The 288,358-nt window shown below is 41.0% G+C and overlaps 2 protein-coding genes and 1 pseudogene across 7 annotated transcripts; 1 reads left to right on the forward strand and 2 right to left on the reverse strand.

The window, feature by feature from the left end:
* Positions 1–20,699: 20,699 nt before the first annotated feature.
* Positions 20,700–137,943, reverse strand: RASA2 (RAS p21 protein activator 2). 3 transcript variants are annotated; one of them, XM_082840244.1, is made up of 24 exons: positions 137,816–137,943; positions 114,282–114,399; positions 109,858–109,961; positions 100,032–100,126; positions 90,481–90,557; positions 74,302–74,385; positions 72,562–72,634; positions 69,180–69,256; positions 67,253–67,354; positions 57,463–57,619; positions 56,917–57,065; positions 56,196–56,310; positions 55,693–55,767; positions 55,123–55,246; positions 52,691–52,797; positions 47,706–47,789; positions 47,195–47,272; positions 43,695–43,768; positions 43,037–43,143; positions 27,889–27,971; positions 27,026–27,234; positions 26,272–26,375; positions 25,362–25,551; positions 20,700–23,887 (listed from the first exon to the last, which is right to left on the reverse strand). In XM_082840244.1, the coding sequence occupies exons 1-24, from the start codon at positions 137,937–137,939 to the stop codon at positions 23,857–23,859; spliced, it is 2,541 nt and encodes an 846-aa protein (XP_082696370.1). In that variant the 5' UTR covers positions 137,940–137,943; the 3' UTR covers positions 20,700–23,856. The 3 variants fall into 3 exon arrangements, with proteins under 3 accessions (XP_082696370.1, XP_082696369.1, XP_082696371.1); XM_082840243.1 differs by having other exon boundaries at positions 43,034–43,143; XM_082840245.1 differs by lacking the exon at positions 20,700–23,887 and having other exon boundaries at positions 25,337–25,551; positions 43,034–43,143.
* Positions 61,161–61,713, forward strand: LOC309962408 (large ribosomal subunit protein uL22-like; annotated as a pseudogene). The gene has a single exon. The product of its transcript is annotated as a large ribosomal subunit protein uL22-like (transcript).
* Positions 137,944–169,177: 31,234 nt separating the features above from the next.
* Positions 169,178–224,615, reverse strand: ZBTB38 (zinc finger and BTB domain containing 38). Of its 3 annotated transcripts, none has more exons than XM_082840242.1 (3): positions 224,521–224,615; positions 210,723–210,827; positions 169,178–175,558 (listed from the first exon to the last, which is right to left on the reverse strand). In XM_082840242.1, the coding sequence occupies exon 3, from the start codon at positions 175,556–175,558 to the stop codon at positions 171,965–171,967; it is 3,594 nt and encodes a 1,197-aa protein (XP_082696368.1). In that variant the 5' UTR covers positions 210,723–210,827; positions 224,521–224,615; the 3' UTR covers positions 169,178–171,964. The 3 variants fall into 3 exon arrangements, with proteins under 3 accessions (XP_082696368.1, XP_082696366.1, XP_082696367.1); XM_082840240.1 differs by lacking the exon at positions 224,521–224,615 and adding an exon at positions 212,248–212,358; XM_082840241.1 differs by lacking the exon at positions 224,521–224,615 and adding an exon at positions 211,600–211,700.
* Positions 224,616–288,358: the final 63,743 nt, after the last annotated feature.

A 288,358-nucleotide genomic window follows, 5' to 3' on the forward strand; every position in this document is an offset into this window, starting at 1 on the left:
TTTCTCCACTGTACATTTCTGCCTCCTTTGTCAAAGATAAGGTGACCATATGTGCGTGGGTTTATCTCTGGGCTTTCTATCCTGTTCCATTGATCTATCTTTCTGTTTTTGTGCCAGTACCATACCGTCTTGATAACTGTAGCTTTGTAGTATAGTCTGAAGTCTGGGAGCCTGATTCCTCCAGTTCCTTCTTTCGTTCTCAAGATTGCTTTGGCTATTCGGGGTCTTTTGTGTTTCCATACAAATTGCAAAATTTTTTGTTCTAGTTCTGTGAAAAATGCCATTGGTAGTTTGATAGGGATTGCATTGAATCTATAGATTGCTTTCGGTAGTAGAGTCATTTTCACAATGTTGATTCTTCCGATCCAAGAACATGGTATATCTCTCCATCTATTTGTATCATCTTTAATTTCTTTCATCAGTGTCTTATAATTTTCTGCATACAGATCTTTTGTCTCCTTAGGTAGGTTTATTCCTAGATATTTTATTCTTTTTGTTGCAATGGTAAATGGGAGTGTTTTCTTGATTTCACTTTCAGATTTTTCATCATTAGTATATAGGAATGCCAGAGATTTCTGTGCATTAATTTTGTATCCTGCCACTTTACCAAATTCATTGATTAGCTCTAGTAGTTTTCTGGTAGCATCTTTAGGGTTCTCTATGTATAGGATCATGTCATCTGCAAACAGTGACAGCTTTACTTCTTCTTTTCCGATTTGGATTCCTTTTATTTCCTTTTCTTCTCTGATTGCTGTGGCTAAAACTTCCAAAACTATGTTGAATAATAGTGGTGAGAGTGGGCAACCTTGTCTTGTTCCTGATCTTAGTGGAAATGCTTTCAGTTTTTCACCATTGAGGATGATGTTTGCTGTGGGCTTGTCATATATGGCCTTTATTATGTTGAGGAAAGTTCCCTCTATGCCTACTTTCTGCAGGGTTTTTATCATAAATGGGTGTTGAATTTTGTCAAAAGCTTTCTCTGCATCTATTGAGATGATCATATGGTTTTTCTCCTTCAGTTTGTTAATATGGTTTATCACATTGATAGATTTGCGTATATTGAAGAATCCTTGCATTCCTGGAATAAACCCCACTTGATCATGGTGTATGATCTTTTTAATGTGCTGTTGGATTCTGTTTGCTAGTATTTTGTTGAGGATTTTTGCATCTATGTTCATCAGTGATATTGGCCTGTAGTTTTCTTTCTTTGTGACATCCTTGTCTGGTTTTGGTATCAAGGTGATGGTGGCCTCGTAGAAGGAGTTTGGGAGTGTTCCTCCCTCTGCTATATTTTGGAAGAGTTTGAGAAGGATAGGTGTTAGCTCTTCTCTAAATGTTTGATAGAATTCGCCTGTGAAGCCATCTGGTCCTGGGCTTTTCTTTGTTGGAAGATTTTTAATCACAGTTTCAATTTCAGTGCTTGTGATTGGTCTGTTCATATTTTCTATTTCTTCCTGATTCAGTCTTGGCAGGTTGTGCCTTTCTAAGAATTTGTCCATTTCTTCCAGATTGTCCATTTTATTGGCATAGAGTTGCTTGTAGTAATCTCTCATGATCTCTTTTATTTCTGCAGTGTCAGTTGTTACCTCTCCTTTTTCATTTCTAATTCTATTGATTTGGGTCTTCTCCCTTTTTTTCTTGATGAGTCTGGCTAGTGGTTTATCTATTTTGTTTATCTTCTCAAAGAACCAGCTTTTAGTTTTATTGATCTTTGCTATTGTTTCCTTCATTTCTTTTTCATTTATTTCTGATCTGATTTTTATGATTTCTTTCCTTCTGCTAGCTTTGGGGTTTTTTTGTTCTTCTTTCTCTAATTGCTTGAGGTGCAAGGTTAGGTTGTTTATTCGAGATGTTTCCTGCTTCTTAAGGTGGGCTTGTATTGCTATAAACTTCCCCCTTAGAACTGCTTTTGCTGCATCCCACAAGTTTTGGGTCGTTGTGTCTCCATTGTCATTTGTTTCTAGGTATTTTTTGATTTCCTCTTTGATTTCTTCAGTGATATCTTCATTATTAAGTAGTGTATTGTTTAGCCTCCATGTGTTTGTATTTTTTACAGATCTTTTCCTGTAATTGATATCTAGTCTCATGGCATTGTGGTCAGAAAAGATACTTGATACAATTTCAATTTTCTTAAATTTACCAAGGCTTGATTTGTGACCCAAGATATGATCTATCCTGGAGAATGTTCCATGAGCACTTGAGAAAAATGTGTATTCTGTTGTTTTTGGATGGAATGTCCTATAAATATCAATTAACTCCATCTCGTTTAATGTATCATTTAAAGCTTGTGTTTCCTTATTTATTTTCATTTTGGATGATCTGTCCATTGGTGAAAGTGGGGTGTTAAAGTCCCCTACTATGAATGTGTTACTGTCGATTTCCCCTTTTATGGTTGTCAGTATTTGCCTTATGTATTGAGGTGCACCTATGTTGGGTGCATAAATATTTACAATTGTTATATCTTCCTCTTGGATTGATCCCTTGATCATTATGTAGTGTCCTTCTTTGTCTCTTCTAATAGTCTTTGTTTTAAAGTCTATTTTGTCTGATATGAGAATTGCTACTCCAGCTTTCTTTTGGTTTCCACTTGCATGAAATACCTTTTTCCATCCCCTTACTTTCAGTCTGTATGTGTCTCTAGGTCTGAAGTGGGTCTCTTGTAGACAGCAAATATATGGGTCTTGTTTTTGTATCCATTCAGCCAATCTGTGTCTTTTGGTGGGAGCATTTAGTCCATTTACATTTAAGGTAATTATCGATATGTGTGTTCCTATTCCCATTTTCTTCATTGTTTTGGGTTTGTTATTGTAGGTCCTTTCCTTCTTTTGTGTTTCTTGCCTAGAGAAGTTCCTTTAGCAGTTGTTGTAGAGCTGGTTTGGTGGTGCTGAACTCTCTCAGCTTTTGCTTGTCTGTAAAGGTTTTAATTTCTCCATCAAATCTGAATGAGATCCTTGCTGGGTAGAGTAATCTTGGTTGCAGGTTTTTCTCCTTCAACACTTTCAATATGTCCTTCCACTCCCTTCTGGCTTGCAGAGTTTCTGCTGAAAGATCAGCTGTTAACCTTATGGGGATTCCCTTGTGTGTTATTTGTTGTTTTTCCCTAGCTGCTTTTAATATGTTTTCTTTGTATTTAATTTTTGACAGTTTGATTAATATGTGTCTTGGCGTATTTCTCCTTGGATTTATCCTGTATGGGACTCTCTGTGCTTCCTGGACTTGATTAACTATTTCCTTTCCCATATTAGGGAAGTTTTCAACTATAATCTCTTCAAATATTTTCTCAGTCCCTTTCTTTTTCTCTTCTTCTTCTGGAACCCCTATAATTCGAATGTTGGTGCGTTTAATGTTGTCCCAGAGGTCTCTGAGACTGTCCTCAGTTCTTTTCATTCTTTTTTCTTTATTCTGCTCTGCAGTAGTTATTTCCACTATTTTATCTTCCAGGTCACTTATCCGTTCTTCTGCCTCAGTTATTCTGCTATTGATTCCTTCTAGAGAATTTTTAATTTCATTTATTGTGTTGTTCATCGTTGCTTGTTTCATCTTTAGTTCTTCTAGGTCCTTGTTAACTGATTCTTGCAATTTGTCCATTCTATTGTCCATTCTATCTCCAAGATTTTGGATCAACCTTACTATCATTATTCTGAATTCTTTTTCAGGTAGACTGCCTATTTCCTCTTCATTTGTTAGGTCTGGTGGGTTTTTATCTTGCTCCTTCATCTGCTGTGTGTTTTTCTGTCTTTTCATTTTGCTTATCTTACTGTGTTTGGGGTCTCCTTTTTTTTTTTTTTGCAGGCTGAAGGTTCGTAGTTCCTGTTGTTTTTTGAGTCTGTCCCCAGTGGCTAAGGTTGGTTCAGTGGGTTGTGTAGGCTTCCTGGTGGAGGGTACTAGTGCCTGTGTTCTGGTGTATGAGGCTGGATCTTGTCTTTCTGGTGGGCAGGTCCACGTCTGGTGGTGTGTTTTGGGGTGTCTGTAGACTTATTATGATTTTGGGCAGCCTCTCTGCTAATGGGTGGGGTTGTGTTCCTGTCTTGCTAGTTGTTTGGCATAGGATGTCCAGCACTGTAGCTTGCTGGTCGTTGAGTGAAGCTGGGTGCTGGCGTTGAGATGGAGATCTCTCGGAGATTTTTGCTGTTTGATATTATGTGCAGCTGGGAGGCCTCTTGTGGACCAGTGTCCTGAAGTTGGCTCTCCCACCTCAGAGGCACAGCACTGAGTCCTGGCTGCAGCACCAAGAGCCTTTCATCCACAGGGCTCCTTAATTTGGGATGATTCGTTGTCTATTCAGGTATTCCACAGATGCAGGGTATATCAAGTTGATTGTGCAGCTTTAATCCGCTGCTTCTGAGGCTGCTGGAAGAGATTTCCCTTTCTCTTCTTTGTTCTCACAGCTCCCAGGGGCTCAGCTTTGGATTTGGCCCCGCCTGTGCGTGTAGGTCGCCGGAGGGCGTCTGTTCTTTGCTCAGACAGGACGGGGTTAAAGGAGCCGCTGATTCGGAGGCTCTGGCTCACCCAGGCCGGGGGGTAGGGAGGGTCACAGAGTGCAGGGCGGGCCTGCAGCGGCAGAGGCCAGCGTGACGCTGCAGCCTGAGGCGCGCCGTGCGCTCTCCTGGGGGAGCCGTCCCCGGATCCCGGGACCCCGGCAGCGGCAGGCTGCACAGGCTCCCCGGAAGGGCGTGTGGCTAGTGACCTGCGCTCGCACACAGGCCTCCTGGCGGCGGCAGCAGCGGCCTTAGCGTCCCATGTCCGTCTCTGGGCTCCGCACTCTTAGCCGCGGCTCGCGCCCGTCTCCGGAGCTCTCCCAAGCAGCGTTCCCAATCCCCCCTCCTCGTGCACCAGGAAACAAAGAGGGACGTAAAAGTCTCTTGCCTCTTCGGCAGGTCCAGACCCCTCCCCAGACTCTCTCCCGGCCAGCCGCGGCGCACCAACGCCCTGCAGGCTGTGTTCACGCCGCCAACCTCAGTCCTCTCCCGGCGCTCCGACAAAAGCCGGAGCCTCAGCTCCCAGTCCCGCCCGCCCCGGCGGGCGAGCAGACAAGCCTCTCAGCTGGTGAGTGCCGGTCGGCCCGATCCTCTGCGCTGGAATCTCTCCGCTTTGCCCTCCGCACCCCTGTTGCTGTGCTCTCCTCCGCGGCTCCCAAGCTCCCCCACTCCGCCTCCCGAAGTCTCCGCCCGCGAAGGGGCTTCCTAGTGTGTGGACACTTTTCCTCCTTCACAGCTCTCTCCCGCTGGTGCAGGACCCGTCCCTATTCTTTTGTCTCTGTTTAGTTTTTTCTTTTGCCCTAACCAGGTACGTGGGGGGTTCCTTGCCTTTTGGGAGGTCTGAGGTCTTCTGCCAGCGTTCAGTAGGTGCTCCGTAGGAGTTGTTCCACGCGTAGATGTATTTCTGGTGTATCTGTCTATGACTGGCTTTTAAACTCTGTTTTCCAGATAGAAGAAAACCTTTCCCTTTAAGCTAATCATGACTTATAGCAGTTTGGTAAAACATGCGTTTGTAACCAGAATGGAAGCATTTATCTCTTCTCTCTACCTGATTCCCCCTGAATTTAGAATCTCTTCGGTTCCTAGTAGGCTTTCCAAGTGAAAAAGGAAGGCCACTTCCTGGCAGAAATAAGAACCTCAAGATATTTTGGAACTTGAGAAGGGAGGAATGCACCTACATCTGTAGGTATTGTAGGTAGAATCTAATGGCATGGCTTTCCTGGCCTTGAGAGGCCTTTGAAAACTTCAATTTGAGATCCCTTATGAAAAGTTCCAATAAAGGCCAATTTAACAGAGCCTATATGATCAATTACACTTATGTAAATAATCAGGCCAAGTGTATAGAAACCAGACTTAGTTTGCAAAAAACAAAAAATCTTAATTGCCTATGGTCAAAATGGAGATAATTTAGAGAGAAAAATTGTTTCAGTAATACTCCTTTGTAGATATTGAGGTTTTATATATACTGAGGTGTTGTATTTACTACCTACATCCAAGAAGCCACTTTGTTGTTATGTCACATTACTGTAAAGTTTAATTGAATTATTAAAAGGATATTCGAAGCTCACTTCTGAATCTGATCACAGTGATCTATCTTTGGATGAAGGTCAGGTGCTCCATGACCTGCACCTAGGAGATTGTGCATACTGGAAAAGATATCATTTAAAGGACTGTCTCCAACCTAAAGGGAAGGATTCTTATCAGGTACTCTTAACTAGATCATACACCGTGAAACTGAAGGGAATGAACTCTTGAATTCATATTTCCCACTTAAAAGGGGCCTCTGCATTGGACTGGTTTACAGAGGGGACTGCTAACCTCAAACTCACCTTAAAACAACCATCAGGCCAGGTGGAGAAGCTGACGACAACAGTGGTCGACAGTTGACCCAAGTATCCAGGCCAGGCCTGTGAGACCCATCCTACTGGTCCAATAGAAGTTATTCAAATGTTTGTCTTCCTATCAAAATTGAAAGTTACTCTTTTACTTCTAGCTATACTTTTGCCCCAGTATTCAGGATGGGAAGAAAATTTTTTAGTAAAGCCGTCACAAAGCGTATATACTGGGATAGGCCCTTCATAATACAATACCGATCCCTGACTTTTCAGATGTTCCTCATGTTACCACTCACCCAGACCAACTTCCCTCTGACCTAATCTTTCAAGTTTAAATTCTTCAACATATTAGTATGTCCATTCCTTATCTGATACTATCTTCAGTTCTTAGAGACTGAGCGCAACTTACCCCGAACCCCCTCCCTTTCTTCCTTACTTCATTGAAAAATGTTTTAATAGCTGACAAATAGAAGGTTTATGTTTATTAGAACATTATGCTACCCCATTGTCTATACATCAGGAAAGAGATGAACCTCCTTTCTCTCTTCTTTACAGAGTCAAGCAATCTATGTTAGCAAGATAGCAAGACACCGGTGGCAAAATCTTTGTGGCATCTTGGTTCCTAATGCAGGAGTGTATGTACACAGAGATGATCAGAAATTTATCAGCCACCATTGGTCAAATAGCTGAAAAGATTGCACTGCAGCACAACAGACATACCTAATTCCTTAGCCCAATTAGAATTAGATAATTGGGTTGCCTTAGATTTTCTACTCCGCACACTTACGGGTTAAATTTTTTTTTATTAGAATGGAGATAATAGTAACCCGTGCGACCTTGTTATTACAATGATAATTCCTGAGATAATGGTCAGTAGAATGATAGTAAAAACAATAGGGTTTCTTAGTACTGAAAGGATACAAACCAACATTCTTGGGGTATGGGCCCAATAGCTCAGTTAGCTGACTTTACTCTAGAATGTAGTACAAACTGATAGCATGAAGAATTTAACATTAAAGGTAGGTTCAATTTCTATGATTCTAGAAATAAGAGGGTTTAAACCTCTATTATTTACTCTGTCAAAGTAACTCTTTCTTCAGACATAATATGTTTGTGGTAGGATGCCTGATGTGATGACAGGTAGTGAAACTTCTTGTATACACAGGGCTAATGTTAGTGGTAAAATTTTTTCATAAGAGATATATATGCTGATCGTATATACATGTGGCTGATTCACTTTGCTGTACAGAGGAAACTAACACAACATTGTAAAGCAGCTATAATCCAATAAAAAAATTTGTGGGTAGGATGCTTGAATTCATAGAAAGGAGACAGCTAGGAGTGCTTTAAGGATGACATTGGCTGTATAGAATTCTGGCATATGGGGGTTGTTAAATGCTCCTAAAAATAGGGTTGTTGTGAAAATATTTATTACAATGATATTGACATATTCTGCTAGGAAGAACAGGGTGAATGCGTCTGCTCTGTTTTCTACATTGAACCTAAAGACAGGTTTTGATTCTACTTCTGCTCAATCAAATGCAGCTCTGTTGGTTTCTGCTAGAGTAGAGGTAAACATGCTGGCTAGTGGTCAGGATAGGAAATTTAGTCAAAGGCATTCTTGTGTAATAATCACTGTTGAAAGTGTATCAGTAGGACTGATAAGAGAATAGTTGCTGCTGTTACTTCTATGACACTGTGCTATTGCCTGTAGACCTCCGGTGACTGTGTATTTTGAATCCGAAGCTCATCCAGATCAGAGGATAGTAGAAATGACGAGGTTTGATATGACTACTATAAATAGCACACTAGCACATAGGGCATGGGGAGAGGAATTCATATTGTGAGAGCCAGGATTTAGAGCACATAGGGCATGGGGAGAGGAATTCATATTGTGAGAGCCAGGATTTAGAGCCATTATTGAGGATGTAATAATACATACATAAAATGATGAGATCGATGGTCATAGTGGTTCTTTAATACATCGTTTGACTGCATCAGCAAAGGGTTGTAATAATCCATAAGGGCTGATGATGTGTGGCCCCTTCTGGTTTTGTATATAGCCTAGGACTTTCTGTTCAATGAATATGACAAACGCTACAGTGAGTAAAAGTGGAATAATGAGTGAAAGAATGCTGATGATATGTATTTTCTTAGGAAAAGGACTTGAACCTCTGCGGAAAAATGTTTTAGTTTTACGCAATTTACTGGACTCCGCCACCCTAACAAACCCTGCTCTATAGTGGGGTATGTATCAATTAATGAATTGAAATTATATCATCAATTAATTTGAAGAACGTTTTATAAAGAAGGCCTTATTTCTCTTGTTCTTTCATGCTGGGAGAAATCTAGAAGAGAAACTGACCAGGATGACTCTAGTCTGAACTCAGATCACATACCTAGGACTTTAATCGTTGAACAAACAGATCATGAGCAGCAGTTATACCATTCAGATGTACTGATCCAGCATCAAGGTCATACACCCTGTTGTCAGTATGAACTCTAGAATAGGATTGTACTGTTATGCCTAGGGTAACTTATTCCACTTATCAGTATTTTGGATTAATAATGGTAAAGCATTTTGACTAGTTGGTCTAAATTTGAATCACTCAGAGGTTGTCTTATTCTCCAAGGTCACCCCAACCAAAATTGTTAATCCGTTAAAAGCTATGTTATCCTTTAAAGTTCAGTTATTGTTTATTTTTTTGGATTAAGTAATCAATTAAAGCTCCATAGGGTCTTCTCATCATATATTATTCCCACCTCTTCATGGGAAGGTCAATTTCACTGATTAAAAGAGACAGTAACACCCTCGTGTGACCAATTATACAAGGCCTCATTTAGAGAAAAAAATGACTATGCTACCTTTTCCACACATAGGGTACTGTGACCATTAAACAAGTGTCACTGGGCAGGCAGTGCCTCTAATACTAGAAGTGCTGGAGTTAATGTTTTTCATAAACAGGCAGGGTTTGTGATTGCCCAGTTCCTTTTGCTTTTTAAAAATTTTTCCTTAAATGCATGCCTGTGTTGGGTTAATAATGGTTTTAATAAATAATTAGGTAATGGTTTACGTTGATTTTACTGCTAACTATCAGCGGGTTATTCATTCTGATATAAGCTTATGCCAGGAGAAATATTTCTTGTTACTCATATAGACAGTATTGCTTCTATTAATTAATAGATTAGTCCCTTATTAATTTTGGGGTTGGTTTATATACTATTGGTATTATGATGAATATGTGGTTGACCTTGAATGCTTTCTTAATTAGTGGCTGGTTTTAAGCCAGCTATGGTATTGTTTATGCTTATTCTCTAGGGAGCTTTGTAACTAAAAGCTGTACCTTTTTAGAATAACATTTAAAATTACGTTAAAAGTGATGTGTGTTTATTTGTTTTTTGCGGTGCGCGGGCCTCTCACTGTTGTGGCCTCTCCCGTTGCGGAGCACAGGCTCCGGACGCGCAGGCTCAGCGGCCATGGCTCACGGGCCCAGCCGCTCCGCGGCATGTGGGATCCTCCCGGACTGGGGCATGAACCCGCGTCCCCTGCATCGGCAGGCGGACTCTCAACCACTGCGCCACCAGGGAAGCCCGACCTAACGTTTTTATGTCTGATAATTATGCTTATTACGGTATTGTTCTTTACCAGGGTATCCTGAGGTTGGTGATATTTAGGGCTGGTGAGGTTCATCAGAGTTTATCAGTTATAGAATAAGCTCCTCTATCGGAGTATGAATCACTGCCAAGTCCTTTGAATTTTAAGCTAGTAGATGCTAGTAGTACTCTGATGCTAAGAATAGTGGCTTAACTAATCTTAGCTGTCCTGTAATCAGAAATGTTAAAGTCACTTTCATCGCTCATTTTTATTTTAGCTATGGCTTTTTGCAGCTTAGCGAGGACATCATTTTATTTGGGGGGTAATCTTTAACATGCTTTACACTGGATTTCTACTAGCTTGGGTTAATCTTATGACCGAGGTGGCTGACATGAAAGTTACCAACCCTAATGAGTTCCTATAACTTACCCAGACTTCCATTTTGGGCTTAATTTTTATCAGTGTCCGTTCCCATGGGGGCGCAGTTTAGCGAGTTGTTTTGGATTGCATTTTAGTGCGCTTGATGCCTTTTAATCTCTTTTGATTTAGAGGCATTCTCACTGGGATGCAGCTACTTGCATGTGTAATTTCATGTGAAATTAATGGAAAGGCTAGGATCAAAGCTATGTGTTTATGGAGTTAGTAAACTCACCCAGGCATTTACAGGGCCTTGCTCTAATTTTTAAACTCCATCAACAAGTTGAGTAGGATTTGTACGTATCACATTTATGTACTTAATTGATGCATGGATATTCAGTGTACTAGTTTGGGTTGTGTTAAAATTAGTATTGAAATATTTATTTTTTTCTTGTGGAGATTATTAAAATGTAATTTTTATTTTAAATTTTATTCAAGGTAAATGGCAGATTGAGGGGGATGTCTGTCTATATAAGCCTTATATATCTAAGTAATTCAATGGTAGAGTTAGGAGGCTAGTTTGTAGTTATACTAACTTTGGGCTGGTGAAGTGAAGGCAGTAGGTTTATTGAATGAGTTAGTTGAATCTTATATAGTTCTATGCTTTGACTTGTTTTGGGGGTTTGGCAGGGTGATAATTGTATATAAATTATGAGAATTAGCAGGGCTAGGGGTTTGATTAAGCAAGCTATTTACCTGATATGAGTGTGCATGTGTACAAAAGTGTGTAATTGCTCAATATCCTGTGACCACTGACTCAATAACATATGATGTTAAGAGTCTCATGCCCTACCGACTGAGCTAGCTGGGCACGTAGTGGGAAGCAGCCGCATAGCACAGGGAGATCAGCTCGGTGCTTTGTGACCACCTAGAGGGGTGGGATAGTGAGGGTGGGAGGGAGGGAGACGCAAGAGGGAGGAGGTATGGGGATATATGTATGCGTATAGCTGATTCACTTTGTTATAAAGCAGAAACTAACACACCATTGTAAAGCAATTATACTCCAATAAAGAAGTAAAAACAAAAACAACAAAAAACATATGATGGTAGATGATGTTGGAAAATAATATTCAGTTTCAGCTCAGCTACAAATTTCTTGACGGTGTGAAGGCCGCTATGGCCATAGCATGTCACAGAACCTCCCCACCCACACCAGTTCCAAATACCAAAAGCATGAAACCAGTTATGTGTGAGCCTGGGCTGATTAGTCATTAGTCCATCGAGGTATATTAATGAAGGCGAAAGAGTGGGTGATTTTAGGTGAGATGGTCCTGAAATAAGAACCAGATGCCAGATATAGTTCGTTTATAGGAATCCCCATGGTTCATGAGCCTAGAATAAGGAGAGAGGCATATCTGTGGTTGGGTTGAAGGTGTATCGTGGCTAGATGATTAAGCTCTGGTTACAGGTTATGATAAACATGTTGAGTGGAAATGATTTGATTTTATGTGGTATGTATGATAAACATAGGTCCTATATAATATCAGTCACTTCAATTACCCCTGTGAATATTTGTGGGGACTGGAATCTAATGTGAATTGAAATGTTTAATGCATTATGTAGTATCAATAAGCTGATGTACATGCTTATACACATGCAGTAGATAATTCATGATTATACATATGTATTACGTATGAGAAAGCATATGTACTTACTTACTTATGTGGAAGAGCACACAGTGCACAAAGTACATAGGAATGTTAGTGTAATGTTAGTGTCCCATAAGCAAGTTGTTCAGGGAATCGTTTAAGTAGAATTTCAGGTTTGGGTGCTGATGGTGGAGCTGGAGCTTCTTGCTTGAGTCTTAGGGAGTTATGCTACTCTCCTTTTCTGGTTTAGAAGAACCAAGTAATAAATATACTACAAAAACTCTTCATTTTAGGAGGTTATTTTCAATAATGCTTATTAGTGGCATAAGGACTATAATTCTAAGAAAGTATAGAGTAGATCCCCTTTGTCCGATGATAACAGAATGGTGATCAGTGGTTTGTCTTCCAATCCATGTTAATGTTCATAGGTGCACTACAAGTACTCAGAATAAACATTGGCTAAGAGGTCATAATATTATACTTTGTTGCTTTGCTGTATGAAGTTTTGGGAAGATTGAGGAATGAGATGGCTAATGCTAGTACCTCTCCTACTTGTTGTGAATGGATCAAGAATTGCATAGGAAAATAAGAAGTATCATTCTCGTTTGATGTGAGGGGGAGTGTTGAGGATGTTAGGTGGAATATAATTGTCTGGGTCCCCTAGTAGGTCATGTGAGACTAGTAGTAGTATTAATAAGCTTTTAATTGGAACAAGGTAACCAAGATATCTTTAATTGTCTAGTATGGATGAAGTGGGATTTTGTCCATATAAGATGAGATCCCTCTTGGACTGTTAGAGCCTCTTTCATGAAGGAATAATAGGTGAAGAACTGTTAAAGCTGCAATAATGAATGGAAGGATAAAGTGGAACGCGATGAATAGGGTAAGGGTGGCTTTATCAACTGAGAATCCTCCTAAGATTCAATTGACTAGGTTAATGCCAATGTAAGGAATTGTTGAAAGGACATTTGTAATGACCATTGCTCCTCAAAAGGATATTTAGCGTCATGGTAAGACATAACCTATAAATGCTGTGGCTATTACTTTAAATAGTACGATAATTCTGATGTCTCATATTTCTAGGAAGGTGTAAGATCCATAATACAGGCCCCTCCTTACATGCGTAGATAAGCAAACAAAGAATAGGAAATGTCGGTTTGCATATAAATATCAGATGATTCATCCGTAGTTTACGTTTCAGTAGATATGCTTAACTGAAGAGAAGGCAGTTATTGTATCTGATGTATAGTGTATTGCTAGGAATAACCGTGTTAAGATTTGTAAAATTAAATAAATATCAAGCAGGGAAGGAAAATTTCATCATGATGAGATTTGATGGGGCTGGTAGATCAATAAATGCATTGTTAACAATTTTGATTAATGGGTGGGATTTTTAAATGTTGGGCATTAGTGTTCTTATAGTTGAAATATAATGATGATTTTTCAAGTCATTGGCCATGGTTACATTCCATGTAAGAATAATGATGACAGGGACTTCCCTGGTGGCGCAGTGGTTAAGAATCTGCCTGCCAGTGCAGGGGGCACAGGTCCTAGCCCTGGTCCGGGAAGATCCCACATGTCACAGAGCAACTAAGCCCGTGCGTCACAACTACTGAGCCTACACTCTAGAGCCCGCGCACCACAACTACTGAAGCCCTTGTGCCTAGAGCCCATGCTCTGCAACAAGAGAAGCCACCGCAATGAGAAGCCCGCGCACCGCAACAAAGAGTAGCCCCCGCTCGCAGCAACTAGAGAAAGCCCGCGCGCAGCAACGAAGACCCAGCACAGCCAAAAATAAATTAATTAAAAAAAAAGAGAATAATGACATAGATTGTATTTATTTTAAGCACTATTTTGGTAGGTTTTTTGTAGGTTTTTGTAGGTTTTTGTAGGTTTTTTGTAGGTTTTTCTTCAAAACCTTCACAGGTTTATGGTGGGCTTGGGTTAATTGTGAGTAGTGTGGTGTTGTAATGAATTGTGGTGGATCGTTTTTGTGCTTTATGGTTTTTAAAATTTACTTAAGGGGAACGTTAATAGTTTTTGGTTATGCAACAGCTATGTCTACTAAGCAGGATCCTGAGGTTTGAGATTCTGATAAAACCCTCTTAGGTATATTTCTTTCATGTCATGATGGACATGCAAATTAAACTCACAATGTGAACATCCATTCACATACAATAAATGGTCATAATCAAGAACAAACAAATTAAAATGCTGGCAACAATGGAGAGAAATTGGAACCCTGACACATTGCTTACGGAAATGTAAAATGGTGCAGACAATATGTACAGTAGCGTGGCACTTCCTCAAAAAGATAAAAGCACAATTAGAGCTGGGTTCAAGAACTCTACTCCTAGAAATATGCCACAAAGAAGAGAAAGCAGGTGCACAAACAAAAACTTGTACACGAATATTCATAGCAGCCTTGTTGACATTGGCCCAATGGTATAAACAATTGGAATATCCATTAGTGGATGAATGCATAAGCAAAACAGGGTATATCTATAAACTCCCATATTATTCTGCCACATACAGAAATAGAGTAAGATGCTGCAGTGGATGTGGAAAACAGTATGGCGTTTTGTCAGACACTTAAGTTAACGTAGGATCACATCAAAATCCAACCCACAGGCTCACGTCGCCTCTCACCAGCTGTTTCAAACCTAGGGAAACGTCTTTTTGCATTATGATCCTGTTTTCTTCTTTTGGAACCATGACTGATACATCTCATCAACTTCACAACCTTGATGGATTGAAAAGTGCACAGGATATGATCTGGTTTGCCTTTTCTGTATGGTAACAAGTATCAGTACTTCATTCATTTTTATTTCTTGTGATTAATTGTACATACCAATTACCATTTAAAACATTGTAAGTGCAAAATTCTATGGCGTTAACCACATTCACATTGTTGTACAAATAACCTCAGCATCCACGTTCAGAACTTCTCCATTTTCACGGTGAATCTCTGTAGCCATTTGACGCTAATTCCCTTTAGCCCCTGGCAACCGCATTTTAAATATTTCCTTTGAATCTGACTTCTCTGGATAACTCCTATAAGTGGAATCATATCGTTTTTGTCCACATATCGTTTTGTGACAGGGCTATTTCACTTCTCCTAATGGCTTCAAGATTCATATATATTGTAGCACATGTCAGAATTTTCTGAATTTTCAAGGCTGAATGACATTCCTTTGTGTGTACACCACGTTCAGTTTATCCATTGATCCATCAATGGATGGATACTTGGTTCACTTCCACCTTTCGTTACTATGGTTAATGCTGCTGGGAAGATGGCTGTACCCATATCTGTTCCAGTCTTTGTTTTCAATATCTTGGGTATATACCCTGATGTGGAATGAATGGATTGTATGTTAATTCTCTAATGAAGTTTTTGAGGAACTGCCATACTAGTTTCCACTGCACCATTTCTCTTGATCCCTTTTATGGCAGAATAATATGGCGATTTATGGACCAACTGCATTTTGTTTATCCATTTACCCATTGGTGGACATTGCATTGTTTCTTCCTTTTGAATATTGTGAACAGCGCTGCTATCAATAGATGTGTACACCTGTGTTTAATACTTTCTGTTATTTATTCTAGGAGTGGAGTCGTTGTTCCATCTGGTAATTGTATATTCATATTGAAAACATAGGTTGCGCTCTTTTCCATGTCCACAATAATGATTAACGGTTCCAATGTCTCTGCATTTTTGCCAATATTAGTTATTGTTAATTTTCTTGATTATAACTATTCTAGTGTATGTGAAGTAGTTGTTTCATTGTGGATTTAATTTGCATTTCCATCCTATCTTTTCATCTGCTTGTTGAGCATTTGCATGTCTTGTATAGAGGCGGGTCTGCTTAAGTCTTTTTTTCATATTTAAAACAGCTTGTTTGTTGATGAATTGTACAATAACAGTTCTTGATATATACTGGATAAAGACCCATCCGATATATAATGTGGAATTATTTTCTTCCATTCTGTGGGCTGTCTTTTCACTTTCTGGATTGGATCTTTTGATGCACAAAAGTTTGATGTACAAAGTTTTCCATTCTGAGGAAATCCAATCGGTTTCTTTGTTGTTGCTTGTGCTTTGCTGTCAGATCTAAGAAACCATTGCTGAATCCAAGTATATGAAGGTTTATTCTCATGTTTTCTTGGAGATTTTACAGTCTTCCCTGGTATTAGTGGGGGATTGGTTCCAGGACTCCCAGAGCTTACCAAAATCCATGGATGTACATGTCATTTTTATAAAATGGTATAGTATTCGCAAATAACCTGGGCACATCTTCCTGTATACTTTAAATCATCCCTAGATTATTCATAAGAACTAATACAGGGCTTCCCTGGTGGCGCAGTGGTTGGGAGTCCGCCTGCCGATGCAGGGGACAAGGGTTCGTGCCCTGGTCCGGGAGGATCCCACATGCCGCGGAGCCTGCGCGTCCGGAGCCTGTGCTCCGCAACGGGAGAGACCACAACAGTGAGAGGCCCGCACACCGTAAAAAAAGAAAAAAAAAAAAAAGAATTAATACAATAGAAATGCTATATAAATATTTAAAATACAATGTAAATTCTATGTAAATAGTTGTGGGCATTTGGAAATTCAAGTTTTTCCTTTTGAAAGTTTTTGGAATTTTTTCCCTAATATTTCTGATCTGGAGTTGGTTGAAAACATGGATGTAGAACACGTGAATACATGGGGCTGAGTGAAATTTTATTTTTTACATTTAAGCCTTTTATGTATTTTGAGATACTTTTCATATGTGGTATAAAGGGTCCAGTTTCCTTCCTCTGCCTACGGATAGCCAATTGCCTAGCACCATTGTTAAAAACATCATTTCCCCCCAATTTCATGCTGTTTACTCTCATCTAAAATCAGTTCATCCTATACAGATGGCTTTATTTCTGGGATCTCCATTCAATTCCATTCATCTCTATGTATAGCTCATGCCAGTATCACAGTATTTTATTTCCTGTTGCTGTGTACTAGCATTTGAAATTGGGAAGTGTGAGCCTCCAACTTTGATTTTCTTTGTCAAAATTGTTTTAGCTGTTTGGGGCCTATTGAAATTCCATAGTTTGGGGCGTCCGATTCTCCCCTTCGCATGTATGTACCCCAATTTCCTTATGCATTCATCTTCTGAAGAAACCCTGATTCCTGGAAGGTTTAGACGTTATGAGTAGAGCTTCTGTGCATAACATTGTCCTTTTTTCATTTGGATATAGTTTTTCAAAGCAGTTCTGTGAATACTGGAGGCATAAAGATGGATCTCAAAGGGTGAGACTTGCTTGGCTTTGGAAAATACTGCCAAACTGTATCTCAAGCGGCCATATTTGTGCGCCATCAGCAATGAAGGAGAGTTGCTGTTTGGCCCCATCCTCCAGTGATCGGTGTTGTCCTTTTGGGAGGAGGTTAGCAGTTCTAATATGTGTGTAGTGCTGTCTTATTGTTTTCATGTGTAATTCCCTGATGGTATACGACGTGGATCATATTTTTGTCCACTTTGTAATCTTCTTTGGCCAGGTGTTTGTTCAGATCGTTACCCATTTTTAATGCAGCTGTTTATCGATTTTTGTATAATGTGGGTACAAATTCTTTATCAGATATGTATTTTGCAAATATTTTTCTCCCAGTTTGTTGCTTGTCTTTTGGTTTTCTGAATAAGGCATTTTGCTGAGTAGAAATTTTTAATTTTATAGAACACATATTATGAGTATTCTTACCCTTTTGTGTGTGGGCTTTACGTGTTGTGATAAAATTCGAAGCTCATGATCTACGTGACCAAATCCATGGCCATGTCAGTTTTCTTATATGTTTTAGTCTTTAATTTTTATAGTTTTATTTCTAAATGTGTCTGGACAATTTTGAGTGATTTTGGGTGTAAGGTGTAAAGTTTGTATCTACATTCATTTCATTGCATATGGTTTCTAACTGTTTTATAACTCTTTTTGAGAATTCATGGGACATTGCCTCCATCTATCTTTATTCCCAAACATTAGTGGATTCGGCAGGACTGCCAGCAGTGAACTCAGCCTCCACTAAACTGAGTGGGTGCGGCCTGCATTTCCTAGTTTGCCAGCAGAGGGCGACAAGCACGTCTCTCTTACCAGTGCAGGGCCTGCCTGATCTGCCCACAGACCTGGCTCTGTGCACAGCTGACAGGAGCTAGGTCTCCTTAGGACGTACCAGGGATTTGGTTTCAGGACAATGCAGGTCTGCATCCACGTTGAGTGGATCTCTGTTTCTTTAGGACCTGCTGCAAGGTGCTGCCATGGGAAGAAAAGTGATGAACAATTGAGGAGAATCTTTTGTGCATGGCTGACTGCTGGGGGTCTGTCATCAGAGGACCCAGCAAAGGAAGGGCCTGATGTGAAGAACTGTGTATTTCAGTTAGCTTTGTGTGCGAAGCAGACGATGTCCAGTGTCCTTCTGCTTGTGATGTTCCATTTTCCAAGCAATTTATTGGGGAACATGTCCTTTGGCTACTGCATGTCCTTTGGATGGCAGCTTTGTCATAAATTAACTGACCACGTATTTGTGGGTTTATCCCTGGGCTCGCTATTCTATTACTCTGGCCCGTGTGCCTCTTTCGTTTACTCCAGCTGCTGGTCTCCTTTGTCAGGATCCCCTTGGCTGTTCGTGGTCCTCTCACACGAATAGGATGCTAGTCTACCCAATCCCCTGCTGCCGCCTATGCCTGCGAGACTTTTCTCAACACAGCAGCCAGAGCAATCCAAGGAAGCCAAGTCCACCATGTTACTCCACTGCTCAAAATGGTCTCTCATCCCAGGCATCCCAGTTCCTCTCAATCACCTCGCTGTGGCCACACTAATCTCCTTTGCTGTTTTGAGCACACCACACGTTTTCTTTCTTCTGCCTGGGAGAACCTTTCCCTTCACATCCTTAAGACTCCCTTTACTCGCCTTCTTCAGATCTTTGTTCAGATGTCACCTACCTTGTGAGGGCTTGCCTGACCACCTAATTTTAAATCGTATCCCAGCCCTCCCGGTCTCCCTTCCCCGCTTTACTTTGCTCCATAATACTTATCACCATCTGACATTTTATCTGTTTGTTTAATCTTCCCTCTCGCCCCAGAATGCAAACTCCAAGGAGGCAGTGATTTTGGTTGTAGTTTTACTCCTGAGAACTACTTCTGATGTACAGTTTAAGAGACTTGGGATCAGGATTTGGAATTTAGCCCATATTCCAGTGTTTCCCAAACTTTAAAAACAAATGTCCCACATTAACACAAACATCTCAGCCTCCATATTGCAAAGGGCCTTCAGGTGAGAAGCATGGTCTCACCTATGCTATTTGTACCAGGCAATATTTTGTTGACTTTTCTGTTCTATGAATTACAAAAAGAGGTGTTTTTTGCATTTTCAAGTATAAAAATTATACTGACTCATGCCTTTTCAAACTACACCTGAGCCCTCCATCTCCTCAGGGAGACTCTGATAGGCCTCTTGAGGGGTCACTTACCCCACACTGCATTGAGTCTGACTAAAATAATGGGTGCTTCTGTAACAGTGCAGTGTGGCCTTCTCAGTTCTGGGTGGGGTTGAGAAATATGTTAAATTTGGAAAACAATATTGTTCACTCCAGACAGAATTTTCCTTGATGAGCAAAAACTTCATGTATCTAAGACCATGTCAAAAAGGAGATAAATGCAAGGAAAGCAAAGGCTTTGATAGTATGAAATTAAGAGGATTTAACATACAAGGCAGAAAACTGAATGAATCTTAATAGGACTTTCAACAGGTTACCTTCTCTGCTGTTAATATAAAATCTAGGTATAAGCTTAAAATATGATGGCAAATGGTTCACCAAACTGAGAAGTCGCATGGCAAAATGACAAGCCAATGAATGAGACTTTCGGCCACAAAAGACTAAACCTCAGATGAGGATACATACGAGAAATGATGACCCAAGGTCTCTGGACATGGATCAGTTATTTTTGAAGTACGTCATGTCCATCCAACACAGGTATTCTCTGAAGGGCCACACTGGTCATTGAGACTTGGGGCAGTCGAGAAACTTACACCAGCGAATGGAACATAGAGGGACTCTGCTTGGCCTCAGGTGTCTCTTGTTTTGGAGTCATGAAACTTAAAGAGAAATCCAACAGAAGTATTGCCTGCTCTCTCTTTAAAGAACTGGTTTATGTCATAGAATAGAACCACACAGAACCCTTTGATGTTTCTATTCTAAGGTCTATTCTTTTTTTTCTTTTGAAGGAACTAGTCTATAGATGTGCATTGTATCCAGTTGATTGATGTTGTTGAGTTCAACTATGTCCTTACTGATTTTTCTAAGGGCTATTCTAATACATGGGCTAGTATGAGTGGGATTCTGGTATTTCAGTAAAAACAAGATGCTTAGAGATTCAGAACCCTATTCCTTCCTCTTTGTTAACCTTCAGTTCCTCTGGAGTTGCAGGGACTAGGTTTTATGGAGGTGTATTTGAGGATACTAAGAGGCTGCTGAGGCACTAATGGGGAAGATTCTGGCTTCTCTCGTTGGGGGTGCAAGTCAGCTCTAGACTATTTACTCAGAAAAGAGGGGAAGATATTCCCACAGAACAGATGTGCATGGCTCTCGGCAATGATGGGACCCTTCACAGCACCTGCACACCGTAGGTCTTCAAAACAATTCTGCTGAATGAATAAATAAGGACCTCAGTCCATCAAAAATCAGTCTAGATAAATGCAGAAGACTACTGCACCCTTTCCAGATGGTTTGTTCTTTGTTACTGAGGACTCCTCACTTCTGCTATTCCCTTCCTAATAGGTGAGGTACAATAATTTTAAATGAGAAGAAATTCTTACATCAGTGAGAAAGTAAGGTCACACAAAGAGTGGACAGGCTTCTTGTAATTTATTTGAGTTATTTTCAAGCGACAGCTACAAAAGTTCTTAAGTTTTATAATACTTTTGATAAGAAAATAAAATTTAAATAAAAATACATTCTCAACAATACAACATGGTTACACAAATTCACTACATTAAGTTTTGATAACTTATATTTTCAAACTGGACACTGTAAAAAACCAATATTTACTAGCAACATTAATTTCCAAAAGTTAATAAAAACGGAAGCAGATAATATCAAGACTGGCAATTTAACTCTAGAATGAGTCCTGTATTTTTCACATACTGTAAGGACACCTAAAAGGCTTTGTAGCATTTTGTCTTTACAGGATGTACCATTAGAACAAATTAAAGGTGCTTTTACTTAAAAAAACAAAAAAAACAAAAAAAATCTGTCTTCTAAAACCTGGCATGAATGAGCCTTTCTGATAAATGAATGAAATTAGGCTTCAGAAACAAAAACAAAAGCCACATCATTCGTCATCTTTTTTTGTACGATAAGGAAAGCCTTGTTTTGACACTTAACCACTACCCGTGATAAACATATTTTTCTTTGGCAAAGAAAATAGTTCAATTTGATAAATTATATTCCTGGGAGTAAAAAAATGTTGCTATTGCCCATTATCATATTAAATGAATATTAAAAAAACAAAGCTAAATAAAGAACAAACGATAACAACAACATAACAAGCAACATACCAGCATAATTTTAAATGATAGAAATGGATAAACTAAGAACCAGAATTGGCATTTATGGCAAGAGTTTCTCCATATCATCCTTTTCTTTCCTTCTTGGGGTTTTCAGGGTTTTAGGGTAAAGTGAGCTGCCATGTATTTTTTTCAAGTTTAGAAAAGGCAGAGAAAGCAGATCAGGTAGTAAAAATCAAAGTACTCATAAGTAACAGCAGAGGAATGAGGAGGCCCTTGGAAGCAAGTAAGTACCTTGGTTATTTTGGGGTCCCACTGACATGGTCTCTTATTTCAGAAGACTTTCAAAGAAAATTTCATGTCATATTACTTGTTTTTAGGCTATGCCAAGGTGGTTAATTCCAGTCAAACTGGCTGTTTAAAAAGTGTCATGTGAAGAAAATAACTAGTAACTGAACTCCTCAAATTCTGAGTTACGTATTCACACAGCCTTGGTCCCTTTGAGAATGCTGTGATCTCTAAAAACCATCATAACGGAGGGCCTGACATTAGAAATATTAGAAGAATATAACTAAAGAAGCCACTAGAGAGTAATGAGTGGTACCTGGCAATGCTCACGTGGCCTTTCCAGGCAGACATTCAGAGACCCTTAAAATGAAATTTCAATCTGAATGAAATTCAAAAGTGAGAAATTTATTAAATGGTAAAATTCTTTCACAATGATGAATCAATGTAGTTTATGGAATCTACAAGCTCATAAAATTTAAAAGACTTTTCAAACCTGTCTTTAAAATGGGCCAGCAATGACCTACCATAATGCAGACTAGGACTGATTCTTAAATAAAACCAACTGAGTTTTGCAAGTCCTTTAGAGACTTGTACATTAGAGACATTGCTCCATTACAATCATTTATAGAACAACTTTGATGACTGTGTGTGAATGGTCTTTAAAAATAATTACCTAGTAACATTATAATTTAAAAACAATTACCAATAACATAATTGGCAAAGTGTATCTTGAAATATAGCTTATGCTCAGGGAAACAAAAAAAGCACTACTAGCTAGATTTACATTAATAAGTAGTCACAGTTTTAAACAGAAACATGTAAAATACTCCAAGGTTCAAAGTACCACATTTAGAAAATGTTTTGAATTTAAAAAGACAAAATAAGAGTACCATGGTTTTTAATACTGATGAAGCAAAGTGCATACCTCTTAACTTCAAGGTGGCAACTTGCTTCGATTGCTTATTTACAGTTATGATTTTTAGGATAAAAGTAAATTAGGGAAAAGTAGGATTCAAACAGTTGCTTGCCCAAATTCCATTTGGCTAGCAGGCAATAAGAAAACAGCAGTGAAATATAAACATTTTCAGGAAAGCACTATTTCTAGACTTAAACACTGATCATTCAACTGATCATAAAGATTAGATACCACGGAGTATCTAAAGTATAATCTGGGGTGGCCCAGATGAGTAAAGTGCGCCGAGTGACTGTTCTTGAGTTAGATCTCAGCCTCACGCTGGGAGGAGGGCGTCCTATGGTGGTGGCCCTTATAATAATGGAGTAATGAGTGAAGTCGAGTGAGTTTACCACCACCTTTTCCCATTGTTTACTTTCTCTTCTTTTTCAAAAGTTGAAGTCCTTAGAAGTCACATTAACCTGAACTCTCAAATCAAGAAAATGAGTACCTGATGTTTAAACAATGAAAAAAATTTAGTGGTCTCATTTTATTTCATCTGCCGTCACTCATCCCAAATGTAAACAAGATGCAGACAACAGTTCATGTTCCCTGATTTCTCCTATCTGAGTTCTGTTTGCATCATCTCTAAATAGACAAAAGATCTACCAGCTTTCAAGGATACTCTGGCAGTTTTCTAACATTTCTGTCGCTGTTCCAAATGTAATCTGTAATGACCAATGGACCAAAGGAGATCTTTTTTTTTTTTTTTTTGAAGAGGGAGGGTCTAGATGAACTAAATGGAAAGCTCTGAATAGTCACGGATTAAAATACTCCAGTAAAACACAATGTTGGCAGTATAGAGGAGGCACTAATGGTAGTGAAAAGTCCACAGAACACAGAGTGTTAGAAGAAGAAATGGTTTCTTGCTATGGAGGAGTTCTCCTTTTGTTACAAAGCTTCTTTAGGAAGATTCTTTCTATTAAAAAGAAGTTGCAGAAACATGGCTTTCGACACGTAAGATATGAAGGGAATCTTGGGTTTTAAATTCTCTAGGAACACATCAATACCAGGATTCCCAAACAGTTAATTTCAATTATTAAATATTAAATACAAGGTGAATGCAGGTGACAGTAAAGCCAATGTTCATTCTTAAATACTATGAACAAAATATATGATGAATTGAAAAACTCCAACAAAAATATTTTCCAGTTCTTCTGAGTCAATTGGTCAAACTCTAAAATGTTTTCCCAATAATTGGATTTTCCCTAGAGAAAAACAGAGGAAATAAGATGAACAAATAAAATATTTAGTACAAGAAAGATTGGAATTTTTTAACAGAGGAAAATACAGCTGGGAAAGGGGGTGTGGGTACAGGAGGAGTGTGTGTGGCTACAGGGGGAGAATACTATTTAAGAAGGGTGGTCAAGCATTGACTAGGACCTCATATGGAAACCTTCCAGGGCTCCAAGAAAACTGGATTACTACTGTTAGAAGAGAACAAAGTATACTAACGTAGAAAAGACAGTATTAGGATGCTTACACTAATCTTCCTAATGTACTGAGCCTTCGATCTAGGGAGAACACAAATATTTATACCTGTCAAACTGATTTTTATTGTTTATAAAACATATATAATTATCAATCCACACAGGTAAAAAAAAAAAAGTAAAAATGGCGGGGCCAAGATTCAAAGCCCCTCCTTAATCAGCTGTATGACCTTGTGCAAGACACTTAGCTTCCCTGAGCCTCGGTTTCTCTAGCTGTGAAATGGGAATATAACCCTGTTGGGCTGATGTGAGGATCAATGAGAGACTGTGCATTGTGGCAAACACTTAGTTGCTGGTCCAAGAACCATCTCTCCCTATCTACCTCTGGGCAAATCGAAACCTGACTCTAGCGCTAGTACTGGGCAGCCCTGTGTTTCAGGGGAAGCTAGGGGTAACTTTGGACAAGGTTTCCTTCCTCTTGAGGAGGAAATAGCTTTGTCTGCCCCTGGCTGCTATTATTAAAAATGTGGGGCTCTGAACTATTGCAGCCCAGCTGTGACCATGAGGGGACAAGTTTGAGGAAGACAGAAATCATCTTGTTGAAGATGGCTGAGCGGCTGGATTGTCCTTGATGACACTGTTGAGCTGAGCTAACCAACTGTAGAAATCGGGACTTAATTTGTAAGGTTAAAAAATTTCCTATTATTTAAGCCACTTCAGTTGGGATTTTCTGTTACTTGCTGCTAAAAACTATCTAACTGATGCAATGTAAAGTACTAGGTACAGTGCCCAGTGGTAAGGAGTAAGCTCCTTAATAAATATTAACTCTTGCTGCTGTTTCCACCAGTGTCCATCTGCATCTGAGATGGATCCAAAGCATCAACTACAAGCTACTTCCAGCACTACGAAGCTGATTCTTTTTTTCTAGTACTTAGTGTGTATAAAGGTACTGTAAGAGATAAAGAAGGAAGAGGATCAGCAAAACAAAACAAAAACAGAAAACTACTAAGTATTCAGTTCAAAGATTACATTGAAATATAACATTAAAAAGTGATGACAAAGTACTGCACCAATATAATGAAATGATACCAGAATTGAAAAAGACAGATTACTGTATGAGTGGCCAGGGAGATTCTTGCACAAGAGAAAGGTTCTGAGCCGGTTTTGAAAGACGAAGGTAAGCAGGAGGCCTGCACTTCAGGTGTGAGTACAGGGTAGCAGAGGCAATGAAAGTATTTTTAAAAATACTTACTTGCTCCCATATTTTGCACTACTTGATCTTTTCTTCCTATACTTTTCATGAGGTTCATCTAGCTTCTCTACGACGCTTTTTATTTGTTGAATTGTCTTAAAGGTTGTTACAGAATCCTCGATTACAAATTTAGAATAGTCATCAGGCTCTTTCTGTGGTCCTTGATAGACTGCTATAGTTCCACAAGCCTCTACAAGAAGCAATAAAATCTCTGATCAGACAACTAAATTCATTAAATGTAATTTGTATTGATAGTATAAATAAGAACTTTTCGGGCTTCCTTGGTGGCACAGTGGTTAAGAATCTGCCTGCCAATGCAGGGGACATGGGTTCGAGCCCTGGTCCGGGAAGATCCCACATGCCGCAGAGCAACTAAGCCCGTGCGCCACAACTACTGAGCCTGCGAGCCACAACTACTGAGCCCGCGAGCCACAACTATTGAAGCCCGTGCGCCTAGAGCCCGTGCTCCGCAACAAGAGAAGCCACTGCAATGAGAAGCCTGCACACCACAACCAAGAGTAGCCCCCGCTCGCCACAACTAGAGAAAGCCTGCGCACAGCAACAAAGACACAATGCAGCCAAAAATAAAAATAAATACAATAATTTATTAAAAAAGAAAAAAAGAACTTTTCAAGGGGCTCAAGCTGGGAAGATCTCCCCTGGAAATGCATAGATAACCAAAATACATATATTTTATTAATTATGATAATCACATTTATTCAGAAACAGTATTTTTACTTGATGAATATTATGAAAAAGGCTCCCTTTGGGAGTTTGTCAACTTTCATATAAGTAACATTTTGGTAAATCTGTGAGGTATCTTTGACTTTAAGAAAATGCCAAAGCAACACTTCAGGCATTGGTAATGAAGGATCATGGTTATATAAAAGTATTTTAATTGTATAGTTACCTTCCATTTTCTGCAGCTTAAGTAAACTGAGGGTAAAAAGGGAATAAATTCTTTCTGTTTCTCTGTCTTCATCAATATCTATTTGGATGTCTGCAGGGACACCTCTATGGTAAAAATGAAATCAAAGACATTGGAAAAATATCACTTTGTTAACATGCTAAAGACTTTTGATGGTTTGAGACTGAAAATAGAACCACAGAATTTTGCAGAAGGAACCTTAGGAATCTAATCTAATTTGATAATTAAATAAAATGGGGCCAAGAGAGGTTTGGTCATTATGTGACTAATCAAAAGGAAGGGAATTTTAAAGTGAAATCACTTTCATTACCTATGCTTCATCTCATTACTCTTTAAGTCTACAGGGCTAAGCCCTTCTTCCTCGGTATCTTGCTCAAGCTTGCACATCTATTTAAACATTGCCCTTAATATTTTGACCTGTGCAACCATGATTTATTTGAGAACATTTTCATCGCCCCCAGAAGAAACCTGTATCCATTAGTACTCCCCATTCCTCCCTCCCACTGGCCCCTCACAACCACTAATCTACTTTCTGTCTCTATAAATTTACCTATTCTGGATACTTTATGTAAATGTTATCATATGGCCTTTGTGTCTGGCTTCTTTCATTCAGCATCTTTTCCAGGTTCATCTGTGCATGTATCAAGATTTCAATCCATTTTATGGCTGAATAATGTTCCATTGTATGAATGTAACACATTTAAAACACTGCTTCTTTAATCAAAAAGAAACTTACGCAGTACATGGCTTGCAGCCAAGAGCGTTTTCACTGGTCTCCAGACAGCAGAGCCAATTTCCGTTTAGATATGCAGAGGGATGATAAGAGCTGAGCCTGTTCTGATTGCATCGGCTCACCCTGCAGAGTACATCTATCCATTCATTAGCTTCCACACAGTTATTTGCCTGGACATAGAGTGGTTTCTCTGTGTGTATCACTTGGAACATCTTCATAGGCAATTAAGACAAAAAGTTAGTGACAGGGTCTAAAAACCAAACAGTACAAAACACAAAAAGGTACATAAGAGAAATCTAGTTTGCTTGGCTAGGTAACTGCTGCTCAGGTATCTTATAAACTATTATGTTTCAAGCAAGTTAGTTCCTGGGACTGAGTCACATGGTACTAAACGGTACAACAGAGTATAATTTTTAGAAATCACACAAATCCAAAGGAAGGAACTATCATATAATCAGGAATAAAGGGACAGAATTTCAGATGGAGGAAAAAAGTATGAGTAAAGACAAAGCAGTGGAAAAATAGAAACAAGGAAATCATCTTGGTTGACTTGAGTGTATTGGTATGTACTGAAGGGTAGCAGAAGATAAGGTTGCACAGACTGGTTGCGACTATATTCTTAAAGCCTTGAATGTCAAGCTGAGAAGTTTGAGAATATACAAATATTGAGAAAAGTACCTTTAACTTTAACTTAACAGGGGAGGCAGACTATATAAAGCATCAACAATAATGGACAATTTTAAGACAGATTTCTAGCCACCAATTATAAGATATTAATGATTAATAACAAATACTAAAATAAACCTTTTTAAATTCCCAGCTAAGTAATAGATGCAGTTTAAAAAGCTTTAAATTATGTAACTTACATTTTTCTTGTTGAAAGAGCTCTCTTCCAGTTTTTCCACAGCAAGAATGTTTTTCACTGGAATCGTGTAAATTGCATCTTTGCCTAAATTATAAAAGAAGTAGGATAAAATTAAAATAATTTCCATCAGAATTATAGAGGTGAGAGGTTAACTCCATAAGATTTAAGATCATTCTCTTGATGGTAGGTGTATAAGAAACTTACAGATTTCCAAATGGTGCATATATAAGAATCCTTTGTTTTATGGAACAAATGAATTTTGATTGTTTTCTATAAGGTGACTCCCTCTTTATTTTTTAAAAAATAAAATTAAAACATTTTCAAGGAAAAAGGAGGGAATAAATCTGATCTCCATGTAGAAAATAAAAATGTTATTATATTTGTAACATTAATTATGTGGGGACTGAAAATATACTTAGCAATAAAGGTCTACTCAAAACTTGTGGAGACATGGAATTTTCTTTCATGGAGTTATTAAATAAACAATGAATCTGTATCTAAGTGGATTTTTCTGCTTTTCCAATCAAATATTTAATTAAGGAATTAACCCTCAAAACAATGATTTGAAATTGAAAAATTGTTCATTACTATCACATAATGGCTGGTCAGCTGACTAGAGCTACCAAATTTACTCTAAGAGATACAGGAAATAAAAGTAAAATTTTATTTGGTAGAGTGAATCATTAACCTAATTTAAGAATTTGGGGACTTCCCTGGTGGTCCTGTGGTTAAGAATCCACCTTCCAATGCAGGGGATGTGGGTTCGATCCCTGGTCGGGGAACTATGATCCCACATGCCACGGGGCAACTAAGCCCGAGCACCACAACTACTGAGCCTGCATGCCACAACTGGAGATCCTGTGTGCTGCAACTAAGACCCAACACAGCCAAAAATAATATTTTTTTTAAAAAATTTGGAAATTTGAGTTTTCTAAAAGAGCTTCATAATAAGGTGGCATGAGGATACGAAGCATTTCAACTTAACAATTTACTTGAGAATAAACTACATTCATATAGTCATAGAAACTGTAAGAAACTATAAGCAAATATAATTATGACTTTTTCTGGTCATTTTGTAATGTTTTTCTTAGAGAATCAAAGCTTTGTTTCCCCTTCCACCAAACTTTGCTTTAATGACATGTGGGTTGAAGTGCTGGAGGCTAAGACCTTTATATTTTATATTTTCCATGGATTAATGTATAGCTTTTTGGTCAAAGACACTAATTTGATTAATAAAGGTTTTCTTTCTTGAACAGAGAGGTTAACAGAGTATTTGCTAAGCCTGGTTCCTGATGTAAAATCTAAAATTCGTGTAATTCAAGAAGATGTGATATACAATTTTTTTTAAAGATAAAGTCACTTAATTCAACTATCATACACTGAATGTTTACTATATACCAGACACTGTCCTGTAACCACTTGGGATACAGGAGTAAACAGAACGCATAAGGCCCCTAATGAAGTTTGCATTTAGGTCTGGAAAGACTGACGAAAGACAAATATTAGGTAGAGATGAATGCTATAATGACAACAACCCAAGGCGATATGATAGAAAGTAGTTGGGAAGTTACTTTAAATTGGGCAGGTAGGGAAAACTTTTCTGCGGAAACGACATTTAAATTCAACAAATACAAATTACATATACATGGGAAAATAAGAAAAGACTATCAGCAGTCTCCTGGGAGCTAGCTACAAGATCAAATTTATGAGGAGGTGTGGGGAGATGGGAAGGGAGTAAACTGGAAGAAGCCACAGCCCAAACCACACGCAGGAAAAGACATCTGTAAAAGGAGGGCTGGTTTAGAAAAGCTTCAAGCCAGAGTCAATGGACATAGACAGTTGGCGGGGCGAGGGGGAACACACTCAGACATGTGTGATGACAGTCATATCACTGATTGGTATGCTGCATCTGGAACAGCTGGGTCAATTAGGTCCTCACCGCCCCCCCTCGCCCTGCCACCTTGTGCTAAGCAGCAGTCAACAGAGGCACAGCCCCAGGCTAAAGCAGTAAGGATGCGTACTGGGCTGTAAAGCAGGGCTGCCACAGGCTGTTGAAAGCATCCACGCCAGAAGACAAGCACGAGCACCCTTGCCCCTCAGCAGCTCGTCCTGTCCCTCCCTCGAAATCACTGGCTGTAAGCTACTGAACACTCAAGCAGGTGAATGGACTGTAACACAAAGATGAGCAAATCGCCAAAAAAATCACCAAACAGATCAGCACTCTGGAGGAGACACACATACAACAAAGAGAATAACATCTGAGGAAATCAGGGGTATAATAAATGAGGAAGAAAGGAGACATGTCTTTCGGTACTAATCTACATGGGGCACCACAGAGATTCCAGAGAATTTAAAATTTTGCAGGAAGTTTCTATCTTTAGATTTGTTGAATACACAAAAGCATGCCCATATCCTAGAATTGCTGTATTTGTTCATTTCTGGACAATACAGCATATGTAGAGAAAGTGCTCCAGGCACATATGATGTTATTAGAGTTTATTTCAGTTGATAATGTTAATTGGAATGAATTGCAAGGTGAATTAGAAAAATGGAAGATTTTACTGAGGACTTTCTAAAGTACAAAAGGACAAAGAAACAGAAAGTAAAAATGTTAAGAGCCATGATGGATGAATTTAGAAGTTTTGATATCTGTCTAATAAGCATTCCAGAAACAAACTAGAAAGTGTTCAGAGTAAAATTACCAATGAAAATGTCCCAGAGATAAAGGCATAAATCTTCAGATTGAAAGGATCCATCAAGCTGAGCAGGATGGAAGAAACGTTAATACTTAGACACTGGGCAGTAAAATATTAGAGCCTGAAGATTAAAGAAAAGTCCTAAGAGTTTCTAGGGAGAAGAATCAAGGCTAAGAATCAGAATGACATCAAAATTCTCACTAGCAACAAAGGAAACTAGCAAACCATGGAGAAGTATCTTAAAAGTTCTGTGGGAAATCATTTTAAATCCAATCTAACTTACTCAAGTGTAAGGGTAAAACAGACTTTTTTTTTTATTGCAAGGGCTCAGAAAATTTATCAGCCCTAATGCCTATCTGAGATAATTCCTTGAGGACATACTCTTGCAAAATAAGTAAGAATTCAGGAAAAAGACAAGTACATTATATAAAAAATAGTGCTGGGCAAAGAAATCAGAAAAATTGATAAGCATGGTTAGAAAAATCAAAACATAAAAAGGTAAAAGAAACAAGAGAACCTCTAATGATTAGTGATGTTGAGCATCCTTTCATGTGTTTGTTGGCAATCTGTATATCTTCTCTGGAGAAATGTCTGTTTGGGTCTTCTGCCCATTTTTGGATTGAGTTGTTTGTTTTTTGATGTTGAGCTGCATGAGCTGCTTGTATATTCTGGAGATTAATCCTGTGTCAGTTGCTTCGTTTGCAAATATTTTCTCCCATTCTGAGGGTTGTCACCTCACACCGGTCAGAATGGCCATCATCAAAAAATCTACAAACAATAAATGCTGGAGAGGGTGTGGAGAAAAGGGAACCCTCTTGCACTGTTGGTGGGAATGTAAATTGATACAGCCACTATGGAGAACAGTATGGAGGTTCCTTAAAAAACTAAAAATAGAACTACCATAAGACCCAGCAATCCCACTACTGGGCATATACCCTGAGAAAACCATAATTCGAAAACAGTCATGTACCACAATGTTCACTGCAGCTCTATTTACAATAGCCAGGACATGGAAGCAACCTAAGTGTCCATCGACAGATGAATGGATAAAGAAGAAAAAGAAACGAAATTGAGTTATTTGTAGAGAGGTGGTTGAACCCTACAGTGCAGTGAGTCAGAAAGAGAAAAACAAATACTGTATGCTAACACATCTATATGGAATCTAAAAAAAAAAAAAAAAAGGTTCTGAAGAACCTAGAGGCAGGATAGGAATAAAGACAGACATAGAGAATGGACTTGGGGACACAGGAAGGGGGAAGGGTAAGCTGGGACGAAGTGAGAGAGTGGCACTGACATATATACACTACCAAACGTTAAATAGTGGGAAGCAGCCACACAGCACAGGGAGATCATCTTGGTGCTTTGTGACCACCTAGAGGGGTGGGATAGGGAGGGTGGCAGGGAGACGCAAAAGGGAGGAGATATGGGGATATATGTATACGTATAACTGATTCACTTTGTTATACAGCAGAAACTAACACACCATTGTAAAGCAATTATACTCCAATAAACATGTTAAAAAAAAAAAAGAAGAGAACCTAGTACTAAAATTTCAGACGACTTCATTAGGTAGACGCTATTAGGGAAAAATAAATTGAAAGCATGCTCATGTTCTTTCTCAGCTTGAACAGAGACTGTGATTAACTGCAGACAACAAGGTAAACATGTAAGTTTAAACCTGTCTATTAACAATTTAAAGGTAGAAATAGGATGCCCAAATTCTCTCAGTAGGTAGGACAGAATGAACATGAGTGGGACTGATTATTCCAATTAAAAAGGCAGGAGAAAAACCCTCAATAAACAGAAAAGCCTAATAAACAAAAACATAAAACAAAGTAGCAATTACAGTAATCACAATAAATGTGAGTGTATTATATTTCCTTATTAAATAACTAAAATCCAGTTTAGGTTCAAATCATCATTACCTCCTCAAAAAGTTAACCATAAAGTTAGTTACCATATGACTCACTGATTCCACTCCTAAGTACATAGCCAAGAGAACTGAAGACATATGTCCACACAAAAACATATATGTGAATGTTCACAGCAGCATTTATTCATAATAGTAAAAAAAATGGATACAATCTAAATGTACATCAACTGATGAACTGATAAACAAAATTCGGAATATATCCAAACAACAAAATATTATTCAGCCATAAAAGGAATAAAGTACTGATTCACGCCATATCATAGATGAACTTTGAAAACATTATGCGAAGTGAAAGAACCCAGTCTTACAAGGTTACATACACATTGTTTAAGTCCATTTACATGAAATGTCCAGAATAGGCAAATCCATAGAGACAGAAAGCAGATTTGTGTTTGCCAGGGGCTGGGAGAAGGGAGGAGTGAGCACTGACTGTTAATGGGTATAGGTTTTCTTTTTTGGGGGGATTAAAATGTTCTGCAACTAGTGGTGATTGCACAACTTTGTGAATATACTAAAAATGGATTGTACACTTTAAGTGGGTGAATTTTATGGTTATGTGAATTATATCTCCATTAAAAAACCATTACCACCCCAAGAAAAACAGAATTCCAGCTATATATCGGTCCCAAGGAACACAGATGAAACAAAATAACTGTGAATCTATCTTTTGATAGTAGTGTAAGGAAGCTGAGTAATTCCATTCCTTAGAAAGTAAGTATAAAACTGGGCAAATTATTAAAAACAACCACTTCAGAGCACTGGAAAATAACCAAAGGCAAGTAAAAATCTGAGACGTGTTTACTCAACGAACAACTGCTACCGCATAGGATAAGAACTGTGCAGTTTACAGTCTTCCTCCCTGAGGGTGTTTCCAAATTGTCCAGATCAGTGAAAACTCACAGCTTTACTGGCTGGAGGTTACAAATTCAGTTTAAGGGTGAGATTTTGGAAACAAGAGAGCTATAGAAAGGCTGAGATAATAAACCTGCCACATCCTTGGCTAACTGCTAAAGATGCATGTATGTGCCATCCCAGAGAGTCTGGCAAAAGTGGAAAGCCTGGGGAGACATGTGAATTTGCTGTGCCTTTGAATGTGTTCCGATTCACAAACAGCTCAGGTGATGAAGGGTGGAAGACTTACTGGCTTCAGGTACTTGAGCACTATGCTCAAATCGCTGGCTGACCACTGAACTAAGCAAGCTCAGGTGAGAGCCCTAGGGAGGGAGGTAGGATTAGGGACAAAAAAAAATCTGAGCAAAGACAACAGCAGCTATACACTGACAGAGAGAAAGATAAAAAGAGACCGACAGACACACACACATGGAACAGACGTTACAGTCTGAGTTCTTCAGAAGAACAAACAGAATCCAGACACACTATAATGTATTACCTACAAAGCCCAGTTTTTAAGTAAAAAATGAGATGTGGAAAGAAACAGGAAAAGTGTGACCCATACTTGGGAAAGAAAGCAGCCAACTGAAACTGACTCTGAGTGGACTTAGACGTTGAATTTATTCTATTAGTGAGCAAATCCACTATTATAAATATGTTCAAATAATTCAAGGAAAATATGCTAATAATGACTGAACAAATATGGACTCTAAACAGGAAAAGTGAAACTATAAAAAGAATCAAACAGAAATTTTAGAGCTGAAAAGCACAATAAATGGAATGACAAATTCACTACATGAGCTGAAGAGAAGATTTGAGATGGTAAACAAATCAATGAACGTAAATAGAAACTATCCAATCTAAAGAACAAAGATAAAAGGGAAAGAAGACAAATAAACTGAGTCTCAGAGAGACCTGGGAGACAATATCAAGCATGCCTGAATAAGTATATTTGGAGTCCTAAGAAGGAGAGAAAATGGACAGAAAAAAAATATTGGAAGTAAAAAATTTCCCAAATTTGGTGAAAAACATTAGCTTATGGTTTAAAGAAACTCAAATCCCCCCCCCAAAAAAAAAAGAAGAAACTCAAATCCCAACAACCTCTTGAAAAATTTCAACTGCCAAGCAACACATTTTATGCCCATTATCATAACAAAAAAGAAAGAAAAAGGAGTGATGATATAGAGTGGGAAAGTCTTACTTTAATGAAGTTCGGTTTATCTTAAAAAGATGTTTAGTGCATTTGATATCCTAAGAAATCCCTGCATACTCTACAGTTGCAAAGATATTTTCACTGAGGCCTATGATCCTCTTACCTTGAATTAAATTTTTTGTGTACTATGAGGTAAGGTGAAGTTCATTTTCTCGTTTATCCAGTTGTTCCAGCACCATCTGTTGAAAAGACTTCCTTTCCCAACTGAACTGTCTTGACACTTTTGTCAAAACGGAATTGACCATATATATGTGTGTGTGTCTTTCTGGACTCTTGTCTGTTCACTGATCTCTCTAGCTCTTATGACAAAATTTCAGACTTGAATTACTTAGTAATTAGTAGTCTTAGTCTTAGTCCTCCAACTTTGTTCTACTTTTTCAACATTGGCTCAGCCACGTTAAGTCCTTTGTTTTCCCATTGACATCAATTTTAGAATCAACTTGTCAATTTTTACCCAAAAAATCTTGGGATTTGGAGTGGGATTGTGTTAAAATCAAGATGAATTTGAGAAGTGACTTCTTGAAAAATATTGAACCTTAAAATCCACAAACATGATGTATGTCTCCGTTTATTTGCATCTCCTTTATTTTATCTCAGCAATGTTTTATAATTTTCTTTAAAGTCTTATACTTATTTTTTTTAAAATGATCCTAAGTATTTTAGGTGGGTGTTTTTGAAGGGGGGGCTGCTACTATAAATGGTATTATTTTTTAAATTTCATCTTCTAACATTTTTTTTTTTTTTTTTTTTTTTTGCGTTATGCGGGCCTCTCACTGTTGTGGCTTCTCCCGTTGCGGAGCACAGGCTCCAGATGCACAGGCTCAGAGGCCATGGCTCATGGGCCCAGCCGCTCCACGGCATGTGGGATCTTCCCAGACCGGGGCACGAACCCGTGTCCCCTGCATCGGCAGGCGGACTCTCAACCACTGTGCCACCAGGGAAGCCCCATCTTCTAACATTTTGATGCCAGTTTATACAAATACAACTGATCTGTATATACAAATCATGTATCCCAAGATCTTGCTAAATTCACTTATCAGTTCAAACAGTTGTTGTGAAGATTCCTTAGGAATTTTTATGTAACTCCATATGTCCTTTTCTTCTTTGGGGGGGAGGGGTCTTACTAACATTGTTTACAACCTCCAATACAATGCTGAAGAGAACTGATTAAAGTGCATAATCCTTCCTTTGCTCCAGATCTTAGATATGATGTTACATTTATTCTAATTACTTGTTATACTTGGGCTTAACCTATCATTTTGCTATTTGTTTTCTATTTGTCCCATCCGATTTTTGCTCCTCTGTTCTTCCCCTCCTGCCAAATTTATTTTTTGTGCAGGGGAGAGATGGATTATACTTTTTTCTTTAAAGTTTTCTTCTAGAGATTTATACAGCCTTAACTCATTACAATCTACTTAAAATTATTCTTGTGTCACTCCACATAAAATAGAGGACCCTTGCAATAATTTACTCCATCCCCTTCCTTTGTGCTACTACTGTCATATATTCTACATCTAAATTTGTTATAAACGCTGTAATTCAATGTTATAAATTCTGCATTAAACAGATGTTTTTAAAAAATTAAGACAGACATTATTACATTTATGTACATATTTACCATTTTCAGTGCTCTTCATTCCTTCCTGTAGATCTAAGTTTCCATCTGGTGTTACGTCACTTCAGCCTGAAGAATTTCCTTTAGCATTTCATATAGTGCAAGTCTACTTAACAATTTATCTAAAGGATTATTTTCATTTTTGAAGGAAATATTCACTAGAGTTCTAAGTAGAGAGCTTTTTCCTTCAGCACTTGAAAGACATCATTCCACTGTCTTTTGGCTTTGGTTGCTTTTTATAAGAAGTTAGCTGTCACTTGTATTGTTCTCCTGTATGTAATCTGTCTTTTGTTCCTCTGCTTTTGAGATTCTTCTCTTTATCTTTGGTTTGATTATTATATGTCTAAGTGTAGTTTTCTTTGTATTTACTATGCTTGGTGTTCACTGATCTTAGGTCTGTAATAAAATGTTTTTTGCCAAATCTGGGAAATTTTAGGCCATTATTTTTTCTAGTATTTTTTTCTGCCTCTTTCTCTACTCTGCTTCTAAGATACCAATCATGCATATGTTAGACTGCCTGATACTGTCCCACAACTCGGTAGGTTGAAGGTTCTGTTCATTTTTCCCAATATTTTTTCTCTGTGTTCTTTGAGTGGATGATTCTCATTAATCTGTCTTCAAGTCCACTGAATCTTTCTTCTGACATCTCCAAACCATTGTTAAGCCCATCCAATAAACTTTTCATTTATGATGTTGTACTTTTCAATTCCGATTTCCATTTGATTCCTTTTTATAGTTTCTATTTTTTTCTTTTGCTGGAATTCCCCATCTTTTTAATCATGATGACTATCTTTTCCATTAAACCCTTGAAATATTTATAACAGCTTTAAAGTTCATATCTGCTAATTCCAACATGTAGACCATATAGGGGTCTGCGTCTGTTAAGTGCTTTTTCTCTTGACTAGTGTTGTATTTTCCTGTTTCTTCTCAAACTTGTTAATATTTCACTGTATACTGGACACTAAGAATAATACATTGTAGAGACTCTGGATTCAGTTATCCTCCCTCAAAAAGTTACCTCATTAGCTGATCACTCTGAGGCTTGGCTTTATACTTTGTTTATATGATACTTTGTTTATTTAAATCTCCTTAATCCTAGGGCATAGTCTTTACTTCTGAACCACCACCTTCTAAAATTCCAAACTCTGTCTCTGAGGAGGAAAGAAGCTGAGATCTCTTCTCATCTTTTTTAATCTTTCAGTTACTGCTTTTCACTAGCCTCTCTGAAGTTCCCCCTAGCATGAGCAGTTCGAGTCAGCTAAGGATTTCAGGGGAGTTCAAAGCAGATTGGAAGGCTCCTCCTTTTAATCTCCTCAATTTCTGCCTTCTCTGGCAGCCTTGAACTCTGTCCTTTGCCATTTCAAGGCAATAAAACTATGACTTTCTGGGAATTCTCTGGTGGTCCAGGATTCCATGCTTCCACTGCAGGGGGCATGGGTTCGATCCCTGGTTGGGGAACTAGGATCCCACATGCCATGTGGTGCGGCCAAAAAAAAAAAAAGCAAACTATGACTTTCTGTTTGAATTCTACCACCTCATACTGCACAGATTGGGAGTGCTCTCGGGGGGGAAAGCCAAATAAACATAAATCTCACCCAGCATAGTTCTCATCTTCCAAGGGTCAAATTCTTCAGAGAGTTGTTTTATATATTCTGGCCAAAGTTTTTAGTTGTTATCTATGAGACAGTTAGTCTAGTACAAGCTTCTTTACTATTACCAGAACTCCCATGTCTATTTTTAAAAAGGCAACTTCATCAGTCTACTTGTGTAAGCCCAAATCCCTGGAGTTATCCTTGACTTGCTCTTACTCTTGATATCCGACCCTATAGCAAATCTTGTGAATACTATCTTTAAAATAGATCCAAGATGTGATCTATTTTTACAACCTCCGTTGCTACTAACAGGTCCAAGTCATTATCTTGTCTCCCCTGAATTAGTGCAGTAGCTTCTTACTTGGTCTCCTTGCCCCCTTCAGTCTAACCTCCACACAGCACTCCACATGGCAAGGGAGATCAATCCTATCAAAACATAATTCAAACGATATCATTCCTTTGCTTAACACTCTCCAGTGCCCTGCCATGTTATTCAAACTCCTTCAATGATCCACAAGCCCTATAATATCTAGCTCCTCCATGGTCTTTTTGATGTCAGTTCCTGTGATTATCCCCTTATTCATTTTTTTTTTAATAGTCACAAAAGCGTTCTCTTGTCTCTTGAATACTCCAGGTGTACTTCTGTTTCAGGGCCTCTGTACCAGCTGCTGTTAGCTATGTCTGCGTCACTACTACCTCAAATTTATCCACATAGCTCACTCCCTCACCCTCCTTAGGTCTGTGCTCAAATGTCACTTTCTCAGTGAAGGCTTCCCTGACTAGACTTTTTAATATTGCAACTCTCCTGAGTTCTCTATTCCACTTCCCTGTTTTATTTTTGTCCATCTCATTTATAATCATCCCATATAGTATAAAATTCTTTTGTTTGTTTTCAATCACTACTGAACTATAAGATCCATGGGGGTAAGGATTTTGGTATGTTTTGTTCACTACTGTTTTCTCCAGAGCTTGGAACAACATCTGGCACACAGCAGGCACCCAATAAAATATCTGTTGAATATAATGCACAGACAAATCAATGGTGTTCTTTAGTTATTAAAGAAAAAAAATACTGCAGAGCCCTGTGTATGAAAATATGAGCAGGTAAAAACCAAGTCAACCTAAATGTATTGAGATGCATGTTTAAAACATCATGGAAACTTCTTTTATATTGTCCATAGGTTATATGAGCTAGAACACTGATATCATATGGAAGTTGTGTAGGCAGTATGTATGTATCTGTGTATAACAGGTCATCCAAAAGTAGACAATATCTAATCAAGTTTGGAGAACACAAATGGAATTTCAGAGATGAATTTGTTAATAATTTATTATTTAAAAAAATAACCTATTAGTAGTAAGCTTGGCAGAAATTTTAGAAACCCAGAGCAGTGGTTCTTAATGTATTCAGATAACAGCATATCTGGAAAACATGGTGTCCTCTGAAGAAAACCATTTATTAAAAATTAATAAATGCCTTAATGAAGGTAGTAAAAACATGGTCCTTACCACTGAGGATCTTAAAAAACTAGGGCAAGAGATAGATAAAAGTAATGACCACACAGTGTGACATAAGTTATCACTAATGTGCTAAAGAAACATAGTAAGAGAATACTCAACTGAGGTGGCCAGAAGCTTTATGAAAACGACTTCCATAAAGAGCTGACACTTGTTCTGAGGGTTAAAGGACAACAGATTACACAGGTAAAGCAGGAAAGAAAGGGATTTCTAGATAGAGCAAATGCAAAAGCGTGAATGTAAAAGAGCACAACTCAAAGGAGCTTCAAGAGTTAGTCTGGCAAAGTGACATACGGAGAATGCAGAAGATGAGGCTGGATGAGACAGGAAGAGGCTGGAACATCAATAACTCATTTGATTCCAGCATACAACTAGGAGAACTTTTACTTGTAGAAGATGACCACGTTATAGTGTATCAATATAAAATCATAATCATACTCAGATCCATAAGAAACTGTCAAGGTAATCATGACTGATAGCTGACTGAATGCCCTACGATATTCATTTGCCACATGTTAATTTAGTGATATTGAAGATTAATTGCTTACTATTACTAAGTGGGCATCAAAATTTAATAACTTATTTGAGAAAAACCCTTAAAATTGAGAAAATTCTATTAATTACTTTTCCAGTAAACTGGAAAACTATTATTTGATTCTAAGTGGTAGAAATACTTGATTCAGAATACTAGTGTTCAGTAGGAGGAAAGAGTGAAAGACTCAATGATTTAAAGCTATGTTACAGAATATTTGGGAGGCGCTCTTTCAGACACCAAAGTCGTAAAGTGTAATAAGAGACTAATTACCTAGCAGTCATAGCTATGCAAAAAGCTGCAAGGAAACAGGAAGTAAGCAAAACATTTGCTGAACAACCAAAGAGAGAATCCAAAGCCTATGGATTTTATTCACAGAGGAAAGTCCTGAAATCGTCAATCAAGGCCTTTTAATCTTATGTATAATTTTAACAAACACAGTACCTACATCTTCACTCATAGTATATTAGCAGTAAAAAATGGAAGTAGGGGATAAGAGGTGGGAGTGAGATGCTACATTATTGTTCACTGACAGCACAAGAAATTTAAGGTGACAGCCTGAACACAGAGGGGATAATGAAAAACTGTATAAAGCAAACACAGGAACACAAAAAAGCAGAGCGGTCCAAGGCATGTAGCTGGGAAGTAAACAGCTGCACACACCCATAAGCAGCCCAGAAAACATCACTAAATCAGAGTACTATATAATAATTAATATTATCAATGACAGCCCCAAGCCATCTAGAAAATGTTAACTTACGTTCAATGAACTCTTTTTTAGAAGGCAGGGAAGCATGTAATATATTTTGGAAAAATCCAACAAAATAGTTAAAAAAAAAGCATGGATGCTTAAAACTGTAGGCTTTGGTAAATAATCTTGAAACTTCATATAATAGAGCTGATTCCTCCAATGCCATTCCAACATGTTAAATTTCTTAAGGCCTGAAAATAATGTAACTTCTAATGTGTCTATTTTATACCTTAGAGCAGTCTAATCATTCTAGAGAATTTTATCCTCATAAGATCACTGGATAGAACAGAAGTTCTTGAGAACTGTGCATGGACTCTGGGACTATGAACTCCCTGAAATTATATGCAAGGTTTTGTGTCTATATTTGTTCATGAATTTTTCTAGAGGAAAAGGGTCCAAAGCTATCATCTGATTTCTAAAGTCTTAAGCCAAAGAAGACTTTAGAATGTTGGTTTAGATTAGAAAATACTTTAAATGAGGAGAAAATAGCCAACTTATTCACAGAGGATAAGTAACTTACCTTAAATTTTATTCCAGTGTACTGCTGATATAAACATAATTAGCATATTATGCCAGCTATTTTAAAAATGGTGCTATATATGTGAGAGCATTTATATAGTATTCAACATAAACTGTAACTTCTAAAACATTAAAAATATGCTTAGCTTAAAGAATGCTGTCTGGAAGGGCAAGTATGTAGCTAATTGATCCTTAGTCATTGGAATATTTATATTCCACAACAAATTATCTAGGTGCCTAAAAATACAGTGCATTTGGCCTCTTACGTCTTACTAATATATTTGGACATATGTAGTCATTCTGGCTAAGGATCCTCAGGAATTATGAAACAAAAAAATTTCTTTTCACTCTTCTAGAGTCTCCACTGAAGCACTCAGCTTAACTGAGTCTACATTCTCTTGAAAGTATCTTACGTCTGGTGTTTGTTTTTATCATTTCAGAATTTATACCAGAAGTTCTCTTAACAGATTTGTCAGATTAACCAAGACTCTCCATTTCCTCTGTAGAACTTACTGAATGATGCTCATGGGATGCTGAATGCTTGTGGCTGCTAGGGTACTAACTATTAAGCTTGTACCCTTCTGTTTCCATTGGTTAGGCTGTTTTGATTACCAAGTCCATTGTGTTTGTTCCCAGACCTATTTAGGCCATTTTTCCATGGTGTAATTATAATTTACTTAAACATTATGTAAAGTGACAAAATAAGTGCCGCCTACCAAGAGGCATATATTTATTTGAAAATCAGGCAAACACTCTGAAAAGCCTTTCAAAAAAGGAGACCAACACCCACACAAATAAAGTTGATTTATATGGGGGTGAGAGAGCTGCAAAAACTTAGGGTGACTATCATGACACTCTAAAAGGATTCTATAATTTGACTACTTTTCAAGTATTTAAGTTCTAGCTTCACTTTAGAGAAATCAACCTGAAAACTGATGCATTAGGGTTATGTTTGCACAAGAAAGACAGAGGGGAAATCTAATCTACAGATCCATATTCAAAGAAAAGATCTTGGCTATCATAAGACTGCTAAACAAACATATAAATATTTAAGGTATGAATGCATCTTTCTGTTTGTTTTTAAGTGATTCTTGCTTTAACTGACCTTTCTGGTTAAGTGAACAGCTTTGGATCCTGATCACTCTGAACAGAAGGAATTTTACTGTATGTGACCTATGATCTAGATACTAAATTCTTCCTAAGGTATCAGAAGCTAGTGGCCTTCTATGGATAATGCTTTACCCCCAAAGGAATAAACTTAAAAGGTAGAGACTTTAAGCATTATGTCAGTCCACTGAGGGACAAACTTTGCCTCTCCGAAGCCCTCAAATCACACTGTAGGAAGACGGCTCTCTGTACCCAAACAGATAGCCAATTTGTGCCTTTTCAGGGGGCAAATTACTAGAATTTTCATCTTGGAGTTAGCTTGGCAATAGTCTAGAATGAATCTTTTAACTGAATAGGAATCACAGCCTATGGTATGACTGTAGGAACTTTTGGCAAACCACTGAAACACTCTCATTTACTAGAAACTGATTCTTACCAATTTGACTCTGGAAGTTAAAATTCTGAGTTTTAAAATATCTAACTGTTGTTCCTTATAGATTGATTACAAAAACAGGGATTTACTAGGGATTTTTAGAAAACAGAGCATACTGTAGGAACACCACTCTTAGTGACACAAGACATTCAAAGGGAGAGAAAAGTGTAACTTACATGGTGTTACTCGTCAAATATTTATTATATTTTTAGTGTGTGTACATCACTGTGAGAAACCATGAACTACAGTAACATTAGTAAAAAGGTTCGCTAGTCACATTAAGCAGCAGAAAAAGAAATCTTCAGTGGGAATCAGGAAAAGCCCCACAATAGAGCATAAACACAACTACCTGGCTGCTTGTGGTAGGTGAGCTCTCTGCTTGTTAAGCAGAACCACCGTTTCTTGAAATTCTTTTTTCCAATCCGAGTTCTTCCCTGAGCTCTTTTATACATCTCACTGCCAAAACAACAGATGTAAACATTTAGCTACAAATATTAAAATAATTAATCCAAAACAAAGAATTATCCTTTAATTTTAAATGACATGAAGAGCTGTCAAAGACTATATTAAGTTTATGAAAATGTCTTTGCCATCTATAACTCCTGCATTTATTTTGGCCATACTAAGGGAATAAAGTCCTTAAATAATTTGATATTTACAACTGTACTATCCAGAACTAAAAAGGTCAAGTGAGTAATTTTCCCCTTTAGCTTCCAATGAAAACACTACTTTAAGACTGAATAATGCTGTTACTTTTTTCAGTACTACTCTACCACCCATTATCTCATTATATTTGCAAAACAACTATAGCACTGTATGGACAAGAAGTCATGCCCATCTGGCATAAAGTTTATAGGATAGTGAGGGTGACTTACCTGATTGACGTTACTTAGGCAGTTTTAGCACAGAATAAAGCCCAGATTTCCTCACTCCTGGACCCATGCTCTTTGTACTTACTTAATGTCTATACTGAAATATGACTTTAAAATCTAATTTCATTAAATTACCCTTCTTTCAGGTGCACAGGCTCACTGGTACCACTGGACACTTTAGTTTCAGTAGATGAAATTTCATCCAAGAACTAAATGAGGAAAGGGGCAAATATTACAACTTTGTGACAAGGTACATCATAAATTCAGTTTATCAATGTCGCTGATAGATAATATCGTGAAGTTCTTCATTATTAAGGAATAAAGCAAAATACATACTTAATTGTAGAGGAAGTCCCTAATTTACATATGACAGGTATTCTAAAAGTTTAACGTTAAATTACTTAAAACCCAGGATATATGTCCCTGTAGAAATAATTCAACCCACAATTCCTTAACTGCAACTCTGAAATCTAAAAAGCTCTGAGTACAAAGAGTTTTTTGGTTTGCTTTTGATTTACAGTAAACTCATTTACAGTAACTTAACCTGAACTGGTGAAAGGCTACTTATAGCCTGTATTTATCCTACTTAGTGTGAATATTCACTAATGTGCTACACAAACATTACTGTGAGGCACACTGGGGGTATTTTATTATATAATATACAGCACATACCTATTATCTTTCAAAACTTTGAAAAACTGAATTCTGAAATACTTCCGTTCCCAAAGATTTCAGATACAGGATTGTGAACCTATACTGTGGGTCAGGAATTGTCAAACTATAGCTCAGCAGGCCAAATTCAACCCGTTTTTGTAAGGCCCACAAGAACAGTTTTTAAATTTTTAAAGGGTTGTAAAAACAAAGAAAAATATGTGGCAGTCCCCTTATGCAGCCATCAAAGCCTAAAGTATTTACTCACTGGCCCTTTACAGAAGAGTTTGCTGACTTTCATCATATATAATTGACTTTAGCCCTGAGAGCTAGTATTTCAGTTATGACTAAAGTGTAACTGGGTTCTTTGGAATAGCCTGAAAATCTAATCTAATCTAACCATTTAGAAACTTCCCATGGAAAATGTGGGAATGTGGTGGCTCAAGAAAATGTGAAGTACCCAAATCTAGCAATGGCAAACTACCCAGTGAAAAGCATTTAAGCTTCAAGAATATGCTACCTCAACTGGTCAAGAGATTCCTGACATGTGGCCTTCTCTTCATGGGAGAGAGAAATTAGTAGTTCAGGAACAATTCCTGTTCTTAGAGAGGAATCCTATTTTGCTCCATAAAGGAACTATTTATTCGTTTAGTCCTTGTTTTTTCCTTTATACTTTTCTATGTTGTCCCGCTTAGGGTTTAAAACAAAAACAAAGTACATTCCAATAAGGATGACATTGAGGCACCAGTGAATAATCTAAAGTAGAGTTTGTGGGCACAGTCATTTTCTCCTAAGACTGGCTGTAGATTGCCCACCAGAACCTCCACTTGTGGGATTTTCCAGTGGAATGTTTACTTCTAGTTTGCTGGAAGAAATCTTGGTAACTGAAAGAACAAGAACAGAGTTTCTTTTGAATTATATATGGGTGACACAGAACAAGTATCCAAGGAAACTAAAGAAATGTCCTATTACATCTTCAGTTCTCACAGATCAACCATCCACTAATGGAGCGTGAAAGAGTTATTTAAATATTTCATTTCTTAATATTTGCCTGCGGGCACTAATTTTCTTATTTGATAAATATTTATTATTTATTTATGGTAATTATTAAATTTATTATTTATTTGTCATATTGTTAAGGAATATGAGATAAATCCACTTATATAAGGTGAAAGAAAACATAATAATTAAGATGGACTACAGGCAGGGTAAATATAGGCCTCAATTTGCTCAGGGCCATCCTTGTCTACAACTTTGGTCCCCTCATAATCAAAGTACTCCTTTTCACCCTTGAAAACTTTGTGGTTTTGGACACTGAATTATATGGTCAGCCTGTTTACAGACCTATTCAGGTTATTTTTCCTAAACTTTGTGGAAATTGTATAGGATTCAGAATTATAAACTATTTTCTTCTGGAGCAGTGATCAATGTCACTAGTGAGAACACCACTAATTGAGAAATTGGGTTTCATAAGCTTTTGTACTTTCTAGCACTGCACATATCTAGACTAGTAAATAATAAAGAAAATTCATATATTAGGGCAAAATATCCTATGTAAATGTGAGACAGGAGATGTACTACAGTGATAGTGCATGAGAATGTGAGTGGGTGACTCAGAGCAGATCAGGAACAGACTAAACTCCTGGCACCCTTAAATACTTTCTCCACTGACATTACCAACTATACACATTCCGATTGTATCAGGAAAAAGAAATCAGATGCTGCCACAGCCTAGGTCATAAGAAATGGAAAAACAACCCCAAAACAAAAGAACATCATAATCTTGCCAACAAAAGTCTGCCTACACTGTCCCACAAACTGTTTCAACAATGTCCTGAGAATAAAAGGGCAGCTTTTTCTTTGCCTATTCTTTTGAGAGACTTTCTCCTCAAAAACATTCAATGGTTGCTTAAAAAAATTTTTTTTTGGTTGAACTTGCGCTATTATTCAAGACGAAAAAAATCCAACTGGCTTTAATTTTTTAAATGATCACTTTCATTTACGAGTCCCTGTAAGAAATTTAAAAGCACACATAAAAAACTACAAACAAAATATACTCCTGGCAGTCACCTGTGAATCATGCTACAGAAATTGAATGCAATCTTTAAAATCTAATCATGCTAATTTAGATTCATTAAGTTAGAATTGTGATAAATAACATACAGTAATTTCTTCAAGCTAAGTTTAGATGTACTTCAAAATAACTTTTCTTTACAAATTTTTAGGGTTTTATAACAATGCTACATTTTGTTTGGGGTGATTCAGAACTAAAGAATCAAGAAATTAAAAATCTTCCCAAAACATTCTCTAAGTATAGCAACTTTTGTTTGTTGCAGCTCTTTCGTTATGACCTCATATACTATAGACTTCTGTACACTTTAAATTAAAGTAACTTTCCTCAGGTTACTAACCACAAGCCTATATTGTTTATAAGATATTCAATAATTCATATATTTTCTCCAACGGCAATTAAGTGCCTACTATACATCAGGTACCATTAAGTCTTTCCCCCTAGACCAGAGGTTCTTAATCAGAGGCAATTTTGTTCCTCAGGGGACTTTTGGCAATGCTTAGAGACAGTTTTAGTTGTAAAAACTGGGAACATGCTTCTGGCATCTAATAGTAGAGGCCAGGGCTGCTGTACATTTTACAATGGACAAAAATGTCCCTCATAGTCAAGAATTGCCCAACCAAATTGTCAACAGTGCTGCTGTTAAGAAATATCAACTCTAGATATTTGTTATTTGTGTTACTAAGACACTGGCAATAGTAGCTGTTGCTAAAACTCATTTAGGTATTTTCACAGCTGAAAAATCCATAGCTCTGTATGGGAGGAGAAATATAGTAAAAGAGAGCCTTTTCATGTTTGATGGACAGGTTAAACATTTTTTTTAAACTGGGGATTGATTCCTAGGAACAATATAAAATGTTATTTGCCTAATGCTATATAAGAAGTTAATATTTCCAGAGTAAAACAATCATACCTTTTTAACTGCCATAATATATCCTTCTTCTTGAAACATTTTGAAAAATTCACACATGAATGTTTCTTTGAAACTTGACTAAGAAAAAAACACATGGAATTTATATATGTTACGTAGAGAACTAAGAATATAATTGACTGTATTTTTAAATTTAGGATTAGGGCCTAAAGGGATTCAATCGTATATTTTAAGAGAGTTATGGGGCTTGGAGCTGAAGATTTCTCTCAACAGCTGCTGGATGATTATGGCACAAAAAGATAAACAAAAGCCTTTTGCATCTGTTAACTAGACTCTCTCTCCCATCTTAGACACATTAGTTTAAATGAAACTGTCTTCTGTAAGGGTGACTAAGACACAACATCTAAAAGACAACTATCGCCATCTATACATATATATGTTTTTGGTTCTGCTTTGTTTTTAATTTGAAAGGGAGTAAAGTGAGGGAGAAGGGATCACAGGGTACAACAACATTTAGAAGTGTGAATACAGAGCAAAAGATGTAAAGACTTACCTTGCTTTTGGACAGACTCCCCCAGCTTCCCAAAGTTTGAATGGTTTTTGAGATGAGAGTTAATGTTCTAACTGTCTGTGGATCCTAAAGAATGTAGAAAAGACAAAAAAAGTCTTGTTAGGTTTTCAAGAAATAGAATTTGTGTAAAAAGTAGAATAGAGTGAACGGGCTACTTTGCTCTGAAACAGTGACTCAAAAATGTTCGTTCAAACCAGCTAAAATCTAGCTAAGGACTGGCACAATTCACTGAACTAAGGAATTAAGAGACTAAAGAAGCCACATGTAATTGACAGTTCCTCTCAAAGTAATTATATCTAATGACATGTTATACTTTCTTTTGAAAGCCATAATTTAATCAATATTAATTTTCGGGGGGTGGGTACAGTATGGCAGATGGGATTACCTAAAAAATTGTATTCACTTTTGGAATGTCAATGGCATCTACCTTTTTCTACCATATGACTTAAAATGGAAGTTTCCAAATTTCTGTATTCAACCCACTTGTAAGCATATTCAATACTTTTATGGTTTCTGCAATCAATTCTTTTCACCATGGAAGCAAAGACCTAAATTCAACTTAGGAAATAAGAAGTCACTTAGTTCATGTAGGATCTTAGCAGAAGGTAATTATTTGAGTCTATTATCCAGGCCTACCTACCAGAAAGAAATAAATATAAATAAAGTTGACTAAACAGTGCTCCCTAATGAATCCTTGCTGCTTCCTTTTTTTTTAATTGAGGTATAATTTACATACAATAAAATGAACAGATTTTAAATGTATATAGTCTGATGAGTTTCCACCAATCCATCCATTTGTATAACCAATTCCCTTATCACTACATAAAACATCTTTTTTGTTTTGGAGATTCAAATACCCATAATCTGCCATCAAAAGGTATGTTCAAGGGTTTCCCTGGTGGCGCAGTGGTTAAGAATCCGCCTGCCAATGCAGGAGACACGGGTTCGAGCCCTGGTCCGGGAAGATCCCATATGCCACGGAACAACTAAGTCCGTGCGCCTCAACTACTGAGCCTGTGTTCTAGAGCCCGTGTGCCACAACTACTGAAACCCGCGTGCCTAGAGCCCGTGCTCCGCAACAGGAGAAGCCACCGCAATGAGAAGCCTGTGCACTGCAGTGAAAAGTAGCCCCCGCTCGCCACAACTAGAGAAAGTCCGCGCGCAGCAATGAAGACCCAATGCAGCCCAAAATAAATAAATATTTTTTTAAAAAAGAGATTAAAAAGAATCAAAATAAAATTAAATTAAAATTAAAAAAGACATGTTCAAGAAAATTTAGATACAGAAATGCTTTAGTTTAGTGTTTGGTTGACATTCCTTAATATTTTAGTATCCCCACACTGAAAATAGGCAGTGACTGTGAAGGTGAAGAGATGACCAGGATGTAAGGCAATTCTGGAAAAGAAGGAATATCTGAGATATGATCATTACGATATACTCATGAAACAGTTACACACCTTAATTAAGGTTATTCAGAAATATTTTAGCTACAACATCCAGAAAATATTTTAGCTACAATATCTATAAAAGGTCCCTCCAATTCTCTGCCTTTGAAGAATATAAAATTCTTAACAATGTGCTAACAACCTGAATTTGAACTGAATTTCATCAAGACTTCCCTGTTGAAATTTGGTTTTGAAATCAATGTATTAGCTCATTATTTTCCTGAACTGAAAAAAGTGAGCAAACCATATTTTACATAATTTCTGCATGTCAGAGGTTTGTTTACACCAATATGGCCCTCACTACTATTTGACAATCGTATCATTTAGCTACTGCTGATTCCCTAGTGTACTCCACAAAGAAGCTGTTCTAAATTTTCACCCCGCTACTATCTGCCATCATAATTTTTCATAGATGCCCAGGACCTTAGTCATCTGGCACCTAGTACACAGACTAGCACTAGCATATAGTAGATGCTGTCTTACATTTATTAAATTGAACTGAAACGTTGACTCTGTCACCCCAAAACAACATATCCTATCCTTTTCTCCTTATATTAAGTTGAACCATGTGAAATTGCTGTTGACTATTTTTGATCTACAAAAAAACCAAAACAAAACAATTTCATAGGATTCACCATAATACTTCAAAGGAGAAACTGTTCTTTCCCCCGGCAAGTTTATTCTATCACTTTTTCTTTTAAAGACACTCTTTCTGAATCATCCAGTACATTGATGTATTAGTAAGGCCCCTTCTGTCTTTAATTTCTCCCTTTCTGTTGGTCTCTTCTCCTCTATTTAAACCATACATAGCTTTTCCCATTTTTGGAAAAGACATCATTTGATGAGCTCTCTCTGAGCTACCATCTTTCACCTATCAAACATTTACTGAGGGCTTCCCTGGTGGCGCAGTGGTTGGGAGTCCGCCTGCCGATGCAGGGGACACGGGTTCGTGCCCCGGTCCGGGAAGATCCCACATGCTGCGGAGCGGCTGGGCCCATGAGCCCTGGCCGCTGAGCCTGCGCGTCCGGAGCCTGTGCTCCGCAATGGGCGAGGCCACAAAAGTGAGAGGCCCGCGTACCGCAAAAAAAAAAAAAAATTTACTGAGCACCTACTTGTTCTAGAAATTGTGCCATGTGCTTGGGATACACAAATTTGAAAAAGATCCCGCCCTTGCTGTTAAGGTATTGACAGTCCACATGCAGAAACAATAAACAGATGATTATAGAACAGTATGACAAGTGCCATGACAGAGGAAGCCCCAGGGTGCTACAGGCACATATAAGAGAGGAGCCTAACCCAGACTGAAGGGTTAGAGAAGTCTGCCTTGGCTGAGTCTTGGAAGGAGCTATCAGTGAGAGACTAGGGGATAGGATGAGAAGGAAAGTTCAATCTTTCTTCTTTACTATGAAACTTCTCAAAAGAATGGTCTACCATGTCAATGTTACTATAACCCATATTTTAAAATTAGTGTTTTTCAAAAGAAGTATTTATTCATGTGTATATGTACACACACATGTACATACTTGAATTTGCCCGTGTCTTTTAGCAGCAGGGCGAGCTCACTTTTGATATATTTCCTAGGTAAAACTGCATTCACCTACTTATTCCTTAATCTTCTGCAATTGGATTTTCTTCTTTTCTACTCTACTAATATTCTCAAAATCCAAAGAACTTATAAATGTAAAATCTAACAACCTTTAACTGGTTCTCCTCCTCAACCACTCTGTAACTTTCAATAATAGTCTTGACAATGTCATCGCCCTCAGGTCACTGGGATCATTCCTTGCTCTCAATTTCTATAGTATGGATTGTCTATACTCCTTACTTGGTACTAATCAGGTGCTAGTTTTAGATTTATGTATGTAGTTTTAGATTATGTGTCTTATATATTTGCCTTATTTCCCCAATTAGAATGAAAGGCTCACTTAAAAGCAAACAGTAAAGTTATATGACAGTTTGAAGCAATCCTTCTGACATACTGATTGGAAAGGTGACTTCAGATACAGAGTCTGTGGTTAGAAGGACTTTACTGTAACATCTGTTACAGGGATATGCAAATTCAAGTCTGAATATAAGGCAGGGTCACAAGCTCAGAGGTAGGAGTTCTGTTTATGTCCAGAATGAAATCAAGCTTTTGCTGCCCCACAGTTCTGTACAGCTTCAGTAATATAGCCACAGAAAGGACAGCCCTGTGAACAAAAGGCACTGGCCCAATCCTCCGCTGTAGCTACTCTGAGACCATTTGTTCTTTGACAAGAAAGTGTGTGTTGCTGCCACAGCAGCATGGTTTTACTCAGTTCTCAAAGTTAAGTAAGTGGCCAATGTGTAGCTATCAAGAGAAGCAGTGGCTGCAGAGCCCAGTTTAACTCCAAAACCTGTGGGTCTTCCCTACACTGTATTAGCGAGTTTCCTAAGGGCAGGGAGTGTCTCTTCCTCATCACTGCATCTCCAGTGCTGAGCACAGCATCTGATACACTGTAGGTGCTCAAACACCTGACTGCCTAAGAGGCAGGAAGGAACAGGGGTAAGCTTACAGCCTGGGAAGACTGAGTGGGTCAGTCAGTGAACTTTCTTAATCCAGTTCAAATTGAGTGAGATCAAATCATAATTTATTAGTTGTGTGACCTTGGAGAAGTTCTTGAATTGTGGTTTTCTTATCTATAAATAAAGATGAGAATAGAATTTACCTCACAGGGTTACTGGGAGGACTAAGTAAGTTAGAACATATAAAGTACTTAGAAGAAGGCCTAGTACAAAGCAAGGACTAAATAAATGTTGGCTTTTATTATTATTATTTGTTATAAAAATCAGCAACAAAAACAATTAGATAAGATTATAAAATGTTTGGAACATAAAAGGTTAAAGAATTAGCAATAATACACTGTAGGAGAAGGAAAAAGAAACAGCAAAAATAAGGAATTTTAAAATGTTAAGAAACACGTAAATCTATGCAGTGCAGATTCAGATTTAAGTAACTAAATACGACTTCAGAACAGAAAGATTATATGCCTTAAGTTTTAAATCTCATATATTTATATCATCATCTCAAGTGAATAAAAAGTAAAAATATGGAGATACCAAACAAATTACATTCCAATGAAAGTTTCTACACCTTTCAGAAATGAGCCTCTTCAAATTTCTGTGAGATTTAAAGATATCTGCAAGATCAAACTAAACCTATAACTAATGAAAGAAAAAAAAGACATCCCTGTATTATGGAAATTTATAAACATACAGAATAGCAGAGGGAAAAGATGATGAATCTTCTTTGTACCCATCACCAAGCTGCAGTTATTACCAACATAGTATTATTATTCATGTGCATATCTTTTAACAATAACAAAAAAATAGAATTTTCCACTTTCTCTGAAAGAATCAAACGGCTAAGAAAAATGCCCAGTAAATTTAAGTATCCGTTATAAGAAAACATAGCCAAGTGAAATTTGCCTGTTATTTTATCTTTTCTTATTTTAATAAAAATAAATTAAAATGGAATAAAGCTTTGAGAAGAACAACACTTACTGGATGATGAGGTCGCAAATGAAAAGTATGAGGTGATACTACCGCTACAGCAAAGAAACGAAGAAACACAAAGCTGCTCACTGCAGAATACTGAACATGAGGGTCATCTGCAGGAAAAAAATGGTGAAATGTCATGCACAAAAACACTGAATTAAAAAACAAAGATGACCAGGTAAAAAATATTGGAAAAACATGTAAATTAAATAGGAGATAAATATAATTTGTATAGTAAGAACTGAGTTGATGAAATGATAGTAATGGTTATGAGTAAATTAAAGGAAAAAAATCCTATGACTAAAAAAAAATCTGAAAGAAATAATATAATAAAGAAAGTGAAAAACAAAGCTGCTAGGTTGTCAGAAATATTTTAATTTGGAAAAATACCTCTTTCCTCATCTGCAAGAAGAGACTCCTGAAATTACAACAACAAAAATAAAAGTAGTATCTAGCACTACCTAGTGGTAATACTGAATCCCCTAAGACTAAGATAGGCGATTGTCTTCAGTTTTAGGATACTGTTTCAATTTTCCCTCAAAAATCTTGACAGTATCAAAGGTTATGTAATATAAACAATTAGACAGAAATCTTTACTTTAAAAAAGCTACCAATATTCCCTATAAAAATGCAGATGAACTGAAGACAACTTGTGGCTTTGATCATTCAGCTACAGCTTTTGTTGCTGACTGGAGTCAACACAATGCAACAATCAATCAGATGGTAAAGAAGCAGGTGAGGGAAACAATGTCTGCATTTGGTCTGAGTTTTAACTCTTCTAAGTCACTCAGCAGGTGGTCACCCACAAGTCATTTAATGTGTAGTTCTTTAATAATACTTGCTTCCCATGACTGCCTCCCCACTCCCCACCCATCTTCCCAGGGCAGTAAGAACAAATGAGAAAACAATGAAAATACTTTTTGAGAACAGAACTATCACTACTGGAGTCTACTGAGAATATCTAAGGCCAACAAAAAGATAGTTAAGGAAATATGTTTGCATTTATTAAAAAATCATAGGATGTGTTTTAGATTATTCACATAAACAAGAATTAAACAGCTAATGCATACTGAAGGCCAAATTCACTGGGTAGTGTAGAGTACGCTGATTAGTAGCATGCTTTGGAGTGGGCCGGGCCCAGGTGTGAGACCCTGCTTGCCTGCTGGCCATGTCATGGACCTTGGGCAAATTACTTGACTTCCCTAAACCTCAGTTTCATCAACTACTGAAGGGGAGCAGTACCTATCTCATGTGGTGTTGTGTAGGTGAGAGAGTGGAGATAATTCAGGCTAGCACTGTGCCTGTTCACTAAGTCCTCCTCAATGTGGTTATTATGATCTAACACACTATTTAAAAATATAATTTCAGTCAGCATTTCATCTTTCCATACTTTAATGTCTCTGCTCCCCTTATTTTCATTACAAAGTCTAGATTTAGTATGCTTATTTCAAGTTAACTGTTTATATTTTTACTATAATTAGCAAAGACATCTAGGGCTGAATTTATCTACATGTTAGCTGGACAACTCAACCCCACTTTAGCTTTGGGTAATTTAGTGGAGCAGCAGATAACTGCACACACCTGTGTGCACATAACACACTTAAAAAATATGATAAAATAGCAAAATCTCTTCAGATGGTTACAGAAATAAACTTACAGTTTCACACGGCTGGATAAGACTGATAATTTAAGCAGCTGCCTTACCTCCTTACCCTCCCCCCCATTACAGGCAGATCTGGAAAGACAGCCATAGTAAGTTTATTTACTTATCAGAGATGCATATAATTAGAATAATTCCAAGTGTTGAGAATCAGAGATAGCAACTGTTAATTTAATTGAAATGTTTCTAAGCAAAGCCTTGACACAGGTGTTCTTGCAAAATTAAAGCATGCCAGATATTGATATGTTACCTCAAAATTCTATGTATATTGCAACAGAGATGTTTCTAATGTCTAAAACCATTTCTGCAAAAACCTCTCATCACTAAGACCTTAGCATTCTCAAACTGTCAAATCTAGTCAGTTGTACAGAACTTAAAAATTCTCACTATTTTGAATGCATGCAAGTGGAAAAGGTAGTTGGTACAAATAACAAAGCTGTTTTTGTTTATCATATCTAACAGTCTTGTAAGCAGCTGGTATAAATACTTATATACTGTTATGGTTCTAAATTTATGCCTTTCTTAAAATTAGTGTTGATTTTGATTTGCTTGTATAAAGTTGCTATTATATTGAAAAAAGCAAGAGTATTCTGTTTTGAGATTACAAGAAAATTAAATCAGATGTTTCATTAAAATGCTAGAACTATTCTGAAAAATGAAAGAAGACTATATACTTAACAAACCATAAACACATTCACATAAACTAAATAGATAATAAATCTACAGAAAAATCAAGTATAGAAAAAAAAGGAGTATTTTAGTAAAACAAGGCACTTACTAGGAAATCTTTGAGTGGCCATTTGCCTTAGAGAATAAAAGATATCACACATTACAGTGGGGCAACTCATACTTGATTTTACAATTGTACTGAATAACTTGTCTACATAGTAGCGCAGATTCTCCTGTAGGATTTAAAAAGGTAAACATTAAGATTTTGACTTTTATACATCTTCAACAGCCTTTATGGAAAAAAATGCAGCGAAAATGAGATATATTAGGCAGTCACCATCTAGTATTCTAAAGCTTTGCTTCCCTTCTCTAAACGCACTCAGCTAAAGGACAATTGCATCCTGAACTCATTTAATGAATTAGATTTAGACTAGTTAGATATAAGAGGTGAATGTATGGAATAAAATTCGTAAGAAGCAGCAGAGAATAAAATGATCCAAAGAGAAATGAGGGAAATAACATTCTAAAAACTAGACATAGGAAATGCTGCTAATAGTATAGGCATTATGCAAATAAAAAGCACTGCTTCCCTCCAAATAACATTACTACAACATAAGTGAGAGATAGGTATACCATTAAGACCAATTTTAATGCAGTTATAAAGACAGAGAAGACTTACCTTATTATTTTCTACATTATCTCCCTCTTTCAATTTAATAGGATCAATTTCACAGGATTTTGAGGATTCACATATCTGGAAAATAGATTAATTCTTCATCTAATGCTCTTTTCTAAATAATTTGGCAAAATGAAAATAACTATTATTTTTCTGATCATACAATTATAAAAATTAAAACTGTAACAAAGTTTAACCTCCCCATCCAGAGATAATGTATACAAGATGCGTAAAGAACTGTATCAAAAAACATTTCTCATATATTTGAAACTCCAGCTAAAATAAACCCTATAACAAAGAAATAATTATGTAGAGTATACTACAATGTGCCCTTCAAGTAAAAATCCATTGATGGAAAAGTAAATCATTTATTTTACTTCTAAAGTGTTCACCTGTGTTCTTTCAGTAATGTGTGAATGGATATATCATCCCCATCAGTAGATAACTTGATGAAAGAGATGCTATAATAAGGACAAACTATTAGTATCAGAGGTTATATTCTGTACCTCATCTAGAATAGGTTTTAATGTTACTTTCAGGTAGTGCCTTCCCACTATTTTCATCATCTCATCCAGACATCGGGTAGCCAAGGAATTTCCTCTAAAAATTGTGTTTGCATCTCTGAAATACAAATAGAAATAAGGTGAAACCAAGTGTAATAAACAAAGGCTGTAAAATCAATAATGAGGTATTTGACTTTGGTCATATATACAATTTTAGTAATTTTTACCAACCTGCTACAATTAGGATTTTCAAACTTACCAAAAATAAGTTAGCAAAAAAAAGTAACCTATATTTGAACTACAAAAGTAGTGTGTGTCTAAAACAAGTGTTAGACTATGACAGGAACAGGAAGCCATCTGATTGCTTTTAATGTCACACATGGGCATATAAGGGTGCTACATAATGGATAAGGAGGAAAAAACCCTTCTGTCCTGGTGTTTTATTTGTGACATGTGACTCATTACAATAAAGAAGCAAAGATTAGTAACAGGAAATTTTAACAATGAGTGAAAAAAATCTTTTAATTGTTAACTTTACTGTTGGTGGATACTGCTTGCTAACTTAAAGAACTGCCTTTTATTACTTGCTAAGCAGTTCTTTTAAGACCTCTATACAGAAAGAGGCTGGTCAATACAAAAGAACTGAGATTACAAAAACAATTTGGCAAATTAAGGTCCAATTTCAACAGCACATAATTAACATTTAATAAAATATAACTCTTACTGTGTATCTTTCAAGTCTAATTCAGCTACTGCAGTGGCAAAAGGAACAAGTTTATCATGGTGGAGCAGTAGTCGTACAAGGGGCAAAACAGCATCATTTTTATCTCGACATATTTCACCCAAAATGTAAGCAGATGAGGCAGATATCGGCTAGAATATAGAAAGGTAGAAAACAAGCACAAAATCAAAGAAGCATGATTAAATATTCAATCATTAGCCTTTAAAAAGTAATTCAAATATGTTCATTAATGATAACTGTTGTACAGAATAATATTTAATTTTCTAGATTTTTATCAGAGATGAAATTTGGAGCAGATATTGGTATACAGTACTCTGGTTCAGAATATATATATATATTTTTATATATATATATACACATACATACAGAGTGTGTGTGTGTGTGTGTATATATACACACACACACACACACACACACACACACACGTATATATAGTTTTAATAAAACTTGATACTCTGAAATCTTTTCCTCATAATTTACAGAATTATTCTAGCCTTTCCATATTAACACACAAGATTTTTAAAGTACCTGAACATCTGGTGATTTTAGCAGCAAAGTTTTCAAAGGACCATAGTACTCTGAAGGAAGCACATAGTCTTCTGTATAACATATATTTAATCGAAGGGATCCCAGGTCATCAGTTTTAGATGACTTGTTTCCATTGTCTCTTGGTTGTAGCAAGTACCTAAAGTAAAAATAGAATCAATTCTATGCAATGGTAATGTTCCTCAAAGTTGGTGAGGTAAACAAACAGCTAAGCTATCAAAAAACTAAATCTAAAAAGTCAACTTAATATATAATGTTAGGATAATTCATTAAATAGCACAGTATTAATTTTCAGAGGCTTAATAGTGGCTGTCTATTGAACTAGAAAGCTAAAAATAGATTTTAATCCAGGAAAAAAAAGTACAGATAATACAAAAATCAAGATCTCAAAAGGACTGAATAAGAGTCTGATTAGCTTGCAGGTTAGGAAAAAAATAATAAAAAATGAAACACAAAATCCAACATATTATCAAAAATAACTCTTTACCAACTAAAGTTAAGAAAGACACATTTGGTTGAAATAGATAAGACACATACTACAAGAAGGTATAAGTGATCTCATTTTAAAGTAAATCCTACATTGTAAAAATTTGAACTTATTTTTTAAAAGTTAGTGATTGAAGGTTTATAAATAATTTTTATATTATTAAAGAATTAACAGTACAAATATATTGAAAATGTTTTTATTTGCAAAAATCAGATTTACATGAATTTTCCCAGGTAAGTAAAAGGCAAAAAATATATATGTAAAAAATAGAGGCAGCTTTAAATATTCCAAGAAAAGAGAAGTGTTTAAACATCAAGAGAAGTTTGTAGGACCAAAACCAGAAATCTAAGTTATTTTTAAAGACTTTCTGTCATGGAAATTTAAAAATACATACAAAAGTAAAAAGAGTAGCATACTGAACTCCCATGTACCATCACCTAACTTCAATAATTATCAACTCAAGGTTATTCTTGTTTTAGCCGTCTCTCTACTCACTCCTCCCATCCCACTCCTGCATTATTTTAAAACAATTTCCAGGTGTTTTATAATTTCATCTATAAATATTTAAGTATATATAACTATAAATATATATATAAACTTTTAAAAATCATTGCTATCCAGTCAGTATGCAAATTCTCCCAAACTTAAACAGTTTTCTACGTTCTATTCAAATCCAAGTTTTATAGATTGTAATTGGTTGATAGTTTAAGTTTCTTTTAACCTATAGATACCCTCTAACCACTAAGAAATCAGGTAATTTATCTATACAATTTTCCAGACTTGGGACTGTGTTAACTCTATCTCCATGATGTCATTTAACATGTTCTTTTGTCTCCTCTGTATTTCCTGTAGTATTGTAGATAGATCTAGGGGCTGGTTAGATTCAGATTTCATATTCTGGCAAGAACATTTCATTTAGAGTGTTGTGTAGTCCCACCAAGAGGCACTAATGTCTGACTGTTTTCTCTTTTTGTGATATTAGCAATCACTGATGGCCACTGCTGAGAGTCATTAATCTGCACAGGTTGCAAAATGATAACTATGATTCTATCATCCCTCCTTCACTCATTAGCTAGAATGCTTTTTATAAAGGAGTCAGTAGTTTTGATATTTACTTTTGATGTCTTCCCCTAACAGACTAACTTGTTTAAAAATAGAAGAGAGGGGGTTTTAATAGAATTCTAGCTTTCAGAAAGATATGATAAAGATATAAAAGAGAACTAGAGAATTAACCAAGAAAAATTTAAAAGATGAAGGAACGGTAATGTAAGGAGAAGAAATTATACAGAAATTATATCACTACCCACAAAACAGGAATTCTTGTCTCAGAAGACCAACCTTCAGAACTTCTAGTCTCTGATTTGAGAAATAATGATTTAAAGAATTTGCCTATGGAAATAATTGGAAATAAGCCTATTAGCAAAAATGACTCTGAAGTGCCTCTAAGGGAAGTCTAGCTGGCTGATCCCCAAGCATCCTGACGTGGGCATCACTTTGGTCAATTTTCAACAATGCAGTGTATGTTCTGTAGCTTTGCAGACTCAGATACCTAGTTTTAACAGCACATCTCAAAGTGAACCTGAATTGCAATGATTGAGCACAGAGACTAATATATTTAAAACAGAAGGCCAATTACTAAATTTATGAAAAGAAATACTGTTGACCCTTGAACAACATGGGTTTGAACTTCACGGTTCCTGGAAGTAATCCCCCATGGATACCGAGGAAAGACTGTACAACAGTCAAATGGCAAAGAGACCCACACTTTTTTGTGACTAATACATTTTATTATGGAAATGTTAATTCACAAAAGTAGGGAGAAGAGTGATAATATTAGTAAGCAACACCCTCACCATCACCCCCATGCACTTATCACTTGGCTTCAACAATTATCACTATTTCCCATAGTGTTTCATCTACATCTCCTACTTCAACTAATACCTTTTTTAACCTGTTAATACAATTGTTTATGTTTGATCAATACATTTTTTATCTATTGGTAAGCTATGTGGAAAGCCAAATTATTTAGCAGAAGGTGCTGTGGTGAGTACAGAGACACAACACAGAGATCTAAGGAAATCTTAAGAATCTCTCAGCTAAGACAATTTTGCCAAGGAAAGAACAATACTTCTAGAACAGAATCCCCTTACCGCTTGACTGTGCTTGAATGGGCAGCAGCCACCCATGTTGGCCTCTTTGGGATACATTTTTATTCTGCCCCTTCTATTTTAACTCATGTTTTCCATATATGGAAGGATAAAATTACTTGTGTTACAGTTAAAACCCAGCCTCCCAGGGACTGTGCCTATCCATCCTAAACAGTGTCCTCATACTCTAGTCAGGTTACAGACTCTGTTTTGGTTTGTTCTATAGAAATTATACTCAGAGGGCATCTCTAATTCCCTTATCTCCGAATTACTGGGGGAAGGAATATGCTTTATCCCTCTGGTACTCTCATAAAACTACAAAATACCCGCAAAATAGGTCTATAGTCCTAACATGGCACATTCTTTGCAGAGGGATTAGGGCAGTGTTATGCCAGTTATTCGTTTTTATGCATACACTGTTCTAGTATGCTCAGGAACTCCAGAAGGGCTTGCTCCTGCCACTCTTTTTAAACCTGTCTCCTTAGGTTTCTTTGGCAGGATAAGAAATTCCTATGGACAAAATACTTCACCCATGTCTACTTGAACAAAATACAGAATTTCAAAATTGCCCTACCCATTCCTTGAAAAGATCATTTTTTTAAATGAGAAGGGACCGCTCACTCAATTTTCTTTTTAATAATATTTTATAAGCAAGGGACACTCAAATCTTTGCTGACAGCTTAAAACAGAGAATATTTTTGAGTTTTAAACATATTCAAAAATATTTATGCCAAAGTACAAATTTATTATTTTACATTGGTTAAGAGCAAAAACTTTGGAGTCAAGGAGTTTGGTCCAAATCACAGCTGTATGACCTTGGGAAAACTGCTCAATCTCTCTGTGCTTGTTTCCTCACCTCTTAAATAAGGGGTAATAATAGTATCTAACTGATTTAATCCCTAAGGAGGTTATGTAAGTAAAGCACTTAGAATAGTGCCTTGTACACAGTAAATGTTATTTATAAAACATTTATATACATATAACTGTTACCACTTAAAATATATTAAATAGCTTTTCTGGTAAACGGCCTGAGGTAACCTCTAAAAATGGTTTGTTATTCACTTGACCCAGAAAACCACAAAAAATCAGGCAAATCAAGAGGTTCAAATCTTCGTGTTCACTTTGAGAACATTCGTGAAACTGCCCAGGCCATTAAGTGTATGCATATCTGAAAAGCCACCAAGTATCTGAAGGATGTCACTTTACAGAAGCAATGTGTGCCATTCCATCATTACAATGGTGGAGTTGGTGGGTGTGCCCCAGGCCAAACAGTGGGGCTGGACACAGGGTCGGAGGCCCAAAAAGAGTGCTGAATTTTTACCGCACATGCTCAAAAATGCAGAGAGTAATACTGAACTTAAGGGCTTAGATGTAGATTCTCTGGTCATTGAGCACATCCAGGTGAACAAAGCCCCCAAGATACGGCACAGGACTTACAGAGCTCATGGTCGGATCAACCCATACATGAGCTCTCCCTGCCACACTGAGATAATCCTCACAGAAAAAGAACAGATTGTTCCTAAACCAGAAGACGTTGCCCAGAAGAAAAAGATATCCCAGAAGAAACTGAAGAAACAAAAACTTATGGCCCAGGAATAAATGCTGCAAAAAAATAAATGCAAGTAAAAGTTAAAAAACATATATATGTAAAATAACTATACATAATGTCATTATTTATATAATTATGTACATGTAATTTATTATTTTAAAACATTGTTACAAAAATCTCAATTTAAACAATCTAAAGGAGCCCTGGTGAATTAAGCAATCTTGTATGAATTAGAGCTAAAAAGAAAAACCTCAAGATTTGTTAAGTAGAGGATATCTGGTGTGTCTGAGGTCTAGGGATACAAAAAAAAAAAAAACAAAAAAAAAACCTCAAGTATATTTTCTTCAGTTTTTGAATGAAGTGTTTCAGTTTGAAAGAATAAGGAACAGGAAACAAAGAGAAGTTATCAACTGAAAGTGGCACTCAGTTGCTCACATGTATTTTTTTCATTCATAGTTAGACAAAAAAGCAATCCTAATGTTCTCAAGAGTCAGCAGTTTTGACAGCCCCTTAACAGAAGAAAAATCAGCATTTGAAAAATTTTAACAAGGTCTGTATAATTAAAATTGAGGTAGGCAGGCAAAAACTACAATTATTTGTGTATAATGCTGCCTAATCTGGAAAATAAGTGTTCAGAGGCACCTTTACTAATACTTAAATGTTATTTCTGGTTCCCGAAAGATAATCATTATCAACAGATTTTTACTAAATATAGGAGATTAAAGATAGGTGCCAAAATTAGCAAACTACAAAACCAACTCATCTTAAAGTAAATATTAATCTAGTTTTAAATTTGTATAAAGTGCTTATATTGAAAAAAACTCCAACCATGTGTTTTATTTACTTCTTGAATCTTACTTTCAAAATTTTAAATTGTAACATGAAAGGATGTTTGCATCTATTTTCTTAATGTTCATTTTGGATCATTTAGGAGGAAATTACTGTGCCAATGTGTACAATCACACAAGGGCTTTGCACATGTTAAGTTCTCTGATACTGATGTAACTGGTGAAATGAGACTGAACTAGATGATCACTAAGGTTCTCTTTATTTATACCATTACAAAACAGTGGGATACTGGTACCAAAAAAAAAAAAAAAGATGCAGAAATTCTATATGTACTGATGTGGAATAATGGCGATGACAGCAGCAATAACTATAATGATGAGAGCCTGAGTTATACCCACGGTATACCCACTTGTAACTTACTTTACATGAAACCAATTCATCCTCTAACAACTTTGGGAGGCAGGTACTGTTTGTACTATCCCCATTTGATAGCCAAAGAAAGCAAAGGCATGCAGGTGGAACAACTTGTCCAAAGTCACCCAGGTAGTTAATGACAGAGTCGGGATTTCAACCAAGGCAATTTCGTTCTGGAGTCCACACTCTTAACCACTATAAAAAGTCAGCAAATACTTACTGAAGTTCTACTAAATTGAAAGTGAAAAAAAGTAAGGTACAGAATATGATACAGCATGTGTCCATTAAGGACCTAATTAAACTCAAAAACTTTTGCATAGCAGAGGAAACCATAAACAAAATGAAAAGACAACCCACAGAATGGGAGAAAGTATTTGCAAACGATGAGACTGACAAAGGATTAGTCTCCGAAATTTACAAACAGCGCATGCAGCTCAATATCAAAAAAAAATAACACAATCAAAAAATGGGCAGAAGACCTAACCAGACATTTCTCCAAAGAAGACATATGGATGGCCAAGAGGCACATGAAAGGATGTTCAACATCACTAATTCTTAGAGAAATCCAAATCGAAACTACAAGTTATCACCTCACACCAGTGAGAATGGCCATCATCAAAAAATCTACAAACAATAAATGCTGAAGAGGGTGGAGAAAAGGGAACCCTCCTACACTGTTGGTGGGAATGTAAACTGGTACAGCCACTATGGAGAATAGTATGGAGGTTCCTTAAAAAACTAAAAATAGAGCTACCAGATGATCCAGCAATCCTACTCCTGGGCATATATCCGGAGAAAAAAACATGGTTCAAAAGGATATGTGCACCCCAATGTTCATTGCAGCACTGTTTACAACAGTCAAGACATGGAAGCAACCTAAATGCCCACTGACAGATGAATGGATAAAGAAGATGTGGTACATATATACAATGGAATAGTACTCAGCCATTAAAAAAGAATGAAATAATGCCATTTGCAGCAACACAGATGGACCTGGAGATTATCATACTAAGTGAAGTTAAGTCAGACAGAGAAAGACAAATATCATATAATATCGCTTATATGCAGAATCTTAAAAAAAAAAAGACACATATGAACTCATTTACAAAACAGAAACAGACTCACAGACTTAGAGAATGAACCTATGGTTACCAGGGGGGAAGGGTGGGGGGGAGGGAGTGTTAGGGAGTTTGGGATTGACAAGTACACACAGTGCTATATTTAAAACAGATAACCAACAAGGACCTACTATATAGCACAGGGAACTCTGCTCAATATTCTGTAATAACCTAAATGGGAAAAGAGTTTGAAAAAGAATAGATACGTGTATATGTATAACTGAATCACTTTGCTGTACACCTGAAACTAACACAACATTGTTAATCAACTATACTCCAACATAAAATAAAAATTTTTTTTAAATGTGTACATTTGTGTAACGAATGGGAAAGAAGGATATATCCATGTTTGCCTATACTTACATAAAATATTTCCACAATCTCAAACTAGTGGCTGCCTCAGAAGAGGGAAAATGGTTAGCTGGGGGACAGGGGCAGGAGATAGACTTTTACCTTTTGAACTGTGAACAATGTGAGTATACTACCTATTCAAAAAGTCTAATCAAATTCTGTGATCTACATATGATAAAGTTAAAACTAGATATTATCAACACTAATGAGCTAGAATATTAAGATTAGAAAGAATATGCCTGGGCTTCCCCAGTGGCGCAGTGGTTGAGAATCTGTCTGCCAATGCAGGGGACATGGGTTCGAGCCGTGGTCTGGGAAGATCCCGCATGCCGCGGAGCAAGTAGGCCCATGAGCCACAACTACTGAGCCTGCGCTCTAGAGCCCGTGAGCCACAACTATTGAGGCTGCACGTCTGGGGCCTGTGCTCCGCAACAAGAGAGGCCGCAACAGTGAGAGGCCTGCGCACCGCGATGAAGAGTGGCCCCTGCTCACAACTAGAGAAAGCGCTCGCGCAGAAACGAAGACCCAACACAGCCAAAAATAAATAAATAAATTAATTAATTTAAAAGAAAGAAAGAAAGAAAGAAAGAAAGAATATGCCTGAAATCCTGAAGGTAAATAAAGCTTTTCCTGAGTTTTCATGTAGTTACCATCAACCCCACAAGGGGATGCTGCAGCTCTACAATTGACAAAGGAGGCTGAGATTTAATTTGACTTAAAAGAAAACTGCATTCACATTTTTATATCTCCTTACATGCAGAGAAGTATAAATGAATTAGCAGATGTTTCTATTTCATGTTGTATAAATTTTAATACATACTTTTAGGCAGGTTACTTTTAAAATATTATTAGCAAAAAAAAAAAAAAATCTATGGGAATAAAATTAATTTGTTTGTTAGTGTTCTTACATCCTGCCTAGGTAGTTCTACAAATTTTGCCAAATTTGGAGGGCCTCCAAATTTGGAGACCTCTTACTTAAAATAGGGCTATAATGGCACATTTCAAGTTCACTTTGAGGGGCCTTGGGAGGCACAATGACTCACATTTTATTTTGTACCAAGTAGCATGGCATACATATCATTTTAAAGACTTAATGAACTGAGTTCAGAAATTTTCATTTAAAAATGTATGCTAGGGACTTCCCTGGTGGTCCAGTGGTTAAGAATCCACCTTCCAATGCAGCGGATGTGGGTTCGATCCCTAGTCGGGGAACTAAGATCCCACATGCAGCGGGGCAACTAAGCCAACGCACCACAACTGGAGAGCCCACGTGCCGCAACTACTGAGCCCGCATGCTCTGGAGCCCACACACCACAACTAGAGAGAAGCCTGTGCAGTGCAATGAAGAGCCCGCGCACCGCAACGAAGATCCTGCGTGCCACAACTAAGACCCTATGCAGCCAAATAAATAAATGAATAAATATTTTTTAAACAGTATGCTAATTTTATAGAAGGTGGAAGAAGATTGGCAGAGGTGAATGACAAGCCTCAAATGTTCATCAGTTTTTCATAGTGACCAAGTTTCCATCTATGGATACATTTTGAAAATTACAGCATATAAAACGCTATCATAAAGACTAATAAATCTTAGATCTGCATTAGCAAGAAGTAAAAATAAAATAAAATTTTTGACACTCTAAATATCAGTCTAGGGACTTCCCTGGTGGTCCAGAGGCTAAGACTCTGTGCTCCCAATGCAGGGGACCCGGGTTCGATCCCTGGTCAGGGGAACTAGATCCCACATGTTGCAACTAAAGATCCCGCATGCCACAACTAAAAGATTCTTCATGCCACAATTAAAGATCCCGTATGCTGCAACTAAGACTTAGGACGGACGGATGGATGGATGGATGGATGGATAGATAGATAGATAGATAGATAGATAGATAGATAGATAGATAGAAAGAAAGAAAGAAAGAAATATCAGTCTACTAGGGAGAACTGTTTAAGGACAACAGAGTCCAAAGTGAAGAATGCCTGATGACACTCAGGAGAAGCAAAATCCTAAAGGCAAATGAGACTGCTGTCCACAGTAAGAAACATCTGAACACTGTTTCAACTCCTCTTCCAGGCAACTGAAACTGAGCCCTAAAAAGGGGGCCTTAAGAGGCAAATGAGAAAGGCATGCTGTTTATACTCAGTTGAAACCCAAGTCTAGCATGAGGGCTACTGGGCAACCTACTGGAAGGGAAAGGATATACACGCTTTTAAGTGCTGTAGACAGAAAAAAACAATAGTTTCACACTGATTCTACTAAGGAAACTAACATCAGTTTAATGTCCGAGCATTAACACGAGTTTAATGTCACTATTAGAAGTCACAAAAAGGTAATATTGTAGCCAATATTGAGCCACTAGAGCTCCTGAAAAGTGTGTTAACTGGATCAGCTCAACAACATCTAGATCCTAGGCATTTAGAAAATAACATCAGAGCCATCCATGGTGCATTTCAATGGGATTTGGGGTAGGAAAATCACTGGTGAGATCCCGTAAACAGCTGAATCCCTACAATAAACCTTTTGCTTTCAAACATCCACAGTTCCCATGCCCATTAATAAAGCTTCTGAACTACAGATGCTGATTTGTGATCAAGCATCTTCTCACATGGGCAACTCTTACGTAATGTTCGAAATGTTTTATATTTTTTCTTTAGAGTTAAGATTAAGTTTTTGAACAGGAAAATATTCCTAGGCAATTCAGTTCTTTTATCTCAGTACCAGAGGACAAGTCATAAAACTAATATAATTGTACTTATATTTCTGCAATAATAAATTAATGGCCAAATCAGTTAATATTAATAACTTTGGGCTTATCCATTAAAAACTTAAAATATGCTCAAAGTAAGCATTTATTTGCATATACAGTGCATGAAAGGGGATGACCTACTATGTAGTTCACTACAATGTTTGTCTTCTTACCAGGCTTGATGAGAAGCATCATTTCTTAACACGTTCACAGGAACCTTAATCTCACCGAGGAAAACATCTTGGACCAGGTTTCCATTGTTCCACAAGTCGATCCTGAAAATTTAAAAACTGGCTTTATTTTTTGCAAACAATGTGTAAGAGAACGCACATGACCAAAAAGCTTCAAATTACTATGATTCGTATTCCAGCACTAATTTACGGTTCTGGGTACTTCTGCCATAAGCATCTTTGCCACAGACATCTTTGCCTCAAGCACTTTTTGCCGCAAACATTTTCTCCACATAACTAATTGGTCAAAGGCAATTTTGTGATAAAAGATAAAATAAAATAAGAGAGACATTAAAAAAGACACAAACATAAAAAATAAACAACAAAATTAAAAAGACTTTATTGCAAAATACAAAATTTATTTGAACACATTCAAAATGTGTGTAAATTCATGGCAATGCTGTGCAAATACTGACTCTATTTTGTGGGCTGTACCTAAACGCTTATCTTCCAAGTCTTTCGTTCACAGTATTTCACACGTTGGTTTTGTTTTTGCTTCTTGATTTGTCTCCTCATTCAGCATTGCACTTTTTTCCTAAAATTTCTTCCTTCGTTAAGACAGGTATGCGTTTCCAGACACTAGGATGCATATTGGTTTCTGAGTTTTGTACTGAAGCCTCCACACTCTTGTTTGTTCTTGCCATAGTGTCACATGTCTGCTGATGGATGCTTCGAAGTTCTATGCGAAATGTGGCTTTGCCTCTGTGCCTTTCAGGCCCTCAGCCTCTTTCTCCTCCAATGTGGTGTGTTTCCAAATAAGAAACCAACTCTTGGGGCAAATCACCGTCACTTGTCTGCTCAAGAAGCTATCAATAACGTCGATAACCAGGAGAAATGCTAACACATTTCAACCAGTTGAAACCAACTGTCAACTAGTTATTTTATTTTTCACAGCAAAGCTGACTTATGGCCAATTAGTCATGTGGCGAAAATGTCTGCGGCAAAAATGCCTACGGCAAAGATGCTTATGGCGAAAGTACCAGACATAATTTTACATGCTTAAAAACAAGAGATGTTAGCATTGTCTTATACCTCACTATCTAAACTAAAAAAGCAGAATACTGCAGTAGCTTTTACTTAAAAGCATAGAAAGTGACTATCTTGAATAATCTAAAAGAAAGCACTTAAGTTTCTTAGTTTCAAAGTCTACACTTTATTTTAACCTGTAAAAATAAGGACTACAGAGTTCCTTTTTTGCTTTTGAGAAAAGAAACCAACACAAGACTACAGTTTCTTTCTCAATTAAAACCAGTTAATATGTAAAGATAGGTGATTTAGAAAAATATATTACCTGATCATTCCAAACATGTGATTAATACACCCTTTAGATGAACACACTGTTAACACCACACCTATACATGCATTTACAAAACTTTCCCCTCCCAAACAGCATAGATATTTAAGACCTAGGAAATAGCACAAACTTCAAACACATGCACCTGTTGAATCATCTTACAAGACTTCTTACCTCACTGAAATTTCTGTTAGACAGCAGATATGTTAAGAAGAATAAAAAAATTATTTCTAAATTGGCTAATATATAATTACTTTTCTATATATTCTTTGCATTCATTATGCTATGATTTAGAAATTTACGGAGCAATTAAATTTGGGAAAAACTAAAAATATAATAAAATAGGTGAAAATTAGCTCATTTTATTTTTAAAATAAATACACCTTAACTATTAGTACAAAGAAATTGGATTTTGAAAAGATTATTTGGATTTAAATTAGATGCACATTCCTCTGAGTTTCATCGATTAAGTTGCTAAAGAGAATTCTGTTAAGCTTGAGTCACCTTTTACAGTTAAATTTAGGATTTTCTTTTAGCACAGAACATAGCAATTCTGTAAAACCCCAAGACACATACCTAATTTCCAGCTTTTCAATGTCCTCCTCTTCTACCTGAAACTGGGACTTTCTGGTGTAACTACTGGATCTGGTTACCTATAAACAAAATATTTTAGTAAAAAAAATTTTTTAATATCTTTTTCTTACATGAACTTTAAAAAACTATCATCCCTAAAATGTTCGACTGTGGATATTATAAACAGAGGAAAATGCCTAAGTAATATTTTACCCAAAAGATAAATACAAAAACAGCTATGGAAGTAGCAGAGTGGCAAGAATAAGGTGGCAAAAAAAATATCAAAATCAACCTTGCCTCCATACCCTTCCTTATCAACTCAATCTATGGCAACACTGGGTTCTCTGGCTCATATGTAATCTCTTGGTGACTCAGAGTAAAAGTGTTCTATTTCAGGGAAGCTGCATAGGCTAGGAACTGTCTGAAGACCTTCCCACATTTCTCAAGATACCAATGCCACCCGTACACTTCCTTCTCACATTTTTACCAAAAACATCAAGGCCGTTGGCAGGAACTTCCTCAACTACTGTACACCTGAACGTGTCCGTTCCCACACAGGCCTGTTTACTCGATGAGTGTTCTCAGCCTCTTCCAAACAAGACGATGAGATGATCCTCCTCTTTTCTAAGACTGCTCTGTCCCCACACAGTATGCAGTAATAAGCACGCAGTAAACATGCAGCAAGCATTCGATCTATTTTAATTACAGCTTTCTTGACCAGACTGTTCACCTCATTCAAGTCTAAGAAAAATTCTCCCCTTAAATTATGGTCTTCCTATCTCTTTCCTTTCACAGACAAATATCTCAAAACTGTTACCCATCCTTACAGCCTCCACTTCCTCACCACCCACTCACTAGTTACTCACTACAGTAACTCCTTATAATCCGGCTTCCTCACAGATCACCCTCCCCAAACCCCTCTCTTAATCATCAAGTCTGATGATGAAATTCTTAGCTCTCACCTTCCTTGACCCCTTTATCTGGACAAGTGACCATACAACCATACTCCCTTTTCCCAGAGCTACTCTGGTCTTTTGAGTTTACCCAGCACTATCCTGGCTACCTTCTGCTCTCTTTGCTTCTTCCTCTGGTACTTCTTCCTCAGAACCTATAAATATGGGTTTTCTCCAGGGTTTTATATTTTATTTTGCTCTACATACGTACTGCATAGTGCTGTACAAAGTGCTTTCACATCCATTATCTCTTTTATTCATCAGAACACTGCCCTGAAGCAGGCAGGGCTAGATTTATTATCCTCATCTTGAAAATGAGGAAGCTGAAGTACAGAAATTAAGAGACATACTCAAAGTCGAATACATAATACGTGGCAGAACTAACCTTCTTCACTTTTTTCCTTTATTGTATACCTCTACTCCTTTGGCTTTCTTTCCTGACTTGCTGTAAGCAATTCCTGATTCTTTATCTACAACCGTCACCCATCACAGTCATGAACTTCCTATGGGAGGATTTTACATATCTGAGTCCAAGCTCATTATGCCCCAAACTGAACCACTTATGTTTTCCTTCTTAACTTTTCTATTTTTCCAGATTTGAAATCATGAAGACAACATTTGACTCCTCATTTTCTCTCTTCTTCTATAACCAATTTGTTATCTCACCATCTGCAGTTTCTTTCTCATCCATCTCTTCCTCTCATTTCCATATTACTTCTCTTGAATCAGAGCCCCTCCTTTCTGCTTTTTCCTTTTTTAAAAGAACACCTAAGCTACAACAGTCTCTTGATCTCTGTTCTCTCTCTCAGCCATCTGGCCCACAGATCATGGTTAATTCTTCCCAAAACAGTGCATTACTCATTACTTCCAGGTTCAAAAACATTCAATGGCTAACACAGCACTTCAGCCTGGCTCTCAAGGCCTTTCATTAGTTGGTCCTACTCTCCTCTTTTTAAGCTTAGTTCCCATTATTCCCTTTTAGTCAAATCACTACTTGCTACTCTTTGGACATAACTTTCTGCTTTTCTGTCTCTATGTCTCTGCTCAAAATGTTCCTTCTCTAATACTCTTTCCTCTGGCTTAACTCACCTAGAGCAGAGCTACCCAGTATCTACTACTGCATTTTACTGCTGAGTGTATGCACACACATGTACGCTTTGGGTCTCCTGCTCTCACTAGAGCACAGAGATTGGACTTTTATCTTTATCATCAACTCAACAAAGGGCCCTTTGAATGAATGGTTCAAGGCCTAATATGTATGCCTGCATATAGCAAAGAGGTCAGGTCTTGACTGTCAAAGGACCATCTGCTTGCTGCTGCAAGTCGCCCCTTCTTGGTTTTCTCTAGGCTAGATGTAACAGCCATTTGTAAGTACAGAACAACTGAACTGAGCAACTCCTGAGCCGGGAAATGGGGCGTCTCACACTGGTGCACTTTCTTTTGTTTTCTTTCTTCCTTGCCTCCACCCCCCACAATTCCTCCTACTTCAATCTTGGCATTTCTTCAACTGTGTTCCCTTATTAAAGTACAGTAAGCAGGCATGGCTAGATGTGCCCTCGCTCTTTTCACTTTGAAACATCAGGAAAAACACACACAAAAAGAAGGAAAAGCACAAAATGTAACTCTTTTTTTCAAATCTTCCCCACATGGTAATCTCAACTGCAACATATTCTATGGGTAGAACACAATCTTTTAGAATACAGTTTGATTATTTTTGTTTTTTTCCTATAGTTTCTAATAATATGAAAAAGGATTTGTTTAACAAATGCTCCACAGTAGAGAACTCCAAAGCACTGTATTTTGGGCAACTTCAAGGCAGCTGAAGTTCTCTAAGAAAATAAGCATGTGTCCACAGAGTGATTTAGCTAAAAAGAACTTAATAATAAGGCCTTAATCATATAATAGTTTATAGTCTCGAAGCATTTTCACATTTGAACCTCCTAAAAACGCTGAGTTAGGTAGGGATGCTACTGTTTTCTCTTACAAAATTATCCTTTCACAAGATAAGAAATTTGAGTCTCCCATGTAGCGATTTGTTCAAACTCAACTGGGACCAGAACCCAGATCTACCAAGTGATATCGTACTTATTTAACTAGTGGTTTTCAAATAATATTCTGCAGAAGAGTCCTGGGGCCACTGCATGTTAGGTCAGGGGCTGGATAAGGTAGGGTTCTGTGTGAAGGGGGTTGTGATATTGAGGATGACTGAAGAGTAGGTGTGGTCCTAGACTTCCCCATCCTCAAATCAATCACAGCTCTGCCGTTATTTGTTTTATGCACTGGGCCTCTACTGTGTTACACTGTGGTTCTACTGCTTAGAAATGCTTAGTTGCATTAGTTAATAAAATTATGACTATGGCCAGAATTTGAAAAAAAGAAGTAAATCAGCATTCAATATTCAATGTTAACATTTAAATAAAACAAAATGTTACCTCAAAATGAAAGATTTCATTAAACTGCGGATTGCTTGTTTTCTTCTTTACTTTTGTCTTCTTTTGGTCATTCCTGTTCCAATGTGGTAGAGTTTTACCTTGTAGAACTTAATAGTACACAATTATAAAACATGCTATTTCCAACCAGGGAGCCTGACCTCTTTCTGTTTAACTGTTAAGATGACTCGGGGAAGGCAGTAGCTTTAAATATTACTTGGGGGAAAAAAACTGAGGTGTCTCTAAAACTTCAAACCAAAGAACACACAAATTTTGTATATCTGATATATGCCAAGATTATATTATTCTATGGCTATACTAGATTGACTGCCAAGCTTACTTCAGGGGTTTTTAATAACACATTCGATTATACAAGCAACTCGAAATAAATGGTAGAAGGAAGACAATGAGATTCAGAGTACCTTTATCTATGCTGAAAACTACCAGAGGAACACGAAAAGCATTCTTAGTTTACTTCTTGGGCTTCAGCCACAATGTGGCTTTTTAAAAAAAACTTTTAATTTTGAAATAATTACAGATTGAGAGGAGGTTGCAAAGAAATGTACAGGGAAGTCCCATGTAACCTTTCCCCAGCCTCCGCCAATGGTAACATCCTCCAAATGACAGTACAATATCAAAACCAACAGTGACTTTTTAAAACAAATTCACAAGCCAAATAATTTCTATCTGTACATTACTAAGCAATTACACTAAAGGATCTATCAGGTATTGATTATAAACAAAAACCAAAACCAAAAACAGCTCAACTAGATTAAACATTTTTAACACACAAAACTCAATCCCTCTGATAGTATGAATGTTATAGGATTGAGTATCTGTTTTTAGCAAACAGGTCAGGTTTATATTTTTAAATATAAAACCATCTATAATAATAATAGGATACTATTGTTTGAGAACCCAATAAGTACCAGGCATGGTGCTTTACATACATAGGGACAAATACGGTTTTCAAAGTGACTTACTGGTGATTTTCTAAAAAATAAGAATACATAGCTTGGGGTTGGGAAGAAGAAGTGCATGTCTATGTGTATATACATGTGCTTGTGTAGAGGGAATAGTATGCTCTTTGTTTCCTGACTCTAAACCTTCAAGTTGTAGACAAATTTCAGACTAGTCAGGCTCTGAAAGAAACCATAATGAAATTATAAAACAGAAAATACTACGAAGTGTGATAGATTTTCCATAAATTATCATAAGTAATTAACATCAATGATACAGTGCACTTCACCATGTTCTGGTACTTCAGCAGTTTGTCTACAGCTTGGAATTATCTCTGTACAGCACAGATGCCATGAGAAAAAAGGTATTTTTAGTCCTGAGTTGTTTTCCAGATAAAAATATAGAAATTCCTTTGCTATTTTGAGCTAGCATTTATTAAAACAGGATTCTACCTGCAATAAGATCTAAGACATTTGAAACTAGGAAGGCTGATGATGAATGAAGGTCAGGTTTATGTTTTAAAGTACATTTTAACTACTATAAAACACAGGTTGCTCCCCATAGCCTAAGAGTCTGGCAGATTTGAAATGGCACTCATTTTCTTTTATAAAAATAGGAGTTGGTTGTTGTTTGCAAGTGAATAATAGAACTGAAGATTTTTCTTTCAAAGCATTCGTTACTTTGTGTCATAAATAGCTATTTAGCAAGTTCTCTTAGAATTTTAATTTTGTAATTGTTAAACTTTAAAACTTAAAAATCTGATACTAATTCAATAAGCATTACCTAGAAGGGCCCACAAGAGAAACTGTTGCATAAGGGTCACAGCTTTGTCCATTTATGAGAGGCAACCCATGGCATGCCTTGACACTAAGGAAGAATAAAGAAAAATTAACGTTATTATATTCAAGTTAAACAACATAAAACATTTATATTCAAGTTAAACAACCTAAAACATTATCTTTAAATACGAATTAATACATTCAAAGGGTTAAAATTGTTTTCCACATGTCTGAAGTTGTATGCCTATATACCACCTACCCAAACATATGTACATATGCATTTATTTACTTTTGCTGTATTTCCAAATAGGACTAAACCACCACAGTCAGTATTGAGACTACCAAATAATATTTGGATATACACAAGGTCTATCCAACAAGGTACACGCTGTGGTTTGATAATAACATTAAAACTACTGTGGCTTCTAAAAAGGAAAAGAAAGCTGTGTGAACCTTAAAGGAGACACTACAAACCAAGTCAAATCTGTGGCATCATATCCTCTGCTAAAGCATGAATGAGAAACAAGGAAACAACTGTGGTTTCCACTTAAAATCTGATTCATAAATAAAGGGCAAGCCACATACAGTTCTGCAGCCTCTTATTCTGACTCTCAGTAACAGCTCCTGCATCATTCTGTAGAAAAAGTTTTAGACCATAAAAACCAAGGTCATCTCATCCACTCTGTGACAACAGTCATTGGTATTTACAGAGAACACAGAATCTGACTTAATGACCTGCTCCTCAAATTTTCTCTTTATTGAGTTCACGAATTTAGTTTAGCATCTAAGGGTGTGCATTTCCCAGTGCCTACAAGAAACTCGTGAGTGTTAGTGAAAAGTATTCTTTGTTGAAAGATGTGGGCTATTGAGCAACATCCTAACTTCTCTCCACAACCCACAGATCATATACGTGGGTGAGGTGCAAATGGTGTGCTGCCGAGTAAAGAAAGAAATGATAATATGACTCATTTCTATTAAATTGGGTATTAAAAATCAAATTTAAAAAATTTCTGAAACTAACCGAAGACAGTACAGTCCAAGATAACAATTCTGATTATTGATGTCAGGCCTGGGTACAGTCAAATTTTCCCACTGTACATACTGTTTGAAATTTACACTTCTCAGGCTAAACCTCAAAATGATACCCATTTTGATATAGTATGTGCAGTTTACTATTTATTTTCACAAAATGCATCAAACTCTCACAACTGCCTTTAAGAAGGGTATCATCATGCATTTTTAAAGAAGAAAGTAAGGTTCAAAAAGCTTATGCGAGAAAGTAACAAAATAAGGCTAAAGAGGTAATACAACTTGTAAGAAGCGGACCGAGACTCAACTTCTACTTTCTTAACCCCATTTCTAAAATTTAAGTCCTCCTACAGTCCCACTGTGCCTGAATATAGTGTATTACTTTCCTTCTAATACCAAATTTATCTCATGTAAACACTAATTATGTAAAATCTTAATCATAAAAATTCACTACAATTTTATGAGGTATAAAAACACTGAGAGGACTTCCCTGGTTGCACAGTGGTTAAAAATCCGCCTGCCAGCGCCGGGGACACGGGATTGAGCCCTGGTCCGGGAAGATGCCGCAGAGCAACTAAGCCTGTGTGCCACAACTACTGAGCCTGCGCTCTAGAGCCCACGAACCACAACTACTGAGCCCGCGTGCCACAACTACTCAAGCCCACGTGCCACAACTGCTCAAGCCCGCGCACCTAGAGCCCGTGCTCCGCAACAAGAGAAGCCAACGCAATGAGAAGCCCGTGCACTGCAACGAAGAGTAGCCCCCACTCACCGCAACTAGAGAAAGCCCACGCGCAGCAACAAAGACACAACACAGCCAAAAACAAACAAACAAACAAATAAATATATGTTTTAAAATAAAATTTTAAAAAAATGAGAATAATGGGGACTTCCCTGGTGGCGCAGTGGTTAAGAACCTGCCTGCCAATGCAGGGGACACGGGTGTGAGCCCTGGTCCGGGAAGATCCCACATGCCGCGGAGCAACTAAGCCCGTGGGCCACAACTACTGAGCCTGCGTGCTGCAACTACTGAAGCCCACGCGCCTAGAGCCCATGCTCTTCAACAAGAGAAGCCACTGCAATGAGAAGCCCACTCACCGCAATGAAGAGTAGCCCCCGCTCGCTGCAACTAGAGAAAGCCCATGAACAGCAATGAAGACCCAACGCAGCGAAAAATAATGAATAAATTAAATAAATAAATTTATTTAAAAAAAGAGAAAAATGCTGTTCAGTATACAAACACTTCTGTAAGAATACCCACAAACCAAAAAAACAATACCCATAGTCCAAAAGTGTGAGTCTATAAAAAAAAATCAGAAGTACTCTTAATTTTTAAATCTAAGTGTAAAAATTGGGTATTCTAACACACAAGTAGTAGTATTAAATACATATTATTTTATTTGCTACATACGTTATGAAATAATTTTCCTAATTACCTAGGATACAACTATTCTTCTAGTTGGTAAATCAAGCAATTTCACCTCATAAACCATGGATAAGCAGAAAACGAATGTTAAAATAACCTTAGTATGCTAAATTATCTTGTATTTTATTTATATGTGACACATAATGTATTTGATATTGACACATTTTTTAGGAATTACAAAGGAAAATAAGTTTAGTCCAAACTTGTTTATAATACAGAATGATCTGATTGTTTTCCTTGGATTTTTTTTTTTTTAAACTAAAAGACAAATATTAACTTCTACATACAGGAGTACATAGTACAGGGAGTAACAGGGAACAGATTTATCCTCCCACCTCAAACACTTAAAAAAAAAAAAAAAAGGGTAGTATCAGCAGCTCAGGACAGTGATCTCTGATGGGGGGAATAAACAAAGTGAGCCCTCTAACTGTCCTAGCCTACTGTTAGATGGTCTCCCTGAGAAGAAAGAAAGGGCTGTCAGCTGGGGAAGGCCAAAGTGACTAGAGTTCCCAGGGCAGAGTACTGGAGGAAAGAAAGCTGCACAGAAAGAAAGAAACCTCCAGAGAGCTACAAAAGAACTGGCCCCCCGACCCACCCATACCCGGAGTCTCCAGCTGAGTGCTGATAAACATATACATGTGAGGCAACTATCTGAGGCTGGGGAAAGAACCATTAGAAAAGAGCAGAGGGAACAATTCCAGAAGCCCACAAATGACTAGCAAGAGATCCCACGGGCCACAGTAAAAAGCTGGTAATTATGGGTGCTGCCTCAGTAGTGGGAAAATATTAGCCCCAGACTAAAGGCCACTCTTGTTCCATCTAACAAAGCTTATAAGCAAACCACAAATGAACCAAACTATTTCCAAGTAACTAAGTCTTCAAGTATATTCATAGGAATACAAAAATATCCAGCAACTTCACAATATCTAGCATCCAATAGAAAATAACCAAGAACACAAAGAATCAAGAAAATACAACACATGATCAAAAAGAAAAACAAATCAATAGTAACAGATCCAGAAATGACACAGTTGATAGAATTAGTAGACAAGGACATAAAAAAAAGTTATTATAACTATATTTCATATGTTTGGTAGAGACACAGAAGACATTAAATTTTGAAAGTCTACAAGGTTTGACATGAAAAACACACTGAGTGGCATTAACAGAAGATTAGATACGGCAGAAGAAAAGATTAGTAAACATGAAGACAGAGTAACAGACACATCACATAGTTCTGTAAATGGCCTAAGCATGCCAATTAAAAAGGAGAGATTTTCAGATTGGACAAAAAAAATTATACACTGACTTTAAGACTCCTTTAAATATAAGATAAAATTAAGTTAAAAGTAAAGAAAGTGGAAAAATATAAACCTATAAACCATACTAATACTAATTAAAAGAAAGCTGATTTAATGGGTAATGACAAACCAAATGTCCATTAGCAAGGGTCTAGCTGAATGAATTATAGTATCTATAGGATGGAATTCTATGTAGTTGTCAAAAAGAATGAGGTAAATCCCTATTCCCTAATTACTCTGATATGGAGTGATCTTCAGGATATATTCTTAACTGAAAAAAGAGGAAGTTACAGAACTCTATACTCTGTGTAAGAATGGAATGAAAAACATGAATATATTCTAATTTTTATTTATACATGTGCATATATTTATTTGCTCATACTTGTAAAAATACTGGAAAGAAAGGCCAAAACTTTTAAATATAGGAATTAGTAGGGTAGAGGACTGGGAATGGACTTGTTCGAAGATACCTTTATATAGTTTTGAGTTTGGCAACATAGACAACTTTTACATTTCAAAAGTGAGATTAAACTTAAGAAATAACCCTTAAAAAGTAAACAAAAACAAACCTGAGAAACCACTAAAAATAAAAAGGGAATTAGTTCAAAGGACTAGAGCAGTCTTTGATTCTATATCCTTAGTGATATATTCTATATTCTTAGAACAAACAGCAGTAAGACCTCTAAAACTTCATTCAGTAACCTAATTATCAGTGGTAATACTGGTATTATTATTTTGAATCTATTGTCTATATCTTCGAAGATAATGTAAATAAATAATTATGTTAAGTATTTATGTAAAGTTAGGGATTAAGATTTTCAATGTTAGAGGAAAGAGATACCAGTATAAAATCAAAGTTAGATTTAAAATCTTGTAATATTAAATTAAGAAACATGAAAAAAAGGAAGAAGGCAAGTAAACCAGCCAGCCAGGCAGCCAGAGTGGCTATATTAATATCAAAGCAGATTTTGCAACAAAGAATATTACCAATATTAGAATAAAGAGGGTTATTTTATAATAATGAGTTCAATTTATCAAGCAGACATAAAAATCCTAAATGTTAAGTTCCTATTATAGCTGTAAAACAAATGAAGCAAAAACTGATAGAACTGCAGGGAGAAACTGACAAATCCACAAATAGTTGGCGATTTCAACACCCAATAAAGCACTTAAGAATGAAAGTTTAAACAATACTGTCAACCAACCTAACATACTTAACATTTATAAAAAACAGTGTATCTACCAAAAGCAGAAAACACTCTTCAAATGCACACAAAACATGTACCAATATAAACTATATTTTGGGGACAAAAAATAAGTTTTGGTAAACTTTAAAGTATTCGGATCATACAAAATATGTTGACAACAGTGGAATTAAATGAGAAATCAGCAACAAAAAGGTATCTGGAAAATCCTCAAATATTTGGAAACAAAATTAACTTACCTCTAAATAATCCCATGGGTCAAAAAATAAAAGAAAAATTATAAAGTATTTTTAAATGAATGAAAATGAAAACTCAGTGTATCAAAATTTGTGGGATCCAGCTAAAGTAGTACTTAGGTGAAAATGGATAGCACTAAGGAAAGAAAGATTTCCAATCACTGACCTCAGCTTCAATCAAAAGAAACTTTAAAAAGAAGAGCAAGTTAAACCCAAAATAAATAGAAATAATAAACGTGAAAATCAATAAAAGAGAAAACAGAAAATATATAAAAACAATAAAATCAAAAGCCATTTCTTTAAGAAGGTCATTAAAATTGATAAACCTCTAGCTACACTGATAAGGACAAAAAGAGTGAAGACACAAATTACCAACATTAGGATATCACCATGAAGTCTACACATATTAAAGGGATAAAAAGGAATAACTGAACAACTTTATACAAAGAATTGTACAACTCAGATTAAATGGTCAAATTCCCTGAAAGATACAAACTACCAAAATTACTGAAAAAAAATTTTTTTTTGAATAATTATGTATCTATTAAAGAAATTGAATTCCTGGTTAAAAACCTTTCCAACAAAAAACAAAACAAAAACATTCCAGGCCCAGATGGCTTCACTTGTGAATTCATATATTAATCATATAAAAAATAAATTACATCAATTCTATAGAAACTCAGAAAATCGAAGAGGAGAAAATACTTCCCAATTCATTCAAAGAGACCATTAATATCCTGATTCCAAAACCAGACAAAGACATTACAAGAAAAGAAAAGTACAGACCAATATCCTTCATGAACAGAGATGCAAAAATCCTTAACAAAATTTCAGCAAATCAAAGCCAGCAATACATGACAATATTAACACAACATGACCAAGTGGACGCTGGCTTAACATACAAAAATCAATCAAGAAGATTCACCATATTAACAGATGAAAATAAAAAAAGCATAAGATCGTTTGAACATCCATCCCTGATAAAAATTCTCAGCAAACTAGGAACAAAAGGGAACTTTCTCAACCTGAAGAAGGACGGCTAACATTGTACTTACTGGTAAAAAAACTGAAGGTTTTCCCCCTAAGATAAGGAATAAGACAAGGATGTCTGCTCTCACAACTTCTATTCAACATCGTACTGGAGGTTCTGGCCAGTACAATAAGGTAAGAAGCAGAAATAAAAGGTATCCAGACTGAAAAGGAAGAAGTAAAACTCTACTCATAGAGGACACAATTGTCTATATACAAATTCAATGGAATCTATTTTTAAAAAGCTAGTAGAACTAATAAGTGAATGTAAGAAGGTTACAGGATACAAAACAATTTTTTAAATTTCCATATAGTAACAACAACCATATATATTCAATTTGTCTCAAGTTTCTCTCCTCAGGTTCTTTCCCTCAGCCTGTTTCTCTAATACAAAGATCACTGCCTGGACTTCAAGTCACTCTGTACCTATCTAATTTTTCTGTTTTTCTCTCCAAATTTCTTGACCTCCCCACTCACTCCTCACCCTACTGAAACCCAGTTTTTTCTGCATTTGTCATTCTATGGACAGTCTCCTCATTAAGGTCCCCTGAGTGTCAAATGCTATCCATATTTTTCAGGGCTCCTCTCACTGGACTTCTTAGCTGCATGCAATATTCCTGATCACTCTCTCCTTGAAACGCTCTTCTCTCTTGGTTTCCTTGACCCTCACTCTCCTAACTTCCCTCATGTCACCTATCTGTCTCCTTCATGTTTTCCTCACGTTTTTCTACGTCTACTGCTGGATTTGCTCTCAGTCAACTGCTCTCTTTATGCTACATAACCTCCCTTAAGCCTACTTCTATCACATCTATTCTTATGGCCACAACTACCATCAACCATACATTTCTATATGAGATCTCACCACAGAGTTAAAGATTTTTATATCTAAATGCCTGATGGAAATCCCTACCTAGATGTTCAAGAGCAGCTAAAACTCAACTCATTACCATCTCTTATTAAAGCAGCTTCTCTTCCCGTATTTTCTCTTCATTGTGTATACCACCACCACCAAGCAACACAATCTAGAAATCTACAGCCACACTTAAATTCTCCTTCCTCCTCACTTTCTATATCTAATCAATCAGTAAGTTTCAGTGATTCTACTCTTTAAATATTACTTCATCTGGCCTCTTTTCTCACATCTGCAACTGTTGCTCTGGCACAGAAGCCATCACCTCTGACTTGGATCACCCTAACACCCTTCAAATTCACCTTTCTATGCTTACTGCTGTCACAAATCTGATCTTTCTAAAATGCAAATTTGTCCATACTCTATTGTCTACCATCTTCCAATAGTTCCATAAGCTCATGTAAGTTTTATAAGGTCAGATGGTACATAAGCGGCTCTTAAGATCTAGCTCCAGCCTATTTACCAATTTCTGACCAATCTTTGACTCAAGGTTCATATATTAGGCAACATCAAACTGCTTTTAATTATACACACACACACAACACCATGCGGTTTCTTGCCTCCATATTTTTGCCTATACTATTCTTTCCTTCTGGGGAAAAAAAAAAACCCTCACTTTTTCTAGGCAAGCTACTTTCTCTTCATCCTTTAAGAAGACAGTGTTACCTTTCATCATTTAATTGTTTTAAAATTTATTTAGTGCCTATTAAGTGCCAGATGCTGGAGGCATGAGGTGAATAAGACAAACATGGCCCCTGCACTCATGGAGCACAGAGTCTACCTGAAGAAAGAGATATCAATCAATAAATCAAAAATAATAATAATTAGAAATAGTGGCAAGTGCTATGGAAGAAAAAGAACAGGGTACCCTATTTTAGAGTAAGTGATATTTAAGTTGAAACTTAAAGGACAAGAATGAACCAGTTAGAAGAAGAATGGGCATAACGGCATTCCAGGCAAAAGGAAAGGCAAATGTACATCTCTGAGCTGGAAGAGTAATGTCACATTTGAAGAAGTGAGAGAAGGCCAGCAAGCATACGAAGAGGAAGCACGCCACAAAATGAAATCAAAGAGGCAGGCCGGGTCACTGGTTCTTATGGGCCACGGTAAGGAGATTGGATTTTATTCTAAAAGCACTGCAAAAATCACTAAGTGCTTAAGCAGGGGACTGCCATGATCTAGTTTATGTTTCAGAGGACTGCTCTGGGCTGCTTATAAAGAGAATGGATTGCAGACTGGAAGACCAGCTAAAAGATTATTGAAATAGTCAAGGTAAGAAATGATTGGTGGTTTGAAATAAGGAGATGTCAGAAAGTATTATGAAAAATTAGAAAATTCAAGAAAAATTTTTATAGAATCAGTAAGAAATAGATCCAATCTTGGGGGAGAGAGAGGAGAAAAGATTTTAAGTGACTCCCATATTTCTGCCTTGAGCTATGGGGAGGAGCTGGATAGATACAAGAATCAATACTGCAGCTTTAAATGTGTTAAATTTGCAATGCTGTGAGACATCGAAGGTAGGCTGACATGTAAGTCTGGAGTTAGAAAAAAGACCTGGGTTGAATGCATAAGGTGTACACAATTTTTTAAAAACTTTTTATTTTGCAATAATTTCTGACTTCCAAAAAGTTGTTAAATAATATGCAGAGTTCCTGTATACCCATCACCCAATGTTAACATTTTGTGTAATCAGAGTAGAATTATAGAAGCAGGAAACTAACATTGATACGATGCTAGTTAATAATAAATAACAAGTTGTATTTAGCTGTCATGTCTCCTTAGTCCCCTCCATCCTAAAACAGTTCCTTACTTTTCCTGCTTTGTCCCATGATCTTGCCAGTACTGGCCAGTTATTTTGTAGAATATTCCTTAAATTGAACTTGTCTGATGTCTGTTCACGATTACATTGAGGTTATGTGTCTTGATATCCTTCTCAATGCAAATTAACAGGAGGCACTGAATGTCTCATTATCAGTGACATTAACTTTGATCACTCAGTTAAGATGGTACTTATCAGACATCTTACAGTGTTATTCTTTGAGACTATGCATATATGCTGTTTGTCATTACACTTATGCTCACTTAGCATCTCTAGATGATTCGTCCCTGCACTAATTATTATTGTAGTGTTTGCTAATAGTGATGTTTCTATTTCCATCACTTGTCCTATATTCTTCAATAAGGAAAAGCAGTCCTTTCTCTCCCATGTATTTACTTAATTGTTACATCAGCATTGGCTCATGGATATTTATTTTATTCTACAGATTTTAATCCATTATTATCATTATTTATTTTGATGATCAAATTGTCCCAGATTTGGTTATTTGGAGCTCTTTCAAGTTGACTTCAACATCCTTTCCACATGCCCTCATTATTTTCTGAGCAATTCCGTACTTTCTGATTCCATAGATTCTGTGGGCTCATCTTGTATTTTTCTCTGCCCAAACCCAGAAACTAGTCACTGCTAAAAATACAAAACAAAACAGAACAAAACTCCTCCACGTTCTTTTTATTGGAGCAGTTCTAATACTGTAGCCATTGGCCACATTTAGCTATTTAAATTATAATTAATTAAAATTAGACAAAATTTAAAATTTAGCTCTTTAGTTGCACTAGTCATATTTCAAGTTTTCAATAAGCCACACAAAGCTAGTGGCCACCATATTGGACAGTTAAGACATAAACATTTTCATCATCACAAAAAGATCTAGTGCCTAGTGCTGACTAGAGAATGGTATTTAGAAATCAAGATATGGGTGCTAAGTATGCTCATTGCTACTGGGATGACACTGTTTGCAGGCCTTCTCAGTGAACACTCAGAGCTAGTGTATACACGTATACACACACACACACACACACACACACACACACACACACACACACACACACACACCCCCATATCTATTAGACAATCTTACTTTGAGAAGTCTGCATTCAAAGGAGAACAGAGAAATGCGGATGGTAGCTGGGAGAGGGGGCTGGAGATGAGGTCTGGGAAGGCATGTCTTTTAGAATGGAAGATCCTAGAACATGTTTACATGCTGGTGAGAACAGTCCAAAAGAGCAAGTAAAGCTGATGAAACAGAAGAAGGGATAACTGAAGGAGCAAAGTCCTTTGTAGGGGAAAGAGAAAGAATCCAGAGTTCAGATGGAAGAATTCACTCCCAGCAAGAAAAGGAGCACCTCATCGACTAAAACATAAGGACAAAAAGATGGAGGCCAATACAGGTTTGCAAATTTGGATTCAGGAAGATGTGACCAATTTGCAGTCTGTAGTGATGGAGAATCTCATAGGTGTATTAGAGAAGCACAGTAAAACTCCGTGATAGTTGTAAGTATCCAAGTGAGGTTTGTGATCATGAATTTAAAGTAAAATTAGTCTTTCTGTGTGATTTTCTCCAGCAATATTCAGGTGCAGACTGAACACAGAAGAAGTTGAGTTCATTCATATAAAAGGGATATAAATATAAAAGGAAGAGAAGATCAGGGGAGTTCAGGGAAACTGTAAGAAAATGACTATGGCAACAGATCATAGAAAAAGACCTAGAAGAAAGTAAAAATAGGAGCAGGTAAGAATGTGGTAGAGATTAGTGGATGGAGGTCTTACTGAAGTTCAGGAAATGCGACAGTGGGGAGCTTCCAGGTCTGGAGAATAATAGCAACTGCTGGGATATGAACCTTTCCACACACTGCTCCCCAAAACTGTAGTTCAGCAAGGAGCACAAAGAAAACAATACATAAAACCACGCCTTGAGCATTACTGAAAAAACGAAAATACCACAAACTTCAAATACCTCTAAAGTTGAGAAATCAGCAGTAAGTTCCACAAAACTACTACTGGAGTTCTGTTGCTGTATGGACAGTGAATATGGACAGTGGAGGCTTAAGTGAAAAAAAGAAGCAAGAAAAGAATGCAGATCAGCATATGTCCACATACAGACCTGTTTGTGAACATTTACAGCAGTTTTCTTTATAATAGCCTCAGATGGGAAACAATTCAAATATCCATCAACTGGTGAATGGGTAAACAAATTCCATACAAAGGAACACTATTTGTAAGTAAAAAGAAATGGTTTCCAGTTCTAGGACAAGATGGAGTACATGCACACCTCCTTCTTCCCATTAAGCATTGCTAAAAACCCTAGATGTTAAACAAACATAAGAAACTGAAAGGTGAAGAGAAGAAGGCAAGCCAATTAGAGATCTGGGGACCCAAGGAAATTGGAACCCGGCAGTGAATTCCCTGGGCTTTCTTACACTTTATATATCCCAGACTCAGTGCTAGAGAAGCTACCAATCCAGAAACACCCACCAATGGGAGCAGACAACAAAATGCCCTAAGAAAAGCCAGCTTTCTCTAGCCAAAGGACCAGGAACTGGGCAGCTTAGCAAGATAGAAACCATTTTTAGGCAATAAACCATCTACTCCAATCAAACACCATGAGAAACACTGTGGATCCACCCTCACCCCCATCAACAAAGGCCAGAAGTTGAGGGGAGAGCCTAGACTTCTACCTCTGACAGGTTGTAATGAGCCCCTTCTTCCCATGGAGTCAGTAGAGACCACATGAGGAGCCTGGATTTCCATCACCAGCCAGCACCAACGAGGCACTCCTCTCCCTCCATGCCAGGGTGGTGTCAGGGAATGCTGAGTGGGAAGGTAAGACTTTCACCACTTTCTAGGGGTAACTAACTCCTCCCGACCAGGGTGTCAGTGGAGGCCACGTGGAGCAGCAGTAAGGTACTCCTCCCTATCCCCCCAAAGTGGTAACAGGAAGGAATTAAGGGGAGCGTGAACCATGACTTTCGTTCAGCAGTAACAAGGAACACTTCTCATTCTTCCCCCAGGGTTATCAGGAGCGGTTGAGTCAGGAACCTGGACTTCTACCTCTACCTGACAGTAATGAAACTCGGACTCCTCTTCCCCCACCAGCAGAGGGTCAGAGGAGCCTGGCTAAAAGAGAAGATTTAAACAAGACCTAGAGTCTCATTATATAATACCCAAAATGTCCAGGATAGAACTGAAAACCATTCAACATATGAAAAACCAGACAATCTCCAACTTAAATGAGAAAAGACAACTGGCAGATGACAAGGCTGAGATAACATGGACGTTGGACTTATCTGACAAAAAGGTGAAAGCAGCCACCATAAAAATGATTCAATGAGCAATTATGAACATGTTTGAAATAAATGAAAAAATAGAAAGTTTCAGCAAAAAAACAGTAAGTTTCACCAAGGAAATAAAAATATAAAGAAGAACCAAATGGAAATTTTAGGACTTAAAAATACAATAACCAACATAAAAATAATTCAATAGTTGAGTTTAACAGTAGAATGGAGAGGACAGAGGAAAAAACCAGTGAGCTTTTAAAGACAGAACAACAGAAATAACCCAATATGAACAACGGAGGGAAAACAGACCAGAAAAAAAAGGGCAGAGCCTCAGGGATGTGTGGGACAATAACAGAGCTAACATTCATGCCACTGGAGTCTCAAAAGGAGAGGAGAGAAAGCTGGCAGGGCTGATAAATTTAACAAGAAATAATGGCTAAAAGTTTCCTAATATGGCAAAAGACATAAGCATATAGATTCAAGCTGAGCCAAAATCAAACACGATAAACCCAAACAAATCTATAGTCAAACTAAAACTTAGGAAACTAAAGACAAAGGAAAAAGTCCTGAAAGCATCCAGAGAGAAACATAGGAAAACCTGCATAGGAAAAACACTTTGAATGATAGTGGATTTCTCATCAAAAATCATGGAGGCTTGGGCTTCCCTGGTGGCGCAGTGGTTGAGAGTCCGCCTGCCGATGCAGGGGACACGGGTTCGTGCCCCGGTCCGGGAAGATCCCACATGCCGCGGAGCGGATGGGCCCGTGAGCCGTGGCCGCTGAGCCTGCGCGTCCGGAGCCTGTGCTCCGCAATGGGAGAGGCCACAGCAGTGAGAGGCCCGCGTACCGCCAAAAAAAAAAAAAAAAAATCATGGAGGCCAGAGGAAGTGGTACAGTTTTCATGTGCTGAAAAAAAAAAGAACTATCAACCAAGAATTCTATATCCAGTGAAAATATCCTTCAGGAATCAAGAAAAAAATCAAGACATTTTCAGATGAAGAAAAACTAAAAGAATGTGTCACCAGTAGGCCTATCCTAAAAAAAATGGTAAGAGGAAATTCTCTAAACATAAAGACAGTGATAAAAGAAGGGATCCTGAAATGACAGGAAGGAAAGAATATGGAAAGAGCAAAAATATGAGTAAATACAATAGACCTAGAATTCTCTTCTTTTCTAAATTGTGTTAATAACTGAAAGAAAAATTATAACACTTTGATGTGGTTTTCACTGTTGCACAGGAAATACTTAATACAATTATATTACAAATGGTGGAGGATTAAAAGGTAAGGTTTCTACATTTTATTCTAACCGCTAAAATGTCAACACCAGTAGACTATAAGTTACACATGTACAATGTAATACCTAAAGCAACCACTAAAAACACTATACAAAGAGATACACTATAGATTAAAAAAACACTATAGATAAATCAAAATGTAATTCTAAACAATGTTCAAGTAACTCACAGGAAAAAGAAAATAGAGGGGACAGAAAACAAAAAATAAAATGGCGGATTTAAGCCTAACATATCCATAATTATAAGTAAATGTATAAATTCACTAAATAAAAGACAGAAATTGGCAAAATAGATTTTAAAAAGTGACACAACTATATTCAATCTTTAAGAAACCTGTGCACAACTGGCTGGATCTGAGTGGAAAAAAGCCAATCTCAGAAAGTCACAAACTATTAAGAGTCCATTTACGTAAGATTTTTGAAATGACAAAATTTTAGATACGGAGACAGATTTGAGGTTGCAAAAGATTAGGGATGGGGGTGGGGAAGGAGTGGGTGTGACTATAAAGGGGTAGCATGAGGGAAATATTTACAGTGATAAAATAGTTTTGTATCTTGATTGTGGTGGTGGTTACACAAATCTACACATGTGATAAAATGATACCCTGTCACTATACAATGTCAATTTTCTGGTTTTTATACTGTTAGTTATAGTTATGTAAGATGTAACCACTGAAGGAAACTAAGTGAAGAGTACACAGGACCCCTCTGCACTTTGCAATTTCTTGCAAATCTATGATTATCTCAAAATTAAAAAAAAAAAAAAATCAAACTGCCAGAGTTCAAATCCAGGCTCTACTCTCCCTGTATGAACCTGGGCTTATTTAACCAATCTGTGCTTCGTTTTGTCATCTGTAAAACGAGGACAACAGTATCTACCAAGTTATGGCAAGAAACAAAGAAAATAATACCTAAAAAAGGATGAACTCCTGATACATAATGTGGATGAATCTCAAAAGCATGCTAAGTAAAAGACACAAGAGACTATATATTATATAGATCGGTTCATATGACATTTTGGAAAAGACAAAAACTATAAGGAGAGAAATCAGATCATGGTTGCCTAGAGCTGGATATAAAGAGAGGGGACTGAACACATCTCTGAGTAATGCCTTTTGGTATAGTTTTGACTTTTGAAGTCATCCTGATATTCTACATATTCAGTAAAATAAAAGTAAACCAACAAGGATGGGGGAAAACAACATTAAACTAAATGCAAACCAAATCAATCCAATTAACTGTATTTCAAATGTACAACATAACTGAACTGAGCAGGGCAGAGAGTAATCCAAATACTTTCACTATATGCTCTCAGTCTAGGGGAAAAAACTGTAAACAAATCCTGTTGTTAGTAGGTAAATCCAAACTGAGGAACATGTGAAAAAACAACTGGCCTGTATTCTTCAAAAATCTCACCTCCATGCAAGACAAAGAATAGCTAAAAGTACAGGTTAAGGAGATTAGAGACATGACAACTGAATGTAATACATAATCTTGAACTGTATCCCTTCTTGGAGAGAAAAAATGTGTCTTAAAGGACATTATTGGAACAGTTGACAAAAGTGAAATATTGTAACTGTAGATTAAAGTATTGAAATATAAAAACTACAGATTATACTTTTATTGTAACAATGTTAAATTTCCTGAATTTGATAACTGTACTAAAGTACATTTAAATATTATATTTAAGAGACTATCCCTTTTCTTAGGAAATACACACGGATATATTAAGGATTATAATATGTGCAACCTTCTTTAAAAGAGTTCAGAAAAAATTAACTGAGTAATATTATATATAGTATTTTATGTATATATATAAGCACATAAATATCAATATGTGTATTTATATAGAGAGAGAATACCTCAAAGGATCTGGGGTGTTCATAATTAGGAGAATAAATTATAGTCTGGAGCAGCAGTAGGAGAGTAATATTGACCCTACTCCCTAGCTCTAAGGTATATGGGTATGGTGGAATACATATAGCCTCAGATTGAGAAGGCAGTAGAGGAAACAGTACTTCAGGGGATATTCATGTATCAGTTAAGACAGAGAGAAAACATTCAGAAGTCAGGGATATCCCATTGTTTGTTGGCAACACAGAGGAAGGGTTTGGGTGAGAGGGAAAAGGTGGAGGATTGGGCTGAAACAGATTTCCAGAACAGTTAGAAGATTAGAATCGGGGTGATAAAAATAAGTTGAGAGAAAAGAGGAAAAAAGGAATTCAAAGTAGGTGAGAATCAATACTGGTAATCTCAAGGTACACATTTAGTTTTAGCCCCAAGGTCCCTAATGCTCTGCTGTGCTATATCTAGAGTTTCTAGAGGCCCTCTACTGGGAAGCTTTTCCAACTCATTGCTGCTTGGTGGTTAGACACGTTTATCTGTGATCCTATATCTATCATGTAACACACATTAAATAAATACTGGTTGAATGAATTAATGACTCATCATATGTAATCTGAGTAGACTAGATGTGAGAAAATAAAGTGGAAAACAAATTAATAAAGGAATGGCATAGCAGAGCTCATTTCTGAAAAAAGTTTCTAAAGTATTTAAAATAAGGAGTTGGCTTAAAATTCAAAGAATACAAAATGGAGAATTATATGTAGTTGACTTTGGTAAAAGAAATATGCTTACTGTACAACAAGCTGCTGGCACACAGTTCCATTTTCTGTTATCAGTTCATTCAGTTTTAATTCAAGGTGAACTTTACCCTATAATGAAAAAAAAATTACAAACTGAGAAGTCTATTTCACAGATAAAATACTAATTAAAGGTATGTACTTTTTCAAATGGTAGCCATAATATTTAGTTATTCACTAACTAAATACTAGTGATCCTTAGCACATGGCTTTGTCTCCATTAAGTACTTGTTAAATGACTAATAACCAACAATGTAGATCAAAATCTGAAAAATAAGCAGTCAAATGCTTATATCACACGTGGTATTAAATTTAAGAATTTTATGCCCAGTTCAACAAATATTTATCTCAATTATCATGAATCAAAAAGAAAGACAAAACTTACGTTTTAGGAAATTTTGAATTTAGCAAATTACAAGATGTAGAATGCTTTTTCCAGAGAAGATAATAAGTATAGAGACAAGTATCATTAAAAGACAGAGAAATCATACAATTCTAAAACAATAAAACTAAGTTAAAGCTAGTAAGATTCAATTTGCCAACACTTACTTTTCTCAAATAATTAAGATTTATGGAATATCTACTACATTTTAGGAGGCACTGTGGGAGTGGGTAGGAATCCAAAGAGGTATAAAACAAAGTCACTGCTTATAAGAACTCACAATCTAGTTGGGCAGACAATAAATAAGAGATAACAATATATGGCCAAGAGCACTGATGAAACAATGGGATACTGAAAATGAAAATAAAGGACTACTTTCTTAAACAGCCATTAATAAATGGATTTTTAAAAAATTCAGTAGTATAAGTTTAAAGCAAACTATCAACTTCTCAAGAAACAAAGGCTTAGGAACAATATAATCTAGAGCTTGATATTTCTACCCTGCCACTGGTGATGAGCAATTCTAAACTGGCTATGAGCAATTCTGAACTGGTTAAGAATCAGTGTTGGATTACCTCCACCCAGCTGACAAGACAAACTGCCACATTGCCAACTGGAGATTTCAGGGGTGTGATATCCAGGGACTACTGATATAAGTTATTTCATCAGAGATAGGAAAGTTTATTATCTAGTCACTGTTCCTCTTTGGAACAACCCCTTTCAGACATACACAGAAATCTAACCTGAATCAGCCTTTTTTTGTTTTTTTTTGTTTTTTTTTTTTTTGCAGTACGTGGGCCTCTCTCTCACTGTTGTGGCCTCTCCCGTTGCGGAGCACAGGCTCTGGACACACAGGCTCAGCGGCCATGGCCCACGGGCCCAGCCGCTCCCTGCATCGGCAGGCGGACTCTCAACCACTGTGCCACCAAGGAAGCCCAATCAGCCTATTTTTAATCGGCATATTTTATACAAGAGTGAGTCTGAGGTCCACTAACTACAAATCTCAGCGTTAGACAGATGAGCAATAAATACTGATGGATCTCAACACAAAAGTCTGCATGAGAAAGCTAAGCTCTAAAAAACAAAGGCAATAGCTGTCATAAAATTAGCAGTTAGGTGGAACTGGAACTATATCTAGCCAACCTTCCACTAAAAATCTGGACACAAATATTTATAAAACCATACATAATTTATAAAATAGGCCTTTCATTAGTCCAGCATTTAATAATCACAACCCCTACTATTCAAGAGTGACCTCAAGAAGGTTCATGATAGGTAGTAATTTATAGTATTACTCAACCAGAATTTTGAATCATATTTGCTGTCACACCAGCATCTGTGTCACTTGACAAATGAGTGAGCCTAGCCAACTGCACCAACATTTACATCTCAAAGCAGTTGTACCATTTTAACATGTATGTATTTTATGGTAGAAACTGTATACTAACAAGGCACTCCCAACTGTTTCTCAGGAAATGTCTAGGATCTAATCTATTTTTAAAACAATACAAACAATATAGAATAGGAAAAAAGTATAATAATTTCATTCACAACTAAAAATCACAGCACTGTATCAACTCAAGACTAGAAATCAGAAGATATTTAATGGGGTTCTCCCAGGAATCATTATCAGAGTCAGAGCCTACCTAATATGTTCATTACTCCCGCTGGCTGTTAAACAGAACATTCCTTTGGCATTAGTCAACAATAACGTAATTACGTATTAACCTGGTCAAGAAAAGAGTGGGGAGAGAACAAGCAGACACAAGACACATACTGTAAGGGTGGCACACTAAAATTCAAAAGCATTATGAGTTAAATTAAGGAAATTATAATTTCTAAACTATAAAACACTACCTCATTATATACTTCAACATGGAAATATATACATGATACTTAGTAGAAGGAACAAGTCACAAGAGGGTGTATAATACAATACTAATTTATAAAAATAAAACATACTATATATATTACTATATAAAATTACTACAACGCTACCTGCCAAAACATTGATAGAATTTATCTTTGGTTGGTAGGATTTCAAATTGTTTTCTTTTTGTTCATCTAGATTTTGTAAGTTTCTACTACCATTGTGTTTTGCTTTCTAATGAAGTAAAATGAACAAGAAATTTTAAAAATTATTTGAAGCTACTTTTTAGTGTTAGAAACCCAAATTTGAAAACATTTAAGAAAAATTTAGTATTCCTTACTATGTTCACATGACAGTTCAGTTTTACTTGCATTTGTCACCATTTTATAGATTTAGATTGTAGCAAAACTAGTTCATTTGTGGGGTAGGGAGGAGAGTTCAGCAAAACATTTCCTAGTTTCCCTTGAAGCCAGTTTCCCAGGGATAGTGGCTAAGGATAGCCATAAGATACAGTTCTGGCCAATGAGATATAAACAGAAGTTGCCGGTAGAGCATCCAAAGAAGCTTATTGAAAAGGACTCCCTAACTTCAGCAGTGGCTTGAGAGGCTGGAAAGCTTACTCAAAACTTTCCACAATCTCACACTGGGCATGATAAAAATGGGAGCCCAGGGCCCACCAAGATAGAGTGGCTCTCATAAACACCCAGGCTTTCTGTTGGAACCTTTAAAGGCCTATGCTTGAGTACAAAGGGTGAACAACATAGATCGGCCTTTACAAAGAGTAAAACCTAGCCTGGAATCAGCCAAATCCCTAACTGGATTAAAGTGATCAGTTTCCAGCCTAACCACATGCCAAAAGCTAAAGTAAATCTTTCCTGGAGGAAGAAAAAAATATCATCCAGAGTTTCAAGTTATCTCTAAAATAGCTCATATTTCAATGTCCAGCATTCCATCAAAAATTACAAAGCATGCCCTAAGACCACACACCAACCCACCCCCTGCAAACACAAAAACCAAAAAATCAAAAACTGACAAAGAGCAGATTCACAGGAGACACAGATGTTGGAGTTAAAGGACAGATTTTTCTTTTTTTGAAATAGAAGACAAAATGAAAAACTCAGCAAATACCTGTAAAGTATAAAATATGTCAAATGAAAAATTTAGAATTAAACAATAAAATAACCAAAATGAACATGTATTTAACAGATTAGCCACAGCTGAAAAGAGGATTGGTGAAATAGGAGACAGGTTAGTCAGAGAGGGAGAGAGTATAAGAGACATATGAGACATAGTAAAATGGTCTATTATTCATGTAACTGAAGTCCCAGAAGAGAGGAGAAAGAACGAACAGGGGAAAAGAAAAGCTGAAGAGATAATTGCCTGGAATTTTCCTAAACTGACAAAAGACATCAAGGCACAGTAATCAAGAGCCCCTAGGAACACCCAAGTAGGATAAAAAGAAAATCACACGTAGGTGCAGCGTAGTAAAACTGATGAAAACAAAATATAAAGAGAAAATCCTAAGGTAACTAAAAAAAAACAGGGACATTACTTACAAAGAGGTAACTGTAAGATGCTGACAAGGAACTATATTTGGTGATAAACATGCAATGTGATTGGTCCAGAACAGCTTTCTTATTATCCAACCTCCTAGGGGAGGTTCAGTGACAAAATAGTGACAAAATTTAAAAATAAATCAAATACTTAAAGGGTATTATTCTATATATATTTCATACCACTAATTATATTAGGTTGATATAAGCAATTATATCGCATTAATTTGTATTAGGCAGCATATTTAGGAACTTATTACTGTCTGAAGGTTTATATTCTAACTTTATTTCAGTTACTGCTACAAAAATTTCACACAGAAAAATCTGAGATTATTTTAATTTTATAGTAATGTATAGTCTTGGTACCATTTAGAAGATATTATGTGAATTTCTGCATACAATTGGGGAAATTCAAATGAATACAGTTATTTGGGCAAAACACAATGCACGCACTTAAAAACTTCCTGAGTCTAAACATTTTTTTGTTTTATCAACATTAATAAATTAATTTAAATGACGATTAAATTAAATTTTAACAACCATTCCACAGAACTCAAGTATATTTCAACTGATGAAAATTTTTCTTCATATGAAGGAAACTTCTAGATTTCTGATGGATGCTTTTATATATAGTAATTAATTCTATAAATCATTTTGGACACGACTGCCTATCTGATGAAAAAATAAAGGTTTTACTTAATACCTTCTGTTTATGGATGGATTTGTTTTCTCTTTAAAGAAGTATTTATTATGATCTAGAATGGCTCATTCCTTTATTATTTCATGTTTATAAATTTACAAATGAAGTTTTTAAGATACCTTTATACTCATTATGTCTTAATTGAGCATGTAAAAAAACCCCTTGATTTATGCATTATTAGCTATAATCTTTGGATTTTTTTAAAATGCTTGCTTGTTTTAAACAAGGGCAGAGGCCATATTACCACCCCCCACACACCAAAAAAAACACAACCTATAAAACAATCAATAACTTATGGCAGGATCCAGAAATTCAAGATAAGCCTGTTGGTAAAAAGACTTATTAACTAAGTAATTACATCAAAAGGATGTGATTGATATTGCATCTGGATTCACTGCTTGTACAAGTTGTGTGAGACAAACACCCTTAATTAATGACAGCACCAACTTCTCCATATGACAGATTTGGTTTAATCAGTCTTATATAAAAGCATACTTTTTATCATAGTACCTAAAATATAAAGAAAGGAAAAATACTTAGTTATTGTGAGCTCCAGGACCAAACAGCTAAAAGCATGGCTGCAGATGACCTAAGCCAAAAGAAGATTTATAGGAAGGGGCACCGATACAACTCATATTAACTTCGTTTATGTGGCAAAGAATACAGAGAAAGAACACCAAGTGAAATAGGATGATAACCAGGACCACAAACTTAAGGAAGAAAATGCTTTGAAAAAGAGGGAGCAGTCAACAGTATCAAAAGTTGCTGAAAGACCATGTAAGAGGAGGACTAAAAAATGTCCACTAGACTTAACACAGTGTCATGCGTAACATTATTGAGAGCTGTCTACGCTCTCCCTCCAACCCACTGTGGGGTTTGAAGGCAGATTAGAGTGGGTTGAGAAAAGAATAGTTCAAGCCACAGGGGAACGCTGCAAAACAAAACAAAAAGAAAAGGAAAAAAAAGTGTAGCAAAACACACTCATGAAATATTATTAATACTGTCTTGAATGTTTGAAAAGAAAACTGAAAACAATTAACATTAACAGCAATAATAAAGCACCTGGGAAACAATTCAAGGCAAGAGGTTAGTGTTCTTAGCAATTTTTGAACTGTTTTGGTATAAAACCCATCTTACTACTATGGAATCCTTTCATCTGAGGGCTAAATTATGTTTCTACATGTTACTTCCCTAGAACTTTAGAACTGAAGGGAATCCTATATACTGAAGTTCTCATGTCACAGTTGAAGATCCTCAGACAACAATAATTTAGCAACTCTTTTGGGTACAAATGCCAATTAGAGCTAGGAAATCAAACATCTCCTCTGAAGTAGAGATACCAATCATTTCCTCTACCTAAATCCCTTTCTTAGGGGACAACGCCCCAAAACTTTAATCCCCAATCATATCAAATTAGACTGCAGTGGGCATGTGACCCAAGTCTGCCAAATTTTCTCTCTAAATTGTGGCAGAGAACTGAGTCAGACCTTAAGAGAGTGAGGGGGCCACATGCTCAAGTAGGCCCAAAGATGGATGTGGCATTTTTTAGCTGTCAACAAGAAATTAGAGTGGATTTATAGAGAGAAGCAGAAGGGAGAGACATGTTAGTCTCATAAGACATACGAAAAGAATACCATGGAATCTCATCATTAAACAACGTTTTTTTTCTTTCCCCTTCATTTTGCAAAGTGAATAGTTATTAAAATTAGAGCAGGGGCTTCCCTGGTGGCACAGTGGCTGGGAGTCTGCCTGTCAATGCACGGGACACGGGTTCGGGCCCTGGTCTGGGAAGATCCCACATGCCTCGGAGCGGCTGGGCCCGTGGGCCACAACTACTGAGTCTGCGCTCTAGAGCCCACGAGCCACAACTACTGAGTCCGTGTGCCACAACTACTGAAGCCCACGCGCCTAGAACCTGTGCTCTGCAACGAGAGGCCCCCGCAATGAGAGGCCTGCACATCGCAGCAAGGAGTGGCCCCTGCTCACCACAACCAGAGAGGAGTCTGCGCCCAGCAACGAGAACCCAACACAGCCAAAAAAAAAAAAAAAAATTAGAGGGAAAAATAGAGAGAAAACATTAACTATTCACTTTACAAAATAAAAGGGAAAGAAGAAAAAGACTATTTAAACAGTGAGCACTTATACTCAAGGAGCACAATAAGCACATGAGTAGGGAGAAAGGAATCAGTGGGTCTCAATCCTATGTGCCTCCTGCAGTACCTACTGCTGTGTTGAGAAGTCTACACTTTAAAGATACAGTATGTATTTTTCATTCACCGTGGTGCTAAATGCAAGCCAGCTATTTTATGAGGTGGTCAACCAAAAACAAACAAACCACCCATTATTTTAGTTTACTTTATGAGAAATTAAAGTCTTTTCAAAAATAATTCTATGCGAACTGTATCTAGTTTATTATAGTAAGAAACCTGATCTCCACTTAGGATGCAGCTCCCACGTAAATGCCTGACAACTTTCTAGCTCTCACTGGCCATACTGAAATTCTTGTAATTATACTCCAAGGAGCTTCCCAGGAACTTTCTAATGTCCCTCCCTTTTTCTTTGAGCTAATTTGGGTAAGCTTCTGTGCCTTACACTCAGATTTTCCTAAGTGATTCTCTTAATAATCTATGTTGAAGCCTTTTTATGACCAACAGTACAGAATAGTGAAAGGTAGTAAAGCACTGTGGTTAGGAGTTTTAGAATCAGACATGCTCTTTATGGGAATGATGGTTCCATCACTTAATAGTTTTGTGACTTTGCAGATGTCATTTAACCTCTATGAATCCATTTTCCACATCTACAAAATAGAGGTAATGCTACCTACACCTCATAATGCTAATCTGAAGATTAAGTCAGATAAAATATATTAAATCCTTAGTACTGTGCTAGATATATGCTGTTCTAATTACTAATAGTAATTATTAAATTCCTGCTGAACTCAATCTGTCTCACAGCTTTCTCCTATGGCTCCATCAACTGCTCTTATTTCCATGATATTTTAATGAAATTTTATAAAACTTATGCAAGTGAACAAATTCATTAACAAAATAGGATTTGTATGAATCAGGCTGCTTTTCTAACTTTTTTAGACTCACGAGGTTGATTTAATATTCCTAGATCAGCTTTGGAGCAAAACAATATTCCCAATGTACCAGATTAATGTGATAAGTGTCATACACCCCCTCCCATCCCCTAAAGTACTCCTCCTTCTAAAGTTTATTTTAAATAGTGAGTAGATCTTACAGATCAACTATCATTTAAGACAAAAGAACTGTAAAGGTTAAAAACTCATGGTTATGAAAATAATTCATAGCAAATAAAAAATGTCATGATATCTAACGGTTAAATGCTGTTTGCAGATTTTTGTGTTTCAGCCATGAGTTTTATACATACAATCAAATAAAAAGCCTGTTACCCAGTAGTGATCTCTAATACCATCTCCAATAATTATATAAAGAGTATTCTATAGAAATTTCTAACTTTGGAGAGCTGGGTCCCTTAAATCCTTTAGCAAGTAACACTGGCCACAAGAAAAAGAATGGACTTTAATAAACTACATCTTAAAATAATCCTCAAACTTCATTTTAGACCAAATTCTCAAAACCTTTTCTTATCTTTCTTTTTTGTTAAAACTATTAAAAAGAAAAACTAGCACTTCAAAACTTTCATGTCTGCCTTTTGGTAAAGGCGTATTAGGGAAATGGACACCTGACTGACTGGTGGTAAACAGACATTTTACATTTGTATAACTATTAACAGCTTTCAAAATACTCTTAAAGGTATTTCATTTAATTCTCACAATCATATGAGTCAACATGGCAACTTTCATTCCCATTTTATAGAAATAAAATTCAAGGTCAGTAAAATAACCACATATGAAAATTAGGACCTCAATTTTTAGACTTCTACTTTAAAACCCTTTCCACTTCATCACATTGCCTCTCACCTGGATCATTTACCATACAGTATAACTGGGATAAGAATAAAAGTTATTGTCAAATGGAAAGAAAAGAACATTAAAATGGGGTAGGGTGGAAAAACAGGAGAAGTTTCAATTATATTTTATACTTAAGAAGGGGTCTTAGCAAACAAATACTTAATTTTTTGAGAATTTAATCAAACAGAATGCTTGAGAGGTTATGAGGAAACAGACACAGGCACTTTATTTGCAAATACCTGTGGGGGTGTGTGCAGTACTTTTTTCTTACCTAAAACTTCTGTTTGAGTCATAGTGGCAAATTATAACTTCTTTTAGAGAAGAAGAATTCTGCTTGCAGTTATGCCCTTGGGAAATGGTTTCACAATCCTTATCATATTTTATAAATAAATAGGGTTACAAAAAAAGGATTCCCTTTAGATAGAAATAATTTCTAAGAGTAACTCAGACTTCTGAGAAACAAATACAAAAGTTAAGCTACGTGGCTAAACATACATCTTTATTCACACACAGAATCTTTAACATCTCTTATTTTGGCAAGAGGAAAGAAGAGCTTTAAAATAAGTAATGATACCCTTTCAAATAAAAAGCAAGATGAACAAAAGGAAGGGTAGGTATGGGAATGAAAGCTCTGCATGGTGGGCTCAGGCATGGTTTGAATGAATAACATTTTCCCAAGTCTAGTGTATTAGAGAGTAAAGAGAGCATCCTGGTCAGAACAGATGAAATAAATCACAGACTTCTAAGGATTCTCCTCAGAATTAATAAAATATATCTTTTCCATTAAAACCGTTTCCCCATCTAAAAAAGTTAGTAATTTGCTACTGTGACCCAAATAAAAGAACTATGGAAGGAAAAAAAATGTCCTCCTAACATAACCCCCCCAAACACATACGCGTGCACATACACGTACATTATTCTTGATTTCACGTGGCGAGGCATTTCCTTCCAGTTATATGTTACTCAGAGGTCTATAATATTTGGTGCCAGAATTTAAAATAAGGTATGATAAGCTCTCTCTAGATGAACTAGTATAATTAGTTCGTTTTACACTTATTTTCTCTGTGTGACAATCTCTTCCATCACTTAATCCTTAATATTTACCTGAACCTCTGAATTGGAATCAATAGGCTGTAGTGAAAACCAAGTTTCTCTGCCACTGTGGTTACACAAGTCTTCTTTTTTGATGGCTACTTTTCCTGTAAGAAATAAGTAAAACAATGAGGAAACATATTATATATAACCATTAGCACTGTTACATATAATACTTTGTAGAAAACATTTAAAAATAATTTGTATCTGTTGATATCAAAAAATCCATTTTTATAAAGCATTTTTCTATATGCTAAAAAATGAAAATGTGCCTCATTTTCCTCTACCCATTGGCAGACCCTTCTCTGGGCCATTTTGAATTAGGGGTTTAGAGCAAAACTCAGTTGTATTTATATGCAACTGCATTTTCAATGTACAATGATAGTGCAAACTAATCCTCTCAACTCCTTAACACTATGAATAAACCATATGTTCTGTCTGAGCAGACATATCTGCATTTAATAAGAGTTTATAAGCTCTAATTAAGAGAACAGAAAAACAGTATCATATGGTCACTAATAATTTTGAAAACTGACTTGAAATTATGGGATAAAACAATTTTATTAAAAATTTGCTTTATCAAAACACTGTAAACACTGCTTATGCTGCTTCAATGCATACACACACAAAAAAAAATCAAAGCAGTTCCCTAAAGAGTTTCTACGTCTCAGAGACAGATACAGTACAATGAACAAAGAAGTATGAGAGGAAGAAACAGAAATGTTCTTATTATAATGAAGTATTTGCCATGTTGGTACAAAGCATTTCCTTCCTCAATTCAAGTTTTAAGAAGTAGACATAGTTTTGCATATGACCGACAATTTGTTCCAATATTCAACACAAAAGCTTCAACAAAGGATATATGCTAAAGTAAAAAATAGTTCACTTTATTTTATCAAACAAGAATTTCCATTTTAAGTACCCTAATTATACTTCATACCCTTTTCACTTATGACCATCTTGATCTTTTAGTTCAACATTTGAAAACTTTGAGAAAACAGTAAAAAAAATTTCTGTCAAGATATATCAATTTTTGTGTATCAAGTGGAAAGAAAAGGCATAACAGGAAAACAAACACAGAAAAACTGTCTTTAAAATTTTATTCTAGAATTAGACAGTGGTAATGGTTGCACAACTCTGTGAATATACTTAAAACCATTGCATTGCACACTTTAAAATAAGTTTTATGGCATGTAAATAACACATCAATAAAGCTATTATTTAAAAATTTAATATTATAAGACCCTTATTCTACAATTTCCAGGATTTTTAGTTTTATACATAATTTATGAATGTGTATGTAGATGTACATACATGTGCATGTATAATGCATACAAACATCACTAAAGCAAGCCCCCAACTTAAAAAAAGGGCTTTTAAAAAAGTTTATTCAGAAGTTTTCTGGTTTGATTCATTTACTGATTCAACAAATAATCACAATGGCTTTGTATTTTAAATGGTGAGTTGATTTCCAGACTTCCTTAACCAAAGTCTATTTAACCAATAATGCTTCTAAAAACTAGAGTAGGAATCTACCTGTTCTATTTATAACTCACAACTCAGATCACTGGAAACACATCTTCTTTGTCACAAGTGCCTTCCCAAGAGAGAATCCTCTCTTAGTTCACAGGTTAAAAAAAAAAAAATCCTAAGGCAAGGACCCTCTTCCTCCTATTTCATGTCTCATGTATCCATGGTACTCACTGTCACAAAAGAATTGAATGGTTCTTGTCTTCTGAGGGGGAAACTCTTTTCTGACTAGCCGTATAAATAAGCCGTTTGTAAGTTGAGAAAAACCTGCAATTTTATTGCCAGCTCTTATTCTTATCAAGTTCCTTTTAAGATGTCAGTTTCTAAAATGTAAAGATTTAGTCAGCCTGAAGAAGCAGGGAAGAACACATGATCTCAAGAAGTCAGAGAAACTGACAAAGAACAACAGAGAAAAATAAAGAAAAATATTTGAAGTCATTAGGTATTAGGATACCTGCAACATGTTCAGCACTTCAATAGGCAATATAACATATGAAAAAGAAATATATGTCATCAGCCCTAGGGAATCAAACAGGGTAGAGAAGGGTTAGGAGGGGAGGGAGGGAGGGAAAATGAATAAAAGAATGAATGAGAAAGGTGGGAAGGTAAAAGGGAAAAGAATTTGGAGAAGGAGGAGAGGAACAGGGAGGGGAGGAACAAGTGTCTGAAATACAAATAAGACCAAAAAAATCGATCATCATTCTTATTTGTTGTGAGTTATCCTTAGTTAAACAGGTTAGATGACAGCTTTTAAATATTAAAGGTAGGCAGCCTGATACAGTGGGAAGAGCACTGAACTGAAAGAAAAGCCAGCATTTACTGAACAGCTACCAGGTAGTAAATATTCTTACACATTTTGTTTAATCTTCATAACAATCTTGGGGGAAGAGCATATATTACAGATGAGGAAAGCTGAATGATATCAAAAACCTGCCCACTAATAAGTGCTAAAGCCAGCTTTCAAAACCAAGGTATGCCTGCCTGTTCATGCTCCTTCCAACACAGACACTAACTCTGTAGTGTCTACACTACAGACACTACAGACACTAATTCTGTTACTTATTAAGCTGTGTGATCTTGGGCAATTTATTTAAATTCTACATCTCATTTACCTCCTCTGTATTTGAAACAACTTTCAGCTCTAATGAAACCTATTCCATGCCTCCAACAGTCTCCAAAGTGTTTTAGTTTAATGTTTACTATTTTAAACAAAGTTAACTCATTATTTCACTAGCTGTGAGATCACCAACATTGAAAATAAAGAAATATATAAATAATCAGCCAACCACCCCAGGAACCAAATACCCAACACATTATTTAAAGGTACCATTTCATTTCCCCACCGTACTGACAAACCCATAGACAGAAAGAGCTTAGACCACATATATACACACATATATACCAGATGCTACATTAGTTCCTTAAAATCAGACAAGGAGAGGAAACACAAAAAGAAATGAAGGAACTGTGGACACAGAAACCATTTCTGTTGGTCTCTAAGTAAAAAAAGTATTCTTAGCTTTCCATTACCACTTCTAAGAAGCATTTTCTTACCATCTGTAAATATCATGTTATACTAGGCCCCCATTTTTTTTTTTTGTTTGTTTTTTTTGTTTTTTTTGTTTTTTGCTTTACGCGGGCCTCTCACTGCTGTGGCCTCTCCCGTTGTAGAGCACAGGCTCCGGACGCGCAGGCTCAGCAGCCATGGCTCACGGGCCCAGCCGCTCCACCGGCATGTGGGATCTTCCCGGACTGGGGCACGGACCCGTGTCCCCTGCCTCAGCAGGCGGACTCCCAACCACTGCGCCACCAGGGAAGCCCGGCCCCCATTTTTAAGTACAACATATTCTTAGAAATTTCATCCTGATACAGATCACCAACGGGCAAAATCTTGATGGCCTTTTTCCTACTTGGCTACTAGTAGAAATGGCTGAAAGGGCAGATAAAAGTAGCGATAAGTGTGACTGCCTATACAAGATGAAAAAGAACCAGAGGACTGAACAAATTCTGGCAGTATCAGTAACAGCCATTCAATCGATGGCAACACTTAGATGCCTTCGTGTACAGGGTTTAGATTGATACCTTTTGGTCTCTGTGGTAGACTGGTATATTAATGGCTTCCAATAAATCATACTTCCTTGTTCTATGCCACTGTGTGGTCCCCTCCAGCACTGACTCTGGGTTTGGCCATGCCACTTACTTTTGCCAATGGGACATCAGCAAATGTAATGCAAGTAGTCTTAATAAGCACCTGCAGTAGGGCTTACCCTCTTGCAACCTCAATACCGTGTGGAGTGGAAGGCTCAGATAATGGACAGCACCAGCCATGAGACATATGGGTCAGATCATTCAGCCCAGTCAATTTTTCAGGTAACTGCACATTAGTGACCCCAGGTGAGACCACCAGAAGAACCACCCAGATGAGCCTGGCCCAAATTGACAACCTGCAGAATCATGAGCAAATATATGATTGCTAAATTAAGCCACTGAGTACTGGGGTGTGATTTGTTATGTAGCAATAGATAACTGATACAGTCCCTATGCAAGCAGACACAAAAGTGTAGTCATAAGCAATTTTTAAACAGTAGGTTTGACTTAAGAGCTAAATGCCAGGAGAAATTACAATTCAAAGGGTTTAAGAAATACCTTCGCTATCTTAAACCCAACCTTATTTCATAGGTGAACAAGGCCTAAGAAGGTAGAGTGACTTATTTAAGGTCACAAAGGCAGTTAGTGATAGAGTCATGAAAGGAATTCAGGTCTCTAATATCCTACTGAAATTCTCTTATAACATTCTAAACCATGGGGAAAGAAAAACAAGTTAACCAGTCTACTAAGATAACCATGGTTTAACTGCTTAAGCCTAGATCCCTCTGAAAACTAGAATAACTAGAAAATACACATTAGAAGGTTAAATATATATGTTTTAATATTATTAGGATCCTCACTGGAAATGGAATTTTATTCTTACATGAAGTTTTTCTCTTCTCTTTTTCTCCTTTTTTAAGGGAAGAAGACACTACAACTTAGGACAATAAATCACACAGTAAAAGACTTTTAAAGCCTTAATTTTACAATTTTCTATCTTTTTGCAGCTTGGTTCCTATGTTTCAAGTTTTCAATTAATCTATAATCAAGTTTTCATACTACCTGTTCCTGGCATATAAGGATTCCTAATATGAAAAACTATGCCCCATATTAATAACAGTTATTACTTCCAGGAAAGGGACTGGGGGGGGGGGTCAGTGGCCAAAATTAATTGTCTATAATACTATAATTAAAAATTTTTTTACAAAAAGGAAAATATCCATATATTATTATACAATTAAAAATAAACAAACAGGCTGGGCTTCCCTGGTGGCGCAGTGGTTGAGAATCTGCCTGCCAATGCAGGGGACACAGGTTCGAGCCCTGGTCTGGGAGGATCCCACATGCTGCAGAGCAACTAGGCCCGTGAGCCACAACTGCTGAGCCTGAGCAGTTTGGAGCCTGTGCTCCGCAACAAGAGAGGCTGCGATAGTGAGAGGCCCGCGCACCGCGATGAAGAGGGGCCCCCGCTCACCGCAACTAGAGAAAGCCCTCGCACAGAAACGAAGACCCAACACAGCCAAAAATAAATAAATAAAGCAGCTTTCATTTAAAAAAAAACAACAAAAAACAGGCTTTTAAAGCTCTTCAACAAATACACATTCTTAGATCTTCTTAAGTTTAAAAGGTGGCTCTCTCAACCCTAGCTCAAATTTCATTCCCAGAAAATGCTATGGCACTGTTTAGCCTACAATTGGACAACTCAGTTATAAAATAATTGAGGGAACTCAATTTCCAGTAGCTCAAAATTTAAAAAAAACAAAGTGCCGCCTAACTTTATGAGTTAATGACAAAAGAAAAATACGTTAAAGTAAAAAAAAATGTAAAAATTTATAAGTGAAAATATCAAGATTATTTTCCAACTTTAAATTAAAGGCTATGTACGAACTGTGTTTAATAATAATAATTCCTATCTGTAAAAGGAAAAACAATTTCTACTAAATGTAGAAATTTTATTCCTTAATAAGAATAAACTTTTTTTTTAACAGTTCCCACACCAAGTTATGGCCTTCTGATACCACTCCTCAAAGGACTGATTTTTACTTTAAAAACAAATAAAAAAACAAAACAAGGGCAACTTTTGGAAATCATAATTATAAACCTCAACTAAAGGCCTTTCCAAGAAATACTATATAATGACTACTTGTAAATAGGTAATGAAAATTACAAAACATTTTCTTAAAATGTTTAGTCAATCAAAGATACACACTCTCTCAATCTTTATCCTACTCTACCTCTCTCTAGTCTTGCCATTAAAAGATCTCCCTGCCTTCTGAGATATTCATCTCTTCTTTCTCTCTTCCAACTTCCTGATACATTTAATCAATCTTCACTAAAGCCTCATTTTCCCTGCAACCCTCCTTAAATGCTCCCAGGGCAATTTCATTCATTCCAGTGGAGGCTTCAAGTATCACTCAGTGCTAATGACTCTCAAATCCATACCTCCACATCAAATCCAGATTTCTTCTCTGAGCTTCAGATCTGTATTTCCAACAGTCAACCAACATGTCCACCAAGATACTCCCCAGGTAATGCAAGTTTAACTTGTTTGAAATCAAAGTCATCGTCTCCCTTTCCCATCCCGAATGCTCCATATCTCAGTTAATGACAACCATAGAAACAAGACCATTTTTAACTCTTTCCCTTCTTATATCCTCTTTATCTTCTTAGTACCTAAATCCTATTTAAAGCTACTCCTGTGAAGTACATTCCCTCATTTGCATTTCCACTGCCACTATCCTACTCATCTCATTTGATAATAGCCTCCTTGATGGCCTCCCTGCCTTTAACCTCTCTCCATTCTAAAGCATAAACTATAGATCAGGGGTCCCCAACCCCCAGGCCACGGACCCATACTGTTAGGAACCGGGCTGCACAGCAGGAGGTAAGTGGCAGGCAAGCGAGCAAGGCTTCATCTGTATTTACAGCCGCTCCCCATCGCTCACATTACTGCCTGACCTCCACTTCCTGTCAGATTAGTGGCATTAGATTCTCATAGGAGCATGAACCCTACTGTGAACTACACAAGCGACAGATGTAGGTTGCGCGCTCCTTATGAGAATCTAATGCCTGATGATCTGAGGTGGAGCTGAGGCGGTGATGCTAGCACTGGGGAGCGGCTGCAAATACAGACTATCATTAGCAGAGAGGTTTGACTGCACAGAGACCATAATAAATCAACTGCTTGCAGACTCATATCGAAACCCTGTCGGTGAGCGGCAAGTGAAAACAAGCTCAGGGCTCCCACTGATTCTGCGTTATGGTGAGTTGTATAATTATTTCATTATATATTACAACATAATAATAATAGAAATAAAGTGCACAATAAATGTAATGTGCTTGAATCATCCCAAAACCGTACCCCTCCCCAGGTCCATGGAAAACCTGTCTTCCATGAAACTGGTCCCTGGTGCCAAAAAGATTGGGGACCACTGCTACAGATGACATATTTAAAGTAGATGTTCATATACTTTAAAAATATGTGTATATATAGTTATATATATGTATATATATGTATATACACTTTAAATACGTAACCTATAGACTCTGAGTTTGTAGTTTGAAAGTTATTGTTTACACCACAGGAAGTTGTTAAACTACAAAACTATATTCGTATATGCAGTTATATATGATTTTTAAAAGGTTCCTCATTCTTAAAAGGCTCAACACTACTGTCTACAGGATAAAGTCCAAATTCCTTAACACAGCTTTGAGGGTCCACCACAACTTGGTCCAAATCATATTCCCAGATTCATCTTCTACCACCCTTGGCCTAAGTGATTTACATTTTCCAGCAGATACACCACAAACATGATCCACTTTTTCTTCTCTGCTTCTGCTAATCCCTATTATCTTGAAACGTCTTCCTTTTCCTACCTAGGTAGTCTCTGTTAATCCTCCACCAAACATAAGTAACTCTTCTTTACTCTGTGCTCCCAAGTACTTTGTTCCTACCTCCAGCACAGACCCTATTAAATATATTAGGATTAGAGTATAAATCAGCCTGAAAACCTGGGAGCAACTTGAATCTTATTCACCTTAATATCCCCATCTTTTGTATGCCACATAGACAAGTGTTTGTAAATGTCTGTTTAATTGAATTAAGGATGGAGCCTCAGGGGTGATCCATAATTAAGGGTTTGCTACACAGAGAAAAGTCTACATATAAGAAGTCAGAAGGAAGACAACTAGGAAAATACAATGTCATTAAATTGCCTTTTCCTTGGCTTTCAACAAGTTGAATAAGCAATCCAAAGAGTCTAATGTGACATAGAGGCAGACGAGGATTGAAAACTATGAAAATGCCTTTTGTGACAAAGTATTTGTTATGTATATAGCTGACAGAAGTTAACATATTTATCAAATATGGATGCATAAGAATAAATAAAAGATAAAATTCCATCCAAAAGAAAAATAAGCAAAAGAATTAACAACTAATTCATAGAAGAAAAATGTAAAAGACCAATAAACACATGAAAAAATTCCTCAAGTTCACTAATAATCAGAAAATACAAATTAAAATGAAATATTTCTTTCACTATCAAACTGGAAAAATGAAATATTTCTTTCACTATCAAACTGGAAAAAAAATTTTTCAATGATAATATCCAAGAATGACCAGGGTATGGTGAAATGATTACGCCCATGTCATGTTTGGGGGAATGTAAATTAGTACAATATTTCCGGGAGCCAATGGAAAAATATATATAGGAAAAACCTTAAAAATATTCAAACGCTTTGGCTCAGTATTTTCACCTCTAGGAATTTATCCTAGAAAAAAAGACATGCAAAAATTTATGCAGAAGGATGTTCATAGCAACACCATTTAGAGTAACAAAAATCTGGAAACATAAATCTCTACCACGAAAAGAGCAGTTAAGATAATACATTCCTATAGAAAGGATATTTAAAAAATTACTTGTGAAAAATATTTAATGACATGGGAAAAGGATCATTAGATGATATTAAATGAAAAAGGAAAAAAACTTGAATAAATAGTACAATGTAATAATATAAATGTGTGAAATAAAGAATGGGAAGAAATACACAAATTATTAACTAAAACTGTTCTCATGCAGAGAACAATCCCTTAGAACATGTAATAATTTTACAATTAAGAGAAAGTATTATTGTTTTTAAAAGGTTATTTTATCTGCTCTAAAATGATTTTTGGCAAACTTCAAAAACAAGTTTGTCAGAAAAATGAAGTCAGATTACAGCGATTTAAAAAGAAATAAGTAGGAAGCAGAAGGATATAGACCATTTGTTAAGGAATTCAATGGCAAAAGCAGAAACAATTTAGACAGTAGTTAAGAGGTCAAAGCCAAATAAAGCGTAATCATTTGAACTGTAGGAGATGAGCATGTTTCAAATGGGAAAGGAGAGATGGAGATGATGAAATTCAGGACACTAAAAAGGGAGAGTAATGCATGTAAATTACAGACCTCTACCTGTTATTCAAAGATAGTAGTGCAAAGACCATGAACGTGACAATATGTGGCCAGTTAGTTTTGTCCTAGTCGATGCCTACAGATCATACCTCAGACGATTACTTAAGAAACAGTTACCGGTCACCAATATAGCCAGAGAGAAGAATATGACTAGATTAAACCAAATTATTACTTCTATTAGAAAAACTTCAAAAACAGATGTTCTTTGGTGGGGATCAAATACTGTGATCTTTGTAAAAAACATTCTTTGAACCATTCAACAATATTTACAGAGCATTTACTAAATATAAGGCACTCGGGCAGTGACAGTCTCTGCCTTCATAAATATCATATACATTCAACTAGAGCACCTAGACATTAAGCAACAAACTGATTTGTCACATCAGATTCATATAAATCAGAGTTCTACCCAGGATCAAGCTTTACTAATAACATAAAAGAAGTAGACAAATAGACTCTGATACACCTAAAAAACAAACAAACTGATGAACAACTATAATGAATACTACAGAAAGGGACCCACCAGGTACTATGGAAACATATGGTACCATGACTAGGGGGAGACTGGTTATGTCACTTCCCTGAGGAAATGTCACCCAAGCTGAGCATTCAAATTAAAAATCAGATCCACAAATGAACATGAAGTCTACAGGAAAGGATTAGAAAGTTGAGAATATATTATTCTGTTGTTTTCAACACTTTATACTTAGAGAAAGAACGAATATAAACACGAATGTTGTGATTAAAAGACAATTATGAATAGTACATACCTATACGAAGGTCTCTTTGTAAAACATTCTTATCATAAACATAGAAAGACAAATACTGGAAAGTTCTTGGAATCTCAAAGTAAAATTCTTCACTGAAAAACGGGCTAAAGAGAAAAGGGGGAAAGCTCATTAAATTTAAATTCAACAGTGTCCTCCTATAATATTTTCAATAAAATAAATTAAAATTACAGATTAAACACCATAAAGAAAAGCTTCAAGAGTTCCAAAATAATTCTCTATGCTAAGTTTCAGCTAAACCCTGTACAAACCAAGCTGAACTCTGAAAGGACCTCGATTGCCAGGCTGGGCTCTGAACAAACAGATTTTCTGGAGTCCTGTGGACAGAAGATCCAGTAACTGCCTGGGGTCATGCTCACCTGAAGTGGACACAAATGAGAGCTGAGGACAGTGTCATTCACACCATCATCATCTCAAAAATATGTAAATCACAATAATACATAACACCTAAAATGAATAATGCTACGTAAAATGTTATTTTAAAACATACTTTAAAAAATTAAAATAGGTTATTTTTAATCAACTTTACTGAGGTATAAACTACATAAAATAAAATCTAATTTAAAGTACAGAGGTTAATGACTTTTGATTAATTTATAAACCTGTAGAGTGCCCATCCCAATCAAGATATAGTAACATTGCAACTCCTCACAAAGTTCCCTCTTGCTTCTCTGCAGTTACTCCATCATACCTGTCACAGGCAACCAGTGATCTGATTTCTAGCACTAAAGATCTGGTGTAGGATTTCATATAAATGGAATCAAATAGTATGTACACTTGTGTCCAGCTTCTTTCACTCAGCTTAACGTCTATGATATCTGTTCCATCTTGCTGTGTATATCACTAGTTCATTTGTTTTAAGTGCTGGGTAATATTCCATTTATGAATATTCCACAATCCATGCTCCTAGTGATGGCATTTGAGTTGTTTCCAGTTTGGGCTATTAAAAATAAGGCAGCTATGAATATTTTTATACAAAGCTCTTTTATGTGTTCAGTTCTTTTGGACAGGTAACTAAAAATAGAATTGCTGAGTTAAAAGGTAGGTGAACTTTTAATTTATGAGAAGCTGTCAAACTGTCTCCAGTGCGGCTGTGCTATCTTGCACGCCTACGAGCGAGGGATAAGAGCTCCAGCGGCTCCACGTCATTGTTAACTTTTGCTACTGAAAGCCTTTTTAAAATTAGCTACTCTACAACATTATAAATCAACTATACTTCAATAAAAAGTTGTTTTGAAAAAAAATAGCTATTCTAGTGAATGTGACATGATAAATGTATATACCCGTGTAATCTCTACCCCAATCAAGATAAAGAACAAAGTTCGCCTGTGCAATGACTCACTCCATACTGTCACGGGAACCAGTGATCTGATATCTATCGTGACACATTATGTTCAAGAATGTGTAGTGACAGAAGTGGTTTTAAACTGCATTTCCCTGATGACTAACGATGCTGAATATCTTCTCCTGTGCTTGTTGCCCATTTGTATATCTTATTTTAGGAAAGATTTGTTTGAGTTTCCTCCACATATTTTAAAAGGTTTGTCTGTCTTCTTACTGGGTTTTTGGTCTGTTTGTTTGTTTGCTTTAATAAATTCTGGATGCAAGTCCTTTGTCAGAATATTTTCTCCTAGGTGTGGCTTGCCATTTCATTTTCTTGACAGTGTCAAAGAGCAGAAGGCTCTGATTTTGATAAAATCCAGTTTATCAGTTTTCCTCTTTTATGATTGGTGCTTTTGGCACCCTAAGTAAAGAAATCTTTGTCTACCCCCAAGTTGCTAAGAGTTTCTCCTACGAAACAGCTTATTTTTCTAAGTTCATTTTAAGAATGCTCTTTTGATATTTAAATTCTCCTATGAAGACATGAATTTCTGAAATTCTAGTTAACATCTTTTGTCAAGAGTACCTCTTTCCTGAGAATGTTTAAAGAACAAAAGGTACTTTAAAAATGTCACCATAAAATGCCATCTCTTCAGGATGTCACAACTTAAAGAGAAGCTAAAATGCAAAGTAAATGACTCTTAAAGAAGTCATTTCTGACCCTGTCCAGAAGACAGTTGACTTAGCTTTTTAGTTGTTATAATACCCGGTCAACTTTTGTCAATATATTTTTCACTTCAAACGTAACCAAAATAAACTTAAAAGGTGGTCTGTCAAAATAGTCTTTCTAATTAGTCTCAATATAGCAATCAACACAAAAACAACTATTAGGTAAAGACAGGTTTAGGTATTTTTCTCCTTTGCATCATTTTATATACAATTGAGAATTTCCTTTATATATTACACATCCGCACTCAAATATTATTTTTAAAACACATTCTAAAGCCAAATAAGAACAAGATGAGAATTATTCACTAAGTCATCTGTATCACTGTATCATCACAATCTCAACAATCTAATCCCCACATCTGGGCGCCCACATCTTTATTTTATAAATTAATTAATTAATCAATCCATTTGAAAAAAAAGTTTTCAACAACGTTGGTTAGAAGCAATAACTAGACATATAGTTTTTATAAAGCAATACTCTACTGTTATCACTAACCTATAATCCTGCATATCACTCCTAAGGAAATTCCCGGTGTGGGGAAGAGAAGCACTAGGTACAAGAAGTGTCGCTACTCAATTTGTTTATAGACCACCTACTTCTGAAAAGGATTTGAGGTAGAGATTTAGGAGCTATGGATTCCATATGTGACTCCTACTTACCTGCCATGAAAAATTCTATATCCAGACTACCTATAAAAACTATAATATTCAGAACCCATAAAAGATCTAAATGATATCTACTGACTTTTGACTTAACAGCTTATCACAACATTCACTAGGGTAGAAAACACTGAAATGAAAGCAAGGTGAGCAAGGGCTTAGACTACAAATTCTTTCACCCTATTCCACAAGGAAGAACGCTAGGAGGCACCTAGAATCCAAGAAACATGTAGTCTAATTATCCTGAAATGACCTAAGGTAACCACTGCTAGCCTTAAAATATCTTCCAAGTTGCTATGCATCTAGCATAATAATTTAAGATGGATAAAAATACTTGGTTTTATCATTTCCCCCACACAAATATCTGGAAAGGCAGGCAAGAGTTCTGGAAAAATAGTAAGCTTATTTTAGTTATTCATTTACAAAGCTATATTACATACTAGAAACTACCACAAATATTCAATTTATTGAAAATTACTAGTTTTGTATATAACTGATTTTTGTTTGATACGGAATCAACATACATTAAATAACAAATTGAGATTTAAATAGTTTCAGGTCCCTATCCCAGTTTTGCTTCTAACTTCCTTTATTACATGCACAAATTATTCAGGCTTTTGGTGACTCAGTTTCATCATTTATATAAATAAAAACAAATTCTAATACAACAGGGATAGGTGATTTACGATTTAAAGATGTGAAGTATACTACTTCAAATCTCCTTGGATTACTAAATATTTCATCTACCATACGTTCATTCCAACAACTCTTCATTCCCTTATTTTAAGTCTTGTCTCTGAACAAGACTGCATCCTTCCAGTACAGCTCTGCACTAGAATTATATCCACAAACACTATTACAGGGAAGAGGTGGCACATCTCAATTTTATGAATTATAATTTACTATGATACTCTCGCAGTGCTATTACACTTCCAAAAAATGACAAATCTACGTAAGAGTTCATTCCCTTACAATGCCCTACTTACTTAAGTGACTTTTATAAACGTTAAGGGGTAATTTATTCTCAAGAGAAATAAAATAATGATGTACTTTGAGAAAAGTTCAAATGAGTGGGCAAAATTTAGCCTAGAGAAAAAACTGAGGTATATTGGTAGTTGTTTTCAAAAACTTGAAAGAGTGCCACGTGAATGATGGATTAAACTTGTTCTCCAGAAATCCAAGGGACACAATTAGGAACAATTAAGAGGAAGATGTATTTTGAGGCAATGAAAAGCCACATGAAAGCAAGCACTGTGGCTATCTTGTTCTTGTGGATGTATGAATAAATAGCACCCAGCAAGTTCTTGGCATATGGTAGGTTCTCCTTTTGACAGACATTAATCATTAAATGTAAGAGCTTTTCAAGAGTCAGAATAGTTCTAAGACCTAACGGGCTGCTTTTAGGAGGCAGTGAACTCCTTGGTCACTGGAACATTATTAAGCAAATGCCATATGACTACTTGTCAAAAATAATTGTCGGGAGGAACTAAGCGTACGGCATTTAGTCCAGCTCAATGAACATTAAGGTTCCTTCAAACTCTGAGATTCTGTAACTCTAAAAATGAACTCAGAATCTATAAGGAAAATAAAAGTTTCAGATGAAGGAAGTCTTCTTGATGATTACAGTCAGGAAAATGTGTAAAAATTTTTATTCAATATATATCATATGAATGATAATTTACCAATTTTTTACAAACCTTAAAGATTTTTCAACAACTTGGGTACGATAAACTTCTTCCTGGTCCAAATTTATGGTGCAGAAACAATCTCTCATTTTGTTGGGTCCAAGATATGGCAATAAATTTTTCGCTTCACCTGTTGGCACAAAAATTAAAACTGGTGTTAAATATCACCAGCTGCCTCATGCTAAGTCTTATATGGGACACATTAAACCCAAAAGAACATATAAGATATAGCACAGAAGAAAAAATTAGTAATTAAGAAAGATAATCAACTTGGTCTAAAGAAATGTGGTGAGACAGAAGGGAGGAGCTGTGTGTAAAGGGGCATGTGAGGTCATGTTATACCACCGTATCCCTGATCCTAGAAAAGCGCAATGTCCCCACTTATGTCCTCATCCCATCCCACCAGCACCACCCTAAAGACATCTCCACAATTAATCCCCCTTTCCTGTATCATTAATTTTCCCCTCTACTGGATCATTCCTGTCAACTCATAAACAAACTTTGATATTTCCCAATTTTTAAAAAAGCACAAAAAGAAAAAAAAAAAAAACTCCCTTGACTCCGTCTCTTCCCTCATGATATCATTTCATTTCTAGACTCTCTTTCACAGCAAAACTTCTCAAAAACAATCATCTCTAGCCATTGTCTCTAATTCCTCACCTTCCAATCATTCTTTGATCCTCTCCAATCAGCTTTTAACCCCATGACAACAGTGAAACTGCTCTATCTAGGGTCACCAATGCCTTCCATATTGCCAAACCCGATGGCATTTCTCTGTCCTCATCATACCTGATCTGACAGCACTATTTATTTAATATAAGTGAATGCTAACATCCCTCCTTAAAACTCACTCTTTTCTTGGCTTCCACAACACAGTAGTTTTGGCTTTCCTCCTGCCTCATGGACCTCTGCTGACTTCTTTCCCTCCTCACGTCTCTAAATGTTGCAATGCTTCAGGGCTCATTTCTGGACCACCTGCTCTTCTTTCCCCATGCAAATTCCTTCAGTATACGGTGTTCATGCTGATGCCTCCCAGATATGTGTTTCCAGGCCTGATTTCTCCTCCTCAACATTAGATATGAATACTCAACTGCCTCCCTGGATATCCAGTAGGCTTCTCAAATTTAACAAGTCCCAGAAAAACCATCTGATTTCCTCCCCTAAAACCCACTCTCCCCCCAGTCTACCACGATCTTCCTCTCGTTTTCTCACCATGCTCCCCAAACCTCCCATCCCCACGTCCAGTCCATCAGTAAATCCAGAACTCCAAAATAAATCCCAAATGCAACCACTTCTCCTTGCCTTCATTAGTACCACCCTACAATCCACTCTCCATCAAGGAGTATGATCTTTTAAACATACTTTTCAAGTCAATTACCCCCCTACTCCAATGCCATTCCATTTCACTTAGAATACAATTCCATTTTTAAATGCCCATTTTCATGGTCCACACAGCCCTACTGAACTGTCCTCTCCTCTCTGACCTCTTCTCCCACTCTCCGCAGTGTTCACCTTCTTTCCATTCATCAACCATGTCAAGCTTGTTCAAGCTTAGGGCATCTGCCTGAAATGCTCTAACCCTACATCTTCATATGGCTGCCTTTTCCTATCATTCAAGTCTCAGCTCAAATGTCACTTCCTCAGAAACCTTTCCTGACTATTTATCTAAAGTAAATAATCCTGCTACCATATTCCATGTCTCTGTTTTCTTCAGAGCCTTTACAACTATCTGGAACTCTTAATTTTTACCTAAATGTTTATTTCTGGTTCTCTCATTCTTTGGGAGTTCTTGGTTCCCTCCTTCAATGCACGAGAACTTACTGAGCCCCAAGATCTAAAATAGTGACTGTTAAATACTGAGAAATATTTGCTGAATGAATATTAAAGAATCAAGTAAGTCTAGTTTCGAAGTTCTTGTGACATGCTCATTGGCAAAAAGGACACACAAAACTGTGGGTGCTGAAATCAGACACCAGTGTACTAAATTAGGAAAGCAATGTAGTTGGCATAAGGGAAAGAGCATTTCCATGAGAATCAGGAAACCCATGTTCCTGTATTACCTCTGCTACTAAGTAGACAAATGACTGCAGACAAATCTCTGAAGAACAGTTTTCCTAACGAAAGCCTGGGCTAGATAAACTCAAGTCTCTTTCTGCTTACCAACTTTAAAACTAAAGGCCAGGGACTTCCCTGGTGGCCCAGTGGTTAAGACTCCGTGCTCCCAATGCAGGGGGCCCGGGTTAGATCCCGCACGTTGCAACTAAAGATCCTGCATGCTGCAACTAGAGAACCCACATGCCACAACTAAGACTCGGCACAGCCAAATAAATAAATAAATAAATAAATATTTAAAAAATAATAAATAAAACTAAAGGCCATTTAAACCAATATCTTTTAAAGAAGTCTAGCAGAAACTTAAGAAGCACCTATGAAAAACTCAATAAATGACTTTTTTAAATTAAAATTATAAAAATCAGGGAACCGTCCCTCAGAGCTATCTGAGAGGCTGTCTCTCAGGCTTAAGTCCTGAGTAAGTCCACCAAATAAAACAGAATTCTCGAAAACTAAAAGTAGAATAAAATAAAATTAGAAAAATCAATGGAAAGGCACCAGTTAGATACTCACTGTTATTAAGTTTGCCACTGAGAGATTAGGGGAAAGAAATCAAGTTACCACGTCATAGAATAAGTATCTCAAGTCAAAATAAAGGAATCTCATCTTTTAAATGACCCCCAACTTGCCTAATATGCGTTGGCCTTTACAAATTCACATTTCCTAACAGGAAAAATAATATATATTTGAATTTGTATCCATCCATCTTCTCTTCCTAAAAGACTACAATGTCCCTACCTATTATCTATAGCTCATCCATCTACCTGTGCTCTCTCTACCCCATTCCCTCCCTCTCACTCCAGGACACTGCCCAGCAATTCTGTTTTCATTACTTTCAACCTTCTCCTTTAAGTCTCTCCTTCTTTGCCATCTCCCCTCTGTCTAATCCAGAGGGTTTGGGTTGTTGTTTTTTTTTTAACTAAAAATCCACCTAGGTCACCATATAGGGCCTGGAATATAAACAAATTTGGAATTAAATCATAATAAACATGCTCCATATCTAATGAGGGAATCTTAAATACTAAATCACTGCCCTTGAACATGTTGCTGTTCCATTCACACCAGTGCAATCTGAGAAAACTACACTATATAAATGTACACATATTCCAGCGCCCACCTTTCTAAGAGGGAGACAGTGGGGGTTATTTTGTCTACAGAATCCAATGAACTTGACATTATCAGATATTTACTCAGAATAATTAAAATTCAAGTTCTACGTAATATATAAAATGGACTCAACATCACTTCCTAGAAAAGCAGTTGTCATAATCTTTGAATATCTGTCACTGATGTTCAAAATAAACTACACTGAAAAGTAAATTCATCTAATCAATGCCAGATCACCAATCAATCATGCTAATATATGTTGATTAAGTCAGCTATCAACACTTTAAACTGTGACTCCAAAATACAGTGGTAATTAACTGGCACTTTATAAAAAACATAAATCAAAATAATTAACTGTCACTTTATTCTAAAAAATCAAAAGTAACTAATGGTTAGAGAATTAACAAAAATAACGTACTCAATATATCTCTAAGCAGAAAGATTAATTTAATAGCACACACTTTATATTAAGCTACACAAAGAAGTGAGGAACTTTAGAAGATTATACCTGTCCTGTGGGTGATATTTTCATAGGGCCTCACTAGTTCTAGTTGATTATTGTATATAAATAAGCAAATGCATTGGACAAAAACCAAACAAACAATAAACTACTGCTCCTTAAAGGCAAGCTTCCAGATAACTTATTTTATAATCTCTGCTTCAATCCCTCCCCTCCTACTCACAGCCTAAACCTACAATTTGGCTTCTGACCCTATTTCTTTACTAGAACTTTCAAGAACACTAATAATATTAAGTGCTACCAAATCAAGTGACTGTTCTTCTGGTCCCACCTTATTTAATCACACTTCAGTGTTTGATAACACTGACCTTTCCTCAGCTTAGGTAACCCATTCTAATTTTTTTTTTTGAACTCCCTCTTTCAGGCTTTTCATCCACTACCTACACTTTAAATGTCACGTAACTCTGGGCATCCACAGACCACTAAATTCATCATATAGGTGGAGAACCAATTTCAGGCATTTTTTTTTTAATATGTCATTATAAAATATACTAAAATACAAATACTTGTAAGCCTCTCAACATTATTTGATGGTATTATGTGCCATCTTTCTCAATTTATAGCGCATTTGATGATGGCTAGCCTTCAGGAGAATCAGGGTCTATATCTGTGGCAGATATGGTGGGTCAGTGTTCACCATCTGTTACAATGTCCTTTGGCGTATGATTTCCTGTACTGCAGAGACTAGAAAGCTAAAAACTACATTTCCCAGCCTATTTTGTAGTTAGGGTTGTGGATGTGATTTAAATTCCGTTAATTAGATGCACTCGCTGGAAATTTGGAGGACAAAAGAGAAGGGAGGTTGCATTTATGTTGCTTCTACTAGCAAGTACTGTCATGGAGATGTCCAAGTTTCCCGCAGTAGCACTGGCTGCAGTCCTTGTATCCAGTCACAGGTTTCATAGATATCAAGAAGAAGGGTACAAGGCATCCATTCTGTCACACAGGTTGTGGCCAGTGTGGCTTAGCTGTAGGGCCAGCAGCAGCAGGGGAATTCCCTGGCAGTCCAGTGGTTAGGACTCCATGCTTGCAGTGCAGGGGGCACAGGTTTGATCCCTGTCGGGGAACTAAGATCCCACAAGCTGCACGGTGTGTCCAGAAAGTAATAATAAAACCTACTTCTAGAGCTAGCAGCAGTGACAACAGTTTACCAATGAAGATGGTTGCTTGTCGTTGGCTGTTTCCTAATAGTGGAAGATTCCTGATCATGGTAGAGGTGGCAAGGTTCTACAGCTAAAAGGTACAACTTCCTAATTTTGCAGGCACCTTTCTGATCCAAAAAGAGGTAGTAAATCGCTTTGTGGCCCAGATGCAATGTGGCTTTTGAACGTCATTCTTGAAAGTTGGACTAGAGTCTATTTCTTCAGTCTTTCTAACAATTCTGTAAGCCACTTAAAATCTTTTATTTACAAAAAAAATCTTTTATTAAATCTCTTTCTGCTTACACTAGCTAGAGTTGATTCTGTAACCTAATCCTGACTAGCTTCTTTTCTTATCCTTTCTACCTTTTCTAACAAATTTGAAAGTCCCATCTCACATTACTGGTCATCGTCATCAGAGTTTGGTAAGTCTTTCAACTAGATCTGGCTATCTGGATCAAACATGGACTCAGAAATTATAAAGCAGTATCTCACTGACAACCACTTTTACTGTTCCATTAGACAATGAGTTGAATAGCAGAGCACACTCAAAAGGTGAATGCTTCAACTTGGGAAATGGAAACAAATGGATCCTAACTCTGCATGGTTGTATCTGCCTTTGGAAAACATTTCTTCATTTCCTACTGCAGCATTTGGATGTGGTTTTGAAAACATGCTCAATAATACAATATCATGTTTCCATGAATTTGGGAGTGCCAAATTCTCAACATCCAAACCATGTGCACCATTTGAGTACCTCCATCTTATCCTTAAATTTACACATCCTATTTTGACTCTAAAGTAAAAAGATTAAAATGTGTTCAAGACATTCAATATATTGCTAAGATATGACACTTGAGCAAGACAGCTGAAATAATGGAAATAGTTTTTACTTGCATTTGAATGAAAGTAGAAAATGTTTTTAGCTTATTCTTGATTTTTAAAATTCTGTGCATGCCAGGGTACTTCAATATGCAAAGGTAGATACTTCTACAAAGGCAGATGTATTATTGGCCCTACAGCAAATAGTATAGCTCTGACTACATTTACAGCTGTTGCTATTTCCTTCAACAATGAATCAAGAGCAGGAGGCATATTACTGACGAAACAACCATTCCTCTATGAAGAAAGGAGGCTGGCCTTCAAGCACGACATCTTTTACTCTATAACAACACCATTTCTTGTTGAATTCATAACTGGTACTCTTTAAGAACTTTTCAGTCTACATGACTTACAACATAAGTGTTAACCAAATTTTTTTAAAAAATCTTCTCTCCTAAAGCATGGATTTTTAGAGATGAACCAATCCTCCACCGGGCATTTCTTCTCCCTCACAGATGTACTGCAAGTAGGCCAAGAACACCTTCACACTACACATCACTGGTTTTGTCAACCATAAAATGAAATAGCCGCCTGCCCATTCACGGGACAGTAATTGTTTCTCTGCATCATACACATCTTGCAACTTCATATACAGAGTATATAACAAAATGCTGTATTTAGCTTTGATCCCCTTCCTTCACACTGTTGCCTGTTACTTTTTTAATACGTAAACATATATATCACTCCTTGCTCAAAAATCTTCAATGGCTCCTCCATATCTACCACTGCCCACCTTGCAGGATAAAACCTAAAATTCCTTTGTCTGGCATAAAAACCCTTCATAATCCGGCACCATCTACTACTTAATCTTTACCCCCACAAGTTATGCTCCAGCAGTACTGTACTTTTAGTTCCTTGAAAACACTGTGTTCTCTCACGCCCCTGTACATTTTCAACACTATCTTCATAGCATGGGATGCTCTCACCTGATTTTTTTTCTCCTGAAAGCTCTGCTTAAGACCATCTTTGTAAAGTCTTCCCTCAACTCCTAGGTAGGCATGTCACCCTTTCCTCTCTTCCCTACTACATCTTATATGCACTTCTACTCTAAGGATCGTATTGGATTGCACTTGTATTTCATTCAACAAATATTTATTAAGTGCCTATGGCATGCCAGACACCTTTCTAAATGCTGGGAATATAACAATGAACAAAACTAGGTCTCTGCCCACGTGGAACTTTTATACAATTGAGACAGTGGGGACAAGCATCATAAACTCTTAAACAAGTAAGTATATAATATTTATTGCCATGGAAGAAAATAAAGTAAGGTAAGACAGTGAGGGAGTGCCAGGCCCAGAGGGTAGAGAGGGAGGAGAGCAATGTTATTCTATACAGGGAATCAAGGAAGGCCTTTCTGTGAAGATATTTGAGGAGATACTTGAAGGAGGTCAATGAGGGAGTGAGTCACGCAGATACCTGGGGAAAGAGATGATTAGCAGAAACAATAAAATATGCAAAGGCCCTGAGACAGGATAGTTTGGCACACTGAAGGAACAGCAAGGAGGCCAGTATGGCTGTAAAACAGTAAGCAAAGTAGGAAGAGCGAGGAAACAGTAAGAGATGAGGTAGGATTGGGGAAGGAAACAAGTTAAATAGGGTCTTGCAGGCCAATGGAAAGTCTTAGGCTTTTCTGAATGAGATGGGAAGCTATTGAAGGATTATGGGCAGAAGAATGGCATGATCTAACTTTTGTTCTAAAGAATCACTGCAGAAGGAAAAGGGTGGAAGCAGGAAACTAGATAGGAGGCTATTGTAATCATTTTGATTAGAGATAACTGAGACTAGGGGGGCAGTCCTGGCATGGAAAGAAGTGGTCAGCTGGGCATATATTTTGAAGATAGAGCCAACAGGATTTTTGATAGTTTGCATGTGGATGTGAGAGGAAAAGGGGTCAAGGATCGCTTCTTAAAGGGTTTCAGCCAGAGCAGCTGGACGAACAGAGATGCCACTTCCAGAGGAAAGAGTCTCTTGTTGGGAAAGAGGGATCAAGAGTTTGTATTGAGTATGTTAAGTCTGAGATGCCTATTAGATATCCAAGTGCAAATGCAAGTGGGCAAAGAAGTGCTGGCTAGAGATAAAATTTGAGAATCATTAGCAAGTACATAATATATCTCAAACCTTAAGACTATACAGGATCACAAGGAAGGTAAATGTGGAGAAAAGAAAAGAGATTTGAAGACTGAGCCTCAGAGCTCTCCATCATCATTTTGCATTAGTAGAGTTAAGAAGGAACCAGCAAAGGAGACTGCTACATGTCTCTTTGCTGAATATAAACTTAAGGGACAGGACCAATGCTTAGCATCATGCTTAGCTTATAACAGTTAATGAAATATCTACTGAATAAGTATAAGTATGTGTATGTTTATAACTTTAGCATGGGCAAAAAAAGGGGTTCTAATATCACATCACGAATTATAAAATTGCATATAAACTTCTTTTTATAAGTTTGATATAAGTTTATCCATGTCAACTGCTCCAAAGTTTTAAAAAGAAAATGTCTCCTGTATACAGTTACCAAAAGCACTAAATTTCAGAATTTTTATAGTGTTAATACAGAGATATCATATTGAAAACAAACAAACCAGTCCTGAAATGCACACATTCAAACATTTACTGAGTGCCTACTCAGATGCCAGGGATACATTAATGAGAAAACTGTGTCCTCATTGAACTAACACAGATGGACAGATAATAAATAAGATAAATAAATTAAAATGGTATGTTAGTATTAAGCAGGAATGGGCACCACATGAAATGGCAGAGGGAGGGGAGCCAAGGAAGGCTCCACCTAGAAGGTAACTTCTGCATAAATACCTGAAGAAAGAGGGGAGACAAGTAACTATTTTATAGAAAATAGCTTTTAGTCATTGGCAAAAAGTAAACAATTTAAACCAAGAAGATAAACACCATTGGGAATCAAAACCAATAACCTAGATTAACAGAAATAGAAAGACAGTCAACTCTCTGTGTACAAGATCAATGATTCTGTGCAAAGGTCACAGGTCCAGAGCCTACCATATAAATTTTACCTAGGACTAGAATCCCAAATATCAGGGTATTGGGTAGAGATTCCAGTGTTACGCTTCTGGGCATGGATGTGAGTATGCACATATGTGTTTATGTGTATGTTTTGGGGGGACTGTGTGCATGCATATATATCTATAGGTTTGTATGCATGTTTCTGTGTGTCCGAGAGGGGAACACTACTGGGATAAGTAAGAAAAGAAGATAAATATTTATCAAGCAGTTGCATGCTCCGAGACAGTGCTAAATATTTTCTCAAATACCTCATTTGGTTGGTACAACAACCTTGTGACATAAGCATTACTGTTCTCTTTTATAAACTAAAAAAAAAAAATTCACAGTTACACAGCTGGCACAGTGAAATGACAGAAATCAAATTCCAAAGCCTAGTCTTTCCATTCCTATTAATGTCTTTCTGAACACAGCAGTGTTGAGAGGAACAGACAGCTATTCCTTTCTGAAACTATCCTAAGAGATCTTGTAGAATCTCCAATCTATTTCAAAGGATACCTTAAGCACAGAAATAAAAGCCAATACAGACCCGCCAGCGTGATTAACTCCCAAGAGAAACTGCAAAGGGCCAGGGTCCTGGACAAGATGATCCGAAGATAAAGATTATTTGGAGTGGGAGGAAAGCTAAATCATAATAATAGTTCACTATATTCATTTATCAAATAAATAATACATTACACACAGATTTTTTTAGGGACTTCATATATATTATTTCACTTAATCTTCAAGGTAACTTCTTCCAAGTAATTTTTTTTTAAATACAGAAACTGGGAATGGAGGGATAACATTCCAGGAGTAAGGCAGGCACAACGTGAACAAGTTCGGGAGGTGGAAACAGGAGGAGCACCTTCAAGGAGGCAGTGAATAGTACAAATTGGCTAAAGCGTAAAGAGAGATGAAAGGGTTATAAGAAAGGATGAGACTGTAAAGGAAAGGTGGCATCAAACAGAACCTGGAATGCCAAGCTAAGGAGTTTTAACTTTATTCAGGAAGCAACAAGGGTCACTAAAAGTTTCTGTGTGATCAAAACTATGCTTCAGGAAAATTACTAACAGTTACCGGGCCTAAACTAAGGGAATAAAGGGAAGATGCGAGCAAAAGAAAAATGGAAGAGGTACTACAGAGAGAAAATTCACAGAATTTGGCCTGAGTGACTCAGGATATGATGTTCTAATAACTGGAATAGCAACCTAAACAGAGGATTAGACCTTTAGATGGGGGGCAAGATATAAAACTATGCAAACATTATCATTTACATACACAACAAAAAAATGGAGTGAAACAAACATACGCTTAAAAATATAACAGCTTCAGTGTCGACAAGCTTAGAATAAAAGTAAAATGCTGTTATGCCATCTAATTATAGACAAAAAGACAATCCTATACGTGTTCTTTTTTTTTTTTTTTGGCTGCACTGCGAGGCATGTGGGATCTTAGTTCCCCGACCAGAACTCAAACCCGTGCCCCCTGCAGTGAAAGTGTTGAGTCTTAACCACTGGACCGCCAGGGGAGTCCCAAGACAATCCTATGTAATGTTAACATATAAGGTCTTTCAAATTTTCGTATAATGTTTAATTTTAATTTTTGCAGTAAGATGAAAGTTGCACAGAATTCTGAAAACATATACAGTACTGGTGCAAGTTAAACAAATTCATTTTGGAGACACATATGAGTTTCAACGTGAGTTTTGTACTTAATGATCTGCATGTCCCTAGTCTCAACCTCCTGCATAAAAAGAGGTAATTATAATGCTTCAAGGACTACTGTGACCATTAGCTGAGGTCAAGCACTTACCACGATGCCTAGAACAGAGTAATCACTCAGTAAATAGTAACTAGTAGTGCCCTTCCTTGGTTAGAGATTCCTAAAAATTAGCATCTGTACACAATTCCCTTCACTCAAGCCATTAGGTTCTGACCAAAGATAATCTGTAATTTAACAACGAGATACACCAGAGAAGCTCACTTTTTTTAATGAGACTTTTATTAAAGAAATAATACATTTCCACTAGAGGAAATAGATGCACAAACACCTAACCTTTCTATACCTCGGGCTGCACATCTCTAAAATGAGGGGTTTGAACTATTTCAAATGGGGGGGCACAATTTGGGGTTCAGCTAACCAGAGATTTATTTTGTCTGTCTTGCATAGTGTTAGGAAAAATGTAGCCAACATCTAGAAACTGGGAGAGTTAATAATAAATAAATCCATATTTCTGGTTTCTCTTTAATAATCAGAGACCTGGCAACGTGGTTCTGAGTAGAAACTGTAGACAGACAGCCTCTTTTGAAATCCTAACAATCCCCACCTGGCTTTAACTTCACTATGCCTGGTCTCTGTAGACTGGAGTTTGCAAGGCCTTAACTAGTTAATCTTCTAGGCCTCCGTAGAGATTTAAGATCCTGAGAGATAACACCTGAAATGTTTTAAAATGCACGTGGCAACACTGATTTCAAATGTTTTTAGATATTGCTACCTGTGGCCAGTTTAATCTCATAAACACTACAAGAACTGGATATACATTTATATTAAATAGCTGTTCATCAAGAAAACTATGAATATTTACTTTACCGATTATCACTACTGTTTACGTTACAACGTGCCAAGCACTATAGCAAGTCATCCAATCTTCCCACAACCACTCTGTAAGATTAGAATAACTACCATTACGAATTTATACAAAAGGAAGCTGAGGCTCAGAGAGGTTAGGTGATTACTAGAAAAGTAGCAGAAAATCATGTTTTCAACATGCTACAGCTTCATTTATCATTCAATTTCTAGATACCTAATAAATATTTCCTATAAAGAAATCTTACAGAAGAGCTCTCTCTTGTTCATTTTTTACAGTTCTCAATGGAGAAAGGAAGAGAAAAACTGCCGTAATCACACATGACCTTCCAAAAGTTTTCCTATTCACCCTCTTCAGAGTATGTCGGATTGCCCCAGGTGTACAGTAACAAAAAAGGAGGGGGGGGGTACCTAAGAACCACTGAAGAGAAAAAAGTTACATAGCTGTTATTTCGCTCTCTAGTTGTCATCTCGAAAGCACCACTGGGAAGTTATACATTTATATTTGTGATACTATTGAGGCAGAGAATGAGACACCAATAGGCATATGGTGACTGCTGGAATATCTACTAGTAAGTAGGGTTTTCCAATGCATAAATTAACATAATCAGATAACTAGATTGTCAAGCAACTTTTCTTACTCCCAATAAATGATAAATTACCTTTAAAAATATAATCTGAGATTCTATAATCCCACTCAACTGGTCATCTTAAAAAAAATCAACACATTACATAATTCCTAGCAGAAATCTGGTTCTATGGAAGAACAGGCACTATGATATCAACCTGGGACCTGGAGGTTAAAGAAACAGGGAATAATAAAGTTTCACTAACACTGCACTCCTACTCCATCACGGAAATAAGGTACTGTGCAATCACCAGTAAAACATAAACGAGGTAATAGCACTGAGTGAGCACTTGAGTGGGCAAAGGACTCCAGGAATCCAGTATAGTTTAGGTGGTTAGCCTAAACTCAGTGAACAAAGAACTGTCTTGTGGTTATAAAACCTGAACAACATAAAGTACAACTCTTGACAAGGCATAAAGTCAAGGTTAAAGCATGAATTCCATGGCAACTCCTCAAAAATGCCCTACTAGGTAAGATGCAGCTCCTCAGTGTGAAAGTCTACAGAACATAGTTAGGGGCCAATTGTTTTACACAAGTCATGTGCATAATAATTATCATACAGTTATCTATATCGCTATCATATTAATCACCTCTGACTGAAGCTTAGGCCGCAGCAAGAAGTTAGGAAACTACTGTACATGAAAAGGCAAGTTTCGCAAGGTATTGCCAGGAAACCTCCATGGGTTATAGAGAGACGTCACCAAGTTGCAGGCAGGATCTTCCTGTGGTTTGCCTTGCCCACTTCTGGTTTCAGTTTTGAATGTGTGCTGATCCCTAAGCTCCCTACAGCCCCCTTCTCAAGTAGCAAACCAAACTCTGAAGCACATATGGCAGAAATCTCTCCTAGGATAGGCCAATGGTCCCTACAGCTACAAGAAACTTAAAGGCTCCTAAGCTGACCAAGAGAGACTAGTATGGCAAGCAAATGAAAGGCCCAAAGCCAGGTGGTGACAGAACTAAGGGCTACATGGACAGGCCATATATGGGATAAGGCTACTATTTCTGATAACAGCATCCAGGAAGCCAAAATGGGACTCAGTCATGATCCAGAGTTTTTCAAAAAAAAAAAAAAAAAAAAGTGGCACCTAGATATAAAGAAGTAGCACCCACACAGGTGCACGTATATGGGGTGTGTGTGTGTGCACGGGTGTGTTTTCTAAGAGAATCGTTAACATGCACAAACCCACATGAGCACAGCCAAGCAGACAGAAGAATAACATTTTTTGTGAAACCCGAAAACAGTACTAAAGATAAATTTTTATAGCATTCCAACGTTCTAATTTTATTGACATTAGACCATAACCAATTTAGGGATAATTATTAACTTCTTGACAACAGAAATGTACTCATCAGTTCTTCCCAATATACCAACTCACAGGCAACTTGGTAGAGAAAAGGACATGGACCTTGGCATCTTAAAGACCTTCTGAATACCTGCCCCTGCCCCTTTGAACCCTGAGCCTTTCCATCTGCTTCTTTGCTAAAATAGGAATTAATAACAAATTTCTTCATGAAATTGGATTAAATGAAATAATTTACAAAGTATCCTAACAGAGTACCTGGAAAAGAGTAAATACTCAATAAATGTTAGTTCACTTCCCCCATCTACCAAGAAAATTTTTTTATAAAATAAAACTGTCCAGGGACTTCCCTGGTGGCACAGTGGTTAAGACTTCGAGCTCCCAATGCAGGGGGCCTGCGTTCGACCCCTGGTCAGGGAACGAGATCCCATATGCATGCAGCAACTAAGAGTTGGCATGCCACAACTAAGAAGGCCACGTGCCGCAATTAAGGAGCCCGTGAGCCACAGCTAAGTCCCAGCACAACCAAATAAATAAACATTTAATAAAATAAAAAATTAAAACTGCCCAAATTCAAAACGAAGAGGTTCCGTACTACTCACACAAATGTTAACAATATTTTAAGGGATCAAAATTATTCTTTTTACTATATTCCTCTGAAACAAAATACTGAATTTTTTTAAAGTCAACTTTCTGAATACAAACAATTGGTGAAAACAGGCAGAGCATATGGGAATTCACTGTATTACTCTTACAGTTTTGTGTGTGTGCAGTTATATCAAAATTAAAAGTTACCCAAAAAATTGACAGAAAAATTGACTTTATTTCTATGTGCACTCAAAATGTTACCCAACCTAACATTTGGTTGCCCTTATTTTTGCAGATAGGATAGTCTTCAACAGTTAGAGAAAGAGAGGCTCTCACAGAATAAGACAAATATTGTATCAAATTCACTTATACAAATAGTCATTTTTTGATAACATACCTCATACATAAATACACTCTCCAGAAAAGTAAACCTTTATAAGGCCAATTCCCTTTGTCCACCACTGACATAACCAATGTTGTTTATCTTTTCAAACACCTTTCTGTGCATTTTTCCATATACATATACAGAAGTCACATATAACTATACATACCACCCTAACAACTGGCTTCTTTCTTATTCAACGATACCTCTTGAAGTTCTTTCCTTTCATACTATAGATACATCTCATTCTTTTTAGCCATATATGGGATAAGGCTACTATTTCTGATAACGGCATCCAGGAAGCCAAAACTCAGTCATGATCCAGAGTTTTTCAAAAAAAAAAAAAAGTGGCACCTAGATATAAAGAAGTTGCACCCACACAGGTGCATGTAAATGGGGTGTGTGTGTGTGTTATAAAATATGTTTATGAACATACTACTTAGCCATCATCCTACTGATGGACACTTAAATTGCCTCTGTAGTGTTTTACCAACAAGGTAATACTAAACATGTTTGTATATACCTCTTCTGCAACCATGTGTTTCTGTAGGGCAGATATGTAGGAGTAGAAATGAATAGGGTATACACACTTAAATTTTTAACAGATATTGCCAAAATGCTCTCCAACACTGCTTTCCAGTTTAAATTCAAGCAACAGTGAAGAAAGTACCTGTTTCCCTAAACCCTCACCAAATACTGAAAGCAATGAGCTCTTCTTTTTTTCACAAACTGATGACTTTTTAAAATCTGTATTTCCCTGATTAATTTTTGTTAAACCTTTCCAGTATTTTCTTATGTTTACTGGCCTTTTGTATCTTCTTTTCTGTGGAATGCCTATTCATATCCTTTATTTTTCTAATGGCCTTTTCCTTTTTAAAATTTGGATGAACTTTTTATATACTCTGGACACTAACAAATAAGGAGTATAGATAGCAGGTTAAGAGTAACAGAGCCAGTCTGCCCACAGCTCACTCACTGTCTCATCTTGACAAGTTACTTAGTTTAGCCTCAGTTAAACTAAGGCTCAGTTACACTAAGGCCTCCGCACCTCAGTTTCCTCATCTGTAAAAATGTGGATAATAACTGTACTTATAGAGTCATGAGGATTAAGTTAGTTAATATACTTAAAGTGCTTTATCTTTTTTTTTTCAAACATCTTTATTGGACTTAAAGTGCTTTAAAACAGTGCCTGGCACAGTATAAGTGTTATATAAGTGTTTTCTTTTTCCTCTAAGATTTGCTGCCAGTATCTTCTCCCAATCTATTGTTTATCTTTTAGCTCCTGTTTATAGTTAAGTCTTCGTTTACTTTTCCTCAAACAATTCTTTTTCCATCTCTATTCTAATATCAGAAAATTATATACGTAGATGAAACAAAAGACTGCCCTCACTGGATCTCATAACCAACTTCTCCTCAAGAATAAACAGAGACATCAGCCAAAGGATCTAAATTTAAAAAAATCTTTCCGCTAAAAAGATAGCTAACTTCCTTACTGCATAAAGCATTCCCACAAATCAGTAAGATGACTGATAAAGGAGCAGGGAAAAAGGCAAACCAAATAAACACCAAAAAATGGGGAAAAAAATAGCTCTTAAAAATATGAAGAAAGGGGCTTCCCTGGTGGTGCAATGGTTAAGAATCCGCCTGCCAATGCAGGGTAGTGTTCGAGCCCTGGTCCGGGAAGATCCCACATGCCGCGGAGCAACTAAGCCCCTGTGCCACAACTACTGAGCCTGCTCTCTAGAGCCCGTGAGCCACAACTACTGAAGCCTGTGTGCCTAGAGCCCGTGCTCCGCAACAAGAGAAGCCACCACAATAAGCAGCCCACGCACCACAACGAAGAGTAGCCCCCACTCATCGCAACTAGAGAAAGCCCACGTGCAGCAACAAAGACCCAACACAGCCAAAAATAAATAAATTTATTTTAAAAATTATTAAGAAATCCTCAACCTCATTTAGAAGTGCAAATTAAGACTAAATACTAGGTGTTCCTTTCCATCTTACAGACCAGTAAAGATCAAGAAGTTTTAAAATACACACTATGGGGGTGTAAAGAAACAGGCATTCATATATTGCTGCTGGGAGCATAAACTGTTATAGTTTCTATGAAAAGCAATTTGCCACTGTCCTTTGAGCATAAAAATGCACATACCACTCAATTCATCAATTTAACATCTAGGAATTTATCCTACAGACACATGCATTCATATGAAAAATAAAATACCTACAAAATTATTTATTGCAGTAATGTTTGTAATAGCAAAAACTGGAAATAATCTAAATGTCCAGTCCAGGGGACTGGCTAAAAAACTGTGGTATATAGAGATGACGAAATTTTATGCAGCTGTTAAAAAAATGAGGCAGTCCCCCTCCCTCCCCCCTCCCCCCATATATACACACATATATTTATGAAAAATCGTCAAGCTACTACTATTAAGTGTAAAAAGGCAAGATGCAAACAATGTGTATATTTTGTTATGATATGTATATTGGTGAGACAGAGATGTTAATACTCACACATTTAAGTATAAATGCTTAAATAATCTCTGTATGCATACGAAAGAAATTAATTGGTAATGCTTGCTTCTGAAGAGGGAATGGCTAGTGGAACAAGAGAAGTTAGAAAAATTAACTTTTTAATGTATACCTTATGTACCTTTTGAATTTTGTACCAAGTATTTGTACTATCTAATCAAATGAACAAATAAACCTTTAAAAATAATCAATTGAAAACCTCCCTGTGATCACACCAAACTTTCTACTGGTACCCTTTATTCTTTTTTTGTTTTTTTTGTTTTTTGTTTTTGCCATGCCACGCGGCACGCAGGATCTTCTCCGATCAGGGATTGAACCCGTGCCCCCTACGTTGGGAGCGCAGAGTCTTAACCACTGGACCGCCAGGGAAGTCGCTGGTACCCTTTAAATGGTCACGCACAGCAGGTTGCTAACATTCAGGTAGTTGGTGGCTAGTCTGTTCAATGGGCAAAAGCTGAGGCTCACCATCCTAGCTGCCCATTAATAAACCCTGTGGAATGTTTTAAACCTACAGGTGTCCAGGTACCACCCCAGAAATTCTGATTTAGTAGGTCTGGAGTAAAGCCTGGGCATCAGAACTTTTTAAGTTCACAGGTGACACTGATGGGCAGTCAGGTCTGAAAACAGCTGAGTTAGAGCATAACAAAAAAAGGTAAACATCCAGGCTCAGTCTCCACCTAGATTACAACCACAGTTTCATCACTAATCCTAACTACTTCACAAAGTTCTTAAAGAGGAACAGATGAGAGGATGTAGCTGGCACAGTGAAAATCTATTACTACTTCTGGATATTATCATTAAGATAGGCAGTGTAATCTTCATATATTAAACACAGTACTTTTGCAACACTCATACTAATGAGTTCATCCTATGTAGCATTTTAGTAAAAACTTTGATAGTAGTGGACTAGTACCCAACAGGCCATTAACTGTATGATAGTGAAGTCTCTGAGTGTCAACTTCTTCATTTGCAAAATGAGGGGACTGAACAAGATATGTTCTCTACCTTCCAGCTCTAAACTTTTATAATTCCCTAAGAATACAGGTGTCTAAAAGCAACTATTGCTTTAGGATAAACTAGTAAGAACCTTTTTCATCTCATTCACTGCTTAGGCCCATTTCACAGCCCAGTAGGCTGGTGCCCTAACACATTCAGATATGTATTGTGTACTGCTGAATAAAGTAATGTCACAAAAAAAAACTTGTTAGGATTCAAACAATATTATCTAATAAATCTTAGTGCATATTACACACAATAAGTATAATAAACACATTTAAGCATTAAAATAAAAGCATCCAATGTACTGTCTTAAAGTATTAATAAATGTTTCAAGTTAAAAGGCAACAATCAAAGACTCAGTGCTGGGCGGGATGTTAAAGACCACAACCAAACCCTTCATTTTACAAGTAAGAAAACAGAAGCTCAGCAAAGTTAAAGAATTTGCCCAAAGTCATTCTGTCATTAATGATATTCTTAGAACTAATATCACTGTAACAAATTTGTCAAGTACTGTTCATTCATGTTTGCATGTCTACTGGTATAGCCTTATAAAGTATATTATTTTAGCTAGGGATTTTGGTGAAAATAATGACATACAAAAGTAAAGATGTAGAAATTTCTTAATATACATAAAAAGTTTCTTAATTTACATTAATTGATTACTATACAACAAAACTGACAGCAGCACTCAAAAGCAAACAGAATTTCATTAGTAGATAAAACATAATCTGCTATTATTGTCAAATAATTTCACAAAGCACATTAGCAAGAAATAGGATTAGTATCTGTGATTAAAGGATAAAACGATAGTTTTATTTCAGCTACGTTAGTTCCAGTCTCTTAAGAGTCTATTCAAAGAGTTCTAAGTTAAAAAAGAAAAATTCTATGAACTCATTGAGGTTTACCTCCTGTCTTCCTCAGAGCAAATGATTAGCGGACTGCTCTGTGAACTTTTACAAAGAACCCTTTTCTCTCATTTCGATCCATCTGAAAGATGGATTCTTCCTCCATCTTAAATAACTCATCATCTCATTTCAAATTTCTGACAATAATGAGTTCTTAGCATGAACAAACCCTTTTTAAATCTCTATTAATTTATTAAATAACATCTCATTTCAAATGTCTGATAATAATGAATTCTCAGCATGAATAAACTCTTTTTAATTTCTCCCTCTCAATTCGATTGCATTGGTCAATAAAATGTTTTGATTTATATTTTATTACCAAAAAATTGAAACCTCCCATGACAAATAAAAATATTTAATGTGTAAGGTGGGATTATTAGATTTTTCTCTTACAGGCTCAGGACCAATTAGTAACAATATTCATGGAATACAGTCAGGTAATAATATTCAACCCCAATAATAAGCAATCAGAGCATTTAGATAAATTTAATCCTTTTCCTAATACGGCAACTTTGGCATCAATTCAAACCTAAGCTCAGTTGGAACTGTGATTTTGAAAGGGATGAACTTCCTGCCACGGACCCATGTAGTTTGTCTTTAATAATACTATCATCTTCTAGTTTGTTTAGCTGTAAAATTTACAGAACACTTTCACATACAGTACATATCTCAAATCCTCCTCAGGATAACATAGTGAGAGGTAAGACATTTTCTAAAGGCCTATTTTGTTCTAGCCACCATGCTGACAACTGGACATTAAAAACAAAACACAAAAAACAAAAAAACAAGAATGAATTCTACCTTGGAAGAACTCACAGTCTAATGGGGGAAGAAATGATTTCTATACAATGTGTTACAAGGAAATCAACAACAACTTGTGATCCCCTAGCAGTACAAAGGCCTACCACATTCTCTCCAGGAATGAGGGTAGCAGTGTCCCGCACACACGGCTTTGGTCAGGGGATCACATGGAGCAGGCTTCTGAAGGATGAGTAGGAGTTCCCTGGCATAAATATGGGGTGGAAGAAAGGAGAACACACGCCCAAGCAGAGGGAACAACATGTACAAAATGGCTAGTGATGAGGCATTATTCCCATTTTAAAGGTGAGGAAGACAAGCTCAAAGGTAAGTGAGCTGCCTAAAGTCACATGAATAATAATTAACAACGTATGAAACAGAATTCAAGTCTCCTGATTTTAATCAGCTTTGTACACCAGGAAATGCCAGCACATGTTGGACCAGAACATAAAATAAAGTTTTTAGCTACTACTTTATTACTCCTTCCTAAGAGATGGCCCATATCTGATTCAGTTCCTGAGGGGATGAAGAGAATGATTGGGGAGGGGATTTATTTAATCCTCAAATCAAGCCTGTGAGATACAGGTGTTTTGTCTACCCCCACTTTACACACAAGAACAGAGAGACACACAGAGGTTAACAAAAGTCAGAAATAAAGTGAAGAATCAAACCCAGGTGACTAACCTGACCAAGCCTCTAAACTCAAGCACTTAACCATATCCCACGGATCCTACACAGGGAGACCACGTGAGTTCTGGGACATATCGTGGTCCCACAGATCTTGTACTGTACCACACATCTCAACGTTCACACAAATCCTCATTGGCTCCCTTATCAATCCGGTCTCCCTTGAGCAGGTCAACCCATGCATAAGGTGGTCTGGGCTCTTTGAGCAACATTTTTACAATATGATTTAACTGGATGAGAGCAAACTTAACAAAATGCAGTAACCAAAAAGGAGGACATGACAAAATAACAGCAAGAAGCCTGAAAGTATAAAGGAGAAAGCCCCAACCCCCATCTTTCACTTGTGTATGGGATTTTTAGGGGGATGGGGCCAATGTCAAAGTGCTTCAAAAGGACTAACATACCGGCCACTCACTGCACAGGAGTTCAGACCAAAGGATGGAGTCTGGAGTACAACCTTGCTTTCCTTGATGAAAGGTTCATACAACTCTAAGACATCCAACAACTAAACCTGGCTCTTGAATATTAATATTTGGAGCTGCCATGGTTTCCTAGTGCACTAATATGACTTCAAGGAATTAAGGGTCCGCACATAATCTCAAATACTGTAGCAACACTGGATTAGCTAATGTCAGTTGATTGTTTGAAAGTGACCACAGAATATCATTTCACCTTGTGAAGTATACGGGGAATATATGGGATATATGGAAATATATGGGAAATTTAATAAATACTGGAGTGATATGCCTAAAGAAGGTTGTGGACTACTATTCTAGAACTTCAGAGAGATATAAATCTAACCCTCCCACTATCTGCTGGAAGAATCTGGAGTTGAAGGGTCCTACCCAAGTCCAGGAGAAAGAACATTTCCTTTCAGGCTCACTTTCAGACCTAAGAATCTATAATTCCCCAAGTCAAAGGCTCTCAATCAGCAGTTGGAATCTGCCAGCACATCTCCAGGCTGGTGGGCACATCAAGCTTTCCTCCGAGGTCTCTCTCCCAGCATGGTGAAAAAGAAAGCTGACACAGTTACCCACACCCCCAAGCTGCTTAATATCTGCACAGTCAGAACCGCTATCATCCCATTTCTGTGACTTTAGCACCTGCTAATAATGACACTTCCAGCCCCCCAGCCCCCAGCCTGCAAAACCCACATGTCAGTTTCAGGGAAACAGAAAACAGCATCTCTTCACAGGGTTCTGAAGGTCAACCAACTCTAGATTACACCAGCTAAAAGGAGGGCACAGAAACGGAGAGGGAGATGGGGGAAAGCTTCGTATATAAGTTTCCTAATACGTTTTTTCTATGAAACAGACACTCCATGACCTGAACTATAAGCTGAGCAATTCAAAAAGCAAGAAGCTGACTGCGATAACAGATGTAGTACTTCGACTATGGTTAAAGAGGTAATATCATTCCCAGCAGCTGGATGTTCAATCTCCAAGTCTGGGTAGTGGGGTTGCTCTCCCATAGAAACAAAGTTGAGTTTTTTTATTTGTAGGCCCAAGTTCCACTCACAGTGATATCACTTACTGTGCTATCTCTGCCATGGAGCAGGTGAAAGTGCAGGGCAGCTAAGTCCTTCTGGAAACAGCCCAACCCTAACTCTCGATTCCAAGATATGTGTATATGTACTTCCATGGTACAACCCGCAGCTATGTAAATCAGCGAGGCTCCAACAGACACTGCCTAGCATCAAGTGACACTAAAATGTAAAGCAGTGAAAATCTGAAAAATCAGATCAGTGGGGGGGTGCTCTGGCCCATTCATTTACAGTTTTCCCAAATATTAAATTAGATATATGCAAATATTAAGCATAAGACTTAATTTGAATACTGAAAAGATTTTATACCCTAGTAGGTTGTGCTGGGATCTTAGACATAGACAAGATCTCCTTCTCTGGTGTCATTTTTCCAGGTTTTAAGAACTGTACTCTCTTAAGAACCCCAGCACTACTTCTGGAAACAAAAAGGTGAGAGAATTTAACATGTCTGCTTCTGAGGTTTAATAAAATCCCAAATACTTGAAAGGGGGATCAACTTGAAAAAGGCAAGTGGGGAAATCCAACCTCACTTAATAATATCACTATTCAGGAAGAGGAAAATTTTACATCCTGTGCAAGAAAGAGCATTGTTAACCATTTTAATGCAATTCGATTTTCTTCATACAAAGTAAAAAGTACTCCTAATGACTAAGGGCTATTTACAGGAAACATGAAGCATGTAGCATGTTTCCAATCTGAGGATACTGAATCAAGAAAGCAAAACTAATTTTCAACCAGAGCAAAAATAAACTGTATTGACATATCTTATCTTACAAATAGCCAAAAAAAAGTGTTTCCTCTGAATAAACTACAGTACTGTGAAAAAATTGGCAATCTGACGCCAAAGGGTCATTTTTTAAAAAAATAAATGTCCAAATGACTGAATTCAAATGGTCTGTCTACAGTAATGCTCAGGGCCTCTGAGCAAAAATGTGAAGGCAACTAGGATGGCTCACTCACGAATAACAATTAAAGGCATAAGAAAGAAAGGAATTAAGTGGGTTAAGTGCGGGCTGGATGACTGTTTTGAGACCTGCTCACAGGAAGCCACTACATCCTGCCTTAAGTCCCTGTCAGTCACGCTGTCTCTCGATTCAAGTCCTCGCCGCAGCGAGGTGGGGCGAGTACAGGTGTCCGGCCCCAGCCCCTCCCGGAGCGCTCACTCGCGAGCACCCGTACGGCGGCCACTCGAGTCCCAGGGCGGCCCGTTTCCCCAGCCCTGGGCGCCTTTTCCACCCTCGCCCCGGCTCGTGAACCCAGAAAACAGGCAGCCCCCTCCCCTCGGGCCAGCCCCAGTTCCCCGCCCTCCTCCTCCTCCTCCGGCCGCGCCTCCCGGTAATTACCGCCCGGCTCCCAGCGCCCGGCCGCTCCCGACGCCAGCAGCCGCCCGCAGGCCTGCGTAGGAGGGCAGCCGGAAGCTCCTCACGCCCCCAGCTCACGCCCCCAGCCGCAGCCCGGGCCGGGGCGTCCCAGCGTCCAGGCCGCGCCCCAAAGCCGAGCCCCTCACGCCGGCGCTGCCCCCGCAAACCCCCCCCCCCCGTCCCCGGCAAATTCCCGGCTCTCCACTCGCTCCGGACTGGGGCAGCCTCAGCCCACGCCGCCCCGTCCGGGAGACGCCTCCCCCAACACACCCCCCTTCCAGCCTCCCCGGGCCGGTCCTCCCCGCGCGCCTCGCCCGGCCCCCGCCCAGGCCCCTCTCGGCCCCGGGGTCCCAGCGCTGCTCGGCGCCGCCACCCCCACGCGCCCGCCGCCCCCTCAGTCCCGCGGCCGCCGGCGCCGCCGGGTGGGTTCCCTCACCCCGGCCCCAGCTTACAGATCTTGCCCCGCAGGCTCTGCAGCACTCGGACCTCGCGACTGTCCTCGTCCCCGGCCTCCGGCTCTGCCGTCGCAGTCGCCGCATCGGAAGAAGCCGCAGCAGCAGGCGCCGCCGCCGCCATGGTGCCGCCCAGCCTGTACCGCAGCCTCGCCGCCTGCGTAGCGGGGCGAGGCGGAGCCCAGCCGCGGCCTCCGCGAGGGCGAGCCGCGCGCCTGGCCCCGCCCCCCGGGCCGCGGCCGGTCTCGCCCCGCCCCGCCCCGCTCCGCCCTGCCCCCGCCCCACCAGGGGCCCGGCAGTCACCGCCCCCGCTCCCCCGAACCCGGGCAGCCAGGCGCGAACCCACCTCTTGGCTTTCCTCCTCTTGGCCCCGTCAAAGCCCAGGCTCTAGCCAAGTGTGGCTCTGAGTCGTGGCTATGAGCAGCCTCAAAACCCCACTGAGAAAACACCGGCCCTCCCGAGATTCCCCAAATCTTCCTGGGAATTACTCCCCCCTGCTGCCGTCCGCGGATTTCCACATCTAACGCTCAAGGAAACTCCCTGTGGGAAGAAAGGAGAATGGAATTTGACAGTTGCGTGGACCTCCAAACTACCTTATTCAGAAGGAGCCGAGGTGCCTTAGAGACTCCCGCAGTAATGTCCACATGCCCTCACCCTCAAGCCAGACGCCACACACACACAGATTCTTACTTTTAAGTCAGAACACTGTTCGTTCCGCAAAAGCTGGTTCAAAAAAAGGTCCCTCCCCCCAATCTCAACCTGAGTGCAGCGCCGGAGACCCTCCCATAGAGAAATGTTGAAGCCTCTACCACCGCTTGGGTACTTGGGAAACAAAGAGCAAAGAAGGGTCGGGTCGCATCTCCCATCCCCCCGCCCATAAGTGAGCTTGTTGAAAAGTTGATTGACACTAGGAAATTCGTAAATCTTTGACTAGTTTGTTAGCTTTTTTTCCAAGGGAACTTTTTGCAGTGAGTAAACTGCATGAATAATACCCTGGTATGTAAGAAGGAAGATGATTTCCTAGTCTTGAGGTTAACTGCAATGCCCTAAGAAGGAAGAAACTGTGACTTAATACGGCAGGGTAGTTGTTTTCTAGGGCAACAATAGGAATCAGTCTGTCAACAAATATTTTTTGAGGGTCAGACTTAACAAATGATAGCTTCAGAGACTGCACAACGTCAAGGGGAAGACAGTCCCAGCTCTCCAGCAGCTCAGTCTGGGAGGAGACACAGAGAAGGGCAGAGGCACTGGGAGAAAAGAACTAAGATGATTAAACTGGGGAGTCATGGGAGACCTTCCTGGGAAATGTACTGCAGGATAAACTGAAGACAAAGGGGGAGAGGTGGAAAGGGGCCAAGGAGCAGAAGCCGCTTGGGCAAAGGCTGGACAGCCAGAGAGAATGGCCTTGGTATGTGTCTATGGCCGAGGAGTGACACAACCAATTCTGCGTGTGTTGCCAGTGACCACTATGTGATTTTTACACATGTTGGAGAAAGTGAACCTACTCCTCCTATATGAATGTTTTGCTGTCGTTTCAAAAATAGGTCCAAAGCTTAATTCCCTACCTTCATTTCCAAATCTGAGTTCACAGCCATATTCTGTTATCAGGGCTAGAAACTTTGACTCTTTTTTGAATCCCTTGTCCCCACACAGTTTTCAGTTGCCACATCCTTCTGACTCTGCCAAAATCTCTCCTCTCTCTTCCTTCCTTTCCATTCCCTGTCATTGTCCTTATTAAAACCATCCTCATTTGAGTAGTGTCAACATGTCATAGTATTTTGTGTGTGTTTTGTTTTCAAAAAGAAGGAGCTTATGAGACTGACTTGGGTCTGAGCCTAATGCTATCACTTTTACACATGTGATGTTTGGGCAAGTTACGCAGTCTTTCTGAACCTGGTTTTAAACTGTAAAATGGGAATTCTATACTTACTCTTCCCTCCTCAAAGGGTGATTCTCAGGATGAAATCACTCTTGAGAGTGTGTGTGAAGCATCTAGTGGAATGCGGGGCAGGTAGCAGGATTAACTCAGTAAACATCACCTCCTGCTCTTGACTGGAACTCTTAGAACAGGTCTCCCAACCCTGTCCTTCCTCCCACACATCACTTAAGCTTTCTAAAGCAAAAATTGGAGTTTGTCACTTGTCTGCTCAAAAAAGCATCAATGGCTTCATTCATCCCTTAAGCCGGCAGCAAGCTACACAGTACAGGTCATGAACAGTACTAGAAACGATGAAGAGTAAAGTTCACATTCCTCGGGCGAGCTTTCAGGGTTGGTCCTGGACCCAGCCTACCTGACTCCTCTTATCTCCGGCCACACTGAGCCACTTTTCCCACCAGCCGGACTCTGTTAGGAGGGCCCTTCCTCCTCCCAGACCAAATGCTGCCCCATCCATCTCTCTTTTTCTCTCACAGACAGAGGTTCTGATCTGTACCTGTTTACGGCATTGATCACTTTCTGCCTGGTGTTATGTTACCTGTGTACTTGTTTATCTCTTCTTCTAAATTCATTTTTTTAAACTCTTCCAATAAATATCTGCTGAATGAATGATTTGAATCATATTAGCTCACTTCTTCTCCTCTGCAGACTCGAAATTTTCCTGTTTGGGAAATTCTGATTTGTATTTATTATTCATTTTCATACCTGTCCAGATGGTTAAAATAGGAATGGGAAACCTTAATAACAACCTATAATTTAAAATTAAAAGCTAGTTTTTAAAGGTTTCTTCCTTTCTTTAAAATAATATCTGTACAGATTCTCCTAGTTTCCTTTCTTTTCACTAGCTTAACCCCAGGTCCATAACTCTATCACTAAATTGTTTGAAAACAGTTTTACATGAAGTGTAAAATTACACACTTTTCCTCCCAGGCAGCCTTCCTGTTGCAGATTTCAGAATTATCATACTATTTCACTAAAACTCAGAAACTTCATTTTTTCTTCATCCAAAGCCATTCCTAATTACTCTAATTCTGAATAAATGTTTAAGGACATTAATATTCTTTTGCTGGTACTGATCTGCTTTGCAGAGATTTTTAGCAGAGTCAATGTTTCCTTAATGTAAAATATTTGGGAAATAAGGCTTTGTAAAGACTCAAAAGATTTACTCACTATGACAAGAAGGCTGTGGCATCCCCCTCCCTTAATCGCCCTTGCATTGTGTTTTAAATTCAACTAGAGTTCCTCTCATTTCTTCATGATGTTTAGTAACTGGAACAATATTGCATCATACACAAACTTGCCCTTCACTTCCTTCCTCAAATTATTAATGAATGTGTTTAAAGGCCCTCACTCCTATCTCTACCCGCTCCATTCACTACTTTGTCTTCTCCTATTTCTTCACCAGTTTTTAACCTGTTCAGTCTTTCACCATAACTTGGCTGGCTTCGTGGTGGCCAAGGTAGGGAAACTCTTAATAATATATGTCCCGCAGCTAGAAACTAATCCCAGAACATGACAGTTATACAGCATTGTTTTGAATCAACAATAGCACACACCAACCTATAACTTGGCACTATAAAGGGCTATCTCCTGGCCCTGAGTTATTTATTCGCCTTCTTCCTGCTGAGTCAGGGGAAGAGAAATGTGCTTGCTTTTCAATATTTAAATGTAGATCATTTCCATAGGGCTTTACACACACGAAGCAGAACGGACGGGGAGGCAAGTTCCTTTGGTCATTCATGACTTGGTTTCCCATTCATCTCATTAGAGTACTGTTTGTATCTCAGGCATTACACACTCAGTTACATTGTACAATTAGCCTCGACATCCAATCAGCATTTTTCTTTTTGATAAGTTAGGGTAGTGGAAGATGAGGTAAGACCTTAAATATTCAGAATACTTTGCAGAATATTCAAAATGTACTTTTTTTTTTTTTTTTTTTTTTTTTGCCTGTGTTGGGTCTTCGTTGCCGCATGTGTGCTTTCTCCAGTTGCAGTGCGAGGGCTTCTCATTGCGGTGGCTTCTCTTGTTGCGGAGCACAGGCTCCAGGTGCGTAGCCCTCAGTACTGGTGGCACGAGGCCTCTAGAGCGCAGGCTCAGTAGTTGTGGCGCACGGGCTCAGTTGCTTTGCAGCATGTGGGATCTTCCCGGACGGGGCTCGAACCCGTGTCCCCTGCATTGGCAGGTGGATTCCTAAGCACTGCGCCACCTGGGAAGTCCCTCAAAATGTACTTTTAACTGTTCACCTCAAGATCAAACAGAGCCATAACGGGGATGTCTTCAAAAATACTCATACGTTTTTATCCTAAAGCCTTCTTCCAGCTCCTCCATTAAAATTATTTTCAAATTTGCTCAACTCCTGGAACAGGACATTGAAAGCCTGAATATTGGAGCATGGGACAGTCTATGCCCTTAGGCCTTCCTGACTTCAGTTGTTTCTCAGCCTCCCTCCTTTTGCACTGTGATGGTATATCCACTATGCCACCACTGCACTTTTCTTGTTATTTTAGACTGATGCACTAATCGGTCTGAAAAGAAAACTGGAAAGTTGGACAATCATGCACTTGTTTCATCTCTTACTCTGCACTCAAGAAATTTCTGTATTTTTCTAGTCAGAGTTGTCCATTTGTCATGAATCCTGGAGACATGCTCCATCCAGCTGGCAAGAACCGGACCAGGGCCCAACTGATTTTCATGCTCTGAAGGCATAGCTAAGGTCTTCTGAGGCCAAGAACCCCATCACTTGCCTGGTTGGTACACATTTGAGTTTGTACCTTCAGCGGTCATTCAAAGGAGGATGGGGCTAGAGACCCACCTGGCTATACTCATGGCAGGTTGGAGATAAATGTCATCCCCCACCCCGTTCCCTCCCCAGGGCCAAGGGAGAATAATGGAATGGTGCTTGGATAGATGATGCCCTTGAGTTCTTCCAGACTCTGAAGGAGGAGAAAAGGAGCCTTGGATGGAACTAGAAAGGAGCTGGCTACAGAATGGCCCAAAACCTCAGCAGCAAAAGTCAATGGTGGGGAAAACATCCATAAGGAGAGAGATTCAATAACACAAGTCCAAGAGCAACCTCTCTGAAAAGTATCTCTATCTTCTGGCAAAACACAGAAACTAATAGTGCCCTGTATTGAGCACTTATTTGTGCCAGTCTCTTCTCATGGACCCATACGCGTTGATATTATGGTTGTTTATTGTTGCTTTTTTTGTTGTAGTTATTCTATGTCTCTGAGCACAGAAAGGTTTAAAAAGTCCCCCAGGTCAGACAGCTAGTAAACAGGATACCTGGGATGGGGAACGGATGCAATTCTGACTACAGTGCACACTCCCGATCACGCCACTCCAGTGCCATCCTAGGAGGATCTGCCTACCACTGGGCAGTTTTCCCGGCCGTAAAAGGTTGGGGGAGCCCAGTTCTGAAAGGCAGCCAGTCATTCCTGATGGAGAAGGAACTTCTGAGCAGCTTGCCTGGTATCTTGGAGGTGCAAAAGCTGTTTGAGTGCTTAGCCCCAGTGCAGCAACACCGGCTCCAGAAAAGAACCATAGGAGAATCTTATTTGAACAAAGAAGGGAACAGGTTGCTCCTGGAGACAAAAAGGACTCCAGAAAGAGGGGGCCTGACTCGGGGGTCGGAGGCAGCAATTCCTGCGCTCGCCGTTTGGTTACACAAGCAGGATTCTGTGGGTACAAAACGGTTTTACTTCTGGCTCCATGTCCTTTTCTCCCTGCTCTGCGACTACTTCTGTCCCAGCCCTCGGTGAAGTCTCATACAGGTTACGCTGCTTGTCCCGTCACTTTTAGTTACCAAAAATGTCTCATGACAGTAATATAACTGTCTAGTTCAGACTAATAATCAAAGCTTCTCACTTCAAAGTGAAGCCTTCTCCTCTGTCCAGATTTAGACCTGTCCCAGGCTGGAGGGTTTACAGGAGGAGGGCAGGATGACGTTGACTTCTTGCCTTTTTTCTGGGCTCCTTCTGCACTCAGTGAGGTTGCTGACACCTTGAGGATAGGCAGGGTCCAGGGGAAGAGGGCATGGGGAATGACACCGCCTTAGACGGCCTTCCCGGCGTGATGTGGCATTGCTGCGCTCTGAGTCTGACGATGCTCACAGCTGCCTTTCTTTCATGGACCACTTAGGTGGGTTTCCTGGAGATTCTCTGTTCTGAATCTCAACTCTAGCCATGTCACCTCCAGCCAGCAGCTGATAACTCCAAACATTTGGCCCCTAGATTTCCTCAGCCCACCCCTCTGCTGGGTCAATCCATCTGGCACCTTCCACTTTGGATGAAGGTCCTTAAGTGATATCTCCAGTCAATCCCTCCTGGGAATCGTGCGCCCTCTCAGTGGACGGGAAGCTCCCTCCCGCTCTACCTTGTTCCTGCTCCGTCCTTCTCTCTCACTTCTGCTCTGCTCTTCTGCTACCTCAGGGCAGTAGCCTCAGCTTCTTGCCTTTAGATTTCTCAGGTCTGTCACACTCCAGGGACACCCCCAGGTGCAATGAGGAGTCCCTTGGAGGTCACTTTCACTTGTCTTGATAAGAAACACCCTCTTTGCCTTTGCCCACAAGAGGGGCATGGAGAAGGGCCATAGCACAGTAACAACTCTTTCTGGAAGACTTTTCCACCCTCTTCCCGTTATAGACCAGAGTGAAAGATAGCTAAAGCCGGCCCATGGAATGGCTCCCCTAGACGCTTGCAGATCCTGCATAGGAGGTCTGGCCTCTCATATTAGGCTGTGAGTACTGTCCTGTCACACCAGGAAAGTGAGACGGGAGAGGCTAATCACGCCACTCATCACACCCAGACCACAGAGGAAAATGATGGACCTTAAAGGAGGCCGGCTGGGGAAGGCCTCCCAGCTGTTGGGAGGGAGTGGTCCAGAGACCCTCTCTGACCTGGGGAGAGGAGGATAGTCCGAAAGGGTAAGGCACAAGCGATGATGGGCTTGACGGCACTGGAACCCTGAGACTGACCCAGGAAGGCATCATACCCCAGACTGCTCCTGCAAACTGCAGACAGCAGGGGAGGGATGCTCCCTTCAGGAGGCCCTAGGTCCAGGGGACTCTCAGCCCCAGGGCACATAGAGCCTCAGAATCTGAATGACTGGCTGCTCCTGGGGAAAGTAGAGTGATGGCCTGCTGGTGTATATCTTCCAGGGAGACTGGAGAGGCCTACAAGGTGCATGAAGGGAGAGTGAAGGGTTAGATGACCTGAACCCAGGAGATGAAGTTGCCGAGGGCTCACTCTCCAGGACTGGAGGAGGAATGGTACTCAGTCACAAAAAGCACTGAACCTTGATAACTACAAGCACCTATATCTAACTTGTCAAGTAAAAAAATCTATTCTTTCAAAACACTTTTTCTTCAGATATCATTTTAAGCTTATATATACCCTTTACCTAATTCTCTAAATGTTAACATTTTAAAATATTTACTTTGCGGTCTTGCCATTTATTCTCTCTCTCTCTCTCTCTCTCTCTCTCTCTCTCTCTCTCCCTCTCCCTCCCTCCCTCCACCCATTCCTGAAACCATTCCAGAGTATATGGTGCCTCTACCCATAAATACTTCCATGTATATACCCTAAAGAAAAAAGAGTTCTCTTATGTGACCTAGTGCGATGATCAAAATCAGGAAATGAACAGTGATACGATATACTAGGTAATCTACAGGCTTTACCCAAATTTCACCAACTGTCCCAATAACGATCTTTACAGAAAAAGAAAGTCCCGGATCATGAGTTGCATTCAGCTGTTATACATCTTTAATCTGGGACAGTTCTTTAGTTTTTCCTTATCTTTCACAAGCTTGACATTTTTGATCAGTACAGGCCAGTTATTTTGCAGACTATCCCCCAGTGTGTGCTGTGCATTTTTGGTAGGAATACTACGTAAGCAATGCCGAGTTCTTCTCAGTACATCTTTTCAGGAAGCTCCTGGTGACCATCTATCCCACTACTGATAATGTTAACTTTGATCTCTTAGTTAAGATGGTGTCTGCCAGATTTGCCCTGTAGGTCACTGTGTTCCCATGTCACGAACAAGTATCTCGTGGGCTGATACTGGATATTTAATAAAAGCGAATTACTTTGTCTCCCTATACATGTTCCTCCTTCCATATTCTGCTTGGATGAATTACATCTTTACTTGGCCAACTGCCTAAGCTAGAAACTAGGCAGTCATCACTGTTTCTTCTTCCTCGTCTTTTGTGTTCAATAACCAAATCCTATAGATTCTGCCCCTTTAATGCCTTTCAAACCGGTCTTCTTCCCCATTTCTACTACCACTGCTTAGCTCAGCTTCTCATCATCTTTCCCTTGAGTTACTGAGACACCCCTAAGTAGGCTCTCTACTTCCTGTCTAACCCTCTCCCCACCCTACCCACTTTTGCCACCAGAGCTGTTTTTCAAAAATGCCAATCTGCATTTTCCTACTTAAAAATCTTTAATGAAGTAGTTGCAAACTGGAGGTTTTCAGGCAGTGATGGGAACCATATGACACATGTACTACAACTCTGTACCATAACAAAATACCACAGACTGTGTGGCTTTAACAACACAAATTTCTTTCCTCACAGTTCTGGAGGCCAGAAAGTCCAAAATCAAGGTTGTGGTCCATTCTATTTCTGGTAAGCGCTCTCTTGCTGGCTTTCTTTGATGCCTGCACATGGAGAAAGAGAATGAGCTACCTGGCGGCTCTCCTTGTAAGGAGACACTAATCCTATTGGATCAGGGCCCCTCTCTTATGACCTCATTTGACCTTAATTACTTCCTAAAAGACCCCATCTCTAAACACAGCCACACTCCACAATACATATTTTAGGGCTTCAACATGAATTTCAGGGAAACACAGATGTTCAGTCCATAACACGCTCCCACATTTCCCTTTCTCATACCCATGGCACACACTGTTACTCAATCGCAGCACTCTTTCCTACTGAATTTGAACGAGCCTCAGAACATTGTGTCCCACCTTCTCAAGGTCAAAGTCTCTCTTGAATCTGGGACGCATGCACGTGACTCAGTTTCCCCCAGGGAGCTTTAGCCATGAGAGACTTTAATTCAGAGGAGAGAAATATGAGGAAGGAGAGGACATTGTTGGTGAAGGCAGAGCAGAAAGACCTCAGGCAGTAAAAGTAGAGGCCTGTGTTACTGTATCCTGTGCAAACCACAGTGCCTGCGCCTGTTGACCAGATGTATGACTTGGGTATTGTTCTTAGATGAAAAGCTTTCCACTTGACTCTTTGACCCTCCCAAGGGAGTCTTAGTTACCCAGAACCTTTAATGCATTTGTTTCCTGCTTAACCTAACTAGGATGGGTTCTGTTGTTACAACAACAGATAAAAATGATACAGTCCTGCACTTTATGTGCTGATATGTCGAGCTCTTTGCAGCTTCCTAAATGTGCCAGGTGGTTCTGTGCAGATTTGTTGCACTCCACCTGTGCCCTTTGTCCAAGATATCCTCCCTACCCCAACCCCTCACCATACTAGGTAGGAGGCTTTTGGCTGCAAGTAACAGAAAAACTGTCCGAAAATGGCTTAAACAGTTACAGTTTATTTTGTCCATTAAAAAGTTGTTATGGGTCCTCAAAAAAGTTAAAAATAGAATTACTATATGATCCAGCAATTCCACTTCCGGGTATATACCCCAAAGAACTGAAAGCAGATTCTCAAAGGGATTTGTACACCTATGTTCATGGCAGCACTATTCACAATAGAGAAAAGTTGGAAGCAACCCAAATGTTCATTGACAGGTGAATGGATAAGCAAAATGTGGTATATACATATAATGGAATATTATTCAGCCTTAAAAAAGAAGGTAAATCTGATGTGTTACAACATGGCTGAAACTTGAGGCTATTATGCTGAGTGAAATAATCTGGTCATCAAAAGACACATACTGAAAAATTCCACTTTTATTTGGTACCTAGAGTAGTCAGAATCCTAGAGACAGAAAGTAGAATGGTGGCTGCCAAGGGCTGAGGAGAGAGAGGAAGGGAGAGTTATTGTTTGAAGGGTACAGAGTTTCAGTTTTGCAAGATGAATGGTGTTCTGGAGAAGGATAGAGGCGACAGTTGCACAACAATATGACTATCCTTAATACCCCTGAATTGTACATGTAAAAATGACTAAGATGGTATGTTTTATGTTATGTATATTTTACCACAATAAAATTTTTTTTCTGGGGGGGAGTCCTTAGGTACACAGCCCCAGGATGATTAATTCAACTCAACAATATCAAGCTTCTGAGTTAGCTTCTTTGCCATTCTCCTGGCTTTGACCTCATGAGCACAAGATGACTGCTGCAGCTCTAAACATCTCAACATCCAATGACAGGAATGAGCATTTTATCCTAAAGTATCTCTCCTTCTCTTTTTTTTATAAGAGGGGAAAACCCTTCCCAGACAGTTTTTCTGGCAGTCACCCCCACCACTCCCTCCAACCCGGACCAGGTGTCTTCTCCTTAACATCACATTTGCAATCATGATGAAGGTATAATTGTCTTAGCCTGATCAACATCAACACCCCTGAATCTGGAGATGGACTCTCCTTCCCAAAGTGCTTTTCTGCCTGAGACCTGAACTAAACCAATGCTGTGAGAAAGAAAGGGGAGCAATAGCCTCAGAGTAGACAGCCAATTCTGTACCCCACACCAACATACCTACTTATCTTTCAATAATAAGTTCAACTGAAAATATTTCAATAACGCCTAACACCGGAGATTCATCTGGTCTGCTCTGTAGAACTGGCCTCTTCTTTCTTGGCGTCACTAGAGTACCCTGTGTGTACATTCACTGTAATGCCCAAAGCACATTTACCTTTCCATTTGTTCACCTCTATGTAAGATTCTCAAAGACTGTGTTACCAAGTCCAAGCTCATACTGCTCGCTGCACAACAGACCAATAAATCGAGAGCCGAGTCATTGGGGCAAGGAATAGTGACTTTATTCAGAAAGCCAGCAGACAAAGAAGATGGTGGACTAGTGTCCCAAAGAAACATCTTACCCAAATTTGAATTCAGGCTTATTTTATACTAAAAGGGGAGGGGGTGTGGCTAGTTGTTGCAAACTCCTTGGTGTCAGAATCCTTTGTTCCTGCAGCTGTCCAGGTAGATTAGGTCACAATGTTCCTGTACACTTCCAACAACACAAATATTATTCTCTGTTCTGCAACTTTTTATCTCTATATGAATGGAAAAGTATTATACCTTTAAAGGTCAGAGCCTTGAGAATGGGCTATCCTGTATATTTCGGACTATAGGCAACATTCTTAACTTGTAGCAAAAGCAACAGAATACAAAGTTTAAAGTAAAAGAAACTGTCCAATATGGAGTCAGATTTGTTTTTCCCTATTACAACTGGACAATATTTTATTTGTCTTTGCCTCTCTTGTGCATAGAAAACATGGAAGAACACAGAAGGCACTTATTAAATGATTGCTGAATGAATAAATGAATGAATGAATGAGCAAATGAATGAGATGGTCTGTTTAGAGAAGCTGCTAATAAATGAGCTCAGAATTCTGAATTTAAAACCCACAAGGGAAACCAGAACAGACCACATAACCATGCTGGGCTGAGCCTGAGCTTTGCAGAAAGCTCAGATGCAAAGAAAAGGCAACGTCTCAGAAGTCAGATGAGGAAGGTGGAAGGGAAGGAGGCAGGGTCTGGGGTTTGCAATCCTTCCCCTGGGCTGGGCCTGTGTATGTCACAAGCAGCTCATTTTTGGCAGAGGTAGCTGAGGAGAGCAGAATCTCATGGGTCATGAACTGTTGTCTAGTAGTGGGCTAGATCTAACCATCTTCCATTTTTTTGTGGGTTGTTGTAGAAGCTGGAAAATTGATTTCAAAGTTGCAAGTTGTTTTCATACTTGTTACTATGGTCAGATCTCCAGGGAGCTTTATCAGCTGGTGGCTACATCCTTACTCCCAGTAATCCATTTTACTAGATGTCTTATCTGGAGCAACACAAAAGAAATTTATTAGGATCTCAGTGAAAGTGTGCTGAGCGGTGGGATGGGAGGAGAGCTAGATTCTGAGGATTCTCTAGTAGTGAGCAAAAGATGGAGAGTAACCATGACTGGTCATATTTATCACATCTTTTGATTTTTAAATAATTTTTATTGGAGTATAGTTGCTTTACAATGTTGTGTTAGCTTCCACTGCACAACAAAATGAATCAGCCATACACAGATATCCCTTCCCTTTTGAACTTCCCTCCCATTTAGGTTACCACAGTGCATTAGGTAGAGTCCCCTGTGCTACACGGTATGTTCCCATCAGTTGTCTATGTTATACTTCGTACCAATAATGTATATGTGTCAGTCCCAGTCTCCCAATTCCTCCCTCCCCACCCCTTTCCCCCTTGGTATCTGTACACTTGTTCTCTACGTCCATGTCTCTATTTCTGCTTTGCAAATAAGATCATCTGTACCATTTTTCAAGATCCCACATATATGCGTTATTATACGATATTTGTTTTTCTCTTTCTGACTTACTTCATTCTGTATGACACTCTCTAGGTCTATCCACGTCTCTACAAATGACCCAGTTTCATTCCTTTTTATAGCTGAGTAATATTCCATTGTATATATGGACCACATCTTCTTTATCCACTCCTCTGTTGATGGACATTTAGGTTGCTTCCATGTCCTGGCTATTGTAAATAGTGCTGCAATGAACATTGGGGTGCATGTGTTTTTTTGAATTATGGTTTTCTCTGGGTATACGATCATGTCTTAAATGTGATAGTTATTTAATTTGGTGTGCTAGGTTTATATTTTTATATTAAGAATAAAAATATGCATAAGGGCTTTTCATGAATTTTCTGGAAACCTTCATATTCAACTCTATTTTTTCACAGGGTGTGGAATTCTTCAATAGAAATTCTCCTACCTTAAATGTTTTCAGGAACCTGAATTCTATGATTTGGCTGACATTACTGTATGTATGTAGTGCTGTTTAAGAATTAATATCACAAACTTGAAATGTTTAAAATGGAAAAAAATGCTGTCTTTCATTTGGTCTTTGGGAAGAGAAGACGTAAGGAAACAACAGCCCGTTTCCTCCATTTTTCTGTATGAGTTTTTCAACTGTGGCCTTATTGACATTTTGGCTGAGATAATTCTTTGCTATAGGGTCTGTCCTGCACATTGTAGGATGTTTAGCAGCATTCCGGCCTCTACCCACTAGATGCCACTAGCATCTTCCCTGTTGTGACAATCAAAAATGTCTGCGGACATTGCCAAGTGTCCTTTGGGAGGCAAAATCACCCCCTGCTCTACATTAACACATCTCTTATATAGTAGCAGGGTCCTTGTGCGCGTAAGTCAGAGACCTGTCCAACCTGAGATCACGTGGTCCAGTCCCTGAGGGGTTGGGGTTCAAAGAAGCAAAGTCCTGATAGGATTTCTACTCTTCATCTCAAGGAATATAAATAAGGGTCAGTATGTAATCTAGAGCAGCTCTTATCAAAATACCTTTCCTTTTATCTAATATCCAACCATCCATTTCTCACCCTCTTTCCCCAGAATAGCAGCAGTCACCCACCCATTCTCTCCCTACATCTCTCTGTGGCCTCCGCCCACACTCCCACATGATGCCTCTGAACAACATTCATGCCCCCTACTCTCCCTTTTTTCCCTTAGAATCTACCCGTGTGGCTTACACCAACTCTCTCTCTCTTCCTTTCCCCTGATTCTCCAAAGATCCGATCTGGACCTTCCAAGCTCTTCTCCCCAGTTGCGTGTGGGTGGATGGGAGGAACTGGGCAACTCCAGCAGCACCAAATTTAGCAGCGGGGAGGAGGGTGAGGAAAGCTGGCAGCACTCACATGTGTGAAGAGTTGCAGATTTTTTCACCCTACTCACAAATGTGCAAAGAAGATGTAGCATTTCATTTCTCCAAAATTGTTCTCATCTTTCTAACCAGCTTCCAACCACTAAATAGAAGGAGAACTATTCCGGCACCATTTAAATAGACATTCTAGGTAAATGGTCCATCTCTTTAGGTAAAAAAAATGCTACGTGTCTCAGGCAACTGCTGGGGTTAACAAACCCTGGAGAGACAGAGAGCACAAGATGGAACCCTGAGAGGCATGCAGCCTCTTCTGCTTCCTTGCTGCTTTCTGCTGTGGGAGCGGTCTGGGCACTCCTGGGTTGTAGCTAACCCATCCCTGGGAGCTCAGTGAGGACCTGCCGTGGAGGCTATATCTACGGTACCCGGGGTCTGGCTCCTCCTGGCTTGGAAGCTCATGGATGACTCTGTCACTGCTCTGGCTGCTGCTGCAGACCCCTTATCCTCCATCTGGCTCTTGCCTAGAACGCTCACCCTGCATCTTGCTGCCGACTCACCTTTCCCTCACGATGGCTGAGGTGTGGCCGTCTCTTGGCTCTCAACTCAGCCTCTTTCCAGGCCTCTTCTATGGACCAGGTGGAAACTCCTTCATCCAATTTATTCCAGGCTGGTTCTAGGGGCAGCCCAGGAAATCAGATTCTGCCTCTCTCCCTGCAGAATCGTGCTGTGCTATTGAGTTAAATCGGGATGTAACCACTCCTGGGGGGTGCCAGCTGACCTGCAAGGTAAGCCCCTCCCAGAGTCCCAAAGATGAAGGCTTCAGAAGCCCTCAACCTTTCCCCCACCTACTTAACAAACCTGCCCACTTTGGGTGGAATCAGGAGAAGGGAGATTAGCATCACCTCTGACAACCTAGGACTAGTGGGGCGGCAGGGATGGGGTGGGCATTCTTTCTTTTCCTTGTCTACTTCCCTGTGTAAACTCTATGATGAAACTGACTTTTGACATGCCAACAAGAGAAATAAAGGAATCTAGAACATCTTTTCTCTCCCTTATGAAACCTAGCTTTTAAGATCATCTGGCAGAAAAATACTAAAATCCTATTTGGAAGCTGATACTTAAATTTCTTTTTCTTTTTCTTTGTGTCCCTCCGTAACAACACTAAACCTCCCTGAAGCAAGTGGAAACCGCTGGAAATATGAGGCAGGGGGAAGGGCAGTGCAGGGAAATAAAAAAGAAAGCAGCATGTTTGGGTATTTCACAATGAAATTACCACCATTATATACATTGATAATTTTTTCTATCACATGTCATGTTCTAACGTGGTAGTTCCATAGAGGCCTGCAAGGCCAAGACCGCAGCCTGTGGGCAGACTGCGTCTGTCCAGCGAATGGCTGGAAGAAGAGTAGGTGCTCAGACAGCAAACCAGAACGCTGAGGGCAAATCTTAGCAGACGGGAGAACTGTTTACCATCCTTGAGGTCTCTTGACCTGGAATCACAGAGCCTCAGGACTAGGACAGCCCTCCCAGGTGTGGGCTAATTTTCTCTCCCAAATGAATTCAGGCCAGAGCCTGCAAGAGAGACTTCTTTGTAGCACTGTGCTTCCCTGATTCTACAGTTCAAAAGATCAATGTAATAAAATGTTTTTAACGGGAAGACTAACACAGGGTTATCAGTTTAAAAGAAAAATTATTTTCTTGCAGTATAGTTGATTTACTATGTTGGGTTAATTTCTACCGTACAGCAAAGTGATTCAGTTATACATATATACAGATTCTTTTTCATATTCTTTTCCATTATGGTTTATCCCAGGATATTGAATATAGTTCCCTGTGCTATACAGTAGGACCTTGTTGTTTATCCATTCTGTACATAATAGTTTGCATCTGCTAATCCCAAACTCCCTGTCCATCCCTCCCCTCGCCCCCTCTTGGCAACCACAAGTCTGTTCTGTAAGTCTGTGTGTCTGTCTGTTTCGTAGATATGTTCATTTATGTCGTATTTTATTCTTTTTTTTTTGTGGTATGTGTCATATTTTAGATTCTACATGTGAGTTATCAATTTTTTATTTCGCCAAGCAAGTATGTTTGAAAGAAAGCCCTATTCCTATCATCAATATATATATTTTTAAAAGGACTTTAACACCTGAAAAGCTGGTGGTTTTGTTTTAAGGAAGGCATCATTATTGGTAAGAAAGAAAGCTACACAGATGCCTGGAATGGCATGGAGCAAAGGCATGGAACAGAGGCAGGGAAGGGAAATAGGGGCAATGTCTATTCTAGGGTGGTAGGTATACTAAGAAATGCCTACAGGATTTGTATAGGGGCCTATGGGAAGCAGACTGAAAGGAAGTTAGAGCATGTCATGGAGATCCTTCAGTAACAGGGTGAGAAACTGGAATGTCAGCTTTGAGAGAGTCAGACCTTCTGACTCTTTCATGAGAAGGGAATTGACACGAAGAAAACCATGTTGGGGAAATTTAAGTTGTAGTTTATGTGCAGCCTCTGACGGAATTACTACATTTTGAGGGAAGGAGGCTAGAGGAAGGAAAGCCATTTAGGAGAGAAAATATGGAACCATCCCAGACTTTGGCTGAAGTGTAATCTTTAGTGGGAGATGAATGGGGCACTTTTTCTGTGTCTGTTGGTTATTGTGTCTATTGGTGACCATGGCAAGGGTGGTGGGTGATTTTAAAGAGCGCTATATATATTCCTAATAACTTAATACGCAGTCACAGGGTAGACTTTAACATTTTAGACAATTCCGCTTTCATTCTGTACAGAAGTTCGTCCGTAGTTATGCCACCTTTCTGCCTTGATTCATCTCATCCCGGTGTCTGTACTGTTATATGGCTTGTACGTTTCCTTTGGATCACTTACCACACTTTGCGATTATCTCATTAATGTGAGCATTTCAGTAATGTCTGTTTCCTCCACTAAACCACAGGGACAGGGTCCATGTATTTTCTTCACGATTCTATCTCCAGCCCCAAGCATGGGGCCCACCCGATATTTGATAGGCACTCAATAAATATTTACTGACTGCGTAAATGAGTGAACGAATAAAGGAATTTAGGAAGAATGATTGGAGCCATCCTCCTTAAACACACTTCACCGACTGCCTCTCTGTGTGTGGGCCTGTGCTAGGTTACGTCTTGTGATGGAGGGAGGTCCCCGAGGGCCACAATCAAACATAAATAATAGATCCCATGATCACTGCTACAGGAAGTGGGCTTCGTGGCTCCCCGTGGCCTTTCCCCTGCCTGTGTTTATGAGGCAAGGTGCTAGTGTAGCGCCACCTGTTGGAGAAAAAAGAAAATCCAGCTTTTTGCTCAATCGCATATCTGTTTACAAATACACACGTTGTAGTCCCATCTAGTTTTTGCCGACTGAGGATCTTCTCTGGCATTTGAAACTTTTTACATTTTAAAACTTTGGCTTCGGGACTTCCCTGGCGGTCCAGTGGTTAAGCTCCGCGCTTTCACTGCAGGGGGCACGGGTTTGATCCCTGGTGGGGGAACTAATACCCTGCATGCCCTGCGGCAAGGCCAAAAAATAAAATAAAAATAAATAGAGGGAGGGGATGTGGGAACATGTGTATGCATATGGCTGATTCGCTTTGTTGTGCCACAGAAACTAACACGGTATTGTGAAGCAATTATACTCCAATAAAGATCTATTTAAAAAATTAATAATAATAAAACAAAAATTTGACTTCATTTCCTCACCAAAATGTACCGTTTTCTTACTCTTTCTCTATTAAATAGTAGCTTTAATTCCATTCTCCATGTTTCAGATAAAAGAATCTTCTATATTAAATTGCAGTAAAACTTCTGTTAAACAAAAGGAGTCAGGGAGTGGGACAATGTCTAGAATTACCTTATGTGCCGTGTATGCATGAGTGACTTGAAGACACAGATATGTGTGCTAGAAATGCATTCTATAGCCATGGTGTGACAGCACAATAAAAGATTATTGAAAGGGAACTTCAAGAACAGGCAGTTCCTCAGTCATTATTGTAAACACCTGTTATTACACTGGAAATGCGCAAACACAGCAGTTAATGGAATCCTGGCCAAAGATGTTACTACTTATACTTTACAGGGACACATATATTTTCAAACATTGTATGTCAAACACATATGCACACCTTGGCCTATTTGTCCGTTTTAGGAGAAATGCATATTGACTTAAAGGATGCTGAGGGCTTCCCTGGTGGCGCAGTGGTTGAGAGTCCGCCTGCCGATGCAGGGGACACGGGTTCATGCCTCGGTCTGGGAAGATCCCACATGCCGCGGAGCGGCTGGGCCCGTGAGCCATGGCCGCTGAGCCTGCGCGTCCGGAGCCTGTGCTCCGCAACGGGAGAGGCCACAGCAGTGAGAGGCCCACGTACAGCAAAAAAAAAAAAAAAAAAAGTTGGAAGAGGATGGGGTGGTACTGAGGGGATGGCAATACTTGTTATAACAAGAACACTAAATGTGGGAAACATTTCTTGAGCTTCTGTGATATGAAAATATTTTTTACCTGGGAAAGTATTAAGTCCAGGAAGCACCATGAAGAGGTTTTCCACGATTGGGGGCAGGGGGCGGAATAATAGTTTTACTCACAGTTATCATAAAACGGATTTGGTGAATTCTTTAAACCAAAGTCAGTAGAAATTTGTTTTTCTTAGGACTGGACACTAGATATCTCAGTTACCTTGAGTCTGTAATGAGAAAAGAAGAATCTATTTAAAAGATTGGTACAGAAACGTGAGCTTTGTAATCTTGTATATGATGTAGCTTTTTATTTGGGGTACTGAATTTTTTTTTTTTTGGCCACGTGGCATGCAGGATCTTAGTTCCCTGTCAAGGGCTCAAACCCGTGCCCACTGCAGTGTAAGCGTGGAGTCTTAACCACTGGACCACCAGGGTACTGAAATTTAATTTCAATGAAACTTTCTTTGAAAGGCTATGGTTATTACCTTTAAAATTCTTAACTAAAAACTCATTGAGGGCTTCCCTGGTGGCGCAGTGGGTGAGGGTCCGCCTGCCAATGCAGGGGACACAGGTTCGTGCCCTGGTCCGAGAAGATCCCACATGCCGTGGAGCAGCTGGGCCCATGAGCCATGGCCGCTGAGCCTGCGCGTCCGGAACCTGTGCTCCGCAACGGGAGAGGCCACAACAGTGAGAGGCCCACGTACCACAAAAAACAAACAAAACCTCATTGAAATCTCAGTAATGTTCTGCAAATTCCTGGATGAGGAAATAAAAAGAAAGACATTTAGGGATTTCTTAAAAGACTTAGCTGAAAGTGGAATTAGAAATCAGGGTACAATCCAGAAACTACCAGCTTCCTATATGATCCCCTAGAAAACAGCTATTTCCATCGAGTAATTTACAAGAGTTTTGTTAATGTAAAAATAGAAAGTGCTCCAGATGAGACATATATTTACCAGAAGTATGATGTGGTGGAGCCCAAAGGCTTGGTTGTTTAATACTGAAATCACTGTTTTTACGCTCCGAGATGCCATTCGTTCAAATTCCCTCCATCTGGGTCTTGCTTTCCTCCAGCACTAGGGGGAGTTCAACATTCTTTTCCTGAAGGAAGAGCTCAAGAACCAGTGGAATTCTCACGACCACCATACAACTTACAATTTTTTTTGGTAATGAAAAGTAAACAAATGCGTATCTATTAAACTAGAAAATGTTCATCCATCCTGAAGTAATCTTGGGTGCCTCTAGTGGCACACATACATAGCCTGTTCTTGGGACAGTGGGCTCTTGACTCCCGCAGTCATGTCTGCAGACAAGGGGAAAGGATGAGAGTAGAAGCCAAGCATGGATGAAGGTAGAAGAGAGGCCCAGAGAGGACACGACATATACCTATTCTTCTACCCACTTTGTCTCATGGACTCCTCCCAAACCTGCGGGGGAGGAAAAAGGAGTGGCACTCTACCCAGTGTACCCCCGGGGGGTGGGTTAATTACAGCAGGTGCCACTGGATCTCTGGCCCTCTGGCCCTGCCCACTTCCCTCCCATTCACACACATACCCAGCTCCTGGTCTCTCTCTAACACACACACACACACACACACACACGCACACCCTGCACCAAGGGTAGCCTTGGTCCTGCCTCCATAACTGCTGAGAAAGGGTGGAAATAAAAGGCGAATTGTTAGTACATGAGCCTCTTAGGTGGCATTTTTGGTACTTCCTGGGAAATCACCCCTTGCCCTCAACCTCTGGCCCTCCCAGGGTCATTGCCCACCCCGCCCCCCAATGCCTCCCTCACGGGGCCATTTATCCAGGCTCCCGTGGGTGTGCTCTTGAGTCAGAACTGGCCAGGGAAGTTGAAGGGAGCTCAGTTCTGTTCCCAGGCTGCTGAGTTTCACTGAGAAGGAACAAATGATGACTGTTCTGCAAGGCCATACAATGAGCCACTTTCTCCGAGAGCCGTGACCTTTACCCAGGAAGAGGCCAAGCACACTTATCAAGTCTCTGCATTTGCCTCAGAGGAGCTGTGATAGAGCAAGAAGGCCCTCATTGTCACCGAGAGCTTCCAGAAGCCACCAGAGCTTCTCACACAGAGCCCTGGGTTGCCTGGTCCACGGCTGTCATCCACTTTTACTATGGAAGTGGATTATTTAAACTTAAAAAATAATTTATTTAGTTCCATTTGGATTCACCTGGATGATCGCCAGTGTCTGCCCTTGTGGCCGTGCTGTGACAACCATGTTGGTTGCTCACTCATAACTCATCTCTTCTCCTGCTGTGCTCAAAGAGCTCAGGTTTTATGCAGCCATTTGGTGACCATGAGCCCAGTTCAGGGGATAACACTTATTGCGAACACCTGTTTCCTCTTTACCAAGGATTAGTCTAAATTGTGGGTCGCTGAGGACCTTCGAGGAAGGGAGAAAAGCCCCGCCACGCTGCCCTTTCTTTTTGCTCTTGGACTTGTGTAAGAGTCTGATGCTTGGATTGACTTTGGCCATCTTCTGTCTGTGAGGGTAGATATTACGGACAGCATTGACAGATGTAAATAAAAGCCTGAGTCCTTGTTGACACAACTGAACTTCAGAAGTGCCTACTTTGAGACTTCTTGTTGGTTTTTTTTCTGTGGATTGCAATCCAAAGCCTCTTAACAGATACATATGCCTTCCCCCCCACCAGGGGATCTAACATCATTAGGCATAACCCTTCAGCAAACAATTTATAAATACTCTGGTTTCACTATGGCTTAAAGCAAGATGCTGGACTCCAGAGGATTTCCAGGGAGTTTGATTGTGCAGTTACACGGCAGAGGAACTGGAAATTGATTTGAATAATAAGCATCAGGTTGGATGGCCAGGGAATCCCGTTTCCTGTCAAGACAACAGCCTGCTTACCTCAGAACTGGCTTTCTTCTTTGTTTAGTCCTTTTTCTCTCCCTGAAGGATTTGGAACAGAGATCCACCCATCCATCCATCCATCCATCCATCCAGTAAATATCTATTAAATTCCCTTTGTGTGAGCATTTGTCAGCGTGGCTATGATGGGGTCCCCCGGTTTCCCTTAGCCACGGGCTGCGTGCACTGTGACGAGTGTGGCAGTCCTGTAGGCCATGGGCTTTTTGGTTAACGGTGTCCTGCTCCCAAAGCTGGGCTCTTCCGGAGGCAGTGTCAAGGCGGCCCTTGGGGGAGCTCAGCCTAACAAAGATTTATCCCGTTTCGATCATGCAGGGCCCCTGTGTCAGGTGTGGGGTAAAAGTCATACTGCAATCGTGATACAGGTGCTATTACATCAAAACATGTAAAACGGGGACTTCCCTGATGGTCCAGTGGTTAAGACTCCACGCTTCCAATGCAGGGGGCACGGGTTCGATCCCTGGTTGGGAAACTAAGATCCCACATGCAGAGCGGCCATAAAATAAAATAAAAATTAAAAAAAAACTTTATTAAAAAAACATGCAGAATGGGTGTCACTGGCTTGGAAGAGGTCTCTGAGGAGAGAGTTTAGAAATGCTGCCTCACTTACTTGACAGATAAGAACACACACCCAGAGAAGATGAGTCACTTGGTCTACATACGTTAAATCCACCAAGCTGCACACGTGAGATTTTCAAAAAGAAAAGAGAGAAAAGCAGAAAAGAACAAAATGACCCTAGATATATTTTTTTTACCACCACACACACACACACACACAAAGAAATAAAGGCAGAGCTTTGAATATAGGAAAATCAATGATACTTTACCTATTTAAATTAGTAATCATGGGAATAAGCCAATTAATTGATCATCCTTCTCCAGATGGAAGCCCTTCTAAAACTTAAGTTGAAGTTTCAACTTTAATTTCAAGGAGACGCTTCTCAATGTGTGCTGTTTTCTACAGGTGACGTGCGGTAGAAATGCTGGTCTCTTGGTGTAGCTCTTAGGGTTCGAATTCATACCTTGGAGCTGTTGGCTCCCACTCTGGGGTGAGGAATGGTCCCCAAGATTCAGGACGGTCTGGATGTTTGTAAGAGAACAACCTCTGGTGACCTTTTGAGCCTGAGCACCTTGCCCCGGCTGCTCGGCTTTATCTCAGATCTGCCGGCCTATCAGGAATCCTAAGGGTATCAGATGCAGAACCTGCTCAGAGAACACCTGCCTCGTCTTTCCCACCTCAGGAGACACAGGAGTGCAGTTCTAATGGGCACAAGGGGAGTCCATTTCCTTGCTGGAAACCCAGGAGTAACATTGACTTCAGGTGTGGCTGGATTCAGGGCTCAGTGTCATCAGGACTCAATTTCCCTCTGTCTTGAGGTTCTTCCACTGAGATAGTCACGATCTCAGGACGCCCAAAGTGGCCCCACTCAGCTCCAGGCAAGGAGGAAGCAGAATCTCCAGACTGTGTATCTCCCTAGCTCCAAGTCCAGTCAGGAGAGAATCATGCCTTCTCTCTTACAGCATTTCCAGGAGTCGCTAAGTCTCATTGGCTCTGAGTGGGTCACATGCACACTGCTGAGCCAATCACTGTGACCATGGAAATGCAATGTATTGATTAGCTTAGGCCTAGATCACATGCTTCTTCCTTAGAACTCTTCCCAAATGGACAGCTACCTCCCCTTCCCAGATGGTTTCCTGCTGCCACAATGCCTCTGTATTTCCTTCTGCTTTCATGGGACCATCACACGTCGATTGGCCAGTGGCTGTGAGGTGCAATTACCTGGCTGCCTCCGTGGGGAACAGTTCACATATCCTAATGGCTTACAAAGGTGGTCTTCTCACCTGGCCTCTGAGACTGGCAGCAACCTAGCCTTGGCCAATATATGAGACAGGTGCTGCCATTTGGCAATTCAGTGGCTTTCAGGTACTTTATTATGCCCTCCCCAATCCTACAAATGTAGTTTCTTCCTTTCCACCCTTAATGGGTAGATGGCCCGTGGTGGCATCTCTTTGCTGTATTGGTGGCCACTTGAGAGCGCTGGCAAGTTGGTCATGGTCTGCAGCTATTGTCCATGGCTACTCTTTGGCCCACAGGGGGCTCATAGATACTCCTAATTCTCTGCAAGCACCTTCTCTTTTCACCCTTCTGGGTGTACCACGCCACGCTGTACCATGGCACCCACCCTTACTCTAGGGGTATTTGCACATACCCTCAGCCGTGTGTGTGTGTGTGTGCGCGTGTGTGTGTATGAGCAGTGGGGTCACCTCCCAGTCATCCAGGTAAGAAGCAAGTGTAACTAGTTTCTGGAATGGTGGTCAGGTACAACCCAAGTTTGAAGCAGAACCTGACATCCTGTTATGGTCTGTCCTGTTCTGAGTATTAGTGTTAATCTAAAAACGCTGAAGTTCGGGATATCCAAAGGTAGGTACTACTGAGAAAGTTGCTGATAGCAGGCACGCACTGGGTCAGTGCAACAACGACATGTATTTCCTTCAATAAGTGAAACGGGGCGCAAGTTACTAGAAAGGGAAGAGGGGCAGGCATGTTACTGGAATGGGCTGGCCTGCTGAGTCCCAGCTGGAGCATCAGTGACCTCTGCTGGCAGGATTTTCCTCTCTAGTCCACACAGGGTTAGAGTCTCCTTCAGGTCTGTGTGTCTGGTTCAGTATTCAGAGAGATGTCACAAGATTGATCTCAGAGAGGGTAGGGCAGACTGGGTTTTCATGCTAAAACTTTTACCAGGGGGTTGGAGGTCACAGCAGTCAGGAGTTTAAGCGTAGATACTAACCTGCCTCCATTGGCTTTCTCTCAGATGTGAATGGCTTGCTTACAAGACTCATTTTCCGGATATAAACATGTTTTCTTTCTTTTTTAAGGAATACTTTTCTCAAAAAGAACACATTAAAAGCACAGGTTTCACATAAACAAGTGTATAAAATTTCTTAAGAATAACATGTTTGCAGTTTGACCAAGTCAGGTGAAGACACTCTGTCAAAATAAGTTCACTTTTTTATGTGAAGGATGAGGCGTCCTTTACCAATACCTCTACCAAATCCCACACTTCACATGATCGTGCGCCCTCTCACCCACAAAGACCTGTGAAACGCTGCTGTTGGTAAGGCCTGAGCCCACCGCCGTGCCAGGAGACTTTTTTTTTTTTTTTTTTGGCTGCGTTGGGTCTCTGTTGCTGTGTGCGGGCTTTCTCTAGTTAGGCGAGTGGGGGCTGCTCTTCGTTGCGGTGCGCGGGCTTCTCATTGCGGTGGCTTCTCTTGCTGCGGAGCATGGGGTCTAGGCACACGGGCTCAGTAGTTGGGGCTCGCGGGCTCTAGAGCGCAGGCTCAGTAGTTGTGGTGCACGGGCTTAGTTGCTCCGCTGCACTTGGGATCTTCCCGGACCGGGGCTCGAACCCATGTCCCCTGCATTGGCAGGCAGATTCTTAACCACTGCGCCACCAGGGAAGCCCCAGGAGACTTTTTTATAACTGCCTGGGTACAACTGCAATGGGAGACTGGGGTAGAAAGCTGGGCAGCAAAGTCGAGGCCACCATGACAGGTTTTGAGGGTCACACTGATGCAGTTACTGACTAAGCAGCTCTTGTCCCCATGGGACCACGTGATGGGCACTTGAGGGCCTCTCCCAGCCCACCTGCCACCTCTGATTACAGATCATGGTTTGCCCTCAAGGTCGGGTCTCTGCAGCCATCTTCTAACAGGGCTCTGTCCCTTTAACCAGAGTTCATTGGACCAGGAGTAAACTGACTGAGGGGAACCAATCCCTTCAGTGGGGAGTTGGGGAGGGTGGGAATCAGATTTTCTTTTCCAGAAATTGGCAATTAGGACACAGGCATGGCAGTCAGTCTCTGATAGAGACTTTGCCTGTCCTGTAGAGATGGCCAGCATCTTCCATTGTGGGCAGGGAGAGGCAGAGAAGGCCAGCCAGCACAGAGAGAATTGAGTAAATGTGAACACAAAGGGGACACAGAGATGAGGTGACGAGGAGAGACAGAAGGCTTCTGCCTCCTGATTCCAATTTTCATTCGAGGTCCAGGAACTGCCGGGAAACTGGGTTCTCATTTCTATGTTGATTCTCATTGCTCAGAGTGGTGAAGGCCGTGGACTTGGACCTTGGCATCTGTTAAACGGTGAAAACAGTACTTTCTTTTCAGGTTCTTCTGAGGAATAGAGATGAAAGCATCTGACACAGCGCCTAGCTCAGTTTTAGCTGAATGCTGTTTGTTTTGCGGTGCTTATGACTGACTTTACATCAAAGTGTCCTACTAGTGGAGATTACGAGTGTCAACCATGATGTTGGATGTCCTAGGTTTGAATCCAGACTCTGATGGTTGGGGGAGGTTATTATTAGAAATGTCTTTGCTCTTTTTGAAGACTTTTTGGGGGGGGAGGAAAACTTTATTCCATTCAGCATGGACATCTTTACCATCAATTGCAGAGAACCAGCCTGAGACTGAAGCCAGAGGAAAGTAGAGCAGAGAGAAAAGGGAGAGAGAGAGAGAGAGAGAGAGAGAGAATATAACTTTGCCTGAGCCCTTGGATCCAGTTTTGCTTAAAGCCAACTATTCTCTCTACGGCAATTGAGAAGATCCTGACTCAGTTTCTTTGTTCTTGTGTTGAGACGTAGACATACAATGTACTAGAAACTAAGTCTTGTATTTCCCACCCACCCAGCCCCCACTGCTCCCCCCACATGGTCTGAAGGTAGGGTTGAGGAATACGGGATTGAAGGGTGGTTTCTAAAGGAAGTTCAGGTGCTTTAACGATAAAAATAGAAAGGGGGTCTTCCCTGGTGGCGCAGTGGTTGAGAGTCCGCCTGCCGATGCAGGGGTCACGGGTTCGTGCCCCGGTCCAGGAAGATCCCACATGCCGGGGAGCGGCTGGGCCCGTGAGCCATGGCCGCTGAGCCTGCGTGTCCGGAGCCTGTGCTCCGCAACGGGAGAGGCCACAACAGTGAGAGGCCTGCGTAGAGCAAAAAAAAAAAAAAAGAAAAGAAAGAAAAAGAAAAACAAAGAAAGGGACTCAGCAGGGAAAACCCATCCACCCCACTTGGAAGGACAGATGGGGGACTCGGGGTGGGGTGGGAGGCGGAGGGGGAGAGGGCTGGGAAGACTGAGACAGGCCATCACTTACCCTTAGAGTGGACTCCACGAAATGCCTTGTGTGGGCATCTGGAAGCTGTGTGATGAGCTGGGTTCCCCAGAAGTTTCTTCAGAGAAACGAGACTAGACTAGAAACTTAAATTTAGTAGGAGTTGTCCCTACTAAAATCCTTTAATTCTTTAAATTAAATCATTTAAATGAATAATTTAAGTATTAAACGGTGAAAACAACACCTTCTTTCCAGGTTCTTCCAATGAACAAAGATGAAAGAATCTTTAAACATGCTTGGGCCTCCATTCTCCCAGCCCAGACCTGCACAGCCTGGCTAGATTTCCGTGTGGTCTAGAAGTTTCCTCACGGCTGAGGGGTGGACGGTGGAAAGTCAACAGTCCCATTAATTGTTTCAAGCTGAAATTGCCACTTTGTTCCACTCGTGTCCTGGCCGCTGATGCCCTGTTTCTTTCTGAACAGCTTCTTCCCCATGAGGGTCACCAATCATCCCGCTTTTCCCAAGACTGTCTCGGTTGAGCACTTCGAGTCCTGCATCTCGGGAAAACCCTCCTTCCTGGATGCACCGGGATGGCTGGTCACCCTAGAATGGGGACCTGGCGCTCCTCATTTTGAGAGCAACGTTCTGATGCTGGAAACGTAGAGCTAAATGAGCAAGCTCTGCGCTCAGCCTGGAGGGGCAGGTTGTCCGATAGCAGGGCTGGAATTGAAAACAAGTGATCTCAGATTGCTGTGTGGGACTGAGGCGAAGGCCAGCAGAGGTCTGAGGGGCTGGGGTTTTTGACCTAGATATTGAGAAATGATTATGCCTGTGGATAAGGGGGGGTGGTGGTGGTGGGGATGGACGTTTCAATATGGCCCAGAGCTTGTACACAGACAGTGTGATGGAAAGCCAGGCATTTTGAGGAACAGTGCCCAAACATTTGCAGGGTTGAGGGCAAAAGCACATAGATGGAGGCGTATATATCATATATCAAAATATTTAAAAGTTATAAATCAGGCTAACAAGTTCTTAATTAAATACGCTCTACTCTCGGGCTTCCCTGGTGGCGCAGTGGTTGAGAGTCCGCCTGCCGATGCAGGGGTCGCGGGTTCGTGCCCCGGTCCGGGAAGATCCCACGTGCCGCGGAGCGGCTGGGCCCGTGAGCCATGGCCGCTGAGCCTGCGCATCCGGAGCCTGTGCTCTGCAACGGGAGAGGCCACGACAGTGAGAGGCCCGCGTACCGCAAAAAAACCAAAAACGCTCTACTCTCTTCCCTTGACAAACATACTTTCATAACGATCTGAAAGGCCAGGTTTGAATGTGGAATTCCCCTCTTTGGTGCTCTGGGCTGGAATGAGGCAGCACAGGAAGGGCTGGCCCCTGGTCTACCTCCCATACCTTCCGACCCTCAGCTCTGCTCCTCCCCACGTTGCCGGGGCCCTCATGTGGACCCGGAAACTATATCCCAAACTCTGTCCAAATCCCCTTCAAACAGCTGCCCCTTGCCATCCCTGGGACCTGGCAGAGTGACACTGGCAGAGAAGAGGCCTGAGCAGGCCCTGGAAGCAGACAGGGAATTCTCAGGTCCTGGGTACTCTGACTGCAGTCTGGGGAATGGTGCAGATTCTGGGTGGGCCCATCTCTGCTGGCCCTGCAAACTCTTTGTCCCCAGGGGAGGGGACCTCTGGAGGAGGCCAGGGCAGGGCCCTCTCACTTGGTGTCAGAATGATGCTGAGTGGTGAGCTGTTCCCAGTGGCTGGAACGTTGTCACATCAGCACGAGCAATAGCAGAACAGGAGGCTGGTTCTCACTGTGATGAGAGACGACAGAAAGCGTGGCCCCGAATTTTCACCTTTGCTCTTTAGGAGGGGAAGTACGTGGGAAATGGCCCGCCACTCTTCCCATTCACCACATGTACACAGGAGCTGGGCACATCCAAGTCAATGTGTGGGACCTGGCCTTTTGACCCAGTAAAACTGAGAAGCTAGAAATTAATAGGACCTAAACTATATACTCTCTCAGGTTGTCAGGGTGAGGGAAGCAGGCCACTTGGGAACTAGTCAGCTTCTCTCTGGCAACACCCCATTGCTCCAGTGAAGTGAGTAAGCTTTTTGAAGTAGAGACGTCCTTTCCTTGTCCTTCCGTAGAGGGCCAGGACCTGCCTGAAGTAAGCGACGACCCAGACTTTCAGGGCTATGACATTGTACAGCAGGGGGCGCTGAAGGAGCTTGAAAAACCTCTCTGAGGCTGCTCTACACCTCAGTTCTACCTCTTCTGGTCCAGCTATAGGCTCCCCCCATGTCTGACCCTTTTGAGCAGATGTCTAAAAGTTTTAGATTTTAATTACTTATAGGAAAAACAACACACACACACGTGCGCACACACACACACACGCACACGCACACGCACACACACACAATTCCATTTCCTGATTGGAGAGAGACAAGCAAAAGTATGAAGTCTTCCATTTGCCTTGGGGCACACAAGGCCGTATTTTCACCCCCAACATAAAAAGAGCCTTGTTTAGATCATCCTTGAAATTTGGTCCAATTTGTACTCTCCTCATTTCTTTCCATTCATAGTGTTTTTAGAATTTCTTCCTCTCTCCCAAACTCCTGATAGAACCCCAGGAACTCTCTGGTTCTACTATGGATAATGCTGTTCTCTTAACCACCACAACTTTGCTATGAGAGGTTGTGCTGTGCTCTTGGGCTCTAGGACCCTTTTGCCTCTCCTATCAGGCTCTGGAACTCAGATGCCTGGGATTAACTCCACAGCGGCGAAGCTGTAGGACCTTGGGTCAGTTATCTAACTTCTCTGTGCCATGGTTTTCTCAAGGGAATTATCCCTTGCAGTAGCTTGTCTCTAAAGATGCCTGCCATGGGACTTCCCTGGTGGTCCAGTGGTTAAAACGCTGCACTCCCAATGCAGGGGGCCTGGGTTCGATCCCAGGTCAGGGAACTAGATCCCGCACGCATGCCGCAACTAAAGATCCCTCATGCCGCAACGAAGCTCCTGAGTGCCGCAGGTAAAACCCAGTGCGGCCAAATAAATAAATAGATATTAAAAAAAAAAAAGATGCCTGCCATCGATCCCTTCCCTCCCCGTATGTGCCCGCCACTCCCCTATCGAGAAGTGGACTCCATTCCTCACCCCTCTTGGATCTGGGCTGGCTGTGACTACTTTGATGCCCAGTGCAGTCAAGCCCTGAGTTGACTCCACCCCACCAGCATCTGACTACAACTGCATGGGAGGCCATATAAGAACAGGTTGCACTGGTCACTTCTTAAGTAACTTTAATTCAAAATAATCAATATGCCATTGTGGCATATTTTGGGATGGCCTGTCCTGAGCCCAGCAGTGTATATTGCAAAATGATCACCACGATAAATCTAGTTACAATCCACCACCATACACATTTATAATTTCTTTTTTCTTGTGATGAGAACTTTAAGACCATGTTCTAAGCACTGGAGACACAGCAGTGAAGAAACACCTAGATAAATACTAGAACCTGGAAACCGCGGCAATCTAAGCCTTCACTATGTGGAACATAGATTCTTTAGCCTTTCCTGAGACACCTCATGTCTGACCCTCCATCTGTGTCTGTCAGAGATTGAGGTCTGCACTTCCTTAAATTAAACCCAGGCTCCACAATTCTTGGCTACAACCCGTCTCTCGCTAGTACTCTCAACTCCCTTGCCGCCTCATCCTCTGTTCCGCCCTGTTCCACCAGGTGGAATCCCAACCTTCAAACCCTGGTTGCCTTTGTCTGTCTTTCTTCTCCCCTTCAGAGCTAAGCTTCTTGAAAGTTAATAGATGTCCAGGATGGGGGGTGGGAGGTGAGTTCTTAGGTAAGGAGGAACTTGAAATGGAAGAAGAGCTGCCCCTGCAAAAAGGAACTGATAAGAGACAGGAAGTGGAACCAAATCAGTCAATAGGGGATGAAGAAAGAGGAAGGTGAGCGACAGGAACGAAAAGACCTGAAATCATTCAAAGAATATGTACAAATAGGACCGCTCTGCGTGATGTTTTTATGCTTTTAATCCAGCTGTTTCCCAACTGTTACGAATTCTTTCAATATTAATTCTGTTGTTTTGATAGATAATTAAGTTCCTTTCAGCACAGAGTAGTTAAGAGAATTTTTGGAGAATTCAGTTTGGGTTGCTCTTCAAATACAAAATTGATGCTATGGGCCAGCCATTAGGGCTGGAAATTTGAGTTATTTTCCCTGTGCTGCTGATGGGTTGTGCTGCCTGAGCCACTGGCCCTCCTGTCACATCACCCATTGTGACTGCCTGTATTTGCAGATAATTAGCTAAGGTTGCAAGTGATGACGGGACAGATTTTTTCTTTATGTGAAAAATGACTAGTTTATAATAGCATTATAATTTCACCCTGTATTCAAAAAAAAAAAAAAAAAGTGGACAAACTCTTACAAACTGAGTTCACAGGGCAATATCCTCAAATATAAGAGAAACCAAATGCCCGAAGTACTGAGGCCTCAGTGAGCAAATGAGAGTTGAGTCCAGGGAGGCTGAGCCCCTTTACAGCTGTCATTGTGACAACGACCATCACAAGCTGCATCACAAGCTCTTTTCCTCACTCTCCGTTGAGTTTACGTTAAGCATTTCCCTCTAAGATGCTGAGAAGGAACAAAAACACGGGCTCTGGAGTCAGGCAGCCCTGGGTTGCGATCCTGGCACTGTCTGGCTGTGGGATCTGCTCAATGTCACTATAAAGTGCAGATAATGAGGTCTACTTCCTAAGGTTGTCGGGAAAGGACTGAATGAGATAGCCCACGGAAAGGACGTTGCCGAATACCTGGTAGTTAATAAGTGTAATTTGTTTTCTGTGGATGTCCAGAGCAGAATATTTCCAACACTCTGATTTATTGTAAGATCGGCCTATCCAAAGCACTAAATGATAACAAGAGTTCAGTCTCTTTTATTCTGCTTTTTTTTAATGTCATATTCCATTTGAGTCCTAAGCATGTAAGCAGGTACCATGGAATGTAAACAAGAAAGGAAACAGAAATATATTGAATGACTCATATGTGAAACAATGCTGTGACTCACACAGATGAAATAGCTGCTTGGCTGCACAAAATAATTAACACTAAAACGTTTAAGAAGAGACAACATAGGAATAAGCTATTTTAATCAAGCAAAAACAAATTTATATCCATTAGTTCTAAAAATAAAATTAGACTTTTCCAACCCTTAACATCTGTATTTAATAATATCTTCTAACCAAAATACAGATGCTAAAACAGCAAATTACAATATATCTTGTACAGCATACAGTATGTTCACTGTTCACACTTACTTTAATTCTAGTTGGTCGTTATGTACTCAATGCATAAACATCACTTAGAATAAAATTTTCACAATTAACAAAAAATGCGACAAGGCTGTCTTAAAACGGCTCTGCTATAAATTGTATAGAATATACAGGATTACAAAGTCAAGTATTTTTTTTATCAAAATATACACCCCTCCCTGAAACTAACACAAGCTATCAACATTTTCAACGAATAATACAATTATAGAAAATATTTGCAAAATTATTTTTTTCATGTATAAATATTCTGCCATATTTACTTTGGTCTAGAATTATCAGCATACAAGTCCACTTAAAAAGTATCCACATGGAAGGGCTGGGAGACATCAGTACATGTAATCATTTTATATTTGGAGTTACCTCAAATCAAAGTGACTGAAACACACAGTAATTCTCCTTGATCCATAAGCCTAATTGAGATAAAACAAATTAGTAGATCACAGGATGGCTTATTCAATTTTCTAATCATCAATTCAAAATTTCTTAGGCCCTTTGCAACTATCTTTTTAACAAAACCCAAATGAATAGTGCAGGTATACATATATACAATGTATAAAATAAAGTTGGACTCGTTTGCATTTTTCCATTTTCCTCTATTACATAATACTGTTTGTAAGTGAAAGCAGATGAACAAAAGATAAATGCAAATACAATACTGGGGTTATTTAACAGCAAAGTACTACAGTATAAAAAGGTCAGCTTTGATCATGTCCTTTTCTGGGTGTTTAAATGCTTTCTTGCCCACCCCAATCCTTATTAAGTCTTCTTCATGGAGGTATCACAACGCTTGGAGAGAGGATCTGGAGTCCTTTGAGCTACTTCTTCACAATGGTAACCTTGCAACCTTGGGTCATCTTGGGTTTCCAGCTATCACATCCCGTGAACATGAATGGCCGCAGGTCATCCTTGAACCGGGTCCCAGATTCTGCTCATACTGGTCATCAAAGGGTAAGAATGTTTCCTCTCTCTCTCCTATTCTGGCAGTTTAAAAAGTAAGACTCATGACTTCCAGCCTCCCAGGAACCTAGTCCACATGACGGAATAGCCTATAGGGCAGTTAGATTTTGAGGGTAGTGCTGATGGTGTGGGTCAGCATAAAAGAACATTAAAAACGGAAGTGGTTTTTAGCAAGCGGGCTAGATGTCTGCAAACATTAAGACAAGGCATCTGGTTTGTGGATGTATTTCTGAGTCATATCAGTAAGTGATGGAACCTTGTCACTCCACATTCTATCTCCCCACCCCGCAAAGACAAAGCTCTGTTCGAGGCAAGGAAGATCATCACTCCCTCTGCCCCCTCAAGTCATTAATGGGTGGGGCGGGGGTGTGTGTTTCTCTTGTCCTTTTTTTTTTTTTTTTTTTAAATAGTATGTGCTTGTGGGCTGCATGATCTCCAAGAAGGCTAACAATTGTAGGGATTGGGCTTTCTGTCACTTTCAAGTGCCTGGGAATTCACCACCGTACACATGCTTTGCGCTACATTTCCTGGACACTCCTTCAGTGGCATGGAAGGCGTCAGGTTTCACTTGAACCCTTGAGACTGGTTAAATCTACCTGGAAAGACCTCCATGTCCATGGCCTTGTGATGGATGGAAGACTGCAGGGAGTTTCAGAAGAATCTGACCTTTCTTCATTTTCTGAAGTGAGGCCACTAAAAAGTAATATACAGCACAGCACAGGTAACCACAGGTAACTTCTGGGAAGGCTCTCCCCCATGGATAAGGCATGACCTATGTTTTCTGTGACTTGAGTAGACCAGTTCTAATAACAGCTCAGCCATAACTTCAAGAGAACAGCATTCCATCTAAAAGCATACACATGCTCTTAAGTAATATTCAAAATGCTTTCTACTGATTTTTACATCAGTCCTCATTATTTGCAGATCTATTGCTCATCATTATAATTCACTACAGGGGACATGGACAGTTAAAAGTTAGAGTGATTTATATATGTATTTTACAAGGTTTGTGTTGCAGAAAAGTACTTCTAGATAATGTATGAATGTCCTACTCGGGTTACTCATTTCACACGTATTTTCAACTATATTATTTCGTATGTATCCATTAATTTAAACAATTTTAATAGAAGCTGGTTGGGAATAATGACTGTCATAGCTCATTTACCTTTGAACTTATTTATGAAGATGACATTTTCATGACATCTGACCCTTATTTTCTCCAGTGACTAAAGACAGTTCAGCAGCCAGTTCCTATTAGCACTTATTAGAAAGTTTTAAATTACGCTAAAATTGAACTCTTTTCTTTCCCCCGACTGGCAGAAATATCATAGCTGAGAACTTCATAAACTTTCACAGGTCACTTGGGATATTGGAAGATTCAGCTACTTTGTTTTTGTGTACTTTGCATGAAGTTAATGCTAAAACCCAAAGTAGATATTAGGATCCTTTTCCTGGAATTTTCACAAATGAGATTTTCTTTGTTACATTTCACTCCTTCATGACTGTTATGTGAACAAAATTAAACAGAAACAAAAGAAAATGGCTAACTTAAAAAAAACAAAAAAAAAACAAAACGAAAAACCCAAACCCACCAACTTATAGTTTCGAAGATTTTTCTAAGTATCACCATTCAAAGGACATTATCAACAACGGTTTGTCCATTATCCTTTTGGTCACTGTCTTCTGAATCAATGAAATGTGGATTCTCCAGGGGATTTGAGTTCTCGTGGCCCGTGTCACCTTCTGTTTTCTCCCGCTGACTTGGGCTTTTGAATAAGTGTTTCTTCTGGTGCATTCCAAGGGCAGCAGCTGTTTTGCAAATTTTGGGGCACTGGAAGCAGGCATAGCCCTTCCCATTATGCTCTCGGATATGCCTCTGCTCGTGATTCCTTTTCGTGGAGAGATACAAAAAACTCTGAAAGCAGAACTGACAGTGGTATCGCTTTTCGCCAGTGTGGATTCTTTCGTGGATTTTGAGGGTCTCATTCAACGTGAAGGCCTTGTTGCAATACTGACAGACGAACTCCTTCACGCCCAGGTGGATGCGCTCGTGTTTCTGTAGGTTGCCTTGCACCGAGAAGCACCGTCCGCAGGTCTTGCACTGGTACGGCTTCTCTCCCGTGTGACACCTCATGTGCATCTTCAGGGTGGAGGGGCTCTGGAACTGCTTGGAGCAGAGCTCACACGCATAAGGCCTGGCCGTGAGATGCCGGTGGGGCCTCCCTTGATTCCCGGCCCCCGAGGCTTTGTCTCCGTCACAGAGTTCACACTGCAACTTGGGCATCTCTTTATTTTCTTCTTCCTCGAAGGCCTTCTCCTGGGGAGCCTTCCCCACTGCGCAGTCCAGTTCGGCCGGGTATTTACATTTGCTGCTCGGGCTCCTGTTTTCATGCTCCTTCCTCCAGTTGGCTTTCCTCATTTTTCTCAACTGTCTGGATTTCTTTTTGGGTTTGTAGTTGTAGTAAGGGCGCCACGGTTTATCCGTGGAATCCTGGTCACTGGCATCGTCAAACATCTCACTCATCTCCATGCACTCGGACTGGCAGAGCCCGATCGGGCTGTCTCTGTTGGTTTCCTGTTCACTCTCTCGTGGCGGAGTCTCCTCCTGCATTTGGTACTTGGGCCTCCTCCCTCTTTTATAGAACAATTTAGATCCTAGGATGTGCCTTTTCACGATGGCTTCGTTCCCGATTTTCACCGTTATCTGGCAAAGGGGCGCGACGTTGCTGTTTGTGGAGGTTCCCGGGAGAGCAGGCTTTGCGATGTAAGTTTCAATTTTACTAGTTTCTTTAATGATATTTGTGGTTTTGCTCAATGACCCTCCAGGATCAGCAATGTATCTGGACTCCTCTGGTACTTCTCCCCTGTTACACAGGATGGTTTTCTTTTTCTCCTTCATGCTCTTGGGTCTGCTGACAACCCTCCCCACTTTGTCTGGCTCGGGTTTGCCATCGTCTTTCGGGCTCTGACTGCCAGCCAGGTCTGAAGGGGCTGCGGGGTTGTGGCTGCTTGTGGCAGCAACGGCATTGCTGTGCATTATCACCGATGAAAACTGGCTGCTGTGCACGATGACCGAGGGGGCTGAGCCACTGTAGCTGATCACAGAGGTGGAGTTCTCACTGCCGTTACTCACAGACAAAACGGGCGCGTCCCCTGCCCGGAGGCCCGAACTGACGGCATTTTCAGCAGAAGAAACGGACACCTCTGTTGAATAAAAGTTACTGTCCAGATCAACTTTCAACTCTCCCCTCTCTCCCCATTTGGTACCCTCTGCGTTTTGTGCACTGGTGGAAGTGGGTACATCCTGACGTGCTGGTGTTTCCAGTGGGATGGCTGGACTGCTGGTCAGGGTGTTTACACTGTTTTGGAAATTCAGAGTAGGCAATTCAGAGCCGTGTGGATTCTGAATAACATAGGGACCAGGTGCAGACTCGTTCATCTGACTGTTTTCTCGAGTATTTTCATAGGAAGAATGTCGGTAGCTCTTGTAAGGAGCCCTCTTGCATTTCATGGGCAGGAGCCTATAAAGCTTATATGGATAGACACTAGGCTTCAAGCCCCCGTTTGCTGTTTTTTTACTGATGGAAAGTCTATGATCGATGGCATGGAAAGACTTCTGGTGGTTTTTGAGTATATAGTAGGTCATGAACGTTTCCAGGCAGAAAATGCACTGATACCGCCTTTCTCCCGTGTGCCAAATCTCATGTCTTGTCCTATACTCAGCCAATGCAAATACTTTGTTGCAGTAATGGCAAGGATACGTTCTTCTCCACGAGTGAACATTGGCATGTCTTCGGAGGCTGGATAAAGTCACATAACTACGTTTGCATACTACGCAGCTGTAGAGCATTTGCCCGTTAACAAATTTAACCATGTGTTCTGTTTCTGGCAAGGTACTTCCGGGACTGGAAAATTCACCAATCCTATTCTCAGATAATAAAGGCTCTGGACCTGTGAACGCACCTCCATTCTGCCCAATGGTGGGATAGTTTTCTAAGAAGCGCTGATTCCCTCCAGGAACGGGCATGTGGCTTGACCTCATGCAGATCTGCTCGTGCCGATCCAGTCTGTTGAGGGTGCTGAACTGTTTGTTGCAATGCTTGCACACCAAGGGCTCCTGGGTTGGCTTGTGAAGCTGCATGTGGGCGCTGAGCAAAGTGCTGCTGTCGAAGGATTTGGAACAACAGCTACAATTGTAAATGAGAGGCGGCACCTCTGTGGCTGGCAGTGTGGGGGCATCGGAGGATTTATTTTCCTCTGCCCTGGGAAAATGGACCTCTCCTTCGTTGTTGCTGGGAGATTTTGAAAGGGAAAGAATTGCAGCTGGCTGTGGACTTCCTTCTTGATTCATTTCCAAGTTGGTTGCTGGAGGGGGGGGTATATTTTCTGGAGGTGAATCCGAATCCTGGGGTGCGGAGATTGTCTTTGGCTTTCGGCATGTTTTCGGTTTTGCTGCAACCGCTTCGCAGTTTTCTTTACCTGTTTTCCCAGGTGAACTGCTGTCCCGTTCCCGTACAGGCAGACTTCTGTAAGCCTCAGTCACGGAAGACACGGCGTAGGAGTGCTCGGCGAGGGTGTGCACGGGCTCCACCTCGTGGCAGACGTCCGTCCTCTCCAGGCAAAGGCTGGTGGTTCTCATGGAGTCGGAGACCTTTTTGAAACTTGCCCTCAAGTCCAGTGGAGAAAACATGTTATTACTATTTTCCGTTTCGATGATGGAAAATGCATTTGTGATCCTTGGCCCATTAGTGATGGCTGGTTCTTCATGCCTTTTTTCATTTTTTTCTTCTTTAACCACTCCCTTTTCGGTAATGCAGAATACATAAGGACCTGGGGAATTTGAAAAGTTGCGATCGGTAAGATCTTCCAAGAAGGATATTCCCAGCTTTTTTCCTGCAGCTGCAAGATCAGTGACTGTTTCTTGTCTCTTGACGACGACTGTGGAGCTGTAGATATAATTAAGGATTTCTGTAAACACTTCGGCTTTGAGATCATCCAGCTCCAGGACGTGGCTGGAAATACAGATGGTGTGACTCCAAAAGATATTTTTGAAATAAAGGCTTGAAGCAGCCAGGACATTGCTGTGGGCTTTAAATTTGGTGTCTTCCACAATGATAGTGACATCACATAAAATGCCCCGAATGCGCTGCTCATTCAAGATTGAGAGCACTGTGTCGCTGTGAAAGTCGTCCTTGAGGTCCCTGGAAAGGGACATGACTGTCATCTGAAACAAGAGGAGAGAAATGGTCAGAGACCCTTCCACAAGGAGCTCCTTTATCTGTAGGCTGTTTTCAATTTCTTTGAAAAACATTTTTTGTATGAAAATAATTGTTTTTTTTAAAAATCTCATTCTGTTGCTGCTCCCAAGACTTGGAGTCAACCTTAGAAGTTTAATCTTTATCTTGCCCCAGCCTGTTCCTCATACCACTGCTAATAGTTGTTATAGTTGGAAATCCTCCCAGAACTTTTTCTCCTTCTTTCTCCAAAGTTGTAGCTTGGAGAAAGGTTCCCCGGCCAAATGTTAAAGGTCTCATCATCACGCAGGGCTGCTGCACTGAACTCTTAGAGTCGGGCAATGCCATGGTCCTACCACAAGCCTCCTTATCTATTTCAGAAGATCGCCCTGATGATCTGATCCAAACGTAATTCATGAAGCAGGAAAATGATTTTTTAAAAGTTTTCCCTAAGTAAGCAGTACCTGTGAGTAAAGGCATTGGCTGCTCGGGAAAGAAGCAAGAACTGGAGGAGCCATTCCTGATTTGTGGCTCCGAAGGGTTTCTCAGTGTAGTCTCAGTCTGCATGACCAAGTCTGACCACTAGGGGCACTCTGCCCTCTGGCCCTTCCTTGTGGGCACCCATCCCGTTCCTTCTGATTTCGCTTTTATCACAGCCAAAGTAGACTGGGGTGTTCAATCAAAAAGGAAACAAAACAAAACAAGGAAAGTATATTTCTGAGTTTACAATACCGTGTCTAGTCACAGGTTCCTAAATTAGCACAAGTTAAAGGCACTATGGCTCTTGTTCTGGTCTGAGGATGCTACCTCCGTTGTTCCCAGAGCTCAGGTCTTGTTATCCTCTATGTTCTATAATGAGCCTAGAACGGCCAGAGCCTACCCACTAATATTCTAGTGAGGGACAATCCAAAGCAGTGGCTTTCATAGTTACCCACAGTAAAAAATACATGGTACACAGTGACTTAAGACAGAAATGAAACTAAAACTTACCCTTACTATGTGTGATGCAGTCTGTTCTGTCCTATTCTCTTTCACTTAAAAAATGCTAACAGCAACTCACCAAACTAATTCCACTACACACTAATGGATCACTCCTGCACTTAATCTGTACCACCCCCCCCCCCAAATACCCGCTTTGGTCTAAAGGATATACTACCCAGCTATTCATCAAGTCTACCTCTAATCACATGATGTCCAGAAAGCCACGTACCTTGCTGCTATTTCTTTAACTCCCAGTGGCAATGTATTCCTAGCACTGGAGTATAATGTTTAGCCCACGGCATTTATTCAGTTGGAAAAGACCAGATGGCCACATAAAGGATCTCTTTTCACCTTTTTGTAAGGATTATAAGCTCTGCCCATTATGTTATTTAGACAGTCCTTTATACAAGAATCCATTCGATGACTTCTTTTTATCTCATTCAGCCATTGGAAAAAGAGCATTTCTACTAACAAATTCTTCATTATTCAGATAATGAGAACAATGTACTCACCACGTTTATTCTCTCTTAATTCTCGAGACGAGGATGCTTAGAACTAAGGTTTACCATCGACTGTTGTAGCCACTGTGAGCCTGGGTTTCTGGTGTGACTACTGTCTCACTTTCTTGATTTAGTGATAGCTCTTTTACTCTTGTTTTCCCTGCCTTTAAGTGGAACCTTCCATGAATCTTTTCTAGGGATGTGGGGGATTAAATCTTTAAATAAAATTAAATGAAAAGGGATCTCTGGGACTTCCCCGGTGGTCCAGGGGCAAAGAATCCAACTTCCAATGTAGGGGACTTGGGTTCGATCCCTGGTCGGGGAACTAAGATTCCACATGCCACGGGGCAACTGAGCCCGAGCGCCACAAATACTGAGCTCACACATCTCAATTAGAGTACAGAGCCCCCGTGCTCTGGAGTCCATGTGCCACAACTACAGAGCCCACCCACCCTGGAGCCTGCATGCCATAACTAGAGAAGAGAAAACCCGCATGCCACAACTTGAGAGAAGCCTGCACGCCACAACTAGAGAGAAGCCCGAGTGCCGCAATGAAGATCTCGCATACCACAACTAAGACCCAATGCAGCCAAAAGAATAAAGAATATAAACTTAAAAAAAAGGGGATCTTTATGGCTTCCTCTGTGCCCTGAAGGGAAAAAGGTTCACCCTGAATGGATAGCAGCAGTCTATCCTTCACTGGCTTATAGATCAATAACATACTTGGCTGGTGCTTGTTTGGCCTTCCTTGAGGTCTCTCTGTTCCGGGCCCCTGTAGGATCTACTTTCTCTCCTGACTCGTTACCTTCTCCTGTTTGGAAGGGTCAGACCAGACCATAATGGGCTCTAGAGGACTCCCCACAGCAAGTTTTATATTGCCAGTACTAGTTATCATTAAAAGTTATCATCAGATTTGAGTTAAAAAAAAAATCACTCAGGATCACTTAGGCTGCAGTGTGTGGAAAGGATCAGAGGGAGGGTTGCAAACCAGCTAGCGAGGCCGTCCTAGTGGTCCAGGTAAGAATTAATCCATCCACCCCAGACAGAGTGGGAACCTGGGAAGGAGTGATGGCTCCACCCACACCTAAGAAAGTGAGGCCGGGGGAGTTAGTATCTGAACTCAAAATTTACTTTAATTCCCTCGACCAATATTTATTGAGCAACTGCTAAGTACAGGCATCAGGCTAAGTGCTACAGGAAGATAAGAGTTCATCTCTCCGTTGAACAGATGTTTACTGAATACCTACTTCATGCTTTGGGACAGTAGTTCCCAAACCTGGCTAGGCATCAAAATCAGCTGGGAAGCTTTAAAACAGTACAGGTTTACAGATTCCCCCTACTCCGCCCCTGCAGAGATTCTGGTTTGGAACAGCTGGGGTGAGACCCTGGAATCCGTATGTACTTTTGTACCTTATTTCGTGAATAAGTAATACATTCATATGATAACAAGTTGGAAAGGCACGCCGAGTAAACACTGACAAGCCTCCTTCCCACATTGTCTCAGAGGCTCTTCAGGTGGTTTTATATCAACCAGGCAGAAGCAGGCCTGGGGGCTGACACTAAAAGCCAGGGCCGCTAGAGGAACAAAAATACTGCCCCCAAAGGTCTGTGGTACAGCAGGGAAAATAAGATGTGCTCATGAAAAGCCGTAAAACACAGATTCCCAGGGAAGGTAAAGGGTCAAGAGCGCTGGGAGCAGGTTTCAGGAGTCGGGGGGAGAGGGGCTTGGGAACGGGTGTGAGCCCAGCAAAACCTTGCAGATATGGACAAAGCTGAGGAAAAGGAATTTCAGTCAGAAAAAGGCACAGTCGAGAGTTTTACGCCCTCAAGAAGCTTGTAATCTAGGAGTCAGTGTAACACTTTATTTATTTTTATTTTGTTGTTGCTGTTGTTTGCTTTTTGTTGTTTGCCACACCACGCGGCTTGTGGGATCTTAGCTCCCCGACCAGGTATTGAACCTGGGCCCTCAGCAGTGATAGCGTGGAGTCCTAACCACTGGACCACCAGGGATTCCCAGTGTAACAGTTTAGGACAAAGAATCCAAATCCGCAAATGCGAAGTGAAAAAGCGGTGAAAGTTGCTGAAGATGCAATTCCAAGCCATATTCTGCCTGTCCAACATGCAACAAAGAAATAAGTTAGAAGTCTGTAGGCCAGAGGGGACCCACCGTAGGCCACAAGCACACCTGGTCCCCACACGCTGTGTTTGACCCCCATGGTTTTTGGAACCATGTTTTTGAAAAACTGAGCTCACGTTGAAAACCAGTAAGATTTAACGTAAAAATCAACATATCTTTTCTTGAAAAACAGGAAGACTGGACAGCGAAGGGGGTGTTGGCTGCCTGGCAACCACGTGGCTGTGTCCCTGTGTCACTGTCACCTGCACGCACGTGCTACCTGTCCAAGTACTTACCGCCAAGCGGCTTCTCTCAGTAAAAAGCCCAGCCTGGCCCCTTTAGGCAGTTTGGTTTGTGCAACTGATAAGAACATTCAGCAGAATCACTTTGCACCCACAGTTCTGAACATACTTAACGATATCCCTAAAATTAGAATTAAGACATAAATGAGCTCGTGGGGGGAGGCAGTCATTCTCACCAAAAATAGTATTCTTTGACTTAAGAAAAATTAAAGTGATCTTCTCTGTTATATTTCTTCATTGAGAGTAAATGAAAACAGAAGTCTCAGGAGTTCCTGCCAATGGAAAGCCCACAACAGACTTCAGAAAAAGAAACAGAAGTTGGAAAGCAGATGAAATTCAATTTACACGTAATTTTCTAAAACGTGCTCAAAAAAGCAAGTTTCGTGCAGTATATTTATTATTTTCAGTAGTACTGCTGAGATGGAATAAATAAGCACGAAAAAGGCTAACAAAAATGATGTAGATGCAAACATTTTGGTAAGCCAATATTTTTTAAAAAAAAACTAATTTGTAATTAGGTAACTGTGGTCATCTGACTTATGTTGCTATTTCCCTGAGTTGGTATTTTAGCTGTAATAGCTTTTAACATACACCTTCTAAACACATAAATACACATACATATATATCCATGTGCACATACCAATAAATCTATGACTATATAACTATATGAACATATGCTGTATGCAAATATATTTTATAAGCACACCAAACAGGATGAACTTTTAATTCAGCATCTAAAAAACAGGATACTTGGACTTCCCTGGTGGCGCAGTGGTTAAGAATCCTCCTGCCAACGCAGGGGACACAGGTTCGAGCCCTGGCCTGGGAAGATCCCACATGTTGAGGAGCAACTAAGCCTGTGCGCCACAACTACTGAGCCCGCGTGCCACAACTACTGAAGCCTGCGCGCCTAGAGCCCGTGCTCCACAACAAGAGAAGCCACCGCAATGAGAAGCCTGTGCACCGCAACGAAGAGTAGCCCCCGCTCGCCACAACCAGAGAAAGCCTGCGTGCAGCAACGAAGACCCAATGCAGCCAAAAATAAAATAAATAAATTTAAAAAAAGAAAAAATAAAAAGCAGGATACTTGCGAGAGAAAGGGGGTGCAACTAATAACCATGCCAGGGCAACAGGTATACATTGGGACTGTACCCTGGGAAATGAGGATGAATGATCATCCTGTTTTCATATACGTAAATATATAAACAAAATATATATCTCTATATAAATTAAATATAAAATTCTAAAGTTATAATTACATATATGTACATTTATATAAAGTATACTTTATAAATATGTAAATGCTTTTAAGAATTTTATAAATATATGATAAACATACTTTATAATTATACTTCATATAAAGGCCACTGGGAATTCTACTTAATTAGCACATTTAGAATCTGCTGCTGCTTTTGTCTCCTGCCATATTCCAGCCTTATACAACACACATTCATCTCATGCAAAGGTGGGCACTTAAATAAGATGCTTTTGATGATTAAAATGACTTTTCTTCACTTACTTGTAGAATTAACGTTTTAGAAAAGTAAAATAAATCTATGCTGATGGTAAAATATGCAAACAGTAGAGAGGTGGATTAAGGTACAAGGCAGAAGGCCCCCTCCCAAGCCAGCCTCCTCAGTACACCCACAGCACAGGCAGCACAGGGACTCCCTATACGGGTCCTTTCCTCATCACTCGGGAGGATTTCTACGCTCTGTATGAAGCTTTAGAAGAAAAACTGTATTTCCTCTTGAGGTTCTTCTTCTATCCTCGCCCCTAGCTCCGCTGCCAGGCAATTCCTATCATTCACTCATCTCAGATGACACCTCCTCTGGTCAGCCTCCTTCCTCACGGATTTCTAATTTGGGGTTCCTACCTTTATAGTCGCATGTAATGTTGTGCGTCTGTCCACATCTCTATCTTTCCCTGTTTGCTCCTTGAGCGCAGGGACAACCGAGCTCATCTTGGTACCCTCTGCGCCCGCAGGGCGGGTACAACACACTGTTGATGTCGACAGTGAGCAGAAACACACTGGCTCCTCAGACCCCGGGCAGCAAATGCCTTAAATAACATACTGTGCTTAGAAAGCTTTCTGGTTTAAAGCTTTAAAAATTAGACCTAGGTGAACCCAAATGCTACTCTAGAGAAAGCAAAATTACCAGGAAAATAAAAATAAATTCCTGTTCTTTCCCCACCCCCCCCCCCAGCTTCCTTCTAACCTGGCGGTTCTCAAAGTATGTTTCATGGACCTCTGGGTCTCCCAAGACCCTATCGGCAAGCTCTTGAGGTCAAAACTGTTTTCATAGGGGCAGGACAGGAATAAAGACGCAGATGTACAGAATGGACTTGTGGACACGGGGAGGGGGAAGGGTAAGCTGGGACCAAATGAGAGAGTGGCATGGACATATATACACTACCAAACGTAAAATCGATAGCTAGTGAGTGGGAAGCAGCCGAATAGCACAGGGAGATCAGCTTGGTGCTTTGTGACCACCTAGAGGGGTGGGATAGGGAGGGTGGGAGGGAGGGAGATGCAAGAGGGAGGAGATATGGGGATATGTGTATATGTATAGCTGATTCGCTCTGTTATAAAGCAGAAACTAACACACCACTGTAGAGCAATTATACTCCAATAAAGACATTAAAAAAAAAACTATTTTCATGACAACACTAAGATGTCATTCATCTTTTTTATCATGCTGACATGTGCATTAATGGTGCAAAAGCAAAGATGGGGAAAACTTCCGGCAACTTAACAAACATCAAGCCAGTAACACTTGGATTAAGGAGTAAAAATTATTCATTTTATTAAATCTTGACCCTTGACTGTACGTCTTCTTACTGTTGTGTGATAAAATGGGAGGTACACTTCTGGTGCATACTGCCTTGAGAAAAAGCACTTGGGTGTTTCTTTGAGTTCTGAGTTGAACTAGCCAATTTTTTTTTTTCATGGAACACCATTTTTACTTGAAAAAAATGGTAAGACAAACCATGGCTATTCAAATACGGGTATTTGGGCAAACACTTCCCTGAAAATGAACTAAGTGAGTCTGTCATTTCAAGGAAGTAGCCATTTTGTTGCCAGTAACAAAAGACTTTGAAGCAGAAACAGAATTTTGGAAAACATGCATCTACCACAATGAGCTCAACACTCCTCAGTACATAATGATTTTTCTGATGATGTTGGTGGTGATGTAATGAAAGTGGTTTCTGGATACTATGCATGGCTCAGTGAACCAACATTTTCCAAATGACCAATGCATATTACCAAAAAAATCATGCAGGGGCTAAAAGGTGTGAGAGAGAGAGCAGTGGAGTTAAATGTAACAAAGTACAGAAAGTTCATTGATATGGATTCCATGTTGCAATTAACCTTTAAGAAATTCCCACTGGTAAGTTCTGGTGTAGTATCAAAGAATATCCACCATTAACTGAAAAGATTATTAAAAAACTTCTCCCTTTTCCAATTACCTAGTTGGGTGAGGCTGGATTTTCTTCGTATAACTCAACTAAAACAACACATTGCAGCTGAATCCAGAAGCAGATGTGAGAATCCAACCGTCTTTCTCTGAAGTCAGATATTAAAGATACAGCGTACCCTTGAACAATACAGGTTTGAACCACTCAGATCCACTTATATGCTAATGGTTTTCACTAAATACGTACTACAGTACTACAGGACCCGCGATTGGCTGAATCCACAGATGCAGAACTGTGGATATGAAGGAAGGGAGACTGTGCGAATTTTCGACCACATGGAAGGTCTGCGCCCCTAACCCCTGTGCTGTTCAAGGGTCAACTGTATTTGCAAAAACATAAAACAATACCATTCTTCTCACTATATACAGATATATATATGTAAGATATTTTTCATGTGGACCATTTTTGAAGTCTTTATTGAATTTGTTACAATATCGCTTCTGTTTTTTATGTTTTGGTTTTTTGGCCAAGAGGCATGTGGGATCTTAGTTCCCTGACCAGGGATCAAACCCACACCTCCTGCACTGGAAGGTGAAGTCTTAACCACTGGACCACCAGGGAAGTCTCTCACTACATTTTTTGCTTTAGAAAATAGTTATTTTTAAAATACATTTTAAAATACATATTTTAAAATACATCATTTTATCATGTAACTGGGTTTATCACAGTTAATTTTCGTAAGTTAATAGTTTTAAAATTCTCATTTAAATTTTTGAATATGATAAATATTGATAGATATAATTCAGATAAACAAAAGCTCTTTGGGTCCTTAAAGATTTATAAGAGTGTAAGGGGGTCCTGGGAATAAAAAGTTTGAGAACCACTTCTCTAACCTATAAGACAATGCTCAAAATCATTTTTAAAGAAACTATTTAGAAATTATTTTACTCAATAAAATGAATCATCTATAAGCCTAAAGGAACTAAAGACAAAATAAATGAAAGTGTGTTGAAATACAAAGCAGAAACGCCCAGGAGACAGAAGGAAAATCCAAGGGATAGAGAAACAGACACACCTACAGTCACACAGATACACACCCTCTACAGCTGTCTTTAATTTTCCAAGCGTGAAGCGATTGCTATCTATCACTTGAGTTTGAACAGGGCTGAAAAACAGGTGGACCAATTTGCCTAGTGTGGGCCTTCCCCACTACACACTCAGGTGAAAATTGTTCCTTGGTATGCAGGGCTGCTGCCTAGATTCTGTTTGCACAATCTATCCTTGCTTGAATCCTTGCCTTCCAAATCTCAAAGGTTAGCTTGGTCACAGCATTCCGTTTGCCCTTACAATTCTATCCATTCATCTACTAAATGAGCCCCTCCCCATTATATCCTGGATACTCTTCCTGGTTTTGAACTTGAAATCAAAGGAAACAATTCCTGACAATGATCCAACCAACAAATTCCAGTATTTCCACCTTAATTAAATCTTCTCTCCCCAAATTTGACAAGGCAATTTTACTGAAATACAGGGAAGTCAAAAAACTTAAAAATGATAGTTTCCATAAAAATTTTAACTCTCACAATGTCAACCAAAAAAAAAAAAATTGATAAACCTCAAGTTGTTTAACCAGTGTAACTATTATATAGAACTTTATAGACCTTGTTAATGAAATCTGGTGTACTTTTATTAGCAAATCTTTAAGACATGACAGATGGAAAGTGAAGTAACCCTGTCCAGTCTGCATTCCTAGTGAGAATTCGAAGTCACTTATTCAAGGCCACTCTCCAGGGCCAGACTGATTCCCACTTTTCTGTATCTTCTGATCAGAGAAAAAGCCAAGAGCCCTCTTGCAGCACCTTGGCCGCTCAATTCCTAACGTACATAATAATGAAACTAAATCAACAGAGCAACTTTCTCCTCTTTCTACTACAAGTCTTCTATAAAAAGACACTTAGGAATAAAACCCAACTAAAAAAGAACACGCTATTATTAGGATACTGACCTGGAATCCTGCAAAAGTCAAACTCACAGTCCATTTTGGGCCAGCGCAGGCCCCATACTGAAGTGGAATCTACTGCATGGATCTGCTATTCTCTGCAGAAAGTGTTCTGACAAAGGACACTGCTTCAGTGATCTGGCTCCACCATCCCACACACATCTTTGCAGTGCATTTTCTCATAGTCATGTTGGGTGGCTACGTCAGACCTCCTCACGTGATGGGGTGTTAGAAACACACGCATCAGATCTCGAAAACAGATTACAAAACAGAAGCCCTTTATAGAGTTCAGCTACGTCTAAGAAAAGGAAAATCCTCTTGATTTGCCTTCTAAATGCAGCCCAAAAGGAGAAGAGAAGAGCTGCATTTATCAGACTTTCATGCATTTAAGCTATCAGATTCAAGAAGGTGTAGTATAACAAAGGAGGTTTGTTTTTCATCTGAAATTCAGGTGGTTGGAAAGACTAACTGCAGGAAGCTACTAGAGTCCATCCAACAGAGAGGGGGATTGACTTGAAACACCTTTACTGAATACATTATTTTGAATAGGTAAATGTTTGGTCTCCAGACTTGCCGTTGCGTGCACACAGACTGTGAGAACAAGTATTATCAGATTCGCGGGTGATGCAATGTGCCCAGTTAAATATTTCCAGTTGCTAGTTTGGAAAGGTGAAAGGGGGAAAAGGTGCTTTCTTTTTTTCTTTTTGAAACACAGCAATGTTTAGGGTAGCCCTTGGGGTCATCTCACCATCAACCTTGCCTGGACACCTGCTTGCTTAAGGAAGCTGGCAAACGGGCTTAGAGAGTCTATCTCTGAGGCCCTGAAGTGCTGCGTCCATTTCTTGTCTCCACCAAATTCCACTGACATTTAGAGATGCTAATGTGAAAAGGCATTTTAAATCGGAATGCTGTGCGAACTGAGTTACCAGAACGACCGGGACAGGGGTCTTATCCCCTGGAACTTCTCATTTTAGGGGTGAGCTTATCATCTAGAGTTGGTTTCAAAAGCCAAATACCATTTTCTTAAAGGGCCAGCTGACTGAATGGGCCTGTTCCTCTCAGTTGACCTCTACCTGTCAGGGAGGGTGGAGGGAAGAACTGTTGTACATTCTGGCTTCTGAACAACAATGAACCTCCTGCGGGTCACAGGATGGGTTATCCTAAAAAAGGACAGAGACCAACTGCTGCTTTGGTGTTAAACCACCTAAATCCACCTGCCATTGCACCCTTGTTCTCCACCCCAGGGTCCCCCTGCACCCCAGCTTTTGGGGGACTCCTGCAAGACAATGAATCACAGTTTGCATGGACTCTTTCTGGACAAATCAGAAATTGGGCAGAGAGGAGTGAACCAAGAAATGCCCATGAAAAGCACCACACACAGTGCTTGGCACACAGCAGGGGTTCGATGAATGTGGGCGGGAATCAGCTTGAGAACTGTCTGTGTCCTCCTCACGTGTGACTACGGAGAGGACTGCTTAGGCACACAGTGCGCAGGGCGGCCTTTTAACAGCACAAAGGAGATCCAAGTCAGGCCCTACTCAGAGCCCTTCAGTGGCCATCCCCAGATGTTAGGGTAGAATCCAGACCCCTCGCTGTGGCCTGCGAGGCCCTGCACTGCCCACGGGTCCCAGCCACTCTCCCCAGACTCACCGGTCCATCTGCCCCGCTCTCTGTGCTCACACTCAGGCCTCCCTGGGCTGACTGCACCTTCCGAGTCTCTCCTGGCCCTGGTTCCGGTCCCGCCCCGGGGCTGGCTCACTCATACTTCAGGCCCAGCTCCAATGTCAACTCAGAGGCCCACCCCATCTCTCTATTTGCTCCCGGCTTTACTTGCTCTCGCATCACCTGGTTTATTTCCTTCATGTCACACACCTCAACCTGCAATTATCACATGTACTTGTCTGCTTGTTAACTGTCCACTGTACCTGCCAGAAAGTAAACTCCAGGACGGAAAGGACCTTATTCGTCCCATTCACTGCTGTGTCTCCAGGCCACAGGGCACGGCAGGCACTCGGGAAATATTTGAAAGCAGAGAGACTCACCCTGATGAGAAAAGCGACCTGCACTCCTGGCCCCCCTTATCTGTTCTGCCTGTTTCTCGTGCACAGCACTCATAACATCCCCATACACTACACAATGTGCTCATTATTCATTATCCATCTGCCTGCTAGAACTTAAGCATCACGAGGGCAGCAATCTTTGATTTTCTGTACTGACGTATATTAAGCACCTAGAACCGTGCCTGATACATCGCAGGCCCTCAGTACACATTCATGTACTAAATGAACGACCTGTACTAGAAACAGATACACGTTTGTGAATCAGCACTATAGACGGACAGGCACTGTGAGTACTGCGAATTACAATTTTCATCTGTGTGAACTGCCCCAATCCATTTTGAATAAAATTACTTTCATCTGATACATTTCAGGTTGTAAAGCACTTCACCTTAACTTAATCCCCTTCATAATCCTGCGAGGAAGGCGCAGAAAATGGAGACACTACTACGAACTCACAGGGTTAAATGAAGTAACAGAGTCAGGGCTCACCATATGGAAGCTGTTACTCTCATGCCCACGGTATAGATGTGGAAACTGAACCCGGAGGAGTGCCTCGCTTACAGCGGAGTTGTAATTTCTGAGGGCGGCACCGTGCCCGGCCTCCTGCACTCTGCTGCGTCAGGAGCGTGCGCACACACATAGCAGGAGGGAAGTCAGAACAGCTGACTCGCTGTCTCCAGCACACAATGGCTCTGCCCCAAGTTCAGGCTGCAGGCCGGTGGTACAGGATCACCACTGCAGAAGCCTGCGGCTGGGAACAGGCCCAGGTGAGATTTAAGAGCTAAGGCCATCGGGGGCAGCCTGCCTGGGTCCCGTGCCGAGAAGTCACTGGGAAATGTTGCCTGACGTGTAGCAGAATCTGCCAGAGGGGTCCCCAAAAAGGGCAGCTGAGGATCAGAGTTCAGGCAATCAGACTCCTGGCCACGGGCGGCAGGTTCCCGGGGCAACCTGAGCATAGGCAGATGACGCGCCAGGGGCTTGGGGCCCATCACGGCCGGCCGGGTGTACAGTGACGGGGAAAAAGGCGTTTTCAAGGTGCCAGACGAACACGGAGTCAGCCGTGGTGTTTGCCCCACAGCCCAGAATTTGCTAAACACCCAACGCCAAGGCCTTTATGCTATACTCACACGTTGCCAACTTAAAATCTGTAGTATTAAAAAAAATTTGATTTTTAAAAGTTTGTTGCCAATTCAGTCCAAGCGCTCGAGAGACAAAAGCCAAGGATGTGCACTGCCAGGATTTACTAATCTGAAGCGAATGCATCAGGAAGATGAGCTTTCACTTTCATTTCATTTGGGTACTCCCCCACCACCAGTACTTAGATTTAATCCTTTCATTATGGGCCTGGGGATGATACGGTCTCAGGGATCATAAGGCTCATGCTGGGGACTTGTCAGGCAGGATAAAGCATGAGACCAGTGGGTATGAAGCATCAGGGCAGCTCTAGAGGAAGAAAATCTCCAGGGTGGGGCCAGCTTTGGGAGCGAGCCTTCTCCATGACAGAGAAAAGAGTCTCCTGGCCGACACGGAGCTGAGACATGGCCAGTGAGGCTCATTAAAACCCTAAGCCCAAATTCCAGTATCCTTACTGAGGCATAGAAGGTCCTCTGTGATTTGACCTCACTTCCTGCCACTCCAACCCACACCGGCCTCCTTTCTGTTCCTTAAATGTGTGAGGATCTTCCCACCTCAGGGCGTTTGCACATGCTGCTTCTGAAGCCTAGAATGCCTCTGCAGCCTAGGCAGCAGCCTATCCTGATCTCTATCCAACAATCCCTTCCCCCTCAATCAGGTTCATCTGTCCTAGACTCTCAGCATACTCTTCTTTCACAGTACTTACTACTATTGTAATTATTATTTGACAAATGTGTGCTGTACCGCAAGAGTATAAATTCTGTGAGGGCTGTGAGGCTGTTTACCACAGTCTCCCCTAGCTCCTAGCACCACACTTGGCACATAACAGTGCTGATAAACCTTTATGAAGTAAATGCAGAAACAAAAACCACCCAAACAGTAAGCTCTCTAGAGCCCGCCATACCTGGCTTTCTGGATCCAGCATTAGGTCAACGCGAACTTCCCTACTATTTGTCACCTATGCTAAAAGGGAGAAACACCTTTGTTGAACATTAAAAAAATCGAAAAGTCTGTTCTGACATTGTAAAAGAAAAAAGAAAAAAAACCACACACACACACATCAACTCTGCTGGCCTAAAGCTGAGCTGGATAAGACAAGCCAGGGCCATCCACTGCTACAAAGTATTTACTGCTCACACAAGTTAAAACAATGAAACATAGCTTTGAAACACTGAAATTGCTTACTATTATTACTTTGGCTCAAAGACAGGAAAAGAACACTCCTTTAAGCTCTAATGATATGCTTTGTTCTGTTAAAGACAAAACAGCAGGCCCAAAATGGAGTTGCTCATGCTAAGCCCCATGTCACCAAACGGAAACTTAAAGTTTTGGCTCTTCCGGCAAAACAACCCTAAACTAGGTATCAGCTTAAATCAGGAATAGACTGATCAGTACTAGTTAGGTAATCTGCCTGACAACCCCCGTCATCCCCTACAAGGAAAGGAACCTTGCAATAATCAACCCACCTTTTTGCCTAGTATAATTTCCTTGTTCTGTTCCCTTCCTCCAGTAAAATCTCTCACCTTGTACAGCTCTTTGGAGCTCCTTTCTATCTGCTAGACTGCATGCTACCTGACTCATGAATCACTAAATATAAAGCCAGTAAGATCTTTAAAATGTACTCAGTTGAATTTTGTTCTTTTGCCTTTAAGCTCCAGGGATTTGGCCTTTTGTCTACTGAGTGCTTGGACGGAATTAGCAACAAACCTTTAAAAAGTTAACTGTTTTTTTAAATACTAAAAATTTAAAGTTGTCAATATGTGGGTATAGCCTAAGGCCCTGGTGCTGGGTGTCTGTAAGGACCCTGTTTCTGTATCTGTCCTCCCTTCAAGCACTCCCAGAGGTGTCCACTCTCTGTAACCACTTTTCAGTTCCTTCCAATGTTTCCCTCACTCAGCTTCCTCTCATGAGAAGCTGATCTGGAGAAGGTTCTGGGCTAAGGGAAGCACAGCTGGGCTTGTGGCCTGCTTCTGGGTCCCCAAACTGTGGATGCTTGTGCTTCCTGGTACACCAGTCTGTGACCCACTCCAAAGGCATACACAAGCCCTCTTCCCCCATCAGGCAACCAACAGTAAGATGGAAAAGGCATTGTAATGTGAGCTTATAATGGTGGGTCTCGGTGGAGCCGCACCTCAGGCTCACCTGTGGAACCTCAAGAAGAATACGTGCCAGGTGACACTGTTGACACTGAATCAGTTTCGGGAACAGGGTCTGGGCAGGCAGGCTTGTTGCATCCTGCTGAAAATTACCCAGGTATGTTATGCACACGAGTTGGTCCACGACTTCTAATTACATTTTGAAGAATCAGGTCACTGTGTCCCCTGCTTGTGTTGGAGCCCCTCTGGGCAGCCTTCCTGAGGGCTGCTTTAAAGTGACATCGACATCCCGCCACAAATGCGCCAACATCCCCAACTCGGCTCATTCTGTGAAGGAAGAAGTTCACCTAAACATGCCAGCCATGTGCCATGCCCCCAACACCAGACGAGCGCATCCCTGTGCCTGGCACTGTTCTACACACTCCGTATACACCATCCCGATGAAACCTCACAGCAACCTTATTTTGCAGATGAGAAAACGGAGACTCAGAAAGACCTTGTAACTCGACCAAGGTTATTTAGCCAGTGAGTGGTAGAGCTGGGATTAAAATCCGGGCAGGATGCCCCCCAAACCACACTCTTCACTGCAGATTCAGGAGCACCAAGAAAGAAAACACTTAGCTTTTCCAGCTCTTTCTCGGTATCAAAGGCTCCTATGCTCACGACCCCAGCCTACCTACCGGTGTGTGAGTGCTTTGGCAATCGGTAGCCCGGACTTGAGCAGGGCTGCCATGTGCAGGGGGACAGGTCATGTCCTGTGGTACATTGTGAGGGTAAAGGGCGGGGCTGAGAGCCAGTCCGCGCTCTGCTTGGCCAGGCATGTAACCTGGGTGAGGGCTGCATCCCCCTGCCAGGAGAAGCCATTTCCCCGATATGCACAAAGACTCCATATGGACCACCAGATGGCCCTGGGGTGAACACTTCAGGGAAATTCAGAATTTTCCATAAATTTCTACTTTTATTTTCTCAAGAAAAGTAAACTTCAAAGTAATAGCTGGCACTCATAAATATTATCATTTTGATCCACTTCCATTTGAAGGTAATATTTATCGAATGCCTTACCACCCACCAGTTATTGAGTGTAACACAGGGGCTACCACGAGAAGTGGGCACAGAAGGGGCAGAGGGGGGAGATTAAAGCTACTGAACTAAGAGAGCTGAGGGACCCCAGAGCACCGTATTAGTCCACTGCTGAAACAGGGCTCTCCCGAAGGATAATCTGGGACAAGGCAGCCCATGTCCAGTCTGGCACCATGGCTAAAAGCCTGAACTCTGGTGTCAAGTGGCTCTCGTCACATGCTGGCTCTGACCTTGGGCAAGTTTCTTAAACTCTGCACCTCAGCTTCTTCATCTGCAAAATGGAGCTAATAATAGAATCTACCAGGTTAACGTGAGGATTAAATGATAATACCTATAAAGTGCCTGGCTTAATGTCTGACACGAAATCAAGCTTAATAAACATTAGCTATTATTAGTATTACCATTACCAATTAATTATTATTAGTGGTAAATGTCAGCCGGAGCAAATACTACCAAGTCTTGGCCCCCAGGCCCCAAATCTAGGGCACATGAAATTCCTCAATGGCAGGGATAAGTATTCTATTTCACTGTGCACCCAGGGTTCCCCAGTCCCCACCCTAGTGTTTAATACCCCAGAGGGGCTCATTAACTTATCATTCTTCTTTAATGCAGAGAGCAGTTATTACATCTGAGCCTTAGCTCATATGTGGGCACTTAGTTACAAGTATCATTGAAATGATTTTCTTTTTTCAGTTGCATCATCTGTTAGCACTTCTTCTAAGCCTATGGAAGAAGGCATTAACATTTTAAATAAAAATGATTCATGGTGGCTATTGGCAACTTATTAACAATTCCAGTAAAAAGCTTGATAGAAAGGAAACTAAAATAATGTTTAACACAAATACTTAAATCATCTATACATTTCCAGTCTGTGCACTTGTCCTTTCAGGTCAGAAGGTCACTCAAATCTGGCTATATAAACACGGCCAGGCGCTGGCTGCTTGTGGGGTCACGTTCCTATTTTCGATGGCGATATTCTTTTATTTCACAAGAAAGCCTCCCCTGGGATCTGCTTCGTCACCTCTCCTGTCTCTTTAGACTCCTGGCAGACCACATTTGCTCCTTTGCCCTCACACCAAGGTTTTGCGGGATGAAGTCTTGAGACCTCCTCTCTCTTCTTTTAAACTAGGAACCTAATGATAGGTCAGTTTGGTTATGATTTATTTTAGAGAACATTCTGATGTTTCAGTTTTTTGATTTGAAAGTCTTTTTAGTTTATGTCTCAGTTTAATGGATTCATTAGGTTGTGGCTGATTCAGTTAAAAAAAAAAGTTTTTAATTTGGGTTCAGTCTGGGGTTTTGCACATTTATGTGCTGATTTTGGATTCTGGTTCAAGCTTCCACTGAAGTCCCTGATGAAAATTTTTGACAACTGTCAGAGGTAGTCAATTGTTCCGAGCTTTCTCCTTCCTGTTCCCGGGGGCCGTCCTTTCTCCCCCTAAAGATATAGAGACATCTTTATCCTCAGAGGGTAGAGCAGGGCCCCTGCTTACTTACTCCTGGGTTCAAACTCCAGTTCTGTCACTTAGTAGCTGTATGAATTTTAACAAGTTAATTAGCATCTCAAGACTTGTTTTTTTTTAATCTATAAAATGGATATAATAGTGCAACTTAATTCTTAATAGGATTAGAAGAGACAGTCCAGATAAAATGTAGTATCTCATTCTATTGCTCTTTTTCGCCCTGATAATTTCCCATGAAAATTCCAGAAAACAAAACAATTCCTACAACCCTTTTCTCTGGCCCACCTCATTATGATAATAGCAACCAATTTAACGCTTGTTGGTTGAAAGGGTGTTGGAAGCAGGGATCATTTTGTAAGTGGGGATTTCCCTGGGGCTGAAGTGGAGAGATGAGTGGCCTGGAGAGTCCCCGGCTTCCAGGGCTTCCAGGGCTTCCAGAGAGCCCGGGCAACTTAGCTCTGGGCAGGCTGGACGGTTAGGAGCTATGGGGCTCAGGCCAGGCTGACCCCAAAAGGAGGGAAGTTAGAAGAACATAATCATGGAAGGTAAGTGCAAAAATAAATATTTAGCAAAATAAGGGACTGTGGGTAATGCATTAAGCATTCCTGCACTAAGGTCTTGGGAGAATATGTTAATATGGGTACAGAAATGTAATTGAAAGAACAAATACCTCACTTTTAAAGAACAGGTACATGCATCATGATGTAATATAGTATCAACAGAGCCAAAAACTGTGTGTTAACAAATGCAAAATCGGGGACTCTTATTATTTGGGGGAGCCCTGCATGCCTTTACACATATTCCCCCAACCCCCTACCAACCCCACTGTGAAGGATAAGCAGAAAAGAAGAGGCTGGGGTTCTGAACATCCAGAGAGAGCTTCTACCCTCGAGCGGCCTCTCTAGGGCCACAGGTTGCTCTTTCCAGTCTGGTAAAGGCACTGAGCAAGGCTGCCCTCGACCGTCATCTTAGCCCTGGATGAGGTTATTACTCGGTTTCTTCCCACACAGAAATAGCAAGAACGTGGATGTGGCTAGCCTCACCAGCATTAGGAGACAGGGTGGGGGAAGGCAAAGCATTTTTCAGCCCGAGTGCTCTGTTCCCTTCACACCTTCAATCTGTTCCATCCTCACCTCTTAGGGAAGGGGGACTTTAAGCACCATAAGGTAAGTTATGCTCTGAGTGGCAATCAGTACCAGCAAGAAGGAGAGGGGGCAGGGCAGAGTCCTAGACCTGAGAGATGAGGCCGTTTGCAGGATACAGGGGGAAGGAGGTCAGAGGGGAAGCGGCTCGGGGCTCCTTCTTGAGGAGGCCTCTGTACTGATGCCCTCTATCCCCCGCCCCGGAAACAGGACCCTGGCTGTACTGTACCACAACTCTGGGAAGGTCTGGCTTTCTGTGTCACTGAGCCTGTCCACTCTGCCCTCCCAGGTGTCATGGGCATAATAATAGGGTTAGAGTCATAAAAGTAAATTCCCCAAGGAAGATCCTACCTCTGAAAGCAGGCAGCCCCTCTTCAAAACATGATCCCTAGACAGAGCCTTTCCCAGGCAGCAACTCTTTCAGGACTGTGTCCTGAGGTTCCTTTACATTTGATGACCAGAGTCCATTCCCAGTTCACAGAACCATGTCCACAAGATGGTGCTGAGTCCACACAAAGAGATGCTCTTGGGTCTTGAGTAACTGGGAATCTAGTCCCCCAAACCTTTCTCAAAATGTCAGATGACGGAGCCTCCCTTCAAAATAAACAGACCTTGGGTGTTCTGGATAACAAAAAGCAAAGGGAGCAAGCTTCTTAGTGGAGCGTGCCTTCTAACTCCTTCCTCATTTGCCACAGATGGATTCTAGAGATTCTGCAGACCAGGGGTAAGGACCACTCCACCTAGTGTGGCAATTTCCTCCTTAGGGGAGCAGTCCTCACGGGGAGCCCTCAGCTGTCAACTCTGCCACGCGACAGCCCTTGGAAGGTTTGCATGTCCCTTTCCTGGGCTAAGCATCTACCATTCCTTCAACTATGCCCTAGCAAAGAGAATTTTATAAGACGAGGAACTTTAGATTGTTTAGTCCAACGCTCCTATTTTAGATATGAGAAAATGGAGGGACGGAGAAGTAGAATGACTTGCCTAAGGTCTCATGGTGTGACCAAAACAGGTTTCTACACTTCTGGCTCCGCACGCCTTAAAATGCACCATACTCCTCAACTGGCAGCTGCTGGGACCCGCTCACTGACAGCAGGACTTTACAAAGTACCTGACCTCCCTAAGCCTCAGTCCCTTCACATATAAAATGGAGCAAATCATACACACCTCCTGGGGTGCTGGGGGGATTCGACGAGTATAGGAACACCCAGTCAGTGCAAGTGAACAGCAAATGGTACGTGCGCGATAACTGATTTTATTTATAATATACAGAATTTCTTTTTGGCATGGAGTTCTTCTTTCTGTCCTCGTGTTCTTCCTCTTTGGCTTGCCAACTTCCAGGACTGAATTTTTTTACCTGATACTCAAAAACTCACTTATTCGGGTCAAATTTAATGGTGTTCACTTGGTCCATTATCTCTAATCTGTTGGAATATTTTAGAACAGTTCCATCTTAAAATATACCTACTGATTCCTGAAAAATGATATGCTGACTCCCGCTCCAGGAACTTTCAGATAAGTTTAGGGTGGTGACATCTGTGACAAAAAAGCTGTTTGCTATGCTCTCCTCTGGAGAGTGGCAGAATGGGATTCAAGTTCAGAACTGTTTTACCGATGACGACTTAGAAAATATTCTTCAGTCTATTAGAATAAAAGAGATAAAGCCGCGGCTTCATCTTTAAAGAGGAAGGAGGTTGAAGCCACACAGTCACGAAGTCACCTTGACCCTGTGAAGAGAAACTCCGGCGTCTTAATACATTAATATGTTTGGAATGGAGATGCTAGGACCTCAGGGTAGGTGAGCTTTTGCTCTGAGACCCAGAAAACCTCAGAGCTGCTGGGGGTGAAATTGCTGGGAATAACCTACGAGTAAAAGAACAAGACATCAAGCCCCTGGAGCTGATCTGTGGTCTCTGGGTTGGTCCTTGGTTACAGGTGACCCAACGCAAAACCCTGACCATTACATTCTCTCAGCTCCATTGTATCAACAAGCACAGCAAGACTCTAATTTCCAACCATCCTTCTCCTTCCACATTCTCCCTAACTAGCCTGGGCCACTTGTTTTTACCCATCCCAGCATCCTCAGACCCTGCCGCACCGGGGAATTCAGCCAGCCCGCAGCTGTTCCAGTGCCCATATCTGCCCACCCAGAAAAACACCGCCTTCCCTGTCCTGACTGTTCCCAAACGCCAACTTTCTGGACCCAAACGCAGCACAGAGACAAGAACTCCTCCCCTTAGTCCTGTTTAGCCCTGTATCATTTACAAATCACTTTCATACACACCATCTCCTCTCCTTTCTCATAACACCCCTGTGGGCTGTGAAATAATATTTCCATTTCAAAGATGAAGATGCTGAAGCTCAGAAAAATTAAGCCAAAATCCCAACACCACGTGGCCTGCAACTGGCAAGGCTGGGTTTTCAACCCTGATCTTGTGACTCTGGGTCACAACTTCCTTCCAGCACACTTAAAAGGAAGACTATATTTATGCGATTCCAAATGTTAGTAAACATACACCACCATCTCATTTATGATTGATACGTTTAGTGGATGTGTATTTTTTATGCCAAATTCAGCATCGAATGTGTACTTGCCACTCAAAAAACTACACATTAACTATTTTTACCAATAAAACCAGTTTTTCCTGATCAGTCGATATACCAGACATACTGCTGACCAAGTGGTCATCTACACCTTCCCCTTCATATTCTCTGCCATTCTGCATTACCTGACCACACAGCATCTTGTTTAATTCATTCTGTAAAGTGGGAATGATACCTGAGATGACTACCATGAGAGTTAAACGAGGCAATGACTACAGAGACCTCAGCTAGCAAGTGTTCACTTAATGGTATTACATACTACTACCACCACCACTACTGCTACAACTTCATTACGTTCATTAAAACCAAGTAGTTTCGTTTTCTAAAAAGTGCCTGATGAACCAGAAGGCAGCGTGGATACAATGATTCAGAGAAACAGAAAAATGATTTTGTCCCCTCGGCCTTGTTTAATCCTTTCTTTCTTTCCCTTTTCAGCAGCCTCCTGGAGCCCACAGTCCAATGGAGGAGATAAGACATGCAGACCAACAGCTCCTCCATGATGATGGCAGTGCTCTAGTGAGCACGCCCAGGGTCTGGAGCAGGCAGCCTTAGGTTGGGTTTGCGGAAGGCGAGTCAGGGAGGGTGAGGTGGAACTGAGTCTTGAGAGATATGGAGCATTTTTTTGGAATCCAAGAGGGAAAAAGGCATTCTATTCTAGGGAAAGGTCAAGCAACGGCAAAGAAACAGGAAATGGAATGACGCATCTGGGGAAGGGCAAGGAGGTGGGATGTCTGTGGCATGGGGTGTGTGGGCAGGGCTGGGTGGGAGATGGAGGGCGAGAGACTGGCAGGGACCCAGTTGTGAAGAAAGCATCGACTTTGGACCTGATCCTCTAGCCCAGTAGTTCTCAACCCTTACCTGCACATTGGAATCACCTATGGGAACCTGAAAACATACCAACAGTCGGGCTCCAACTCGAGATTCTGGTTTGTTTGGTCTTGGGTGGATGCTAGGTATTGGGATTAAAAAGAAAAACAAACAACTCTCCAGGTGATTCTAACGTGCAGCCTGCACAAGGGTGAGTCATTTACGAGATGTGAAGCAAGAATCATTTGACACATTTGCAGACACGTCATTCTGGGAACAGTTTGATGAGAAGGATGCCTGGAGGGGATCTAGAAAGAAGGTAAGGAGACAGGTGGGGATGACAAGGAGAGAAAGAAGTGAAAGCTATTTGGATGGAAGCATCAACTAGCTGGACCTTGGAGGAGAAAGAAAGAGGGAAGAATGAAGGTTGACACACCAGTTCTGTTGCCTACACGTGCCATTAACAGGTAAGGAACCAGACCAAAGAGCTGGTTTGGAAAGAGGATGAGGTCTGTGTTCCCTCTGAGGAGCCTGTGGAAGACGCAGCTGGCACTCTCCAACAACGGGCCTCCATGACGGACTTTGATGATGAAAGAAAGCTGGGCTGAAGGTTCAGCTGTGCAGTGCACTGACACACAGGAGGTGGCTGCACACACAAGCACGGATAATGCCCAAGGAAAGCGGGTAAAAGGGAAATAGGGCAAAAGGAGGAACTTGAGGACTACCAGTACTGAGAGGGTAAATGGATCTATCAGATCACCTGGAGGCTCTTACTAAAAATTCAGTTTCCTGGTGCCACCCCAGACTGATTGCATCGGAACAGCCACAGGGTAAGACCCGAGGAACTGATTTGTCACAAGTTTCCAGGCACTTCTGAATCAAGGCTAGGCTTGACACTGTATCCATTTCCAAACACTGCCGTAACAAACTACCACAAACCTGGGGACTTAACACAAGAGAAATTTATTCTCTCACAGTTCTGGAGGCCAGAGGTCCAAAATCAAGGTGTTGGCAGGGCTGAGCTCTCTCTGAAGGCTCCAGGGAGGAGAGTCCTTCCTTGACTCTTCCAGCTTATGATGGTTCCAGGGTTCCTTGGCTTGTGGCTACATAACTCCAATCTCTACCTTCATCTTCACATGGCCCTCTCCTCTTTATGTGTCCCTCTTCTGTGTGTCTCTTATAAGGACATTTGTCATTGGATTCAGAGCCCACCTGATAACCCAGGATGAACTCATCTCAAGAGCCTTAAAAAATTTCCATCTGCAAAGACCTTTTTTTCCAAAAAAGGTCACATTCACAGCTTTGGGGATTTAGACGTAGCTTTGGGGATTTAGAGGTAGCTTTGGGGATTTAGACATAACTTCTGGGAGGCTACCAGACGCCACAGCAATAACTCATCTGGGTGGATGGGAGAGGGGACTGGGGGCCAGATCTCCAAGCTAAGTTCTCCAACAGTGGCAGGAAGAGGTGGAAGAAAGAAAGAGAGGGCCATTTCAGGAACTGCTAAGTATACAGTTCCACTTCCGAGTCTCATGTAGCTCTAAGGACCCCAGGCCACTAAGTGTCCAGTGCCTCAGGCCATCTGAAAGTACAGTACAGAAAGGAAAAAAATCACCACAATCATAAATTAACAAAATACTAGACCACATTACCCTCAAAATACAGGCGAGAGCTTTGAGGGGCTGAAAAGGCTTTTAGTTAATTCACTTCCTAAACTAAATGAATTTGATACGAAGCTAGGATTTCATCTCTAAGGTACTGTGGCCATTTTCTCCTCACCACCTTAGTGGCTTCCTGTCCAAACAATAAGCCACCATGGCAGCATGGGATCGGTTACTTCTACTTTGCAAAATGTTTCTTAGAAGCAGGCAATACATTAAAAAACGTTCAGTGGGCTTCTCTGGCGGCGCAGTGGTTGAGAGTCCGCCTGCCGATGCAGGGGACACAGGTTCGTGCCCCCGTCCGGGAAGATCCCACATGCCGCGGAGCGGCTGGGCCCGTGAGCCATGGCCGCTGAGCCTGCGCATCCGGAGCCTCTGCTCCGCAACGGGAGAGGCCACAACAGTGAGAGGCCCGCGTACCGCAAACAAACAAACAAACAAACAAAAAAACGTTCAGCTATACCTCCCTTCTCATCACCTACCAGGGTCCCAAAATCTTCACTGAGACTGGCTTGCCCCTCATTTTTACACTGATATATGTTCTACCTTTAAAGTTCTACATTTTTCTATTTGTGTCGGCTCCCTGATGCACAAAGGTTGTCTGTCCTCTAATATAGGAATTTCCCTTCTTGGCAACAGGGTTTGCATGGCCAGAAGGTCAATAGGGTGGAAGAGGAATCAGGTACTTTGTTGAGGTTAAGGTCACAGCCAGGGGACTGAAGCCTTCAGAATCAGATTCTTAGTGTGGTCAAAACCACCCCGTCATACATCCCTACCGTATAATGTCAAAGGCACATCCCTCCCCAGCATCCACCCCTGAGACTGACCCAAAGTACCGCCTAGTTAGCAAGTCCACAGGGACCAATCTCTATGCAAGCCTGTGTCTGTACTTCACCACGGTGTCTAGAGCAGTGCTCCCCAAACATCAGTGCACAGGAGTGAGCTGGGGATCATGGAAAGTGCATTTTCTGACACAGTGGGTTATGTATGTGTGGTCCATCTTCCTTTATGTCAGGGTGCTGGTGGCAGAGGTACACAACCAAGTCTAAGGTTTAAGGAAACCAAGTTTCCGTATCCACTGGGGAAATGACAAGAGTTATAATGGCGGACATGATGCCAGTGACAATAAAAACTAATGTTTACTGAGCACTTTTTACATGCCAGGCCCTGTGCTAAGTGCTTTGCAGACATTATGACTCACTTAGCGCCAAGAGAGCTGACGAAAACGAGAGTGATTAAAAGCTGTTAAAAAAAAAGGGAAGACGTTATAAATTCCAGGATGTGCGGAAGGTCAACAGAGTGTCAACAGAGAGAGAGGACAATTCTCACATTGTCCCAGCCTAGGACGAGTTAGGAAGTTGCTAACTGCCTGATATTTCAGAAAGCATCCTTGGGCCAAGAGGTCAATGTCAGAGACCAGGTATATCAAGATATGCCCGCTGTCCTCTGCTGTCACCCCATGGCCCAGTGCCATCCAGGTTAGCCTCTGCAGGCCTGGCTCCATTCAGCTGCCCTGGGAGTGACATGGCCGGGTAAGGCGGGGCCTCCACTGGTGAGTCCTTCCTGTTCCGTCCTGAAATGGGCACACTGAGCGCTGGGCAGCTTAGTCAAGGCTGCTCTGTCTGATGCCTCTCCAGATGTCCTCCGACACACAAGCTGTGTTCTGCTGCTGCAAATCACTTTGCCTGTATGACATGGACACACTTCATATCCAGAGTAGCTCCTTTATTTGCTGTGACGTGGAGAAGGTTCAACAGCCATGAATTTTTCTTGGGCTGGGTCTCGGAGAGCTCCACGCCCAATGCTCTGCAGGAAGACTGGGCAAGCTGCCATTGAGGAAACCCAGCCTGGTGGATGGAGTCAGATGGTGTAGCTCTATAACTGCCGTGCAGAGCAGCAGTCCAGAAGCTGAACTCGGCCTGCAGACCCGTTTCATTCAACCCCAGAGTATTTTAAAATGTTTTAATGCCCTCCAGTTTGCCATGATCTAACCATTCTTATCTTCCTATACCCAGCCCACGTCGAACATTTATATTACCCTCCTGTCCCTGGATGTATCTGAATTTTAGACCCTAAACTATAACATAAGGATAGATCACTTAAGCCTGTAATATATCAACCTCCATACAGTGATTCCCAGCCCTCCTAAAATTTAAATGGTGAGATATCAGTATTCAAGCTTTCAAAACTACCAAAGTACTCCATCTTCATGAAGAAGGGGTGGTGAGAAGCCTTAACACGCAATATATTTGGGTCACATAATATTTCTTCAGGATCCCTCCAGTTTGTTCATTCCCATGTGGGAAATTTCCTACTGAGTCCTGGGGGACAGAGGGGCAGGTATCAAACTCTCCACTTTGCTTCAAAGTCAAATTTTAAAAAAATATTTATTTATTTACTTTTTGGCTGTGCCGCACGGCTTGCAGGATCTTAGTTCCTGACCAGGGATTGAACCTGGGCCCTGGCAGTAAAAGCACCGAGTCCTAACCACTGGACCGCCAGGGAATTCCCTAAAATCATTTTAATGATACAGTCTGCTCAGGCTTCGAGGAGGAGATGATAACTCCTAATCAGCCCTCCACAGAATCAGACTCTCACTCTCAGAGGCACCCAGCTCCCCATTTTAATAGAGCGTTCAGTTCCATAGTCATCGTACGCAGGTGATGCAATAAGGGAAGCAATAACTGCTGAGAATGCATAGCGGCTTAGCGGGTCAGGGTATTCTGAATTGATATCATGCTCCATCACAGCGTCACAGAGACAACAAGAAGTCCAGAAACTAGATCACAGAAATGGAGCCTGGAGGTCAAATAATGGGGTCAACACAATAGAGCATACCCAGCAAGATCACAAGTGTCCTCGGGGAATCTCAGAGAAGCATTCCATGGAACAATGGCGGTCAAGCCCAGGAAGCAAACCTCGCTCTAGAGACGTCGAGGGAGCTGGTGCAGAGCCGACCCACTTGGTCTGGGGAGCGGTCTAAGCATCTGTCATGCTGGGGGGACCTCCTGGAGAAGAGCTGCTGATGCTTTTTTTTTTAAAGCTATACTTTATTCTTTTCTTTTATTTCCTTCTTGGCCACGCCACGCGGCATGCAGGATTTCAGTTCCCAGACCAGGGATCCCACCCACGCCCCCTGCAGTGGAAGCAAGGAGTCTTAACCACTGGACCGCCAGGGAGGTCCCGAGCCTCTGGTGTTCTTGCCCAGCTCTGCCATGCCTCTTCCCCACCATCAACAGACAGCCCCACATTCACAGTGGTTCCCCACCTGGATTCAGACACAAAATGCCAAGGCACAGAGACCACTTTTATAGACCTGGGCTCCCAGATATTTAGTTGAGTCCATGTACATACTTTCCTTGCACACACATTTCCTTCTCTTCTGTTTTCCACAATCCTTCCTCCCATGTTTTCCATCACTTCTCTTCCACCTCCCACTTTTCCAGTTTGAAGCCACTGCTGGCAATACCGCAATCTCTGGAAAGAGGCCAGCCATGACAGCACAGATCTCTGAGGCAGCACGGGATTGTGAAAGTCACGCAAACTAGGATTCAGGAGATGCAGGTGACCGGCAGGGCCGTCAGGCAAGCCCACCGGCCAGTCTGACGTACAATCAGAGGCAAAGAAGCTTTTCTGTACTGCGGAAATGCTACAAAAACTCTGGCCAGACACACAAATGGATGCATGATGGTTTAGACAAAAGAAACTGACTGGGGAAAACTGCTGGGCGGGGATGGGGGGCGGGGGGGGGCAGGGAAGAGTACGAAAGGAACTAAGTTCCAGTTGACTTTTGCCAATTTTACCCCCAAAGAAATTTGATTAAAACTAAATGAAGGTTTCTGGCAGTAGATATCCAAGTAGTTCCCCTGCTCACCTGTTTCAGAGTGAAATTATCTGGGGGTGAGGGGAACAGGGAGCAATTACATCAATAAATATGTTGTCTGCATTTAAAAAAAAGTAAAATTCCCCGAACAAACGCAAACCCACTGTAGATAAAAACCCACAATAGACTGTTTAGAAAAATTATGCTTTAGATACACTGATCTAAAAAAAAAAAAAAAACATCTAAAGAACAGGCTGTTCTGTAGAACAGCTCGAGTTTCTGCCTGTGCTTTCATTTTAGAAAACAAATGCTCATAGACTCCACAGGGGGAGGAGTTTAACACAGGGATTCAAACTCACAGAAAATGGCCACCGGGTTTTAGAAACCTGAACGCAACAAACAGGGGCACTCTGGGGACCTTCTGGGAACACAGGGCACTTACCTTTCACAAGAGTCATTGTCTAAAGGCAGATATAGCCTCTTTTTCCGACCAGCAACATAAATCATGGCCTCCAAAGTATTTGTTTGCTGAACGCCACAATGACTAATCACCCGACTTTTATTTTCCTCCCTGAGTCAGGAAACCTCATGGGGGGAAAAATAGGTCATTTTTAATGGAAGGTAGCTGCTAGGATTGGATGTAAGACTCCCGTTTAAGCTTCATAAAAGAGAAACAATTAAAGGCCTCGAAAAGTATTTCCTAAAATAGAGAGACGCGCAAATCATATTGGAAATGCCTATCATTAAATAGAAAAGAAAGTCTTAACACAGATCATTCGAACATGGTACAAAGCTCCTGAGTGGTTTCCTGAAAAAACGTCAAAAAACAAAGATGAACATTAAGAATATTAAATAGACAACAAAACAAGGTAAGAATTCACTTCGTAGTGCATATTCATTTAGAGAAAAACACGTTCTCCCAGGCAATTTCTGAGAGAACATTTCACTCTTTTTCTGTGCAAAAAGTCAACTTGCAGGGTACAGGGGCTAAAGGAACTCCAGAATTGCTAGACCTTGACAGGAAAAACTTTAAAGGTCAGGCTTTTTCTTTTTTTTTTTTTTAAACCTGATTTAGCACAGCACCCGGGGTAGGCCAGTTCTCTAACATCTGAGAGAAACCCCATTCGGGGCTTCATTTCACTGCCACGTCATCCCTTTTTCCATGTATCCCAGCACCTTCTGCTTCCTCAAAGTGGTCCTCCCACCCCTTCCCGTTTTAAAGCAAAGGTGGAACGTGCATTAGTGCAAAGGAAAGGGCAGAACACACAACAGGAGGAATCGGCAGCAGGCACCCGGGACGCAGCTGCTACGACTGGCAACTGCCTACCCCCATGAGCACCAAGGGCCACCCGAGACCCCGGCACCCCTGCTCTCCAAGTTCGGGTCAAGGACCACAAGACCAGAATAAATAGGCCTACGCAGGGACAGACCAGAATGCCGAGTAGGTTTTGGAAACAGAAAATCCTCACTTCGGTCTAGAAGCGAATCAGCATTCCGTCAGAACTAATCAGAAATCTCCATGCTTGCATGAAAAACGCTTATACGTTTGGGGAGACTGACTCTGAACGCCAGTCTCTCTTGTCTGGGAAGATAATAAATTCAGCTTTGTTTTTACTGAATCGCTGGTCTTATTATCTAGTGGTAATCAACTCTGCAAATAGTCAGAAGTTGTTCTAACACACGAACAGGAAAACTAACACAAACAAAACGGGACCTAGAAACAACATCCAACTCACAAAGCAGGAAGTGGCAGCTCCTATCTATCTCACCTGGCACAAAGCCGGCCTTCAGGGGTTACTGAAATAACCCCAGGATGTCCCTGTAGCATTTGTACAGCCACTGGATTTCTCGTGACAACGGGGCACCCTGTGATGAACACGCACATAGGCGTGGCCAGCAACGTGGGGTGTGTGAGCTGGGTCTTCCTCTTCATACTCCCTGAGAAAATGTTTCATTCCTCTTGAAACTACATTATTGTAGACCTTAGCAATTTTCATTTAAATAAGAGAGGGAAAGTGCTTTAAAAAACAGGAGACAGCCTTCTGCCTCTCCCAGATTAAAAAGAAATGTTCTTCATTATCTTAGTTGACAAGAAGCCCAGGGCTTCGATGGGTCAGAAAGTGTGCACCGTAGTGTCCTTTTAGCAATGTCTGTGAGAAGCCCAGCAGGCATGATAGGCTGCTCTCCCCAACAGAATAGTTGTGGAGTGCCAGTGCCTCCTTAGGCTTTGCTTACTGACTGCCACCTCCTGCTCTCCTGATAATCTGCCTTAGGACAGGACCTACCTGTTTCTGCAGACAGCGTACTGGACGGGCAAGGGACACTGGCTTCTGTTCCCAGTTTGCCACTAGCGGTGTGACCCTGAGCAAATCCTATGACTTCCCTGCACTTCCGTTCCCTTATCTGGAATGCAAAGAGGTTGGGCTAGTTTCTAAGGTTCTTCCTAGCCATAAAATTTCAAACCGTGATTCCCTACCTCCCATTTTGTCACCTTTTGATTGATTGCCAGCCAGTAAAAATCCTTATTTCCTCCAAAGCAGACAATCTCTCTCACTCTTAAATTCATGCACTTTCTTCAAAAGCGTATGGGGTAAAAGCAGAACCTGAGATCTGGCCAGTACTAGTATCCCTTCGCGGACAGTCGGAGGAAGCTCTGCAATCCGGGACCCCTGGCATGCCTCAGACGTGAAGTTGCCATATGCTCGCTTCAGCACCTCTGTTTAGGGGCCTTTGCCATCATTGAGCCAAACCTTCTCCAGTTACAGCTGAGGAAATCAAGCCAGCAAAGTTACGTGACTTTCTTTCCCAAGGTTGCACAGTGGGTCACGGGAAGAACTGCCAAGCCTCCAGTCCTGTCTCATACACGGTGGTCTTTTGACCTCTCCCCAGACCCCCTCTGCAGGGCTCTGGGCTCCTTCCCTGGCCCCCTGTAGACTTCCTCAGGGTCTCAGAGGGTAATCAACAAACACTTATTGTGCACCTCCGGGCAATCCCCTAAGGAACTGTTTTAAACTTTCGAAGTGACAGAGCGACTCTGGGAACACTTAGCCCCACACAGGGACCGGCACAGCTACAGCAAGACACAAATCTTGATCTTATCAGTGCAGAAATCCATTGGTGTTTTCACTCTAAAAGAAAAGCCTGCAGCAGCACTTGGATGGTAGATAAGAATAGGTGACAAAGATAGGGAGGGCCCACGAGGGTGGAGTCCTGATCTGGTACCTGGCACATAGTTTATATTTGTTGAACTAACTCAAGTTTGCACATTACCTTCGTCCATTTGCTTCTTGTCAAAAATTCTGAGGTTACTGTAATACCAGGGACAAGGGTCTCTAAGCCACAATCAGGAACAATGATCTATTTCATAGTCTCACTATGTGGGGTGTGGAGAGAGGAGGCTGGACTTTGGAGACAGATAAGAGCCCAGGGCGCGAAAATCTCATCTCTACAACATCTGCCACATTACTGAACCTCTTTGCCTCAATTTCTACCACACCGGGTTATGTGGAGATTCTAATAAGATGGCTGAGATAATGCACATAAGGTATAGAATGGACTTCATGAAATTCAGTCTGTCTTCTCTCCTCAAGGGCTATGGGTATAGACGGAGAAACCCTGATTCTAGGCAAGGCTCCAGGACATTGGCATCCTGTTCCAAAAGAAGCAAACCATCAATGGAATGCCAACAACAGTTATAAAATGACTCAGTATTGTTTTTTAATAAACATATCCCCACTGAGTCATCTGATTTGTAAATTACGTACAAGGAACGTAAAGTGCAATTTAATATACACAAGTCAAATATGTTTTATACTCTCCATACATAGCTTAACACCAAGCATGTTTATATGTCTCAATCCTTTCCTGTGAATAAGCAAAGAAGAGAGCTGGGACTAGGAGGGGAAAAAAAGATAAATTATTCTCTCATCTATAAAATGAGGTCGGGAACAATGTGAACTAAAAATTATATGATTCCAAGATGCGGAGAACAAAGGATATATAATGACACAGATGTTTATCAACCAGAAGACACAGAGTCAGATAGACAAATGCATCAAAATATTTTAATGGCGTGATTGTGCACCGTTACTGCCATTAAATATATTATTGGTAACAACATTAAAGTTATGCTGGTTTTGCAAACTCTGGGCATAGCGACAGGGTGTCACCACTTACTCTGCAGGGAAAAGAAGATGATTTGGGGGCTGTATGTCACCCAGTACTGCCGTGGATATACCGTGGATGGTGATAGTGAGGTGCGATAAGACCACCGTTCCTTCACATCTGGGATCCATGTGTTTTTATCTCATTGCAAATATAATCCGTAAACATGAATAACACAAATGTAAGATTTTCGAGCACAGGCATGTCTTCATGGAATTGAAATCAGCCTATCAAGTCTCAGGTTTACACCCTTCCTCTGCTTCCTAGAAACTGGCATTTGTTAACCTTCATCACAGCAGTGCTTGTTTAAAATGAAGATTCTCAGGGGTCCCACCTGAAATTTACTGAATTCGAATCTCTGTGCTAGGGACCTGGGAACCTACATTTTAATAAATTCCCCAAGTGGATTCTTATCCGTACTAAACTACTGGTCACTTGAACTCTCACAGGATAGGTTAGCTATCGTGGGAGGTATGCGCTTTCCATGACAAAACTAAGGCTTTGTGTATAGATGAATATTATGCAAAAATATATATACCTAAAAAAAGTTTTAAGGGGAAGGGAATCAGCATTTATTAATTGCCTACTATAGTATAGATCCTGAGCAAATTATATATTACTCAGTCTTCAAAATAATCCTATTTGAGTTATGGATGGAAAAAGTTAGGCTTAGAGAGTAACTTTTCTGAAGTCACAACCCTGGAAAATGGCCCAGCTAGGTTGTGAAACTAGATTTATCTGACCCCAGCCTTCTCATTCCATTGTACTAAGCTCATATGCCCGTGAAAACACACACACACTCTCACTCACACACACACACACACACACACACACACACACACACACACACACTCTTTCTCTCTCTCTCTCTCTCTCATGTCATACAACAGCCATATGGTAAAAGGCAAAATACAAATTTAATTACTGTTAGAAACCTTTGCGTCAACAGAAATGTAGTTTTTAAAAAGCTTTCTATCAACGGATCGTCTTTGGTCAATCTGTTGACAACAGAATAAAGTGGATGACTACCATTAAAACCACATTTAACAGCCTGAATTTTAGTAATCAGAAATGTGTTTTGGGGCTTGCAAGGATCAAATTCAACAGTGACTCTTCATTTGTGCAAGCTACGAATTTTTTGCAAATGAAACCACTTGATATTCATTCTGCAAGGAAAACACCAACAAAGGAAAGGAGAACACCAACAAATGTGTGATCTAGCGCTTGTCAAACCAATGGCCCTCCTGGGCCTCAACCCTCCTCCTCCTGCGTCTAACACTCCAGGCTCCCTCCTCTGGGAAACACCCTGCTCTGGCTTCTGGAGCCCTGTTCTCTTGTTCTTCCTCACTCTCTTTTTTTTTTGCGGTATGCGGGCCTCTCACCGCTGTGGCCTCTCCCGTTGCGGAGCACAGGCTCTGGACGCGCAGGCTCAGCGGCCACGGCTCACGGGCCCAGCCGCTCCGCGGCATGTGGGATCTTCCCGGACCGGGGCACGAACCGGTGTCCCCTGCATCGGCAGGCGGACTCTCAACCACTGAGCCACCAGGGAAGCCCTTCTTCCTCACTCTCTTGCCGGACTTTTCTCTAGGTCCTCCCTGGGTCCTTCTTTTCTCATAAGGCTCCACCCTCAAGCTTTGCTTCCCTAGAGTCTCCCACTGGAAAAATCTCCTCTCTCACCTCTCGACTTTTTCTCACAACCCAGTGTCTCCCAAACTAGCCCTGGCCTTCCTCCGGGGTACAAAGTCGCTGATCGTCTGGGGGACATCATACCTCAACACTTCAAACTCAGCCCCTCTAAAATGCAGCCCCTCACCTCCTTCCAAGTATCTTCATGGGTGCCGCTGCTTTGGAAATCTCAGTGTCAACTTTAGCTATTTCTTCTCTACTCAAGATTTCCAACTGAGTAGATTGGAAATCAGATAACAGATTGTGTCATTTTTTCCCTTCGTGTCTGTTCCTTTACTGTTTCACTGCTATCATCCATTTCCGGTCTTCCCTGAGTTCCCCCCAACCCTGCCTTTTCCTTGGTGGACTGTGGTCCTTGTCTTAACTGGTCTCCCTGTCTCTGGTTTCTGCCCTGCCTTTCCTTCCGATCTCATAGTAGGTACTCGATAAATATTCACTGTAACATTTATAGAACTCCTAGAAGTTTGCAAAGCACATTCATACTCAACATCTCCTTTTGGAGTTTCAAACGTTTTCCACTTGGAGCTTAAGTTTATTACAAGTAGCATTCAAGGCTTACAGCCTGATTTCTGTTACTTAATGCAATCACTGGAGCTACCTCTACCTTTGTACCTTGTAAATTAAAGTAGCTCTTAAATTGCTTTACTTCTGAACATTCAGTGTCTTGTGCGGCCTACAAGCTAAAAGTGGAGAGCATTTCAAGTCAAGGAAAGCCCCCTCGCCAAACTGCTTTTTCCTCTGCTGATAGGTTAAGTGGACAAAGAAAAGGCCTCTATGTAAAGGTGACAGTAACAGCAGAATCAAAAAATTAAAAGAAATTCCTTTCTGAAGATTTTAAGATTTTAAAAAAGATTTTCCTACTTATCCAGTTGGAATCCTATTTATGGTTTAATCTCCAACATCCTTGCAGCCAATATTCTAGCATGTTAACAGAAAAATTCTAATAGTTGAATGATAATTCCTTGTTAAGAGAATGCGCATGACCGTTATCATGACTGTAAAAACACAGTCATATGTTTGGTCTTGAATACCCAAGTAAGTGCCTTGTAGGAGCTCAATAAACATTTGTTGCATGAACAAATAAACAAATGAATTCAGAGAAGCCCTTACTATTGTTTATAAATTAAAAGCGTATGTATTCACAAGTGGATGGAAAGGTATGTTAAATTTGAATAAAATGAAAACTTGCATTGAAGGGCCAGAAGTATGATGTTATCAACTACTCTGGTCTCTTCCGGATCCGCTCCAACTGACTGCCGGGGAAGCAGGTGAAGAGGGGAGAAGCTAATGTCAGGCATTGCCCACCTGACTCCACCTCTCTGGAGTTAAGGTTATAAGCTCCTAGAGGGCAAGCACTTTCCCTTGAACTTCACGGTGCTAGCATTGTGCTTTACATACCGAATGTGCATCCTAAGTGTGGTCTGAGATGCAAAGCCCTCTACGACCTGCCTGCATTTTCACATTTCAAGCCTTCACATCTCTTCTTCCTTACTTCACAGGGTTATTGTGAGGAGTGAGTAAAAACACAGCACTTAAAGCCCTTAACACACTGCCTTGCACTCACACACAAAAGCGCTTGATAAATGGTAGTTGTTATTATCACTATCTGGGGCCCTGTCTATGCCTCAAAGGTGAAGTTTAGTGTTCTGGGCTGTCAATACTCATCTATGCAAACAGTGTGTGTCCTGGGGACGGGCTCTTCACGCTTGTATCCTCAGCGCCTAGCACGGTGGTCACCCTGCAGCAGGCCCAGAAGCTGACTGTATGACTGCGCAATCGAGATGCGAGCCCCAGGCCTTTCCCCACCCAGCCCACTGGGTCTCTCTGAAAAGTCATTTAACCTCTCTGGGCCTCAGTGACGTCTGTGGGTCCTTCCGGCCTGAAGAAGAGACCTACAGAACCTCCCACGACAGTCACTGACAGAACTGGAATGAGAAGCCCTTAGTTCCCCCTTCATGTCTCCTTAACAACAGCTCGCCTAAATGTCATTGTCACTTTGTAATCCCCAAACCTGGTGGATCGCTGGCAGCAAATCATAAGCTCCTTGGGAGTGGTTCAGTCCCTCAGAAAAAACATTTCCTATTTCACGTAGAGTACGGAGAGATGTAAATTCAGTTACCTCAGTTAGAACAGAGCAGGCTTAACAGAGTTAGTTTCTCGTGCTTTGGAAGAAATCACTTGGAAATCCTTGGTTCTGAGTCTTCCATCTCCACCGCATCGAGATCTAAAAGGAAGAAAAAAAGCAGTGTCCCATAACTGGGTGCCAGGACTGAATATATCAGCAACAAAAGTGATTGCAATTAGCCTGTGCACTGAACACCTACTGTAAGTAAAGCACTGGGCAAAGTGATTGACACATGCGACTTCATACAGTCCTCACAGGAGACATTCCCCCATTTTTACAGCTACATAAAGAGGCTCTGAAAGGTCACGGAATCTATTCAAGGTCACAGAGCTAGTTTACGTTAGACCTGGGACTTAAATGCAGGTTCAACTGATTCCAAACCCTGGGTTATTAACCTGTTAGTCAGGGTTTAGAAACTTTGACAGTGACCCACCATTTTTAAAAATCATATTATATAAAATGAACCCAAAGCCTAAAAAACAATGCTTACTCTTATTATGTGCAATGCACTCTGATATTTTCTAGTCTACTCTATTATTTTTTATATTGCATTATATATTCTATATCTTCAAAAAAAATCCGGTAGTAACCCACTAAACTGATTTCACAATCTTCTAATGGGTCTCTACTCTTGTTGGAAAAACACTACACTCAGAGATAGTACCTCACCAGAAGTTTCTCTGAAACCGCGGACTTAATCCTATGCTTTTTAACCATGAGAACCTGACCGAGCAGTTGAGCTTGATAATTAGGAGAAAACTCTTTAACCTTTAAAATATGTATAAAGCACCGTAATACGTATCATCCATAATGGATCCTGAGAAGAGATATTCAATTTGGGCCAAAGTCCAGAATGGAATTAGTCACTTACCTATAGCAGAGGAGTTATAAAGTGGCACCGCGGACAGACTAAAATCTCAGGTGATTTATAATATACCCTGCAAAGAAGTGGCTAACAGCGGGCGGTCATGTTGTACCAACAGAAGAGACCTAACTACTGCCGAAGCAGAAGGCTGAGATTGCAAGCCCCTGGGGGCAGGGCCCTGCCTTTGCACGTCCCCTTCAATTCCAGGGGCTCTGGTGTTCGACCAAGGAAATGCTCAGGTTCCCGATGGGTCAGGACCGGGGTCCGAGTCGCAGTCCCGGAGAGGGGAGATGCGGCTGTTAGCGCAGTTCCCAAGCCTGCTGGACTGGCGCCCGTCACGTCCCCAGCCCTTGGGTGCGCATTTGTCCCCGGCCCCCCGCCTTCCAGCACAGCCGCGCAGATGGGCCACTCGCTGCGGCGTAACGTGCCCGACCCTGCGGCTAGACCCCCTCCCCCAGGGCGCGGGCCCGGGCGTCCCGGCACCTGCGGGCGCCGGGTCGCCGTAGCAGCTCGGCTCTCCGACGTCCGCGGAGCTCCCAGCCCTGCGCCAGCGTTCCCCTGCCGGGTTTCGAGGCTCCCTCCTGGGAGAAGAGGGGGCGGGCCGGCCGCGTCTCGCCCACCCGTCCCGCATACGGCCCCTGCGGTGGCACTTACAGGGCTCGGCCGCTGCCCCGCGAGCGCGTTCCCCGGGGGTCCATGGCGCTTCCGGACCCGCGAGTCAGGCCGCGGCGTCTCGCAGCACCGCCCAGAAAATGGACGCCGGCGGCTCGGCTCGGCCGGCCCGGCCCGCCCCCGGCGTGGGGCTGGGGACGCAGCCTGGCCGGGAAGAGGGCTCCCCGGCCTTAGCCGCGGGCCGGATGTCGGAGCGTCAACGCGCCCAGGACCCGGCCTCGGGACGCACTACGACCCCGCGAGGCCTCAGGCCCAACCTGGGTGCGACTGGGGGCGGGGTGGGGGGAACCCACGACGGCCCCAAACGCCAGGAAGGGAGCAGCGGCCTCCGCCTCCCTCTCATGGGGGAGAACACAATTCAGAACCTGCCGCGAGGGCAGCCGAGTTAGGGGCTTTACGGCCACAGAGCCTAGTCACTATCAGAACCAGGCCTGGGTCCGCAGAGGGGTCCCTGGGTTCTGCACCCAGATTCCAGAGAACATCCAACCCTTGCACATTTAAGAGTCAGGCTTCAGAGAAGTCAACTGCAGTTTTAATTTAAATTCTCAGGAATCGAGTGTCACCTGCGCTTTCCCACGGCTGACAGGAGAGGCCTAGATTGATTTTCCTAACGTGCTATAAAAGCTAGTTCACGCAAAAGACCCGGGCCTCTGCCTGAAATAAAGCGCACTGCCTGCCTGCTAGGATCTCTCGTCCAAGATTCAGGGACTGCTCATTGAGAAAGTATTTACTGAGGCCTGCCACAAACTCGCCCTGCGGAGGAGCTAACAGCCTAGTGCTCTAATGTACAGGTTTTGTTTGCTTGTTTTCTACAAAACCATCCATGTTCCCTGCCTTTTGGTAGTATGAGTCTTATTTTAAAATTTTCTTTTGAAAAGATTCATTCCCAGGTTGCAATTTATCAAGGATAAGAAGTAGGTTCTTTGCACGCCTTACATCCTGTTTTTAGCTTGGAATACAGCGTACACAATTCTGCATCCTAGTTCCTGATCACGTTTTAAGATTGTGATCATTCTGATGAATAAAGGAGATTCCAATATTGCATACAAATTGGTTAAAACATTTTAATAATCACAGAGAAATATACTGACTTAAAGTCAAATTAAAGCATCACGTAATTTAAAAATAAAGACAGGGTTTTGAAGGTTGATAGACTGGGCAACCTGCACACACACGTACACTAGCAGATCGCAACCTCCTCAAAGCCAGTGCCCTTTATTCTTTCTCCGTGGGTCACGTTCAGAAAGAGCTATTCCACTAAACTGCATTTATTAACTGAGGATTCATCTTCGTACTTAAAAAAACCCAACAATCCTGCAATGTTTTTGTATACGTAATTGCCAATCAGCTACAAAACCTGAGCGAACACGTTGTTAATCATGGATTCCAAACTAAGGAAATCTGTGGTCTGATTGCAAGTTTATGTGTTTCCACTGAGGCTTCTGGGAAAACTAAGGCATGGGGATTAGGAACTTCTAGTTGGGAAGTGCCAGTATGAGGTGCTGTTCTCTGTGCTGTCCAGCGATTGGAAGGTGGGAGGTGGAAGAGTGAGGCAATTTGGCCTTTGGATTCTGCCTGCCTGGGTTTAAAGCCCAGCTTTGTCAATTACAAAGCTACTCACTGTGTGACTTTAGGCAAATTATTTAACCTCCCTGAGCCTTGGCTTGCTCATCTGTAAAATGGGGCTGATTTTCATATTACGCTTACCTCGTAGGGCTTTTTGACAGTTAAATGGGATAACACGCGTGAAGCATCTGCATACGGCTGTCGGTGCTCGAGGTCAAGTATTCAAAGTTCCTACCATCCAACCAGTAAGAATCGTAGTTCCCATATGTAAAGCAACTTTCATCCCATGGAAATTTTCCATGGGTAGGCTGCCAGGGTCACATGGGGAGTGACATAAAGGGATTTTAAATATAGGTCTGACTTCACTTTCTGTGCTGCTAACATGTTTCAGGTGATACCTTGATCAGATGCTGTCAACAGCTTGCTAAGGGTGAAATCGGCTCTGGCTTTCCTAAGAGGCTTAGCAAGTGAATGGCTCCTTACATCCACTTTGGAATTCATAAACAGTGGCATTTCTTTCCCACTAGGGCCAAATGTTTCTCCAAAAGCGAGTAGATTTCCCCTAAATTGTTATTAATAACTAAAATATCACGGCAACAGTTTTAAACACCACAGCCTAAAACTTACATAATCAGACTGTCCTTCAAAATTTTCCACCCTTCCTCATAACTGGTCACAGATTCTCTCTCTTAATCATTCTTCTTAGTATGGGGAATTATCTGGAAATTTCCAAGAACGTCCCAACTTGTCATAATTTTATTCTTTTCTGTAAAAATGTATTCCTTTCAAAACAACTAAATGTGATATATTTTTATATCCTTATAATATTTGTCATTTCAATGCATTTGCAAATAAGAAAAAAATATCCTAAGACTTTTAAGATTCTCTCCTCTCAAATTTTTACTAGTCCTTCAACATCTCCACAGCATGGCCCCTGATCCTTTTCTAGCGGCCTTTTCTAGGAAGCTGTCCTTGATTTGTACCTCATTTCATTTAATCCCCACATGATTTCTGTTATGTTACAACTGCCTGTTTCAGCTTTCTGATTTAAGACTCTTGGCCAATTTATTTACTGCCCCCCTTCTTTCTCTTTTTTAAGGTTTCAATGTTATCATTACATAGGAAAAAATCTAAAGTGTGTCCCTTTGAAACCCACTTGCTTCCTTTGTTTCCCGCCATGGGTTAGGAATCTGTAACTCGTTCTGCCTCCCATTCTTCACGCACTATTAATTTAATTTATTGTTTTACTTCTCTCTTGCCCTCATCCTGGGTACTCACCAAGTTCTGTCACTTGGCTCCCTCTTATATGGCTGCTTCTCTCTTTCCCTTTAAGCATTTTAAGAAAGTCCCTGTCCAAATCATCTTCTCTAATCTCCACTACATTCCTGAAAAGCGTCCTGTGATGTCGTGTTGAGAAGTCTACCAAGGGCCTTGCAGAGGCAGTGTGTAGAATGCAGGTGGCAGCTTCCCACCCCTGGGAGCCAGGCAGGAAGTAGTAGGAACTGGGGCCTACAGGATCATTCATGTCCCACCTAAATGGGGAATGGGGTTGTCACTACCCAGGCCCAGACCAATTGTTGCCAGGTGGTAATGCCAGATCTGCAGAATTTTCCAATGAAGCCCAAATCAGGATTTTTATATAAAATATATTCTGTGTCTTGATCAGGTCTCTAGCTGTAATGACCACTTTACAGAAAGTCTCTGAGACAGAGGAACATGTAAAGCAGTTGGGGGACGGGTGGTGGGATGAAATGGGAGATTGGGATTGACATATATACACTAATATGTATAAAATAGATAACTAATACGAACCTGCTGTATAAAAAGTAAACAAATAAAATTAAATTTAAAAACAACAAAAAACAGCACCAAGGAATGTAATCTGAAATTTCCGATTTGGGGAAACTCTATGAGTCAAATTGTTTCTTCAACAAAATTTTTATGACAATAGCAAGGATGAAAGAAAGAGAGGGAAGGAAACCTATAGATTAAGTGAAATTTAAGGGAACATTAATTGGACTGTATGGACCTCATTTGCAATTGTGCTTTGAACAAGTTTTTTTTTAAATGACCTAACTGGACAAATCTGAATGCTGACTATGATGTTTGAAGTTATTAAAGAATTATTGTTGTTTTTTGGTGTGATAATGATGCTGTGGTTCTTTTTCTTTTTCTTCCTTTTTTTTTTTTTTTTTTTATATAGCAAGTGTGTACATGTCAATCCCAAACTCCGTAACTCTCCCTACCCCAACCCTTCCTCCCTGGTAACTGTAAGTTCTCTGTGAGTCTGTTTCTGTTTTGTAAATAAGTTCATTTGTAAAGCTATATCATGTGGTTATTTTTCTTTCTTACTAAATCAACATTTTTTTTAGGATTCCATATTTTTAAAACTTTTTATTTAGAACTATTTCAAAGTTATAGAAGAGTTGCAAGAATAGTACCAAAAAACTATATACACTCCAATCATATCTTTTTAGCTATTTTTATTCTTGAATCATTTGTAAGTTGCAAACATTCTCTTCCACACCTAAATACTTTAGCATTTATTTCCTAAAAAAAAAAAAAGCGTCTTCTCTTAGTATCCTTGTCTTTTAGAGAATCATATTAAAATATTTAGCAATAGAGCGATATGATCTGGGATTTGCTTTAAAATAATACAGGAGAGGATTTACATGAAACAAGATTGGCCAGCCATTGAGAACTGTTGAAGCTGGGCGAGGACTATACAGTGGTTCATTAAACTAGCTTTTTCATATTGTACGCGTGTTTAAGATTTTCACGATAAAGTTTTAAAAGATTATGTTAATGAGAGACTTTAAAATGATATAAAATGCTTATGATATGATATTAAGTAAATAAAAAGAAGATACAAAATTGTCTATATTATCTCAACTATTAAAAAAATCGCCAGGCATAGATAAAGGACTGAAGGAATGCACGCCAAAATGTTAACATTCCGAATTAATTCAAAGTAGATATATATTACTTTTATAATTAGAAGTAAAAAATACAATTCAAAAAATAGAAAACAGAAAGTTGGCAATGGATTCAATTAAAATTCTTGTTAGAAGTCAAACAAAGTACATATATGGGTTGGACTGACCAATGGGCCCCCAGTTTGCAGCTTTTGTCTTAGAAAATGGGTCCACAAACTACGTCCTACAGGCCAATTTTGCTTGCCACCTGTTTTTGTACAACCTTCAAGCTGAGGATGGTTTTGACATCTTTAAATGACTGAAAAAATAAATCAATAGTAAAATAATATTTCATGACATGAAAATTAAATGAAATTCAAATTTCATTGTCCATAAGTGAAATTTTACTGGGACACAGGCACAGCCAATCATTTCTGTATCTATGGCACTATGTGTGTATATATATAAAATATATATAATTATTATTATACTTCATATTATATATTAGTATGTTTTTAATTTCATCAATAAAGAGTTCATAGAAATTTATTTTCTTTGTTGTTATATAAATACCTACATATCATCCTCAGTTTTGCCTTGATCCACAGAGCCTAAAATATTTACTATCTGGCCCTTTACGGAAAAAGCCTACCAACCTCTGGCTTAGAACTGGGCTTCCCACGTGACCTAAAAGCACCTTGGTTTAGCAGAAAGTGCACTGGACTGGGAGTTAGGCGTGGCCACTTAACTCTCTGAGTGACCTGGAGAAATCAGAACTTCTCCAGGCCACAGTTCCCTCAATGACAGAATAAAGTGAGTCTAAGTTTCACACAGCAACTGAAGTCTGTGCTTCACGTTCCTGTAAGAGCTAAGCAAGAAGTACCGGCTGAGTAATATTCCATTGTATATATGTGACTCAGCCATAAAAAGAAACGAAACTGAGCTATTTGTAGTGAGGTGGATGGACCTAGAGTCTGTCATACAGAGTGAAGTAAGTCAGAAAGAGAAAAACAAATACCGTATGCTAACACAAATATATGGAATCTAAGAAAAAAAAAAAAGGTCATGAAGAACCTAGGGGTAAGACGGGAATAAAGACACAGACCTAGTAGAGAATGGACTTGAGGATACGGGCAGGGGGAAGGGTCAGCTGGCACAAAGTGAGAGAGTGGCATGGACATATATACACTACCAAACGTAAAACAGATAGCTAGTGGGAAGCAGCCGCCTGGCATGGGGAGATCAGCTCGGTGCTTTGTGACCACCAGAGGGGTGGGATAGGGAGGGTGGGAGTGAGGGAGATGCAAGACAGAGGAGATATGGGAACATATGTATATGTATAACTGGTTCACTTTGTTATAAAGCAGAAACTAACACACCATTGTAAAGCAATTATACTCCAATAAAGATGTAAAAAAAAAAAAGAAGTACCGGATGATGGCGGCATTACGTGCTGGTGTGCCAGCAGGGGCGGTGCTCCTGGAGACCAAGGAATTCAAACAATCAGAATATCCACTGGAGATGGTTTACCGGGCACTCAGACCAGGGCCTGGAAAGGTGGGTGAAGAGCAAGGAAGACAGGCTTTGGGGGCTCCAAAAGCAGAGCAGCACACCTGTGAGGCCAACATGACTTTGGGCAAAAGAGTTTCTAAAGTCTGCTGCTTAAAATGGGTATTTGGGGTCTATCTCCAGGCTGCGCTTTGTGGAAAACCAAAAGCATTTGGTCACAACCCATGTAAAAATCTGCTCATTTAAAGTTTAACCCAGCTCTAGTCAAGTGACGGCAGCAGGGCTGGGGGGTGGTCTCTGGCATCCTCAGCATGTAGAATAGGAGCCTTGGGATAGAGACTTCATAAGCTTCTGGGATAAATCACCTTTAAGGATGCCAATCTGCGGGCTTTTCATAACAGTCAACGTGGGACAGTTAAGCCCTAAGGCCAACATTGCGGCCGAACCAGACAGAACATGAGAGCACCCAGTCCCTACACAGCAGGCCCGCAGCCTGCATCGCGGGGGCTCTCCCAGCCTCCTTTTACTCGTTGCAACCCCTCCCACTCCTCCCATGCACCCCACGCCCCCATCTTCAGGGTGCAGCACAGCAGCCTGCCTCCTGACTGCCCGCTTTGTTCCCTCCTTCTGATTTTCCACACACCCCTCCCCGCCTCCTTGCTGCCCTCTCCCCACTTTGCCTCCTAGATGGCCCTTCCACAGTGTTTCCCCAATATCCTGCATTTTCTGATCTTTCAGTGATGCCCCTCTCTTTCCCTACTAAAGGTCCCCCCACCCCCAGCTTCCCTTCCACAGCTCAAGAAACAAGAGAAAAGGGGAAAACATTACAAGGGCACTGCCCTTCTGGGATTTAACCACATTCTCAGCTGGTGGCTTTTGTTTTCTCGTCTCACTGACTTGTAAGGCCCTCGGGGCAGGGACTCTACGTCATGCTCAGTGCTGGGGAAGATGGGCAGGACTGTGAGGCCTTAATTAGAGTAAGGCCTCAGACAGGGTAGAAGATTTGAGCAGGAAAAAAAAAAAAAAAAGAATTTCAAAATATCTATTTGGCGGCAATAACCACGGGGTAAAGTAAGAGGTTTGTTTAATCATGTAAAAAAAAACCATGAAAGTCTTCACAGCATTCTATGAACGCAGAAAAAATATTTATACTGGCATTTTAAAAACAAAACCGAACCAGAAAACAAACTTCCTCCACAGGCCAAATATAGTGACTGTAGAGCAAATGCTAGTCTCAAACCCTGAACAGGAATAGCTGCAGAAGCAAGAAAGTCATTAAAGGAAAAGATGCAAAATGAATGACAAGATCAAAAGAGCCATTTTCTGGTCAATGAGATGTTTGAGCCATGGCAGTGCCATGCTGGGATCACCTAACAAAGACAAGGGCTTTGGCAATTGGTCTTTGATTTACCTGCTTCCCACAGAAGCAGAACAGCCAGCAGGGAGACCCCCACTGTCTGTCAGGGAAGGTGAAAAAAAAGAAGCATCTTGCCTGCATCACGAATTCAAATTTTTGCATTCAAGGCCTTCTCAACTCAACATCTGCTCATGAATGCGAAAGAGTGGCAACCGTTATGGAGGTCACCTGCTAGACCAGGCAGACCAGCTTGGAGAAGGGCAGCCAGACATACGGTGGCTTATCAGGAACCAGGACATTTTGGGAAGGTGATTGAGGATGAGACACAGAGTCCCAGGGAAGAACCATCTTTTCCATTGGTTGAGATGCCCCCAAACTAAAGGCTAGCCTTCAGGAAACAGTATAAAAGGCCACGAAGAGAGCAGCATGCCATTCATCTCTTTCTGGAACAGAGAGGATATACAATTGTACCTGTCCCTAGCCTTGTGAAAGTGGACATGAGCTTCACAGGGAATTTCGTGTCACATTTCCATTCTGCCTGGGTTGTAGTGGTGCTTGTCACACAGCAGATGCTCAACAAATATTTGAAGAAGTGAACTGAACAGTTGAAGCCCCTCCCCACTGATGGGCAATATTCTACTACAAAGAACTAGAACATTCTTCATGCAGTGGAATGTTTTATGGCTAGTCAAAACCAAACAAAGTGTAGGGAGTCAGCCAGGCCACTTCTAACTTGTGATAAGCAAAGCCCACTAAATTGTGAATCAGGGTTAGAAGGTGCTTCTGAAACATTGAGAAGACTCTGAAGGGTCTTATGGTTTCTAAGGTGTAGAGCAAACCTATCCCTTTGTTCTTGGGGCTTCATGAGCAGACGAACCTAAAAGGCATGAAAGAGTTCTGGTTCCGAAGAATTTCCTTAGTATTATTTGTTCAAGTAGCGAAAGAACACTCCAAGCAGTGAGGTCTTTAGAAAGCCACCAACAGAGTTCTGCAGAAACTGAAGCGTTGGAGGTGTCAGAGGTCAAAGACAATTTACTGGCAAGGTGGGACAGACCCTTCCACCTCTTGCCTTTGAAAACAAAAATTAAAGGGAGTGGCTCTTTCAATGTTTTGCCACAAATTGAAGTTCTGGAGTTCTTAAGAAAAATAAAGCAACAGGCTTCCCAGAAATTTCCTTGCTCCGGGATTCCTTTCTTCTGTGGATTTCTTGGGCTAGCACTGAATCTGTGCCCAAATTTCAATACCACCTAGGACTACAAAGTCCAGAACTTCACTGCACCTTCTGAGGCCGTGTTGTGGTGGGTCTGGGTCAAAGGCAATGACTCTGCTGGCACTGAGTCCTGGGAATTTGACTAAAACCAGCCATGCGGGCCTGGCCCACCGTCTCGCTTCGGGGGCAGCTTACCTAAGTCAGGCTCAACGCACCAAGTCCTCAGAGCTGGCTCTGATATAACGGCAGTTACTTGTAGAAAGGAGTTTTGTGGTCTGAGCATGAGCACCCCGCTTCCTGGTAACGCTCTCCATCAGCCCTTCCCCTGTCTGCATCCATGTCACCATCCAGGTCTCCACCTAAATACCACTCCTCCGGAAGGAGTTCCCTGGCCAACCATTCTAAAGTTGCTCTTCGGGCTTCCCTGGTGGCGCAGTGGTTGAGAGTCCGCCTGCAGATATAAAAGGGACGCGGGTTCGTGCCCCGGTCCGGGAAGATCCCACGTGCCGCGGAGCGGCTGGGCCCGTGAGCCATGGCCGCTGAGCCTGCACGTCCGGAGCCTGTGCTCCGCAACGGGAGAGGCCACAGCGGTGAGAGGCCCGCGTACCGCAAAAAAAATAAAATAAAATAAAGTGGCTCTTCGCCTCCCAACAACACACCCTTGTTTTTTTAAATTTTATCTTCTCTTTCTCCTTTGCACTTGTCTCCTCCAATTAATTGTTTACATATTTATTTTTGTGCCCCTGGCCCCTACCACTCCACCACACTAGGGGTGGGTCTATGAGAGGCAGACCCTGGTCTCTCCTGCTCATTACTATACTTCTAGCCTCTGGAATATGCCTGGTATGTAGTACGTACTCAATATATTTGTTGAATGTTTAATTACCAAGAAAGACATTAAGAACAGCATTTCCCTTGGAAGGGAGCTGCTAGAATGAACCATATGGTACCAAGGAACTCAAAGGCTTAGCGTATTAAAGAGAAGATCGTCTTTCTAGATGCATCTCCCCATATCAACCAGCCCTAAGATGTGGTCTGGGTACCCATTTCCTCTATGGGGGATCCATGGAAATCACTGAGGTAGATCAACATCCCTCTAGTAGCAAGAGATGCAATCTTGGTAATCTCACTGTGTTAAGGCTTGGAAAAACAATTCCTATTCTCCGAAAAAAGAGTTGAGAATTTTAGACTACAAATCATTCAGGCAGAAAACCACAGATTTGCCCATTTTGTTTTGGTGGGAACAAGGCAGTTGTTTGCACGTTCTTCCTGTCGCACCTGCTCTGGCCTGCCCAGTGTAAACACCTTAGCCAAAAAGTATAAATGGGTTAAGCACTGCCTTTCCAACAATGAGAAGGGATAAGTGCCATCCTCTACAACCGGCAGGAAATCCAATGATAATTGTAAATGGGTAAGTTTAGAAAAGCTTTGTGCCTGGTGAAATATGAAGGCAAAGCATTAAGGCGAAACACAACAACGTAATAAATGATAATTCTTCTTCCTTTCACTGGTCTATGAATTACAATGACAGTGGTACAGTATACTTCCCAACAGTCTTACTTGGCTTTCAAGCTCCTTGACTTGTGTTTAAAATTCTTTTAGGAGAGGCCAAGAGCAACATAAATGAATAATGCCACAAAAAAATCATGAGGTATGAAAACCTATAAGGTAACACAACCACGCTTGAGTTAAAAACAAAAGGATCGACATTTTACAGAGAAGAAATACACTGTTGAATCTCTCAGGCATTCAATTGTAGGGTAAAACAATTCCATTGAATCCATCTAATCTTGTGATTAAGATTCAAATGGGTTCAAAATGATTAATTTGTACCGGCCTATCAAAATAGAAGACATTGAGTTGTAATCTTTCCGAACAGCAACAGTGTTTTAATTACAAATGCTGGGCTCATTATTTGCTCAAGAACGAGTGACAATTAGCTTGATCCTACTGCAACTGTCAATGCTACTGATACTGAAATAAACAGGCAATGCTGAATCAGGGTTCCGACATTTCCCTTCAGTTTACGACCCTCTGATTGATGCTATATGCAAAATGTACTTAGTCTTTTTAAGTCACAGGCAAGAAGGAAAATGGCTCCCAAACAGCAAAAAAAAAAAAAAAAAAAAAAAGGTATTGCAGGAAGGATATTTCATGGCAAGCCCAGAGAACAAAATCACTGTGAGATGAATCATGTTCTAATATATTGAACCAGAGAAAAAACTCCAAGCAAAATATTTAAGTTGGCCTCAAAACAACACAACAACAACAACAAATCTTTAGCCCATTAGAGGTTTGATTTGATAGACAGTGCTTTGGAATATTAGACAGACTGCTAAGATAAAGCAACTATTTACACAGATGGTTCTGCAGCTCAATGTTCTACATACTGGAGCAAACCTCAGGGAGGTTTTGGGTTTGGCAGCATCTCCCTCCTAACACACCTACAAAGATGGTTGCACAGAGGCTCCATGTGCACTTATAGTTGGGGCTGGGGTGGGCTTGGGTTTGGGTCCTTCTCTACTGAGAGCTCGGAGGTTACCAATGGAGGGATCAGGCAAAAACAATAGCATAAGCATTTTCTGATTCTCAGAATTTCTGAGATATCTATTGTTTCAGTGGCGCTGGTGAACTCGTGATAATGAAACTACACCTTTGCACAACAAGCCTTGACCAGCATTCTGGAGCACATGACAAAGAAAACCTTAATTTTGAAAGTGCTGAGCACAAAGGGGAAAAGAAAAAGCTCTTACTGTGCAAGGTTTCTATGTATAGAAATATGGCTTAATTTTTAAGGCTTGAAGACCGCATTTATAAATGTCTAAAACCAGTTCAGACTCTACACGAGAGGAAAAAGAACTGCAAAATTTTCATGAAACATTTTTTTTTAAAGACTATCTTTTGCATATCTGTTACTGCATTTTAAAATAAGATGTGGTTACTAAAGAAACAGGTTCTGGCCCAGTGTTAATTTGAAACTAAAATCTATTTGAGAAGTTAAGCTCAAAGGAAAGAACCCATGAATTTATTTTGAAAAGTGCTAGAATTTGGTGCTTACAGAACCACAGCTGTATGGTTTGCAATGAACCATTCTAGGGACTCTTTCATTCAGTGAGGCTATTTTTCTTCTAACAGAGCCATCTATATTTAATAGTTCCCCCTTTAAAATTGTGATTCCTCATCTTCCCAAATAATAGATAAACAAATAATACATTTATTCTTGTACATTATCTAAAATTGATTTTGGAAGCCTCTAAGTTTTTATTTTCATCTCTCATATAACACGTTTAAAGACCGCTTCTTAAAATTTAAATATTTTAAATGTTTCTTATTAAGCTTATTTGCGCTGTTCAAAATTATCTCCAGAAACCCATTTATTTTTAGTTTCAAGCTAAAATGGAGCTGAATCCACAGACTTTTCAAAAAATTCTTTTGTGGTCTAATGGCGCCACACCTATCATATATATGATTTTTTAGGAGGAATCATCTCACTTTTATAGCAGAATCATTTTACAAGTTTATAAAAGCTATATATTTGTATAGTATCTGAATAGGAAAGGCCATCCAACTGAATACCCTCCCCTCCCAATTACAACTGTCTTATTTAATTTGTTTTAAAAGTCATATTTTTAATCTATTTAATGTTCTTGCTACATGGCTCAAAAAAAAATCTATAAAACATGCAAATTTCAACCTACCTGTATGTATCACTTAATGCAGTGCTAGCATCACAAGACATTCAGCCATTTTTATGTAAAGCGATGGAGACCAACTGATTTCTCCGTCTTCTTGCTCTCAAGTTTTAGATGCAATTGTCACACACACACAAAACCATACGCAGAACAGCTTGAATGTACTGTGATCACGAGAACTGAATTTATCAACAGGAAAACAGGTTTGAAAAAAGAAGTTTCTCATCCAAGGTTTCTCTGAGGCTGCAACCAAGGAAGTAGCGTGTTGAATTTTTTTCCCTTCCTCCTCTGAGAGTTCAAAGCCTGGAGCTGACCACTGCAAAGGCCACTGTCACATCTGCTGAAAATCAAACCACTGATACCAGTACTGAAAATACAAATTTGAGAACCAAGTTGTTTGTACACCATGGAGTGCATAAGAGTTAAAAATAGATTCCACCTTGCCTCCTACCCGCATAATAAACATGTAAGTTTCAAGTGTTTAATTTGATATTCACATTAATTAACAATACAACATACATTATTTAAAAGACAGCAAATGCAAGAAGAAAGGGGAGACACCATCTGGTAGCAGAGTTTTGTTGTTGTTTTTGTTTTTAGTGGGTTTTTTTTTTTTTTTGCCTTTGTTAAAAAAAAAAAAAAAGGTAAAATTCTATTTTGAATGTGATGAAAAGCAAACATCCGGAAGCAAATGAATCGGAGCTGAAAGGTGATGCTGAAATAGCTAAGGCTGTAATGAGGCAAAAACAAGTCTTCGCTACCAGATGATATGGCATCCCGAGCATTTACATACTCACATCTGAAATACTAGGCAACGTGTAATGAATTCTATACACAGCATGCACACACACAGCACAAGCACGGCTAATCCTGCCTGCCATCTTAGGCTCGCAGAAGCAAGATACGCACTGCAGGCAGCACACGAGCACTGGGGAAGGAGGAGGCAAAGGACAGCTCACCTTAAATGCAGTGTCTGATTAATGTTGTAAGTGACATTGCATATCAGCCTCAGAGTCTTGGTTCAACTGGGTAGGAGGGAACAAAGAAAAATGTCATCAACTGGTGATGCAAGATGAGCCCAATCACTAAACACTGTTTAGCAAACTCCAAATTCTGCAACCAGACAGTAGAAGGCATTTCATACAGTTCAGCAGAGCTGCTGCACAATGAATGTGCCCTTCTGCTTCTAAGAATCAGACAATCCTTTTGCTAAGGAAGAAAATAAGCTGGAACGAATACTGTCACATCTTCTTCTTGAAGAAAGCTTTCAATACAGTATGTATCTGGTTCGGGATGCATTTTATAGACTGTTAATTTCATAGAATGGCTAGCAACAATGACAAACACAAACCTTTTAAGCTACTGCAAAGTAAAGAATAATATTATAAAGGGTGTAGCATTTCTAGATTATTTTTCAGAATCCTAAATGGTGCCGGCAGGCTTGTAGAAGAATGCATGATCAGCTGTCTGTATCCGTGCTATAACCTCTAACCACAAGCCGTGTAAATGTATTCTGCTAAATGTATCTGCAGTACAGAACGGCAGATACCTCCCCAGTCGGAATGGTATTAAAATGTGAATGAATTTGCTTAAACTTAAAAGCAGAATAAAAGCACTTACAGAAAAATAAACTGATGCTGAGTTCCTTTCGATGTATAGCTGACCATCACGAACGATAAAATAAAAGCTGTCCTTAGGACGCTGACCTAAATAATGTTAAGTCTTGCAACAGCATACTGTACTTGCTCAGAACCTAGGAAATGCAAAATGCTTTTTCTCCTTCCTCCCCCTCCAAAAGCTAGAACGTAAAGTAACAAGCCGTTAACAGGAATACCAAAAGGCTTTGTGTATATATATTGTACATAGTGTAAGGGAAGAAATGGTGTTGAGCTGACATGCAATGTTTCTTTGTTTTACTTTGAGGCTTAGCTACGCTCCCACGATGACATTGACATCACGGAGGTCAGGGCTGACACTGGGGTGCTATCTGTTTTATGAGTGAAATGTTTTCCGAAAATTAAATCTCATCTACTCAAACACCGAATTTCATGTCTTCTTCAATATCCCCTCCCTACTGCCGCTGCTCAGGATTGATGGGCTTTACTTTGGCTGTATGTAATAAATTGGAATCACCTTCTGTAGAGACTCCAATACATAATCGTAGGAATTAATTTTTTAAACAAAAAACCTTCAAGAATTCTTATACATCCCCTTTCAATCTTTCCTATCAACACACACACACACACACACACACGCACACACATGCACACACACACACACACACAGACGAAGCTCAAATTGCACTGAAATGTTTAACATGTGGAACAAAAAAATGTGGAAAGAGCTGCTTATTCAGGATTTTGAAGAAATGCCTAATAAGCAAAGACTGTTTTGCTACAAAACCAGTGTCACCATGTTGCCAAAGAGAGGAAAACAGAATAGCCTGCTAGCAAAATTTCCTTCAGATCCTGCCGGCAGGTAAAAATCAGAAAAGCATTTCATTTACCATGCTGTATAAAACATGAAGTCTTTTATTTTTAAGGAAATGGAACAGATTCTTTTCTACTCTTTCTTCAGCTACAAAGAAACCATACCCACCCCCATCCTTAGATCCTGGACATAAGCCAACATTTTTAGAAAATGTTATGAGGCTGATTTTGAATATATAATACGTACGTTTTTCTTCTTCTTATTTCTCCAAAAGTCTTTAATTGCTTATTGCATCACTAAATATGCTAATGTTAATTAATTTTAACATGTGCAAAAATGAATTAATCTTTTCTGGGGTTGTCTCTCTCTTCTATAAGAACTGGCTGCAAATAATCAGGTTAGCAAAACATTTAAGTTGCCCAGAATATTTTTAAAGGAGAAAATGTATTTGAACATCTGAACTTAAGTACTAGGTTTCACAGCCGGATCTTTTGTTTCTAGCTCTCATTCTGTCTCCTTCCACCGAACCCAAGTGATTTTTTAGCTCAATGTGTGGAAAGTATCCAGCCCACCTCTATCCTGTACACTTTAGAGTCTCTGAGCTGGGTTGTCCAGATGGTCGGTCATACCTGAACCACTCCGAGCCCTCTTCGCTTTGGAGCACATCTCTCTCCCACAACTATTCCAGAAATAAACGTGGCTTTAACGGAAACAGTAGCTCCTGGTCTAACCCCGATGGTGGACCCATCTTCCCCGCCCCCACCATCATTGCTCTATGAGCTCTGGTTAGCATTGACAGCAACGGAAAATTAGGATGGAGTATCCCTAGGCTAATTCCTCCTTCACCATGGAGGTTGAGAATTAGTGAGCCTATAACGCTCAGTTGCAAGGTACCAATTTACTATATGGTCATCTATAAAGCAGGGTCCTTAAAGTGGGGCTGGAGGAGGTTGAGGTGAACACAGACATTTGATGCCTTGGTGTCTGTCCAGATAGTCCTCATTAGTAACACTTGAAAGTTAGACATTCACATTAAAATACTCACAAATTATTATCATGCAAGCTAAATATACACGATACGGAATCTACTCTGACCACATAGAATGAAGTCGCTGCCTCCTCTGCCTGAGATAATAAATGACAGTGACAAGGACAGTAATCCAGATCAGGCTCCCACAGAATGAGTGAAGAGTGTTATGTCCGCTTTACAGGGGCAGGATGGTGAATGCGGTCAGGTCCCTTACTGGTGCTTGTAAGCCGGATGCCAGGGCAAGTGGTTTCCAAACCTCCCAGTGGGGTTCTCTGTCTACCGTCTGTCAAATCGAGCCTAAAAGCCACGTTATCGGTTTATTTTGTGATGTTCCAAAACATTCAACAAGCAAATGTGGCTTGTTTACCGAACCTGCTTGTATTAAACAAATTTGAGCTGTAGCTGAAAGCATTTACATGGATGAACTTGTTTAGACGGACATTCTCGACTAGTAAATCCTGTTTTGCACATAAAAAAAAAAAAACAAAAAACCATGGTCATGCCTGAATTACTTAAGCTTTGTCATGATTACAAGTGGCAAGGGTATGCACTCACTTATGATTTTTAAAAATTGTGTGCTCATCAACCTCCTCAGGGCATAGGCACAAACGTGCATTTAACAGACAAATCCCTTTTCTGTGATGAAAATTTTAACCTGTTTTTGCCTCTTTGATGAGTCAAGCACAAGGAACCCAAAATAATCGGCAGGAGCAGCCTGGAGAAGGACAGAGCTAGCAGTAAGGGCTGCCTCTTTCACTTTGATTAATGCCCTTACTTGCTTACAGTCTCCTTCTGCAGTCAGTCTGAGCTCATTCTCTTTTCACTCCTGTGGGTTAAAGTTAAATTGCATGACTTATGCAAAGTACATAATTCAAGTATGAACAAAGCTTGACTCTCTGTTTAAAAAAAACATAAAGTCAGGGCACTGAGTCCCCGAGGAGTCCTTGGTTTATAAACATTTGGATTGGTTTGCACATTTCTTTGCTCCATTCACTGCATTAAAAACTACAGCTGGTTTCCGTTTATACCTAATACAGATATTCAACATTTGTGGGTAAAATTTGTTATCAGGTTCAGCTACTATAATCTTGATTTTTTTTTCCTAATCTCGACTTTTAAAAATAAAATGTTTACCAGATGTAACATTTTTGTTTAAGTTCTTAGAATTTAAAAAGTTTAAACATTTTTATGAGGTTGTTTATTACATTTGTTTGTAGGATATTCATGGAAACAATATGGTGACTTAATTTATCAATGACTAAAAATGCCTCTGAATGATATTTTAGCCTAAAGTTTTAGGAAAGTCCAATGCTACTTTGAACATCTACATTTTGCCTAGATATCAGGGCAGGGGCTTCTGCTTTCTACTTTGATCACAGCTAAGTCTATAGTAGCTACCATTTATTGAAAACCTACTATGTACTCAATATTTTAGCTATATTATTTAATTCTAACCCAATAATCCTGCAAGGTGGGTATTAGTTATCATCAACTTTAAGTGAGGAACTAACTGAGATTACCAGTCACACATAGCAGAGCTAGGATTCAAACCCAGTCCAATTGATTCCAAAGTCTGGGTCTTTCCACCAATCCTAAAAGGATAAAACCTCCTCCATCCACATTGTCCTGATGTATCGATAGGAATCTTTGGATTGTGCAGACTCCTGGTAGAGGGGACCCCTACTCCCTGGAGCCAGGACTACCCCTGTTTAGATGAACCAGCCTCAACTCTCCAAGCCCTGGGAATTGTGGGTACCAACTGGAGACAGTTTGGACCAGCAGGTGGAAAAGAATAAGAGAAGAGGAATTAACCAGACCATGTTGGAAAGTTAAGGATAGAAAGCAGGATAACAGTTTTGGTCAGAGATTTGTCATAATTTGGAAATGTTTTATCAGGCGAAATAAGTGGAAAAGCTTACACATCCATCTGAGCAAACTACTTCACCTAATGAAGTCCAGTCTTTTCATGGTACAGATGAGGAAACTTGAGACCATGAGAGATCTAGATATTTGCCCAAGATCTCATTACCCATTTGCTGTATTAAAATTCTTCTACAAGCCTGCATTTGTGAATAAATTTGTTATCCAGTTGTTAGATTATTCTAATCTAAATTATCAAAGAGGGATTTCCCTGGTGGTCCAGTGGTTAAGACTCTGAGCTACTATTTCAGGGGGCACGGGTTTGATACCTGGTCGGGGAACTAAGATCCTACATGCCGTGCGGCCAAAAAATAAATAAACAAACAAACAAACAAATAAATAAATAATCAAAGAAAACTCAGTATAACAATCAAGACTGACCTGGTTTCAAGTACTGTATGCTAACATATATATGGAATCTAAAAAAAAAAAATGGCCGTGAAGAAACTGGGGGCAGGACGGGAATAAAGACGCAGACCTACTAGAGAATGGACTTGAGGACACGGGGAGGGGGAAGGGTAAGCTGGAACAAAGTGAGAGAGTGGCATGGACATATATACACTACCAAACGTAAAATAGACAGCTAGTGGGAAGCAGCCGCATAGCACAGGGAGATCAGCTGGGTGCTTTGTGGCCACCTAGAGGGGTGAGATAGGGAGGGTGGGAGGGAGGGAGATACAAGAGGGAGGAGATATGGGGATATATGTATATGTGTAGCTGATTCACTTTGTTATAAAGCAGAAACTAACACACCATTGTAAAGCAATTATACTCCAATAAAGATGTTAAAAAAATAAATTAAAAAAGAAAAAGACTGACCTGGTTTCTACTCACAAATAGTGTTTCTGTCCTGAACAGACAACTTAAGTCCATATGATGAGTTCCTTCCCCAACATATTTTAAAAATGGACTTTTGAAAAGCCTAACTTTTGAGTAAGAGATTTTCCAAGCTTAGTGTTTCAAATGCATCATTTTAATGATGGCCTCTCTATGTGAACATCTGTACATTCTGCCCCCATTTAAGATCCCTTCCAGCTCTGAAGGTTTGTGATTCTAAACAATCCAGCCCCGCTTGCTTGCTTTCCAGGTTGGTTAGGCCAAGAGCTGGACTCCAAGTCTCCTGCCTCCTGGCTAGGTGACCAGATGACTGTCTCGCTCATTGGCAGTAATTTTAAATGCCAGCCAGATGGCTTGCAAAGGGGGCTTTCAAATCAACTCCATCAGCTCCACCCTGCTCAGAATATGAGAGGAGGATTATCTCTCTCGGTGGTCCTGAGGCAGTAGAACAAAGGCTTGGGTGAATGATCATGGGTGAGGAGTTTGAGCTCCAGGAAGCCTGCTCCAATTCTTAGACATGAGGTTTCTCACTTCCATCCATTAGCACTTGTGTAAGATGAGGGCAAGCAGTACACACTTGACGGCAAGGGCCGGGCAGCAAGCCTTGGGGACCAAACTGAGGTTACCCTCGAGGAAAGAGTTGGAGGGAGAAGAGAAATGTGAACCATGTGGTTTTCAACCGAGAAAAAGTGGTATGTGACTTAGGGTTGCCCGGGAGACTGTGGTAGACAACATCCCACCCCAAGCTAATTCAGCTCAGACTCTCCCATGGGAACATCCTCAGCATGGCTCACCACCATTTTCGATGTCACTACCTCAGCTTTAGCAGCAGAATAGCCCCTGCTTTCACTTTGCAGTGCATTGGAAATGTGGCACTAATAAAGACCTTGCGTGCCCACGGAGATCAAGAGCATTCCTGCATCTCTAGTCACACGTTCATTTGCAGCCATCACTGTTTGCCACTCCCCAGATGGAGAGCAAATGAAACAGCAGGGTCTTCTAGATCCTGAACTGGCAAAAGACATTCAGCAAGAAGGCTGAGTTTCTTCTTTCTAGAGAGATTATCAGGCAACTAGGTTGAAGGGGGAAGGTGGTGACGTCAATGAAAGTGGAGAAGGAAGAATTCTTACAGATGGGTAAAATCTACCCCATGTGAGAACATAATCCTCTCCTCATATCTTTCTTCATCCTGGGCAGCAGATATTCCAAGACAACCTGGGAGCAAATTCATTTGCTTTCTCTTCTCTCGGATGAATGAATTTGTAGTTCGGAAAGGTCACAACCATGAACCTCTTCTCACCAGAGCAGCCTAAGAAACCTCAGTGAATCTCCACTTCCTTTGGACTAAAGACAAAAGCACAATATGTTTTTGTCGTGTTGAATTACCTGCCTTTACTCACGTCTCTGGCTGGCATCCTGTGAGATCTCTGTATCTCCCACAGCACCTAGAGCATTGCCAGGTGCAATGGAGGGGCTTATATGGGTAGGATCTTGATTAACCAACACCAGATTAGGGGTCCTTTCTCTGCTCCCACCACTACCAGTGGAATCTTCAGCTTTGTCCTTTGAAACCACTTCCTAAAATTAGAGAACTTCTTCCATGAGTTAAGGAACGGATCTGGAGACTAAAAATACCTATGGAAGTCTTTCAAGCTCTTAATCACTTGTTTACCAAGTCGGGGGGTGGGGTGGGGGGACAAGTTGTCTGGCCAGCAGACCACAGGCTTTGTTTACATCTGTCCCTCCTAGAACAGGGAAAGGGGACACAGAAATAAGGGTGGCTCGACGACCACACCACTGCCTCCAAAATGTGCCTCAACGTCTCCTCGGGCTCTCAATGGCATAGCCCATTTCACAGTGTTATAGGATAGGCAAGGCACTTCAGATGGTGTCATCTGAACCCCTTCTTTCTTTTTCTTTTTAGAAATAAATTTCATTTATTTATTTATTTATTTTTGGCTGCGTTGGGTCTTCATTGCTGCGCGCAGGCTTCCTCTAGTTCCGGTGAGCGGGGGCTACTCTTCGTTGCGGTGCGCGGGCTTCTCATTGTGGTGGCTTCTCTTGTTGCAGAGCCCGGGCTCTAGGCGCGTGGGCTTCAGTAGTTGTGGCTTGCGCGCTCTAGAGCACAGGCTCAGTAGTTGTGGCGCACGGGCTTAGTTGCTCCGCGGCGTGTGGGATCTTCTTCCCGGACCAGGGCTTGAACCCGTGTCCCCTGCGTTGGCAGGTGGATTCTTAACCACTGTGCCACCAGGGAAGCCCCTGAACCCTTTCTCTGAGGGAGGAGAACATCAGATTCAGAGAGAGTGTGATATCTGAAGACCTCAGCAACCAGGATAAAAGCCGTATTCCTCAATTCCTAGTATTCTGCTCTTTATGATTCAACACACTGGCTCAATTAAAAAAAAAAAATCCACTTTTCACCTAAATAGGTGCCTGACAAATGGTTATAGAATAAGTGAACTAATGAATAGATTCCAGTATAGAGGGTTTATAACTTCTTGCCCAGTTCCTCTCAGAAGAAAATGTTATAGAATACTTAATTTTTTTAAAATATAATTTTTAGCAAAATAGTAAATATTAAGCAACGTATCACCTGGGACCAAGTGTTATTTGAGAAGTATCCGACGTGATAGGCTTGATTGCTATATTAAGTCAATCAGATTAAGTTCAGCCGGCTGAAGTAGGCTTTTATCCTATTTGGTTTGCAAAGAAAAATCTCATGAGTTAGCATAAGCAGCTAAAAATAAGTTGCAGGTTTCATTTTCTGTTGTTCAGTATGGTTTTGAAACCAGAAGGTGCAAAACTAGGAGATTCACCAACGCCCACTGAAGATCAACAATTCGAATAGTCCCCTTTCTGGCACAGCAACCTGATGACAGCTCACAACCAGGCCTAAGACACATACACCTATGTCCCTCTCACCATGGTCTCTTGAGATGGCTGCCCCTAATGAATAAGGCATGGCAGGAAATTAGGGACTGAGGCCAGTCCTGGGGGACAGTGGCTTGTGTGTGTGTGTCTTGTCATATCCGGACAGGATGCCGCATAGACATCAGCCCCATACGCACAGCCTCAATCTTAGGTGGTGCTGGGGACCCCTCCACAAAACAAGGGAATAAATAATGCTAGAATTTCACTAGGATGAGGTCCTGAAGGTAGTGAGCACAGCGGGTACCCCTCGACCTAAATGCCCAGGGCCTTGTGCAATTCCATACTGCAAACCCAGGGGGCTCACGATAAGTTTAATTTCAAAACTGTCTTCCCAGGGCCAAGTCTGGCAAAAAGGTGTTTGACAGAGGCCTAAATGCTTCAAAGGGAAGGCAGCCGTCTCACATTGGAGCGTTCAGCTGCGGCATGGGGCCCAGAGAGAGCAGAGCTGGTGAGAGAAAGCCCTCAGCGGAATGAGATTGAGAGGGGGAAGAGAAGGGTTAATCTCCTTCCATTAGAGGAGGGGCCATTTGGTGAAGGTGAAGAGAATAATCGGTATGAAGAGCAGGGAAGACAAAGAGCCATTCCAGAAAAGAAATTACCGTGCAAGGGTGAGAATGATGATTTGTCCTAGATTTTTCACCGTGAGACCATTTCTTAGATCTGAGTCTTTGAAGTTACAGTCTCAGGGTGGAGGAGGGGAGAATATTCACACTCAGTGCTGGAAGACGAGCTGTGATTGGGTCTGAGATGGGCTGACTCTGATGAACTCTGAGAAGCAGAGGGTGAGGCCAAAGCCACCAGGATGCCGCCGTAGACGCCTAACCATAAATTAGAAAGCGGCAAAGTAAACAATAGGAGTTGCTCATGAAAGAGAAGCCAGTGGAGTGGCTGAATCCCCTTTCCTTGGGGTGAGGAACAACCTCCTCCTTTTTTTAAACCTAAAATAAAACTTTTAAAAAGTTGCTTTTAATAATTTTTGGGGAAAGAGTTGAAGATTCACAAGAAGTTGCAAAAATAGTACAGTAACTGTATGATGTCATCTGTCTTCCCAGAATGGTATTATCTTATACTGCTGTAGTACATTCTCTAAACCAAGAAAGTAATATTGGTACGACACAGTTAACTCAGGTACAGACTACTACTTCAGATTTCACCAGTTTTTACATGCATTCTCTGTGTGTGTGTGTCTGTGTGTCTAGAGCTCCATGAAATTTTATCACGTGTGGAGATTAGAGGAGCCATCAACACAATCAAGATATTCCATCACCACAAAGAAACCCCTGCGCTACCCCACCATAGTCACACCTTCCACCGGCCCTAACCCCTGGCACTGACCTGTTCTCCAACACTGTAATTTTGTCCCTTTAAGAGTGTTATGTAAGTGCAATCCTGCAGTCTGTAACCCTTTGGAACTGGCTTTCTTTCACCCAGCAGAATGCCCTTATGATCCATTCATGTTGGATGGGAAGATGTGCCTTTTTGCTGCTGAATAGCAGTCCATGGTATGGAGGTACCACAGTTTGTTATCCACTGAAGGACACTTGATAGGTGTCCAGTTTTAAGCCATAACAAATAAAACTGCTATGAATATTCAGGTACAGGTTTTTGTGTGAACCTAAGTTTTCATTTCTCGTCCATAAATACCCAGGAGTGGGAATGTATGGGAAGTGTATGTGTAACTTTATTAAAAACGATCAAACTGTTTTCCAGAGTGGCTGAACCATTTATACTCCCACCGGCAGTGCATGTGCAATCCGGTCTCTCTACATCCTCGCCAGCATTTGGTAACATCAGTATGTTTTATTTTAGCCATCCTGACAGAGGCACAGGAGCTCCTTTTGATGGTGGACTGTCTGGCATTTCGATGCCAGCAATGTGGGCTGTCTGGCATTGCAATGATGGAAAATGGGGCTCTTGATATGGGGTGAGGTTTCAGGTTTGTCCGGTTCCTCTTGACGGCAGTAGTGGGACATTGCCATCTGGGAATGCTGGGCTTCTTTGAGGCAGTACCTCTTGGCCCAGCAGGCAGACTTGAGATCAGTGATACTCGCTCCCATGGGGTAATATGAAGGCCATGATATGACAGTCAAGGGGCAGTGACGGACTTTGCCTGGGCTGGCGTCCTCCTGCAGCTTTGACCAGAGACTGTATAAGTGCTTTTTATTCCTAAAGTTGGTAACTTATTAGCAGGATGTGTGTTTGTTCTGGCTGGCCGGGGGGTGGGGGGGGACATGGAGTTAGCACAGACAGGTAAGGATGGGACCACCAGTGGCACTTGTCAGATGTCACAGGCCACACTGAACACTTCTTGCCCTTGGACCTCCTACTCTGTTGACCACTCAAGACTCTCCAGCAGCATGTGGACACTTTGTCTGGATGTCATGGAACTCTGACTTCCACCTCCTGGGAGTTAGATCTGGAGGCACTGCTGTCCCCACCCCATGGATCTTCCTAGCCTAGGGATCCAGGTCCTGCCAGCAATTAGAATTCTGTGTGCATAGCAGAAGGTGTCTCAGCCAGGGAAGTTGTTCAGGACACCAGGGAAATGGGCTTTGCGAAGGGCCAACGTCATTGTGATGACTCGAGTTGGCCCAGCCATGTCTGGAAAGTCACCTTCCATCTGCTGTACCCCGGATTCAAGGGAGGCTGTGGACCTTCCCAGAATCCATACCCGTCATGACCTTGGCTCCACAGGTTTGGACCAGGAGGCCAAGAATCAGGAGGGCAGTGATCCTGCATGGGGACAGCCAAGAGATCACGGAGATCACGCACAGAGGCAGGGGAGCTCTGTGATCCTAGGCAAATTCCTTCACGCTTCTGTGTGCAGGATGGGTGCAGTGAACGAAGCTTCTCCTTTGGCTTTTGTCTCTTGTGCTTTACCTGGTGCATTCACAGGACGTGGACGTGAACCTGGGCATGGAAGAACCTAAATGGTGATATATAGAACCTGCCCGTGAACTGGGGACTGTTGGGGGCTGAGCAGACTGTGGAGGCTGAACCCAAAAGTCAAATGATACGATAGTGGCCCTCCAGAAGTTGACGTAGTATTGATAAAACGAGTGGAAGGGCAGCCAGATACCATCAGGTGACCAGTGGGTATGGTCTGATGGCTTTGAGCAGAGTTATACAGACAGGGTGGATAGTCACACTTCCTCTCAGAAGGTGGTGAGAATCGTCAAATTTGGGTTTTGTTTGTTCACTATGTTCTCTGGTGTAACAGAGAATTTTCCAAGTTTCCATTCTTGGGTACCTCTTCTGTGGCCCATTGTCCTCATTCACCCAGGTGCCCCTACTTATCCGCTGTCAGAAGGCAGCCCAGCCCACAGCACCTTTCGGATATAATGAGGCAGGCGCAGACTGGGGCAGTACATTGCCTGACTGTGAAGTTGGGTAATGAGACTCCATCCTCCAGGCTGAATGCACGGCAGCTCCCCCCAGCTCTGGCTTGGTCTTTTCAACTCACGCTGCTGCGACCTAACTTTTGCCACAGTATGAGTCTTGCCCTTGCCTGCCCCTGCTCTGTTCTCTTGGCTGCTGATTCTGGACCCGACCTCCTACTCAGCCCTCATGGTCTGGATCCGTGTGGCTATCCTATGTCCTCCTTGGTCTAAGTGTTACCACCTCAGGGTTCAGGGCCCAGAGTGGTCTCATGAGGTGACCCTTGCAGGGTCTGGGCTGCCCACACATGTCCTGAGGTATGCCCTGCCTATCAGAAGGCAGATAAAAATTCCCTGGTGGAAGCAGGTGCTCACTTCAGGAGTCAGTCTTCTCTCGGCGCCTTGTCTCTACTATTGTAACAGAGAAGAACAAACCTGACTCCATAGTGGATCTATGCCTTTAGCTCTAACCTTTGTGCTCTGTGGCCTGTGCTTAGTCATGCTGGCTCTGCACCTTTTGTAAAACAATGTTACCGATAGCCTGAAATATATGTGATAGCCCATTCTCAAGGCTCTGACCTTTAAAGGTATAACATTTCTCCATTCACATAGAGATAAAAAGTTGCAGAACAGAGAATAACATTTGTCTTGTTGGAGGTTTATGGGAACATTGTGACCAGACCTACGTGGACAGCTGCAGGACCAAAGGATTGCGGCACCAAGAAGTTTGCAACAACTAGCCACATCTCCTCCCCTTTTAGTATAAAAGATGCCTGAATTCTAACTCTGGTAGGCTGGTTGTTTGGGACACTAGTCCACCATCTTCTCAGTCTGCTGGCTTTCTGAATAAAGTCACTATCCCTTTGCCCCAACACCTCGTCTCTCGATTTACTGGCCTGTCGTGTGGCGAGCTACTGCTACTACCACTGAGCTTGGACTTGGTAACACTACCCAGAGGTTGGGTGGATCCGGGCCCTTTGTTTATTCAAGTTCTAGTTCTACCTTTGCCACTAAATCTTTGGGTAACAACCATAAGTGAGTAAATTAACCATTCTGGGGCTCAGTTACCTCATATTTACGGTAAGGTTTCCTAACTCCCTAGCTGATAATCTTTCAACTATACCAAACCACGATTAAGGAGAAATTAAAATTCAGAAGCCAAAAAGAGCCTTTAAGTTAAATTCTGGTTTAGATATATTAGCTTAGGTAGGGTTATCGATTTTCTGTCTAATAAGTGTTGCTGAAAATGAATGTTTATTGAATTGAATGCAGCATTAACAATAATTCTCAGGCCTTAATGTGCATAAGGATTGGGAGGGTATATTAAAATGCATATTCCTAGGCCGCCTCCTCAGAGCTTTTGATGCCACTGGGGCCTAGGAGCATGCATTTTAATATGAGAAACTGAAGGAGACTTAGGTTTTGAAATAGACATTGGTAATTTTTTAGAGGCTAATTTATCAATATGCATTAGGAACTTTAAAAATAGGTCATTTGACCTACCGATTCAATTCTCGGAATTTTGCCTAAGGTGTCCACCAAGATTTATCTACAAGAATGTTTTTGTGTTTATAATAGCAGAACACTAGAGGCAATAAAAATGTACATAAAAAAACAATGGATAAATTAAGATATATCCATGCAATGGAAACACAGCCATTAAAAATCAAATTTTCGGGCTTCCCTGGTGGCACAGTGGTTGAGAGTCTGCCTGCCAATGCAGGGGACACGGGTTCGTGCCCCGGTCCGGGAAGATCCCACATGCTGCGCAGCAGCTGGGCCCATGAGCCATGGCCGCTGAGCCTGCGTGTCCGGAGCCTGTGCTCCGCAATGGGAGAGGCCACAGCAGTGAGAGGCCTGTGTACCGAAAAAAAAAAAAAAATCGAATTTTCAAAATCATTTAGTGACTTGAAAAAATGTTTACAACATAAGGTTAAGTGGGGTGAAAAAAAGCATATAAAATACCATTTCAGTAATGTTTAAAAGAAGAAAAGAATATATATGAAAAATTGAAAAGAAATACATTGACATGTTAATATTGAATTGTTGCTTGGTTGTTGGATTACTAGAGATTGTTGGTTGCTTCTTGATATTTTTCTGTATTTTCCAGATTTAGATTTTGTATAGTGACTATGTTATGGGTCTTTTTACAAACTTTTTAAAAGTAAAGAAAAGGAATTTGCCTCATGTAGAGTGAAAAGAGAGGGAAGAGAGGCCTCTTAGGAGCCCAGCCCAGCCATGGCCTCGCTGCTGCAAGAGGACTTGGAAGACAGATAGACTGAGTCCAGTGCTGGGGTGAATTTTAAGCTACATTCTCTTTTGCAAAGTACCTTGATACAGCCGATGCCAAGGAATTTGGGTCAATGAGAAAGTCCTTTTCACTAGATACTACTTTCCTGCTGCATCTGAAGATAACAGACTATAGGAACTGGAATGTGGAAGGGAACTCAGTTTCCACAACATCTTTACTGCTCTTGGGTTGATCTCATGCTTGTTGCCTCTGTGTGTAATCCCCCTGGCCCCTACCTAGAACACCAAGCAGAGAGACTGCACTCTGCTTAGGGGCTTCTGGACAGATGATGGGCTCTATTCCGGCTTGGGAGATGCCACCCAGGGCCAGAGCTTCTGTGGAGTGCTTTCAAAATCTCCTCTGGCCAATGCGCTGGGAGCCCCATCGAATGCCAGGAAGCATCTTTTTTTTTGGCAGAGAGATGGCTCAAATCTACCCTCCCTCATGGATCTTAGTGAGTCCCAGGTCAAATGTCTCTGAATAAGATTAGAAGCGTTGCGGTTAGGCCTCTGGCCTAGAGTCAAAGCTTTTCAAATGTCCTTGAAATTTTTACACCACATGCTTTGGCGAGTTAGGAAGTGGTGTGGGGACTTCCCTGGTGGTGCAGTGGTTAAGAATCCGACTCTGCCTGCCAGTGCAGGGCCATGGGTTTGGTCCCTGGGCTGGGAAGATCCCACATGCCGTGAAGCAACTAAGCCCGTGCGCCACAATTACTGAGACTGCGCTCTAGAGCCTGTGAGCCACAGTTGCTGAGCCCGCGTGCCACAACTACTGAATCCCGCGCGCCTAGAGCCCGTGCTCCGCAACGAGAGAAGCCACCGCAATGAGAAGCCCACACACCGCAACGAAGAGTAGCCCCCGCTCACCGCAACTAGAGAAAGCCCGCATGCAGCAACGAAGACCCAACGCAGCCAAACATAAATAAATAACATATATATATATATACAAATATATATAAAGGAAGTGGTGCTAAGGATTTCAGATGAAAGTCAATTTAGAGAGACCAAAAAAAGAAATAAATAAACATGATGATACTTACAATATTAATAGCAATATCAAAAGCCAAACGCCAATGCTGACCATAACTATGGTACTTGTTTTCATCAACATCTTGACTTGCCACACATTTTCCTAAGTTGCCCAAACCATTTCACATATATTACCTTACTTATTCTGACAGAATCTCAGTTTTACATTTTTTTAAAAATACCATTTCGGAAGCGGGAGGAAGCTGTAAAGTTCTGATGAAAACCAGAGGCTTGAGTTAAAAACAAAACCCTGAAGTCTTCAGTGTGGTGTTTTCCAACTGCGTTCTTGACAAGAAGTCAGGGGATTTCAGCATGAGAAATTACGAAGCCCCATTACCGTGAATTCTTCGCTTTGGTGTCTGTGACGTGGCCTGATTGCAAAATCCTCCAAAGGGAGTAACAGGACATTCATAATGCTGACCCAGAGCAAGAGGGGAGCTTGTACTTCTGTGCCATGAAAAGTATAAAACCTCTGGGGTTAAAAATAACCAACTGGTCCAGGCACTGCCTACGTCAGCCACTTGTGCCCAGACCACATCTGCATATCACAAATCAACAGGGATGACCTAAGCTCCTAAAAGACTATGAGGCCCCAGATTTGAATTCTACCCCTCATATGGAATTAAGAACGGAAAAAAAAAAATTTTTATATAGATAAAACTGAATCACCTTTCTATACACCAGAAACTAACCCAACACTGTAAATTAATTATACTTCAACAAAAATATTTTTTTAATAAAATAAAATATAAAATTATAAGTTAAGGAAGCTCAAGAAAGTCTAACTTTCCCCATAATGTCTACTTTGACGCTTTTTTGAAAATGTCAAAGATCAAAATATTTACAAAGTGTGTATTTGTTACCCCTGCCTTGCTGGTGGGTCCGTGGTGTCACCCAGTGTGCTGTACCAGTTCCCTGTGGAGGGTTCGTGTTGGCGGCAGTGAAATTTTGATTTGGCGGCCGCACTCCTCTCTCTGCCATGCTAGGCAGCTAGACATTAAAAATCAGCAGGTTGTTTGTCAATTCCTGCATACTTAGTGCTTTGAGGAGTCATTATCACATGGCAGTTGAAATTAACAAGCGATGACTAAAGAGTCTCCCCAGTGAATGGACCCTGACTCCTTTTCCTCCTTGACCATGGCCTTTGGCCCTGCCCTTCCTAGCAGACTCCTTTAGGCTTGTACATGCAGCAACAGATCGTCCCCACTTGGCTCCAGCTTTTGAAACCTGGTACTTGTTCTCAACTTACTCCTCCTGGCTGCTCCCTTGTTACAGGCACTGCACTCTCCCGTTCAAGCTGGTCTTATCTTTAGTTTACTCCGCTAGCCCAGCCAGCTCTCTCTGCTCAGTAGACACTTCTGGGACCCACCAAACCAAGAAAATGGACTTTCAAAGGTTGAAGCACTTTTGCAATACGTAACTTGTTTTTCTATTCCACTCCTCCTTAGCCTGCTCCAGATGTGAGGGGGCTGGGCAGAGGCGAGGCAGCAGTAATAGGAGATGAGGCCAGACGTTAGGCTGCATGAGAGCCTGAGAGCTGTGTTAAACCAGCCAGTAGCTGGTCTTCCCGCACAATGGACAATGTATATTCTTCAGGGTGTGGGTGTGAGTGCCAGAAATGTCAAGTCCAGGGGTAAAATATAATCAGAAACCGGACTGTCCAGTCAGATATTGACAACAAAACTAGAGAAGTAGGTACCAGGCAGCTCAGACAAGGACTGGAGTCCATTTTTACAGTGTGTGTGCTGTTGAAGTGAGCACATATAGTCTATTTTTATTGGAGGTCTTTATGATGACTTGGGAACATCATAAAGGCACCACCATATGGTTTCTGATATTTACCAGTGAGGGGGATATTGCACTAAGACCAACAGTGGTGAAAAGGCTACATAAAATATCAAATTAGTTCAGGGCTCTTCAGACAGGGCTTATAACCTTACCACTCATTATTTCAGTAAATGTTTTGCAACTTTTCCTGAAAAGAAAAAGCTAGAATTATATATCAAATCCTTTGGGGAACATTAATCTCCCCAGCCAGAGCCATCTTAGTCTGCTTTCACATGTTTCTCTAATAACTTGAGTTGAAGATCCCATCTTGTCAGAAATTCCCTCCACTACCTCCCAATATTAAAAAGTATGCCAAGATCTGGAGGAGGGTAGCTTCCCAACACCCCCAAGAGCAGACAGAACCATGAGTTAAAGAAACCATGAGCTTTCCTAGTGACCACTGGTGGCACAGAATTCTGTTGGACAATTCGAACAACCATGACTAGACCCAGGACCAGGAAACTGAGCCAGAATGATCCTAGACCAAGAGGACCTTGTGGGGGGGAAAAGGGGGGAAGAATGTCCTTCGTGGTTCACTGGCCACTGGTGGCCTGATGGTGCTCATGTAAATGCTTAGGGTCAGAATGGACCGAGGCATCTTGAAGAATCTCACCCACTGCTCCTTGCCCACTCTTTACCTAAGAGTGTCTGTTAGAGAATTCTAAATACCTGATCACTGTTTATTTCTCCCACTGCTTCATTCTGCTGTCCTATCCTTGAGCATCTCTAAGTTCCTTATTATGCTCTGCCAGAGAGGACTACCTCTTTTCTCCAGAAGTTCTCCTGAGCTGTCACTGGCAAGTGGCTGCTCCCCACCCCAGGGACTACATTTCCCAGACCTCTTTGCAGTCTGATGTGGTCATGTGACTGGCATTTTAGCCCATAGAGTATGAGTAGAAGTGTTGTGCACCACTTCTAGGCAGGGGCCATGAAAGTCTCCATGTGCACCTTTTCACACTCTTTTTTTCTTCCTCCACTGGGAAGTGGAAACAGTCCCAGGTGACCTTGGAAACCACATACTGCAGAAGGTGGAGCCTCTCTCAACCCATGTCTCTGAATGAATGCATGAAAGAGAGTTGCCCCACTAACCTCTACTGTTACAAGACCAAGAAATAAACTATTATGTTTGAGTCATTATACATTTTTCGGTCTATTACAGCAATTAGCCTATCTTAACTATTCCTATTACCCTCTTTGATACAGCTGTTATCATTGTGTGCAGAAGTCCCTGTGCCTTCTCCCCTTTCCTTAAACCTTACTGCAAAGCAAAAGAATAGATTTAGTAAACTAAGCAGCCATTAGGGACAAATGACACTCACCAAATTAATGGTCACAGCATTCAGCTCTTACAGCCAGAAGAAGAGTGGTTTAGCAGAGCCTCACTTCAAGACAACCTGATATACGAAAATAAAACAAAAAGTAAAATGTAAGACCTACAAAACAGATATATTGGTGTGTCGTGGTTCATTTCCAAAGAGTGTTTTCAGTTTATAAAGGAATCTGCCACTCTTTTTCAGTAAGCAACGAGCTTCCCTATTGCATTCATAACATAAGACACATTTTAAAATACCCTCCCACCCCATCATTATAAAACTAAATTTATAAAGAACAATTCTCCTCTGCTAAGTAAGCTGTACAAAGACTAGATAATGACTCAGGAGATGACTTTGGAAGCCAGAACTGGGTATGATTTCTATCTCTGTGTGCTCTGCAGTTCTTATGTACGCGTTAAAACTTTTCTCTCGGGAATTTAACTCTCTTGGGTAGAAACTTCCAGAGCTTGTAAAATTATAGGCTATGCAAAAACTTAAGATTTCTTTGGGTGAAATTAAAACAGACACCAAAGATACAATATAATCTGTCTTTGTGCTTAATATCATCCCAGATGCGATGGCACACGTAGGAATGAAAATAAGCTCTCTGTAAACGGGGCAGTGAGACAGTGGAGGTGTACACACCAGAACGACCACAGGCAACCAGAAACACGCTGGGTAAAGGCAGCTGGTTGTGGTCGTTTTCTTACCAGAGCTGCCATCTTTTAACAGGTTAGGTGCGAAAATACCATTTGACGGCATAAGGCACGTATTTGCCTAGAACAGGGTTTATTTTTGTGTCGGATTACTTGGTATAAGATCCAGGAAGCAAATAGTTCAGAACTGAACAAACATTCTGGCTGTCCAAAACAGAGCACCAGGGCAGAAGGAGGAAGAGGAAACAAAACAAGAGCAGTGACGGGGTGGGAGGCACGACGTGGGCCATTTTCCCCAGAATTCAGCCTTAGTGTGTGTGTGTGTGTGTGTGTACACAGATACACACACACACAGATATATATATATGTGTGTGTGTGTGTGTGTGTGTATATATATATATATATATATATTTTTTTTTTTTTTTCTTCTGAGAGGAAACGCATTCTTGTCTGGTCCTGTGGAGAAGAAAAAGATCAGAGAGATCCCTTTGGTGCCGTATTTGGAGGGTCTCTCAGATGCAGCCCTCATCCCCCCCTCCGGGCTGGGGCCTGCCAGACACAGGTGTCAGGGAACAAGATGGCGCCCCACAGTGAAGGGTGCTGAGTGAGGGGGTCTGGGGGTGGCCTTCACTTACTCGGAGGCGCTGGCTCCTCTGAAACCCAGATGCTGCCAACTGCCTGGACTCAGGAGTTATAACCGCCTTCTTGCTCTGGGTTCTTCACTTCTTGTCGAGATCAGCTCCACATATCTTTCTGATGATGTCACCCATTCTGACTTCCTACATTTTGAAAGTTGATCTATAAGTAAAACCTTCCGTGAGGCTTCAAAAAAAAAAAAAAAAAAAAGCAGCAGCAGAAAAGAAAAGAAAGGTGTGCTGTGGGGCGATGGAGAGGAGGAGGAGAGAGGCAGTTGCCTCCTTATTTTGAGATTTGCTGCAGCCTGCGAGTGCCACTCCCCAGCCAGTTTCCTGGCTGCAGAGGGAGGCCAGTGGCCGGGTGTGGGTGACGTCAGGGCCAGGCCTGAGTCATCGCCAGTGGCCGGTCTGCCCTGCCACTCGGAAGGGGACAAAAGGAATCTTTGATGTCCAGAGGCCCTCCTCTCGGGACACTCGCCTGGACGAGCAGCAGGCCAGAACATTCCTGCCGCCTCCCCACCCCCGGCCGCCCTTCCTACTTCCGGAACCATCCCAGGCAGATTCAGCAAGGCCTCCCCAGGGGACATCGCCCTCCTGCATGGCAGAGGCATGGCCGCTCTCTGCCAAAGAAGAAGCAGGGGAGGGTATTTCTCTGGGGATTTCTCACCTCACCCTCCAGCATCCCCCCCCACCCCGCTTCCCTGTGGTACCACCTTACGCAGGGAGTTGCCGTGGCACTCAGAGAGATCTGGAAAGGTAGCAAGTGCTCTTGTCACCCACCCTGGGCAGCAAGCAGAGCTCAGTGTCTATTCTCTGCCTTCGTACCATGACCCTGGGCCTCCGCGCTCTGCTCCCTGGCTGGCAGTGTGAGCTTGTACATCCTGGATTGAAGGGGGGCCCTCTCTTTAAGAGGGGTATTTATATCCCAGTGCCTGCCACGGGGCACAGTAAACACATGAAGTATAAGTGAATGATCATTTTAAAATAAAATAGTAAAGAACATGTATCGAATACTTGCAGTGAATGTTGGAGCCTCTGTGCTAAGTGCTTTAGAGATTATTTCATTTATTTTTATCATGACAAAGCTATGAGGTAGGTACTATTATTATTCCTAGTTCTACAGATGAGGTGCTCAGAGAGATTAAGACACTTCTCTAAAGTCTCATAGCTAGTTAGTGGTGGAGTCTGCATCATCTGATCTCAAATCCTGTGTTCTCAACCATGATGCTGAGTGGCTGAGCGAACGAATGAATATTGACCAGGAGCAGCCTGTCCAGGTGAGGGGAAATGAGGGTAATGATGGGGCTTGAAACCAAATCCTATGAGGAGATAGCGGAGCAATTGGGGATGATCTGTTTAGGGTAGTAGGCATCAAGCTCTTTTGATGGGTCAATACGATGTCTGAAGCTTGGATAACTCAGAGTGGCCAGGGGGATGGGGCAGGGGGCGGGCAAGTCTGGTCGGGTTCAAGCGGCGGTCAGGAGCTAGAACCAGAAGACAAAGCTAGGGAGGTCCGGTGGTGCGTGGTGGATGCAGTGTCTGAGAAGCTCAGAGGAGCCAGGCCCAGACTTGTCTTTATTGCCCCCTGGCCTCAGGGGTGTGGGTGGGAGGGTGAGTGCAGCTAAAGGTACAAGCCTGCAGCAGACATGAAGACAATGGGGAAGAAAGACACGAGAGCATTCTCAAAGACCCCGAGACTTGGAGAAAGAGCTGGAACTGCCATGTGGTTTCAAAGCACCAGGAGGGGCTGGAAGTGACAGGAAACGGAGCTGGACCTGACAACGGCACTCACTGCCCTGAGCGCCGCCCTACCAAGAATCAGCTGCCTTTCTGGGACGGAGTGAGAATCCCATCAGTGGCTGTACTCAAGCCAAGGCGAGGAGGGCTGGCAGGAAGAGAACATCCATTTATGGGGGTATCTGGGCCCTGGATAAGAATGACCTTGGAGGTACCTTCTCCCCCTATGGTTCATGATTCTGTGGTTTGTACTTTTCCATGATTCCAAGAGGAAGATAAAAGCCAGGACTTTCCAGCTCCTTGTGGCAGTGGGCAGAGAGGTTCTGGCCTCCTCAATGATGCCACTCCGCGGCTCTCCTTTCCGCTGTGGGGCAGGGTGTCTGGTCACGGGATCCCTCTCCTGGGCTCAGGAAATCAATCCCTCTGATCGTTGGGGACGCCGTTACTTTGTTCCTGGAACTGCTGCCAGTTGCCGCTCTGAGGACTTACACTTGTGCTGTGGGGTCTGACTCCCCAGGCAGGAGGAATTAGCAGAGGTGACTTTCAGAAGAGAGAAAGCCACGTGCTTTGGATCAAGGCAGCAGCAACCCGGGTCACTGTCAATGTCCGCACAGAGCCTGACCTTGGGCTGAGGAGAGCGCTTTAAGTTCCAGGCATTTCTGGCAAAGGCTTGTTGATGCTTTTCTTCTCTCTGCAGAAAATGCCCCTGGGCACCTCCCTGCTGTTTCCCCAAAGGCTCCATGGCCTTGCTTGCTTCATATACACGGGTATTTATTTCTCTCATTAGATGAACGGAGTCTGATTCTTTTTCAGTCTACCTTGTGGGACCAGGATAATGTGAGGAGAAAGATAAAGCAAAGGAGAAATGACGAATAAGCTTAAGTGAGATGCAGCTCCTTGCACTGTATGCTCTGGGGTTGATTCTAACAGTGAAGATAAAATCAGAGAACTGGGCAAAACATCTATTTGAGGACACAGAGATGTAAGTACAGTGACACCCCTAACCTCTACGCCATCTGGAGAACCCTCCTCTTTGGTACAACAAATGCAGTTATATACTGGAAAGTTAAAAAACAACAAGAAAGACTTAGAAGACTTGTCTGTACTTGCTGCCTCCAATTCTTCTCATCTCAATCACTTTTTAAAAAACAATTTATTATTATGGTATAATTTATATGCCCTAAAGTTAACCCACTTACAGTGTACAAGTCAATGGATTTTAGTCTATTTGTAGAAGTGTGTGATCCATAACTTCATGTTGGAACATTTTTATCACCCAAAAAGAACCCTTGTGCCCACCAGCAATCATTCCTCATTTGCCTACACCTCCCCGCAGTCCTGGGCAAACATTAATCTTCTCTCTGTCTCTGTAGATTTGCCTTTTCTGGACACTTCGTATAAATGGAATCATGCAATATGTGGCCTTTTGTGTCTGGCTTCTTTCATTCAGCATAATGTTCTTAAGGTTTGCCCACAGTGTAGAGTATATCAGTACTTCATTCCTTTTTATGCCTAAATAATATTCCATTGTGTAGCTATAACCACATTTTGTTTATCCATACGTCAGCTGATGAACACATTATTTTCATTTTTGGCTGTTACAAATAGGGTTTCCATGACCATTTGAGTACAAGTTTTTGTGTGGACATATGCTTTCATGTCTCTTGGGTGGACACCAAGGAGTGGAATTGCTGGGTCATAAGGTAACTCTATGTTTAACATTTTGAAAAACTGTCAAACTGTTTTCCAAAGAGCTGTACCATTTCACATTCCCATCAGTGATGTGTGAGAGCTCTGATTTCTTCACATCCTCACCAACAATCTTATTGTCTGTGTTTTAGATTCTAGCCATCCTACTAGGTGTGATGTAGTATCTCATTTAGGTTTCGATTTGCATTACCCTAATGACTAATGATGTTGAGTATCTTTCCATGAACGTATTGGCCATTTGTATACCTTCCTTGGAGAATTAGACTATTCAAATCCTTTATTAATTTTTTAATTAAATTATTTGTCTTTTTATTTTTTACTTGTAGGGGTTCTTTATATATTCTGGATACAAAGCCTTTGTCAGTTATATGTTTTACAAATACATCTCCCTGTCTCTAGGTATTTCATTTTCTTTATGGTAGTCTTTGAAGGAGAAAAAAATTTTAACTTTGATGAAGTCCAACTTACCTATCCTCTCTTTTATCATTTGTGCTTTTGGTGTCACATCTGAGAAACTGTTGTCTAACCCAAGGTCATAAAGATTTACACCTGAGTTTTCTAAGAGTTTTATAGTTTTAGTTCTTACATTTAGGTCTATGATTCACTTGAAGTTAATTTTTATGTAAGGTAGGGATCCAAATTCATTCTTTGCACATGGATATCCAGTTGTTCCAGAACCATTTGTTGAAAAGACTATTCTCACAAGAATTCTGTATATCTAAAACAGCTCTAGAATTTTAAAAATTATTTAAATATAGTCTATTCTTTCCCCCAACGAATTGTCTTGACCCCTTTGTCAAATCTCAACTGACCACAAATATTAGTTTATTTCTGGACACTTAATTCTGTTTCACTGATCTAGATGTCTGTTCTTACACGAGCACCACACTGTTTTGATTACTGTAGCTTCATAAAAAGTTTGGAAATTCAGAAGTATGAGTCTACCAACTTTATTCTTTTTCACAGTTATTTTGGCTATTCTGGATCCCTTGCATTTCCATATGATTTTCAGGATTATCTTTTCAATTTCTGCAAAAAATCCAGCTAGGATTTTGATGGAGATCATATTCTACCTATAGATCAACTTGGGGAGTATTTTCCCAAATTTATTAGCTATATGAGTTTAATGTTACTTAGCCTATACCAGCCTCCTTTTCTAGTCTGAAAAAAAAAAAAACCCCAAACCAAAAATCAACACCACCTCATGGGTTTGTAATGCAGATTAAATAAGATAGTGCTTATGTAACCCTATTAAGTCCATGACCCACCTGGGCCAGTGTCAGGATGATGTTATAGTCTGAGAAATCCAGCCCAGTCACCAAAAAGTAACTTCAAGTTAACTTATATTTAATACTTGCATTTCTCAAACATCATACAGAGGCCCTTGCAATTCTTCTTAACAGCCTTTTCCCCCTCATATCCAAGCCCTTTATACCCCCACAGCATTATCCTCCCCTTCTTTCTCCCAAGCTCCCTACAAAGCTTTTTCTCCAGCCCTAACCAGTGTTCTTCCAGTCCCTCTACTTCTGTCCAGTTCTTCTTCTGATGGGGCAGGAAAACAAACTGAACAGGCAAAGCCAGAACTCTTCTTAGTGAGCAGGAAGAAAGGAAAATCAGGGAGAACTCAAGCTTAATTTTTGTCCCATCACTTATATAAAGTGTTTTGTGCAATGTCTGATGTATAAGAAGGGCTCAGTAAAGGTAGGGGTTTTATTTTTTGTTGTGGTGGTGATTACACCACGCCCATCCAGACTTTATGTTAATGGTATGGGGTTTAGATCAGGACCTCTGAGAATCAAGCCTGGAGGCTACTGCTCAGTGGCCCATCCTCACTCATTTAGGTGAATTTGGGATTTTTGCTCTTTTTTCTTCCTCCTCAAAGAATCAGGCCCTAGAAAAATGTAAAAAGTTCATCTTTGAGGCTCCCTGAGTCATGTTTGGGGGCCATATCTCTATTTCTTCCCTTACCCAGCACCAGGACCCTATGTTTCCTCCTCTTCTCCCATGAAAACTTCTGGTACAATGCTTTTAAAACTGGAAGTCAAGACCCACTGTCTATTGTGTCAAAACGAGCATTGGTTTCCAGTGACAGAATAAAAGAAAACAGAATAGAAAATTTCCAAGTGCATTACACGTAAGACTTCTGTTTCAGTTTTATAACGTGTGTGAGCTGGGTCTCTCTGCGAAACCTATTTCTTACTGTGGTTCAGGGTTTTTACAAAGTTTAAAAATCAGTGTTGGAGTAGATTTCTTTTTTAATTAATTAATTAAGTAATTTTTGGCTGCATTGGGTCTTTGTTGCTGTGCGCGGGCTTTCCCTAGTTGTGGGGAGTGGGAGCTACTCTTTGTTGTGGTGCGTGGGCTTCTCATGGTGGTAGCTTCTCTTGCTGTGGAGCACGGGCTCTAGGTGCGCGGGCTTCAGTAGTTGTGGCACGTGGGCTTAGTTGCTCCGCGGCATGTGGGATCTTCCCGGACCAGGGCTTGAACCCGTGTCTCCTGCATTGGCAGGCGGATTCTTAACCACTGCGCCACCAGGGAAGTCCCCTGGAATAGATTTTTCACTTTCATTAAGGTGTTTAAATATCTCATAAGAGCATAAAGTAACACCCCTCCAAATGGCCTGTTCATTTTGATGGGGATTGAAACCTTATGTCCTGTCAGTAGTAAAAGATTTGGGGACATTGAGGCCTTTTCCTGTCATTTATAACACTTTGATGGAGGAATATCTTCTGTAACCTGTTTGGACCTACCTTCACCCAGTTCCCTCCCCCCGTCCTCCATCCCCACCAGGCTGTCTCTTAGCTATCACCTCTTCTCACTCCCACAGTATCTGCAAATCCACACCCTGAACTTGCATGGTGGTTTCTATTTTTCAGAACTCTTTCACCTACTCCATCTCATTTGACTCTCACCACTATTCCATGAAGTCGACAGGTCAGATCCAAATCCATGCTTGACCATTTAACTCAGTATTTAACCTTAAGTAAGTAACTTCTCAGCCTATCTCCTCAGCTCTCTTATATATAACCAGAAAGGTTAAGAGACTTGGCCAACATCACACAGCCTGGAAGTGGCAGGACCAGGAAGAGAACTAGATCTTTCACCTTTTAGCCTCGTTGTTCCACAGACTCTCCTCATGGAGAGGCACAGCTTCTTTTTTGTGGTATGATTCATCTAACTGCCTTACAAAGAATGTTGAAAAAGTAAAGAACATTTTGCACTCTTCCACCATATCTAAAACAACGACTTTAATGGCTCAAATCACAAGACAAATAGCTCTTCATGCCTCGTGGTTAAGGGTTATCACTCTCAACATCAAAGGCTATTTATTAAAGGCTGGGGCGTTGGGAACCGACAGCAAAGTCCAAGGAGGAGGGGCAAACAAGTTCCCCCAGGCTCTGTTTTGGCCTTTGTATTGCAGAGTGCTCCCCCTAGTGGCTCTGGAGGAAAACAGCTTCTGGAAAGCACATTTCTAGATTCCATCCATGTTGATGCCATCAGGGAATGTTGGTGCTTCAAGGGAGCGTGGAGAGCACTTGGTTCAAGGTCTCCCGTCACTGATGAGAAATTGAGAACTAGAGCAGTGATTCTCATCCAGGGTCATTCTGCCCCCAGGGGAAATTTGGCAACGTCTGTAGACATTTTTGGCTGATTTTTGGTTGGGGCTGGGGGGATGTTACTGTCAGGGATACGTAGAAGCCAGGGATGCTGCTAAACACCTACAATATGCAGGACAGCTCCCCCATACCCCCAATAAAGAATTATCCAGCCCCAAATGTCAATAGTGCTGAGGTGGATTAGAGAAATGGTGTGACCCTCCCAAGAACTTGCATTTTTTCCTCCCCCCGCCCACCGCCCCGCCCCAGCTCTATTGAGATATAATTGACACATAAACAAAGACTTGCAGCTTATTCACAGCTTTTGACAGCTCAGGCTAAGTGCTCTCATTCATTCCTTTTAAAGCGTTTTTATTAGAATTGAGAAAAATTCAAAAGCAATACATGCTTATAATTAAAAGCAAATGTAATAAAAGATTTTCCATCACTGCACATAATCAATGTTAACATCCTTAGTGGTTTATTAGGTGGGACTATATTAAAATGCCAACTTTAGATCATTTTTGACTTACAAAAATGGCAATGTCCTGTGGTAATACTTAAGATATTCATGGGACTTCCCTGGCGGTCCGGTGGTTAAGACTCCATGCCTCCAGGGGCACAGGGGGCACTGCAGGGGGCACAGGTTCGATCCCTGGTCAGGGAACTAAGATCCCGCATGCTGAGAGGCCAAAATAAATAAATAAATAAATAAAAGCTCTTTTAAAAAATCATATTTAAAAAAATGATATTCATCCACTTCTCCATGTGCTTACCACAACAAACTTCAATCCATATACGGAGGGTTCTTTTAACTTTGCTTGTTGTACAAAAGCTGGAATTGACAACAACTTGCTTTTTTTTTTTAATTTAGTAAATTGTGAATCTCTCTTCAGAGCCTTCAGATAAGGATCTCCTGTACGTTTCCAGAAGCTGGGGATGCTCTCTACTGTGGGCTCCAAGGAGATTAGATGGCCTATAAAAGGGCATTTAATGACACTGCATCACGTGATGTGTCTTTACTATCTCTCGGACACTTGAGAGTTCACTGTTTTGTAGAGAGCTGGGCTCAGCATTAAGATCTTCTGTAGGCCATGCTATCTAACTAGAAATGAATAACATCCTTTTGTTGTTGTCGTATTAATTATTATAGATACTTTCTAGTTACAGCAAGTAATATTGGTTTTCTATTGACTATGGTGCTATAAAAACTTCATTTCATAACAAATTCCCACGTACTGGTCAATTTTATGTGTCAGCTTCACTGGATCGCAGGGTGCCCAGCTATCTGGCTAAACATTATTTCCGGGTGTGTCTGTGAGAATGTTTCTGGATGAAATTAGCATTAGCATTTGAATTGGTAGACTGAGTAAAGCAGATGGACTTCCCCAGTGTGGGTGAGTATCAGACAATCTGTTGAGGGCCTGAATAGTACACAAAGGCAGAGGCAGGGAGAAGTTGGCCTCTCTCTGACTTTCTGCTTGAGCTGGGTCATCGATATTCTCCTGCCCTTGGACTGAGACCTATACTGTGGGCTTTCCTGGTTCTCAGGACTATACCACTGGCTTTCCTGGGGCTACACCTTGCAGATGGTGGAACATGGGACTTCTCAGCCCCCATAATTCTGTGACCAATTCCTTATAATAAATTCTCTCTCTCTGTGTGTCTCTCTGCCTCTCTCTCTGCCCCCCCGCCCTCTATATATATATGATAATATAACTCCTTTCAAGTTTGGGAAACAGTGATCTAACTCTTGGTATGGCCAATCATATGTTGCTCACTCATTCTGATAGACAAAGAGGTTTTTCTTCCAGATATTTTTGTTCATTTGTTTGTTTTGCCATTAGAGTAACGCTGCAATAAATATCCTTGCACTTATACTTTCATATTTTATTCCTACGGAATAGATTGTCCAAAGTGAGATTGTTGACTCAATTTTTTCGTGTGTATTTTTAATTTTATAGATATTTCCAGATGGTTTTCAAAAAAGCTGAAGCAAGTCATACTCCTACCAGCAGTACATGAGACTGAACATTCTCTCACATCTTTGCCATCACTGTGTATTATCACTCTTTTTAAGTTTTACCAATCTGATGGGTAAAAATTGGCATCTTGCTTTTGTTTTAATTTGCATTTCCCTGACTCTAAGTATAGTGGTTAAAAGCAGAGTCTGAAGCCCAAATATTGACACTTAATGGCTGTATTCCCTTAATCAAGAGTCTTAAGATACTTTTCACATCTGTCAAATGGAGATAATCGAGGTATCCCCTTACAGGGTTGCTATGAGGATTGCGTGAGTAAATATATGTAAAGCTCTCTGAAAAGTGCCTGGCTTATAATGAGCACTGTATAGGGGTTAGTATTATGGGTGAGTTTGAATAACTTACAGTAAGTTCATTGACCATTTTTATGTCTCTTTTGTGAATTGCCTTTCCATATGCTTTGCCTATTTTTCTATTGATTTGTTGGTCATTTTCTTATCAATTTGTAGGTGCTCTTTGATACCTAATATAGTTATCTTTAGGCACATATTAGCTGTGTGTTGCAAATACGCACTTTTCTCTATCATTGGTCCTTTTTTTTTTTTTTTTGCAGTACGCGGGCCTCTCACTGTTGTGGCCTCTCCCGTTGCGGAGCACAGGATCTGGACGCGCAGGCTCAGCGGCCACGGCTCACGGGCCCAGCCGCTCCGCGGCATGTGGGATCTTCCCGGACCGGGGCACGAACCCGTGTCCCCTGCATCGGCAGGCGGACTCTCAACCACTGCGCCACCAGGGAAGCCCTATCATTGGTCTTTTGACTTTGTGTGTTGTATATATTTACATATACAACACATTTAAATCTGTATGTAGTCAAACACTTTCCTTTATGGCTTCTGTGTTTCATGTCTTGCCTAAGATCCCTTTTGCTTTTAATGTTAAACAAATGTACTCCTCATTTGGAAATATATTTTTAATTATTTATTTTACTCCACTATTTAAATCTCCATGATCATGACCTATGGTAGTGAGAACAAAAACCACAAATTAGCGTCTCAATAAGTTATCTTGTTATCCACAGGAATCTTCCCATCTTTAAAAACACTTTTCATTTGATCCTGTTGCCCGATTTCTCTCCTGCTTTCTCTTTAAAAGGTCCCATTCTTATTTGCCATTTATCTCCTGTCTTCTCAAAACTCTAATTTACTATCTTCTTCTTTCCTGTTACTGGAAGATAGTAATTAAAGGTTACCAGTAACCAACTACTAACCAATTCCATCACCTTTTTCTTGGTTTGATCCTTCTTGCCCTCACTGTGGCATTTGACCCTACTGGTCACTCCCATCTCCACTGTCCTTTGGTGGACTAAAGATGCTGGTCTATCCTGACTCTTCTTTGGCCCTTATAGCAAACATCATTGTTTGCCTACCCAAGAGCACCTCCATCTCCTTTCCTTCTTGCTGGCAGAGACCACCACCCATCACAGAAGATGATAATGTCACATAGGCACATCTTCGGCCTACCTAAGCTAAGGCACAGCTATATGCTGTGGTCTTGACCAGTGGTCCATGAGGGAAAGTCTTTTGGGTGGGCTACAGGGAGAAAGTTTGCTCTCTTATAAAACAAAGATGCGTATTTTGTAAGCAACTATATGAAGAGGTGACACCTTAAAGAGCAACAAGGCATCTTGCAACAATGAGGAGAAAAGTCAGAGCACAAAAGCCACTACACTAAGATGATAGAGAGAAAGATGGAAGAATGTGGGTCCTTGGCAACACTGGTAAGCCATGGATCAAATCTAGAAACTCCCATCTCCAGATTTCCTGTGAGTAAGATAATATGTCCCTGTTACTTAAGCCATTTATAGTTCAGTGTCTTCTTACTTGCAGCCCAAAGCTTCCTTACTGAGCACTCACATGACCCCATAACAGCTACTTACTTTTATGGTCTCATAATGGCTCTCCTTGGCCTTCCAGCCCCCTTCTACCATCCTGCATCTAGAACATTCTCTCTAGAGCCACTTTGATTGGACAATTCTGTTGCTTACACCATCACTGGTAATATTATACCAAGCAAAAGAAGCTAGTTACAGAAGACCCCATATTATATGATTCCTTTCATATGAAATGTCCAGAACAGGGAAATCTATAGGGACAGAAAATAGATTAGTAGTTTCTTAGGTCTAGGATGGGAATGGAGGGTTAGGGGGCGACAGACAAAGGGTATAAGATTTCTTTCTGAGGTGATGAAAATGTTCTAAAATTGACTGTGATGATGGTTGTACATATTTGTGAATACACTAAAGAACATTGAACTATATACTTTAAGTGGGTAAAGTGTATGGTATATGAATTATATCTCAGTAAAGCTATTTTAAAAAATAAAACCTTCAGTGGTCATCCATTACCTAGAGAATAAAGCATGAATTCATTACCTTGGTATTCAAGGCTTACCATCCTCCAGCCTCAAACTACCATCTAACTTAATCCTTCGCTACTTCCCTATAAGGCAGACAATCAAACAGATCATGAGTGGTTCCAGAAATACAACCCATGCTTTTCTGCTTCTCTGCCTTTGCTGCTATGTTCTCTTGGCCTAGAGGCCTAGAACCTCTCCCACCACCTTGGTCTCTCAAAATTTAACTTGCCTTCAAGGTCCAGTTCAAATGTTCTCCCTCATCTTCCCAGGCAGAATTGTCCCTTGCTCCTCTGAATTCACAGAATTCAACATACTTCATGTTTATCTGTCCCTTTTACAGGCTTATGGACACACAACCTCATTGACTGTATTAGCTCCACAGTTTCCAAATCAAAATTTGGGTGGTAACAATGTGTCAGGAAGAAAGAATATTGCAAATCAAGACCATTTCAGAGAGTTTAAGTTATGCAGTTGCCTTAATAGTCTTCCCACGAGAGCGGACCATCTCTGTCAGACATAGACTAGTGCTATGTATCCTTTCCTCCCTTGCAGAGTGTTCACCACTGTCTCTCAGGTGGATGAAAGAGCTTCGTTTCCCTTTTTCTCCAGGATGCATGGAAAAATGGGCTTAGGTGCTTTTAATGAATGGTCTGTGTTAATGAATGGTCTGGTGGTTAATGAACCCCTGTGTTATATGCCACATAAGTAAAAGCTAGGTTGATTATACACACATTTTTAAAGACTATAAAAGCCTTTAAAAAAATAAAAGAGAATATTTTTTATAATCCTATGGTGGAGGAGACCTTCCTAAATAAATCACAAAATCCCAGGTGCCATGAAGAAAGTCAGTGATGGGGGCTTCCCTGGTGGTCCAGCGGTAAAGAATCCGCCTTACAATGCGGGGGACAAGGGCTCGATCCCTGGTCAGGGAAGTAAGATCCCACATGCTGCAGGGCAGCTAAGCCCGTGTGCCACAACTACTGAGCTCGCGTGCCTCAACTAGAGCCGGCGTGCCACAAACTACAGAGCCCACGCACTCTGGAACCCGCATGCCACAACTACAGAGCCCACGTGCCCTGGAGCCTGCGGGCCACAATTAGAGAGAAGCTCACATGCCGCAACGAAAGATCCGGCATGCCTCCACGAAGATCCTGCATGCCGCATCTAAGACCCGACGCAGTCAAAATAAATAAAATAAATAACTAATAAATAAATATGGGGGAAAAAAAGTCAGTGAAAGGATTTCTCTCCATAAAAACCTAAGCCTTCAGGATGGCAAAATATACCATAAACAAAGTTAAAGGACAAATGACAGACTCTGAGACGATATTTTCAAGAGTTATAATTATTAAAAGATGAATATCAGTACTAACTAAAAAACAACACATTAAAAAGGGCAAAGAATATGAACAAGTGATTCATAGAAAAAATAGAAATGACAGTGTATGAAAGATGCTCAACGTCGTTAGCATCAGGGAAATGGAGACAATGCAATGAAGGTCTTTTGCTTGTCAGATGGACCACCATGGAAAAGATTGAGACTATCCGTAACTGTCAAGCATATGGGGAAAAGATGAAACATATAGTAGTGTTGCATATATATTTTAATATGTATAATTTTGTGTGTGTGTGTGTGTGTGTGTGTGTGTGTGTGTGTGTGTGGGGTATGCGGGCCTCTCACTGTTGTGGCCTCTCCCGTTGCGGAGCACAGGCTCCGGACGCGCAGGCTCAGCGGCCATGGCTCACGGGCCCAGCCGCTCCGCGGCACGTGGGATCTTCCCGGACCGGGGCACGAACCCGCATCCCCTGCATCGGCAGGCGGACTCTCAACCACTGCGCCACCAGGGAAGTCCCTAATATGTATAATTTTTAAAGAGCAATTTCGTAGGATCTAATTATTTTCCGCCACGAACAGGTATTACATTCATAATTCCCAAATCAACTTTTAAAAAACCATTCTTGATGGTTAATGAAGGAAATCTCAAATCCTTCCTATCCCAGTTTCCCCATTCTAACAGGCTTATACTGAGTACACTTTTTCCTTTCTCCCTTTCTTTCTTTCTGCGTTGGGTCTCTGTGGCTGTGTGTGGGCTTTCTCTAGTTGTGGCGAGGGGGGGCTACTCTTCGTTGTGGTACACAGGCTTCTCATTGCGGTGGCTTCTCTTGTTGCAGAGCATGGGCTCTAGGAGCATGGGCTTCAGTAGCTGTGGCTCGAAGGCTCTAGAGCGCAGGCTCAGTAGTTGTGGCTCATGGGCTTAGCTGCTCCGCGGCATGTGGGATCTTCCTGGACCAGGGCTCGAACCCGCATCTCCTGCATCGGCAGGCGGATTCTTAACCGCTGTGCCACCAGGGAAGCCCCTAAGTACACTTTTAAAGATAATTTTCAGGTTGCTTACAATACTGAATAAGGAACCCTGGCAGGATTAATCGTTTTGAAAAGCCCTACTCTATTTCTTTAAGTGAGAATTTAATTTTAAAATTCTCCTTTGTTTGCCTGAACTGATATTAGCCATATTACCTGGCTTCTTCTTAATATGGTGCATAACCAACTGACTGACTCTGTGGGGAGGGGCAAGGGTGGGGGAGGGACTGGGGAAGAGAGGATGGGGTAGCTACTGTGTCCCAATTTCCTTCTGCCTGGCTTCCCTTGACCAAGGGTCAGTTGTATGGATGCTTTTCATTTCCCTGCTGTTGGTTTCCCTGCTTTAATATAAGGTTGGGTCTCAGTAAAGAGGTTTATAATCTTTACAGTCCGCCAAGTACGCCGACTTTTCCTGAGCCTGGTATATTCCTTGATCCCACTGTCCTTCCTAAACAGGGCCCTATCAGTCCTATAACACACTTGATGAGCTAGAAAAGGGTGTCCCCTCAGGCACAGCCCCCTGCCAGGCTGCAGGGCTCTGTGAGTGGAGCACAGGGGGTCTTCAGGCCCTCCTGATCCCCGGGCCACTATACTAGCAGCCCTTTTCCTCACACCAGCCCTAGACCAACGGCTGCACAGGAAATCTTTGCAAATTGCCGTTTCCTCATTTCGAATGGTCACAGGACACAGTGGCACCTGCTACAGTTAATGCTGCAGACACGTGGCTTGGGTTTCTTTCCTGGCTGCTCCTGCTGAGCTGCCCTTTGAGATTTCATCAGGAGTCCCAATCTCCTGCGTTAATGCTTTTAGCCACTTCACCGGCCCCACCAGCACACACACAAACACCCCACCCCCCCCCACAGGCTCAGTGTTCACCCGTGAAACAGAGAGTTACGGAGAAGTCAATCGGTGTCTTATCCTTTTTACTGTTGTGCCCTTATCAGTAAAAAAGAATGATAAGGTAATTTTCATCTCAGCCTTCGGTTTTAAGTTCTGGGCTTGTCTTCCTCAGGGGAAAAGAAATAGTCCTTTGTGCCTCGGAGTCTTAAACAGAGATATTTCTAGGTCCCAGGTGAAGGTCCTTCACTCAGATCTTCGGTTGGAAACCAGTCATATTAAGAAGAATTTTTCAGGATGGCGGAAACAGTTGCTGTTTTGAAAGGAGGGATATTTGGCCCAGGCTTATTGGTGGCTTCCCTGCGATGGAGAATTGTGTGTGTGTGTGTGTGTGTGTGTGTGTGTGTGTGTGTGTGTGTGTGTGCGCGCACGCATGTGCATGTGTAGAGGTAGTGGGTGCAGGTTTCCAGGGTGGCAGGAGGGTCTGTGTCCCACCATCCCTGCAGGAACTCAGGTGAGAGGCTACCTGAAAGCCAGCGGGGGCTGGACACCACACACTCCTGCTTTGAGAACCTGGATGGGGGTTTCCATGGATACCTGTAGCCAGTGGCAAGAGGAACATAGCAACAAGAAGCCTCTCCATGGTCCTCCAAGCCAGAAAAGGCCAGCACATGGGGTTGCAGAAGAAGCAGTGGTAACCATGGCGCCCTCCACGGCCTACGAATCAGGATATCCCCTCTTTCCCGGGCCTGTGAGAGTCTGGGAGCCAGGGACAGGGAGACCCAATAACCATGATATTGGACTCTTCCCCAACCTTGGTGAGTAAGAAATTTGAAGCCAAGTTTAATTTGATTTTAGAGAAATAGAAAAATGTAGCATCCTTTGCACCTGGGTATGGTGGAGCAATTCTTACCTGTCACCTGCATTTCTCTCTATAATGTAATCTATGGAATTTCCCCTTGGAATGAGAGGGGCTCCTACGTTGTGACCAGAGCTTCCTTAACTCCTTCCTCTGATCATAATCTTCACCTCTCAGAAATTCTCTCTTGTCTAAACAACATGCAGGGGACTTCCCTGGTGGTCCATTGGGTAAGACTCCACGCTCCCAATGCAGGGGGCCTGGGTTCTATCCCTGGTCGGGAACTAAAATCCCGCATGCTGCGCGGCGCGGTCAAAAAAAATAAAAAGAGAGTGAGAAGAATCATGAAAATGGGGTCTGGAATTGGGGACACCAGCCTAGACCTAGATCTTGATGACACTAGTAACTCTCCCACTGCCCAGGAGGTACAGCTGGGGACAACTGGATGAACTGCAAGTCCCTACACAAAGGGATTTAGTTCCTTTGAGTCAGAGTTTTAAATTAACACTCACTGCACAAAAAGGCAATGTGGTACGCACTCTGCAGATACAGAGAAGTTAAAGATACGGTCCTTCCAGGAAGAAAGCACCAGCTCACTGGAGATATAAGACTATGGGCCATGAAATGCAGAATGGGGCCGAGGTGATAGGTAAAACACAGGGAGCCCAGGGAAGCCACAAAGACTGGATGAGTCAGGGAAGTCTCCCTGGAGGAGGCATCCTGGGAGGAAACCCTTGTCCCATCCAGTTTCCTGATTTCAGTTGGCTGGAAGAGAGAGGTGAAAGGGAAGGAGAAGTTTCCAGGGACTTGAAAAAGGGACAGAGGTGAGAATGCTCACTGCTTGGTTGTGAGATAGATGGTGATGCTGGGAGTAACAGGGGAACACGGGAGTTCGATCTGGAGGGTGGGACCAGATCGTGGATGGCTTTCAATGCTGGGCAGCAGAGTTCAGACATGAGGTGGTTAAGTTTCCAGCACGAGAATTATATGATGAAAGCAGAGTTTAACGTGGATTAGCAGGCAGCTCTCATGAGAGATGCCAAGTGTTAGAGGTTCTCTGGGTTAGTAACGATTTTTTTGTAATGATGCCCCTGGTATTCAAAAAAAAAAAGTTGACTTTGAGACGCAAGCATTGTGTGTGTTGTGCATAGAACTTCTAAAGAGGTTTATTCCTTGATGTGACTTAATCCGTACTATTAGTAAAGGAGAGTAAAGGGATTGTTGATTTAGGAAATCAACAAGCCCAATCAGGAGGGTCTGGGTTGGAGAAACCTGAGGACTAGCCTAAGACCAAGTGCCCAAGTGTTAACTTCATAAGGTGGTCATGAGAAACTGCGGAAGTTGGCTGATGACCATGTTGTTCTGCAAGACCACACTTGAAGGAGGAATAAGGAGAGTGTCCCTGGAGACAATTGCTGGAGTCCAGCACAGCTTCCGAGAAACCACCCCAGCTAAAGGTGAGTAAGTGGCACCTGGGAGCAACCTCACTGCACTGTCTGATTTTGCATGTGACCTTGCTCATTCACTCATTCACTCAAATGCACTCCTTCATTCAGGTATTTATATGCACTAAGGCGCTATGGAAGGTGCAGACTCCAAGAATGAGACAGACATGCACAGGAATGATGGTAGCAGAGCCACTGTTCGCTCTTTCCTTCTTCCCCCTCTCCCTTCCTCACCATCCCCACCCACTGGAAAACTGAAATCGCTCTTGTATTGGTAGGTGATTGGTTCCCAGTTTTCTTCCATGAGTTCCAATGTCAACTCTTGCTTTCTGTCTAGTAACATAAGTGAAGACATTCAACAAGAAGTTTCTGGAATTCCTTCCTTCTCTGTTCCTTCTAAGGGGTGTGGGTTGGAGGAAGGGTCTTTGGTTTGTCTGAGCTGAGGTAAGGGATGCAAAATGGAACAGGCTGGAGAAGAGGGGGAATCACCCTTGGGGAAATGGGGTCAGATCTCCCTGAAAGAAGAGAGGATTAGGGCTGGGTAAAAGAGGGAGAGGAAGGAGGGAGGAAGAGAAACAGTGAGGGTGATGGAGACAGAGAGCTTGGTGGGGAGAGGAAGAGAGAGAGCGTCTGAGTAGTCCTGGTGAGTGAGCAGAAGGGTGGGGGAAGGGACTGCTGTCTCTCTGGAGGAAGCTTTGCTGTGTTATGCTGTGGTGCGCTCCCACCGTGGCCTGCACTGGGCTACTTTTCAAGGCTCTTGGGTGGGGAGGAAGGTTTTTCCATTGTTTGGGGGGTTTTTTGGGGGGCTGCAAATCAGTACTAAGACAGAAGGCAGCTTAGTCTTATTTGGGGGTATTCCTGCTTCAATTATGTGGTCAAGTTTCCTCAGCGTTCCCTGTGCACGTTTGATGTCTGAGCCCATTGGCCTGTGGGACTGTAATGATTACAGATATGACCTTTATGACGACAGCATGGCTTGAAGTTCTTCCCCAGGCCCCTCACACACCAATACTGTTGTTTCTGCCATTTTTTTTTTATCCCTTCCCTCTGCTCAGTCTAGCCAGCCATCCCTTGATGAATGTTTCTTCCACTTCTGTTTCCTTCCTCATCTTTCTTTCAACTCGAAGCCCTTCCACTGACCTTCTCCTCATCTATATATCTTCACTCTGCAACATACTTTGAATCCTAGGATTCCATGAAATTTGGATTCTGAGAGGTCAAAAGATCACCTGGTTCTTTCATAGCCTATACACACCTCGAGGACAGAAATATAGACGTTTGTGTGTCCCCAGAAGCAGGCAAGGTGCTGGGATGATTCTCCTTCCCCAAGACGACCACATGGCTCCTCCCTCACTGCATTGCAGTCTTACGGGTGAAAAGCAGCCCTCCTGCCCACTCCCCAGCTCATTTTCCTGCTTTATTTTGCTTTATCACCTGATATATTATACACTGGTTTATTAAATTGCTGAATATCTGTCTTCCCTGCTCCCCTAGAATGTAAGCTCTGTGAGGGCAAGGACCCCGTCTGTACCTCAGGCCTAGGAGTATACGAATTCCCGGTAGTTTCAGGTACACAGTCAATGTGGAACTGAATTAAAGAATTAGAAGTCTACTTCTTGAAATATGACCTCATAAAACGAGGCTTTCACTTTGTGTTGAAATCTTGAGCAACCTGAGGCTCAAACTGCATCTTCTCTTTCTTTTCCATGGAGATTTTGAAAACCCTCAAAAAGTATCAGCTTAACTCAGATAAAGACAATACATGGTTAGATGAAGATTACACTTAATACTTAATATTTTCAGCTTATGATATTGAATCTGAGAGAAACAAAAAGGGGAGATGGATGTTATTTATAATTTTTTCTAATTGTTTTGTTTTGTATATTGGACTTGGACTATGTATTTAAATTGGCCTTTGGAATGAAAGTATGTCATATGCCTTTTTTTAAAAAAGTGTGACTCATTTGTCAGAAGAATTCATGAAACATGTAAGTGTAAATATAAAGCAAAGACTTTATACTTATAAAGGATAAGTGTAAGGCAAGCAACTGGTTAATCGCCCCCCCCCCCACCCAAGTCAAATGGCAGTGAGGTCAGCTCTGCAGGAGCCCCCAGCATCCCCTTCCTGAGTCCTGGGCACAGCTCTCTCCCTGACCCAAAGGTAACACAATTCTGACTTGTGTGATCATCTTTCACCTGCTTTTCTTTATAGTTTTGCAACCCATGTCTTATAATTTTTAAAGCTTTGTCCAAATAATCATGCACATTGTTAAGAAAAAAATAAAAGCCATGGTTTTCTGTCTTTCCCAGTCCCACTCTGCAGAGGCAACCACTTCTTACCTTCCAAGACATTTCTTCTGGTAGACATCTCCATATCTTTTAACAATATGCTTATGTTGCTATTGCATGATGTACCCATTTTAAGAGGGTGAGAGTAGAGGAGAGAAATGAGCTTACCAACAGAACAAATATTTGAATTATATCTGACCTGTCATTAGCAACACTGGATGCTAAAAGACATTGGAGCAATTTTTCAACATTCCCAGAAAAAATATTTCAATGTAAAAATCTCCTCCTAGCCAAGGTATCAATTAAATGTGAAAATTGAATACAAGGTGGAAGAAAATTGATTGCCTACACATCCTTTCTAAAGAAGTTACCTGAGGACCTGCTTCAGTAAACCAAGGGAGTAAGACCATAAAGAACAAGATGTGGGGGTCCAGGAAGCAATTGAATCCAGGGAAGATACCAAGTGATTCTGGTGTAGGAGACTGGAGAGCAAACTGTCCAAATAGGAGTGTCTCAGGAGCAAAGAAGGGGATTTGAAAGAATGCCTGATCAGGTAAGGAGATTAGGTAGACTTGAGAATTAAATAATGGCAAAGATTCTCACAAAGGCAAATACAAACTCCAGGGAGGGAAAAAACCAAAAAGCTATACAGGAAAAGACATATAATCAGAGAGATTACTAGCCCAATGGCACACAATATTTTCACGGTCACAGTAATGTAGACCCTGTTACTCATTTTCAACTTCTAGACTATTGAGAGAGCATGAAAGACTTAGTTTTGGTCTCAGAACAGATTATAAACATCATAGAGGACCTCTTCTACATCCTCGATGTGTAAAATTTATGATTATATGTCTAGAAGTCTCATGCCCTTCACCTCTGGGAAACATCTTATATTTCACATTATCTAATTTTTCTTTCTGTAACTTCTGTTGGTCAGATGTAGGACATCCTGGATTAGCCTCTAAGACTTTTTTCTCTTACGATTTCGATCCCTTTGTCCTTTCTCTGGGAGATTTCTTTGAATTTATATTCTAATGCTTCTGTTGAATTTTTTAATATAAATGTGGTTTTTAATTTGAAGGGGCTATTTACACTTCTCTGATTATTTCTTTTTCGTTCATTGTGTCCTGTTCTTTTACGATGAAATATCTTTTCAGATTTCTCTGAGGACACTAATTGGAGGTTTCTTTCTTCCTTTGTGTTTCGCGTCTTTACTCTTTCCTCTGGATCACTCCTGTGTTTATTTCCATCTAGCTTTCATGTTGTGACCTCTCTTCACAACATCCTCAGTTGTCTTTACTTCAGAATGAGGCAATAAGATGCTCATTGGTACTTTTTTTTTTGCACATGGATGGGGCTTATTAGTTGCGCGTTTACATTGTGGTGATCTAGCTCTGCCAGTTACTTGCTGTGCGACCTTAGGCAAGTTATCTAACCACTCTGTTCTTCAGTTTCTCCTAGAGTTGTTGTGAACATTAAATGAATTAATATGTAATGTATTCATTACAGTGTTATATAATTATTTACTGCTTCTATTACTTTTACTATAATTACCTGGCAAAGACCCAGCTAGGGAACTCCTAAATCCCAGCATGTCAGGGTCTTATCTCTGGGGCCATTACATTTTGTAGGGAGAAGAACAAGGTTGTTGTTTTTTATTGGAAGGGGGAATATGTCAGGGGCGGCCTATCTGGCTGCCAAGTGGGGTGAGAGGCCAACTGCTCCTTTGTGCCATTTTATCAGTCACCATAGTTTCAGCCCCATCACTCTTACAGCTGCTGTTTAAGAATTGCCTAGTATCCCAGGTTCTGTCTTGCAAAAGATTTCCTTCTCTGTTCTATCTGCCTTCAAATTCCCACTCACATAATATAAATTTAGCTTCCCCTATTCTCTTTCTTCTGCCATCACTCCTCTATAAACTATCTACCCTCCAGAAATTCTTTGAAATCTCTTATCTGCTGAGAGTCCCTTTGCCATTACTGAGTACTTATCACTATTTTAAATGTCATTATTATCATTTTAGTGGGGTTTTTGGTGAGGATAAAATCAAGCATGCTTCATCTGCCATCTTTGATCAGACATCCATACTCGCTCTTGATAGATACAGTGCCAGTTTCTGTGTTTGAAATCCTGGCTCTTTTACATGCGTTTCTTTTACTTGTAGGGTCCTTTAAACTTGGGCAAGGGACTTCCCTGGTGGCGCAGTGGTTAAGAATCCATCTGCCAATGCAGGGGACAAGAGCTCAAGCCCTGTTCCGGGAAGGTCCCACATGCCGCCGAGCAACTAAGCCCGTGCGCCACAACTACTGGGCCTGCACTCTAGAGCCTGCGAGCCACAGCTACTGAGCCTGCATGCCATAACTGCTGAAGCCCGCACGCCTAGAGCCCGTGCTCCGCAACAAGAGAAGCCACTGCAACGAGAAGCCCCGTGCACTGCAACGGAGAGTAGCCCCTGCTTGCTGCAACTAGAGAAAGCCTGTGCACAGCAATGAAGACCCAACACAGCCAGAAATAGAATATAAATAAATAAATAAATTTATAAAAACCAACCAAACAAAAAAAACTTGGGCAGGATGCAGAAGGGAGGGAAGACAGGAAGTGGTAGCCAAAGTGACTTGCTATAGTTGAAGGCTCTTACAAGGTAGTCTACTAATGCGTTCCCCTCCTGGAATGATACAGTCGATCTGAATTTGCAGTCAGCAGCAGAGAGGGTTTTAGGCAAAGGTTCAGGAAAGATATTGCAAGTGGTGATAAACGTAAATCACTTAGAGAGGGAGATATAAATTACTTCCCAGTTTCAATGTAGTTATTATGAGTATTTCTTTTACTGTGACTACTACCAGATCATTCCTCTGTGATATTATTGCTGGAAGTCAGTATGTACATTAGCTCAAGAATGAATGTGAGCTATTTTTGCAAAATACAAAATAGTGGTAGTTCTATTTTGAAAAACAATCATTCGTGGGCTCATGGTGCACTATTTCCATTACATTTATCCTATGAATGTACTGAGTAAAATTAGGCCACTGCTTTGAAGCTCAAGATGGTAGAATTCACAACCATTTATTTACTTAAGCGTTTTAAAATGCTTATTACTGGCAAATGCTTATTACTGGCAATAATAACTTCAATAGATTCTGAACTGCTCTTCAAACAAATAATTACAGATAATAATACATTGGTAACCACAACCCTAATTAAAGAATTTGCTAGTGGCTAACTTACGTTAAAGAAAAAATACTTTTTTTTAATTGAAGTATAGTTGATTTACAATGTTGTGTTAAAAATACCTTTTAACCATGACATATGTTATCAGTCAGGGTCTACCCGGAACAACAGAAATTACCACACATATTTATAACAGAGGGAATTTAATGCAGGTAATTGGTTACACAGTTGATGGACCATCTGAGAAGTTTAGATTAGTGACCGTGGAAGTCACTGCCAAGCTTGGGCCAGAGGGAAAATCAGAGGAGGTGTTGTTACCAGAGCCCAGCGACTGGGGTCACTGATGTCGGCTGGAAGCACAGCTAGCCCTCCTGGCCGGAGCTGGAGCCTTGCTGCAGCTACTGTCAGAAATGTCATAGAAGGGCCAGAGGCTTCCTGGGAGAGAAACACCCTGGCCTTTCCCTTCCCCCGGCCCAGTGTTTATCATTGGCTGAACCCAGCTGGAACACAGGTGACCTGGCAGCCTGGAAAAGCCGCAGTGTCCAGTCCCCCTGAGACACAGAGCAGAGCAAGGGAAGGTAAGGAATGGATCTGAAATCAATGGGCCCATGACGCGAGCAACATGTACATAGCATTATACATAGTATGGACATTCTTTAGGTTAAATATATGTGTCTGTGTATAATATGAATATATATGTGTATATCTCTGCAGCTCTGTTTGCACTCAGATTAAATTGGAGCCATAGTCTTGGCCAGTCGAGCCAGAGTTATCTGAATGGGTTAAGATCAGGTTCAAATGGGCCATAAACTATTGCTAATATAATAACTATTGGCAATTAATTGACACTTTTATTTTTTAAATCAGAAAACATATCAACCAGCCTTTGGACATGGAAACAATTTCTTTCCTCTCGTTTTATCTCTAATCCTAATTCTAGGAGCATATAATCTAAGATGCACAACTACAATTTCCATGATGGCATAAATGCCCACCCACACAGAATGCACACACCGTATGACTTCTAAACCAGCACCACCAAGTTTAAGATTCTTGGGGCTTCCCTGGTGGCGCAATGGTTAAGAATCCACCTGTCAATGCAGGGGACACGGGCTCGATCCCTGGTCCGGGAAGATCCCACATGCCACAGAGCAACTAAGCCTGTGCACAACTACTGAGCCTGTGCTCTAGAACCCGTGAGCCACAGCTACTGAGCCCGCGTGCCACAACTACTGAAGCCCATGTGCCTACAGCCCATGCTCTGCAACAAGAGAAGCCACTGCACTGTGAAGCCCGCGCATCCCAACGAAGAGGGGCCCCTGCTCGCTGCAACTAGAAAAATCCCACGCTCAGCAACAAAGGCCCAATGCAGCCAAAAATAAATAAATAAATAAATTTTTTAAAAAAAGCTTCTTTGGTAAATGTCATGAGACTATGAAAGAATAATATTCTGAAACCCAGGCTTTGCAACAAAAATGAAGGATAATTCTTTGATTCTTCCTTTATAAAAGCTAGTAGTGGAAGTGCTGAGCTGGATGTTTTCCCACACTAATTTCCTCCTGGCAGACAGCAAAATAAAACATTCACAGTAGACAGTGCCTTCGTTCAGAGACTGTGAAATCTACCGGGTACGTGTAGGAGCCTGGAGCCTTAGTCTCCTTCAGACCTGAGCACTACGCCATAAAGGAAACTCCGAGAGTTTGAGACATGCCCTTGGCCTGTGCTTTCTAGAAAGTCGATGGTTGGCTACATGGAGCAGACCAGGCTGGGCCAGACTGGACATTGACTCATTTCCTATTTACCCTGAGTCTGAGTGTCTCACCCCAACTCCCCTCTGCTCCTTCAGCAAGACTTTCAAGCCAAGAGGAAATAAAAACGTTAAGAAGCTGTAGACTGTGCTGCCTTTTTTCATCCTCCCCCTTTGTTGCAAAGGAACAACAGCTTGGATGAACAAAAGGCAACTGTACAATGAATTCTAAGTAATTATAATAAAAATGGGTAGAAGGGAGAAAAGGAGAAAGTGTAGAATAAATGAAAGGGGAGGAGCTAACAAAGAAACTTCCCAGCTAATGGGAAACGTTTATTTCAATGCTGCTACCCTCGCCGGCACCCCAGCCTCAAGGTTATTCACAAAGAAAGTCTCCTGGTAACCGGTTAGCCCTGCCGGCTGATCCCAGGAAGCCTTAGCCAAGCCAGTTAAGTGAGAGTCTCTGGGGTGAGAAGCCAGGTGTCAGTATCTTTAAGGTCCCTGTGATTCTGCCGTGCAGACAGGATTGAGAACCTCCGAGGTGAGCCCCTGCCTTGGGCAGAACGTGGTCAAAGGCTGAACGGCAGGAGTTTGGGAGGTGATTGCTCTCACTGGTAAAATAATCAGGTCACTATTTAGGGAACTGGCTGCCGGTCGGGGGTTGTTTCAGGAAATATCTTCCCACACAGTGGCCTCAGTAAGCCAGAAACTGCCACCCCAGCTCCTGCGGAGGACAGGCACTGCCCTCTGCTCATGGGCTCTGAGCACAAGTTCTCCATGCGGCTGATCTTGTCTCCTGAGAGGCCTTTGGGAACTCCACGGGGGTGTTTTCAGTTGCCACTAAGATTGGGGCTTGGGGAGGAAGCTAAGCGGTTGGAGTGAGTAAGGGAGGGATGGGGAAGGAACTAACGTTGGAAAGCTACTGCGTGTCGGGCACGGAGACGGGCACTTGCGAGAGGTGCGGGATCCCAGCATCCCACGCCTCCGGCCCCCAACACGCAATCACGCACGCGTGCTCACCCACGCACCACACCCTTCTACAGATTTTCTGACTTCAGGGAGAAGTAATATGCCAACGCATGCCAGCTCAGAGATGGAACCCGAGGGGGAGATGGGAGAATACTCTCCTTGCACAATGAGGCAGAAGAATTAGTTCACACGAACGAAGCTCAAAGTTGAATGAACAGAAGCACCGTGGATCGCACATGCAGGCAGGTGGGGCTGGGAAAAGAGAACTCTATCCTCGCACCGTGAGGTCTGCTTGGCTTTAGATCTTGTGGGACGGAAGAGCGGCAGCCGGAGCAGAACTCCACCTTCTTCAATGCTCACATCCCTGCAACCTCCACGGGCCAGTGTTTACCTCTTCCCAGCACAGGTGGTCCAATACCAGCTGTCCAGGCCCAGACCTTCCATCCCCAGGGGGCACCTCTGTGGTCACACCACACCTGTGTCCGCAGGACTGACTCTGACCAGCCTTCTCAAAGCCTTCTCTCTCTCTCTCTCTCTATATATATATATTTTTTTTAATGTTCTGCCTTCCTAGGAGCACTGCATCTCCCTTTCCCACAGAAACCACCAGAGCTTCTTCCCAGACCAGACATCTATCCAGAGTGGCTGCCTCGTCTTTTCAACCCACCCAAATACGGTTTTACCCAGCTACTTTCTTTTGCAAAAGTTCTCAGAAGCCCATCTGGGGCAGGGGGAGGCAGTTGCTAACTCTTGGCAATACTCAGTGAAGTCTAGACCCTTGATGACAAGAAGTGTCTAGATATATACCAGGCCTAGCTACCTTCTTGGGAAGATGGGAAATCACTTTATTTCTTCCCTAGGATTGACAGAAGGGCTTCTGGCCTTACCAACTCTGGTAGGCAGAACAGTGGCTCCCCCCCCCCCGCCCCGAAGATGTCTACGTCCTAATCCCTAGAACCTGTGAACATGTCACTTTACATGGCAAAAGGGGCTTTGCACAAGTGATTAAGGTCATGAACCCTGAGAGGGGGAGATTATGCTAGATTATCTGGGTGAGTACAATGTAATCACAGGAGTCCTTCAGAGCAGAGAGCCAGTGAGAGGGGGGCGTTGACTATGGAAGAAGGGCCATGCGGACACACTACCCCTGGTTTTGAAGATGGAGGACGAGAGCCACAAGCCAAGGAAGGGGGCCAGCTTCTAGAGCTGGGGAGGGTGGGGAAAAGGGTTCTCCCCTGGAGCCCCCAGAAAGAAACACAGCCCTGCTGACACCTTGACTTTAGCCCAGTGGGACCCACATCAAACTTCTGACATGCAGAACTGTCAGATAATAAGTACGTATTTTATCAATGATTGTTCAGCAGTTAGTTGTGATTTGGGTGTTTCCGTAAGAAGAGGTGAGCTCACGTCCTTCTACTCTGCCATCTTGTCTCCTCTATCAATAAGTATGTATTTTAAGCCACCAAGTATGTGGTGATTTTTATAGCAACCGTGGAAAACTATTACAGAACTGACTGAAATGTAGCCAAAAGATGACCACAGTTTAAGGTCTCCTGTCCTGCTATTACTAGAATACAAGGTACACCCAGGTTCCTAAGGTAAATGGAACACATGAAGCAGATTTTATGCTCTGGACGTACTATTTAGAGCCACGTCTGCCAGAGTTTCCAGGATCCAGGTTTTCTCTCCTCTACTGTTAGAGGTTCTTGGATGGAAATGTTTGAGAATCACTGACAAGAGAATCCATTGGCCTCATTCATGGAATTCACACAATGGAGCATGCCATGGGGCATACAGACAAAGGAGACAACGGCCATGAATTTGAGCCTCGCAACCTTCTCAAGGTCACACCACGTTGGAGGCAGACCGTTTGTGAATATGCTTTTCCCAGAAGGAGAATCATACTTTGAAGTCTGCCTGGCCCTGGCTCCACTGTGGTCGCTCAAGATGTCAGGCCATTTCTTTCTCTGCAGTGGCCCCAGAATCTTCAACCTGCTCTGCCCTGGAATCGTCAACCAGCAGGGGGCCTAGGATACCACCCTCTGCTGGTACGGACCAGAAGACCATGCGTGGCCTAGAAGCCTAAGCACGCTGTGGTCTTAGGTGCTATCTTCCAGCATATGTGGCCACCAAGGAAGAGGCCATCCACCTGCTCGGCCCTCTTTGCTCAGAGTCCTTCTCCACCATCTTCCCTCCCCTACTCCTGGGAGCTGTCCAGCCTTGCGGCCTGGTCAGCTTATGTTTTGGCCTCATGTCATCATCTAATCTCCAAGGGCCCTGTGACCGCTCCCTGAGGCTCCCGCCACACTGACTTTTATGACTTAACACCAAGCCCCAAGCTCCCCAATGATGCTGCTGCCCTGCTCCTTGGATGGGACCCCCTGGAATTCTGAGGAAGGTCACAAGATTACACTGGAGTCTCACCCCACTACTGGGGTCTTAGATGCTGTGATTTGCCAGTTTTTTTCCCTTTGCCAGTTTTTTAATTGGGTTATTTGTCTTACATATTCTAGATGCAAGTCCCTTCTCAGAAATATAATTTGCAAATATTTTCCCCTATTCTGTGGGCTGTCTTTGGATGCTTCTTAATCATCTTTACACCCATAGTCTCTAGCACAGTAGGTATTTAATAAATCCTTATTGAATTCAGTTGAATTCCTCTTAGGTCTTTTAGGCAAAGTCTTTCACCATCTTTTTTACTCTCCACTCCACTTCAATTTTCTTTCTTAGAGTATAAGAAAATATAAATAAAAATGAACAATATGAACAATGTGGACTGGACATACGCATTTTTGGAAAAAATCTAAAATGTAAGTGGTGGGTTGTTGTTTTGTTTTTGTGTTGTTGTTTTATTGGCCACACTGTGCTGCTTGTGGGATCTCAGCTCCCCGACCAGGGATCAAACCCGTGCCCCCTGCAGTGGAAGCGTGGAGTCCTAACCACTAGGCATCCAGGGAAGTCCCTTAAAATGTAAGTGGTTTCTAAACAACAGATTTTAACAAAGCACTTGACCTCTCCAGGCCTCAGTTTCCTCCGCTGTAAATTGGAGAGCGGTTTGGGAGCTTGAACTTGGTCATGCCTAAGCTGGCTTCTACTCTAACATTTAACAAATTTAACAATAAAAGAGGTCAAGACCATTCCTGGTGGCATGCTGGGCTTAAAGCAAGTCACTTAGAGTAATTACCACATCTGCCTTGCTTGCTGTTATATTCCAAGCACAAAGCACTGTGAGCTACACATAGTAGATAATCAGCTAGATGAATAGTGCTACTCAATTCCCAGTAAACTCATTAAGCGCCACACTTGTAAATGTATCAATGACTCCCAAATGTATCTCTAACGTGGATTCTTTCTGATGTATCCATTTGCTGATTCAACACTTCTGTCTTCAGGTCTAACAGTCATCACAATGCTGATGCGTCAAAAATAGAACTCTTGATTCTCCACACCTCCCCAGATTTGCTCCCTAACTCCCTGCCCCATACCAGGCTTTCTCATTTCAGTAAATGGTACCATCTCCAATGAGGTGCTCAGGCAAAAACCCAGGAGTCATTCTTAAGTGCTCTTCTTCCCCCTTAAGGGTTATCCAATTCATCAAAAAGCCTTATCGGTTCTACCTTCAAAACATACTCCTAATCAGCCCACTCTTACCCTCTCCCCAGCTTACCACTCTGGGCCAAGCCACTATCTTGTCTTCCCGGGATTCCTACAGTGGCCTTCTAACTGATGTCCTTGAATCTACTCTACCCTGCCTTCAATCTTCCTTCCTATAGGAGCCTGGATGATTCTCTAAAAATTTAAGCCACGTCATACCACTCCCGTGTTCAAAACTCTCCAATGACTTCCTATCACACTTGGAATCCGTCCAAAGTCCTGACCATGGCCTAGAAAGCTCAAGTGATCAGGGCCTGTCTTCTCTCTGATCTGACCTCCACATCTCCCTGCCTCGCTGCCTCCAGTCCAGCCTTGCTGACCTCCCTATGCTCCTTAGACATACTCAGCGTGCTCCACCTCAGGGCCTTTGCACCTGCTGATGTCTCCCTGGTTCACCTGAGATTGCAGCATGGCTCGCTCTCTCGCTTCGTTCAGGTCTCTGCTTGAATGTCACCACCTCAGGGAGGCCTTATCCAACACCCTTTCTAAAGAAGCCCCTTCTGGGACTTCCCTGGCAGTCCAGTGGTTCAGACTTTGCCTTCCAGTGCAGAGGGTGCAGGTTCCATTGCTGGTTGGGGAGCTAAGATCCCACATGCCTCGCGGCCAAAAAACCAAAAAACAAAACGGAAGCAATATTGTCACAAATTCAATAAAGACTTTAAAAATGGTCCACATCAAAAAAAAAAAAATCTTAAAAAAAAAAGAAGCCCATTTTGCAACTCACAGTCCCCTTATTCTGCTTTACATTCATTCACAGTACTTAACGTCCTCTAAGTTACAGTATCTGTGTGTTTACTTCTTAATCGTCTCCCCAACTAGAAGGTAAGCTCTATGACAGTAAAGATCTCCTCTTTGTTTATTGCTTTGTTCACTGCTGTATTCCTGGTGCTGGGTACCATTTCCAGCACATTACAGATTTGTTGACTAAATAAGTAAATCATTGGTATCACAGTTTATCATCTGAGAGCAAGCCCTGGGTTTGTGCCCCAACTCTCCACTCGACAACTGAACAGCTTGGGCCAGTTGTCTAACTTCTCTAGGTCTCAGTTTTCTCATCTGTAAAAATGGGCTAGTGATACCTATTGTGAAGGATGTTGTGGAGCTTAGAGATAAGGGATGAAAGTGCTTAGAGGTAAGGGATGAAACTGTTATTAGGCACTCACTGCATAGACCTACAATTACTCATAAAAATAAACATCCTTCTTCATGCATTGCTTCGTTCAGGGACAAAGCTGATCATCAAACCTGCTCTCTTAGAACCACAACTTATGGATGGAAAATGGTACGTGAGAGGCTGAGGAAGGAAAGGAATCCATTGCAGTGCAGGAGACTCAGAGAGCTGGGCTTATCCACTAGCCAGAGTAGCCAGGCTTAGAGATACTACTTCCAAATTCAAGCCAAGGCACTGCTTTGTCCTGCGGACAATGATTCAAAACGACCTCAGCCTTTGTCTCATCTGGTCCTGTGGTCCGGTCACAGGACCAGAGCAAGCAGTTTCCTTTGCTGCTGTCTGCTAAGAGGCCCACCGACACGGTGAAATACTGCGAGCCGTTGCAATGGAGAAGGCATCTCTAAGCGAGCTGACATGCAAAGGCCTTCAACACACGTTGCCGAGCGAAAATCTCAAGTTGCAGGTGAGATGCGTGCGTACAAACACACACCAGCAACGCTCTAGTAGACTTGTGTACAGGTTTCTATATACGTATGGAAGCACATAGAAACCATTACCCTCATTTTCACAGAGAAGTGGGCAGGCGACTAAAACTGGAAGTAGGTGTCAACGGAGACTTCAGCTTTATCTAAAATAAATTTCTACAAAGAGACGATTACTTCTGTAATTACAAATTAATTTTTAAAACTTCCCAAACAAGCTGATGCTAAAATACCACATTTAAGGTCAAAGGAAGCAATTTACTTTCCCCAACTAGCGGTTCTCAGATGGGTCAGTCTTACCCCCAGCGGGTGTTTGGAAATGCCTGGTGGCGCTTTTTTGACATCCAGGGTAGTGTCATTTAGTTCCCCAGGGACGAGGGATAGTAAATGTCCTAGTGGGTGAGAAAGTCCCACACCACAAAGTGGGATCCCGGCCCAAATGCCAACAGCGGTCTTGGTGAGAGACACTACAAAAGTTGGGTTGCTCGTACTTATAAATTCATCTGTGACTCCCCATTAGGAATTTTCTGTCTTTGATTTGAGCTACCGAGATACCCAGCCCATGATCCATCTGGATATCTAAAACAGTAAATCTTATACCTGACAGGCTAGGGAAGGAAGTTGAAAAGCATGCCAGTGGCTCTGGCCGGGAAGCCCACATGGCTCGGGTTTTACGTCTCCATGTAGAGCGCGTGAATATTTCTGAGAATAAGGGTTGTCTAAGGCACCAGCCAGTGCCGCTGTACTCAGCTGAGGCCTAAAGACAAATGTCCCACCGGTCTGCAGTCGGGCCAGGGCTGACAGCCTTCCAGGGAAAGTTGGCAGGGGTCCTTTTCCAGGGGTTAAGTGTTCCCACACAGGACGGGCTGCCCTCAGATGCCCAGCCCTTGGGAAGCAGCTCCCAGCTCCCAGTAATGAGAGCTAGAAAGATAACGATAGGCAAAAAAGAACGAATGTGTTATATTTTCCCCTTCAATTCCTACTCTCTGACACCGTTGTGGTACATGCATTCATAAATATTAGTTGGGCATCTACTAGGGGTCAAGCATTGCGCTAGGCGCAGGATATAGCAGACAACGAGACAGCTATCCTTACGTTCTAGCAGGGAAGACATCATAACTAAACAGATATACGTAAATCAGATCATTTAAAATAGTGATGACTGTTAGGGTGAAATAACATGGGGTAATGTGATTGACAGAGACTAGGGGTGGTGTCAACATATGACAGAGGCCAGCAGAGATCTCTGTGGGGAGGCCGTCTGAGGAGGTGAGCTGGGCCCTGGGAAGAATAACTGTGCTGGCTTTGGGAGCCGTGTGTCTGTAGGGGCTTTTCTTCCAACCCAGCCGCCTAGGACAGCGGATGTGGACCACACCTTTACCTGCTCCATGGCAAGGAAAATTATGATGAGTAATATTCACACTTCTTATTTTGTTTCCTAGCTGTCTCCACCCAGGATTTCACCTGCGTCTGAGAAGTTGATTTCATTTGTTTAGGAGGTGTAGAGGTAGAGTGTACTGGCAGACAACTAGCGTGGGATTTTCCAAGTTACTGTTACCTATAAACACCTCTATGGTGCTTACTTTGTGTCAGGCGCTGCTCTGAGTGCTTCACGAACGTTAAGCCATTTTGTCCTCACAACAAACCTATATACCAGGCCCTGGGGAAGAGTATTATCCTCAGTTCCTGCGTGAGGATGTGGGGCTGTTTCTCCCATCACAGCCCCTTCCGTGACGGTGAGGTGTGGTCCTGCATCAGCACTGGGCTGGGGGACATGGCAGCAGTGGCCATGTGTCAGAAATGCAGATTCTTGACCTGCCCAGGCTACTGAATCAGAATCTTTTCTCTCCAGTGATTCTTACGGATGGCCAAGTTGAAGACCACCGATCCAGCACATCTGTTCATTTTTAGGGAAATGACCTGAAGGGTAAGCCTTCCATCGTTAGCTAATTGTTCAAAATCTGCTACGTGTTTTGTGTTAAGGTACCTTTTCCCTTTCCTAGTTAACGTTCACTTCTCAGGTAGAGGCACTAAGCATGGGTGGAATCAACCAGTTAACCAGGGCACGTGTAAGCAGGACATGGTACATGCAGATGGCCGGGGTTGCTGGTGCCTGGGTTGGGGAAGGTACGGGGGAGATGCTGCAAACTACAAGATATTGTTCCTGCCTCAAAAAGCACCTTGTCCCCGTGTGGAGAAAAGATAACTAGCGCCAAATGGGGGACAAATAAAGGTACTGTACTTTTACAGCGACACCCCATCCCAGGAACAAATAACTGAGGTCAGTGTAACCGTAATATATCCTTGGAGGAAAGAAAGAAAGAAATGAGGCAAGGGGAGGGAGGGAGAAAGGGAGGGAAAGAAGGAAAGAAAGAGAGAAAGAGAGAGGGGGAGGGAGGGAGGGAGGAAGAAAGACAGACGGGAGGGAGGGAGGGGCAGCCAGGGGAGAGGAGGTTGGGGAAGAGAAGGGAAGGACAGGGGATGATCTTAGGTTGTGAGGTATTCCCCCCACATTCCTATGAGGAGATGCCTCAGAGAGAACATGCACTTGCCCATGGAGCTCTCTAGCTGAGAATGGATCTAACATGTAGAGATTTTTTTTCATAACACATGGCTCTCTGAATGCACAGTAATCACATCCCCTGGTTGTCAGCCAAAAAACACAGTCTGCTCTGGTGCTAAAGGAAAAACCGTCTGTGTCGGGTTAGCTGAGAGACGTATGGGTCCCATACCTTATGGGTGATTTACAGGATTTTCCAGAGACGTTTTGATGACATGTATTTTCATCTCATGGGCTGGCTTCAGACCCTGCCCTGTATGTAAGATACCGTACTGTGTAGGAAGGCCTCCTGTGTTCTGACTTCCTCTACTGCCAGAGCTGAGAAGCTTGTTAACCAGACCCTGTCCCATGCTGCAAAGTCCACCCTGGGGGAGAGGAAACGAGGCTGCAGCCTCCGGAGGAAGCAAGAGACTCACAGTTGTTGATGGATTCTGACAGTGCAATTCCCCCCTGCGACACCCCTGTGCTCGCACAATGGACATGTGGGCTCAGAACCCCTGCAGACTACAGCGCAGGGTCTGCTGGCCGCTTGCCCTGTTGGGCCTCCTGTGGCCAGCCTGACCCCCTGGCGACCCCTCGCCTCCACTCAGCGCCGGCTGGACCCAGTCAGCCCCAAGGGTCTCCCTCTTACAACGTGACCTGCGGGGCAGTGGGTCAGAGGGCCGCAGGCTCTGGCGCCAGGAGGACCCAAGGACTCTGGGCTGGTGGCCACCTCGAGGACAAGGAAGGGCTGACAAGCAGAGGCCGGCAGAGAGAAGTTGGGGTTGAGGGAGGCTGAGCTGAGCAACCTGTCCCAGCCTTCCTCCCCTGAGCCTCACACCGCCTGCCCCTCTCATTGGACCGGTCCTCTCCGTTCTGTCTCCCGCATCCACCCAAGGCTTCGCCGGCCCTGGCTTCACGCCGACCCCTGGGGGCCTCAGAGGCCTGCATGGAGGAGACAGGTATAACCACATGGATGATTCATGTCAGAGCTTCCATCACTTGTGACCTCTGGTGACCCAAAATGCAAACTTCTAGAACTTAGATGGTCTCAGCAAGTTCATTTGTCTCTTTCTTACAAGTCAGACTTTTTTTTCCTGGTTCTGTGTAACATGCCCACTCTTTGAGCCAAACCCTTCCTTTTCTGATGGTTTCTCAGTGTTACAGGTGCACTGTTCAATGGTGGGCATGAATTTTTTTCCCACTGTTTATCACATAAGCCATGGAAATAATAACAGTGGGATGCAATGGTTTTCAAAGTTTCAGCACAGATTTTTTTTTTTTAATGTCACTGGAGATTTCCATACAGAAGAGCTATAAGCCTAGTTAGCTCTGGGTTCCTTCTGTCTGAGCCCCTCCCCTACTCTCAGCTGCAGGCTCCCCTAAAACCCAAGGGCCCTGGGAACAAACATTAGGTGCAGTGCTCAGGGCGGCAGCTTGTTTCATCCTTATCTCAGGCAAACATCAAGGAGCACCCGTTACGTATTATAGACATACTATAGCCTGCCCCAAGCTCTGGAAATGCTCTGGAAACACAGCAAAGTGAAAGACCTGTCCCCAGCACAAAGGGGAGGCAGGGCAGATAAGATGTCAGCAGCCATCAGCCCGGCCCGGTACAAGGGTGTCACAAGTACACTTAGGGCTATGGGCTCAGAGATGGGAGGAGAGACCAGGTGGGGCTTGGGCAGGGTTTCTGTGTATTTACATAAGAAGAGAAAGTAAAATCTGAGGGGTGGGAGTGATGGGTGCATCCAGACAAGAGGCACAGGCAAGGGTGGAAATATCTGTGAGGTGTCCAGGGAATGGTTAGCTGATGAATTTGGTTGGAGAACAGGGCGTTTGGAATGGGAAAATGGGAAGGAGGCAGAGTTCGAATGAAAGGCCAGGAAAATTCAGCTCACTTCAGAGGCCATGAAGAGCTGTGAATGATTCAACTTAGGAGAAAAAAAACATTAGGAAAAAGAAAAACAAGATAAGAGCAAGAATCAGACGTCGAGCTGCTCAGATGTGCTGTTTAACACGGTCTGCAGGAAAAGAGAGCGGTCAGCAAGGGAAACGATGACACATTTCCCGCTGCTGACCCTCCCCCAAAAGACTCACACGCCTTGAGATCAGTGAAGGCAAAATGCATTATCTCCACTTATTCATCAGACATCAAGCAGCGTGGTGACTCATGTGAAGTCACCCAGCTGAGGACTCCAGGGGTCTTGACTCACAGGCCTTCCCAGAAGAATCCTCTCCAGTAAGAACACATGATCTCCAGACACTTGTGCAGCGGCCAGTGAGAACAGTTTCCAAGTAGATCTGTGCTTCTCAGACCTTCCTCTTTCTGCCCAAATCCAGGAATGGGGAACCCCCAAACTCTCTCCCAGCTCAGCCTCAGCTTATAGCCTCAGCTTACGACACACAGCCAAAGGAATTCAGAGAAGAACAGCCTTATGTTGAAGCCTCTCCAAGGTCATCACAGTGAAACATCCACACATGACACGCACACACAGGCATTCCTGGAGCAGACACGAGCAACAGTGATGAACGGGTCCTGGAAAGGTGCAGGCTGCACTCGGCCTGCCCTAAGGGAAGGGCCCTGATGCTACAAACTTCCCTGCGGATGACGGTTTAAGATGCTCCCTCACCAGGCACAGTTTGATGGTAAAACGTTTGGTCTGGCCAGCTCTCTCTGCCTCTGTGTCCCCTACGTAATCAAGAATCCACAGATGTGGGGAAGATGGGAGGGAAATGAGGTATAGAGTTGAGTATCCTGCACAGGGTTCCCGGACAAGGCGGTACGTGGCCCCCCACTCATCCTGGCCCTCCAGGTGCAGAGGCTGTGCTCTGTCCAACAGCTCCACAGGATGGACGAGAATGACATCATCAGAAAAGAGGACAAAGAGCAAGGAGAACGGCACCGTACTTCCCCCATCGGGTGGAGGAAGGCTTTCCGGAAGGTTGTGCTAGACTTCCCAGCACCTCTGCTGAATTCCTAGGAGTCTGTTCCTGAGGCTCTGGGGGCCGAGGGGAGGCCACCATGGTGGCCTTAAAGTCAGGACAGCATGTCAGTCTTAGTTCAGCCAGTGACTCAGCACTGACGGGAAGGCCAAGGCTCCCTGAGGTCACCGGCTGCAGTCAACACTGGGCTCGTTCACCTCCCAACGCCCGTCCCCGCGAGGAGGGAACACAAACCACCCTCCTGGTGACTGTGCGTGCCACACACACAGTATACATGCCTCTTCCACAATATGCATGCCATTCCTTCACTGGTTTGCTAATCCAACTAGTTTTCTAAATTTACAAATATAATAGCGTGCACCTAATTTAAAAAAAAAGTCTCAAACAGTACCACAGGCTGTCCAATAAAAAGAAGCAACAGAGGTTTAAGGATAATTTGCTAGTTCTTGACACATCGGTGCAAGGCAGCTTCACGACACTTCCGCACTTCCGTTTTTGTAGCCGAGGAAACTAACCCACTTTGCCTGTCCTTCCACTTCTGCTCTCTTCCGCCCCATCCCTAAGCTCCGCCCCCTTACTATCATGGCTCCATGGCAACAAAGTTTAAAACGTCTTTGTTCTCTTCTAGAAATAGAATTGTTTGTGCTTCATCTAGAGCTTGATTCTTAAAATTAAAAACAACCTGCATTTATGATATTCTGATTGTGTAGGAATTGTTCCTTCCAGAGGCAAGTGGACACCCTCAGAGAAGAACAAGCAGACGCGCCACTAAACCGCTGCTGCTCTAAGGGAAATGAAATGAACTAATTGGGAGGATTGGGGAAGGGATGGAGTGAGGCATTCAAGTTGTTTTTCCGTGGCACGATGAAGGCATTCCTCTAACTCCTATCCTTGAGTTGGCATGAAGGATGGGAGGAACAAAATCACGGGCCTCCATTCATGGACTATTCATCTGTGTTTTTTGAGCACCAATTATGTGCTGCGTACTATGCTAAGTATTTAAGACGCATATAAGAGCAGTTCTCGCCTTCAAAATCTCCCTAGGGAGAAGGAAAATCAGAGGCAGTGTGCAAAGAGTGAACACTCCAAGAAGACAGGGTTTTTTGTTTTGTTTTCTGTTCTGTTCACTGCTGTAGTTTTAGTCTTTAGCCAATTACTGAATTAATGACTGAGCTCGATGCCTGAGTTATGCACAGTGGGGGTGGAGTGGGGGGCGGAATGGGGACTGGATTGTAGGGGGGCACTTAGAACACTAAGGAGGAGCCCTTAAGGCGCCTGCCTCAGGCTTGAAGTCTCAGAGAACGTTGCCAAAGAGAATTTGGGTCGGATATTGAAGCCCAAGTAGGAGGAGGGCACGGAAAGAAATTGGGCAAGAGAATCCCAGTCATATGGTAGAAGCAGAAGGTGAGTTTGGGAACATGGCATGAGATGAAGGGGAGAATGACAAGAGGAGCCTTGTCATTCACAAAGGGACTCGTGTGCCGGGCTGACGAATCTGGCCTTTATTCCAGGGGTGACAGGTAATCTTGGAGGGTGTCTGCAGGGGAATGGCGCGGTCAGGTCTGTGTGTTAGAGACACCCCTGTGTGGGCAGGGTGAGGGGTAGATGGGCTGGATGTGGAAGTCTGGCTAGGGCACGGACGCTGTCTCTGGGATGAGACATGGTAAGAAGCCGAGCTAAGGCTCTGAGGTTGGAGAGAAGGGCTCAGCTCTGAGAAACATTTAGGAGGTAGAATCTGCACAGTTCAGTAGCTGAGGGGTTTGTGGGATAGCTCAGCACAGGGTGAGCTCCTGATCGGGGTGCCTGAGGGGTTGGTGGCATCATTCACAAAAAGAGGGATTAAAAGAGCACAGGCTCAGCAAGTTTTGAGGGTCACTGAGCACCACTGCGTGCTGTGCATGTGGGGACGTTTTAGACAGGTGGATCTATTTGCAGGTGAGAGAATTATGGCAAGTAAGTGGTAGATGAAGCCGAGGACAGAAAGATGTAGGGCAGTAGGTACATGAAAGTGTATGAGAAACACCACCTGTAAGGATGGATAGACACAGAGAAGTCCATGGAGACTGGGAGAGTTGACCAGGAAAGAGAGTGTCACTGTTTCATCACAGGGGTGTGTGTGTGAATGAATGAATGTGTATATTAAATGATTTATCCCTGCCTTTCTTCCTGGCTCCTCCCTCTTGAGGTAACTTCAAGCACTAGACTGTACAACTAGAATCTGTCCCCATTCATCTTGGGGTAACAGCCGCCAGAGGCAGCACCTAATTCTTGATGTGGTTACAAAGTTTCTCTTGGATTTTCAGGAAATATTGGAAGTCAGGAAGAGTCTCAGTAGTTTTCCAACCTGTGGTTTCTCTGTCAGTTAGTTCGCTTTTTTTTTTTAAATAAACTTTTTATTTTAGAATAGTTTTAGGTCTAGAGAAAAGTTGATACAATAGCAGAGAGAATTCCCATGTACCCAACACCCAAGTTTCCCCTACTGTTAACGCCTTACCTTAGTGTGGTACATTTGTCATAACAAATGAGCCAATACTGATACATTATTATTAACGGAAGTCCATACTTCATTCAGATTTCCTTAGTTTGTAGGTAATCTCCTTTTTTGGTTCTAGGGAAGCATCCAGGATACCATATCACATTTAGTTGTCATGTCTCCATGGGCTCCTCTGGGCTGTGATAGTTTCTCACACTTTTTTTTTTTTTTAATGACCTTGACAGTTTTGAGGACTGGTCAGATATTTATAGAATTTCCTTCAGTTTGGGTGTGTCTGATGTTTTTCTCATTATTAGACTGGGGTCATTTGTTTTGGAGAGGACGACCACAGAGGCAAAGTGCCCTTCTCATCACCTCACATCAAGGTGCACGCTATCGACATGAGTTATCACTGCTTATGCTGACCTTGGTCACCTGGCTGAGGTTGTGTCTGTCAGGGCTCTCCACTGTAAAGTCACTCCCTGCCCGCTTCCATACTGTGCTCTTTGGAAGGAAGTCATGCTGTGTAGCCCACACTTAAGGAGTGCAGAGTTATGTTCCCTGTCTTTGAGGGACGAGACAGTTAGCTCTTGAAATCTCATCCTGCATTTCATTTGAAGAAAATCTCTTCAGCTTCCTTTCCTGTCTTTCAGATACTCTTTTAGGAGCACACAGACCTGTCAACTGTGAAGTCCAACTTTAAAGGGACCTTTTCTAGGACTTGACATTTCTACGTACGAGGCTAGAATAAGTGAAAATCCCCCACAAGAGGGAAGAATCAGAAAGGAAGTACTTGAAAAGAATTATGCTGTTTCATTGTATTATATAGAAAAAGTCCTACTTTGTTACAATAACAGCACTCACATCTATAGACCAAGAGTATCACAGTAAAGATACACAACATGGTCAGAGATTGCATTGTACAAAGGAGGTAAGGTAAAGAATTTTACAAGACTGTAGAAAAGAAGATTATTATTTAAAGACATAGTGAAACTCCAACAAGAATAAGTGCCACGTGAGTCAGGAAACACAGCGCTTGTATCTTAGCATAATAAATGTTTATAACTTAATTGAAAAGTACTGTACTCTGGTAAGACAAGACCCCATCCCCCTGCTTTGCTTCTCTCCAGTGTCTGTGTGCTGCTGCCCCCGGGGCCTTGCCACAGGGTAAGGAAAAACAAGAAGTGACAAGCCAACTGTTTTTTTCTCTCTCTCTGTTTTCCTCCTTATTGCCTGGACTTTGAAGTTCAGTGTCATATAAACATTAACTTGCTTCTTAAATAAAGCCACAAAAAGCAAACTGTAATCTGAGCATATGATTTATCCAAACTCTTTCCCATGAGTTCTAAGGATTCTAATTTCTTCTCTCCCAGTATGTCTCTATCTCATAGAGTTAGTTTTGAAATAGTCTTAAATTATTATTATTATTAATAATTATTATTTTGTTATTGAAGAGTTTTCCAAAGAATGCCTATCACAGATGACATTAGGTGGTAATATCCACTAAGTTTCTTTTTAAATATATTTAAGCTAAAAAATAATTTAATTTAAAGGAAAAAAACATGTTAAATGGCGGTATAAGTGGCAAAAAAGCAGGACAAAAATGATCACTGACTGAAGTTTGGGACCCACTGAACTCTTGCACTAATCAGTTTCACAGGTGAAATTTATTGACACAAAAGCCTGAATCATCTTATTATAACTTTGGGAACACACCACAGCAGCTAAGATAGTACATTTTTTTTTTTTCTTTTTCTTTGGCAGTCACCAGTCATCATCCTACCTACATTACCAACAGTTTTCTTTTATAATACAGTTGCGCTGATCATAATAGTCTAAATCACTCTGGCAAATCCTTCAAAACAAATTACATGCCTCATTAATACAATCTTTGCAAGACTGGTATCAGAATGGATGTTTCTCTGAATTTGTTTTGGAAATGTTTTTAGATTTTTCTCCTATGTTATATTTTATTTTCCCCAAATTAAAATGATATAAAATTATAGTGACTTTTCCTAACATTGAGAACTTTAATATACGTCACTATCTGACTTGCTGAAGAAACAATCCCTTTTGAGATCTTGATTTTATAAAAACGATATAGCTTAATTATTCCCCTTCTACCTCCATCACGGTGGTGTGTTCTTTTGCCATGTATGTGTCATTTAGAGTTATTTTGCTGGACCTGAACTTTGTAGCCTGTATGATCTTAAATAAATGAAAGATTGATACTAAAAAACCCGCTAATTTCCATAATCTTTTTCTTTTTCTGCACTGAGATGTTTTTCCTTGACACATAAGCAAATACTTTTGAGTGGTTAATCCCTCTCAACAGCAGGAAGTCTAGATATTTGTGAATTTATTTAGTGCACATTAGTTTCTGATTAGTTGACCTTTTCTAAATTAGTTGACCTTTCTGATTAGTTTCTGATTAGTTGACCTTTTCTAAATACCATACTGACCAGTTACAGTCAATTCTCTCACCTCCATGATTGGCTTGCATTTATCCATAAATAAAGTCCTTGATTGTTTTAATTTGCTTTGGAGAATTGGGCATAGACAGAACAAATGGCTATTACATTAAAGAGTTTTGAATTTATCTTAAAATATGAGCAGTGCTGTTTATGCTTAAGTTCCAAAGAGCACTTTGTTGTTGTTGCTATTCTGGTTGTCTACTATTTATTTTATCTTTATAAATACATCCTTCAATTTGTAAAGTGATTTAATTTGTTTTATTGATTCTAAAATCAATAAAATGCAAGGTGTCAGTGACAATGCAACTAATTAGCTTTGAAAACACAACTATGTTATCACCATATTATTTCTAAATAATAAATTAGCATTCTTTCCATTCATGGCAATCTCCAATCCTTTCCTTTTTCTCTCCTTCCCTCCTATCTTTCTCTCCTTCCTTCATCAAACATTTATTAAGTATCTGCCCATCTGGCACTATGCTAGATGTTGAGAATCAATGATGGATAAACTCTCAGTCCCCCATAAAGCTTACTCTGTTGATTTAAAATTTTTTCCTTCTTGTTTCTTCCAAAGGTCATTTGGACAAAACACACTAATGAAATGCATGGGAAAGAAAGCAAACATGGACAGCTTCCACTGAGCTGGAGGAAAAGTATGTCACCAACCTTTAGCTGTTGCAGAGAAATCTTTCTTCTTTGGGGGCTCAGGCTATATCAAGAATTCTTCTTTTCCCCAAGAACTGGCTCTGGGGCGGGCATGCTTCCTCCTCTAGCATAAATAACCTTGGCTGGGAATATTTGGATGGACACCAATTGGATGAGACCCAGAGCAGCAGGGGGACCCTCCTGGAAACCTTAGGTGTCCACACTCGTTTGGTGCGGCCGCATGAGGCCTCTGGTACAGAGCTCCTGTAGAAAACCACAAATGCACAGGAAATTGGGGAAAATCAGATAAAGGCAAACCATTAAATGACACATGAACAGAAAGGAAACAGTTAAGAATTAACCCAAATTAATTTAAGGCTATAAGAGCGAGTGGTGCAACGGTTTAGTTAATAAGTAGCTGGTCTCCAAAGCTAGGGCATTTGAGCCAAATGACTAAGGGTTTTTAGAGCCATCAGGGGGCAGGTGGAAGGAGAAATGGACCCACCACAAAGAGAATCACAAATTGCTGTGGGAAGTAGGAGCAGGTACTGCATCTTAGACCCAGATAGATTCATACACGCACTCATCTACCCATACATACATCTATTGATCCATTCAGCAAATACTTGTTGAGTACCACTGTTCTAGATGATGGTGCTGAGGATATAGCAGTGAGCACAAGCTTGAAATTCAGGAGCCTGCTGGAGGCACAATGAGCAATTGGCTGGAATTTGGGTAGGCATTATACAAAGAAAAAGGCAATGCTGAAACTTGAGAATGGGACCAAATATTTGCAAACGATGTGACCGACAAAGGCTTAATTTCCAAAATATAGAAACAGCTCATACAACTCGGCAACAAAAAAAAAACAAACAACCAATCAAAAAATGGGCAGAAGACCTAAACAGACATTTCTCCAAAGAAGACATACAGATGGCCGAGAGGCACATGAAAAAATGCTCAACATCACTAATTATTAGAGAAATGCAAATCAAAACTACAATGAGGTACCACTTCACAACAGTCAGAATGGCCATCATTAAAAAGTCTACAAATAACAAATGTTGGAGATGATGTGGAAAAAAGGGAACCCTCCTACACTGTTGGTGGGAATGTAAGTTAGTGCAGCCACTGTGGAAAACAGTACGGAAGTTCTTCAGAAAACTAAAAATAGAATTACCATATGATCCAGCAATCCCACTCCTGGGCATATATCCAGATAAAAACATGGTTCGAAAGGATACATGCACCTCAGTGTTCATTGCGCACTGTTTACAATAGCCGAGACATGGAAACAACCTAAGTGTCCATCAACAGATGAATGGATAAAGAAGATGTGGTACATATATACAATGGAATACTACTCAGCCATAAAAAAGAACAAATGATACCATTTGCAGCAAATGGATGCAACTAGAGATTATCATACTAAGTGAAGTAAGTCAGAAAGAAAAATACTATATGATATCACTTATATGTGGAATCTAAAATATGACACATGTGAACCTATCTATGAAACAGAAACAAAATCAGGAACATAGAGAATAGACTGGTGGTTGCCAAGGGGGAGGTGGGTGGGAGAGGGTAGCAGTGGGAGTTTGGGATTAGCAGATGCAAACTGGTATATATAGAATGGATAAGCAACAAGGTCCTACTGTATAGCACAGGAAACTAGATTGAATATCCTGTGATAAACATAATGGAAAAGAATATGAAAAAGAATGTGTATATATGTATAACTGAGTCACTTTGCTGTACAGCAGTAATTAACACAACATTGTAATTCAACTTTACTTTAATAAAAAAGAAAAAAAAACCCAAAAACCTTGAGTCTGCTGAGTTTGGCTAGTTTCTCTGGAATACCAGGGTTCGAAGAACCTTCTAGCAGAACAAGCTGTCACCTACTCCCTCATCCTTTCCCTAGTCTGAGGTTGCCTCCCCCCTTTGTCATTCTCTCAGCCTCGCAAGGCCATATCACTATCCACATCTTTAGGCTCAGGACCATCTATACTCAGGCCTCCAGATGGGTAGCTTCTTGCTGTGTCCTTTGCTCTGTGTGTGCACATC

Source organism: Leucopleurus acutus (genome assembly GCF_964270905.1).
Source record: "Leucopleurus acutus genome assembly, chromosome: 5".
In the NCBI taxonomy this organism is placed as follows: domain Eukaryota; kingdom Metazoa; phylum Chordata; class Mammalia; order Artiodactyla; family Delphinidae; genus Leucopleurus; species Leucopleurus acutus.

Excerpts from the sequence above, each read along its gene's own strand:
- RASA2 (XM_082840243.1), bottom strand. The coding sequence starts at position 137,939 with ATGGCGGCGGCGGCGCCTGCTGCTGCGGCTTCTTCCGATGCGGCGACT. Across the intron at positions 57,066-57,462 it reads TAAAATCACCAGATGTTCAG|CCGATATCTGCCTCATCTGC; the intron begins GTACTTTAAAAA and ends TCTATATTCTAG. Across the intron at positions 52,798-55,122 it reads GGCCACTCAAAGATTTCCTA|ATGACCCTCATGTTCAGTAT; the intron begins GTAAGTGCCTTG and ends TTTTTCCTGCAG.
- ZBTB38 (XM_082840242.1), bottom strand. The coding sequence starts at position 175,558 with ATGACAGTCATGTCCCTTTCCAGGGACCTCAAGGACGACTTTCACAGC.